At 39.5% G+C, this 288,358-nt stretch overlaps 1 protein-coding gene and 1 non-coding gene across 7 annotated transcripts; both read right to left on the minus strand.

The window, feature by feature from the left end:
* Nucleotides 1-4,998: 4,998 nt before the first annotated feature.
* Nucleotides 4,999-191,680, minus strand: ANKRD28 (ankyrin repeat domain 28). 6 transcript variants are annotated; one of them, XM_060011492.1, is made up of 29 exons: nt 191,340-191,680; nt 128,214-129,286; nt 127,013-127,096; nt 86,660-86,738; nt 71,893-71,963; nt 65,995-66,195; nt 64,231-64,318; nt 58,500-58,642; nt 55,716-55,928; nt 44,467-44,545; nt 43,419-43,533; nt 42,368-42,450; nt 39,011-39,074; nt 38,736-38,804; nt 36,469-36,609; nt 29,507-29,618; nt 28,595-28,621; nt 28,098-28,172; nt 24,813-25,014; nt 22,950-23,037; nt 22,600-22,717; nt 21,471-21,690; nt 16,580-16,667; nt 16,407-16,490; nt 15,487-15,632; nt 14,768-14,850; nt 14,242-14,324; nt 12,958-13,049; nt 4,999-8,321 (listed from the first exon to the last, which is right to left on the minus strand). In XM_060011492.1, exons 2-29 carry the CDS (start codon nt 128,328-128,330, stop codon nt 8,035-8,037), a joined length of 3,252 nt encoding a protein of 1,083 aa, XP_059867475.1. In that variant the 5' UTR covers nt 128,331-129,286; nt 191,340-191,680; the 3' UTR covers nt 4,999-8,034. The 6 variants fall into 6 exon arrangements, with proteins under 6 accessions (XP_059867475.1, XP_059867477.1, XP_059867478.1 ...); XM_060011494.1 differs by lacking the exon at nt 128,214-129,286 and adding an exon at nt 147,665-147,712; XM_060011495.1 differs by lacking the exon at nt 128,214-129,286.
* On the minus strand, nt 79,942-80,076 carry LOC132425161 (small nucleolar RNA SNORA18). Its single transcript, XR_009519360.1, has one exon. It is a non-coding gene; the product is annotated as a small nucleolar RNA SNORA18 (small nucleolar RNA).
* Nucleotides 191,681-288,358: the final 96,678 nt, after the last annotated feature.

The following is a 288,358-nucleotide window of genomic DNA, read 5'->3' on the forward strand; positions in this document are numbered from 1 at the left end:
TGCGAACAATGTGACCAACAAGGGATTAATCTCCAAAATATACAAACAGCTCATATAGCTCAATATCAAAAAAACAAACAACCCAATAAAAAAATGTGCAGAAGATCTAAACAGACATTTCTCTAAAGAAGACATTCAGATGGCCAACAGGCACATGAAAAGATATTCAACATCGCTAATTATTAGAGAAATGCAAATCAAAACTCACACACAGAGTGGCCATCATTAAAAAGTCTACAAACAATAAATGCTGGAGAGGGTGTGGAGAAAAGGGAACCCTCTTGCACTGTTGGTGGGAATGTAAATTGGTGCAGCCACTATGGAGAACAGTATGGAGGTTCCTTAAAAAACTAAAAATAGAGATACCACATGATCCTGCAATCCCACTCCTGGGCATATATCCGGAGAAAACCATAATTTGAAAAGATACATACACCCCAATGTTCATAGCACTATTCACAATAGCCAAGACATGGAAGCAATGTAAATGTCCATTGACAGATGAATGAATAAAGAAGATATGGTGTATACACACACACACACACACACACACACGCACACACACACACACACTGGAATATTATTCAGTCATAAAAAAGAATGAAATAATGCTATTTGCAGCAACGGATGGACCTAGAGATTATCACAGTAAGTGAAGTAAGCCAGACAGAGAAAGACAAATATATCACTTATATGTGGAATCTAAAATATAACACAAATGAACTTATCTACAAAACAGAAATAGACCCACAGACACAGAAAACAAACTTATGGTTACCAAAGGGGAAAGGGGAGGGGAAGGATAAATCAGGAGTTTGGGATTAACATATATGCACTACTATATATAAAATATATAACCAATGAGGACCTACTACATAGCACAGGGAACTATACTCAGTATTTTGTAATAACCTATAAGGGAAAAGAATCTGAAATACATACATATATATATATATATGTAACTGATCGCCTTGCTGTATACCTGAAACTAACATGACATTGTAAATCAACTACATTTCAATTAAAAAGAAAAACCCAAAACTCTTTCCTGTAATTGTTTTCAACAAATACCTCTCTAGGGAGAGTAACTTTCACACTGGGTCAACTTTGAGTTAGCTCAACTACAGGCAGTGTGGTAACTGGGATCTTCCAGGGAACCATCAGACAGGCAAAATAATGAGAATTCTTGGGAATGAAGCTTTGAAAGAGTTCTAGTTTTGTTTTGCTTCTTTTGGTGGGTGCTTGTCTGCACCAAGAATGTGGGCTTAGTGGGCTTCCCTGGTGGCGCAGTGGTTGAGAGTCCGCCTGCCGATACAGGGGACACGGGTTCGTGCCCCGGTCCGGGAAGATCCCACGTGCCACGGAGCGGCTGGGCCCGTGAGCCATGGCCGCTGAGCCTGTGCGTCCGGAGCCTGTACTCCACAACGGGAGAGGCCATAACAGTGAGAGGCCCACGTACTGCAAAAAAAAAAACAAAAACAAAAAACAAAAAAATGTGGGCTTAGTTGTTAAGGCTCCTGCAGAGCTGGAATGAGGAATGCAAATTGAAACGCCACAAAGGTCAATGATCTTATCAAGACTCAGTGGTCCTTGCTCTGCCATTTTCACTGACATCACTTGGAAAAAGCTTTTGGACCATTTGCAATGTCTTAGGTCCTATTTCTCCTAGTCACCTAACTGCAGGCAACAAATGGCCTTTCTTCCCATGCCCCTACACACTTATGGCCACCTAGATGTGAGGAGAGACAAAGCTCTTCTCAAGCGCCCCTTTACCTTGAATTCTTTTCATTCACATTCTCTTTGACTTTGCCATTTCTTACCATGAGTGAGTATCAGAACCATGAGAAACTTTCCTCTCATGTATACTGGGTCCTACCATCTTTGTGGCAGGCACGATAAGAGTTCAAACCAGGTTACACAAGAAGTAAGATGTTAAGTGAAAAATTTACTGTCAACACAAAAAAGGCATTTTGATTGTTTCTACTAGGTCTGAGGCAATATAACAGTGCCTGCTGTTACTTTGGGTACCAGACATGAACCAACTTCCCATTTTTTTGGGGTGGCCAACATGACCGAAAAGTCTGTTTTAGAGCTTAGTGGTAACCTAACCCCAAGCACTGTGCCATGTTCATTTCTAACTGAAGGTTTAAGCAAGTTACATGTCATGGACTAGGGATGGCAGAGCTAGGAGACATCTGAGAAACGCTTTCAATCAACCCAGATCCCCTCTATTTAAATGACAATTGATGCCTGGGTTAACCTATGACATGCTTTGGGTTAGTTTAACCTCAGGTTTGCTTTTGGGGATTAGCTCACCATCTTTCTCTATCCTTTTCCTGCTTTTATTAGTTTGTTGCTTCAACATTCTTCCACTTTCTCAGCAAAACCTTATGGTGTCTCACATCAGAAATTGTTTGTGTAGGGACTTCCCTGGTGGTGCAGTGATTAAGACTCTGCGCTCCCAATGCAGGGGGCCGGGATTCGATCCCTGGTCAGGGAACTAGATCCCATGTGCATGCCACAATTAAGAGTTTGCATGCCACAACCAAAAAGCCCGCCTGCCGCAACTAAGGAGCCCATGTGCCGCAACTAAGGAGCCCACCTGCTGCAACTAAGACCCAGTGCAACCAAAATAAATAAATATTTTTAAAAAAGGTTATCCCATTAAAAAAAAATTGTGTAATCCCCTAGTGCATAAAAGGGCAAGGCATTTTTTAAATCAAGGATCTCCCCCAAATACCAAATCTCACAAATCTTTCTCTGCAGAATAATCGCCATTGACATCCTTTTTGTCTTTCTCCCCAACTAAAATGGAAGCCTCCTGAGGGTAGGGACTTCATCCCTGGCGTAGCTCCAGGATTTAAGACAGTGTCTGCTGCAGAGTGTGTACTCAAAAACTGTTTGCTGAAGGGCTTAAAAGCGAAAATGCAATTTTTCTTCAAGTTTAGAGAAGGAGGAAGAGGAAGAAATATTTTAAGATCACATCACTGGCTTTTCAAATTAAGCCTGCATTTCAGTCCTAATCAAGAAAGAAGACAGATAAGAATCATAGGAAGGCAAGAGGAGTAAACCACCCTCGAGAAAATGAGAAATTACACAGAAAGAGGAAGGCAGAGAAACAGAGGCTCACGAGTGCTGGAGACGGTGAGGTGCGGAAATGACCTAGACAGTGGAGAGTGTTCTACCCCCGTGTACTTTTACTGTCTTCCGTTAGATTAGGCTCCGATTTGGAAGGGATGGTCACAGTCAGACACGAGAGGGGAATGGTGCTACACTGAAATCAAACACCTACCCGATCGGCTCGACACTGCCAGGGAAGAGCTTTCCAATTCCAAATTCATTTTTGCTACCCAGTTTTACATCTGAATGCCTTACACCAGAAGGAACCACAAGAAGGGAAGGAACAGGCAGAGAGCAAAGACTGCTAAGCATGCCCGTGGATAAACTGAGAACAATGACACACTGGCCTGGCTCATCATTTCAGGGTTAAATGAATTGTGAACTGAACTCAAATTATCCTTCCCCAACGAGCACAGCCAACTGCCCGATCTCACTGAGGTTGGGCTTGGCCAGTGGAGTATTAGCAGCAGTGATGCATGCAGAGGCGTGAACTGTGTGGGTCAGGCTTGCCTTCTTGTGCTTCGTTCACAGAGAACACAGACGGAGCAGATCGAGCCCAACTCACGATGAGCGGTCAAGCCCAGCCAGACTCCAGACTGAGGCGTCACCCAGCTGAGCCCGTCAGCCAACCTGCAAAGGCATAAGCGAGGATGAGTATTTTAGCTTGACGAGACCTGAGGCAGCAACAGCAACAGAAATGTAAGCAGATGTCATTCTCTTAGGCTCCATCACGAGGACACATTCCGTTAACTCTTCCTTCACTGCTCTATGCCCAGAGCCTAGCACAGTTCTTGGGACACAGCAGGTGTTCAATAAACATCTGCTGCGGTACATTTCTGTTTCTTTTAAAACTAGTGACCTAGGATAATAAAACTGAAAGGAACTTACATAATTTAGTAGTCAAGCATATGGTCCAACTTCAAAATGGCCAATTTCAACAAGGACCGGAAAGCATATTAGAGGTCATCAGGTGATTGAGCACCAGTGGTGGAAATGACTGCCTGGAGGTGAATCTAGCCTTCATGATTTACTGGCCAAACAAGCTTGGGCAAAAGTCACTTCACCTCTTTGCCTTATTCCTCACCTGTTAAATGGTGCTATGAATAGGACCCACCTCATAGGACAGTTGTGCGGATTAAGATATGGATTTCAAGTACTTACAACCTTGCCTGGTACATGACAAACACCGTAAATGCACCTTCTGTTGTTATCATCAACATAAGATGATTTGGAAAGTTATTAACATCTTCTTGACCTGCTCCTCCAATTACCTATTTATATCTCCTTGTTCTCACTTCTAGCTAATCTCTGTACATGTTTATAATAAGCTATTTTTTACCTCGGGAATGCTAAGTGCTGATGTCTATTCCATCCACCTCCCCTCCACCAACCATTTTAAGAACTGCTGATTTTGTTCTTTTCATCCAAGATATCATTTGCCCCTTCTCCACCTGCTCAAATCATATTTGTTCCTCGATGTCCAACCTAAACGCCACCTCTTCCAAGAAGCCTGTTCTGATCACCCTTCCCAGAGTGAACTTGTTGTTCACTGACCTTCCATAGTTAGCAGTTCATCTCTACCTCAATTACACTTTCACACTTTCCACTTTTAGGTACGTACCTTTCCATGATGAAATTGTGAGCTCCGAGAGGACAAGATCCCAATTTCTAGGCTCACTTTCTGCCCATTCCCATCCCCAAGTATATAGCGGGCAAGCAGTAAGTATTTGTTGAATAACTGTATTTGAAAAGCCCATTTAGAAAGGTTCATCTAAATTGTAAAACAGCTTTATCGAAAATTCAGTAAGTTTCTAAGGAAAGGTAAAAACCAGTTACAACTGAACACTAATCAGATATTTTAAGGGAAAAGAAGTTTGTACATGAAAGACACTTGGTTTATTGCATTAAAAAACTTTATTTCATTTAAAAGGTCCAATATAAGCCAAATTAAACCCCAAACCGACAGCTACACTTAGAGATATCCTGAACTAAATGGCACTGTTTTGAGTTGTGTGTCTTATTAAAGGAGATCATTTGCTATTACCACCACTGCCCTAAAAGTAGTTCTACAACAGAAGCTGGTATTATAATACATAGCAGATACTTCAGATGTCATCTTTCATGCAGAAGTTAAAAAAGCAAACAGGCTTTTCTATTCTGTGCAGGTATAAAAACTACTACAGAACAGGGCCTGAATGCCTCTGACATACAAGGTGTAACTATAAAGGAACTCACTGGCGCTGTGTCCCTTCATTCAAGCAGTCCGCGTGCTTCCCCCAACAATACTAGTGCCATTAAAATACTGTTCGGGACAGTACTTTGGGATTTCCCCTCATCAGGTGCCGACCAAAGGAAGTGGTCGATCAAGCTGGGGGATAGACTATCACAAAATGGGATCACAGAGCAATGGAATAGCTTTCCTAGTGGGCAAGTGATTCGGAAGACCCACCTCACCAGTATTTCCAGTCATGGCATCATTTACATAAAATGATGCAAGATCTAAATTCCGGTATGTGTGAGGATAAATTAAAAACAGCTTGTTACTTTATAGTTACACCTTGGGTTTCATTAGAGGCGGTAAATCTAACAGTGTGTCTAATGAGTCCTTCTGGAAATCACTTCAGCAGACAAGTCAAATAGCCTGCAAAAGAGAAGACACGGCAGAGGGCGTAAGACATCCTGCCGAGGTTCTCAGCCTTCTCTTGGAGGACAGACCAGGGCCCAAGGACAGAAGTTCCCAGGAGGGAAGGAGGCTTCAGCTCCACCTAAGGAAGACCTTTCTAACAGAGCTGCTCAACAACTGAATGGACTGCTTGGTGAGGTAGAGTCACTGGAAGTATTCAAGGTGGAAAGATCACCCTTGTAGAAGAGACTCCTGTATTTGTTAAGAGGTTAGACTGGATGAACCTCAGGTCTCTTTCAATTCTGAGATTCTAGAAAATTCCCTCAGGGAATTCAGAAGAGAATTCCTAAAAGGAAAGAGAAAGCACACATATGTATACTTTTAGAATCCTCTTGAGTTTTTTTCTTTTTTTCAAAAGGTACAATAGAAAATGTAGTCTGCTGTCTTTAAAATGCATATTCACCTTCCTACCACTAATAATTAGGAAGGGTCCATTATGACTTCTTTATATTATAAAGAAAAGATGGATGATTACATTTATAATTTCTGTAAATACTTTAGAAAAAAATGCTTAAAATCTAGTAGTCAATGCCCTAGAAACTTTATAGATTTTTAGGTAATATGCACAGATACAAATACATTATTAAATACAACTCACATCTGTGTTTTATTATACTCTAAAATATACAGGAATCTTGATGTACTGAAAGAGTGCAAGTAAATACAGTATTCAAGCAGTCACTATTTCTATTTACATGCTCATTAATTCTTCAAAAACCCACAAAATTATCAAATAGATCAAAATACTGTTCTGTGTTTTCACACTTTATATTCAGAAAAACCAGCTGATAATTTACAATGTCATAAAGTTTCCAGTTTCACAATACAAAAAGAATAAAATGAAATTGGGTATCATTTTGTGAAAATTTATGGAACTCTACCCAGACCTGGAAGACCCCCTACATATGCGAAATCATTTTCACTGGGAAAGTGACAGTTACAGTAAAAGCAGACCCATATAAATTGTTATTTAAAAGCCTCAACATCAGCCTCTCCCCCCTCTTTTTGTTACTTAAAAGGCAGTCTTCCAATTCGGCAGGCAACTGCTTCCTTCCCTAAACAGTAGCATGTTATAAACACCCTACTTTAAATGTCAATAAGACCTAAAGGCTTTAGTATTTTAAACCTTGCCCAATATAGAAATGCCTTCCAAACCTGATGGCGTTAACTTATGAATAACAAGGGAGTTTCTCTTTTTGATTCTTCACTAAACAATGACAACAAAAATCCCCCAATCCACTGTGGAGGCACAAGGGTGACACAGGCGATGAAGGTGTACCATCCAAAGTAGTGAGATTGAAAACTCCACTCCCCAGGACCACTTGGCTGCAATAGGGTGAAAATCATATACTTTCTGATTTCATGAAATTTCCTTCTTCTAGGAAACTCTTTACATTTTCAAACAAAAATAGTTCAATTTTAAACCTAAACCATTCATAACTGGGCAACAATAGCCCGACCCCAATCTACATCATGTCTACATCACAAATATTTTCACCCTGACTGCACCCAATCAGCTGGTTTTCAATTCTAATATTATAAAAGTTGGAATTTTAAAATTTTTATGTAAAAGAAAAAAAAATGTAAAAATACATCTGCTTTCTCTCATGGTTTAATACAGTATTAGAAGGCTTTCAGATGTTTTCTTAAAAAAAAATCAACATTTAAAACCAAATCTCAGCTTCATTTTCAGAAATATTAAAGTTTGGTTTAGATAATGTCTCATTTCACCCGCTCCAGCTTCCGCAAAGTGGCATTCTATTACAACCCTTTGAGTTATTTGGTCCTTTGGCAATTTGCTGTGCACATCATGCCTACTGTACCAAACTTTTATTGCCCTTAAATTTAGTTGTAGTTTTACTGATGAAACTGAAATCTAGTGTCTTTATCTCTTCTTTCACCATAGTGTTGCTTGTGTGAGCAGATTAGGGTACACAGTGTCCCAAGTAATTCTTGGCACTGCAAAACCAAATTACATAATTCCACAAAGCAATGTGCCATCAAAGTGTTTTCCTCTGGTCAAGTCTATTTCAAGATTCTAGAAGTTCCTTTTGCAAAACTTGCCTTTAAAACTCTTCTTCCTAATGTTACCGCATTTCTTCTATTCGCCCACTCTGTCATCTTTCCTCTTAGGCTGAATTTGTACGTGAATGAGAAAGTGCCTTTTTCCTGAAAAGCACAGTTTGAAGCGTCAGTGCCAGAACTCCCCCCTGGACCTCTGGCTCAGCCGGTCAGTAGGTCTCCGAATCGGAGTCATTGAGCTCGTCCACATCGGTGTATAAGTACTCCTGCTCCCCGCTGACGTTGTTGAAGCTGCAGTAGGAGCTGGGTTCATTCCTCATGATGGGCAAGGCTTCGAAGCTCACTGTTTTTGAGGTGTTTGTATAACGGTTAATGGCATTGAATGTCAGAGATGATAAAGGGCTACTTGATGAGACAGGCATCATGGTGGCCAAAATGAGAGCGAGGCAATCAGCCACGTCCTTGTTGGGAGCACAGGCCAAAGCTGGGGTATAGCCTAGAATTAAAGATAAAATTTAAAAATTACTCATCCTAAGACTCTTTTCACTAACATAAGGAAATAAGCCTAAAGGCCTTCAACTTTACACATACTTTAAATTACCTAGCTTATATAGTAAATTGGTTTTACTGGAATGACTCAGAACTTTCCAATAAGTAGAGAAAGAGGAACGTCATAGAAATCTAGGGTGGGAGGAGACCTAACAGACTACATTATAGCAGAGGAAACTGAGGCCCAGGATGGATGATTCCTCCACTATCTCACAACTTATCTCTATCCATCCAGATTCATAGACAATATCAGACTAGAATAAGGGGAAAAAAACAGACTGACCAATCTTTGTTCAGAATGGTGGGAGAGTCTTACTGTTAATTTGTCGTTCTGTAAGTGCTTACATGCTGAGAAGCCTAAACGTGCACAGATTCATGAATGAGGCTCTGAGCAGGTGCTCAAAAGATGCTTGTTCAATGAAAGACACATGGCCATCAATTAACTTTTCTTTTAGGGTCACAGTCCACTGAAGAAAAACAGATAAACTAAACAGGTTTAAAGCTCCTAAGTCAAAACAAATGTTTCCTTTGTATATGTTCCCTTCTTTAGCAGAAGACTGACTTTAGCCCTAAGGCACCACAGAGTATCAATACAACAAAGTAAGGAAACACTTGGTTGGGTAGGGAGAGAAGATGGTAAGAACATAGAGCCTAATTTAATCATCAACCTCTGTTGTTACTGGAGCAATTCATAACTGGATCATTAATGTGAAGGTTAGAACTGACTGTAAAATAAGATGGGTACTTACTATGACTTGCCAACTTTGGACCGTGATTACTATTTCACATTGCAAAGTATGTCAGAAGACATCAGGTCACAGGCGACCTTCATTATCATCTGTTATACTATCCCTTCCATCTCTTTATAAGGAAAAGCTATATAAAACCTTGAAAATGATCAACAAAGATTGCCTATTGGCTATTGATTTAGAGCCTCACAATGTGACCAAATATCTTATACAAGTTAGCGATTTAGGCTCCTGATTTTAATCTATATAGTTGCTGTATTTCCAGAAATGTAATTTACTGATAATGAAAGTTTCTTTTATAGCTAGGAGAGTCTGCACTTATCTTAGTGGGTGATACCACTCACTTCTATGGATTTCATGACTACATTTTACTAATGATTCCCAAATCTCTATGTCCAACCTAGATCTTGCTGACTTTGGGCTCCAGATCCATATATCTACATCCAGTTACCCACTTGGAGTTTCCAGTGAACTTTTCTCATGTCCCTAACTGAACCCAGCTCTTCCTCCTACATTCTCATCTTAAACAATGGCACTTCCCCGGCCACATCACCCCATGCCAGGCTGCAGGCGACTTCTTCCCTCCCCGGGTTCCATCAAAAGGGCTCCAGAGGGCTTCCCTGGTGGTGCAGTGGTTGAGAGTCCGCCTGCCGATGCAGGGGACACGGGTTCGTGCCCCGGTCCGGGAGGATCCCACATGCCGCGGAGCGGCTGGGCCCGTGAGCCATGGCCGCTGAGCCTGCGCGTCCGGAGCCTGTGCTCCGCAACGGGAGAGGCCACAACAGTGAGAGGCCCGCGTACCGCAAAAAAAAAAAAAAAAAAGGGCTCTAGAAACATCAACGTCCTTTCATCTCCAATGTCTCTGCCTTAATTCTGCCCACCCCCTCCTTCCACCCCTAACTGTGAACTTGTTTCCTAGTCTAGGCTTGCTCCCCTTCAGACTAGCTGCTGTCTCCCTGATACACAGATCCTTTGCCACTTGACCTAAGAGACTCTGGCGCAACTCACTACTCAAGCTGCCCTGCATTGTATCTCTAAATACGTCACACTCTCTGCTTAAGAAGTTTTCTCCCCACTTTTTACTTGTCCTTTGGATTTTGGCTCAGAACGCACTTTTGGGGGATGCCTTCCCCGATAGCTCTCATGGCATTCTAGGGTTATTCTAACTGAACTACTTCAAGGGCCTTGTGACAGCCTGTTTATATGCACTGCCATTCAAGGAAGTAGGCTGTCTTACTCTACACCGTATCTGCAGGATTTAGCACAGTTCTCGGCACATCATCACCTAACACATACTCACTGAGCCCCACATGGCCAGGCGCTCTTCTAACTGCTTAGAGTAGATCTGTGAGTGCAGCTGACAAAGACTCCTGCCCTCATATGTTAGAAGATAAACTCTATGGAAAAAAGAATGAGGAAGGAGTAGAGCAGGTTAAGCAAGAGCTGAAAATGCTATGGGGGGTGTGCAGCAGGCTGCAGTATAAAAAGGGTAGTCAGAATGGGATTCATTGAAGAGATGATATTTGAGTTAAGACTGGAAACAGGTGAAGGGTTTAGTCAGAGATTGTTGGGGGCAGAGTGCTCCAAGCAGAGGAAGCAGCCAGAACAAACATGACAATGCATGCACATCCCTGGTGTGAGGTGCCGCCACAGCAGAATGCGACGATGGAGGAAGAGTAGGAAATGAGGTGGGAGAGGTAATGGCGAGCGGGATGACCCAGTAGGGCCTTGGAGATCATTTAAGGGTTCTCAGTAAACTGAGATTCAGAGGGAAGCATCTTCCCATGTATTCTGAAAGGATCGTGGCCCGGGTGGTAGATGAGGGAAAAAAGTGGGCATATTTTGAACATACTTTGGAGGTGGGTCAGTAGTACATGCTGGTGGACTGTGCCCTGGGTGTGAGAGGGGTCGAGGAGCAACTGTAAGGATGGAAACGGCCACCAGCTGAGCCAAGGGTGGCTGTGGGCACAGCAGGCTTGGCAGAGGGGGAGAGAAAGGCCCATCAGTTCAGTTCTGGACATGTGCACTAGACATCCACTGTCTATTAGGCAGCTGGAGACAGAAATTTAGGAATTCTCAGCACAGAGGTAGTGTTTAGAACCAAAGGACTGGATGAGGTCACCCAGGGAGTGAATGTAGGTAGGGAAAGCAAAAAGAACTGAGTACTAAGTCCGAGAGCCCTCCAATATTAACAAGCTGGGGATAGCGCAAGAAATTATAACTAGTACTGTAGGAGGAAAACTAAGAAAATGTGGAGTCCTGAAAGCCAAGTAAAGAAAGTTTATCCAGAAAAAGGGATACACCTGAAACTAATATAATACTGTATGTCATATGTCAGTTATACCTCAATAAGAAATGAGTAAAATAAAAAATAAAAAATTTTCAGTTCCAGTAAATCTGGTTATTTAATCTAACCAACAAAGTAGTGAGTTACAAATCCTCACCTGGTTATCAATTCAAGGAACCAGGCATTTGTGAATGAAGAATGTCCTAGGGACCTCCCTGGTAGTGCAGTGGTAACAATCCGCCTGCCAATGCAGGGGACATGGGTTCAAGCTGTGGTCTGGGAAGATCCCACATGCTGCGGAGCAACTAAGCCTGTGCACCACAACTACGGAGCCAGCGCTCTAGAGCCCGCAAGCCACAACTACTGAGACCGCGTGCCACAACTACTGAAGCCCCCATGCCCCGCAAGAGACGCCACCGCAATGAGAAGCCCACACACCACAACAAAGAGTAGCCCCCGCTCGCCGCAACTAGAGAAAGCCTGCTCACAGCAACAAAGACCCAACATAGCCAAAAATAAAATGAATAAAATAAAATAAACAACAAAAAGAAGAATATCCTAAAGAAGGATATTATAATCAAATCATATGTATTCTCTCCGACTCTCCCTCTTATCCTGCCCTGAAAGATCTGTACCTACTGATCCCGGGAACAGTGTGCAGCACAATGGAAAGTATGGAGATTTTGAGGGGGAACAGCAGACACCAGCTATGGTAAATCGCAACCTTCACATCCCTTATTCACATATGTTTTCAATTCCACATTAAAAGCCTTTTCTTATTTTTAAAGAAGGAATAATCAGTTGTGTGAAATTCTGATGTGTCAAGTGAAAGGAGAGGTGACTCTTAGCATTGCAGTGGTCACTGGTGACCTTGCTGAGAACCGTTCTGTAGTGCGGTGGCAGTAACAGCCTGACCAGGGGGGATTCACAAGAGCAAGAAAAAGGGGAAGTGGAGACAGAGGGAGAGCCAACTTTTGAGTAACTGTGTTGCAAAGGGGAACAGAGAAATATGGCAACAGCTGGTAGGAGCAGTGGGAGCAATGAGAGATTTTTTAAGATGAGAGAAATAACGTTTTTATGCTGATGGGAGTAATCTAGAAAGATTCCTACAAAAAAGTCATCATTACAGGACACGAAAGCAAAGAATTGCTAAAGTGACAGTCTCAAGTATGCAAAAGAGGATAGGACCTAGTGCGTAAGTGGGAAGATTAGCTTTAGACAAAACCTGGCATTTAAGTAAGGGCCTTGATAAATATTTGTTGACAGAACAAATTCTTTGAATACTAAGATAACTAAACCAAAGTTAGTAAACCCTAACTCTGATTTAATAAATACATGAAACTCAGAAGTTCACCTGTTAGATGGACTTTTCCTGCTTCTCTTGCCCTTATTCCCTTTGCCACAAAGTATAAGTTCTAGTCAGTATTAACTTCAGCTCTTCTCTTTGACCAATAAAAAATATCCAAGTCTACTTTACTTCAAATATGGATCATCGAAAGATGAAAGCTTCTAACAGGTTAAGGAAAGAGATCACAGAAGCTACTTACCATTTTCATCTACTGCAAGCACACTTGCTCCTTTCCCCAAAAGTTCTTGAACCACCATTGTTAGCCCATTTCGGGCAGCAACATGCAGAGGTCTGGAGGGAAAAAAATACGTGTACATGTACATGTGTGCACGCCCATGTGTGTGTGTGCTCGTTCACTCTCTCTATCCTGGTTGTTGAAGACCATTTTTGCTTGGCTGTGCAGATCTAGAGATGCAAACTGGAGGCCCGTGGTCCTGACAGCAATGAAGATGGGAGCAGGCCACGGCAGAGCCAGTGTGCAGTGCACTGTCAGGCCTCGTCATGCACCTGAGCTCAGCACTAGGCCCATCAACAGGTTTCCACCTTCACCAAACCCTTTTGTGAGTTTCCTTCAAGACTCAATGTTTGAAGAGATTTTACTAACTAAACTGCCTTGTTTTTTTTTTTCTGTATACCAATGTTTATTTGGCATTATATATAATAGCCAGATACAAAAAGACAACTGTTGTATGATTCCACTTATATGAAGCACCTAAAAAGGCAAATCCATAGAAGAAGAAAGTAAACTAGAAATTCTCTGGGACTGGGTGGGGGTAAGGGCAGTGGAGCAGATATTGTTGAATGGATACTGATAAACTGCCTTCTTAAGTTGTTTTAAGAAATGTGGTTGGCAAACACGTATAATAGAATATACAATAAAAACTGTAAATTGCAACAGCACAAATTCCAACAGGCTCTGAAAACAGTTTACAGGTTCCATGACTCATTTTTGGACCCTTAAGGGATCTGACTGATACATGAATGGAAACCAGTATTATAAGGTTTTTCTCTTTACTAAGTCTCAAAGTAGAATAGCAAATGAAAATGGAGAGAGGACAATGGGAGACACTGATCCAGGATTTAATGAGTCACCTGGAGGCTGGCGGTTCACAATTAGAACTTGATTATTTCTGAAATCTCTCTAGCTCACAGACACGTATAAAACTTTTTGCCTCATTTACTGCTAGTGTCAAATAATGTATTATTCCAGTTGGTTGCCATAAAATACACAGAACAGTATTACTTTCCTCCATAAAACTGGACTGAGAAACAACACATTTCAATTCAAAAGCTTTTTTAGTAATATGCCTTTTAATTATGATGATTTTAGAAATGAGTTTTGTCACTTATAAGAACTGTTCCTTATTTTTTAACTGCTTCTGTGATAGACTGATTCCAATGGTCCCATGTTAAAAAAGAACCCCATTAATCATTTTTATAATTATAGGTCACAAGGTTTACACTAGACACTGAAAGTACTCACGTTTGCAAAGCTGCATTGGTTGCATTGATGAGGTTTCTATCTGTTATCTTTTCCAGTATTAACAAGGCACTAGTTTCATGACCCTAAAATTATGGCAAATAACTCTTAAAAACTTCAGCACCATTAAAGATAAATTTGTACACTCAATACACCCCAACCCTAGTCCATGTAACATATACATCACCATACATATGCCATGCATTTTCTTGGCTAATGCCTTAAATATTTGCCCAAACATGTGTTGGTGTAATGGGGTTACAGAAGAGGACAGGAATATTGAAGATCAGAGAGATTAGAGAAAGACAATCATTACGTTTAGGCTTGTGGTCCAAAACTTACTTGGCTTACTGGAAACTTTCATATACCACGGTGCTTAACACATCAGTATTTTTTCCCAAGAAATCTGATGTCAGTGATTATTAGAGAGGTTTGGTCCCTAGCTCTGTGCATTTTAGTTAAGTGGAAAAACTTTAAATGCCACTGTTGATATTAACAATGAAAATATATCCTTAAGATGTGTACCTACCTTGCTGCAAGCCAAATGGAGGGCGGTGTTTTTACTGTTATCTTGTAAAGTCAGATCTGCACTAGCACTGCTGACCAGCATCTCTGGGAGGAAAAATTGTATCAACTCTTTTGCTTATGAACATACACCTCAGATTACTAATAACTCACTGTAGAGAAATGAAGACAGAAAGGAAAAATATCCCTCTAGCAAAACCTTAAGTGCAAAAAACACACTGTAATATAAAGGTCTATACCATATTTTTATACTGTTGTATAAGTAACAGACAAGAACAACAGCAACTAACATTCCTTTTGTGAGGTCTTACTAAATTTCAAAGACTGTTTTAAGTGTTCTGCATTTATAGTAACTTATTTACCCCTCAAAACAACCCTAACAAAGTAGATACTGTTATTTTTTTCACTTTATAGATGAAAAAATTGAGGCATGAGGTTGCTTAGTTGGCAGATCTAGAACCACATTCGATCTGACTCCAGAGCCAGGGTTCTTAACCACTATCCTAACACTGCCTGCTAACGTCACTATTCAATCAGTAAGGGCAAATGGAAATACTGTGGGCCTAAATGAAAACGTGGGTATAAGCAAGTAAAAGGTTTTAAATCTCAGAAGCGGTGAGATAACTAATGCAAAATTCAGTGAACTAGAGTCAGATGGGAGCTACATTATACATAAGCAATATCCACACTTAGAATAGTAAAAGCCTTAAGCAGTTTTTTTACCGACTGTATTTGTCTGTCCGTTTTCTGCAGCCATCATGAGAGGTGTTTTCCCAGAGAAGTCCACAGAGTTGACATGAGCATTATGGCTGAGTAGCAGCTGCAAACACTCTACATGGTCTGTGAAGGCGGCCGCGTGGAGAGGAGTTCTGCACACAGAGAAATGGGAAGACTGGACTAAATCCGTGCACTGTATACTCTTTAATTTATGAAAGCAATTTTCAAGGGTTTACATACTAGGCATTGCTTGGATACAAACAGGCTTAAAGGGGGGAGCTTACTAACTCCTGCCACAAAAATTTGTGTTTCTGATAATATAGAAGTCCCTTAATTAAACTAGTATAAATTATGAAATTGCCAAAAAAATTACATCATTAAAGGAAATTCTGAAAGAAATAAATCCTGACCCAAATACTGCCATCTATTACAAAAGCTGGACTCTTCCTATTTAGAAATCTGTTAACTTTACTAAAAAGAGTCATTGGGTAACAAACACATCTTTTTTTTTTTTTTTTTTGCGGTACGCAGGCCTCTCACTGTTGTGGCCTCTCCCGTTGTGGAGCACAGGCTCCGGATGCGCAGGCTCAGCGGCCATGGCTCACGGGCCCAGCCGCTCCGCGGCATGTGGGATCCTCCCGGACCGGGGCACGAACCCGTGTCCCCTGCATTGGCAGGTGGACTCTCAACCACTGCGCCACCAGGGAAGCCCCAACACACATCTTCTTTAAAAAGGGAAATCTTTTAGCCAGGAAGACTGGCTAAAAGTCATGGTAGAAAAGCCTTTTATAATGAGAATGTAATTAGGATTTTGTAACAATTTATACTTGTAAATATAAAATCAACTTTTAGTTAATAATGGGGTCTCTTTAAATTCTTCCACACTAATCTAGTAGTTAAAATTTCCTACATGGTTGACTTCCTACCTTCCTTTTGAATCTGTGGCGTTCACACTGCTGGCGCCTAACGTGTCAATTAACATCTCAGCAGCACCTTCGTTGTCATTTATCCTGTGAAGGTAACAAGGTGATCACTCCCACAGCCATGGTGTATTTCTCAACCACTCAAACCAAATCCGATTCATTCTGCCTTTACTTACACAGCACAATGCAATGGACTGAAAGCATTTCCTTCCGTTTTCTGGAAAACGTCCTGTTCTAAAAGGAGTTCTACACATGTCTCGTGACCTAAATAAGTAAATGAGGATCAGATATTAAAATCCAAAAAAGATACTGAGGTGCCCATACACACCAACATATCCCTACAGATAAGGCTTTACATGGACTATAAGTAATCAGTTCCCTGAACCCATTAAACATCACATTTTTAGGCACTTTGGAATTCAATGTACAACCTCAGGACCTAAAGTACAGCAGCTTCTTACGATAATTTAATATCAGTTTACTATTATTTGTGTGTGTGTGTTTTGGCTGTGTTGGGTCTTTGTTGCTGTGCATGGGCTTTCTCTAGTTGTGGCGAGCGATGGCTACTCTTCATTGTGGCTGGTGCATGGGCTTCTCATTGCGGTGCCTTCTCTTGTTGCAGAGCACGGGCTCTAGGCTCACAGGCTTCAGTAGTTACGGTGCATGGGCTCAGTAGTTGTGGCACATGGGCTTAGCTGCTCCATGGTATGTGGGGTCTTCCCGGACCAGGGCTCGAACCCGTGTCCCCTGCATTGGCAGGTGGATTCTTAGCCACTGCACCACCAGGGAAGTCCAATATCAGTTTATTATGGACATGACAAATATTTACTTTGTGGGGGAAAAAAATTAGTCTCATTATTCTTTTCTATGGTGACCAGTTAGAGCTATTTGGGCATTATTTTTTAAAATGTCCTATCTATATAGCATAGTATAACTTTCAAAATAATATATGTTTATGCAGCATAATTAACTTCAAAATTTGAATATTTTCTGGCTCTACTAAGGAGTTAATGGTAAAATCTCAAATTCTATCGAAGCGTTCAGAAGGAAAAAAGTACATGTCCCTGTCCCCACCCCATTCCCCAGTTCCACTCTCTAGTGACCACTAGTGACCATTATTACCTTAGAGTTCCAAAAAATTTTTAGGCATATACAACTACATGCACATAAACACACACTTCCTTTTTAAAAAATTTTTACACAAGTGGGATGTTCTGTTCTGCAACTTGTTTTTTACTTTAAAAACTATGTATCTTCCCACACTAGCATGTACAGACATCCTATTGTTGAATGTTTGGAAAAACTTCACAGTATCAGAATGTATCATAAAGGATTTAATCTCTAATTATTGGTTTTGAGGTGACTGCTAGTTTTTCTTTGTGATATTATCAACAATGTTGTAAATGTTCCAGTACTTAAAAAGTATTTATTTCTAGGAACAATTTTCTGGAAATGATCTTGCTGGGTTAAAGGTCAAGTATATTGATTACTAATAGGTATCAGGCCCACAGTTTTTAATAGCAACTTTGAAAACTGGGGAAAACCTCAGATTTTCAAACCTCAGATTTTCTTAATCCAATTTTCAAAGCCAGAGTTTTAGTAAAAGTACCCCCACTGCTGTATTAATGGCAGAAAATGAAATGTTGCTTCTTTTATTTCGTTAGTCATTTGGGATGTGCATTAGGAATAAATTAGATTCTTAAACAGCCTCTTTACTTCCATGGCTTAACATCTGGCTAACAAAGTGATGCTCTTTTTTTTAATTACTCTAACATTCTCAAACAATAGTTCATCTTAATTTTTATCCTATAATTGTTTTTAGCAGGAAAAGAAAGTATGTTTTAGGAAACCTATGGTTACGTTCCATCATCTGTCAGTTCTTTCATCCTGATTCTCAACAGGGGCAATTTTAGCCCTCAGGGGACATTTGGCCATGTCTAGAGACATTTTTGCTTATCACAGCTGGGGATGGGGTAGGGAAGGGCTATGGCATCTAGTCGGTAGAAGCCGGGGCTGCTGTTAAACCTCTTGCATGCACACGAGTCACTCACAACGAAGGATTATCTGGCCTCAAAGGTCAACAGTGCTGAGGGTGGGAAACCCTGCTTCAATTCTCCCTCTCCAAATGTTAACTCATGGCCAAGAAGTAACCAAGGAAAGTTGTCCAGTATTGATTTGAGAGCCTCCTATTTTCCTGAGATAGCAGTTCTCAAGGTGTGGGCTAGGGAGCTGCTGGGTGATACTGCAAATTATTCTTTTCTTTAACAAGCCATCAAAGCAATGTGCCACTCTATTAATATTTTTTTGAAAAATAGTTTTTTTCATAAAAATGCTATTTATATTAACATGTAATGGATTTATTATTTTAAAATAAATTAATAAATATCCTTAAATTTCTCAGTCCTAATTTCCAATACAGTAAATACTAACAGCTATAAGCCACAGGTCCTGAGACTGAAAGATGTGAGAATCACTGTCTGCGTAGACTGTGGCTGGCAAAAGGGAGTCCCGGGGCTCTGGATTCAGCAGTCATTACTGGGGTCATGTCAAGCTGAAAATTTCTTCACTTTGTGTCCTGGTTTATAAAAGTATATAGGATAAAACTGGTCTCTTCATGTTTTAGAGGGATATTCTGAAGATGCTTATAGCTTCGTAAAAATTGATACATTTTTAAAAGGAACATATGAGATCATGGAAGTATTCTTAGTTCTGTGATTGAATGACTCCATAAACTGGAAATCTGAACTTTAAAGTTGGGTATGTATAACCAGTTCTCTTCTAAAGCTTTGCCATCATTCCATTTTAATTTTGAGAGAAAGGTTGTTTTCTATCCTGTTGGAGTGCTTCCAATTTTTTTTTTAGCCGTACAATAATTACTAGTCAAAGTAAAACTATTTTACATATTCTACTCTCAGAATGCCAAATTATAAAATAGGCTTTTGGCTGTAAATATGGTATTAATTTTACACTGCCTGTACAGTCTGTACATATAGCCAACACACATTTAATTCCTTCCAGCTCAATTCAGAATCATCACCAATTTTGCTACAGTCTGGAAATTAGACACATCTGCTATGATCTTTAAATGGCAACCAGGCACGTAGTTTGTGCAAAATTTTGTGTCTTGTACACAACGTGCTCAGAGAGTCTAAATTCAGCAGTGATGGAGTAAGAAACTCACTTTAGGAAAACCGTGTTCTCCGGAAAGACGTGGTAGGAATGTTATAATAAATAGCAACTCTCCAAAGGACAGTTACAGCAGTATTTTTACAACTAAATGCTCTACCTGAGGAAAACTACCTTACTGTGTGATTTTTCCAATGGTTAATTCTCACTGACTTAAAAAAAAAAAAAGCACCAATAAAAGTCTGTTTCAAAATAGTTTTATCTGTGGATGTTTTCCTACTGCTTGGTTCTCCTTATACTTGTAAGATGTCAAGTTACATTATAAAGACAAACCAATTTCAATGGCAAAATACAGTATCTTCTTTGACTTAGGATTTATCTTGGACAACTTTGCTATATTCATTAAATACCAACTTTAGTGAGTTGAAAAAGGAAGAAGAGTTGAAATCCAAAGGTTTTGTAGTTTTCAAAACTGTTCTGGCTAAGGATCTGAGGTAGTAACATATGAAACTGACTAAACCAAGCTTCTGAATTAGCAATATATTTCACTATTCAAGTTTTCTATGGCACCATCAGTACTCAGAGTTGCAAAATGACCAAATGTAGCCACAGGTCAATCCTCAAGAAGACATCAAAGCTTTCTCAGAGCAAAAGAATAGAGCTCTCAATTCTGATACAAGAATTAATATGAAAATCAAAATACTGTTATCTAGAAAATGCTTACGAAAATGTTTAAACTATAATTTTGCAAGATTCAGATTTCTCCTCTTTTACCACAACTCAACAATTATTTGTCAAAATGGCTCCCAGTAAAAGAACCACATCAAAAAGTGTATTACAGAAAGATAGAAACCTCCTCTCTGGCAAGGCAGTCAGCTGAATTTTATAACAGCCACTATGCTTATTTTTTTAAGCAAGTGGATATTATATAAAGAGGCAATTTCTATTTTCTGTACATTTTGAGGGAAAGTTGTTAGAACTGTCAACTAGTTTTGTAGATATGCTATTACAACTAACAATAACCTGAATGCTACACTGAAATTCAAAACAAATAAAAAACCCCTCACATCCCTGATAAAGCCCTAAGCATACACTTAGGCAGGACTGATGTTTTAACACTGCATATAACGTACCCAAATGTTTTCTAAGATGATCAAATCTTCAATATGCTCTGTTACTTACATTATTTTAGTGACATTTCAAAAGCCAAATCCCATTTTTCACATCTATCATTTAAAAATAGCTTTATACTTCTCTGATTGACCTTTAATGAGTCTACCTGTAAAAGGACTAACTGTGACGGTTAGTCTCCAGGAAGCTAAAAGTAAGTCTGTTATAATCATGCAGCCAAGTTCACTTAACCACAAAAGTGTCCAAGTTTCTAGTTTCTACTTCCGTGATTTATTCTACCAGGATTTTATTCCCTTAAAATGTTGAACATACATGTTACTGTTGATATAAGGATCTTAACTTGCAACGTGCTCAGAAAACATACACAGATTTCAGTCTAGAATATGATACATTTTCACTGTTTCTCTTACCTTTGTCATTTTTCCCCTAATAACAAGTACATTTAGAAAGAAAAATATAATAAAAATACAAGCATAACTATATAAAAGACGTTGGAAATAATAAAAGTATATTAATAACAAATAATATTAATAATGTTATAAAAGTAATATTATAAAAGTATCTTAAAAATGCAAAATACTTATTGAAGCAAAAGTCTAAAAACCTTTTAAACTTAGTGACTGCTTATCTCAAAACATCTGTGACAACCAGCATCTTGGCTTTAGCACGACAAGGCACTGGAGTAAGCTATAACTACATGGTAGGTTATTCTTAATGTATCATTCTCATGGAAGTCAGAATGTGTCAGTTAGTTGTCTCTCTGTGGTACATAACGGGCAGGTAACGTGGGTCTGTGTCTGTGTACTTAACCGTTGTAGCAAGCCCAGTGAAGCGCCGTGTATCCATGATTGTCCGCCATGGCTGGATTTGCATCCATAGATGCTGCTGACTGCAGAAGAGCTCCGAGAACACCAATGTGTCCACAGGCAGCTGACAAGTGTATTGGTGTCCGGCCCCTGCTATCTCGTAATAAGCACTTAGCACCATGTTGAAGCAATGCATCTACACACTCTTCATGGCCTGTGACTGCCTGAAAGAAAAATTATTTGCATGTAGCTGAATACACTATGTTGGGCACTCCATGCCAATTATAGCTAATTACGAATTTTAAAGTCCATATTCCCCATGTCCTCCCACCAATCAAGGCATTTATCATATTTTGAGTAACCCAGTATTTTTACTCAAAGTGGCTTAAAAATTTAAAGCAGTGACCTTGTCAAAATAAAAGTAAATATGAAAACCAGGAATAATGGGACTTCTAGTTCAACAAAAAAATATTTCAAAGGTGAAAAAATTAAGACAAAAATGTATAAGAAAATAGTTGTGATAATGGGAAAAAGTAAAACTGACATCAATTCTACTCAAGGCTTTAGGGTTATAAAATTTTTTTTTAAATTAATTAATTAATTAATTTTTGGCTGTGCTGGGTCCTCGTCGCTGCGCGCAGGCTCCCTCCAGCCACGGTGAGCAGGGGCCATTCCTTGCTGCGGTGCGCAGGCTTCTCATTGTGGAAAACAGGCCCCAGGCACCCAGGCCCCAGCAGCCATGGCACACAGGCTCAGTATTTGTGGCTCGTGAGCTCTAGAGTGCAGGCTCAGCAGTTGTGGTGCATGGGCTTAGCTGATCTGAGGCACGTGGGATCCTCCCGGACCAGGGGTCAAACCCGTGACCCCCGCACTGGCAGGCGATTCCCAACCACTGCGCCACCAGGGAAGGCCCCTAAGATTTAAAAATTCTGTTCCAACATTATTCTTCTCTGGATTAAGTTGTGTTTTGTGGTGTTAAAAATTAGAGTTCAAAAACTAAGATAGTGAAAGAAACAGTAAAGATTATTTGGTAAAAATTAAATGAAGAAAAATATAAACACAGCCTAGTTCAGTTTTAGGTAAAATGAGGTCATAAAAACTTTCAGCAAGGAAGCGAGAACACTTCTGCTTACCCCTCTGTGCAGTGCCGTCCTTCCCCATTTATCTTTGGCATCTACGTTTGCTCCTTTGTTCAGCAGTGAGTAGACACAGTCCGTGTGCCCGTTGAGCACAGAGAGCATCAGAGGAGTCCTAGGTAACAACAGGAGCAGCTCCGTCACCACCGAGACTTCATCCATGAAAATACACTGTGTTGGCCTGCCTTCTAAACATGTCTTTCTGTGATGCAACTTTAAAGTATACTTAAAAAACTGTATTTGATGTTACTCAGTTACACACTATGACAGACTTACTAAAATAGGGGGGCAAAGGTATGAAGATTAACAAACATCCTAAAACTAATTTAAAAATTAGTAAAACTTACTGTCCATTTCCATCTTGAATATCTACTGCATTCTGTGGTTCTGCATTTCCTATTAGTAGCCGTAAGCATTCCGAATGACCATTTGTTGCTGTAAAGTGATATTCAAAAATTTCAGCAATTATATATCTATAAAATGATAAAATAGAAAATGTCCATCTTAAACCACATTTGCTAGATATAATTTTGGAATATTCATTGAACTTAACAGGCAAGAAAGAAAATGCTCATTTTATTTAGCTCTCTGGTGGTGCCAATGTGGTCAGGAAGGGCAGCCTGCCTCCAGCCAAGGGATGAAATCATGATCAGACAAGTCAATCACATCAACCCCATTCTCCTTTGCCAATGACTGGTTTCAAGTTCTGCCCACTGAAATGTTAAGAAGTCTGGAGGACGTCTGGGAAATATTTTTATTCCTGATAGTGAAAGTCCTCCTTCTTTCTTGATTTTAGATGTGATCCTTGGGGATACTTCAAGGAAATTCTGTTTGGCCCATCATTTTTTTTTTAAACTGGATTCACGGATACTCAGTACACAGCAGCTACTGATGAGTATTCGTATCGTCTAAGCTCAACACCCAAAGCATCAGGCATAAGATCCCTGTGGGAAAGGACTGGCTCACATCCAGAACCAATGTCCTTTCTATGATTTAAGAGTAAGATGCTCCCCAGCAGGTCTCCAAATTTGAAAGGCATCCTGGTTCTAACCAAGGCTTGCATTTATTGAAGAGGTGGGTGCTAACAGTAACCTGTAACTCTTTCAGTGGGTAGGACTTATGAATTATATGGCATTGGTCAGCCACTTCTGAGGGACTTACTAGTGTCTTGGTTCAATATTTATCTATTAAGAGTGCAAACACTCCATGAAAGCTTTAAATTAGCTCTGCAAATAATGTGCTTACAATATAATGTTTCAAGTTGCAGAATAATATACAACGTCACTCTTTTTCAGAATAAGGTAACAGAAAATGATAGCATTTTGACTTCTTGTTTTTACCATACAGCAGTTTATATACATATCCTTATTAGAACTTTTAATCCATTATTAAAATTTTTTTCTTTGAGCCCTGCTTGATTATCTGATAGTTTCTGAAAGGCTGCTCTGGAGCAACAGTGGGTGTTACCTATAGTCTTCTAAAATGTAAGTTTTCCAAATGACCAGAAGCAAAGTCCCAGACCTACATTCAAATGGATCCATTTTAAGGATCACCCTATAAAAACAGACTAAGTGAAATGAATCTAACCATACGAAGATGGCCTACGGGGGATGAGACAAATACTTGGCTAGGATTTCTTCACATATACCAGTCTTGAATTCATTATTTAAAATTAATACTGCCTTGTAGTAATTCCTGTAGAGAGTTGTGAATCTGCATCTGCTAGTGACACAGCGGGTACTGAGTCATCACAGTGGCATTGTTATGTAGCTTTGCATTTTCACACATCTACAACATCACAAAACACTCCACGGAGTAGTTCTTGCATAGCAGGCACTCTGTATTCCTGTCTGATTAAATGTTTAATGCAGTACCCTGGTACAGTAAGTAAAATGTTTATCAGTTATTAAATGAAAGCACATACCAACCCAAAAGAATTTCCATCAAAAAGCAGTAAAAAAAAATTGTATTTTTTTTGTTGATAAAGTACTTCAGAAGTTAGACTATTATATAAATCCGATTTCTAAGGTAGATATTTTTTTAAAGTGATTATAATCTTGCTGTTGGTTTTCCCCTGAGAGTAGAATCATTAGAACTGTTAAAGTCAAAATTGTTAAAACAATTACCAGGAGTATAATATACAAGAAATTGAAAAAGAAGAGCATTAGATGGAAAGTGGTAAATAAAATCATTCACAGTCTTTGACATACCTGCTGCATGTATAGGTGTTCTCTTCAAAATGTAATCTTTGACTAAGATTGAGGCTCCCTGATTAATGAGAACATCCACACATTCTACATGGCCCTTAAATGCTGCAAGGTCCAAGGGTGTTCTTCCACTACTGTTTCTCACATCAAGATCTAACAAAGACTGTACTAACACTTCTAGTGCTTGATGGTGACCATGATAGGCCTGGGAATAAATAAAAATATAAATTAAAAAATACATATTTAGACTGACTTCTTAGAAACCCTAGAAAACATAAAGGGAGTAGTAAGCAAACTTGTCTTACATCATTATATTTGAGATAATCTAAAACTTCTGTATTGATAATTCAGAAAGTTACCTACAAATTTTTCTAATAATCAATTAGTAGGCTACAGTGTTAGGGAATGGGTATTCCACAAATAATAAAAGTTCAAATGACAGGTGATCTTTTCATGAGTATACAATGTCTGGTTCATGGCAGACATTCAATGATGTGTGACATGGGTTCAATGAAAGCTTTCACTCTAAGTCTATGATTCCAGAGCCCGTGTTCTTCATCACAGTTCAGTGCCCCCCCTTTACTCCCCGATAAAGTGTTACTACACTTAAATCATAGATATAGTTGCAACTGAAGTTCAGCTAGTACATGAGCCTTCTGATTTCTCAAATTAAAATGACTACTCCATCCCATAACGTGCCATCTCAAAAATAAACATTTCTTTTCAAAAATATTTAGGCTGAGCCCTGCTTGAAAAACTGCCATGTGCTACACACTGTCCTAGCAGTACAGCAGAGCAAGAAGATTGAGAGATTTGTTTGAAACCCGACTGACTGAAATCCCCTTCTTTACACAGTCTGCTTTCCAGAGAATTCATTTCAAAAACCAACATGTCAACTGAACATCTATTACTCTTATTGGACTAGATGCTGAGCAGGACATAAGGCAATAACGACACAGTTCTGATGGGGAAGGAATGTCTCCTCTGGTTCACTCATGCCACCCCTTTTAGCTAAGGGACAAGTCATTTTCTGATACCTTTCAGCCCTGCAGCTTAGCACATACAGGCAAACTGTAAATGATCACATGTGAACTTTTCATTAGGGAATTGAAAAATATAAAATTCTACCATATTTGTGCTAAATGTCACCTGCTTCTAAAAAGAGATACTCAGCTAGAAAGAGGGCCCTGCAAGGCCTCCCTGGTGGCGCAGTGGTTGAGAGTCTGCCTGCCGATGCAGGGGACATGGGTTCGTGTCCCGGTCCGGGAAGATCTCACATGCCGCGGAGCGGCTGGGCCCGTGAGCCATGGCCACTGAGCCTGTGCTCCGCAACGGGAGAGGCCACAACAGTGAGAGGCCAGCGTACCGCAAAAAAAAAAAAAGAGGGCCCCGCAATGTACCAAAGGGCTATAAAACCACTTCTTGTGGGAAATGTCAGAAAGCACCAGCAGGAGGTGAAGCTGCTCTGGGCCTTACTGACCTCTTGATGTTTCTGACTCCCTCAAAGGTTAAAGTGACTGGAGATCTCTGAGCTCTACTGTCTGAGGATCACATCTAACCTTGTTCCTCAATACCAGGTCAACAAAATTATGCTATTAAAAATGAACTGTGAGAGGCACAGCATATGCAGAAGGTGGTATAAAAAGAAGCAGAGGGAAAATAAGGACGGCTAGAGCCAGGGTAATCTGCCACAGGAGTCTTCCCCTCACGATGGCTCTGACTGGACTGGGACAAGAGGCTTAGAAGCCTAGTATGTGCGAAGGCAGGACCAAGGCCAGTTTCCTGAGTCCTCAAGCCAGCGTGTTTTTACTGCATCAAGTCGTCCTGGATTGGGAGAGTTTGGAAGGAGAAAAATCACTTCAGTAATTTCTGAAAAACCTCCTAGGGATGGGTACAAAATGCAAGAGTGGTGGTATAACCACATTTCATTGAGCCTAATTATGAAATCACAAAATTGTTTCCATTTCAGCTTAAAAACACTATTTAGCACACCCATGTTAATAACAGCACTATTCTCAATAGCCATGAAGTAAAATAACTAGTTAAAAAACTGAAGTTTTTGAGATAATGCATTCAAAAACTTGGCAAAGTCCTTAGTCTGGCACCTAGTAAGTGTTCAAGAGATGAGGCGCTATTATTATAAGAATGATGATAATGATGCAGGAAGAACTGCCTAGTCATCTGCTCAGACGTCATTTCTTGCCACCCATAGTAAAATAGCTATTTTCTCCATGCTAGCTTTGCACTTCCAGATGACTTATTTATTATGCAAGTCTGGGAGAGTAGACAGTATTTCCAAAGACCCAAAGGGCAAGGAAAAAGGAAGCTTCAGCATGTCTTCTTAGTTATTTAGACCATGGTAGGAAGTACTGCTGGGGAGAAAGGGGGAGAAAGACAAAGCAGAAAATTCAGTGTACATGTGTCAGTGTTAGAAAATATGCCAGGAGAATATTAAAATAAAAAATAATAGTATATGTGAGAATAAACAATTAAATGGATCACTGGACTTGTGATACACATTAACCTAAGTAGAGACCCTTATAAGCATTTTACTATACTTAAAATCAGAGGTCTCACAAATAGTGACAGTACCCAATTCTCCTGATTCTCAAAGTCCCCCAGCTCCCCACAACATGCTTTATTTCAAAGATAAATTCTTCTTTCAGCGCAGGAAGAACTAGATTGGGCTCTGCTTGAAATTTCCTAAGGTAATTCATTTCCATATTTGACTTAAAAGAACTGTCACACTCTCTTTTAATCTCCTCCTCTTAGTGATGAACATTAAGAGGAAAAATTCAGTGGCATCTGAAGCTAGAAGGAACATTACAGACCATGTAGTTAAATCCTATAGCATGAGCAAGTGAAGGACCAGTGAACACAAACTTAGCACCCCAAAATCACAAAGTAAGCAAAAAGTTTTAGAAATACCACAGAAATTACAGTTCTTATATCGTCTGCTTAAGAAGTCAGAAGCCATTCCACTAGGGTGGGTCATTTTAAAATTCACATCTCAGGCATATTCTCTCCTTAGGGCAGGCCTTGGGGGAAGCTCAAACCCCCTCCCCCCAACCACCCCCCCCCCCGACCTTTTTTTTTTTAAGACAAACAAACAAACGAAACAGAAGTACATTCAAGAATTCTCTGAGTTAAGAAAGTTCTTACAGTTTTAACTCCATGATCATCATTATATGGACCAAAAGTTCTGGGTACTAGTTTGAGTCAACACAAACAGATATGAGACATTTTCAGTAAATCAGCCATCAAGCTGGCTGTGAAGGCAATACTCACAGCCAAGTGTAAAGGGCTTATTGTTGCTCTATTGTCTGAATCACTCAGCATGTCTGTTCCCGAGGTTTCCATTAACTGAGAAAGAAAAGAATTTTAAGTGTCAGAAATGGTACTTTTAGACATACCACAGCAGTTATTCCTGGTCCCCCTCCCCCAAGTTCAAATTCATTTTAGAGTATAAACTGATACTTGAATATGGATTTAAAAATCCCAGACCATTATTATTATGAAAACTAAATTCAGCAACCTTATGGAATGGATTATCCTGAAAATGTGGTAAGGACCACATGCTAAGAGCTTTGAGAGAGGGCTATAAACTTAGAGTTTGAGAGAAATGCCATTTAATTACCACCAAGTAAGAACCTTCCCTCCCCCTGCAAACATGATTTCTGTCACTATCTTTGTTCCCAGGAATGTGTAAGACAGGCTCCAGCTCTAGTGAGAGCAAATATTTAAATACTCAGTATTAGGGGGAAAACTGACTAATTAATACTTACAACATCTAAAGGAGTTTCACTTGCAATCTGAAATAAAATTTAAAATAAAAATACTTAGTTGAGGAAGCAGTCATATACAGTAAAGAGATAAATGTTAACTACATGTCTCTATTTACATAGGGCTTTGTTAAATTCTATTCTGAACTTGTGCTTCCTTTGCCTCCAAAAATGAAGTCTTTTAAATAAACAATTGTACAATATAATAGACCACAAATCTATACACATGGGTCTCAGATTTTAGTCTAAAGCTACCATAATAAACTAAGGAAATATTACTTCTGTAGCAGGGTTCTAAATGCTATATTAAGTATGTCAACCTCTTTTTTCTATCTTTTATACCCACCCTCCTTGAATTTTATTTCCCCTTTAAGGGAACCAATGTTAATATAATTTATAAGTAGGTCTAAATGAAGAAACCTCTAACGTGAAGCATGTGCTACACACTTCAGAATCATTTAACTTGTCTTTTACTCTCCCTTTGGTTTGGCAAAGTGGGGTGAATGGTGAGATGAGTCTCCCTTGTCAGGAGAGACTGACAGAAGACTGGGTCTTTCGGAATTCCTGAATACACAGGGGGAAGCTTCCTCTCACAGAAATACGTATTTCTCACATATGACACAGTTACAGTTCTTTAAAACGTTCCGGAAAACATTTAAAGGGGCAGGGGCAGTGAATGCTACTTGGATGGGGGGCTCTAAGGGAGCCCTCTCCAGAGATCTAATTTCCTCCTTTCTCTGTGAAAGGGAAAAGGGAATGAGAGAAAGCTTAGTGAGGCAAGTATGAATTTAGGAAGGATAGGGATTCTAAAAATGTTAAAAGGCATTTGTTTCTTGGTTCTTTTATTCTCACTGTCATTACATTATTAGAATATAAACTTACATTGGTCCTTCCACAAGAAATCAGGAATCTTACCAGCTGAAGACACAGACGGTGACCATATGCAGCTGAATAATGAACTGCATTGTATCCTTGCTTGTCCCGGATCCCTGGATTTGCATCATTTCTTAATAAGTATTCCAGGCACCTATTAGAGTAAGATACATTCAAAATTCTAAATCCTGCATTTTAACCAATGATAAAAACAGAGACAAACTCAAAACTGGAAATTTTTCTTACATTTGAGTAATGTAAAAATCATAAACACATCTACACTACATACATTTGTCATTTAAATGATATTGACTGTAAGTATCGTAAAAGTACAAACAAAACGTTCATAAGAGAATCTTCTTTATCCACAGTCTGGCAGCAAGTTCAGTATACCTGAAGACTGTTTCGTATACAGTCTATATTTATGGCACCAGCTAGTCGACTCAAATAACGTTTGACAGGATTAAACTCTTAGTGGTGGGGAGCATCCAATCTTTCTGGAATACACAGTTAGTATGGTATCTCATTAGGAAGCTCAAGAAAGGATGTAAAAATATCTCCCAAAACCAAGGTCAGAATTCAAGGATCTTGCATTAGAGACATGAAAAGTGTGGGAACGATGTAAAAGTGGTATGTAGGTAACACGAAAGACCTTCCCATGGGAAATACTTTATTCCTGTGCTATTAAAATATGAGGAAAGTAATGTTAAAAGGACTGTAAGATTTTTTGATGATGGCCATTCTGACTGGTGTGAGGTGATACCTCATTGTAGAAAGAGAAAAACGAATACCGTATGCTAACACATATATGTGGAATCTAAAAAAAAAATGGTTCTGATGAACCTAGGGGCAGGACAGGAATAAAGACGCAGATGTAGAGAATGGACTTGAGGACACGGGGAGGGGGAAGGGTAAGCTGGGACAAAGTGAGAGAGTGGCATGGACATACATACACCACCAAACGTAAAAGAGATAGCTAGTGGGAAGCAGTCACACAGCACAGGGAGATCAGCTCCGTGCTTTGTGACCACCTAGAGGGGTGGATAGGGAGGGTGGGAGGGAGACGCAAGAGGGAAGAGATATGGGGATATATGTATACGTATAGCTGATTCACTTTGTTATACAGCAGAAACTAACCATTGTAAAGCAATTATACTCCAATAAAGATGTTAAAAAAATTTTTTTAAATAAAAGGATTATAAGGTTCACAATTTGTTATAATTCTGATAAATGTTACTGTAGCAAAAAAAAAAAGAGTACTGAATTAGAAATTAAAAGATTTATTGTGAGAGTTAGTTTGATACCAACGATCTTGGGCAAATCGTTTCACCTTTATGGTGAAATGGCTTCTGTTTATTCATTTGATAGATGGGAGTAGGAATTCAACTAAATAATCTAAAACCATTCATGTTCAAATTCCAAGTCCATAATTATTCAGTGATAATTTGTCTAATATTGCAGTATGTCTAAATAACTACTAACTCTACCACTAGGGGGGAAATCTATAATCAGATACTACTTGTTAAGTTTCCAAAAGCATAATGAAGTTATAAGAACAAGTGGAAAGGAACAATGGAGCGATGTAACTGATCACCCAGTAACTCTATCATATATGTATGAGGACCATTCTTTGCAATGCCAACCCTTATTTCTTTAATGCTAATTACTTAAAGTACTTTAGATCTCTTAGGAATTACTTACAGAATCTACATTTATTATAATATCCTTAATGGTAGCAAACGTTCATCCTTTTAAGTGGGATTTTGATATTTATATGCAGTGAAAATGATGATGAAATGCATATCACTATGATAGAACGACATCACCCGAATCTGACTCTAAGGAACAAGCCTGGTGTTTCTCGGTATTCCTAAACTAGCTCTGAGGGCACTCCAGGAAGTATCTCAGGCAGTGTGTAGACTCTGTCCACAGTCTGCTTAGGTACCAGCTCACAGGTCAATCCTCACTGGGATGAAGGAAAGACCTGCTGGCCTGGAAGGACAGTCTCACTGCTTTAAGGCAGAAACATTTCACCCAAGGGCACATCTTTTTACCTTTAATCAAGTTCTCTAGATGTGAATGGTAAAACAGAAATAGTTCTCCCTACTGGGACCTGAACACAAGGCAGATTCTATCAGTGGAACAAACTATTTTAAGATAACTTGCTGATACATGAGTACTGGGGGAAAAAAAAAACTGACTTATTTAAGGAAAGCAAAACAAGTAGGTAAGTTCATGTTTACTTTCGGAAGTAGGAGAGCAAGTCTCAAAGCACTACTTATATTTACTAGTTGCAAGTATACAACATTAAATGGTTTGAAATAATTCAACCATAATACATGCAGTAGTTATCAAATCATTATTTCTTTGTCTACCTTCATATTACTAGATGATTGGTCTCCTATAACAAAACAAAGACTAAGAGTTGATTTATAATTATAAAATTACTTCTATTGCCACGCCTTTCAAATTTTGCTAAGCAATATGAATTTTCATGACTACTTTGTAAGTATTACCTTTAACAAATGAAAAAAATTACTGACATTCAGGAAAATTAAATGACTTGCTCCTAATCTTGTGGCTAGAATATGGCAAAGCAAGGACTAGGCCTTGGGTCTTTTCTTCAAGTGTTCTTTCTATGCTACAAATGCTTCAGCACAGGGGTTAATGAGTTAGTGACACTTTAACCTGGGTGTTTATAAAATTCTGAACCACAGAATTGCTTGATCTTGAAAATCTGAACCTCACTTTTGATTTGCAAATGAGGTGGAGGGGAGAGAGTCAATCTTAAATTTTTTTTCTCATTGTAAATTAACACACGCTCATTTTATAAAACTCAGAAAATTAAGAAACGAAGATTTTCTATAATTTCTCTTATTTCCCTAAAATAAACCATGTATGCAAAATCTGGAGGAATATTTATGGCTAAATGGCTAAGTAATAAACCAAACTTACTGTTAAATATTTTGTTTTCTTCATTTGTTAGACAAATATCCTCATCCCAATTAAGCATGTAATTCAAATCAGAGTGATTTTCAAACTATTTAAACTTCTCCTACTCTTCCCCTACCGTCCATGGGCTCCTACCACTTTTTCTGGTGCAGGTTCAGACTAAGTCAAATCCATGTGTCCCACGGCTGGTCAGAGCCCTGGGAGAGGACCACTCGGCCCAGGGCAGAGGATGTGGCATTGTCACCAGAGGCCCTCCTAACTCTACTCTCCCCAATCATGGTATACAAGTGTCTGATTGACAAAAAAAGATATTAAGCATAGCTTAAAAAAATACAACTAATCCTTACAGGAAGATTACAATGTGTCAGGTATTGTTCTAAGCAATTCAGATATTCTGTACCTCATATGGCCATGAGTTAAGGTCAGACTATTATTCCCACTTGACAGATGAAATGTGCAGAGAGGTTAAGTAACCTGCCCAAGGTCTCACAGCAAGTGGCAGAGCCAGAATCAAACCCAGTTCTGTCTTACATGCATACATAAAACAGGTTTAACAAGGCTACTGAATGCAAAGTTGTATACAAAAGTCAAATATATTTCTCTATTTCACAACAAAGGAAATTTAAAGATAGATTTATTTTGGCAATAAAAATATCAAATACTTAGGAATAAACCTAAGGATTATAAAAGTTCCAAACAAAAGACTGTATGATTCCATTTATATAAAGTTCAAAACAGACAAAAATAAACAATGCTATTAGAAGTCAAAATATGATCCCATTTTTGTGAACATCTATCTCCATAAAAGTGTATCTTGGTGAAATATATCTATGCATTCATAAACACATGTATATATAACCATATGAACACAGAAAAGCCTATGGACAGACATGTACCAGGTTCATAACTCTGATTACACTGTGAGGGATGTGAAATGATCTACATAAACATATAGAAATACTTCTGTTAATGGTAGTTATCACAGAAGAAAAGGCATGAGGAGGATTTCTTCCTTATATGTATTCACAATAAATAACCCCAGCCTTCCCCTTCTCTTATACACACCACACAGGCGTGGGGTAGGTCCTCACCATCATGCTCATAGCCAGTCCTATTTTTCTTCAAATGGCAAAGAGGATTTTATTTGTTAATAATTAATATATTTAGTATGTTTTTCCCGTGAAAATAACTATATATTTGTTTGCTGAGTCATGACTGCCTAGAGTGAACGTCAGCATCAGGATGATGGGGTGACTAGCAGGATGAGTAGAATGAGTAGGAACGATTTCATGTATTTTTCCATTTACTGCAAGTAAAGACAGGCACACAAGGCAGAGTAGAACTGCAATTACTTATGTCACTTCTGAACAGCAGAAAACCGGTGGCAGAGTGTCAAAAATCCCAAAGTATATACAACTTTCCCTGGGGATGCTGACAGGACATTATTAAACAATCATTAAAGAAACAAACCAACAAACACACATTACTGAATAACAGTATTTGAAGTCATGGGGAATTTGTTTCTTCTTTTAGAAAATATTTCACTCTGGCTTTGGCAGCAGAAAGAATTATTCCAGATTCTCTTATTATCCAACCTATTCCTGGGAATTAAATCCTTGGAGTTCAGAAAAATAAACCAACTCTTTAATTCTACTATTTAAGCCTCCGAAACAATCACTTACTGAAAGGATGCCTCTGGTATCCTAAAATGGTTACTGTAGTGAATAGTTTCCAGAAGGTTCCCAGGGAACAAATCACTGAGGCAATAAATGATGGCATCAGACAAGACCTCTGGGACTTTGATACTTCAAAGATAAGAAAGAGGCTCCAAAAAACAGTGCTAGATTCTTTTATACACATGCCCTCAGTTTTCCCCACAATTCTAAGTACGCTTCATTCTAATTTTACAGATAAAGAAGATTTTGCCTAACAATTATTTGCTCAGGCTCAGAGAGGTATAATATGAAGCCCCCATGATTTCAGCTGGGTCTTTTGGATAAAGCTCATGTTCTTTCTGGTACACCAGGTTGCTTGTGGACATACTGAGAATTAAGTGTTTAAGTAATAAGTATCTCTAGACCAGCGGTCCCCAACCTTTTTGGCACCAGGGACCGGTTTTGCGAAAGACAATTTTTCCACGGATCGGGGGGCGAGTGGGTGGCGGGGACGGTCCAGGCGGTAATGCGGGCGATGGGGAGCGGCAGATGAGCTTCACTCGCTCACCACTCACCTAACAGGCCGCGGACCAGTACCAGTTCACAGCCCAGGGTTTAGGGACCCCTGCTCTAGACTATTGCTCAAAACAGTTTATATTAGGTGAGAAAACTAACGATTTAATTCACTTTAGTACTAAGTATACTTCTAAAGAAAAAGTAGACAGGCTTAAAATAAAACCACAAATCTCAAACAGTATAGGTTGAACATTGTTATTCTTTTGCTCCTGCATAAGAATTCAGGTTTAATGTAATTGTATAAGGGCAGGAGGACCATTGGGTAACCTCTGTCTGTGTGTACATGAACTCAGTGGAGTTTACTTAGATCATGCTGGGCAGTACCCAATAAACAGTTTATGGGAACAGTGGTAAAGGACTTCTGATGGTGACAGTCATTTGGGGTATAATCTATTTTAGGAAAATCTATAAATCAAATCCTGAAATTACAAAATTTATAAATCAGAGGATAATCTACTTACCCAAGTTTACCAAAATATTTTCTGATTTACAAAGTCTCTATCAGAGATTTTCTTTAAAGCTCTACTATCCAAAAACATACTTCAAATAACTTAGCTTCTCCCAAAACCTATCTATATCTAACTATTCTGGTATACATGAAATTGTATAAAGTGATATATTCCTCCAAACAGAAAATACGGTCATCCTTCGGTATCTAAGGGGGACTGATTCCAAGAGTACTCGAGGATACCAAAGACCGTAGACTTGGACCCTCAAGTCCCTTATAATAAATGAACACAACCCTACAATGAATATAGTCGACCCTCTGAATCTGCAGATGCAAAACCAGTAGATACAAAGGGCTGATAGTATATTTTACTAATGCTTTCAAGATTAGGATTTTAGACACAAATCCAACATAACGAAGTGTTACTTATAGAAATGGATTTGAAATTAGTTACAGAATTTATAATAAATTAATATTTGTGAGTAATATCATCAAATTATGCTTTTTATTTTGAAGGTAAAAAAGTAAACATTAAAAACCAAGGAAATAGTTCTGTATTAAATGCAACTTCCTTGAAGTACATTTTATAAAATCTTTCCCCAGAAACCATTATTTGTTTTTCCTACCCTTCACTGACCCAGACTCATGAGGAATACCACAGACATTGAAGATTTCTTCTCTGTCGCTAATGAGTTCATTTTCTTCCAAGAAGGCAATATACATTAAGGTACTATAAATGGGTCTGATCAACTTTGGGTGAATATTAATTATGAAAGAATTTATAAATCTCTCATTCTTTTGATTTTATTAAGTCATTCTTGGACAACATTTACTCACTACTCCATTATCTATATAATTTACTTATTTAAGCACTATTCAGTACCAACTATGTGCCAGATTCTGCCAGTTCAATTATTCCCTATTTGAATACCAATTTACAGGGATCCCTTAGAAATATGAACTTTCTACCTCTGAAGAATACTGGCATCCCAATCTCTGCTCAATCTTCGGATGGCACTGTCTGTGTACCTCTTGCCTCTTTCCCTTTCCCTATGATATACTCAAGACTGTTGCCTCTAAGAAGCCAGGTGGAAAAAACATGGAGGTGATAGATATTAAGATGTGTTTTTGGAAGGGAGGATGAAAAGGGACCTTGATCTTTCTTCTACCCGATTAGTTCATAACGCAGGCTGCTGAGTAGAAGTAGGTGGGTAATAACTATGACTAGGAATAATTATGAAAACAACTTATTTTCTCTACTAGAGCATCAGGGAAAGATAATCAATAATAAAAAGTACAAAAAAGGAAATACAAATTTGCTATAAAAACTGCCAGATAGAAACAATCCTTCATTCTCACCACATGATACTTACTTGCCATCTGTGTCTGACGTAGCTGCATAGTGCAAGGGTGTGCATCCTCTTTCATCAAGGTCATTCACACTTGCTCCTGAGCCCACAAGAGCAAACAGGCACTGGTAGTTGCAGTTGGCAGCAGCATAGTGCAGTGGAGATCTTTTTGCCCAAGTTAATTAAAAAAAAAAAAAAAAAGTCAGGGACACAAACCAGTAAACAAGAGCACAGTTGATCCACCCAGTTATAAATATTTATAGAAAGCCTGAGATTGATTTCTGCCATATACCTAAGTCTTTTGGAGGGCCAGACAGAAAGCTTGGAGGAGAAACTAAGATGGCAAAGAGCCTCTAAGAATACAAAATAAGACAGGAACACAATTAAATCATTTCATGGTCCCCAGACAGTAACAATTCCAGTCTTTTGAGTGAATTACAGATATCCTTCATATTCTGCTCCAAAACTTGAAAACTTATTTTTTTTCCCTCCCTAATGCCATCAGCAATCTGAGAAAACTTTCATTTAACAAAGCTTCCCCTATACTAATAGAGATGTTTCATAGGTAGCAGCTTCTGTTCCTGTTTCAGTAGAGGAATGAAGAGTAAGAAAAATACAGAAGCTTTAAAAAGAATGCTGATATATCAACTATATGGTAGAGCTGCACAGTAATATCAGATTCCTCAAGCAGAAAATGCATAGTTTTGAAGGCTGTTCATCATTTTGAAGAGTTTAGAGTACTGTTAATTTCTAGAGATGGAATATTTGTAGCTTACTTCTTCTCAGTTACTGAAATGAAAAAGAATATTACTAAATTTAGGAGTTTCTGTCTTTAGATTAATAAGCTATGATTATCCATGACCTTTCATTAAAAAAAAACAAAACAGAAGAAGAAGAAGAAAACAGAAAAGTGAAGGTAAATTTAGTCCAGAGTCTTCATGGTATAATTTTTTCTAAAATATTTACCTGGTGAAATGACAGTTAAGCATTATTTTACTTTATTGGATAATAGTATAATATAGTAATAGTATTTTTGAAAATGCAATTAACCCTGAATTACTTTCAAGCTTCTAAACTCAGAATGTGCCCTAATTGTAGTACAGAATGCGTCAAGTGCTACAAATTAACTAATATAAGCTGGATTAAAGTACACTTATAAAAATAAATTAGCTATAAATTGCACTCCAAAGTCAAACAAAGTGATTTTTGATTTTGTGGGTCATTAGTTCCTTCAATTAGCAGGCTTATAAGAACAGTCTGTTCTTCAAAATAATTATGGGGTCAGATAGTCATTTTTCCTTTTCTTTTCTTATATGTACTTCTGATTCCCTACCACACGTAATTCTACTGTGCACTGGCCCAATCCCATGCACTGACACAGATTCACACACACCCTCTCTTGTCACATACTCTGATAAAATTCTCAAACTCCTGATACACAATTTTGCTCATATTGCCACCTCTATTTTTTTTAAATTGAGGTAACACTAGATTATAACATTATAAGTCTCATGTGTACATTATATTTAGATTTCTGTACACACTACAGCATGCTCACCTCTATTTTTCAAACTGCCTTCTGTCCTTTCCTATGTGGTTCTAACAGACTCCGGGTCAATTCCTATTCTAAGTAACTTAGTAGATCATGGTGGCTTTAAGTACTGCAATCACAGATGCAAGTAGCAATGAGGCCTGGGGCTGAACAGTGAGACTGCAGATTGGCTGGGTGACTACAAAGGGACTCTGCATTCACAGGTGCTTTCCTGTGGGTCACGCTCAGGGTGTGTGCGGAGAGTCAGAGAAGAGGAGAAAGAAAAATTACACATCGATTTGTAACCTGTTTCCTCCCTCTTTCTAGTGCTCTGGAACCAAATATAGGCAGCAGAGTCTCTAACAAAAGAATGACTTGAAGGAATGGAGAACTACCACTGAGCTCCAGCTCTTGTGGGTTTTTTGAGGGAGCATAGGTACCATGCGGTTTTATATTTTCATGGCTATGATTATGGGAGGAGGAAGAGGAATGACATCACAAGAGGTATAGAAGTGCTTATAAAGTAAAGCTGTGGCTGGTAGCCTGGGGCTATGGCAGGGGCCCAGCTGGAAGAAGGCTGTGGGTGAGAATGAATATTCAGAAGTTATCTACTTATTGGGGCCTCTCAACAAATCATGATCACAATGCAAAAGTCATAGATTTATTCAGTTAACTCTCAGAAGCCACATTAGGAGGTCAAGAAAGTCATTAAGTAAATAACATTAAGTAGGCTTTACAGAGGAACTGTATCACACCCTACCTTCCAAATTTATCCTTTTTGTTGAAGTCTGCACCAGTGTTCAGCAGAAGGTTTAGGCACTCCAAATTCCTACCCAGGAAAAATACATTGAGAAGATGTAATTGTAATGAAATTGTAATTATAATGAAATTGGTAGGTTTAAATAAGTATAAAAGCGTGTTTTCAAATGAGGCAGAGTGAATAAAACATTGTGATTTATATTTTATGAAACAAAAAAAAAACTGCCATGATCAACTATCCTCTTCTTAAAAAAAGTAAAAATTTTGTTAACATACCCTCCAGCTGCAGCTGCATGTAGACAGGTCCTGCCAAAATCATCTGGGGTATCTATATCAAATCCTACAAGAATGAATATATCTTATGTAATAGTATAGGTATGTTACTTTATATTAGAGTATTACATTAAAAATATGTAAAAAAAAAATCACACACCCCCAATCTTAAACAAAACTATGAATTACAAGTAGGTAAAAATTAATTGAAAATAGATTAACAATGTACAGTATTTAAAAAAAAATTACCACTAAAGGATTGGGAGTTTTAGAACAAATGCTAGAGTACTTGTTTAAAAGTCATAGGATTCAATGGAATATTATTCAGCAATAAAAAGAAATAAAGTACTGATACATGTTTATAACACTGGATGACCTTTCAGAACATTTCTAAGCGAGAAAAATCAGTCACAAAACCACATCTTGGGTGATTCCATTTCTATGAACTGTCCAGAATAGGTTAATTTATAGAGGTGGAAAGTAGATTAATGACTGCTTAGGGCTGGGGGGAGGGAGGAAATGGGGAACTGACTGAAAATGAGGGTTTTTTTTTGGGGGGGGGTATGAAAATGTTCTAAAACCCATTGTAGTCATGGTTACATACCTCTGTGAATATACTTAAAAAATAAGACATTGATGAAAGAAATTAAAGATGATACAAATAGATGGAGAGATATACCATGTTCTTGGATTGGAAGAATCAACATTGTGAAAATGACTCTACTACCCAAAGCAATCTACAGATTCAATGCAATCCCTACCAAACTACCACTGGCATTTTTCACAGAACTAGAACAAAAAATTTCACAATTTGTATGGAAACACAAAAGACCCCGAACAGCCAAAGCAATCTTGAGAAAGAAAAACGGAGCTGGAGGAATCGGGCTTCCTGACTTCAGACTAGACTACAAAGCTACAGTAATCAAGACAGTATGGTACTGGCACAAAAACAGAAAGATAGATCCATGGAACAGGATAGAAAGCCCAGAGATAAACCCATGCACATATGGTCACCTTATCTTTGATAAAGGAGGCAGGAATGTACAGTGGAGAAAGGACAGCCTCTTCAGTAAGTGGTGCTGGGAAAACTGGACAGCTACATGTAAAAGTATGAGATTAGATCACTCCCTAACACCATACACAAAAATAAGCTCAAAATGGATTAAAGACCGAAATGTAAGGCCAGAAACTATCAAACTCTTAGAGGAAAACATAGGCAGGACACTCTATGACATAAATCACAGCAAGGTCCTTTTTGACCCACCTCCTAGAGAAATGGAAATAAAAACAAAAGTAAACAAATGGGACCTAATGAAACTTCAAAGCTTTTGCGCAGCAACGGAAACCATAAAGAAGACCAAAAGACAACCCTCAGAATGGGAGAAAATATTTGCCAATGAAGCAACTGACAAAGGATTAATCTCCAAAATTTATAAGCAGCTCATGCAGCTTAATAACAAAAAAACAAACAACCCAATCCAAAAATGGGCAGAAGACCTAAATAGACATTTCTCCAAAGAAGATATACAGACTGCCAACAAACACATGAAAGAATGCTCAACATCACTAATCATTAGAGAAATGCAAATCAAAACTACAATGAGATATCATCTCACACCAGTCAGAAAGGCCATCATCAAAAAATCTAGAAACAATAAATGCTGGAGAGGGTGTGGAGAAAAGGGAACCCTCTTACACTGTTGGTGGGAATGTAAATTGATACAGCCACTGTGGAGAACAGTATGGAGGTTCCTTAAAAAACTACAAATAGAACTACCATATGACGCAGCAATCCCACTACTGGGCATACACCCTGAGAAAACTATAATTCAAAGTGTTCATTGCAGCTCTATTTACAATAGCCCAGAGATGGAAACAACCTAAGTGTCCATCATCGGATAAATGGATAAAGAAGATGTGGCACATATATACAATGGAATATTACTCAGCCATAAAAAGAAACGAAATTGAGCTATTTGTAATGAGGTGGATAGACCTAGAGTCTGTCATACAGAGTGAAGTAAGTCAGAAAGAGAGAGACAAATACTGTATGCTAACACATATATATGGAATTTAAGAAAAAAAAATGTCATGAAAAACCTAGGGGTGAAACAGGAATAAAGACACAGACTTACTAGAGAATGGACTTGAGGCTATGGGGAGGGGGAAGGGTAAACGGTGACAAAGCGAGAGAGAGGCATGGACATATATACACTACCAAACGTAAGGTAGACAGCTAGTGGGAAGCAGCCGCATAGCATAGGGAGATCAGCTCCGTGCTTTGTGACCGCCTGGAGGGGTGGGATAGGGAGGGAGGGAGACGCAAGCGGGAAGAGATATGGGAACATATGTATATATATAACTGATTCATTTTGTTGTGAAGCTGAAACTAACATACCATTGTAAAGCAATTATACTCCAATAAAGATGTTAAAATGAAAAAAATAAAAAATAAAATAAATAAAATAATATGAATGAAAAAAACCACTGTATTGTAAATTTTAAACAGGTGAATTGTATGATACATGAATTATTTCTTAATAAAACTTTTTTTTTAAACCCATAGGTGCTTTGATACTTGCACGTTAATACTAACACTGAGAAGAGGTTTTTAGAATTCTCCTTCATAGATAAATGGGTATGTGATGACTTGTGGACACACATACACTTAAAACATTCAAAACACAATTACCTCACTTAAAAGATATCATTAAGAAAAACTCACTGTCTGTCTCACAATATGTTAATTTTCACTGAAATTTTCCCGTAATTCTTTTAGCAATCAAGAGTATTAATATACAAAATCTGTTCAACTTTCCTAACACGCTAAGAAATAGAATATCATTAAAAATTAAATCTTATATATTTAGTAATTCTATGCATTTAATAAGGATAATTTTGTAGTAATAGTTATAGAAAGCTATTGATCCTGTTTTGCTTCAAACTGATTATGTGGTATTTTAAGACAGTAATTAGATATGGCATAAATAATTTCACAAACCTACAAGATATTGTAAACTGGCCACTGGCTCTTAAAAAGGAAGCATGCAAATGAAGATATTTTACTTCTAGACACAAAGGGACTGCTCTAGAAATATTCCACACCCCATTCCCCAACTAAGAGAGAGAGGAGGAAATCACTGGAAAAATAAAACCTTTCCCAGAGCTGAAGAGAAAATCAAATCTTAAAATTAAAGGGTCCAACATCTTCTAGGAGGGGTTAATAAATGATCCACACATGGACATATCTATATGTGATTCTGGAAAAGCAGGATAAAGAGACTGTATTAAAATGGGAGATGGCGGGGGGTGGTTTGGGGAGGTAAAAGGGGATAATCTGTCTGTGAAGGTTCCACTTACCAGAAGAAAGAAGTTTCCTACAGCAATCTGAAAAACCACTTAAGGCTGCCAAATGGAGGGGGAACATTCCATGTATGCCACGCCTAAAGTGAACAGGACAGTGTCCTCATCACAATGCAATCACTTAAATAAATTAAAAAGAAACTATTCAATACTTAACTTATCCAGCAACTTTCCTCTTAGAGCAGGAGCAGGACTTTTCAACCTCAGCACTACCATCACTACCATCACTATGGATTTTCTGGGGGGCTGGGTTATCCTGTGCCTGTAGGATGTCATCAGTGCCCCCAGGTTCTACCTACACTGGATGACAGTAACACTCTCCTCCCCAAATTATGACAACCAAAAATGTCTCTAGACATTTGCCTCAGGAGCAAAACCCATTCCCCCTGCCCCGATGTTGAGAATCATTACCACAAGGCAAAATGTTTAAGAATGTTCACTGCAGTAATTTTTGTCATAGTAAAAACTTGGAAGCAACTTGTGTTTGTAAATGAGAATGAATAAAAATTGTGAAATCTTTACACAAGAATTAAATTTTATAAAATGAATGAACTAGTTACGTATAGAGATGAGGAAAAAAAGCCCAAATTTATATCTACATGGCTAAACCAACAACTTCATGTAAAAAAACAAAAAAAAAAGTTAAAAAGTGTACAGTAGCATACCATTTACAGAAAGTTTAACAGAAGATTTAAAACATGTTAATAAACATATAAAAAAGGTAATAAAAATTTAAAAACATACATAAGAATGATAAACATCAATTTAAAAGTAGGGTGTTTCTTTCTGCAGAGCATGCAAGAGAATCCATCTTTCAAACAAAATCTTACAAGGAAACTTTAGTATGTTATTCATAATCTAGAAAGAACTGGGGTAAAAAAATATAAAAATACCCTATGCTGGTTTACCAATGAAATCACATTAAACATTCTATTCTATTACATCACCAATAAAAAGAGGATAAATCTCAAGCAATTAGTACTACATTGAGGACAAAATCCACATGTTTCCCTGACAAGGCATCAACACTACCTTGGGAAGTACTTACTTTGCAGTGTCAGCACCACTTGTAATTAGAGTGTTGATTAGCAGCTCATGGCCGTACCTTGCTGCTATGTGCAAAGGGGTGTTGCCATTCTTGTCCTCACAGTCGATTACTGCTCCTGCAATAAAGGACATACTATCAGACACTGGACTAATATAACGATCAAGTCAAATCTATTACATGGAAAGTGATATAAAATGCAATTATAAAAAGCACAAACTAATGGGTATAGCAATTTAACCATAGATTTCATCCACAGCACATTTACTGGGCCAGGCACTGGGGTTAGATTTCACACTTAAAGCAATTTTGTGAACAAGCATAAGATTTTAACAGATTTAAAAATTACAAAAGGGTTCTGGGCATCCAATAAGTTTGGAAACCACTGTATTTAAACGAAATTAAACACATTTCTTTAGAGTGAGACTTTCCAAAGCTTTAATGTGCACACTCTGTGTCACCAAGAAGACAGCATGCAATATTTTATGAATTATTTGATCATGAGCTTATTCCTACCCTTTCCCTGCAAAATCAGAACAGCTATTGTCTTCAGGACTACTAATAAACAGTTCCTTGGAACATGGCTTGTGAAAATACTACTTTAAAGTACCCAAAGGTTCTTTTTATTTAAAAGTTTAGCCTGCCTAGTACTAATTCAAATGCAAAAGAAGACAAGTTCAGAAAAGAAATGAAAACGCTAAAAACAGGTCAAGATAGTCAGAAGGGAAGAGAGAAATGAAACAAAGTTTTCTTAATATATAATACAGTTCGCAGTAGAAAGGCAGAGTTTTCTATCTAGCATGTTTTAAAAAAGCCAACACTAACTGCTAGAGAAATTATATTTATAATCTAAGGGAAACAATACAAAAATAAATGAAAAACAAAATTACAAAAGATACATGTACATGGCATTTAAAATTCATTATCTGATTTTCATGAGCTCTGATATCAAGTGTCAAAAATGTGTATACTGCTATGACAATTCCTCAATACCATTATGTGGATGCTTTTACTACACTTAAGAAAAAAAACAAACAGAAATACTTTTTACCACTCTGGATAATGGTTTGTGATCTGGAGAATCTACCGTGGAGGGCAGTCATGTGCAGTGGGGTTTTTCCATCTTTGCTCTGAAATAAACACACAAGAGATTTAAAATTCTTGTTATATCTGTACCATGTAATTGTTAGTTTTATTCTGAATATCCTCTTGCAACTTTACTCTGTAGAACTATTACACTCAAGCGTTAAGTTTAACTGAAGCCTGTGGCAGTAAAACAGCTGTTTGAAATTATGAACTAATTTTTTAGTATGTATATCATAAAGCACAAATATACAGAAACCTCAATGCCCATAGTTTTAAAAAGGCCTGGAGTGGTGGGTGTGGTGTAATCTTAGCATCACTCCTATTTCAGGTAGGGGAACTGATGCACAAAGGATATTAATGATTCGACCAAGGTCACATCACTGGAAGTGGTACTGCCAGGATGTGCTGCCCACAGTTCAAAAATTTCACACTGCTACAATTCTTTTGTTCTAAGAAATGCTGAATCCCTCCTTGACCAAGGAAAAGTGAATGTTAGAATTAACTTCAGAAACTATAATTCACTTAAAAAACTTTACACATTATTTTGTTTATAATTATTTGTAACAAATAATGTTAGCTATTTTCTCAAATTACTTAAAATAATAAACCAGACTGGCCTTGTATGTGTGTTTGATGTAGAAATTCTGAAATTCTAGAGGAATTCCACATATGAAGAAAAACAACGCCTGAGTTAGGTGATATCTTTTATTGCGAGTTAGGTAAAGTCTTTTCTTCCCGAAAATTATTTTGTTAATCAAAACATACATGTGACCATCACAAAGGAAAGAAGTATTTGGGGTATTTTGTTTATCTGACCAAAATTTAAAGTACACGGTGGGGTGGGAACAGGTGTGACAGCTATCTGGGTTGACAACTGGATATATTGTGAGAAACTGTATATTTCTTGCTTTCAACCTATATACAATTGGGGTTCTGTTCTCTACAGTAACTGATTATGGAATAAACACTTGAAGAGTGGGGAAAAAAAATCGGTAAGTGACAAAATCAATGAGGCAGTGTTCATGATAAGCAAGGTTATGAAAAACCAGGGCTATACTGCTTTATAAAAACCATTCATTTTGGGGACGAGGGGAAGATGGCGGAAGAGTAAGACGTGGAGATCACCTTCCTCCCCACAGATGCACCAGAAATACATCTACACGTGGAACAACTCCTACAGAACACCTACTGAATGCTGGTAGAAGACCTCAGACCTCCCAAAAGGCAAGAAACTCCCCCACGTATCTGGGTAGGGCAAAAGAAAAAAGAATAAACAGAGACAAAAGGATAGGGACGGGACCTGCACCAGTGGGAGGAAGCTGTGAAGGAGGAAAGGTTTCCACACACTAGGAAGCCCCTTCGCGGGTGGAGACTGCAGGTGGCGGAGGGGGGAAGCTTCGGAGCCGCGGAGGAGAATGCAGCAACAGGGGTGCGGAGGACAAAGTGGCGAGATTCTTGCACAGAGGATCGGTGCCGACCAGCACTCACCAGCCCGAGAGGCTTGTCTGCTCACCGCCGGGGCAGGCGGGGCTGGGAGCTGAGGCTCGGGCTTTGGTCAGAGCGCAGGGAGAGCACTGGGGTTGGCTGCGTGAACACAGCCTGAAGGGGGCTAAGTGCGCCACGGCTAGCCGGGAGGGAGTCCGGGGAAAAGTCTGGACCTGCCGAAGAGGCAAGAGACCTTTTCTTCCCTCTTTGTTTCCTGGTGCGCGAAGAGAGGGGATTAAGAGCGCTGCTTAAAGGAGCTCCAGAGACGGGCGTCTAACAGCGCACACCCCAGAGATGAGCATGAAACGCTAAGGCTGCTGCTGCTGCCACCAAGAAGCCTGTGTACGAGCACAAGTCACTATCCACACCCTGCTTCCGGGGAGCCTGTGCAGCCCGCCACTGCCAGGGTCCCAGGATCCAGGGACAACTTTCCTGGGAGAACGCACAGCCTCAGGCTGGTGCAACTTCATGCCAGCCTCTGCCGCAGCAGGCCGCCCCGCACGCCGTGCCCCTCCCGCACCCCTGGCCTGAGTGAGCCACAGTCCCCGAAGCAGCTGCTTCTTTAACCCCGTCCTGTCCGAGTGAAGAACAGACACCCTCCGGTGAACTACATGCAAAGGCTGGGCCAAATCCAAAGCTGAACACTGGAAGCTGTGCAAACAAAGAAAAGAAAGGGAAATCTCTCCCAGCAGCCTCAGAAGCAAAGGATTAACGCTCCGCAATCAACTTGATGTACCTGCATCTGTGGAATACATGAATAGACAACGAATCATCCCAAATTGAGGATGTGGACTTTGAGAGTAAGATTTATGATTTTTTCCCCTTTTCCTCTTTTTGTGAGTGTATGCTTCTGTGTGAGATTTTGTCTGTATAGCTTTGCTTCCACCATTTGTCCTAGAGTTCTATCCGTCTGTTTTTTAAAAATTTTTTTCTTAATAATTATTTTTTATTTTAATAACTTTATTATATTTTATCGTACTTTATTTTACTTTATCTTCTTTCTTTCTTTTTTTCCTTCCATCCCTCCTTCCTGCCTTTTCTTTCTTTCCTTCTTTTTCTTTTCTTCCTTCCTTCCTTCCTTTTTTCTTTCTTTCTTTCTTCTAATTCTTTCTATTTTTCTCCCTTTTATTCTGAGCCATGTGGATGAAAGGCTCTTGGTGCTGCAGCCAGGAGTCAGTGCTGTGCCTCTGAGGTGGGAGAGCCAACTTCAGGACACTGGTCCACAAGAGACTTCCCAGCTCCACATAATATGATCTCCATCTCAACACCAGCACCCAGCTTCACTCAACAACCAGCAAGCTACAGTGCTGGACACCCTATGCCGAACAACTAGCAAGACAGGAACACAACCCTACCCATTACCAGAGAGGCTGCCTAAAATCATAAGTCCACAGACACCCCGAAACACACCACCAGAGGTGGACCTGCCCACCAGAAAGACAAGATCCAGCCTCATCCACAAGAACACAGGCACTAGTCCCCTCCACCAGGAAGCCTACACAACACACTGAACCAACCTTAGCCATTGGGGACAGACACCAAAAACAACGGGAACTACGGACCTGCAGCCTGCAAAAAGGAGACCCCAAACACAGTAAGATAAGCAAAATGAGAAAACAGAAAAACACACAGCAGATGAAGGAGCAAGATAAAAACCCACCAGACCTAACAAATGAAGAGGAAATAGGCAGTCTACCTGAAAAAGAATTCAGAATAATGATAGCAAAGATGATCCAAAATCTTGGAAATAGAAGAGACAAAATGCAAGAAACATTTAACAAGGACCTAGAAGAACTAAAGATGAAACAAGCAACGAAGAACAACACAATAAATGAAATTAAAAATCCTCTAGATGGGATCAATAGCAGAATAACTGAGGCAGAAGAACGGATAAGTGACCTGGAAGATAAAATAGTGGAAATAACTACTGCAGAGCAGAATAAAGAAAAAAGAATGAAAAGAACTGAGGACAGTCTCAGAGACCTCTGGGACAACATTAAACACACCAACATTCGAATTATAGGGGTTCCAGAAGAAGAAGAGAAAAAGAAAGGGACTGAGAAAATATTTGAAGAGATTATAGTTGAAAACTTCCCTAATATGGGAAAGGAAATAGTTAAGCAAGTCCAGGAAGCACAGAGAGTCCCATACAGCATAAATCCAAAAAGAGATACACCAAGACACATATTAATCAAACTGTCAAAAATTAAATACAAAAAAAACATATTGAAAGGAGCAAGGGAAAAACAACAAATAACACACAAAGGAATCCCCATAAGGTTAACAGCCGATCGTTCAGCAGAAACTCTGCAAGCCAGAAGGAACCGGCAGGACATATTTAAAGGGATGAAGGAGAAAAACCTGCAAGCAAGATTACTCTACCCAGCAAGGATCTCATTCAGATTTGATGGAGAAATTAAAACCTTTACTGACAAGCAAAAGCTGAGAGAGTTCAGCACCACCAAACCAGCTTTACAACAAATGCTAAAGGAACTTCTCTAGGCAAGAAACACAAGAGAAGGAAAGGACCTACAATAACGAACCCCAAACAATTAAGAAAATGGGAATAGGAAAATACATATCGATAATTATCTTAAATGTAAATGGACTAAATGCTCCCACCAAAAGACACAGATTGGCTGAACGGATACAAAAACGAGACCCATATATATATGCTGTCTACAAGAGACCCACTTCAGACCTAGAGACACATACAGCCTGAAAGTAAGGGGATGGAAAAAGATATTCTATGCAAATGGAAACCAAAAGAAAGCTGGAGTAGCAATTCTCATATCAGATGAAATAGACTTTAAAATAAAGACTATTACAAGAGACAAAGAAGGACACTACATAATGATCAAGGGATCGATCCAAGAAGAAGATATAACAATTGTAAATATTTATATACCCAACATAGGAGCACCTCAATACATAAGGCAAATACTAACAGCCATAAAGGGGAGATCGACAGTAACACATAGTAGGGGACTTTAACACCCCACTTTCACCAATGGACAGATCATCCAAAATGAAAATAAATAAGGAAACACAAGCTTTAAATGATACATTAAACAAGATGGACTTAATTGATATTTATAGGACATTCCATCCAAAAACAACAGAATACACATTTTTCTCAAGTGCTCATGGAACATTCTCCAGGATAGATCATATCTTGGGTCACAAATCAAGCCTTGGTAAACTTAAGAAAACTGAAATGGTACCAAGTATCTTTTCCGACCACAACGCTATGAGACTAGATATCAATTACAGGAAAAGATCTGTAAAAAATACAACACATGGAGGCTAAACAATACACTACTAATAACGAAGTGACCACTGAAGAAATCAAAGAGGAAATAAAAAAAATACCTAGAAACAAATGACAATGGAGCCATGATGATCCAAAACCTCTGGGATGCAGCAAAAGCAGTTCTAAGAGGGAAGTTTATAGCAATACAATTCTACCTTAAGAAACAAGAAACACGGGCTTTCCTGGTGGCGCAGTGGTTGAGAGTCCACCTGCCGATGCAGGGGACACAGGTTTGTGCCCCAGTCCGGGAAGATCCCACATGCCGCGGAGCGACTGGGCCCTGTGAGCCATGGCCGCTGAGCCTGCGCGTCCGGAGCCTGTGCTCCGCAACGGGAGAGGCCACAACAGTGAGAGGCCCGCGTAACGCAAAAAAAAAAAAAAAGAAAGAAACAGGAAACATCTCAAATAAACAACCTAACCTTGCACCTAAAGCAATTAGAGAAAGAACAAAAAACCCACAAAGTTAGCAAAAGGAAAGAAATCATAAAAATCAGATCAGAAATAAATGAAAAAGAAATGAAGGAAATGACAGCAAAGATCAATAAAATTAAAAGCTGGTTCTTTGAGAAGATAAACAAAATTGATAAATCATTAGCCAGACTCATCAAGAAAAAAAGGGAGAAGACTCAAATCAACAGAATTAGAAATGAAAAAGGAGAAGTAACAACAGACACTGCACAAATACAAAAGATCATGAGAGATTACTACAAGCAACTCTATGCCAATAAAATGGACAACCTGGAAGAAATGGACAAATTCTTAGAAATGCACAACGTGCCAAGACTGAATCAGGAAGAAACAGAAAATATGAACAGACCAATCACAAGCACTGAAATTGAAACTGTGATTAAAAATCTTCCAACAAACAAAAGCCAAGGACCAGATGGCTTCACAGACGAATTCTATCAAACATTTAGAGAAGAGCTAACACCTATCCTTCTCAAACTCTTCCAAGATATAGCAGAGGGAGGAACACTCCCAAACTCATTCTACGAGGCCACCATCACATTGATAACAAAACCAGACAAGGATGTCACAAAGAAAGAAAACTACAGGCCAATATCACTGATGAACATAGATGCAAAAATCCTCAACAAAATACTAGCAAACAGAATCCAACAGCACATTAAAAGGATCATACACCATGATCAAGTGCGGTTTATTCCAGGAATGCAAGGATTCTTCAATATATGCAAATCAATCAATGTGATAAACCATATTAACGAATTGAAGGAGAAAAACCATATGATCATCTCAATAGATGCAGAGAAAGCTTTTGACAAAATTCAACACCCATTTATGATAAAAACCCTGCAGAAAGTTGGCACAGAGGGAACTTTCCTCAACATAATAAAGGCCATATATGACAAACCCACAGCCAACATCATCCTCAATGGTGAAAAACTGAAAGCATTTCCACTAAGATTAGGAACAAGACAAGGTTGCCCACTCTCACCACTCTTATTCAACATAGTTTGGAAGTTTTAGCCATAGCAATCAGAGAAGAGAAGGAAATAAAAGGAATCCAAATTGGAAAAGAAGAGGTAAGGCTGTCACTGTTTGCAGATGACATGATACTATACATAGAGAATCCTACAGATGCTACCAGAAAACTACTACAGCTAATCAATGAATTTGGTAAAGTAGCAGGATACAAAATTAATGCACAGAAATCTCTTGCATTCCTATACACTAATGATGAAAAACCTGAAAGTGAAATCAAGAAAACACTCCCATTTACCACTGCAACAAAAAGAATAAAATACCTAGGAATAAACCTACATAAGGAGACAAAAGACCTGTATGCAGAAAACTATAAGACACTGATGAAAGAAATTAAAGATGATACAAATAGATGGAGAGATATACCATGTTCTTGGATTGGAAGAATCAACATTGTGAAAATGACTCTACTACCCAAAGCAATCTACAGATTCAATGCAATCCCTACCAAACTACCACTGGCATTTTTCACAGAACTAGAACAAAAAATTTCACAATTTGTATGGAAACACAAAGACCCCGAATAGCCAAAGCAATCTTGAGAAAGAAAAACGGAGCTTGAGGAATCACGCTCCCTGACTTCAGACTAGACTACAAAGCTACAGTAATCAAGACAGTATGGTACTGGCACAAAAACAGAAAGAAAGATCCATGGAACAGGATAGAAAGCCCAGAGATAAACCCACGCACATATGGTCACCTTGTCTTTGATAAAGGAGGCAGGAATGTACAGTGGAGAAAGGACAGCCTCTTCAATAAGTGGTGCTGGGAAAACTGGACAGGTACATGTAAAAGTATGACATTAGGTCACTCCCTAACACCATACACAAAAATAAGCTCAAAATGGATTAAAGACCGAAATGTAAGGCCAGAAACTATCAAACTCTTAGAGGAAAACATAGGCAGAACACTCTATGACACAAATCACAGCAAGATCCTTTTTGACTCACCTCCTAGAGAAATGGAAATAAAAATAAACAAATGGGACCTAATGAAACTTCAAAGCTTTTGCACAGCAAAGGAAACCATAAACAAGACCAAAAGACAACCCTCAGAATGGGAGAAAATCTCTGCAAATGAAGCAACTGACAAAGGATTAATCTCCAAAAATTTTAAGCAGCTCATGCAGCTCAATAACAAAAAAACAAACAATCCAATCCAAAAATAGGCAGGAGACCTAAACAGACATTTCTCCAAAGAAGATATACAGACTGCCAACAAACACATGAAAGAATGCTCAACATCATTAATCATTACAGAAATGGAAATCAAAACTACAATGAGATACCATCTCACACCAGTCAGAATGGCCATCATCAAAAAATCTAGAAACAATAAATGCTGGAGAGGGTGTGGAGAAAAGGGAACACTCTTGCACTGCTGGTGGGAATGTGAATTGGTACAGCCACTATGGAGAACAGTATGGAGGTTCCTTAAAAAACTACAAATAGAACTACCATATGACCCAACAATCCCACTACTGGGCATATACGCTGAGAAAACCATAATTCAAGAAGAGTCATATACCAAAATGTTCATTGCAGCTCTATTTACAATAGCCCAGAGATGGAAACAACCTAAGTGTCCATCAGCGGATGAATGGATAAAGAAGATGTGGCACATATACACAATGGAATATTACTCAGTCATAAAAAGAAACAAAATTGAGCTATTTGTAATGAGGTGGATGGACCTAGAGTCTGTCATACAGAGTGACATAAGTCAGAAAAGAGAAAGACAAATACCGTATGCTAACACATATATATGGAATTTAAGAAAAGAAAAATGTCATGAAGAACCTAGGGGTAAGACAGGAATAAAGACACAGACCTACTAGAGAACGGACTTGAGGATATGGGGAGGGGGAAGGGTAAGCTGTGTCAAAGCGACAGAAAGGCATGGACATATATACATTACCAAATGTAAGGTAGATAGCTAGTGGGAAGCAGCCGCATAGCATAGGGAGATCAGCTCGGTGCTTTGTGACCGCCTGGAGGGGTGGGGTAGGGAGGGTGGGAGGGAGGGAGATGCAAGAAGGAAGAGATATGGGAACATATGTGTATGTATAACTGATTCATTCTGTTATAAAGCAGAAACTAAAACACCATTGTAAAGCAATTATACTCTAATAAATATGTAAAAAAACCCATTCATTTTACTTCTATGTAGTATTCTGTAGGACAACCAATTAAAAAACTTATAAACTGAATAATTACAAATCTAAGTTCACATTCCAATTCTAGTCATCCACAACCTGATCAAGGACAGAAAAATCAAAATAGAGAATGGAATGGGAGGAAAAGATGAAGGAGAAAGGTGCCTTGATAAGGAGAACTTTAGGGTCAACAAATATAATATTTTTCCTCCAAGGCAAATGTCAAAGCCTTAACTTGTTAGTCAAACAATAATTCGATAAGCATCGATTTGACAAATACAGGAAACATAGTGTCAGGAACGAAGATATATTCTTGAATGAATGCAAATTCTTATGCGTTGAAAACTCACTGCTATCAACAATTTTTACATAATGTCAGTTGGACGGTACCTCAGAAGTCATCAACAACTTAGGGAGTGTGTTTCAATGGAACTCGGCAGTAAGATAACTGGGCAACTGCACATCAGCAGGATGTCATACGTCCTTAGACAAAATTAAAGCAACTTTTATGAAATCTATTTTTAAACCAGCATCATGGTCTGTTGTCTTCAAATCTACTTAACCACCACATCTTAACTGTTTTGCTAAAACATTCCCTTGTCATGTGTAAAATCTACCACTGAATTTTCTAAATCATTAGGGAGGTAACTTCAAATAAAACCACTGCTAAGCATTATACTACAAGTGACCCTCTTGTAGAACTGATTCTCATCTCAACATTTCAAAAGAAAATACAGACTTAAAAATAATCATAGGTACTAGAGTCAGCTACGTAGGCAATGACATGAAGCAAGCGATTAATTATCTTCAAATTATAGTAAACAGTCATGTCTAAATGGCACTGTATAAAATAGAAAGCCTAATTTTTACCCAGCCCCATATAAACTAAAAAATGCATAATAGTTAATGATATAGGTAAGCCTCTTATTTCATGATACTTAATATTTAACAAAGATAATTTTAACTACAGCCCCTTTATCATAAAGGGGTCTCACAGAGACTAAAACTACTTGATGAGATCTTTTCGTTTGAAGAATATGAAGATAATTTCAAAGTTTTTATTTTGAAAAACTCTTCATTAAAAAATATTACTAGGCTTTTGAGGAAACAAGTAACTAACTTCCCACCCCCACAAGAATTCTGATATTTTTTCTAGGCACTGATTATCCAAACAGCAGGAATTCTTCAAATCAAAATAAGTAGTTTGAACTTATCAGTAAATATTTAGAAGTTATTTAAATTATTAAAAATAAAACTTTAGTTTAGTTGGTGATTTGATTGAGAACTGAAAGCTTTAAATGTATATTCGTAAAAGAGACATTTTAACCAGAAAGGAGTTCTTTATGATATCTCATGCCCTTTCCTTCCATAAGTTGATATGTATAAATTTTGTCCTTTAGCTGGCAAGGGGCAATTTAGAGCAACGACCTAATTATAGATGGGCTTGCTGCTGCTACAGCTGTCAGAGTGGGTCAGTGGCATCGTTAAAGGATTTTCTAAAGTTAGACAGGTAAGAAAATGGACTCCTTTCTCTATCAGTCTGAAAAACACTGGCTCATCACACCTACAAAAGAAGCTGAAATTTTATGCAATGAAAGCTCTGAAAACATTTGAAGCTTAAATGTTTTTACTAATCCTAAACGGTTCAATTTTGTTTGTGGTTTTCTTTTCTTTACACCACAAGACATGGTTTGGCAAGTGCTCAAAGAATGAATTAATAAATTAATACAGAAGCAATCAGTGAAAGCATCTTGGAAAATATAAAATGATGATTACACATTATGACGTAGTTATGTTCAAAACTGTGGTTGCAGGTGCATTTCCAAAGAATTATGCAGTAAAGTACGTACATTTTGGCTCCAGAATTTTCACATATTTTTAAATTTAAATGTTCACTCTTGGAAGTGAATGACCAAAAAACCAAAAAGCAACTATTCTTATATGTAAAACACTGTATCAGTCTTCTAATTTTTCTAACACTGTGAAAAATTTCAAAACAGAAAAGTTGAAAGAATATTACAGTGAACACCCATATACCTACCACCTAGAGTCTACCACTAACATTTTACTATGTGAGCATTATCATACATCCATCTCTCTACCCACCCGTGCAATTAAGTGATGCTTTTTTGGGGGGGGGGGTAGGCCACACCGCGTGGCATGCAAGACTAGGGATCAAACCTGTGCCCCCTGCAGTGGAAGCGTGCAGTCTTAACCACTGGACCGCCAGGAAAGTCCCTAAGTGATGCTTTTTAAAGTCAGCTGCTGATATCATTACCTATTACCTCTAAACACTTTGGTATGCATATCATTAACTAGGGTTCAGTATTTGTTTGATTTGTAACCTTCTACGGGAACATTTACATGCAATGAGACATACAAAAAATGTACCACCTGATGAGTTTTGACTAACACTTATTTATATAACAAAGTTGTCAAAATACAGGACATTACCACCACAGAGAAAGTTCCCCCACGCCCCCTTTTCATCAGTCTCTCCTCCCAGAGGCAACAATTGTTCTCTCTTTTTTTTATTTCCCCAACTATAGCGTATGGAACCCCATATAACTGGAATTTTGTCTGTTCTAAAACCTTATATAAATGGAAATAGTGAATATATTCTTGTGTAACGCTTTCACTCAGCATAGTATTTTTAAGATTCATCTGTGTGTTATCAGTAATTCACTCCTTTTTAGTAGCTACTGATACTACAGTGAACTCCTAAATACTAGATAGGGATTCTGATATTACTTCATACCTTCATATTGACATCGGCCCCATTGCCTACTAGAAGCTCTAAACACAATGCTCCATGTGTTGATGCAGCAGCAAAGTGCAAAGGAGTAAACCCTTTTTCATTCTTTTGATTTACATTAGCACCACAGTCTATAAGTTCATTCACGACAACATCTTGTCCATTGTAGCAGGCTACATGAAGAGGTGTATTTCCATAGGCATTTGGTTCATTCATCTATTGGAAGAAAAAAATTGTCAATCTTAAAGCAGTCTTCCTAATTATCGCTGTGAGCTATTTTAGCAACACTGTGGTTGAAATCTAATTATTAAAGTGAGAAACAAACAGGGATAAATACACAGATATGGCTTATAATCTTAAACTTCAATAAAAAAATGAACATAACAACATTTTGGTGTCAAACGATTTTGTAGCTTCAGGGAACATAACTCATATATACGATGTCTACTTCATGACAAAACTGAATGATTCCAAGAGATATTTTAGGAAAATGAAAACAAATAATGTATTTTTAAAAGCATTCTAGGGAAGGGACAACCACAGAATTAATTCTAAGAATCATGAAAAATGAACACAAACTGAAAATTCTGACACATATTGAAAAACACGCATATTTTCTGCTATTTACAGTGACAAAAGGTTAATAAAGTTGGTGATTAGTAGAGAGAAAGATTTTTTTAAAAATGACTGACATCCTTTTCTATTTAATTCATTTTTGCAACAAACTTGGGCTTTAGATATTTTCCAGCCTACATACTGACATTTTACCAAAATGAATATGCTCAAAAAATATAGTCAACATTGAGAAATAATTCATGTAACTGAAGTTTCCTTTCTATTTCTTAAAAAATATATTGGATGAATATTTTAAAGTTTACATAACTTTTCTGTGGTAAAGAATTGTACTTTCGCTCCTGTCTTCTGGGAGGTCATCTATGGCACACCTGACAGCTGTGTCCTTGTCCAGGGTGGGAGCTGGCTACCCTGGACCTGAGAGCAGGAGCAGGCACAGCGGGTCTTTAGGGCAGGGCCAACCACACCACATAAACCAATCATGTGATGGAGGGGAGGGGCTTTGGGTCCGCTGGTATCAGTGGACTTGGAGACTGAAATCAACCATATGAGCAATTTTGATCAATCAATCATGCCTATGTAGTGGAGGCCCAATAAAACTCTGAAAACAAAGCTCAGGAGTGCTTCTCTGGTTAGCAATACTATGTGCATATGTCACGTTCTGATGCTGGGAGAGTAAGGAGTCCTAACTCTGTAAGGAGAGGCCAATGGAAGCTTTGTGTTTAGAATACTCTTAGACTCTGCCTTGTGTGTCTCTTCCTTTGGCTGATGTTAATTTGTATCTTTTCTGCATAATAAACCATAACTGTGAGTATAATAGCTTGCAGTGAGTTTCTGGAGTCCTTCTAGTGAATCATCAAAACTGAAGTCAGTCCTGTGTGGAGACTGTGCCCTCTAACCTTGTGGTTGGCCCCAACTTATCACAACTTTATTTAACATTTTCTTTTCTCACATCTCTGGTAACAGAAATTAGAGGAAGTGAAAAAGCAACAGTTAACTTTAGTCAGGTTATCTAGATTTCATCACCAAAAGCTGGCGGACACAGAAAAGATTCTCCCTCGGAGCTTCCAAAACTTTGAGAGATTAAATTTATTGTTTTAAGTCACTCACTTCAGCTCTAGGAAACTACGTCATGCAATTGGAGGCCACATGTCACTAAATGGCTCTAAGTCTGGCCACTTTTTCTGAAGAACACTCTCACCAGAGTTTATAATTTTGCTGTCAATAACATAAGCTTTAAAAATTGCACCAGAATGGACTTGAAACAGTGATCAGAAACAAGGCTATCTCATTTATCTAGATCAAGGGTCTCTTAAGGCATTATGTCACTCTGTTGAAACAGAGCTAGGAACTGCTGAGTTGAAATAAAACTTTCATCTGTTTGCACTCTACAAGCTTCTACCTAACAATGTGTTTGAATTTTTGATCCCTACATTTTCAATAACTAAGTGCTTCACAAAGTTCTTAAATTAAATTAATAGGCTATCCAGCTCCACAGTTCTGCCACGTATTCTTTGTCCAACCAGATTACCACCTATCTTTCTGTCTTTGCAGCTGATCTAAACTACCTCCCTCTCTCCTTCTACCTGGCTGCTTTTTCATCTGTGTTTTAAAGACCAGATGAGTTTGTCAGAACTGTGCCTAAAGGATGGACTGTGGGAGTTCCAGGTATTCTTAGCTATCCCAGTTCCGTAATCAAATATATTCAGATGAAGGAGCAACCCCTCTGAACCAAAGAGATCATACAGTAAGGAACACTTGCAGCTAATGGGCCAGAAGCCTCTAGTTTTCCTGCCTGCCTCTGGCCAATATCCTGTAATGTGAACAGCTACGGTCATTTAAAGGAAATATTAGACAAACTGGGCAAATAATACTAACAATAACCCAGCCACTTAGGAAAATAATCCAAATATGTCTGATCTGCTGGTTTCCATAGCTGAAATGAAGCTACAGGGCCTAGAATGTGATGGAAAAGAAAAACTTCTGTCAATCAACCGTTCACCTTTGGAATATATTTTACCTCTTAATACATTTGACTAACTTCATGGCTTGGTCAGACATCAGTGCACTGTATATTATGTGAAGGACTATAAACATAAAACTATTAAAAGACAAAAATCTTATTGTAAGAAATCATCTTTTAAATTTGAAATAACTTCTGCCAACAACAAAATCACAAACACACAAAATGCTCCATTCTTCTGTACTGCTTACATCAACCCCAAGATCAAGAAGGTACTTGACCACGCTGATCATCCCACTAGAGGCTGCTGCGTGGAGAGGTGTGTAAGACTTCTTGTCCTTGCATGTCACTTCAGCTCCGTGTGCCACAAGTAATTTCACTACTTCAATGTGACCTGAAAATGTGTTTATGAAGAAAAAAACAAGAAGATGAGTGTATGGAAAACATGAAATACAATCCTGAATATCTTTAAAGACAGGTAAAAATACAATACAAATTAACTAGATAATGCATGACAAGTCACCAATTAATCACATTATAACCAGAGAGATGATAGAAGAAAAAAATAAGAATTCAGGATAATTTTGATAAATGCTGATAGAGGTAACTAATAATTGAAAATAATACATTTAATTATTTTATCCAATGATAACTCTGCAATCCTTTTACCTAGATCTTGTTGTTTCCAAGGTTGTTTCAATACATTCTCCAATTCTTAAGTTAGCTTTTCATGTCTAATGTAAGACATTAGTTTATGTTGTAGAATCTTCTTCTACGTGGAAATCTGGGAGTGACTTGGGCTTATTTCTTAAAAAATGTCAGGTCTTTAGAACATGCAGCTAAAAACTTCTTTTCCCTTATTATTTCCACCAGATGCCTTAACAATCAGGATAGGCTAGGTCAGCAGTCCCCAAACTTTTTGGCAACAGGGACCGGGTTCATGGGAGACAATTTTTCCACGTGGCGGGGGTGGGGCGGGAATGGTTCAGGCGGTAATGTGAGTGATGGGGGGGATGGTTCAGCCCTATGCGGGGGATGCTGAGCGGCAGATGAAACTTGGCTGGCTTGCCTGCGGCTCATCTTTTGCTGTGTGGCCCGGTTCTGGGGGATGAGGACCCCTGGGCTAGGTTATACATGCTGTGGTTAACAACCAACTCCCAAATCTCAGTGGCTTAAACAATTAGTGTTTTATTTCTCTTTAGCATTATGATAGCTTGGCCAGAGGGCTCTGCTCAGTCACGCAAGGATCCAGATTCATGGAGCTGACACACGATTTGAAGGCAGCTTCGTCACTGTGCCAGAAAGGGGAACAGACTACAGTCTCACACCAGCAATTAAATGCTCTGGTCCACAGGGGATGCTACTTTCATTAGGCAGAACTAGTCTCAGGCCCTACCCAACCACATAAGGAGGCCAGGTGGAAGGAGGGAGAACCGCTGTTCTCCTTTCTTATCTCCTCACTTCTTGTCACATTAGATTACACAGTACTTTCTCCTCCTCCCAAAAGCCTTTCCACCTCTGTGCCTTTGTTCATGGGACTGATTCCTACGTTGTACAGAATGTTCTGCTTGGACGTTTCTTTCTAATCGTTGTTACTAATCCTCGAAGAAGGTCATGTCAGTTCCTATCTTCCCTAGAAGTCTTTTTAAGGCTTCTAGTTGCCTAGAATTACGTGGCCAAAAGCACAGTGTACCTGTAAATACTATCTAATAAGCATACATAATAATACTTTGTGATGTATCTTAAACTTGAATCATTATTTAACAAACTCTTTAATTACTTTTATGTATTAAGTTCCCAAATATATATATCTTTAAAGGCAAATATCATAGGCTCTTATGCTCTACTTCTTGGTGTATTTCAAACAAAATAGGTACCTAATAAATATGTTACATTAAACGAGTTGCTAATGATGCCATTTTTAATACCCCTCATAGGGAAGGAGTATATAAAGTAAATAACTATAAAAATGAGGCTTTCAAACATAGTGCCTTGCCCCCTTGAAAAAAGGAGTCTACAAGATGCATAAAGAATCAAGTAGATATAGTTGTTCATATATATAAATTATCAATTAAAGTGGATACATTCAGCTATTTTTTCCCCATTTCAATATGAAAAATATCTACTATATTTTTAGGAAAAAATCAAAAGAATATCTGTCAAATCATTAGATGCCAAATTAAATGTGACTATCATATAAGAGCACTAACTGGTACAAAAGATCTCTCACTACACATTACTCTCTGATCTATGGCTCTAGAAAGACAACTACTTGGGTTTACTGTAATGTATTAAAAACCAGGACTTGTAATGCCCAGGAGGCTCACGCATAAATATAGCTTTTTTAAACCGGGCAAATGCATATTATTCACTAAATATGCCAAAAAGAAACAAATTCTCCTGATTTTTAAGACTAGAAGGCCCATTATACAAACATAATGGAAAAACTATCCAAAACCAACACATCATTCTAAGTAAATGACTTAGATCATATTAATTATGTAGATTCCAGGAAGTGTGAACTTTTCCTGAGACCAATAAAGCCCTATTTTTAAAAGGTGCCATGCATAGGGAAATTTACAATCTTAAAATTGACAAATATTTATTTAATCACATTTCTGAAATATGTAAAAATTCCTTTAACGGACCACTGAAAACATGAAGAAGGGGTCTTTCCATAGCCAGTTTGGGGTGACCTATTTAAAAGAAAAAAGGGAAGAAAGTTCTAGAGTGAAGTAAATGATATTGTTCTAGCAAGGTGGAACCTAGCCAGAATACATATGTGTTTTCCTTATCAATTTATAGAACGATGCTACCAAGGAGACTAGATTTCATTCAATTCATATGGGTGTATTTTTAGAAGACAGCATCCAGCAGACATGCATGCCATACATAATTCTGTAGTCAATAACTCCTTTAAAAAAATTATATCCATGCAACGTGAATTTGATAAATGTAATCATTATCTGTCAGGAATTTGGAAAATTCCCTACATTTTTCTTTTGTTCATGAATGTATTAATAAAAGTAAAATGAGCTATGCTCACAAGTTTTTATGGAAAGGAAAGTAAGAAGAAAAACACCATTTCACATCAACTCAAATTATGCATTGCTTTAAGAAGAATTAATGTAATGAGTTGCTTATCAAGGTAATTAATATTTATTTAGTACCCTCTATGTCAAAGTCACCACAGTAAGGTACTTTGAGGCAAAAAGTGACTGGATATTGCTAAAAGCACTGAAGGCAACAGAAAACATGAATGAGTAAATGGATTTTTTTTTAAACAGATCTTTATTGGAGTATAATTGCTTCACAATACTGTTAGTTTCTGTTGTACACCAAAGTGAATCAGCCACATGCATACACATGCCCCCATATCCCCTCCCTCTTGAGCCTCCCTACCACCCTCCCTATCCTACCCTTCTAGGTCATCTCAAAGCACCGAGCTGATCTCCCTGTGCTATGCTGCTGCTTCCCACCAGCCAACTATTCTGCATTCGGTAGTGTATAAATGTCGATGCTACTCTCACTTCGCCCCAGCTTCGCCCTCCCACCCCATGTCCTCAAGTCCATTTTCTATGTCTACCTCTTTATTCCTGCCCTGTAACTAGGTTCATCAGTAACAGTAAATGGATTCTTAATGAAGGTTCATGGTAGGAGCAAACACAGCGTAGGGAGGGAAAAATGATCAGTTCATTTGGGGACAGAGGTGGGGCTGGGGAACATAAACAGAGGATTCAATCGTAGCAGAAGTATAAGAGGTAGAACCTAACAGAAAAGTAAGGGTAGCCTCAACCAGGGGACAGAAGGCCAGGGCAAATACAGAAGCCTGTGAGAAATAAATTACAAGAAGACATGTAATGCAATAATGTAATGTCTCTTAGGCTAATATTGGCAGATTCTCTAGAGGTGTCAATGACCTGGACTTAAGGCCTGTCTTAAGAGACCAGGCAGTAACTCCCTACTTTCATATATTTAGCTCCTTTTTAATCCTGAACACCTAAAACAACTGAATGGTTTTAGAAACTGTGTGTCAATACTCCTCTTTTTCCAAGCTTAAAGGAAGGAAGAGACAGGGAAAGGAAAATTATGAATCTCTGAATGTTTATGCTCAAAAATTAAATGGACTATGAGGTCCAAGAAATACAGAATATCTTTTACAATCCACAATTGGCCTGAAAAATGACATTTAGTAGATCAAGGAAAACAAAGCCATCCAAGGGCCTCTGAGATATACACACCCAGCTACTCTGGGAGCTCAATTAGAGGCAACCCACAAAATTCCTTGGCCTTCAATTTTATGAAAACAGCTGTTTAGCCAAGTTTAATTCTTTGGAGATAAAAGGCCTGACACCCTCTGCTTAATGTGTGAACCTTTTAATATAAGGTATATAGTTTAAAATCACAGACTATCTGTTCCTGAACTGTCAAGAATAAGCTATTCCAGAATATTCAGAAAAATCCCCAAGACTTAAAATACAGAAAACCTACAGGCTGTGAGGAGGGCACTTTAGGACACCACAGGAGACTTGCTTCTGGATGTTTTACCTTCAGTTAACAGAAGAAAAGTGCCCATGACATAACTGGAGGCACAAACCTTTGGTGTGAGAGAAACACCAAGAGTCCAAGAGTTATTTCCATGATGGGCAAAGGATTTTCCTGGACCTTGGGGTTACCGTCAACTGGTTTGAGTTCATTTGGTTTCTTACATTTTTGTATTTTACAATTTTATATAGTTTTTAAAATTAATAATCTTCTATCAACCTTCGAATTTTAAGTGAGAGCTAGGAAAAGACAAAAGCAAAGGCAGCGAGTAGTGAGGATAAGCTATGCCTGTGAGAAGAGGGGCTAGACTGTCTCTGTAGTCAGTATGAGAGGCACATGGGAATGAGACCAGCACTATGTGGTCCGTCAGTCCATGTAATTTTTCCTAAGTCAGAGGAGCAAGAAGAGCAGAAGCAGAATAGACTGTTGGGAGGAAAAGAAAAAGCCCTGAGCTCCATGGCTGCAAAGAAAGGAGTTCTTCAGCTCTATTGTAAGATGCCCCACCCACGGCTTCCTTCCAGAGGCACAGCCTAGCCCTACGGGACTTGCAAGGTTTGCAGCAGGTTGAGATACACTTCGACCTGCGTGGTCTTAGCGCCCGCAGGCCAGCATCTCTGCTCTGTTCTTTCTGTGCGTTTTAAAGTATCCTGTGGAAGCCTGACTTTTCTCCTCCCTGGCTGTCCCAGTTACCTCAAAAACCCATTAATGCTTTCGTTAGTGCTCTGCTCGTGGAGTTGCGTAGGTTTTAAGCAGTCTGCCCCAGGACCATTTTCCCATGAGCTCTGTTAGTTTCAAACTGCAACTGTGCAGATCCTAAGACTTTTCAAGAATCCTTTTTTTTCTTTGTTTGGTCACACTGAGCAGCTTGTGGGATCTTAGTTCCCCGACCAGGGATGGAACCCACACCCTCGGCAGTGAAGGCAAGAAGTCCTAACCACTGGACTGCCAGGGAATTCCCTCAAGAATGTTAAAAGCAGAAAAGCTGATATCTAAACCTCAGTTTCTTACTGTGGTAGAAATCAAACGTGATATGCCTATTTAACACAGTGCTTGGCACAAGATAACAGGCTTCTTAATACATCTTCACAACTTCTACCTTAATATTCCCATACAAACAAGGATGGGTTCAGGATGGGTATGAGAATGGGCTTTTAGTAAACACCAATCTAAACTCTGTATCCCAAACTTGTGTCTAGGACATCTCTCCCTTTAAAAGTAAACAATTAATTTTAAACAGCTTTCAGGAGAACTGGACCTAATGTACTCCTGTCCTGGCAAACCTCCCCTGACTCCCAGGCTGGTTCCACTTGGGCAGCAAACTCAGATATGGTGCAACTTCTCACTACCCCAAAAGACATGTTATACCAAATGCAAGAACGAAATGTCCAACTTTTCCTTAATACTTAATGTCAAAAAATAAATTTAAAATACACATACCCATATATGCTGCCCAGTGGATAGCACGTCTATCTTTCTTGTCAAAAGCATTAATATTGGCACCTCTAGACAAGAGTAGTTTCACCATCTGGAATAAAAATAAACACAGTTTCATCAACATTCAGAAGCAGAACTGTTCATGAACATCCATCGTGAAAACTACTCATCTCAAGCTCTCTGGCACTGAATTTCTGCATCTGTAGAAAGGAAAGATGAGACTATATACTGAAGATGCTTTAACATAATTTAATAAACAACAGGACAATATACGAAAAAAGGTTTCACTATGGTGGTTACTGAAGTCAGGCATCAGCATCTTTTTAAGATGCCACTTTGTGTCCTGGTATTTTATGAACAACTAAGCACAAATCTGGAAAGTCTAAAGGGAGAGTATTTAACAACAGGTTTTATTCCTTTTTATAGCCCAAAGTGTTATTAAAATTCAAAGTGCATTCTGATCCCAGAAACCTCTTAAATTTAATTCAAACACAGATGCAGTGTCCGTAATATGATTAGACCTGAAGGTCACTGCACAGTCTACTTACCTCATAATGTACCAAAAAAGTCATTTCCATTAGGTTCAAGCATATTTACAATAGTTTCCCCATTAGAAAGGGCATTCCAGATGTCAAAAAGGGACTCATCTAGTGACCTGAACTGCAGCAGAGACAAGAATTCTTTATGTTGCAAAAGCCGAGAACAGTGAAAACAGCACTGCAGTGACTAACCCTCAGCCATGGAATCTTGGGAATGTCACTTTACCTCTTTTTTTAAAAAAAATTGAAGTATAGTTGATTTACAATGTTTCAGGTACATAGCAAAGTGATTCAGTTTTATATATACATATGTTTCTTCCAGATTCTTTTCTACTACAGGAAAAGAATTGATATTGAATATAGTTCCTTCTGCTATACAGTAGGACCACCATTTTTACTTCTTTGAGTTTCTGTGTCTGCAACAAAAATGGAGGACTGGACAAGCTGCCCTCAAAGGTTCTTCTAACTCTGAGTCTCATTCTTTCCTAAGTCTTCCATGTACATACATAAACCCCACTCTTTGCTATGGCACACTTAACATTAACCAATACTCCTTGTATAAGATAACTAAATATTAATTTTCTTAAATTGTTTTCTTTTGATGGTCTGTCATCAAAGAATTCTTGACTAAATGTTCAAAATAAACTATAAGAAAATGTTTTTGGGCTTCCCTGGTGGCGCAGTGGTTGACAGTCCGCCTGCAGATGCAGGGGACATGGGTTCATGCCCCGGTCCGGGAAGATCCCACATGCCACGAAGCGGCTGGGCCCATGAGCCATGGCCGCTAAGCCTGCGTGTCCGGAGCCTGTGCTCTGCAACGCGAGAGGCCACAACAGTGAGAGGCCCGTGTACCGCAAAAAAAAAAAGGTTTTCTACACTCCACCTTCCTTTGTCACCATCTTTCTGGGAGAACAATGAAACTGTTCCACCTTCCTAGACATTTTTTCCTGCAATGACAGAACATACTTTTCACATTGTGTTACAGTTGGCAGTGTTGTCCTTTATCTCCCCAGGTTTACCATGAAATTCAAGTGCAGGGGCTGTATCTGATAAATAAATTTCTAAATTTGAGAAAGCTATATATCATGAATTATCATGAAAAGAAGTCTGAGGGTTTGAAAAAGGCAAAATTAAATAAAAATGAGCAAAATAGGCAAGTTCATTAATAATGGGGGGGCGGGCACACACGCAGAGAGAGAGAATCACTGTCTAACTGAATACCACTTACCTCCCCGTGTCCACTGAAAGCTGCATGATGCAGTGCAGTTCTCCCTGCTCGATCAGACACATTTACATTACTCAGCAGAGGGACCAAAGCTTCCGCACACTTTACAGCTTTATTAGCAGCCGCTATGTGTAAAGGTGTTTGCCAGTTTTTGTCTCGAGCGTTAACATCTGCAGAATGCTTCAAAAGTACCTGAACTGCTTCCTAAAACATATGAAGATATACAAGACAAATGAGTTAACAGCTTTAGAAATTGTACACACATGAAGGAAATAAAATTTCTTGAGAAAATAAAAATAGTTCTGGCAGAACCTGCTATAAACAAGCCAGAAAACAAAATAGCTTGAACTAAAGGCAGTACTCAGAGCCATGCAAGATACATCAAAATAAAACATTCCCTTTCTCTATCCTCCAATTAAAGGCACAACAATCAGTCTCTATCAAAATGTACAAGAAATACTGACAAATATCCTTCAAAAACATTCATTACTAATATTGCTTTTCTAGATGGTGAGATACAATTAATTTATACTTTCAAAGCTTTAAAAAGTAGATTTATCACTTTGCCATTAAATATAAAAAAATTTAAACATACTACTTCCCAAAGTATTCCACATGCTATATTTTACAAAATGAAAAATCACTAGGATCTAATTCATTAGAGAGAGAGTGAAAGAGAGGGAGGGAGGGGAGGGGAGGGGAGGGGAGGGGAGGGAGGGAGGGAGGGAGGGAGGGAGGGAGGGAGGGAAGAAGTCTTTGTTGTGATGCTACCTGGTCGGAAAGTTGGTGTTAACAAGGCAAATTAAGAATTTATCATTCAAAGGGATTGGTCTCCCAGAAGCACAAGAAAAATGTCACAGAACATCCATAAACTGGACTCATGGCAAAATCGAAAGGAATCCAGTATGCCATCAATATTAAGCAATATAATCAGAACTAAACGTAGCAAAATTTTTCTCCTTACAGTGATCATCCTATTTTTGGCAGATGAACAACAAACTACATATGAAATGAAAAGGACCAGAACCAAATCACCTCAGTTCTGTCATCTACAAGGTATAACTATTCAAGTCTAGTAAAACTGACCCTTGGTTTTCTTATCAGTAAAGAGGGGAAAGAGCACCTGTCCATCACTCATCTCAAGTCTGCTATGAAGCAAAAAAACCTAACGTACATAAGATTGTTCAAAAGATTAAAATAACTAACTATGCAAAGTAGCAAGGAAGACTAAGCAAAATAGTATTATTCATGATTTGCACATAGCCTTTGAAATAAAAAGTAATCAGAACTGCTGAAATATGGGAACCAGCGCAAGGCTGGCAAAAGACTGGAGAGACGCCCATCAATCTATCAACCTGCTGAGTAGCTAAGTAAAGACATATGGAGGCCTGCCCTGTGACCCCACAATTCCAATCCAGCTATTTATCCAAGAGAAATTTTAACAAGACCCATCTAAGAATGTTTTTATTTATTTTATTTTTTATTTTATTTATTCATAAGAGCCAAAAACAAGAAATGTAAATGTCCACCTATAGGAAAATAGATAAACTGTTGTACATCCATACAGGAAACACTACTCGGCAATAAAAAGAAATGAACCACTAATGTACACAACAATATGACTAATCTCAAAAGAAGTCAAGACATTAAGAGTACATACTGTATGATTCCATTTTTATAAAATTCTAGAACAGGCAATTCTAGAACAGGCAATTGAGAGGTGCCTCTGGGGACAGGAGGGACTGACTGAAAAGGGACATGAGGGAACGTGCTGGAGTGATGGAATCTTCTAAATCTAGATTGGGAGAAAGGTTACATGGGTGTATACATTTGCCAAAACTCAACACTACACACTTAAAGTCTGTGCATTTTACTGTAAATTATATTTCAATTAAGAAAAAGGAATATAGGGAAAAAGATACACAGAGGAATATATACTCAGAATCGTGGAGAACAAAGTACAAACATTGTCAGGATTCTCAATCTTCATCCTCAAGAAGGGTATTTTGTGACTTAGGGAGTAACACTAATACCATCCTGGGAAATAGATGTACTAGAAAATAATTAAAAACAAAATGAAGAATTTATAATTGGATAAACTAGGCAAATACAGCATACTATAGATGCCAGGCTTGCCTTAATTATTTCCAACTAGAATTCACAACGCATACCTTTAAGTTTCTGAAAAGTGTATGGAATACTTATGTTCCATCAGCAAGAACAGAAAAATCAAAGCTATACTTTCGTTTCACAGAAAAACAAGAATAAATCCAGTTTATGGTTGAGGGTGGGTAAGATGGCACCTAAAGAAGGCTGTAAACACAACGACTAAGACTGTTTGGACCCTGGGTCCACTGCTGGGGACACTTAATTGTGTACCCCACAATTCGTGTCAAAGTCCTAACCACCCCCCACCACAAAGCGGTAAAGTTAAATGAGATGATAAGGGAGAGACCCTAACCTGATCAGACTGATGGCATTCTAAGACAAGGAAGAGGGAGAGAGAGATTCCCCCCTCCCTGACCAAATGTGAGGACACAGTGAGAAGGCAGCCATCTGCAAGCCAGGAAGAGAGTCCTCATCAGAAACTGACCCTGCTGGACCTTCATCTGAGACTTCTAGCCTCCCGTCTGTGAGAAAAAACATTTCTGTTGTTTAAGCCACCCAGTCTATGGTATTTTGTTATGGCAGCTGAGCTGACTAATACATCCATCATTTACTACTCAGAATAATATACGTCAGTGCCATATCACAATAGCAGTGATCTTTGAAAATTTAGAGAAAACTAAAGAACTCTCTAAAGACAGGAGATTCAAAAACAAAAACAAAAAAAAAATTTTAAAAGGTAAATTTCTGGAAATTACAAACCAATGAGCCTGATGTCTTACCCTAGTAAAATTCTAGATTTTATTAGCAACACATTACAAGCATTTAGAAAAAAAATGTAGAGATAACCAAGGATATAGTTTTACTAATGACAGAATTACCATAGTAACCTTGATCCCGATTTTTCCATTATTAGAGGGTATGCATGTGTAAGAAATGCTGCAGGTGTGCCTTGACTTCAAACAAACAAGTAATACTCTATGACACTGATTTAAATAAGATTAAGAAATATGGGGGTGGGGTGATAACAAAAGGTTAACTAATTATATCCAAAGAGTATTTATTTATTCATAGCTTACGGTCAGGCACAGGGAAAAGAAGGGCTAACGCATTCCAAATAAACACAATGTTTGGGTGAACCACTAATACCTCACATGATAATATATTTTAAACTCAGTTATCTTGATAGAACTAAAATGTTAATTCCTGGAGTTAGGTTAAAGAAATAAATGCATATCCTTCAGAGGATCCAGTGTTATGTGGATGGATAGACAGATAGATAAATAAATAAATAACACACACACACACACACACACACACACACACACACACACACTCACAAAGCCCTAATATTCAGAAACTGATTTATTCAGAAGAATATTCAGCATTTATGGAGAGCTAGATTGTATGCTACACTTCAAGATTGACAGTCACAAACCAGTGGTGGAGAAAAGATGCGGCAGCCAGACAATATGACCAGGTGCATGGAAACCATGTCACGGAAGGAGAGCTGGGGAACTTGGTATAGTTAACCCGAAGCAGTCTTTCTAAACCTAAGTTCAGTGAGGGAATTAAGCCTTAAGACATCCACTGTCTGTGAGGAGTTAACTTCCTTACTATGCATCTTCAGCGATGCTAGTCATCTCTGTCCTTGGGAGAAGTGAGAAAATAGTCACTCTAATCATCTTCTGTATAGCTTACTTCTCTCATGGTATCTCAAAAACATAAACCAAAAGCTACCTAAAATTTTGCCTTTTTATATACCCCTTTGCGGTTATGTTTTCTATTAAATGAAGTAAGTAATGTAAGTATAGCTTTCTTTTGCTCTTAGGATATGACAAGAATAATTAAAAGAACACCAGTGAAACTGATAATCTTGACTAGGTTTCCTAGCAGTTTTCCTAATCATGGCATTTTCCTTTTAAAAGAAAAATAATCCTTAGGGCTCAGGGTTTACAGAAGTTATATTTTTATGGAATGGTTACATTTTATAGCTGTTTCCCATAATCCTGCAGAAGAGTAGTAATACTACATAGCCTAGTAGTTTTTAGGATGAAAAGCCTAAACCTTTTTTAGGTTGAAAAGCTTAAACTTAAACTTATTAGGATCTGTTGCTTTCTAACCTACAGCTTGCCCTTAAGTTCAAGCCACGTACAGAGTTTTAAAAAATCAGCAGTTAGGCCTCTGGGTAGAACCTGCAATCTGCCTTTAACATTAATTATTTTTTTAAAGAATCTTTGGCCTGTTTTATAATCTCTACAAATATACAAAGTGTTCTTTCTGATTATTTAATTTGACAAAACTCCACTAAATTTAATAGTCATATTTCCAAGAGTCATACCAAAAAATAGGTAAGTATGACTAATTTATCAATAGGTTGCCATGATGGCAATGTTTATCTTCATTAACCGCCTTTATTTAAAGAAACTTCACTGCAAGAGGGCTAACCACTAACTTAAAAACATTACCATGAATTTCAGAGTTCAAAGTATTTTGGTCAATAGGTCTTAGTTTTCAGAATTCCCAGATTTGCCCAAGATCACACAGCTAGAAAGTGGCAGGTGATATCTGAAGCCAGTGTCTCCTGATCCAAGTCCCACAGTTCACTAGCTGTAGCCACCAAGGACCACCGTCCTCTCCCGATCCAGAGGCTTATGGTCAACAGACCGCCTCTGTCACACCGCAGCATTTACAGTCCCTCCCTTCCAGCCACCTTCTCCTCCACTCTTCTTCACTCACCCAACTCTCATTTGGGGTTCAAGGTGTACTTCGAAATGAGGAATACAAAGAAGAATGAACAGAAAGGAGCGCCCCCAGTTTCTCCTGGGGAAACATCCTCCCACGGCATGTGTTCCCCTTCTCTCTCCAGAACTATCTGGCCCCATGATGGGGAGAAGCAGCAGTAGCCACCCTCCCTCGTCTCCCACAATTTGAATAACTGAAGAAAACATTAATTTATACAGTCCCACCTTTTATTTAAAAAATGTTTTCAACTATCGTAAGATAGGTAAAAGGGGTGCTTTGGGCACAATGCATCTGTAAAAAGTACCCAATCCATTTTAGAAAGGCAGTAAAATGACAGAAAAAAAGAGGGTCCAGGTATTTGTGTCATCTCTGCTACTCAACAGCTGAGTGGTTCTGGCAAATTATTAACTACACAGTTCCTTAAAATATCTATCCTACAAGGATGTTATGAGGACTAGAAGATATGACAAATATAAAAATGAACTTTCTCCCAAAATGTCAGTTATCTTGAAGGTCAAACAATACACAGGATTATAAATAAAAAGGAATTGTTCTTCCTCATAAAGACACCTAACATATTTTAAGATTGTATTTAGAACTGGCAACATGTGAGATCAAGTAATGTTTCTGAAACTAATTTCAGTGTTTACCTAAACAATATTTCATTTAGTCATTACACACTGCTGAGATTATTTCTTGACCACAACCAGCAGAACCTCTGCAACATGTCTATTAGGCTACTGTGAACCAGTCAGCAGAGAAAAGCCTTGAGGAGGAATTTGTAAGATAGAAAAACAACTGCTCTCTTGTAAGAAGTACAGAAGCAGGGTTTTCTATTCTCTGCCACTTCAGACTCTCCAAGAGGCCTTAGTCACAAAAGGAAAATGGAACAATTAACTTGGTTTGAACAAATTCCAAAGTAAAGTGACCAGTCTAGGTATTTTCAGTTGCTTTTTCCTTTTTTGAAAATACAGAATTTGAATATGGACTCATAGGCAGGCCTACTTAATGATTTTATATACAAAATATTTACTAAGAGAAATTTCATACCTCACTACAAGATGCAACTGCTCTGTGTAAAGGTGTCAACCATTTGTTGTCTTTGGCATTAACTCTAGCTCCTGCAACAAGAAGAAAAAAATAAATTGAAATATTTTACATAAAATATTTTAAGTAAATATCCTGAAATACTAGTTATATATAGTCCAAATTGGATAAATAACAACTGAAAATGTAGTACTTCATTTTTATACTTTCTGCTAATAAATCACCCTTAAATTACAAAACAAAACTATCCTTTTTAATTGATATAATTATCCAGTAAGGTACTAGCTCTTTTTATTAAAAATCAAAGAAACATCATTTTATATATAGTCTAGAAAAGCCACCTTTATACAGAGCACATCCAAAATGAAAATCAGACCCCAATGTAGAATTTGTGTTAAAAACCTCAAATACTTAAATACATGAATAAGAATACTAAGACATAAAACGTAGACCATTACAAAGTCTTCATTATAATTCTTTACTAATGAATGTATCATGTTATAATGCAATACAGTAATATCAAAATAGTTCTCCAGTATTGATTAAAAATGCTTTAGTACTATAAAGTTATTTTATAAATGGATACAATGGCTATAAACTTAGGGGAAAATACTGAGAAAGGAAATGAACCAATCCACATGTCTTTCCATGTTATACCTAAAGTTCTAAAGTAGTAATAATTAAAACAAATCAACTATGTATTTTTTGTTTAAAAATCATTAAGTCAATGGACACAAATTTTCCTTAATAGAATGGAAATACAATTTAGTAAGACAATAAGTGTATTATGTAATTTGAGGGGGAAAAAATCTATCACCTATGTAAAATCCACTGATTTGGTGCTTAAATCCCCACCAAACAGAAGCAGCACACCGTGGGATCACTCTACGTAGAGAGAAACCACCTTGACTCTCAGGACTAGAGAACTTGCAACAGGTCCTGCACTATGAGCAATCCTAGATTTACATCTAGAATAATAACTAGCTAAGTGAGAAGAGGCTTTAGGAACCTAGTCCAACCTCCATACTTTCTAGATGATGAAATGCTGGTACAAGCAAGCAGCTCACCGCCAGAGTCAACTACAGCAGAATCAAGGATAGAACTCAGACATCCTAATGTTTACATTGTTTTGAGTGTGAGGTTCTACGTAATAATCAAGTGCAGTGACTCCAAGTTACAGCCCGAATAACCTCTAGCTATAGGTCCCTAACTAGCTATATGATCCCTCTGAACCTACATTTCTTCATCTATAAACCAGATCCCCTAATACCTTGTTACAAAAATTAACAGGGGAGTTCCCTGGTGGTTCAGTGGTTAGCACTCCGAGCTTCCAACGCAGGGGGCATGGGTTCAATCCCTGGTCAGGGAACTGAAATCTCACACGCAGCACGGCACAGTCAAAATACAAACAAACAATAAAAAACCAACAAAAAAGATTAACATACAAACCAATGTACCTAGTACATGTAGCACGGATACATTAGAGGTAGATTTTATAAGTCTGAATGTGAGAGAAAATGAATGAAAGGCAGGTGTAGGAAATCATCCACAAGTGCAGCAGTTGAAGCTGAACTCTGTGTGGGCAGGGCCAGTGAATCATGAACCAGCAGGAGAGCTTTCAAGATTGCTTAAAGCTGTGGGAGAAAGAAAGGGAGTCAGCAAAATAAAGAACCAGCCAGAGGGACTTCCCTGGTGGCAGAGTGGTTAAGAATCCGCCTGCCAATGCAGGGGACACGGGTTCGAGCCCTGGTCTGGGAAGATGCCACACGCTGCAGAGCAACTAAGCCCATGCGCCACAACTACTGAGCCTGCGCTCTGGAGCCCACAAGCCACAACTACTGAGCCCGTGTGCCTAGAGCCCATGCTCCGCAACAAGAGAAGCCACCACAATGGGAAGCCTGCACACCACGACAAAGAGTAGCCCCACTCGTCACAACTAGCGAAAGCCCACGTGCAGCAATGAAGACCCAACACAGCCAATTAAAAAAAAAACAACAACCCAGCCAGAGGCAGTGGTATATTAATGGAATAAACATATGAACAACTACTGGCCAGGTTCTGTGGAGACCGAAATGGTGAAAAGAAGCTTTTCTGACCACAATAAAGTCAGCATTTGTTTTGGGTAAGAGCACAAACACTTGAAATGTTCACGGGTCAGAAAGTTGGAGCCCTAGAGACAGTGAAGAGGCTCCTTCCTTCTCCCCATTTATCACTTGGAACTTCAATGGTTCTCTATAATTCCTGTACCTCCTTCTATGATTTTGTATTTATGTGCACAGTAGGAGGGCAGGTCCTGGCATTAAGGCCAGAAGGGTAGTGACACAGACACTCAAAAGACACAAGTACCCCGGAAAGACAGAAGTAGAGAAGAATGAGGCCTGAAAATGGGCCTCCAACAAATGGGAAGGGTCAGAAGTCTGATTCAAGGCATTAACCAACAAGGAAATAGAATGTGGCTGTCACAAAAAATGAGGATGATCTCTACGTGCTGATAAAGATCTGAGAAATAAAAAGTAAAAATAGGGCTTCCTTGGTGGCGCAGTGGTTGAGAGTCCGCCTGCAGATGCAGGGGACACGGGTTTGTGTCCCTGGTCCAGGAAAGATCCCACATGCCGTGGAGCGGCTAGGCCTGTGAGCCATGGCCACTGAGCCTGCGCGGCGGGAGCCTGTGCCCCGCAACAGGAGAGGCCACAACAGTGAGAGGCCCGCGTGCCGCAAAAAAAAAAAAAAAATGTAAAAACAGCAATAAGTGAGAGCTGTATGAGTAATATTCTTTACTTTCACATAGAAAAAGGAAGAGTTAAGTATCTATATTTACATTTGCAAAAGGAAACCCTGGAGGAAAGCTAAGACATTAAGAACAGCGGTTGCCTATGTGTTTGCATTGGTGGTGGGGGGCAATAAGAATTGGATGATGTGATGGGGAACTAGGGTAGAAAGGCAACTGCGCTGTAAGCTGTATACCTTTAAAGGTGTGTATATTTTAATTCGGAAATGACACTGAAATACTACATGTTCAAAAAGTGAAATGTACTGAAGAGGAAATGAAATGAAAGGAGTGGTCATGAAAAAACACTCCAAGAATTTGGCTTCAAGTGCAAAGAAAAAATTGGAAAGCAGGAAGAGGGTGAAGATAGTCTGTCTTTCTTTTGGAAATGGGTTATCAGATATACAACTGAAGGAAGAAAATCTAATATTTATGGTGCATTTGGCAGCCCAAAGTAAAAAACCTGCTTGCTTCATTCTTCCATTTTAAGTTACAATAATTAACTAATTAATTAAATCGTCTTTCTTTCTCTTTTAATAAAAAATTCAAAGGTAATTTTATCAAAAACATGAGTGACTATAACAAATAATCCACTAGTGGCTTAACGAGGACACATCATGCTGCCACTTGCAACTAGTAGACAACTTGATAAAAAATTTGGCTTGCTCTTTTTTAAAGATTCTAAAGATACTTAACTGCAGGAAGATCAGCACAATGGAATTTTAGACATCTAATCATATCCTATCTCAGAAGACACTTGTGTTAAGTCATCTTCTAGTAACACTAATCAGATATTTTAATTCCTTGGAAATTAAAGGTCAAGTATGTGAGTAATGGCTGAGCTATCTCTAAGGACACAATACAACAAATATCTCCCCTGCCCACATGGGTAAATTAGTATGTGCCTTATATATTAACAGACGAACATGGCATAGCAAGGTCCATTATAAGAGCAGCAGTTGGCTGCACAATGAAAAATGGCTTAAGAACAATAAACATGGCAGTGCACATCAGACGTCCAGGCTACCAGAGCTCATCTCATGTGAGCTCTCTGAAGGTAACCAGACTTCTGTTCCACACAGAGCTCCAAAATTAGCTACATATTCATATACACACTACAAAGTAATTCCAGTAATGGAAAAGACATTTCCAGAGTAAAGTAACTAATCCAACAGCTGAAAACTAGCCACAAAGAAGATGAAGACAGGAAAAAGAGAAGGAGAGGGGAGGGAGAGAGAGAAGGAGATGGGGAGGGGAGAGGGAGAGAGAGGCGGGGGATGGAGGGAGACAGAGAGGAGGAAGAGGGGGAGGGGAACAGATCTAGGGGGAAGGGGAGAGAGTGGGAAAGGGGAAGATGGGGAGGGAGAGAACGAAGAGGGAGGGAGGGAGGGCAGGAAAAGAAAGAAATCCTATCCACTGAAAACACAAAATAGTCTTCCTAGAGAGAAATAAAACCAAATGTAACAGCTCCAGTAGCATCATCACAGGCTCTCTACCTGGCAGAGTATAATATTTGTGATTCCAAAGGATGATCTTAAGTCACAAGACTTAAGTTTCTCTCAAGAAAAGATTAATTTCTTTACTATTTCCTAATCATTAAAACAGGAAAGAACATAAAATAGCAGCGCCATCTCAATTGCTGCAGTCAGGCTACCAGGAGACCCTGTGGTAGGAGAAGAACTGCTGTGGAAGCTGCAGACAAGACAGCAATTTGCGGATGATGTCACTGATGACCACTGCAAACTGACACCCAAAGAAAGCCTCCTGAGTGCTAGCAGCGTATCTAGAAAAACCCAAGGTTGTTATGCCCCACTGTATAAATCAAAGACTGTCTTTACTAGACTCCCTTTCACCCACAAATCTATCAAATGTACATCAACTGAGCTTTCCCTGAAGAAGAACAAGCAGCCAGAACCTACGTCTCATCAAATATCTGAATTTGGATTCACCTTTCCAGAACAGAGATGTGATCAGATTTCCAATACGTTAAAAGCAAAAAGAAAACAAGCAAGCAAAAATCAACTGCAGGGTCATCCAAACAGCTTGGTTGTATCCATTTGATACCACAGTTAGATTATACAGAAAAATCCAGATAACCTTCTTCCTTTCACCCAATCTTTTCATTTACTAATTCACACATATAAAATATATTCTGAAACAATAGCTTTTTAAAAGAAAAAACATATTTAAGGTAAAATTTCTTCCAAAATTAGATACATGTCTACTACATTTAGAGATAAAACGAAAGTAATTTTAAAAAATAAAAAAATCTGGTTCACTTTTATCAGTCTAGCCTGGGCTCTTGCCAGCAATGTAGCTGAAGAGAGGTCTGGACATATGAGGAGGCAGTCAGGGGTCAGCGGATGGAGCCCAGGAGTAAGACCTGTGATCTAATAATGGCTCTGTAACCAGCAGGCTGTGTGACCTGGGACTGCTCCTCATATGCCTACGCCTTCATTTTGGTAATAATAATCCTTGTGTGTGCATGCCCATGCGCGTCTCTGTCTCTCTCTCTCTCAAGGGAGGCTAGGCCCCAGGTTAAAAGAACACAGGGAGCACCTGTTTCTGAGCTCTACAAAGTCAGGCACCAAATCACAAGTGTCCCATGTGACTCTAGGTCTCATTCCGCAAGAAGACTAATTCACCTGCTTTCTCCCTAATCTGATCACTCACCAAGATCTGCCAATTCTTTGATTTTTGAACCTCAGTTATCAGTAAAATAAGAGCTGTGGTAAATGATCTCTACGATCCATTTCCAGTGATAATATTCTACCCTATTTTGAAATACTCAGAATAAGTTATTTCATGCTTATTAAATACCTTGCCTTACTTTAACATTAAATAGGTAAGATAATATCTTTATAATCAATGCCAGGGATCTTCAAATTACAGCCCACAGACTGCCAGCCACCTATTTTTAAATAAAGTTTTACTGCAACATAGCTACACCTATTCACTTACGTGTTAAATAAGTAGCTTTCGCATCACAGGAGTAGAGATGAGTAGTTGCCAGTGTGTCTGTATGACCCTTCACATAAAAAGTCTATCAGCCTCTGATCTAGGCGAAGCACCTGAGATTTAATGCTATTAAAATTATTTCTATTTTCCTATTTGTTTGTAATAATTATAGTCCCACTAATAATTTTCTAAAACTTCTGTTTGCAGAGCATAGTTTTTTTCTCTGCTCCTAAGCCACAGAGGAGATAGTCCCTATACAGTGAGCTGGGCCAGGAGCCAAGTACTTTTAGCACTCTTCCCAAACTGGAAATAATGCTTTCCTTTGGCTGTCTACCAAAATCAGTGGCAAAAGCTTCAGATTCCGTTTTCAGGTTGGGAGAAGAATGAGCAAAAAGCAAGTACATTTCCACTTTTCCACCTGTGATGCTAGACCACCCCCCCTACCACCAAGCTAGTGCACTGTATCATTTAAGAGGGTGTTATGGATATATAGATATTGTCGGTTGAACTGTGTCCCCACCACCAAATTCATATGCTGAAGTCCTAACCCCAGCACCTCAGGGTCTTCACAGAGGTAATTAAGTTAAAATGAAGTGTTTTTTTTTTTAGCATGGGCCCTAATGCAATATGACTGGATCCTTATAAGCATTAGAAATTTGGACATAGACATGTACCGATGGAAGACACAAGAAGGCGGTCATCTACAAGCCAAGGAGAAAGTCCTAGAACAGATCCTTCTCTCACAGCTTTCAGAAGAAACTGACTCTGCCAACACCTTGATCTTGTACTTCCAGCTTCCAGAACTGTGAGAAAATAAATTTTGTTGTTTAAGCCACTCATCTTGTAGTAATTTGTGATGGCAGCCCTAGTAAACTTATATACCAACACTGCAGTCTTTCAAACGTCACACACTTTAGGTCTAATTCTTATTACCAGAAACACAGTATACATATTTCCTTATTAAGAACTTTATTTTCTATAAAAGGCCAATTAAATGATTAATACAACACATTATTTAACCACCTAACACATGCTATAAACAGCCTGAGGTACTGGTAAACCTATGTTTGAAAAATATAAGCATTACATGAATAGCTCCCATAAAAATATCTATATTTAGGCAGCCAGTAAATTTAGTCCTTAAAACAGAAGTTCTTCAACAAAAGTTATTTTCTATACAAATTTTACTAAATGCTAAGTAGATGGGGGTGGGTAGAGTGTAGAGGGGAGCACAGTTCAGACTGCAGCAGAGTTAAGAGTCAGACAGCCTGAACTCCACAGTCAGATAGCCTGGGTCTGACTTACTATGCTGGCTCTAGCTTTTATTAGCAGTATAACTTTCAGCCAGTTATCACATCTCTAAATGCTTTCGCTTCCTTTATCTATAATAATACCTTCAGAGTTGAGGATAAAATGAGGTCATAAATGAAAAAGCTAAATTTAACACAGTACTTGAGATATAGTAAGCACTCACTGCTTCCAATTACTTTGCTCCATTCAATAATAATTGTAAGAGTAATTCTACTAGACTCTAGTGTTACTATATAGATTCTACGGAAGGATTCACTTGTTTGATTACATATAACATGTCAAAAGTTATACCCCTCATCCATGAATCTTAAAAATGCATCATGGACATCAAGTGAAGTTTCTTCAGGAAGGCTACCAATTCGACTAAAAGAGCATGTTTGTGTGAATGTCCTTTTGCCCCCTTCTCTCCACTGTTTGTGTCCTAGAATCCCTATCTAACACCCTTTTAGATGATCTAGAGGTCATCCACAGGAGACTCTCCCTTTATAACACAGAAGAACAAGGTAAGGCTGTGCTACAGGAGAGATCAAGCAAGAATCTTCATTATTTATTTTTTAAAGGTTTTTTTTTTAATTATGTGTAACACAAAGTTATTTAAATCAATAAATTTTTAAGGAATTTCGAATGTTCTGATTCTTTCCACTGTCAATCACCTTAGTTCCTCCAAACTCATAATCTTCAAGATAAAACAGCCTTTTCAAAAAGAAGCTATCATGTGAGTCAGCCCACAATTCTTTTAGTTAGGCTTCTTTGATCTCCAATGAAATATGGACACACTTCAAAATTCCCCACCTGTAATCTTTGGGATCCAATTTCCTCAAGCGATTTACTTTAGGACCATGTTTAGGGTCAGGCGATGGATCTGCCTGGTTCTGAATTTGACACCCTCTAAAAATGTATTAGGTTCAAATCATATTCACTCCTAAGCCATCGCACCTTAGAACAGTACAGATCATTGGGATATGCCAATACTTAAGATAAAAAGTTTGTCAGGTTTTTCATAGTTTACTTGGCAGCTCTGTCTTGTAGTTCTTTCCCACAGATCTAACAGGTAGTTCTATGAGTAAAGGAAACCACACAGTTAATCTATGAGGCGTTTTTTGCCCCTCCCTACTCCAAACAGATGTTCTGGAAAAAGCATATTCCTCAATGATATATAATGGCAGTCCAGTGGTTAGGACTCCATGCTTTCACTGCTAACAGCCCGGGTTCAATCCCTGGTAGGGGAACTAAGATCCCACAAGCTGCATGGTGTGGCCAAAAAAAAAAAAAAAAAAAAAAAAACCTTAAAGGATTCAGCACAGGACTAGAGCAAAAATATACAAAAGCAGAGTAAACTGAGCAGAATACAGTTAATAGGTAAATATATTTGAAAGAAATTATCCCAGGAAAGGAGAGGAAGAATTTGTGAACTACTCTTTATACACAACTTCAGAGAAATTAAGTTCTGAACAGAGACCTCAAAGAAAAGCTCCAAGAAAGAGGTAAAACAATGCAAAGAGATGAGAGCTGGCAGATCAGGAAAGAGAAAAGGAAAATAAAGCAATCAAAGATAAAAGCCTAGAAACAACAAAAAGCAGAGCAGACATGTCTTACAACACAGTCAAGAATCTGAAGCCACAGCCAGAGTGAATCTTTAAAAAACTAGGTCAGCCTCTGTCCCTCCACCTAAAACTCCCCATTGGTTTTCCACATCACTTTAAGGGCCAAAGCAAGTATTTACCTGGAACACCCCCAACCTCTGCTTTACCTCCTACTGCTTTTTTCACTTGCCTCCAAACATGCTACACCTCACGGTGTTTGTTCTTGCTAATCTCTTAATTTCCAGTAAACATCTGCACCATATGCAAGGCTCGCTTCCATATTTGCTTATCTCCTCGAATGTCACTGAATCCTTTCCTGATAACCCAACACAAAATAGCAACTGATCCCCACCCAACATACCATTCCTTTAATTTTTCCATAGCAATTATCAACACATGACAAACTATATATTAACTTGCTACTATCTCCCCCATTAAAACATAAACTCCATAAAGGCTGGGACTTCATTTATTTTATTCACTGCTCTACCACAGCACCTAGAATGGTACCTGCTATGCAGCCAGGCTCATTAAGTATTTGTTGAATGAATGAAGGATAGGTAAAAGGAAATAACTTAAAACTAAATTTAAAGACAAAATTACAATCAGAAAATAGCTGATAAAGACAGATGAAGGATATCCATTTTAGTAGCAAAACACACTGCACAAAAATTTACTGACAGAAAAACACACGGAAATAAAACATGTAAAGATGCAATGAAAGATATAAATGAAATAAAAATCCGAATTTCAAAACTAGAAGTGTACATTCACATAATGCCCTAGCAAAAAGAATCAAGAGATTTAGCCTAGGAAAGTTAGCATGAATTTCAGGGATAAAGAATTGAATCCTACAGGCATCCAGGCAGAAGAGAATGGACTATGGTGGTGGAAAGTGTAATGGGGGGATGGAATGTAAGCAGAGAGGAGCTCAATTCAAGACTTTCACTCGCTAGAAGACAGTGGAGTAACATCTACAATATTGAAAGGAAAAAGCATAAATTGAGAATTTTATAACTAGCTTATCTACCCTTCAACTAAATAAAAAAAAAGAAATGGTCCAAAATAAATAAGATACCACAGAATACAATATCCATGAGCTCTTACAGAAAATATAAAAACAAAAACTACTTGATGATGAGGTCTATTTAACCAAGAGACATCAAAATTTTAAAACCTGGGAATAGAGAAGCTATGAATAAGGACAGAGTGTGTGTGATAAAACAGCGGGAATTATGATTACAAATTAAACTGTAACGTCGTAATTCTTGACAATGGAAACACAAGAGTGAAACAAATTACAAAACGTTACTTCCTAACTTCTCACCACAGTAAATCAGAAAACCACCAAAACCTGAAACATAAACATCCACGAACATCGAAGTACACGGCTCTAAGGAACGATCAATTTCTTTATATTCTTCACTTTTCGTTTTAGAGAAATGTTTTAGGAACTATTTATTCCTTGCCATGGATACCAAAGTAGTTTTTATAATATGAAATTATAGTAATTTACTTTATTGTGTGTTCTTATTGGAGCATACCATGACTTTTGTATAATGCAAGAGCTAAATGGAGATTATTATTTCACATTGCTTAATTTTCTTAAGATTACACTAAAGTTAACCTAATTACTATTGTAACATGTCATTGGTAACTAACATGAAGGGTAAGAACAGTCTACCCTAAACTTTTCAGTAACAATTTTCATTACTAATTACAAACAAATTAGCCTAATGTTGTTGTCTACTTTCCCGTTCATGTATTTAATTCTCTTCTTTAGGGAATTATCAGGTAAAACACTTAGTTTCAATTCTAATTTATAACTTATTAAAAATTCATTCAATACAATTATAAGGCTATTTTGAAATTGGGGTATGTAAATTAGTGTATAACTTGGGCCTCAACAACCATGGCATTCAAACCAAATTTAAGCAGAACCCGTGAAACACCACTACAGAACCTCAAGAGTGTACATATACTGTTTGAAGACTACTGTTCTGGGTGATCATTATTTTCCCCCCAGCTTTATTATATAATTAACATATAACATTATATTAGTTTAAGATGTAGAACAAAATGATATGACATATAATATAGAAATGATTACTACAATAAGTTAACATCCATCACCTCACATAGTTAAAATTTTTTTCTTGTGATGAGACTTTTAAGCTTGCATCCCCAGAACTATCTTATAACTAGAAGTTTGTACCATTTGACCACCTTTACTCATTTCCTCCACCCCCCACTTGTCTACCTCTGGCAACAACCAATCTATTCTCTGTTTCTATCAATTTGGTTTTTGTAGATTCCACATGTAAGTGAGATTATGAATTATTTGTCTTTCTCTGACTTATTTCATTTAGCATAATGCCCTCAAGGTCCATCCATATTGCTGCAAATGGCAGGATTTGCTTCTTTTTTTACAGCCAAATAATATTTCAATGTGTGCATTTACCACATCATCTTTATTCATCCATTGACATACATTTAGGTTGTTTCCATGTCTTGGCTTTTGTGAATAATGCTGCAATGAACATGCCTGTATCTCTTTGAGATGGTAATTTTGTTTCCTTTGGATATACACACAGAAGTGGGTTTGCTGGATCATATATGGCAGTTCTATTTTTAATTTTTTGAGGAACCTCCATACTGTTTTCCGCGGTGGCTATACCAATTTATATTCCCACCAACAGGGGTTTTCCTTTTTTCTACATCCCTACTAATACTTGTTAATGCTTGTTTCTTTTTTTAAATGACAGCCATTCTAACAAGTATGAGGTGGTATCTCATTGTGGTTTTGCTTTGCACTTCCCTGATGATTAGTGATGTTGAGCACTTTTTCATGTACCTTTGGCCATATCTCTGTCTTCTTTGGAAAAATGTGTATTCAGTCCCTCTGGCTGACTTTTAACCAGATTGGTTTGTCTGTTTTTTGCTACTGAGTTATATGAGTTCTTTATATATTTTGGATATCAATCCCTTATTAGATATATAATTTGCACATTACTTTCTCCTATTCTGTAGGTTGCCTTTTCATTTTGTTGGTTTCCTTTGCTATGCAGAAAGAAGCTTTGTTGTTTGATATAGTCCCACTTGTTATATCTGATTTTGTTTTCTTTGTTTTTAGTGTCAAATCTAAAATATCATCGCCAAGACTGAGTCCAAGGAGCTTACCTTGTATGTTTTCTTCTATGAGTTTTATGATTTGGGGTCTTATGTTCAAGTCTTTAACCCATTTTGAGTTGATTTTTGTGTATGGTGTAAGATAGTTGCCCAGTTTTCCCACCACCATTTATTGAAGAGATGGTCCTTTCCCCATTGTCTATTCTTAGCTCCTTTGCCTTAATCGATCACAACATGCACAAGTTTATTTTGGGGCTCTCTTTTGTTCCACTGATCTCTGTGTCTGTTTTTATGCCAATACTATACTGTTTTGATTATTACAGCACTGTAATACAGTTTAAAAATCAGGAAGCTCCAGTTTTAATGTTCTTTCTCAAGAATGCTTTGGCTACTTGGGTCTTTGTGGTTCCATACATATTTTAGGATTGTTTTATTCTACTTCTGTGAAAAATGCCACTGGAATTTTGACAGGGATTGCACTGAACCTGTAGGTTGCTTTGGGTAGTATGGACATTTTAACAATATTAATTCTTCCAATCCACAAGCACGGAATATCTTTCCATTTCTTTGTGCCTTCCTCAATGTCTTATAGTTTTCAGTGTACAGCTCTTTCACTTCCTTGGTTAAATTTATTCCTAGGTATTTTACTCTTTTTGATGCAATCATAAATGGAACTATTTTATTAATTTCTCTTTCTGATAGTTATTAGTATATACAAGCACACAGATTTCTGTATATTGATTTTGGATCCTGCAACTTTACTAAAATTGTTTATCATTTCTAATAGTTTTTTGATGGAGTCTTTATACTTTTCTATATGTAATAAGTCACCTGCAAAAAGAGACAGTTTACTTCTTCCTTTCCAATCTGAACACTTTTAATTTATTTTTCTTGCCTAACTGCTATGGCTAGGACTTCTAGGACTGCTGAAAAAGTGATCAGACTGGGTATTCTCACCATGCCCCTGATTTCAGAGGAAAAGGTTTCAGCTTTTCAGCTTTAAGTATGTTTGCTGTGGGCTTGCCATATATGGACTTTATTATGTTGAGGTATAGTCCCTCTATACTTACTTTGTTCAGAGTTTTTACCATGAGTAGGTGTTGAATTTTGTCAAATGCTCTTTCTACATCTATTGAGATGATCATATGATTTTTAGCCTCATTTTGTTAAGGCGTGTATCACATTGATTGATTTGTGGAAGCTGAACCATCCTTGCATCCCTGTAATAAATTCCACTTGATAATGAGGTATGATCCTTTTAACGTATTGTTGAATTTAGTTTATTAATATTTTATTAAAGATTTTTGCATCTATGTTCATCTGGGAAATTGGGGTGTAACTTCCTTTTATTGTAGTGTCTTTTTCTGATTTTGGTATCAGGGTAATGCTGACCTCAAATGAGGTTGGAAGCATTCCTTCCTCTTCAAATTTTGGAACAGTTTGAGAAAGATAGGTATTAACTCTTCTTTAAATGTTTGGTAGAATTCACCTGTGAAGCCATCTGGTCCTGGATATATTATTAAAGCAGAATATGCCTCAATTAAGAGGAAGCATTATTTTTCTCTTGAACCTCCTCAGTTCTTACCTCTAGTAAATTTCAGCTGAAAACTAGTGAGCTAGCATCCTCTGTTCCATAGAGGAACAGACATCTTCAAGGAAGTATGTCAGTGATAAAGTTATTCATAAAGAAACTAATATAAGAATATTAGCTTGGTCCATAAGTGACTGTAATTCTATAAGATCATGCAATTTGTTATAAAAACCACATTTAAAAAACTTTATTAATTTATAATGGCAAAATTCTATTCAGGCTACTATTTAAGAGGATTTTCACTCAAAATTTCTCTCAGTGCTCCTTCTCCCAAATATCAAAGGAATGATACTATCTCTCCAATTGCATTATGCATATATCTGTGCAATCTGGCAACATAAGCACAATTCAAACATAGGCATCCTTTTTCAATAAATATCACTTACTATCATCTGGATACAACAAAAATATTTCTAAACTCCCTTTGATTGCCTGTTTTAGGACTGCAAGAAGTCTGACCACCATAGGTGCTATTCTATAGGACACAGTTTTACCATTATTTCATATTGTAAGGTCTTGAACAGGTTAGAAGAAATTTAAAAATAAAGTACAATTTCCTAAAATATATTTTACAGGCCCTCAAAAAGAATTAGACACAAGCTATTTAAAGACATAAATCTTGCTGGCATCATTTTCAAAATATATCTACAATCACATCTTTCCTAATCCCCTCCAATGCTGTACTAGCTCCAAGCTACTATCACCTCCTCGTTGGAGAACTATTATCATCTCCCAGCAACTCTGAGGTCAATGAGGCCTTGTATGACTACTCCATATAATACCCAACTTATATAATTCTCATCCCACTCCATTACAGCTGTCCCTCAGCATTTGCAAGGGATTGGTTCCAGGACCCACTGTGGATATCAGAATCTACAGATGCTCAAAGCTCTTATATAAAATGGCATAGTATTTGCATATAACCTATGCATATTCTTCTGTATACTTTAAATTATCTCTAGATTACTTATAATACCTAATACAATTTAAATGCTATGTAAATAGTTGCCAGTGCATGGTAAATTCAAATTCTGCCTTCTGGAACACTCTGGAATTCTTTCCAAATATTTTTGATCTGTGGCTGTTTGAATCCATGGATTCAGAACCCATGAAAACAGAGGGCTGACTGTATTCTGATCTACTTTTTCATTTTTCCATAGCACTTATCTCCTTCTAACATACTGTAAAATTTACTTGTATTTGTAGCCTGTTTTTCTTTAGACTATATGCTCCGCAAGGCAGTGACTTGTTTTCCAATGTACTCTAAGCACTAAAACAGTACCTGGGACATGATATGAGATCATTACTTCTAGAATGAACAAATAAGTTTCAGGTTGTTTAACAAATATGAAGAAATAGTCAATGAGGTTTAATAAATATTAAATATGACCAAAATGTGCATTATGTGCTCTTAAACAGAGCTTACCATACCAGATAAAATAAGCAATTCAATGATTTCTGCATCTCCAAGATAGGCAGCAGCATGCAGTGGAGTTCTCTTTTCATTGTCCTGTGATAAGAAGGAAAGATGGAACATAAGTTTTAATATAAAGTTAATTTTAATATACTTTAAATGAAGAAAAGCCATTATTAACTACAGCTTACTACTCCCACAACTCTAGTGTAGTCTGCAAGTCCCATTATTTCTCTGCAAGGAGAAGAAGAGCCTAAAAAATATATTTTGGCCTTAAAAGAATTGTATAAAATGCAGCAAAGAATAAAAGAAAAATCTAAGATGACAAAGAAATAACTTAAGACTTTCTTTGAATAAAGATGCCTATGCTGCTTGTATACACAAGAAAATTTCCTTTACTTCATACTACTTGCCCACCCCCCCAATATATTTCCACAATTTTACATAGTTTAGAATTGTTGATCTAACTAACTAAAACAAACCCTAACAAACAAAAAAGTTTGCTTATCAAAATGTTTCCACAGGACTGTAGTGGCAAAAATAGAAAATATCTCTGGGGATCTGAAATTATCCCTTAAAATAATCCTAAGCTTTTTCTTAAAGGTCCTGCCAATTTCGTTTTTAGCTCTAAAATATATTCCTATCCTATGCATAGTCTTCTAAATCTTCCTCCAGGAAGAGAAGCTACATCTAAGTGCATGGCTGTGTGTACTTCCCCCCTCAAACAACAACGTCCTCCAGTTTGAGAAGCAAGATCTTACAGTAATGTCACATTCAGGGATTCAATTCACATTACACTTCATCTAAAGTTACAACAGTGTTGCTGACTTGGTTGTATCTAAGAAAGCTATTCATTTAGAAATATTCAGTTTGAAATTTACATCCAATTTTTTAGATACTGGCTTTTGAGCCAGATTATTAGTTGTTTTCCATTATCCGTTTTCCCCTTTGTCCATAGGAATAAAGTTTTACCTGGTTATTTACCCACCAGCAAGAGGATAGACTCCTAGCATGCCTTGAAGTTTTGTTACTTAGTGTGGACCAATGGTACGTGAGCGGAAGTAAAGGCACAACTTTCAGGTCATCTTCAACCTAAAAGACACCAATCCAGAGCTAGACTAAAACTTCCCCACTTCCCTCAGGCTAGAAGGCACATGTGCAACTGTATCGGCTTTGACCATGCAGAGGCAGGCCAATATCCTACAAGTCTGTTAAGCAAAACGTACTGAATCATCTTGTAGAGCACAGCTGCCCCACCAACAAAGAGCTGGACCACTAACTTCTAGACTATTAAGAGAAATAAAATTCTTATTTAAATAGGTATTGTGTTTTGGGGTCTCTTGTATTAAGATAACATTATAACTTTCAAGATTTAAAAAAATGAAAATTTTCACGTCATAATAATTTTCCAGTTTGGCAATCAAAACCCCAATTATGCAAAGAAAAGATAGTTAGGCCAATGAGAATAAATTAGGAAAAAAACTGCTAGTCAAAAGAGGGGTTAGGGCTTCCCTGGTGGTGCAGTGGTTGAGAGTCCGCCTGCCGATGCAAGGGACACCGGTTCGTGCCCTGGTCCAGGAAGATCCCACATGCCGCGGAGCGGCTGGGCCCGTGAGCCATGGACGCTGAGCCTGCGCGTCCGGAGCCTGTGCTCCGCAAAGGGAGAGGCCACAACAGTGAGAGGCCCGCATACCACAAAAAAAAAAAAAAAAAAAAGAGGGTTAAAAATATTCACAGGCAATTCCAAAAAGGTTTAGCTGTAGTATATAAAGGAATTAGAAAGATATGTGTAACACAATTATAACTGGCTCTACATACATTTCTTCATATAATTTTAATATATTTGTGATACTGTTTTTGTTCTTAAAATAGTTGGTATAGTCGTTATTAATGTTTTTAATAAGCGAAGAGTTCCTGTCTCTCGAACCCCAACTAATTTCCACAAGACCATGTTTTTTATTCTAATACATACCCCATCAAACAAATGGTTTGCATAGAAATTACTGAACAAACTGTCATTGAAACAGCTAACACAGAACCACTAAATATCAGGCTTTATTCAAAGCTGAGTCCTAACTTAGTCAATTTAATAAAAAGATCCTTGGCTTAAGGCTTTTCACTGTTAATCACTAACACATCAAACTTCCCTACTGTTTAAATATGAACAGACCCACTCAAATTGAGGAACACATCTATTCCACAGTATAAACCACATACACAGCACACACAGAAAGTGAGTCATTTATGTGTGAGAGATGTCTGGAATTCTATGACTCAATGCCTTAAATACTATTTATCTATTATTTTATGACTCATGAACTTTCTTTTTTCTTTAATTTGATTTGGAGAAAGGAAAAACTAAGGAATAAATTGGTTAATTTTAAAAGAAAAAACTTTACCTATCATATTTTACTTTACTACAATATTGAAAATCATGCAATAAAACATTTAAGATTCCCTTTAACAAAATTTATTAGAATGAAAAAATAACTATTCCCTTATACACACTGAATTCCCCTTCAAGGCATTTTTTTTTTTAAGATAAAGGTATTGCTATGTGTGTGCAAACAAAACTTAAGTATATTTACTGATCATATAGGAAGCAAAATGCCGAAAACAATTTCAATGCCCATCAATAAGGAAGTGGTTATTTAAAATTATGAAACACAAGCAGCTCTTAACCAACCTTCATTTAACTGAATCACATGATTAATCATATTTTCTGTTTCCTGAGTAAAACTAATGGTGAATTTGGCACACCATGTGTTGTGTGTGTGTGTGTGTGTGTGTGTGTGTGTGTGTGTGTGTGTGTGTGTGTGTGTGTGTGTGTGTGTGTGTGTGTGTGTGTGTGTGTGTGTGTGTGTGTGTGGTACGCAGGCCTCTCACTGCTGTGGCCTCTCCTGCTGCGGAGCACATGCTCCGGACACCCAGGCGCAGCAGTCATGGCTCACGGGCCCAGCCGCTCTGCAGCACATGGCATCCTCCCGGACTGGGGCACGAACCCGTGTCCCCTGCACGGGCAGGCAGACTCTCAACCACTGCGTCACCAGGGAAGCCCACACCATGTGTTTTGACTAATAGACCACCACAACCAAGACACTGCATGCTCGCTCCTACCACTGGGTATATGTTTACCAGGGTAAGACGTGTTTGTTACCACAACTGCTTGTGCCAACTGCACCTGCAATCATTTATGTAAATTTTAAAAATATTACTTAAACTGATGAAATAGGAATGAAAAATGCAAATTGCTTCTATGATCAGTAGGTTGAATACTATATAAAGACTCAATAAAGGCAAGCTATGAAAAAAAGTACTGTTGAATTGGGTGTGGCCAAGACAACTGAAACACTAAGGCAAACAGTTAAGATATGGAGAAGTTTTGCCCTCAGTTTGATTCTTAGGTATCTAAATTCTCACATCACTTAAAGAAACCCAAAATGGGAATTAAAGATAACGCACTGTGGGTATGGTCTATGCAAGGAAGGTAACATTGAACTGTCAGTGGACTCCAAAAAGCCTTGGACCAGTATTTTTTTTAACGGCTGGAAAATACACACTGTTGCAGCAAAATGCTTAAAGATCATTTAAAATGCTTCCTTCTGTCAGACTTTGATCAGCTTATCACTACCAGTTATGAACATTTTTCAGATGAGAGGTCTTTGAGCTGCACATCCACATTGTGAAATAATATGTAAGGGCTCTGAATCCAATTCCAAAGTGTGTGTGGGGGTTGGTTTTCCCCACACATCCAAGCAAAGTTCCAACACCAGCTAGTCGTCCTACAACTCAACACAATTCTGACACCACCTACCAGGGGACAGCATCAGGTGCCACAAGTTAAGGGTTCAGTCCTACAAGAAGGGGGCCCCACCCCACCTCAGAGGTCAAGAGCAAGTCCAGGTTGTTACTGGTCCTCTGACTGACTGGCTACAAATCGAGGTTCCCCGGACCGCCTCCTTGGGTTTGATCAATTTGCTAGAGTGGCTCACAGGACCCAGGAAAGCAGTTTACTCACTAGATTACCAGTTTATTACAGAGGATACTGGAAGAGACGAATCAACAGTCAGATGAAGAGAAACACAGGGCGGGATCCCAAACAAAGGAGCTTCCATCCTCACAGAGTGTGGGACCTGACACGGTGGAACGTGTAAGCATTTCTGGGTCACCAACCTGGAAGCTCCCTGAACTCCCTCCTTTTGGGTTTTTAGGAGGTCCTACTACACAGGTATGTTTGATTAAATCACTGACCTCTGGCAACTGAACTCAATCTCCAGCCCCCACCCTCGCCCCCCCACCCCCCACAGAGATCAGAGATTGGGGGTGGGACTAAAAGTTCTAACCCTCTAATCACATGGTTGACTCCAAAGGCAAGGGCTCCCACCCTTAGGGGCTTTCCAAAAGTCATCTCATTAACATAAAAAAAGGCACTGTTGCTCTCCTCATAGGAAATGCCAAAGGTTTTTCTATGCTAGAAACAAAGACCAAATGTATATTTCCTATTATAAATCATAATATTGGGTGGGCCAAAAAGTGCCTTTTTAAGTGTTTTTTTAAGTAAAAATAAAAGACGGTTTTTCATTTTCACCAAGAACTTTATTGAACAATGATTCACCGTTCTCTTCCACTACCTTCTGCCATTTTTCAGGCAACTTTGTAAATCCATCTTCCCAAAACTTTTTATCTTTTTGACCAAAGAACTGTTCCAGATGCCTTTTACAGTCTTCCAGAGAACTGAAATTTTTTCCATTAAGCGAATTTGGTAGACACCGAAATAAATGGAAATCGGACCATGCAATGTCTGGTGAATACGGCGGATGAATCAGAACTTCCCAGCCAAGCTGTAACAGTTTTTGCCTGGTCATCAAAGAAACGTGCGGTCTTGCAATATCCTGATGGAAGATTATGCATTTTCTGTTGACTAATTCTGGACGCTTTTTGTCAAGTGCTGCTTTCAGCTGGTCTAATTGGGAGCAGTACTTTTTGGAATTAATCATTTGGTTTTCCAGAAGGAGCTCATAATAGAGAACTCCCTTCCAATCCCACCATATACACATCACCTTCTTTGGATGAAGCCCGGCCTTTGGTGTGGTTGGTGGTGGTTCATTTCACTTGCCCCACAATCTCTTCCATTCCACATTGTTGTACGGTACCCGCTTTTCATCGCCCATCACAGTTTGTTTTAAAAATGGAATGTTTTCATTACGTTTCAGTAGAGAATCGCATAGGGAAATATGGTCCAGAAGGTTTTTTTCACTTAACTTATGTGGAACCCAAGCATTAAAGCGATTCACACAACCAAGCTGGTGCAAATGATGACTGCAATGCCTGGTTTGGATATTCTGAGTATGTTGGCTATCTCCCGCGTGGTATAATGTTGATTGTTCTCAATTATTGTTTCGATTTGATCACTATCAACTTCAACTGGTCTACCCGACCGTGGAGCATCATCCAGTGAGAAATCTCCAGCACGAAACTTTGCAAACCACTTTTGACACATTCAATCCGTCATAGCACCTTCTCCACACCCTGCACAGATCTTTTTGTGCATTTCAGTTGCGGCTTTACATTTCTTGAAATAATAAAGTGTAATATGTAAAATGTTGCTTTCTTTCTTCCATCTTCAATATTAAAATGGCTACACAAAAATTCATCAATTTTGCTAAGCCTTTTTTTGAATGCACGCTGATATGACAGCTGTCACATACAATCTAACGAAACCGTTTTGAATGAAGTTAAAGACAACTAAGTGCTGCTAGAGCCATCTTACGGAAAAAACCAGATGAACCTTTTGGCCAACCCAATATCGCACTATGTTTTCAATTTAAAATAACAAGCAGACCCTCATGTTCCTTATCAATGGAACATCTCTAAAGCACAGTGTTAAATGAAAAACGCAGCCTCGAAACAATTATATGCTAAAGGTTCTACACACTCCTAGGATTGAACATGCATAAAACATCTTCGGAAGGATACTCAAGGATATCTTGTATACTCAAGATACAGTGATTGCCTCTGGGTAAAGAACTCTGACACTAGAGTTTGAAGTGTGAGAGTTATTCTTCACCATTTGTGGCCTTTGGTACCATATGGAGTTATTACCATGTTTCAAAAAGTAAAATTAAAAAATTAAAAATAACATTTCAATCAGCTGAAAAGCATTTCAGTAATTTCCCATACCAGGCATTTCACAAGTCCAGGTGCCCATTAAAAAAAGAAAATGTTTCTTAGATATTAAGTCGGTTTTTAAAGAAACCATACCTCCATGTTGTATTCTAGAACAATCCCAACTAGAATTATGAAATACACACAACAGACTCAAACAAAAAATTTAACTCATTTGATCACACAGCTTTTGATTATATCCACTGAAATAAATATTTTTCTTACAGTTCTCATGTGGTGCCCTGAAAAGATATTTGTGCATATGATTAGGACTACAAAAAATTATTCACCCTCCCCAAATAAAAGCAAACTGAAAAATAGCTTTAGTGCTTATAAGTGATTATTCTGAAAGATGGGAAAAGGACACATATTAAAGGAGACCAGTGATTGCTAACCACTTTGAGGTTGGGCCACAGGCTAATGGTAGACTGGTGCATTACACACAAGTGATTGGAACATGAGGGAGTTCGTTTGTGGTGATGCAATAGCTCTGCATCTTGAACATGTTGGCGGTTATACAAATCTACACATGTGACAAAATGTCAAAGAATTATACACAGAGATGTTACCATCACTCCTCTCCTCCTCCCCCCTATGAGTGCATGCAAAAACTGGTGAAACCCAAGAAAGGTATGTGGTCTAATTAGTTGTACTATGCCAGTATCAACTTCCTGTTTTTGATAATGCACTGTAAGATGTCATCATAGGAGGAATCTGGTTGATAGAAACACAAGATCCTCTCTGTACCATTTCTGTAATTCTGGAGTATCTATAATTTCTTCAAAATAAAGTTTTTAAAAAGTGTTCAGAAACATCCTTTAGTTTTTATGTTGTACTATGGCAAACTCCAGAAACAGCGAAACAGAGTCAAGCAAGGTTAGACAACCTAGGGAATGAGTCTGTGAGAAAGAAGGGAATCTATGGTATATCCCAAGCACAGCCCAGGAAAAGAGCTATTAGATCTAACAGGATGTGCCTTGCGTCAAACCTGCAAACTCAAACTGCACTTATATATTCTCAACATTTTCTGTGGAAGCTTTAACTTAAAGCAGATTCTAGGATCAGGTTGGAATAAGAGGAAGCCTATAAGGTAGGAAAACAGAGAAGTGAAAAGTTAGAAATGATAAATTGAAAGAGAGACAGAACATCTGTACAAGAAGAAATACTTAGAGTAAGAATTCATCTATGTATACGGATTCAACTACAACCTTCACAACAATGACTCAATTCCGCAATTCTGCCCTACTCCAGGTACTGAAGCATTCGTGTATATCAGCTGTAACCAGGAAGAAGAGTAACACCAATATCACAGAGCTTGCTTTATGCTACGACTGCTCTAAGAACTTTACCTCACAAGGTTAAGGAAGTGAATACATATAAGGAAATCAAATCACAGAAAAGTTTAAGGAATTCACTCAAGATCATGTGGAATTGGCAGAATCAGGATTGAAGCACTGGCAGCTGAGCTCCAGGTGTGTGATGTTAACTTATTATACAGACTCTATCTACAAGGCTCCACTATCTATTTAACCGCTGTCTGCTTAAAACTAATCATTCTCCCTCAAAACATTCTGTGGTCTGACTTCACTTTTTCTTATCAATTTCTTATAATTTTCTAAGTAGCTTTTCTTTCTTTTCTCTATTTTCCAAATTTACTTTCCCATGAGGGTCACTCTCTTTTCTGCCCCATCATTTTTACTTTTTCTTTTATTTCTACTGCTATCAGACTGAAACTTCCCTGTTGAGTATCTGGGTATCATCTTTCAATGCTCAGCTTCTGGTCCATAGAACTCAGCTGAACTTAGCTAGGGTTTATCAGATCCATTCTTGTCTTGATCCCTTCATAAAGTAAGTTATGCTGGCTGGTTGTCCTCAACAGCCTGCACTCAGAGAAACCCCACGGTGAACCTTGGCTTTGGGGATATAGTTCTGTAGGGTGTTGGCGGATGTCTGAGATGCTTCAAATAAGAGAACCCTAGCATACTTTGGCATGGAAGTGACACTCTGTACACTTACAGCTATCTGGAAAAATCCTTAGATTGTGCTTTTAGTTTTTATTTTTAAATTCACTACCATCCTCCAAACTTATCCTCTCATCCTCAAATCACAGAGATCCAACGGGTTTACGTGCTAGCAGATCAAACTTGAAGGCAATTTCACATTCATTAAATCAAAAGCTCCATCACTTTTAGTGGCTGACATCATCACCAATCAAGTCCACTCTCCCTCGTTAACCTGATGTTCAAAAGTACTAACCTATAGCTGAAACCAGTTAATCTCTACTAATAGAATGAATAATAGCACATTTTCATCTTTCACCTTTCTTCCCTTCACCCAGAATGCCTTTCCCCTGCCCCAATCCCTTCTACTCTTCATGGTCCAGCTCAAATTTCATCTCTGTCACAAAGTCTTCAGGAGCATGTCAGTACACTGGGGTCTCTCTATCCTGTGCTTCTATTACAACATTATCATTTGTACCGTACAGATGGCATTCTTGTTATTGCTCAACTTTGGGCTTATGTCATGGTTTCATAATTAGGTAATAAGTATCTGGAGGAAGCAAAGAGTCAATTTTATACCCACATAGCACCTGGCTTAAAGTTACATACCACACAGGCACTACAGAGGTTTAAACAAATTTAAATGTTAATGAAGAAAACCCGCCATGAATCAATAATATTCTAATGTACTGTATAGCTTGTAGAAGACTCCTATATCGATTTTGGGGTCCCAGAACACAGTACATTCTAGAATAGCCTCTGACAGACAACTACCCAAATCTCTGGGTACAAACAACTATACATAAATGAATTAAAAACCAGTTCTTAAATGTTTATGATTCTTTTCCAAGGAATACTTTGAGAACCTCTGTGGAACCTTGAAGTTCTAGATTATAACATGAAAAATCATCTGCATTTAGCAGAGGAATGTAACTGTAAGTAAAAAGTATTTCGGGGACTTCCCTGGTGGTCCAGTGGTAAAGAATCCACCTTCCAATGCAGGGGACGCGGGTTCAATCCCTGGTCGGGGAACTAAGATCCCACATGGGGCAACTAAGCCCGTGCTCCACAACTACTGAGCTCGCGCGCCTCAACCAGAGAGCCGGCGTGCCACAAACTACAGAGCCCATGCGCCACAACTACAGAAGGGAAAACCCACACGCCACAACTAGAGAGAAACCTGTGCCACAACAAAGAGTCTGTCCCCAATGAAGGATCCCACATGCCGCAACTAAGACCCCACACAGCCAAAAATTAAATAAATAAATACATTTTAAAAAAGTATTTTGACTAGTAAACAGTCTCTGTTTCTCTCACTGTCCTTAAGAGTTACTATTTATTGAACACATACCTTAGATGGCATTACTGGGTGTAAGCAAAAGAAATCTAAATTGAACCAATTTAGGTAAAACGGACTTATCAGAAGGACACCGGAATACCTAATGGAATTGAGCACCAACAACTACAACTTAGGTCAGGAAGGCATGTGGCAAGGCCACAAGAGCACGTGAAACATTCAGGACTCTGTCTACTTCTCAGTTTCTTCAGCATCAGCTGCTTTTCTTTGCCTTCACCAACAACAATTTTCCTCACATTAGGAAACAAAGCATTAGAGATCCCGGGATTTACTTTTAAAACTTCAGCAGACCAAAGGGAAATCTTTTAATTCTAAACCTCAGAACAGTATTCTGACCAACCAGACTTTGGTTAGTTGCTCACATGTGTACAAATCAAGTGAGAACAGCTGAAGAAGTCAGGTTTTATTAACACAGCAGTTCCTACAGTAACCATGTGGAATGAGGAGTTTCTCAGAAAAGGAGTGCAACCCACAGATCTTTATTTTGCGGTAGGCACTGCATAAAGCACTTGACACATCTGTTTTACTTTGCAAAATTACTGTACCGTTGAGCATGCATTATTCTTTTTTTTTTTTTTTTTTTGCGGTACACGGGCCTCTCTCTCACTGTTGTGGCCTCTCCCGCTGCGGAGCACAGGCTCCGGACACGCAGGCTCAGTGGCCATGGCTCACGGGCCCAGCCGCTCCATGGCATATGGGATCTTCCCGGACTGGGGCATGTCCCCTGCCTCGGCAGGCGGACTCTCAACCACTGCACCACCAGGGAAGCCCCTGCATTATTCTTAATAGATGAGGAAATTGCTTTCAAACTCAGGCTCTTCACCAAAATGCTATACTGACAACTGACCAAATAAAAGTATTTATCAAAGCTTGGCCAGTTGTGGCTTCTCCTGGGAATCTTGAAAAAAAAAGCAAAACTGCAGCAAGTACACTGCTTAGTTATTTGAGCTACAGGCTGAGCTTCCCCACACTTAAGGATACTGAAATCTAGCTTATTCCTTCTACGCACAGAACTATCATTAGCCTATGAACGATGTCCCTCTATATTCCCTTTCTGTATTCCACAGGAAGCAAAAGGAACGGCTGAGAAATAATTGGGTAATAAGCATGCTATCTCTCCTTCCACTGCTTTAGAAAAGCTGCACTAGCCAGAGATCCAGGATTGTATATACAGTTGAGCCCTGAACAACATAGGTTTGAACTGCGTGGTCCATGTACATGCCGATTTTTTTCAATAAATATATTGGGAAAAATTTTGGAAATCTGTGACAATTTGAAAAACTAGCAGATGAACCATGTAGTCTACATATACTGAAAAAACTAAGAAAAAGTTAGGTATGTCATGAATGCATAAAAGATATGTACATACTAGTCTATCCTTACTCAGGCACATAAGGTGAGTGATATTTAATATAAATGATGTTAGTTTTTTAGTTTTATAACTTTGCTTTCAAAGAATTAAATTACCATACAGTATCCCCTCCCTCTCCCCCTCCCACCCCCCTTATAATTGGAGAAAATGTGTTATCAGCCTGTCAACACAGATAAATCATTTTTATAATGATTCATTCATTAGTGTACAAGCTAGGCTGCCGGGAAACTGATTACACCAGGCTACCGTAAAGCAATCATACGTTGCTGCTTCAGTATCAATGCATGAATTGTTATACCTGTAAATAAGTATGAATTTCTTTTTCATATTATCTTTTCTTTTTTGTTGTCTAGTATTAGTAATACATATAACATCTAGTGTTTTGTATCATTATAAGACAATACTGATGTAGGTAGTAAGAGATGATTCATCCTATAAACAGACGATGTAAACTTACAGTACTGATAAATACAGTAAAGTACTGTAAATGTATTTTCTCTTCCTATGATTTTCTTTTTTTTTTTAAATAAATTTATTTATTTTTGGCTGTGTTGGGTCTTCGTTGCTGCACACGGGCTTTCTCTAGTTGCAGTGAGCGGGGGCTACTCTTCGTTGCAGTGCGTGGGCTTCTCACTGCACTGGCGTCGTTTGTTGTGGAGCACGGGCTCTAGGCCCGTGGACTTCAGTAGTTGTGGCACGCAGGATCAGTAGTTGTGGCTCGCGGGCTCTAGAGCACAGGCTCAGTAGTTGTGGCACACGGGCTTAGTTGCTCTACAGCATGTGGGATCATCCTGGACCAGGGATCGAACCCATGGCCCCTGCACTGGCAGGCAGATTCTTAACCACTGTGCCACCAGGGAAGTCCCCCTATGATTTTCTTAATAGCATTCTTTTTTTCTAGTTTACTATAATACAGTATATAATAAAAATAACATGTATTATCTGTGTTAATCGACTCTTCATGTTAACGGTAAGGGTTCTGGTCAACAGTAGGCTATCAGTATTAAGTTTTAGGTGGCTCAAAAATTATACATGGATTTTCAGCTGCATAGGTTGGGTGGGGTGTTGGTGCCCCTTATCCCCACATTGTTCAAGGGTCAACTGTATTTAAGTACCAGGGACAGTGCACAGGTATGAATGTCTACACTCCAAAAACTTCTAAAAACACTTAAGAAAATGTATATCCAACAATTCACTAATTAATATACAACAATAGTCAGCTATATTCAAAATAATATAATGACCTAATTGTGCTGGTTAAACTAAAAAGCCAAAACAAAAACACTTCATCCCAAATAATATACCTTGCACATGGCAATGGACGCTTTGCAAATCCTAATCTTCAGTACAACAAATGCAATCCAAACTTTAAAAAGTTCAGAGCAATAAAATGGATGCTCAATAAATATTTGCTGGTTTGAATTTATCAAACTCATAGGCAAAACTTGTAAGACAGATAAAAATTAAAGAGTAGCACAAATCAAAACCTAAAGGAACTTGACATGTTTAGCTTTTGACAGTAACAAACACTCTGGACGACAGTAGACAAGAAGATTTTACATGACCTCTCAATCATCCTTGTAAAAGGACACAGTCATGAATATGCTGTAGGGAAGTTGGGGAAGGGGGAAAGGAAGGTAGAGAAGAGGGAGAAATTTTATTCTCTTAGTTCAATATGGTATTAATGAGATGTTAAAAGCAGCACCATCTTTTAGGACAAACAATGTTTACAGTTAGTTCTTTAATTGTATCCTATGTTATTTTTCAAGTACAGAAAAACACCAATTAAAAATGGCTTTAAAATAAAGAAGATCTACTCTCATAAAGGGTAGGGACAAAGTTGGTTGATCCAGAAGCTCAATGACATCATCCAGATGTCTCTCAGAAACTCTACCTTTCCACTGTGCCTCCAACTACAACTATACGTTATAACCAGTGTAAAGGCTCATCTCAAGCTAGTTCACCCCAAACAAATCCGGCAACAGGAGAGAAGACATCTTTTCCTGTGTATCTATTTTAATTAATTAGTTAATTAATGAAATTTTAAAAGAGCAGCTTTAGGTTCACAGCAAAACTGAGGGTATAGAGACTTCCCATATACCTTCTACCCCCACACATGCACAGACCCCAGCATTACCAACACTCCCCAACAGAGCGATACATTTGCTACACTAATGAACCTACATCAACGCATCATAATCACTCAAAGTCCAGAACCTTAGGGTTCACTCTTGGTGGTGTAAATTCTATGGGTTTGGACAAATGTTTAATGACGTGTATACATCATTATGGTATCAGAGTATTTTCACTGCCCTAAACATCCTATGTGCTCTGCCTATTCATTCCCATCCCACACCAACCCCTCATATTTATTTATTTGCATATTCATTCATTCATGCATTCATTTAGCTGCGGCACGTGAGATCTTAGTTCCCTGACCAGGGATCAAACCCTCGCCCCCTGCAGTGGAAGCGTGGAGTCTAAACCACTGGACCACCAGGGAAGTCCCAACCCCTCATATTTATACTGTCTCCGAAGTTTTTTTTTTCCAGAATGTCATATAGTTGGAATCATACAGTATGTAGTCTTTTCAGATTGGCTTCTTCCACTACGTAGTATGCATTTAAGGTTTCTCTGTGTCTTTTTTTTTTTAAGATCAGAATTTATTTATTTATTTATTTATTCATTCATTCATTCATTCATTTGGCTGTACCAGGTCTTAGTTGTGGTACGCAAGATCTTCACTGCACCATGCGGGATCTTTAGTTGCGTCATGTGGAATCTTTAGTTGCGGCACATGGGATTTTTTTTTTAGTTGCAGCATACGGGAGCTTTAGTTGCAGCACGCAGGATCTAGGTCCCTGACCAGGGATCGAAACCGGGCCCCCTGCACTGGGAGCACGGAGTCTTAACCACTGGACCACCAGGGAAGTCCCGCTCCATGTCTTTTCATGGCTTGATAGCTCATTTCTTTTTAGTGCTGTATAATATTCGATTATCTGGATGCACCACAGTTTATTTATCCATTCACCTACTGAAGGACTTCTTGGTTGCTTCCAAGTTTTAGAACTTATGAATGAGGCAGCTATAAACATCCACGTGCAGGTATTTGTGTGGACATAAGTTTTCAACTCATTTGGGTAAATATGATGACTGGATCATACGCTAAGAATATGCTTAGTTTTTTATGAAACTGCCAAACTGTTTTCTGAAGTGGCTGTACCACGCTGCATTCCAACCAGCAATAAGAGTTCCCACTGCTCCACATCCTTCTTTGGTCAATTCTTTTAGATTTTCTACCTAGATGATGATGACATCTATGAACACAGACAGTTTTATATCTTCCTTCTCAATCTGTATACCATTTATTTCCTTTCCCTGTATTTTTGCATTAGCTAGAACCTCCAGAATGATGCTGAAAAGGAGTTGTAAAAAAGAACACTCTTGTCTTATACCCAGTCTTAGTGGAAAAGCTTTGAGTTTCTCACCATTAAAATATAACATTAGAAAAAAAAAAAAAATATATATATATATATATATATATATATATATATATATAATGTTAGGGCTGCTCTGGTGGCGTACTGGTTAGGAGTCCACCTGCCGATGCGGGGGACACGGGTTCATGCCCCGGTCCAGGAAGATCCCACATGCCGTGGAGCAGCTGCGCCCGTGAGCCATGGCCGCTGAGCCTGTGCGTCCGGAGCCTGTGCTCCACAACGGGAGAGGCCACAACAGTGAGAGGCCTGCGTACCGCAAAAAAAAAAAAAAGAAAAAAAAATATATATATAAAGCTGTAGGTTTTTTGTAGATATTCTTTATCAAGTTGAGGTAGTTCCTCCTTTATTCCTAGTTTATGGAGAGAATTTATCATGCATGAAGGGTGTTGGATTTTGCCAAATGCTTTTCCTGCATCTATTGATATGATCTTGTGGTTTCGTTTTTAGCTTGTTGATTTGATATATTACATGAACTGATTTTCAAAGGTTGAAGCAGCCTTGCATGTCTGGCATAAATCCCAGCCGGCCGTGGTATATAGAACTCTTCTTACACATTGTTGGATTCGATATGCTAATACTTTGTTAGAAATTTTTGCATCTGTGTTCATGAGAGATATTGGTCTGTAGTTTTCTTTTCTTGTAATGTCTTTGTCTGGTTTTCCTATTAGGGTAATGCTGGCCTCAAAGAATGAGTTAGGAAGTATTCCCTCTGATTCTATCCTTTGAAACAGACTGTAGAGAATTGGTATAATTTCTTCCTTAAGTGTTTGGTATAAGTTCTTCCTTAAGTGTTTGGTAGAATTCAGCAGTGAATCCATCTGGGCCTGGTGCTATTTCAGAAGGTCATTAATTATGATTCAATTTCTTAATAGATATACGCTTATTTGGATTGTCTATTTCTTTTGTGAGTCTTGGCCCAAAAACATTTTTTAAGGAACTGGTCTATTTCATGTAGGTTGTCAAATTTGTGGGCATAGAGTTATTCACACTATTCCTTTATTATACTTTTAATGTCTATAGGACCCATAGTGATATCCCCTCTTTCATTTCTCATATTAGTAATTTGTGCCTCCTCTCCTTTTTTCTTAGCTCGTAGAGGCTTATCAATTTTATCAATCTTCTCAAAGAACCAGCTTTTGGTTTCATTGAAAACAGGAAATCAATAGAGAAAAATCAATTTAATTGATTTCTGCTCTGTTTCTTTTCTTCTGCTTATGTTGGATTTAACTTGCTCTTCTTTTTCTATATAGTTTCCTAAGGTGAAACTTAGATTATTAATCTTCTTTTCTAATATATACATTCAATGATATAAATTTCCAGCTTAAAGCAATGCTTTCATTGTATCCTTATCCTTGATAAGTTGTGCTTTCATTTTCACTTAGTACAAAATATTTTAAATTTCACTTGAGATTTCCTCTGTGGCCCATAATTATTTAGAAGTTTGTTGTTTTAATCTGCACGTACTTGGGGGTTTTCCAGTTAGCTCTCTGTTATTGATTTCTAGTTTAATTCCATTTTGGTCTAAGAGCAGACATTGCATAATTTCTCTTCTTTTAAATTTGTTGAAGAAAGTGTGTTTTCTGACCCAGAAGGTATTCTATCATGGTAAATATTTCATGTGAACTTGAGAAGAATGTATATTCTGGAGTTGTTGGATGAAGTAGTCTACAGATGTCAACTATATCCAGCTCTTTGATGGAGCTATTGATTATGTCCTTACAGATTTTTCACCTACTTGATCTGTCCATTTTTGATAGAGGAGTGTTGGAGTCTCCAACTGTAACAGTGGTTTCATCTATTTTCCCCTGCAGTTCTATCAGTTTTTCCTTCACATAGTTTGATACTCTGTTGTTAGGTATATAAACGGATCATTATGTCTTCCCGAAGAACTGACCTTTCTATTATTATATAATGCCCCTGTTTACCCCAATAACTTTCCTTGCTCTGAGGTATGCTCTGTCTGAAATTTACATCGCTACTCCTGCTTCCTTCTTCTTTTTTAATTGAAGTATAGTTGATTTACAATGTTGTGTTGATTTCCGCTGTATAGCAAAGTGATTCAGTTACTTACACAGACACACACACACACACACACACACACACACACACACACACACCCCCATTCCTTTTTATTTCTTTTCCATTATGGTTTATCTCAGGGTACTGAATATAGTTCCCTGTGCTATAAAGTGGCACCTTGTTGTTTAGCCATTCCACACGTAATAGTTTGCATCTGTTAATCCCAAACTCCCACTCCATCCTTCCTCCACCCTCCCTTCCCCCGTGGCAACCACAAGTCTGTTCTCCATGTCTGTGCGTCTGTTTCTGTTTCACAGATATGTTCATTTATGTCACATTTTAGATTGCACATATAAATGATACCATACAGTATTTGTCTCTTTCTCACTTACATCACTTAGTATGATAATCTCCAGTTCTAGCCATGTTGCTGCAAATGGCATTATTTCATTCTTTTTTATGGTGGAGTAACATTCCATTGTATATATGTACCACATCTTCTTTAACCATTCTTCTGCCAATGGACATTAGGTTGTGTCTGTGTCTTGGCTACTGTGAATACTGCTGCTATGAACATAGGGGTGCACGTATCTTTTTTAATTATAGTTTTGTCTGGATATATGCCCAGGAGTGGAATTGCTGGATCATATGGTAATTCTAATTTTAGTTTTTTGAGGAACCTCCATACTGTTTTCCGTAGTGGCTGCACCAACTTACATTCCCACCAATAGTATATACTCCTGCTTTCTTTTGATTAGTGTTAGCATGGTATTTTTTTCTTCATCCATTTACTTGTAGCTATATGTGTCTTTCTGTTTAAAGCAGGTTTCCTGTAAACAACATATAGTTGTCTTGTTTTTGGATCTCTGACAATTTCTTTTAACTGGTTCATTTGAGCACTGACTACTGATATATTGGGCTGGCCAAAAAGTGCCTTCGGTTTTTCTTTTTTTTTTTTAATTTTAGTTATTTATTTTTCGCTGTGCTGGGTCTTCGTTGCTATGCGTGGGCTTTCTCTAGTTGCGGTGAGCGGGGGCCACTCATTGTGGTAGCTTCTCTTGTTGCAAAGCACAGGCTCTAGGCGTGTGGGCCTCAGTAGTTGTGGCACGTGGGCTCAGTAGTTGTGGCTCACGGCCTCTAGAGCACAGGCTCAATAGCTGTGGCGCACGGGCTTAGTTGCTCCACAGCATGTGGGAATCTTCCTGGACCAGGGACCGAACCCCTGTCCCCTGCATTGCCATGTGGACTCTCAACCACTGCACCACCAAGAGAGTCCTGTGCCTTCGGTTTTTAAGTAAAAATAAAAGACACATTTTTCATTTTCACCAAGAAATTTATTGAACAATGATTCACCCTTCTCTTCCACTACCTTCTGCCATTTTTCAGGCAACTTCGTAAATCCATCTTCCCAAAACTTTTTATCTCTTTGACTAAAGAACTGTTCCAGATGCCTTTTACGGTCTTCCAGGGAATTGAAATATTTTCATTAAGAGAATTTGGTAAAGACCAAAATAAATGGAAATCGGAAGGTGCAATGTCTGGTGAATACGGCGGATGAATCAGAACTTCCCAGCCAAGCTGTAACAGCTTTTGCCTGGTCATCAAAGAAACATGCGGTCTTGCGGTATGCTGATGGGAGATTATGCGTTTTCCATTGACTAATTCTGTATGCTTTTCGTCAAGGGTTGCTTTCAGTCGGCCTAATTGGGAGCAGTACTTGTTGGAATTAATCGTTTGGTTTTCCAGAAGGAGATCATAATAGAGGGCTCCCTTCCAATCCCACCATATACACATCACCTTCTTTGGATGAAGACCAGCCTTTGGTGTGGTTGGTGGTGGTTCATTTCACTTCCCCCATGACCTCTTCTGTTCCACATTATTATATAGTATCCACTTTTCATCACCTGTCACAATGTTTTAAAAACGGAATGTTTTCGTTAAATTTCAGTAGAGAATCACATGTAGAAATACGGTCAAGAAGATTCTTTGCACTTAACTTACGTGGAACCCAAACATCAAAGCAATTCACGTAACCAAGCTGGCACAAATGATTTTCAACGCTTGATTTGGTTATTTTGAGTATGTTGGCTATCTCCCGCATGGTATAACGTTGATTGTTCTCAATTAATGTCTCGATTTGATCACTATCAACTTCAACTGGTCTACCCGACCGTGGAGCATCGTCCAGCGAGAAATCTCCAGCACGAAACTTTGCAAACCACTTTTGACACATTCGATCAGTCACAGCACTTTCTCCGTACACCGTACAAATCTTTTTGTGCGTTTCAGTTGTGCTTTCACCTTGCTTGAAATAATAAAGCACAATATCCTGAAAATGTTGCTTTTTTCTTCCATCTTCAATATGAAAATGGCTACACAAAAATTCACCAATTTTGATGTCTTTTTTTAAATGCACACTGATATGACAGCCGTCACATACAATCTAACAAAATTGTTTTGAATGAAATTAAAGACAACTAAGTGCTACTAGAGCCATCTTATGGAAAAAACCAAACAAACTTTTTGGCCAACCCAATACTTGGATTAATATTACTATATTCATTACACTTTTCTATTTGTTTCCCTCTTTTTAAAAAAAATTTATTTATTTTATTTATTTATTATTTTTGGCTGCGTTGGGTGTTCGTTGCCGTGCATGGGCTTTTTCTAGCTGCAGAGAGCGGGGGCTACTCTTCATTGCGGTGCACGGGCTTCTGTGGTGGCTTCTCTTGTTGCAGAGCACAGCCTCTAGGCACGCAGCCCTCAGTAGTCGCAGCATGAGGGCTCAACAGTTGTGGCGCACGGGCTTAGTTGCTCCGCGGCATGTGGGATCTTCCCAGACCAGGGATCAAACCTGTGTCCCCTGCATTGGCAGGCGAGTTCTTAACCACTGCACCACCAGAGAAGTCCTGTTTCCCTCACTCTTTATTCCTATTTTTATCTTCCACTCTTTTCCTGCCGTTTGTGGCTTTACTTGAGCATGAATTTAATATGAATCCATTTTCTCTCCATTCTTATTTAGCCTATCAGTTCTACTTAAAAAAAATTTTTTTTAATGGTCGCCCCAGAGTTTACAGTATACGTTTATAGCCAATCCATCTACTTTCAAATACCACTTCATGGGTACTGTCAGTTCTTATAATAACAAAATAACCCTTATTCTTCCATCCTGTTCCTTATCATCACTGTCATTCATTTCACTTATAATTAAGCATAATATATGACATATATACATATATATAAGCACACATAAAATATTTAGTATTGTTTTGAACGAACTTATATGTAAGACCAATGAAGAATAAGAAAAATGTTTTTATTTTACTTCGACTTATTCCTTCTTTATGTAGGAATGTTCTTCCTTTCTTTATGTAGATCCGAGTTCCTGACTTATTCTCCTCTGTATAAAGAATTTCTTTTAACATTTCTTGCAAGGCAGGTCTACTGGTAACAAACTTTTCTGTTTGATAAAGTCTTTACTCTCCTTTATCTTCTAAGGATAAAGGTGCAGAGTTCTAGGTTGGTGTTTTTTTTCTTTCTCCCAACACTTTAAATATTCCACTCCATTCTCCTCTTCTTGCATGGTGTCTGAGAAGTTGGATGTAATTCTTAACTTTGCTTCTCTATAAGGTGTTTTCCCCCACTCTGGCTTCTTTCAGGACTTATTTACCTTTGATCTTCTGCAGTTTGCAAAATGATATGCCTAGGTACAGTTTGTTTATTTGTTTGTTTTTCACATTTATCATGCCTGGCATTCTCTGAGCTTCCTAGATCTATGGTTTGGTATCTTGACATTAAGTTGGGGAAATAATCAGTCATTATCGTTTCAAATACTTCTTCTGTTCCTTTCTCTGTCTTCTCCTTTTGACATTCCCATTATAAGTATGTTACACCTTCTGTAGTTGCCCCACAGTCTTTGGATGTTCTCTTCTGTTTTTCCAGTCTTCATTCTCTTTGCTTCTAAGGTATTGAGGATTCTACTGAGACATCCTCTAGCTCAGAGATTCTTTCCTCAGCTAAGGCATTCTTCATTTTTCTGTTACAGTGTTTTTGATTTCTAGCATTTCTTTTGGTTGTTTCTTAGAATTTTCATGTCTCTTCAAATTGTGGTTTTTGCCTTTTTGTAAGTCTTATAATTTTTTCTTCATGACCAGACATGATGTACTGGATAACTACGCCTTTTGTAACGTGTTGGTGAGGTGTAAGGGCAAGGCCAGTGTTCTACAGTCCTATGAGTAAGTCTGTCTTTTAGTGAGCCTGTGCCTCTGGTCTGTGAACCTCACAAGTGTTTCTCAGTGGTCGCCTTCCAGTGAATGAGGTGGGGGATAAGATGCCTGAACAAAATCAGAGCTCTGCCCATTAGAAGGTGGAAAATGAATGAACATTAAATCAGTAGCCAAAGTTTCTGTCACTTTGTGATTTTATATGGCCTTTGACATTATTTTTCTTCCCAGATACTTGAGTGTTCTAGACAACATGGTATGAGGGAAATATCAGAACAAGCAAGACACCTATTAGAGTAGAAATTCAAATCAATTTTGTTACTACCGACTGAAAAGAAAAATGTAACAAAAGAAAAAGGAATCATTAACTGGAGTCTAAGCTAAAATGTGATGAAGCATCCCTCTTACCCCCCAAAACCGCTATGAAATGACCTAGGCTTAAGGGATATAATTCACGAAGCAAACAGAATAGTTTACAGACTTGTCAAAGTAACATACTGGGAACAGAAATAGCCTCAGAGATCATCTAATTCAATCGCTTCGTTTTACAAGTGAGAAAAGTAGGGCTCAAAGAGGCTGAACCAGGGAAGGACACACAGGCTAGAGTCTAGTCTGTCTGCTTAGAGGCCAAGGTTCCTCTTACTGTTACACTTTGGACCTCTTCACCTCCTTACAGTTTAATAGTTAACAGCAACAATGCGGTAGCTGTCGTGCTTTACGTTCATGTGTTTATCTGTAAATATCTGCACATGTGTTGGATTTTAGAAAATAATCTATTTTAAAAAATCATAGCAGTAACAAAGGACTCATCACTGTCCTATAACTGTAGAAGTATGGTCCCACTTCAGAAAAATTTTCCACAGTATGACAACCTTAATGTTCTTTTTTACAGCCCTCAATTTGTGACAATTACAATTATTAAATGAAACTTATAGTACAAAGTCTAGGAAGAAGAGAGATTTTCATTTCTTAGAAAAGAATCAAATAAAACAGGAGACTCATAAGATAAATAATTTAAACAAAAAATATCACACTGCCTACTAGACAATACATGTAACTGAAAGTTACATTTAAACCAATTATTAACAGTTTCAGTTTATGACTAGTAAACAAGGAAGATACACTTAACAAATAACTAGTCATACTTCTTGATGAAGCTTATTTTGGGGACTAACTATTAGTACCTTGGAGTCACAGAGGAGAACAGTCTCCATTTATAAACAAATACTTTAAACAAGGCTACTCAAACATGCCCTCACTCAACTATAAATATTAACCTTCAGCACAAGATAACATTTTATATAATAACAGCCGCCTGAGAAAAAGAAATCTAATCCCAAATATATGCGTATATACTACTACGGCCATGATATTTAACTGTTCAATTAAACACATATTCTCAATTAATAAAGATAATCGGAATATTCAGCACTAGCAAATTACAGGTATTATAACCTTGAACATTAATTTAGCATAGAGCTAAAAAATCAAGAATCAGATTACACAGCTACAATCAGAGGGGGGGAAAACTTCATCCTGAACTTGAAATATACCAGTTAAATCACTAGATACACTAGAAAGATCTGATCTTATCTCAAAAGTTCTATGCTTGAACACAGTGGATAAATATAAACATGGCTATTTGTGGTGAGTAAGAATCAACATGGTTCTGTAAATATACCACACACAGAAACCTCTTTGGGGGTGGGAACCAAAATGATCCATTTTAAATTATAAATTATGAAATAAAATTTTAAACTATGAAATGTTTTAAAGTCAAGTCTATGTGGCAGTATGTTACTTTTAAGTGATTTTATATGTTATTCTTTAAGTGATTTATATAATTTATATTTTCATTTACCAGCTGAATCAAAAGGAGGACTTTCCCCCTTAGTTATATAACCAAGACTTGTTAATACCTTTAAAGAAATTATCCTTGTATCCAGGAAGATTTTCAGTATAAATATCTGTATTGAATACAATACCAATCTGAGACAATATCAAAGGTTAACATTTGTGTCACCGAGTCCCAGAAAGAGAGGAGAAAGAAACTGACACAGGAAAAAAAGAAATCTGAAGAAATATGGTTGGAAATTTCCCAATTTTTGGTAAAAGACATAAATTTATACATTGAATAAGTTAAGTGAACTACAAATACGATAAATGCAAAGAAAACCATACTGAGACACACCATAATCAAACTGTTAAAACCCAAACAGAAAGACAAAAATTGTTTTCCTCAGCCTGCTTTAAAGGCAAGTTACACATAAAAGAAATACTCAAATGACTGTGGATTTCTCATCAGAAACCAGGGAGGCCAGAAAACTAAAGAAAAATAAAAACATAAAAACCTGTCAAACAAGAATTCTGTATGACATGAAAGCATCCTTTAGTAATGAAGCCCGAATAAAAACATTTCTCAGATAAAAGAGAGCTAAAGGAAATTAATTCCCAGCTGACTTGGTCTACAAGAAATGCTAAAGGAAGTTTTTTCAGGCTGAAAGGAAATGCTACCAGAGGGAAACAGATCTTCAAATATGAAGGATGCACAATTTACTGAAAGCAAAAAACTTTAATGTTATCTGGGAAGGAATTCAGTGTATTACATATATTACACGGCAACTCTAACACAAAGAGGGGAAAGTAAGGGCTTTTGTTTTTTTTTAAACTTTAAGTGGTAAAACTTTAACTCTATGTAGACTGTGAAAAGATACGTATTTATATTATAATCCCTAGAGCAACTACTAAGAAAATAATAAAGATATGGTCAAAATGTCATTAAGTTCGCAAAAACAGTATATCCAAATAATCCAAAAGAAGGAAGGAAAGAGGGAATAGAGGAGCCAAAGTTAAAAGGGACAAAAATAACAGAACAGCAGACTTAAATCCAGCCACATCAATAAACACATTAAATGTAATGATCTGAACACAATAATTAAAAAACACAGATTGTCATTTTGGATATAAAAACAATACTACCTACAAAAAACCATTTAAAATATAATGATATATTTATGCTGAAAGTTTATAAGTTGTTAAAAGATATATCATGCAAACAGTAATGAAAAGACAGCTAAAGTATCTCTATTAGTAACATCAGATGAAAAATCAGAACAAGGAAAGTTACCAGGGATGAAGAGGCACATTACATAATGTTAAAGGGTCAATTCATCAAAAATAAATAAATAACAACAAAACCCCAACAAAACCCCCAAAATAAATAAGAAGCAGACAAAACCTCATTAGTATGACAATACTAGTGTATATGTACCTAATAACAGCTTCAAAGTCATGGAAGCAAAACTGATAAAAAGGAAGGGAGAGACAGATAATCCACAATTACAAGAAACTTCAGCATGCCTCACCCAGTACCAAAGAAAACAAGTAAACAGAAAAATCAGCAAAGATACAGATGAGCTAAAAAACACTAGTAATCATCTGAACCTAACTTATATTTACAGAACACGCTACCTAAGAACAAAAGAATAAACATTATTTTTAACTGCACTTGAAACATTCATCAAGGTAGACCATGTTCTGGGCCAAAAAACATACCTTAATACATTAAAATAAACTGAAATTACACAAAGGATGTACTCTGGCCATAACAGAATTAAACCAGAAACCAATAAGAGACAGACACTTGGAAAATCCCCAAGTATTTGAAAATCAAAGTATATACTTTAATAGTAAAGTAGAATAAAAGAAGAAAACTAATTCTAAATAACCCAGGAAAGAGGAAATCTCAAAGGACATTAGAAAACATTTTGAACTGAATGAAAATGAAAATATATCAAAATCTGTGATATGAAGTTAAAGCAGTATTCAGAGGGCAATTTAAATAGTAAATGTTCCTGGACTTCCCTGGTGGCACAGTGGTTAAGAATCTGTCTGCCAAAGCAGATGACAGGGGTTCGAGCGCTGGTCCGGGAAAATCCCACATGCCGCAGAGCAACAAAGCCTGTACGCCATAACTAGTGAGCCTGTGCCCTAGAGCCCGCGAGCCACAACTACTGAGCCCACGCGCCCTAGAGCCCATGCTCCACAAGAGAAGCCACTGCAATGAGAAGCCCGCGCACCACAACGAAGAGTAGCCCCCACTCGCTGCAACCAGACAAAGTCCGCGCACAACGAAGACCTAATGCAGCCAAAGAATAAATAAAATTTAAAAAACCGAAAACTGTAGAAGTAATATTTTTTTAAAAATCATGATCATCACATTTAAAAAACAACACCTTTTCATGATTTTAAAAAAACTCTCAGCAGACTAGGAATAAAAAGGAACTTCCTTAACTTGATAAAGGTAATTTACAAAAATTACAGCTAATATCCTATTTAATGGCAAAAGACTGAATGCTTTCCTTCTAAGATAAGGAAAAAGGCAAGTTTGCCTATTTTCATCACTTCTATTCATTATCATACTTGAAGTTCTAGTTGGTAACATAAAACGCATACAGATTGGGAAAGAAGAAATGAAACTGTCTCTGTTCATAGATGAGGTACTGTATATAGAGAAAATCCCAAGGAATCTATTAAAAAAAATCCTAGAATGAGTTTAGAAAAATTACAGAATGCAAGGTAAACATACAAAAAGCAACTGTATTTCTATATACTAGCAATGAACAACTGGAAATCAAAATTTTAAAAACTGTACATTTACAATATGAAAGAATGAAAGAAAGAAAAAAGAGAAATGCTTAGGTATGAATCTGACAAAAATCTGCAAGATTTATATGCTGAAAACTACAAAACATTCATGAAAGAAATAAAGAAAACCTAAATAGAGAAAAATACCATGGTCATGGATTGGAAGACTCATTATTGTTAAGATGTCAATTTGATCTATATAGATTCAATACAATCCTAATCAAAATCCCAGCAGGACTCATAGTAGATATAACAACCTAAAATTTATGTGGAAAGGCAAAGATATTAAAATAGTCAAAGCAATTTTGATAGAAAAGAACATGGTTGGGGGTCTTACACTATGTGATTTCAAGAATTACTATAAAGCTGCAGTAATCACGGCAGTGTGGTATTAAAAGGGAAAGAGATAACCAGAATAAAGAGTCCAGATATCAACCCACACAAATATGATCAACTGATTTTGGGCAAAAGTAAAAAAGCAACTGAATGGATATATAATCTTTTCAACAAATGGTCCTGGATATCCACATGTCAAAAAATTAACATCAATCTATACTTAACACCTAACACAAATATTAACTCAAAAAGAATCATAGACCCAACTGCCACATCTAAAATTTTAAAACTTCTAGAAGAAAAGATAGGAGAAAACAAGTAGGTTAAGCAAAGAGCTCTTGGATGTGAAACCAAAAGCACAATCCATGAAACTGATACATTAAATCCATGAAACTGAAACATTCAACTTCATCAAAATGAAAATCTTTTGCTCTCAGGAAGATACAGTTAAGAAGATAAAAAGAAAAGACATACACTGGGAGAAAACATTTGTAAATCACATATCTGACAGAGAACTTGCATTCATAATATACAAAGGACTTTCAAAATTCAACAGTTAGAAAACAGTCCAACAAAATATGGGCAATTAAATTGTGCTGGGACAATTCAGTACCCACTTGGAAAGGGGGGAAAAGCTCCCCACTATCTCACATTATATGCCTAATTTAACTGCAAGTATATCATAAAGCTAAATTTAAAGAGCATAACGATAAAGCTCTGAGAAACAAATACATTACCTTTATGACTCAGGTTAAGGAAGGACTTCTTAAGGTAGCAAAAACTCAAAAGCATTAACAATAAAGGAAAATACTGAAATACCTGACTACATTAAAATTAAGACCCCATGTTCAATGACACAGTAAAGAATGAAAAGGCAAATTGGAATGGGAGAAGATATCTGCAAAACTCACAAAGGGTTCATATCCAGAATATATAAAGGACTACTGCAAATTAATAAGGAAAGAGAGAAATCAAAAGAAAAATGGGCAAGAGATTTAACAGGCACTTCATAAAAGAGGTTATATGAATGTCTAATAAACATATAAAAAGGCACGTGACACTGTCATCAAAAAAAAAAACCCTCAAACTTTACAAATAATGAGATACTACCACATACCACAGAATGGCTAAATAAATAAGACAAAAAGCAAGAATATGGTCCAAGGATGTGGGCCACCAAAAATTCTCATATAGTGCTAATGGGAGTGTATATTGTTTAAGAATATAGCATTCTCTAAGTTGAATATACACATAGCCTTATATGCCAGAAATTCTATGCCCAGGTATATGTCTTATAGAAATGCACGGTAATGTGCAACAGAAGACATGCTTATGAATAGTTGCATTGTTTACAACAGGCAAAACCTGGAAACAACCCAACTGTCCATCAACAGAATATGGATAAACTGTGGTATATGCATTCAGTGGAATACTATGAATAATCTTTAGCAATACATAACACAGGTAAATTTTTAAAATGAGATAGTTTGTGCACAAGAACCCAGACCCAAAGGAATATATGTTGTATGACTCATTTAATTAAACATGCAAAATTATACTGCTTTAGGGAGGAATAATTAGGTGGCAAAATTATAAAAGAAAACTAAGAAAGAGACTATAATAAAAGTCAGGGCTTCCCTGGTGGCGCAGTGGTTGAGAGTCCACCTGCCGATGCAGGGGACACGGGTTCGTGCCCCGGTCCAGGAAGATCCCACATGCCGCGGAGTGGCTAGGCCTGTGAGCTATGGCTGCTGAGCCTGCACATCTGGAGCCTGTGCTCCGCAATGGGAGAGGCCACAACAGTGAGAGGCCCGCATACCGCAAAAAAAAAAGTCAGATTACTGGTTACATTGTGGGGTGGGAGGAAACAGTTCTAATCACAAAGTGAGCACAAAGGGCGCTTGTGAGATGCTAGAGTGTTCTGTTTCTTGATCTGGGTAGTGGTTACATTTAAATAATTCATCACATTCTACATTTGTTCTACATATTTTAAATGAGTTATATTTCATAATTTTTAAAAGGTTACAAGAAAGGAGAAAAAGATCAGACATGAGTGCTTCAACATTCTTTCAAAATATCTATTAAAACACATTTGAACTAAGAGGAAACGTGCATCAAAAAATTGGAGGATGGACTTCCCTGGTGGCGCAGTGGTTAAGAATCCACCTGCCAATGCAGGGGACACGGATTCAATTCCTGATCCGGGAAGATCCCACATGCTGCGAGGCAACTAAGCCCATGCACCACAACTACTGAAGCCTGCGTGCCACAACTACCGAGCCCACATGCTGCAACTACTGAAGCCTGCGCGCCTAGAGCCTGTGCTCTGCAACAAGAGAAGCCACTGCAATGAGAAGCCCACCACACCGCAATGAAGAGTAGCCCCCACTCGCTGCAACTAGAGAAAGCCTGAGCACGGCAACGAAGACCCAACGCAGCCAAAAATAAATAAATGCATACATACACACATACATACATACACACCACTTTTTTTAAAAAAGGAAATCCTTAAAAAAAAAATTGGCAGAAAAGACAGGCTCTGAAACAATATTTCAGCTTAAGAAAAGTAGCTTCCTTTGTTGGTTTGTCAAGATTCATTCTCCTGAACTAATGTTCAAAATGAAAATGAAAGTCTCCTCAATATTGGAAAAGAAAACTACTCACCCTTACACCCGTGCCCTTCCCCCAACTACCATTTGGATCTACAAGGGAATTAAGAATAAAAATAGAAATTTTATTACCAGAAATTGCGTTTGTGCAATGCAATCTGAAAACACTCAAACAAAATAATCTAGTTTCTATGTAAACAAAACACCAAAACCCTCACTGTACATATCTATCTTCCAAACTAATGATAAAAACTTGACATATAGCATTTTGTAACTGTTTTCTCATACGAAGACAAATATATTCTAAAATGAATAAATTATTATTTTTTGCACTTGTACAAGAAAACATGCTTCAAATCACTTGGGTAAGTCATATTCAAATCATTGATTCTCTAGAAAAACTACTGAGGGAAAAAAATGATACATTATTAGTTTAAAATATTTATGTAATTTACATTTTCCTCAACAAGTAATTATGCTAAGATACAAAAAAATATCTCAAGGTTTTATCATTGTTGTTTTATGAAAAATGTATATTTAGTAATTAATCGACTCAAATCACTCACTTTCACAGTAGATAATCTAAAATCATCATCTAAAATATTTTATATTTTATTTGTCAATACATGATTTGGGATAGGATGGGACAAGAAGTTTCCTTTCCCAAATCTGACTCTGGCTATTACAGGTACTTTGGTTTACATAAAATTACCAATGTATTAGCTATTTAGACTTGTTTATATGTGTCACTGTTTTGGCAACATGATCTGAATGAAAACTGAACCCCATGTTATCAAAAAACTATACATTTGGCTTTATTAGGCAGTTCTTAACACTGAATGACATCTCTGAATCCCCTCTTCACCTGCAACGTTTCTATTATTTCCTGTGTTGCTTATGTGTCATGCTCAGCAATCCTGCAAACTTTACTTCTATTTACTGAGTATGATTTAGACTTGTAATACAACAGTAAAGCTGCTTTCGAGGTTGTCAGGGAAATGCAAATGCTAAAAACTTTATTAAATACCTTCCCTAAGAACCAACTTCTGTTCCTGAGCATTGAGGGAAGATGGGATTTAGTCCCCTCGGCAGAGAATAGGGTGGAACAGGTCTACCTCCAGCTGTCTCTTTAAAGTCAATGGTCTGATAGACCATCAGCAGAACGGTGCAAATGATAGATTTATTTTTCACGAAAGCCTTTGCCTGCCTGCATTTCAAGCACATATGTTTTTTTGGTTTTGCTTTTTTAAAGAATTCACCCTTCCTATGTCAAAGTGATTTGAATTGTCTAAACAAGTACTGATGGGAATGCAAGGCAAAAAGACTGTGGAAAGAAGCCTGTTTAGCTTAATTGCACTTGGGCAACTGACAGTAGACTGCCCCCACCCACCAAACCCAAAACCCACACACCCCTGACACAAACAAGAAAACACCTACAAACAATACAGCCAAACACTCTGGATTATAAACTTGCTAAAGTCAGAGACTATGCCTTATTTTTATTTACTCATTTCTAACACTTTTTAAATGGCTACTACTTACAGTCGGCCTTCTGTATCCATGGATCAAAACTACTTGGAAAAAAAAATTCCAGAAAGTTCCAAAAATCAAAACTTGAATTTGTCCCAGGCCAGCAACTATTTATATAGCACTTACATTGTATTTACAGCTATTTACATACTATTTACATTGTATTAGATATTGTAAGTCATCTAGAGATGATTTAAAGTATACATGAAGATGGGAGGATGTGCGTACGTTATACAAATGGCAAATACTACACCGTTTTATACAAGGGTCTTGTTGAGCATCCACAGATTTTGGTTGTCTGGCGGAGATGGGGGAGGGTGTCCTGGAATCAATCCTCCATGGATGCTGAGGGATGACTATACTGGGTATAAATACAGAACACAAACAAGGTCTGTATCTCCAGAGAGTTACTGAACATGACACAAATAAATTGAGTGTTACAAAGGAGAAGTTCAGAGTGCTACAGCCATCTATTAGGCTAACATAATACTACCTGGGGGACCAGGAAAGGTGTTCCAGAAAAAGAGATACTTAAGTCTTGTATTAGTTTTCTATTGCTGCATAACAAATTACCATAAGTACAGCAGCTTAAAGCAACACTCATTTATTAGTTCACCAGTCTGTAGGGCAGAAGTCCAAGTATGGTACTGGCTGGGTTCTCTGCTCAGGGTAGCTCTTAAAGTGGAAACCAAGGTGTCAACGGGCTGTGTTCTCAAAAGGAGGCCTGACTAAGGGAAAAGGTCACTTCTATGCTCATTCAGGCAAAATTTGGTTCCTTGTAGTTGAGAGACTGAAGTTCCAATTTTCCTTCCTGACTGTCAGCCAGAAGGATCCCTCTGCTCCCACAGTCCCACAGTCTTTGGCATGTGGCCCCCTCCATCTTCAAAGTCAGCAGCAGAGAATCTGCCTCATATCACATTCCTTACTCCCTTTGTTTCTGACTCTAGATCCAGATTTAAAGAGTTCATGTCATTAGGTCTGGTCCATCCAGCTAATCTCACTTTCCTAAAGCCAACTGTGCCAGATGTCATAAACTCATCACAGAAGTGCCATCCTATCATATTTACAGTACAGGAGATATACAGGAGATGTACACCAGGGAATGAGAACTTTGTAGGCCATCGTAGAGTTCTGCCTGACATAAACTGCAATCTGCAGAATGAACAGAAATTGAGACAAGGTAAAGGGAGTTGGAGACAATGTGGGCACAACTGATATCCTGAGTCGGAAAAGAGCATGAACAACAGGGGAAAAAAGTATATATGACTGGTCTCCCCAATACCCAGCATGGTAAATGGCACATATTCATCAAGGGAATGAACCAACATACCAAATTATATCAAATTAGGCTATCAAGTATTTACTAAGGGCTTATATACTTACAGCTACAAGAGAAAAGCTAAGAACTTTGCTGTAATAGTAACCCACTGGGCAGAAATGAGGGGTGTCAAGCCAGGGGAGACAACATGGGCAGAAAACTGAACTGGACATTAACAAATCCAGGCTCTTAAGCTATTTCTGCTAAATGGAAGTGACCAAATAAACTCCAGGGGTCTTATTTTTGCCTCATCTATAACAGATGATGTAACTACTAGACCTCCAAAATCCGTTTCCAGTGCTATCTGTCTTACACAGTGGAAGGCATGATTCTTGCCCTGGCGCAAATTCTATTTAAGAAGTTTTGAATCTAGTATTAATTCATGTTGTAATCTAGATATTGCTCTATCAGTAGTAATATTAAAAAGACAAGTCCACAGAGCATCCTATTCTAAATACTGAATTTACTCTCTTCTACAAATTTAGCAGTAATCAGATACTCCTAGGCTAAGACTTACTTGCTTTTCATAAAAAAATAAAACACCAAAATTACATATCAATACCAGGTCTTATAAGAGTAAGAGGGAGCAGAGGTGATGCCATCTATGATTGGGCAATTTTGTTTTTGGTTTCTTTTTTATTTTTTTGGCCACACCTTGCAGCATGTTGGATCTTAGTTCCCTGACCATGGATCGAACCCATGCCCCCTGCAGTGGAAGCGCAGATTCTTAACCACTAGACTGCCAGGGAAGTCCCTGATTGGGCAATTTTAATTATCAAATGCAACACCAGTGTTTTGAAAACTAATGTACAGAATTTCTTTTTAAAAAATACTGCTGGACTACAATAAAAAATTGCCATTTCACAAAATATGTAAGGTGTAAGTGTGAAAACATTCAGTGGAATGTCAGTCAGCTGTTTCAATCAATAAAATGCTTCTCAATGGCTTTTCCAGAGCTATGTATATTTTTAATAGGCATATTTCCCTGAGTTGAAGAGACAGAGCTGACAGTCTGGGGAGAAAACCAGGATTAGAATTCTCAGGACAGAGTAACAGAGAGGAGAGGATGGTACAAGGAGAGAATCTCAGAGACCTGCAGAATATCCCTTCGTGTACTCCACTGAGTACTGAGCAGCACATGACGTGTGTAAGAATACCACTGGAGACTCATGAAAAGAAGCATCCAAAATAATTAAAGCAGTGTTTCTCAACCTTTTTTTCCTTATCACCCTGACCCAAGAGCCTTTTTAGATTTTTTTCTCCCTAATTGCCCCCATGAAATTTTAATACCACTGTATACCTAATTTATACACTTCGGCCCTTTAGAGGGCCACAAATCATGGTACTATGTAAGATTTTTCATATATACGCACACACACATGCATCCCAACAAAAAACACAATTTTTGCCAAGTTGGAGGTGATATCATCATCAATGAGAACGCACGCATTAGACGGAACAGTGCCTGCTTCGCACACAGGAAACAGTGTCCTGTTCCTACCAGTCAAACCAGAAAAACTCATCACTCCCAGAACCTTGGATAAAGTACTCAGGAAAAATTATCTCAGGAGTGGAGAATAATTAGCCTATTTTGAAATTAAATAACATTTATAGTAGGAACGAAATTTATAAAATATGGATAAATCTGCAAAAGATGTAAATGTGGAATTACAAAATTTGCTGAGGGAAATTAAAAATGACCTAAATAAATGGAGAAATATAACTTGTTCATAGGTAAGGAGAACCAATATTGTTAAAATGTTGATTTTTGCCAATTTCATCTATAGATCAACACAATTCCAATTTCCTTTTTCCCCAAAAGACTGACAAACTGATTCTAAAAATTCACACAGAAATGCAAAGGACCTAGAATAGGCAAAACAATTTTTTTTTTTTTTTTTTTGCTGTACGCGGGCCTCTCACTACTGTGGCCTCTCCCGCCGCGGAGCACAGGCTCCGGATGCGCAGGCCCAGTGGCCATGGCCCACAGGCCCAGCCGCTCCGCGGCATGTGGGATCCTCCCAGACCGGGGCATGAACCCGTGTCCCCTGCATTGGCAGGCGGACTCTCAACCACTGCGCCACCAGGGAAGCACAAGGCAAAACAATTTTGAACAAGAAAAAAGTTGGTTTCAAGACTTATTATAAAACTATAGTATCATAATGGTGTGGTATTGATGTTGAGCTACACAAATACATCAATGGAACATAACAGAGTCCATAAATAGAGCTACACATATATCGACAATTGACTTTTGATAAAAATGCAAAGGCAATTCAGTAAAGAAAGTATAGTCTTTTCAACAAAAAAATTGTTTTCTGACCACGCCTTGTGGCTTGTGGAATTCTCAGTTCCTCGACAAGGGACTGAATCCAGGCCATGGCAGTGAAAGCCCAGAATCCTAACCACTAGGCCACCAGGGAACCCCCCTTTGCAACAAATATTTTAACAACTGGATATATCCATATGTAAAAAAGTGAACTTTGACATACACCTTGTACCACATGCAATTATTAACTTGAAATAGGCTGTAGATCTAAATGTAAAATTTAAAACTATAAACTTCTAGAAGATATGAGAAAATCTATGTGACACCAAGAGAGACTTTTTTAGACACATCACCAAAACAAAAATCCATAAAAGAATAAAATTGATAAATTGGACATCATCAAATTTTTAAACTTCTGCTCTCCAAAAACACTCAGAAGAGAGTGAAAATAAAGCCACAGATTGAGGACTTGTGTCCAGAACATATAAAACTCAAAAGTAAGAAAACTATCCAATAAGGGAAAAAACAAGCAAAAACATTTGAAAAGACATTTCACCAAGGATACAAAGATTGCCAAGAAGCAATGAAAAGATGCTCAACATCATCAGTTATCTCAGAAATGCAAATTAAAGCCACAGTGAGATACTCATCTATTAGAATGTTTAAGATTAGAAAAGCTAATCATACCAAATATTGGCAAGATGTGGAAAAAACTGTAGTTCTCATATCCCGTTGGTGGGAATGTATAATGGTATAACCAGTTCGGAAACAGCTGGCAGTTTCTTAAAAAGTTAAACATACACCTACCATATGGTTTGACCGTTCCACCAACATATATTTACCCAAGAGAAAGGAAAGCATATGTTCATACAAAGACCTGTAGACATGCCTTCACAGTAGCTTTATTTGTAATAGATGAAAAAGAAAAACAACTCAAACTCTATCAACAGGTGAGTGGATAAACAAATTGTGTATATTGAGACAACTGAATACTATTCAGCAACAGAAAGTAATGAACTGTTAACACATGCCTCAACATGGATGAATCTCAAAATAATTATTCTGAGAGAAAAGAGCTAGATAAAAGGAGGACATATCGTATAAAGCTCTGGAAAATTCAAATTAATCTATAGTGACACAAAGCAGATCAGAGGTCAGGGGCAAATGGAATCCTTTGGGAATGATGGGAATGTTAACTATCTTGATTGTGGTGATGGTTTCACAGGCACATACCCATCCATGTCAAAACTTATGAAATTATACACTTTAAATATATGCAATTTATTGCATGTCAATTATACCTCAATAAAACTTAAATAAAAATAGGCAGAGGTGCTAGATGAGACTTACCAGGCCAATCAGTAATTTCAGCTCAGGCTGAAATTTAGGACACAATCTATGACATTTTTACTATTCTATATAACTATCATTATTTACCCACCACCAATTTATACAAACATGTCCACTAAAATTGCTTCAAATAAAGAACTTAGAGGACATTTAGTCTATTTGGGAAGTTGATAACATATTTAAATAATCCATAATAAATCCCAACATTCTAAGTTTTGCTTCCATGCATTCGCCTTCTGAGTCAGCCTACACTCTGTTTATGGAGTATGTATCCCTCTAAATAAACCTTTTACTTAAAAAATAAATTAATTAAAGTTTTGCTTGCCCACCAGAATGTCTGTTTACTTGGTGAATTTATCTCATTTATTACCAATTAGCAATAAAGACTAATAATAATCCAAATGCCCTCCAAAAGGGGGACTGGTTAAATAAATTGTTATAAACACCTAAGCGCAGAACTATGTGATTATAAAGAATAAGGAAGCTCTCTCTAGACTGGTATGGACTGATTCCCCAAATATACAGGATGAAAAAAAGGAAAATGAAGAAATATATATGCCAAATAAAAAACAATGAATGGAATACAAAGATAAATCACCACCAGTTTCTAGCTGAAAAAACAGCTGGTTTCATTAGACAAAACCTCCTTTGTTTCAGGACCAGCATAACAGCCATTTAGTCACAATGACATGGAACATACGCTCATTTATGGATCTTGGAGGGAACAAGAACACTGGTGAAGAAAATTTAAAAATCTGAGGCTGAAATCTAGAAGCACTGGCAAGAACAGAGGAGAGGTGCAGTTTCTGGGGATGGAGAAACTACAGGGCAACCCTCTCCAGGGTGGAAGCCGACCTGGTTCTTCTCTCTTCACTACCTCCCCGGTTTCACTCCATGCTCCGTGGAAGCCAGCTGGGAACTGGGTGGGTACACTTGAGATGGGGCTGGAGGTTTGCGGGCCACAATACTAATTACTGTAACTACAGAAGACCATGTACACACATACAGTTTTGGGACAGAGAGTTCATATAACCTCAAGTAACTGAGTGAGGAGGTTTTTAAGAACCTCTCCAGAAACATCAACAGCTTGGTGTACTGACAGCCAGCAGAAGCGACTTGTGGTCACAAGAAAGATTTATTAAAGATTAGAGCACTTCTTGCTAATTTCTAGAAAAGACTAGAGAACACTGTGAAGAATGAGGGTGGGTGGAATTCAGGCAACCTGTGTAAACTTATGGTTTACTACTTTGTGTAAACTGCCAACTATCTTATTACAATAATAATGAAAACAAATGATCTCCTTGTGTGATGTACATACATGTACATGTATGTATTTGCCAAACACTTTATCTGACAAAGTAAAAGCAACATCATTTCAATGATCCCAGAAAGTATTTTTGAAAGCTTAGAAGATGTTAATAATTTTGAAGACTACTTTGGCAAAATCAATACCAAAATATTCTGAATAAAAAAGTACATCTAAATTCAGAAACCAATATGTAAAATATACAACGTAGCATTTTCAAAATTATCAAGTTTATATGATACAGGCAAGATCTACTGACTAGCTCTTAATCAATTCTTTTGAGTTTAAAAAGGGTCACAGTCACAGAAGTCATAATCTAAGACTTCCTGTTTTAAACACTAAAAATGGTGTTGGCTAGATTATAATTACCCCCAGTCTGACACTACTTCGAATGACATTTTTAACCAGCCAAAGAACATGGCACTAAGGGAGGCTTGTTTATTCACTCATTTGCAATGCTAAAATTTTAATAGCACTTGACTATGAAAATCAGGATCACATTTGCATTACAGTTTAAAAGGTAGGAGTCCACACAGAATGTGGACATAACTTTTAGGGGGAAAAATCCATTTTTTAACAATTATTGCTTTATGGCACTATTTGGCAAAAGAAAAAATATTTCTCTCCAATTTACTTTTTTATTTCCCGGCTTCTGTCAAATCTACATAGGTTCAAATGTCTGTTCTGCTACATACTTTCTAAGTTTTAGTTCTGTCACCTACTGGTGGGATGGAAATGTTAACCTACCAACTTTACAAGATTGCTGTGTGAGTTAAAGGCAGGTACCATAAAAATGTTTAGGTACATCACTGTCTCTGAAATAAAGGCTATAATTAACAGCAATTTCTATCACTGTGGATTAAGAAAAACAATTTCTGCTTGTAGAAAATTTTCTTATAAAGTCATACCTTTCCTCTGAAATATGTTATTAATATTTCAAATTTAATTATTTGGGCTCCACAACATGGCATGGCATTAAGTTCTGGTAAATCCTAGGGAAAGTTATTTATTATTATTATTTTGGCCACATAAACCTGAAAATACAAATGAAACCTTCTGGGCAAAAGCAGGAGGTCATTCAAGGTCACTTGGAATTTTTAGAGCATCCCAAATTTGGGGTGTGAAAAAAACATGAAGGCCATTAATGTAATCCCACACATTTTACAAAAGAAAAGTGAGTCCTAATAAGTGAAATGGATTTGTTCATGTAGCATAAAGGTAAGAAGATAGAAGCACTTAGGTCTTACAACTTATGCTCCAACTGTTCTTTACATTATGTGTACCAATCTGCCTTTAAATTTTTTTGACCGTTTCACCTGTTTGTTTTACAGTGCTTCTTCCATATCCAAGTGACTTATTCTTCTAAAAGTTTGCTATTTCAACTATTTTTAGGCAATAAAAAATCTTCTTCTACTAGGTTACCTACCCAAACAACTATTTCCCTTTTATTCCTTCATGAAAATGCTGATTTTCTCCAGATACGGAGTGCAATATAATCACTGATGATAAGCCTCTCACCCTAGGGGATGAACCAGGTGATGAACAATGACTGATCTAAGCAAAAAGTTAATCCCCTTCTACCTCTGCTGGTGGACTGGTTTACAGTGGGCTTGTAACCGAGGAAACTCAGCGGGAGTTTTGTGGGGATTCTGGAAAAGATCTTTTTGCTTGATTAAAAAAGAAAAAAAGGAAATGTACAGGGAGAATTTCCTTTCCACTTTCTCTGGCTGTTTGTCTTGAGTGCAGGATACAGCAATCATTTCTTTACCAGGAGGAGAAAGCCAAGAGTCTCACAGAGAAGCTCACTCAGAGATATGACATTACTGTCTTAACCAATCCCCCACCAATTACCTTGTTCTGGATTAAATTACTATATAAGCAATAAACCTATATTTACTCAGTCAACTACTTGTGGCCCAAAGCCTCCAAATATAAAACTCCAGTATTTTCTGGTGAAATCATCTCAGCTAGCTTCTACAATAAAAGACTTCCTTCTCAGACCAAATAATATGAATGTGTAATATTTTATATTAGTTTTTTAAAAATCAATTAGGTGTGTTACTAAGAAAGATGCTATTTAGTGGTCCACAGTATTCAGAACTTCAGGATATGACTCAAGAAGCTAACCTAAAATAATTAACAATGTTTACTTAACAGTATAGAGTATAGAACCAAATGTGAGCTCTTTTACCCACTCTAAAATTTTACAAAAATAACTGCAAAAAATGTAAATTTCAAAAAGTCAGCTGTTATTCTCAAATACTCATTTAAATAAATCTATTTTAGAAAAACACCACTGTCGCACTGACATAAAGCTTAAAAATATTTTATTACCTATCAAGAGTGAGTGGGTTTTATATTACAAAACAGTTAAGTTTTATTACACACACCTGCACATACACAAACATACATACCTGCCTCTTAAAACTCTATGCGATTCCTTATCATAGAGGACAAAAATAGAAAAACAAAAACTACCATCCTAAATTAGAACAATGGCCAAAGACTTAACACATCTGATAATTATGACTATACTCTCAACTGTGAAGAGTCACACGAGAAAAGCAACTGTAAAAAAATTTGTCAAAAACCCATGAATCACTGAAGACAAAGTCACTCTCATACTGATTTGAAGCACTAACCAGACTTTTAGTTCTAAGCTTGGTTCTAAGTTTCAGAGCAAGAGAACAAGCTAGGAGATGTTAAGAAACGATGTTTTAAAAGTAAGCAAGGAAAGGAATCTATAAGGAGAAAAGCAGAAGCTAAAAGTCATAAAAGTTAGGGGGTCACACACTAGTTACAGATAACACAATACCTCCCAAGGACATCACAGGAGAATAAACTGATGCTCAAACATGATTTTTTGAGCATAAAATTTTAAAAACTTAAGATAATTTGATTACTATGGCAGAAAAGCAGTTGGCTATAATGAGACTTTGTAATGATGGAGAAATTAACCATGGTAAGTAGGATTATAGTCCAAACTTTCTCACCAAGATGAGATTTGTTAGTTCTATTTAAAACAAACAAAAAATACTAGAGTTAAACAGAACAGAAAGCCTTTTTCTCCTTTTCCTTAGTCTATACCCCTATAGTTATTTTCTGTCTTACAGAAAGCAGACTCTCTAGAACACCCCAGTTACGTAAAGTGACCAGCGCTCCGTTTAAAATAAATCCTGAACTAGGTGCATGTTTCCAATAAATGTAAACTTAAATGCAATTCACTTAGGAATGTTTAAGGAAAAAAAAATGTAATGATGAACAATTTTAGTTAAAGATTCAAATCTATTCAGTTAATTCAACCTTTAAAAATAAGATAAATACCTCTTTTATCTACTTAACATCAAGTGGTCACAATAGTACTGTCCAAAAGAATGAGGGAAAAGATGAGAGTTGGAGATGAGCTGGCAGAGCACAGCTTTCTTAGAACTGGCCAATCAATTCCAGGTAATCTGTTTTGCTGTTGCTATAGGGACCTTAGGAATCATGACCTCTCCCTACTCTCCATCATTCAGAGAACTGAATTATGTATGAAAAAGATACTGAAAACAGTCACTTCCAGTAAAAACATATACGTTAATAAATTTGATCTTATTATAGTTAATTATATATTTTCAGCCTCAGTTTAGTAAATTAAAAAACGTCTGGCCACTGGAGAAACATATATGGAAGGAAAGTATCCATACGCCCACTCTTTCTAAAACTGTCCGTCATGTCAGTCCTGAATGTTAAATCCACTGTATCTTTAAAAGTCTGAGGAATTTTCAAACAGTATGTCTTTATTTGTTGCGAGACCCCAAACAGATGAGTCTTTGTGTATAATGTTATTCACAGAAAGCAAATTTGATCTCACAATCAAGTTAGATATATTATAAATTTTATAGACATGTCTCTTCTTTCAAGTTCACAAAAAAAGAAAGAACCCTCATCTGAAATGCACACAAGTATTTAACAGTGAAGTGTCATGATGTCTATAACTTACTTTCAAATGGGATTCAGCAAAAGAAAGAAAAAAATATATGTGTAGTATAAATATAATCTGTGTAAATATGGGAGAGAAAGCTAATGTGGTAAATGTTATCAATGCTGGATATAAGTGGAGGTTATATGGGTATTCAAAGTCTTTTTTCAACTATTCTGTGAAAATTTTCAAAGTACAAAGTTGGGGGAACAAAAAACCCGCATTGGCTCCTAGTTCTCCTGTGTTTTAGTCATTACCCTGAATATATGTCCAGTCCCTTCCTGTTTGCTTCAAGACCCTTCTACCCTCGTTTAAAACAGCTGTTACAGAATTGTGTTATGCCTTTTAACAAAAATCATAACTCTAGAAAAGTAGGTTTCAAGGCTGGTATCAGTGAAACTGTTTTACCTGAAAGTTAACATCTTCTTTCTTAAATATTAGTGCTCGAACTTCATCAGGATCTCCATTAAATATAGCTTGCACCAGTGATGGCTAAAATACAAGAGAGTAATAAAAACATTAATCACACCACATGGATGATTCTAAAGCTATTTCCACATAACTTTTAAATCTAAAAATTTTCTTCCCTATCATGATAATCACTTGGCTTTTGACATGAACCAAGTTTCATGAAGTCAAATCATATGAAAGTACAGGATTCCTCCTAGGAAAAAAGGCCTAATTAAAAAAAAAAAATCAATACCGTATGACCAAAATTAGGTAGCATAAGCATAATCAGATTTTATTTTATATGAGTGGAGGCCTTTTGAATATACATACGGTAAAAAGAAAGTCTCTTCCAAATACAAGTGTCACATCTCAACATCTATTTGTGGGATATAACTTGTCAAACAAGTAGTTCCTAGCCCATGTGGAGGCCCACGAAGGCCTCCTTGAAAAGTTCTGTTTGGGGCACCAAAACAACTTGCGTGGGTTAGTATTACATGTATAAAGATAAAAACCCAAAGAAAGAAAATCTGGCAGTTGATGAAAATCACTACTATTCAAAGACCAAAAATTACTGTAAACCTGAATAACATGAAGAGGCAGACACATGAACATCTAAATATAACAAGTTCTTAATCAACGACACAGCCTCCCTGATAAGGTATCATATTATACTAGTCAAACAAGAAGTCAATTGACAACAGCATTAAAAATACAATTAAAGATGAAGTCTGACTCTTTTTCATGTAACAGCCTTGCATGTAAATACATACAATTCATTACAGAAAAGGCTGTGCCTCGGTGTTGCTGGCAGTAGTCAACCTTTCCTAAAACATAGTCCCTCATTCCTGTTACATCGGTTTTTAAAACCACTAAGTGAAAACAGAAATGTGGTTGCTATAACTACTATCCTCAAATTATTTTTAAAAGTCTTTTTAAGAGATTAAGAGATAAAGTCTGAAATGTTATTTAAACATCTGAATAAGTGAAAATCAGAAATGTGTGCATTCATTTACAAGTAATATTGCATCATATTCACACACCTATACTGCTTTAATTTGGGTTTTTAATGAAACTAGTGCAAATTACATTTATTCTTAAAAAATAAAATTTACCCTACTAGTTCAGTAGTATACAGTAAACATAAACTCTCATATCTTACCAATACACTTCCCGAAGGTGGAGAATGTAGGGACTTATTTTCCTGTGGCAACTTAGAAATGAATGCAGGAGACTCATCTTCTACCTCCTCCAAAACAACAATACACACTCGACTCATTCGCTCTTTTAAAAAACTGAATTCTAAGCTATGTGATAAAAGTCACAGTTGGAAGAGCACAAGTAGTTTTTCCTCCTCTTCTGTACAACACTTAGAATCATTCTCTGAACAGCGCAGCTGGTTTTTTAAAGTTAATAAATACTATCGGAAAAAGTGAAGTTTAAAATTATAACTACATACTTGTAACTTACTAAGAAAACAATTCTGTTATTTTCTGTTGGGTTACTGTAAAACTCAAAAGAAATTTGACATCAACATGTCAATAACTAAAACTGAGTCCAGGACAAGCTCATTTAAAAATATTTTTCCCCTACCAAAACAGTCATCACATCCCTCTGTTTCATAGAAATTTACTTGCATAAAAAGATCACTGTCTGGGTGACATCAACACACGCTGCAGAATAAGATGAGAAACAACTGCTGTGACAGAGAAGATCGCAGCTGTACCCGCTCTTGCCTGCAAGGTCATATAGTTACCAGTAGCTGGCTTGCTTATAATTGAAAACAAAAAATAAAATCTCATTGCTCTGTTTCCACTTCTAATTTGTCTTCATTTCTTCAGCTTCACTGGTTTAATGCTGATACTATCCAGAAAAAAAATACATCGAGAGCTCAATACAAATTCTCAAAATGTTGCTCAGAGGTTGACAATTCTTTCTGTGTTTGAGAAAGAAAAAAAAAACAAACAACACTCTGCATTAATAGCAAAGCTGCAGTACATTTACATGCGATGAGTCAGACCACAAGAGACAATAGGACTCTTGGTACTAGAATATGGCTTGAATAATCCAGATATTCCATATAAGAAACAGTTAGCTTTATTCCCATCGACAGCATAGGCAAGGCAGAGCGTTCATTCTTCCTCCATCAGGCAGTGGTCTGTAGCTGCTCCAGCAAAAGGACACAGGCACCAGGCAGAAATGGTGTTAGCGGAGAATCCGAATGGAACAGGCAGGCTGCGAAGGAATTAGAAGGCATCTGAGCTCAAATTACTGCTTCAGGCTTTTCATTTTTAAAAAAGAGAAGGGGAAAAAAAACCCAGTAGTTTATCATTCCAGTGTTTTCTTTGATCTCCACATGAATACAGCTTCCATTAAAGACTCTTCATTCAGAGGAAGAAACAGCAGACTGTGCATCTTCTTTGAGCCAACTACTTTATTCAATCATCTGCCTCTGTGCCAGTATAGTTTCCTTCCACTGTGAAAACCGCTACAGTTACCCTTTTCAGTCGATTTCAGATGCTTTCCTGTTCCTCAGATGATCTTGCAAAATGCCACTGACACCTTCAAATGAGTAGGTCCTTAAAAAATAGAGAACCTCAGGATCGGCGCCACAGTAGCATTTCAACTGAGCAACAGTCTGAAGAGCAAAGACTGCAGAACCGCAGAATGAAATGCCTAGTAATGCTCACATGTTACACTTACCAGAGAGCTGAGCTACTGCTCAGGATGCAACTTCCTCTAGCAGGAGAAAAAAAATAGTGCATTTGGACAGCCTTCACAATGAGAAGGTTCATGCCAGTTCTGTGACTAATCCAGATCAAACTAAAAAACTCTGTAACTGAAAAATGAGTGCGCTTTTAACATTTTCCACGAAAAGCCACAAGGAAATCTGGTGTACTGCCTCTGCTGACTAACACTGGTTTTAGCAAGTAAACAATTCCAAACAGCTTAACTGCTTTCATATGTTACAAAATAGCAAATGTTTAACCCTATAGTGACAGCTGCAGTGATAATGTCTGCAGTGAATCCATAAAAGAGAACTAGAGATAAAGAAGCATTTTATGAGAATATAAATACCATGAACCTAACGTTTTCTTTTTCTTATTTTACCAAGACCATCTTCAATCTACTAGATGTTATTTTCAAGAACGCACAAAGTTTAAACAAAAGAAATTTAAGATTTACTAACAATTTCTAAGTTGTCGAATTTAAACAACCAAGTCATATTTTGAAAGGGAAAAATAAAAATTTCATATTTTAGAAATTATAATTGTAAAATTCTATTGATCACTTGAATTTCACAAAAGAAATAATTCTATCTTCCCATCTGGATGTGGAATAAAGCCTTAAATCTGTTAAATAGCTATGTAAAACTATTGTTTCAAGTCCTTGGTAGTGAAAAGGCACAGGGTAACCAAAGCAAAGAATCTTCTCCCTTCCTAAAAAATTAATTATCCCAAGCTACAAATAAGTGTCAAAACAACCAATTTGGGCTTCTCTGGTGGCACAGTGGTTGAGAGTCCGCCTACCGATGCAGGGGACATGGGTTCGTGCCCCGGTCCGGGAAGATCCCACATGCCGCGGAGCGGCTAGGCCCATGAGCCATGGCCGCTGAGCCTGCGCGTCCGGAGCCTGTGCTCTGCAGCAGGAGAGGCCACAACAGTGAGAGGCCCGCGTACCGCAAAAAAAAAAATTTATTGTTGGCTTTCTCTGTTTCCTCCCTGCTTCTCTGCTTACTCAAGGATGGGGATATTTCCCCACAGGAAAACTACAAAGAAAATACCATGACCTCCTCAACCTTTGTTCTTTCTTCTATCAACCAGCATTCTTATTAATAAACATAATATTCTTGAACATTTGTGATGTGCTAGGTGCTATACATTCTCATTTAATACTCACAGTGACCTTGCTACACTGCCATAGTATAGAAGAAAAAACAGACTTAGAAATTAAATATTATATCCAAAGTTAGGCAAATTAATAAAGTTGTACCTAATTACAAACACATGCTCTTTCTAATCTACTCTGCTTCCACTGATTGTACGTACACACTCTCCTGAGAGCTTTGCAACCTATAATTGCAAAATAGACTGTAAAAGTGATTTTAAAAGATAAACGATGTATAATGATTGCAAAAAGTTTAGGTAACAAAGGAACATACTATTTACTGTGATAATATTCCCAAACAAGTTATTTTTAAATAGGTACTTCAGGGCTAGTGTTACCTCACACGTTTAAGCCAGTTGACTTACCAAAAAAAAAAAAAAAGACCAGCATGATATAGATAAATAAGAGTGCCAGAATTTAACAACAAAAGCCATTAAGTATCAGTTTATGAAAAAACCTATAAGCCTAACATAACTGTACCAAGATACTATGCTTAAAATTCGGTTACTTTAAAATATATAAATGGTTTTAAGCCAAGTTAAAGACATGCAAATATTTTGACATACAAAAATGATGTTAACTGTCACCACAGGGCTAAATAAAAAATATCACCTTGATGTCTGAAGTATCTGAAAACGAAACCACTATAGTAACAATATCCTATATTCTACTGTCTCTGTCAGGGTTCTGCCCCACCCACCCCCAAACAAAACCTCTTTTTATATGGACAATTTTAACTTGTTCTAAAGTATCCAGTGTATAAGTTCACCTACTTAGACTTAAGCAGGTACATCCTATTTTCCTGTTTAGGTCAACTTCCATACTTAGGTTTTTCCCAACCAGAAAGCAAGCTCTTTGAAGGCAGGGGCTGTGTTATACACATATTTTTTCCTTCCAATTTTTTCCATCTGTAAATGATTTCATTGAAATAAATTATATTATGTTACAAGAACTCTGGAATAGAGTAGCAAAATTACAAAAGACAATGGGGGGAGGATTCATATGCTTTAACCTGTAAACATGGGAGGCTTTAAAGTGCAACAGAATGAGTTCCGTGCCCTCTAGTGGGAGAGCAACTTAAATGTATTCAACATAAGTTGACAGCATATAAAACAATTATGCTGAATGTCAGCTAACACTACGGGCTCAGGAGTCAGCCTACCTGGAGTTCAAATTCTGATTCCATTATATATTAGCTGTGTCCTTGGGCAAACTACTTCAATTCCCTGAGTCTAAATTTCTTAGACTTCCAAGAATAATAATCTCCAGAGATTTTTACCTAGGAGACATACTGTAACAGCACAGTGTTTGAGAAGATAGGCTTTGTAGCCAAACTAATTTAATCGGGCTTCCCTAACAAATCTAACTGTGTGACCTTGAGCAAGTCATTTAACCTTCCCGTGAATCATTTCAACATCTATTAAAGAACTGAACAGAATCTACTTTATAGTGTTATTAATAGTGAAGTTTAAAATAAAGATAATATTATTATTACAGATATTTAGGAGAGTTGAAAAGATATCTTTTGTGAAGACACAGAGTAAAAAAAAAAGGGCTACTGACAACCTCCCCCTACTGGTGAGGTGATTCAGACTGGTGTCTGGAGAGCCCATTCAGTTACTAAGTCCTCACCATTTTCAGGCCTCTAGAGAGACTTCAGAAGCTAGTCCTTACACTCCAGTGTGTTTATTAAGTGTTACTGGGGGAGGGTGCAGTAAACTTAGGCAAGAAGTGAGACTACAGCGTTCTGCATTCCTCCACATTCATTGTATTTTACAGTCTAGGGAAAAAGAAAGGGTAAAAAGGACTGGCCCATAATATATTAAATTACAAACAATACTGACATATTATATATAAGTTAACAGCACCATATAACAGTGTTTTATATCTCCTCCTGAAAAAGACAGGCCCCCTAGTTTCAAGGAACTCACATCTTAAAGGAAAAGGACACAGGTAAACAAGTATTTAAGAAATTAGGAATGGAGAAAGTGGAGAAAAGTACTCGTGATGAAAAATTATTGACAATAATTGTGCAAATTTAAATTCACACAACTTAAGTTTTTGTTGTTGCTTCTTTTTTCAGCTGAACAATGGCAAGGGGATGTGGTTTTTTCTTGAGGCATTTACTTTTTAGGCCAAATTAGATTAATTTTTTAATAGGCTAACAATTTCAACCCTGACAACTTGATAATCCTTCCATTCTTTATACTAAAATGTACCCTATCAAAAGCTTACTCCTACTCTTCACACAGAGTCTCTTAATGGAAAAGCTGGTTTAAAACCTTCATTTTACTGATAAAAAACATCCTGAAAGATTATTTTTAGGTTCCCAATTTTGTTACAACAGAATTCCTTTTTTTGACACACATGATTTTTCCTTTCTGCATAGAGAGTCAACCCAAAGCTCGTCTTATCTCTTACAAATCTGTGAACTCCAGATTGATTACTATAGAATAAAATATCTTATTTAGGGTATGCTAAGTGGTTACTCTGTGCCAAACTAGTCTCTGAGTATTAAAAAATAAAAAGCTTATGGGATAAGTGAATTTAAATCATGTTTCAGAAACATTTCTCATAGTTCAAGGATCTTGAACAATCCTCTTGAGTTACATGCCTCAGCAGTCCATATACTTTAGAAAAAGTCTTATGAACAGATTTAAAAGCAAATGGGGGTGCAAGGAAAGGGGGGGATCAAGAAACAGCTGCTCTCTAGGCTACTGGTCAGATTTCCTTGTGATCAGTACAGCCACCGCAAAAATGTCACTGTATGTTTTTAAAATGATGAATTCAAAATCCTTATAAGAGGTCAGATTTAATTCTCTATGTGTAATGTATTTATCAACTAGATTTTTTTAATGTTTACCGATCATACTTCCAAAATGACCATCAATGTTACCTTAAGATCTCAATTGGTTTCACCCTATCAGCATAACGATAAATTGTTAACCCTTTCATTATTATAATATTACTATATACTAGTGTTAACACATTAACATATTATTGTGATGTGTTCTTTGCAAAGACCTATATTCTGCATCCATTCTTGCCATTTTCCATTCAACTAGAACATTCAAGTTTTTAGGTAAGTACAGAGTCCCACAGGACAAAGATGATACTTCCCAGCCTCCCTTGCAGCGAGAAGCCACAGGACAAAGTTCTAACCAGCTTTTTAAGTAGAGGTGTTATGTGGCTTCCAGAAAACTTCCTAGAAGGACAAATGGCATATCCATTCTGCATCCTGGAACATGGATGACTGGCCACCATCTTAAACCAAATAAGGACCAGAGTCTAGGCTAGAGGGGATCTGGGTCCCTGAGGACTTTGTGGAACAGAACTGCCATAAAAGTCCTGGACTGCCTACTTCCTGACTTTTATGTTAGAGAGAAATAAGTTCTGCCTCATTTAAGTTACTGTGATTTTCAGTCTCTTTTCACATGGAGCTGAACCTAACTCTAAGTGAGAATGTTGCTCTTCCTTTAATCATCAATCAGTGGGCATATACCCTTCCAGCCCTGTTCTCCTACTATTCATACTCTAGTACAATACAGCCACTTACATTTTCAATAAATGAAATGAATTATAAATGCTAGCCACAACAAATTTAATAGAAACAATAACTGACCAGAAAACAGCTTGAAGAACAATCCACTATTACCCCGGGTAAGCAAAGGAAAATCAACAGAGGGAAAAGGAAACAAATATTTATCACACATATTCTCCCTGAATCCTCAATCACTACTGGTGGGTACTACTCTACAATTTATACATGGGAAACGGAGGCTCGGTAACATCCAGTCAGTCAATGACTCATCCATTCATCTGTATTTATTCATCATCTACTATGTGCCAGGCTTTCTGCTAGGTCAAGGAAACAAAATTATGAACAGTCAATCCTTGTTCTAATGAAGCTTACACACCAATGAAGGTTACACACAAATAAATATTTCATAACTGCAAACTGTGAGAAACTGTAGAAGGAAAAGAAATTTTGGAGGGTAAAGAACTAAAGGAAGGTGGCTGGAGCAAGCAATCATGAAGGACAATGGCAGATGCAGCTAGAGGAACAGCAAACTCAGATGACACAGAGCTTTGTCAACCAAGTTATAAAGTTTGTATTTTTGACTAAGTGATGGAAAAGTCATTAAAACTTTTAAAACAAGGTAGTCATCATGATTTGCTTTAAAAAGATTATGTGGCTTCGGTGTAGAGAATGGAATGAAGTAGAAGAATGAAAGCCAAAGGACTAGTTAGGGGACCACTGCAGTAAACCAAAAGAATGAGTAATCTGAGCTAGGATGCTGGGCATGTAAATGGAGAGACAGATCTATTTTAGAAACAGGATTTATAGGACATGCTAACAAACTGGATGTAGGAGTGAGGGAGAAGGTGGTAATCACAACAACTACCAGGTTTCTGAGTTAGGAAACTAGTGCTTACTAGAGTTCAAGCAATTTGGGCCTCCTTCAGTTTCCAAATTTATAAAATGGGGAATATGATTTGTTGTATCTTATCTAAGGTCCCTTCAAGCTCAAAGTTGGTTTCAAATCTTAATCCAAAGTCTGTATCTTAGCATATACCCTCATGATTTGAAAATGAAGTGTTAACAATCCCAAAGCTGCCTAATTCTAGGTGAGTATAAAAAAGTTCCTAAAGAATGGAAAGATTTGGTTCAATCCTTCTCCAGTACATTGAAATAATCTAAAAACCTTTTGGCAAGAATACCTTATTCTTAAAGCGTGCACCAAAATTACAATAGCAACTGATTCAACAAATACTTAATATTACTATTTCCACTCCACTATGCACACCACACCAAGAGATCACAAAATGTCATATACCACCTTCACCTTCAAAGACCTTATGCAACCTAGTGAGTTTTTGGATATGACACCAAAAACACAGGCAACAAAAGCAAAGAAAAACAAGTGGGACTACATCAAACTAAGACGCTTCTGTACAGCAAAGCAAACCATCAGCAAACTGAAAAGACAACCTACGGAATGGGAGAAAATATTTGCAATCCATATATCTGATAAGGGGTTAATATCCAAGATATATAAGGACTCATACAACTCAACAGCAAAAACAAACACAAATAAACAAAAACACCCACAAAAAAACCCAAAAACCAAATAACCTGATTTTTAAAACGGGCAAAAACCTAAGTAGGTATTTTTCTAAAGAAGACATATGAATGACCAATAGGTACATGACAACAACAAAAGGTACTCAACATCACTAATCTTTAGGGTAATGCAAAGCAAAATCAAAATGAGATTTCACTTCATACCTTTTAGGACAGCTAGCATCAAAAAGATGGGACAACAAGTGTTGGTGAGTACATGGAGAAAAGGAAACCCTTGTACACTGCTGGTGGGAATGGAGATTGATACAGCTACTATGAAAACCAGTATGGAGGTTCCTCAAAAAATTAAATATAAAACTACCACAAGATCCCACAATCTCACTTCTAGGTATGGATCCAAAGGAAATTAAGCCAGTATCTCAAAGAGATGTCTGTACTCCTGTGTTCATTGCATCATTATTCACAAAGCCAAGATATGGAAACAACCTAAGTGTCTATTGACAGATGAACGGATAAAGAAAATGTGGTGTGTGTGTGTGTGTATATATATATATGTATATATATATGTGTGTGTGTGTGTGTGTGTGTATATACACACACACACACATACATACAATGGAATATTATTCAGTTACAAAAATGAAGGAAACTGTGCCATTTCCAACAACATGGATGAACCTGAAGGATATTACTGTAAGTGAAATAAACCAGATATAGAAAAATATTTTATGATTCCATTTATATGTGAAATCTTTAAAAGTTGAACTCATAGAAGCAGAGGGTAGAATGGAGGTTGCCAGGGGCTTGAGGGTGGGGGAAAAGGGGAGATGTTAGTCAAAGGGTACAAACTTTCAGTTTTAAGATGAATAAATTCTGGGGATCTAACATATAGCATGGTGACTATAGTTAACAACACTGTATGTATATTTCGAATTTGCCGAGAGTAGATCTTGTGTTCCTATCACAAATGGAAAAAATGATGACTATGTGAAGTGATGGATTTGCTAATTAACGTGTTTAGTTTGATTGTAGTAACCATTTCATAGGTATATGTATATCAAATTGTCATGCTGTACACCTTAAATATACACAATCTTTACTTGAATTACCTGAATTATACCTAAATAAAGTTGGAGGAAAAAAGGCCTTCTGTGGCTTAAATGAGGTACTACATCATACACAAAAAAAACTAACAAGTACAAGGTAAGAATACAAAAGACAATAAAAGGCAGTATATATAGAAGACTTAAATAAGAGATATAGACTATACCTGCCACTAATCAGTCACTGGTAAGAGTGCAGCATATGAATTTATTAATTTTAACTGGTATGTAAAGATACCATCTAATTGTCCACTCCATAAAAAAATGATGTCCTTTATAAAGCTATCTATAAACCTCATTGTTGATAATTTTTCCACCTTTAATTTACTGGAAGGATGCTTTCTCAAAGAAACCAATGGTCTACTAGCTAGAACATTTAACATCAAAACTTATTCTTGATCATATTTGTGAGAAAAATGTTGAAATGCTAAAACTATTTAACACTAAAACTATTTATAACACAAGAATAAGTTTAGCTACCCAAAGTGTAAATAAGTGCCATCTAATAAGAGATATAAAGTGAGCCACATAGGTAACTTAAATTTTCTAGTAAACACATTTTAAAATGGTGAAACCGGTAAAATTAATTATAATAATACTTTGTGTTATCAAATATATCCAAAATATTGTATCAGCTTGGAATCAACGTAGTTATCAGATATTTTACTTTTAAAATTAAGTCTTCAAAATTTGTTGTGTATTTTATAGCTACAGCATATCTCAATGCAAACATTAAATTTTCATTGGAAATAACTGATTTCTATTCAGGTTTCATAAAGTTTACAATACATGTGCTCAAGTTGTTCCAAACATACTTAAAAGTTTTCCAATAACTAAGACAATTAGACAAAATTAAGAATTAAGTTCCTCAGTTACAGTAGCCAGCCACATTCAGCTAGTGACTATCATGTTGTACAACACTGGCTTAAATTTGTAACGACCGACTTAAATATGCTATCTACATTACTGTCTAAAGGAAAAGAACATAGTTTAGATTTTTATGGTGGTTCAGAGTCACTAATATGAATATACGTTGTTAGACTGTTTTATAGTAAAATAACCACATTAGGAGATAATGGCCTTAGTTGATGTTTTCTAAATATTTCTGTCTTAACTTGAATGGCTCACTAGTTCTTTCTTTTTTCTTTGTCTCTTCTCTCAAAATATATAAACACCTCCCTAATTTTATCACAGTATTAACCCTGGCTTGAAGGCAGTAACATATTTTCTTGTGAACAAAGTACATGAACTTTATAGGTGCCATTTTCTTCATTATGCAGAGGCCTCTTCACATACATTAGGGTTCCACACAGAGTTCATAAGTTTAAGTTAACAAAAATTGGCTGTCAGCATTATTACTTTCTTTCTTTAGGTACCTTTATTTTACTATCAAAGGAAAGGGAACTGATCAAATATTTTTTATAGTTGTTTTCAGTTCTAACATTTTACGAGTTTGTGTCCCTTTTCTGATAACAGTAGGCTGATTGCTGAAAGAGAGGTACCAAAAGTGGTGGTAGCAACCACTGATTACATTTTTTTCAATAAGTTTGAGAGAAAAAATAAATAAATTAGGCAATATTTAACCCAAAAAGGGTTAAAGGAAAAAGGTAAAGATCAAGATAAACATGGTGAAGGTTAAAGAACTTGATTTTCAAAAAGGAAAGACATAGGGAAAGTGATGTCAGCAAGCTGGTGAACAAGAAGCCATGGACAGGCTAATTCACCAAAAATACATGGACTTGTTCCCTTTGTGAAATCCAGAAACCAGCTGAGGGACTTCCACACCCAGGACTGTGCAAAACTAACCACACTGAAGCCTGTAGTAAAATCTGAGACACCCTTTCGCTGTAATTCCTACCCCTGGTGCAGTGCCATACAATTGGCGATAAACCCACAGCAACAAACTTCTCCTTGGGGAGGGGAGTAAAGGACTAAACTGTACGTTTAACATCCAATCTTGGGGTTGCTGCGGGAGGAACTGGCGTCTTGTCTTGCCTGTCTCAGAGTGCTGATGGGTTCTGACATACTCTAGATACCTGGTGGCAGCTAAGAACAAAGAAGGCAGTTTGGAAGCATTCACCAGAGCCCCTCCCCCCAGCTCAGTCCAGTGTAAGCAGATGCAAAAAACCCAGGTCCCAGTTTTCCCCTGGGGAGGGTAAGAGCTGGACCATGTGGCTGATGTTCCAACTTTTCTGGGGGCTGACCAAGGACATGGCTTCTGTCTCTTAGAGCACTGACGGGACCTGACATACTCCAGCTGCTTGGGGGCCACTGAGAACAAAGACAGTAGTTTGGATTAGCATGCAAGGACTCACCATTACCTCCTACCACCCTCCATGCCGGCTCAGCACAGAATAAGTGAGGGAAAACCCAGATCCCAGCTTCTCCCTGGAGAGGGAAATAACTGGACTGTGTGCCCAATGTCCCAACTTTTCCAGGTGCCATCAGAGGGACTGGCTTCTGTCTCAACTGTCTCAGAGTGCTGACAAGATCCTGCACACTGTAGTTGCCTGGGGGTTGCTAAGAATAAAGATGGCAGTTTGGGACTAGTATAAAGGTTTGAGACAGCCCCAGAATCTCTGGCCAGGCTGAGTGGTTGGGATCTTCCCCTGTATGAAACCAGTCCATGAAGACTGGGTGAGGTGTCTGTTTTTTCTATAAGTAGAGATACCAACACAAGGAGTCAAAGAAAATGAAGAAATTGGGAAACATGATCCAAACAAAAGAACAAGATAAAGCTCCAGTAAGTGACCCAAATGAAAGGGAGGTACATGAATTACCTGACAAGGAATCCAAAATAATGGTAATAAAAATGCTCACTGAGATCAAGAGAACAATATGTGGACAAAGTAAAAATTTCAACAAATAGAAAAATTTAAAAAGAACCCAACGGAAATCTTGAAAGTGAAGAATACAATAAGTGAACTGAAAAATGCAAAAGAGGGATTCAACATCAGAGTAGGTTACATAGAAGAAAGAATCAGTGAACTCAAAAACAGATTATTTGAAATTATCCAGTGGAACAAAAAGAAAAATGAATGAAAAGTATGAAGAAAGCTTACGGAACTGATGGGACACCATCAAACAGACCAAAATACACACTATGGGAGTCCCAGGAAAAGACAGAGAAAAGGGCCAGAAAGCTTACTCAAAGAAATAGCCAAAAACTCCCCAATCTAGGGAAGGAAATAAGACATCCAGATCCAGGAAGCCCAACAGGGTCCCCAAAAAATGAGCTCAAAGAAATCCACACCAAGACACATTAAAATCAAACTGTCAACAGAGCAGCAAGAGAAAAGTGACTTGTCATATACAAGGGAATCCCCATAAGAGCATGGGACAGCTCAGCAGAAACTTTGCAGGCCTGAAGCGAGTGGGATGGTATATTCAAAGTGGTGAAAGACAAAAACTGCCAACCAAGAATAATACAGGTGGCAAAACTGTCCTTCAAAAATGAAGGAGAGATAAGGCCTTTCCCAGATAAACAAAAGCTGAAGGAATTCATCAGCACTAGACCTGCTTCACAAGAAATGCTACAGGCTTTTCTTCAAGTTGGAATGAATGGATGCTAAAAAGCAACATGAACACAGATGAAAGTACAAAATGTGCTGGTAAAGGTAAATATATAAACAAATACAGAATACTGTCATACTGTAATGGCAGTATGTAAATAAGTTTTAATTCTAGTACAGAAGACAAAATTATTAAAAACAACTAACTATAAAATGTTAATGATTCACAATATAAAAAGATATAAATTGTGACATCAATAACAAAGCGTAGGTGCAAAGAAGTGTACAGTTTTTGTACGAGATTAAAGTTATCGGCTTAAAATAGACTGTTATAAACCTAACCCGGGGCCCCCAACCCCTGGGCTGCAGCCCGGTATCGGTCCGCGGCCCGGTATTGGTCTATGGCCTGTTAGGAACCAGGCAGCACAGCAGGAGGTGAGTGGTGGGCGAGCAAATGAAGCTCATCTGCCGCTCCCCCTGGCTCGCATTACCACCTGAACCATCCTGCCCACCCCGGATCCATGGAAAAACTGTCTTCCACGAAACCAGTCCCTGGTGCCAAAAAGGTTGGGGACCGCTGACCTAACAGACATATACAGAACATTCCACCCAACAGCAGCATAAAATACTTTCTTCTCAAACAAACACAGAACATTCTCCAGGACAGATGACATCTTAGTCCACAAAGTGAAATTTAACATATTTAAGAAGAAACTAATAATCCACAGCAGAAGGGAATGCTGGAAAATGTGGGGGGAAAATTTTTTTTTTTACTTTATTTGTTTGCATTTGTTTGTTTATTTATGGCTGCATTGGGTCTTCATTGCTGAGTGTGGGCTTTCTCTAGTTGTGGCGAATGGGGCCTACTCTTCATTGCAGTGTGTGGGCTTCTCATTGTAGTGGCTTCTCTCGTTGCGGAGCACAGGCTCTAGGGGCGCGGGCTTCAGTAGTTGTGGCACACAGGCTCTAGAGCAAAGGCTCAGTAGTTGCAGTGCACGGGCTTAGTTGCTCTGCGGCATGTGGGATCTTCCCGGACCAGGGATCAAACCCCTGTCCCCTGCACTGGCAGGTGAATTCTTAACCACTGCACCACCAGGGAAGTCGTGAAAATGCGGAAGTTAAACACATTCCTGAACAACCAGTGGGTCAAAGAAGGTATCGAAAGGGAAATCAGAAAATATCTTGAGACAAAAACGAAAACAAAACATACCAGAATTCATGAGATGTAGCAAAAGCACAAAGAAGGAAGTTTCTAGCAATGAACCTACATTAAAAAGGAAAGATCTCAAAACAACCTAAATTTGCATCTAAAGAACTAGAAAAAGAACAGAGAAAAGTCAAAGGTAGCAAAAGGAAGGAAGTAATGTAGGATTAGAGCAGAAATAAAATCTCTATTTTAAAAACAATAGAAATAAAATCAACAAAACTAAGACTCGGTTTTTTGAAAAGATAAAACTGACATATCTTCAGCAAGACTAAGAAAAAAAGAGAACTCCAATAAGTAAAATCAGAAATGGAAGAGGAAATATTACAACTGATGCCACAGGAGAAAAAAAGAATATAAGACTACTATAAACAATTATATGCCAACAAACTGGGCAACTTAGAATAAATGGATGAATACTAAGAAACACACTACCAACCAAAGAAACACACTACCAACCAAGACTGAATCATGAATAGGAAATCTGAGGAGACCTATAACTAGTGAAGAGACTGAATCAGTAATCAAAACCTCCCAACAAAAAAACCCAGGACCAGAGGGCTCTACTCATGAATTCTACCAAACATTTAAAGAATTAATGCCAGTCCTTCTCAAACTCTTCCCAAAAAAATCAGAGGAAGAATAATTTCCAAACTCACTTTATGAGCCAAAATTACTCTGATACCAAAGCCAGATAAAGACACTACAAGAAAAGAAAATTACGTGTCAATATTCCTGATGAACACAGATGCAAAAGTCCTCAAGAAAATATTAGCAAACCAAATTCAACACCACATTAATAGAATCATGCACCATAACCAAGTGGGACTTAACTCTGGCATGCAATCATGGTTCATCACACAAAATTCAAATTCAATTAATGTGATGCACAACATTAACTCAATGAAGGATTTTTAAAAAACCACAATCATGTTGAAAAAACATTTGACAAAATTCAACACCCTTTCATGATAAAAACTTGCAACCAACTAGGAATAGAAGGAAATTACCTTAACATAATACAGGCCATATATGAAAAGCCCACAAACTCAATGGTGAAAAGATTCAATGCTTTTCCTCTAAGATCAGGAATATGGCAAGAACACTCACTCTTACTACTTCTAGTTAACACAGTACTGGAATTCCTAGCCAGATCAGTTAGGCAAGAAAAAGAAATAAATAGCATCCAAATCAGAAAGGAAGAAGTAAAACTATTCCTGTTTGCAGATCTTATGTTGCATGATCTTATGCAGAAAACCCTTAAGACTCCACAAAAAAACTGTTAGAACTAACTAATGAATTCAGTAAAAGTGCAGGATACAAACTGAACAAAAGTCAGTGGCATTTCTGTACATGAAGAATTAACCATCTGAAAAGGAAACTTCATAAACAATAAAATACTTAGAAATAAACTAAGGAGGTAAAAGACCTGCAAACTGAAAATCACAAAACAGAGATAAAAGAAATTAAAAATGACATAATAGGGGACTTCCCTGGTGGCGCAGTGGTTAAGAATCTGCCTGCCAACCCAGGGGACACAGATTCAAGCCCTGGTCCGGGAAGATCCCACATGCTGCAGAGCAACAAAGCCCACGCACCACAACTACTGAGCTCACATGCCTAGAGCCCGAGCTCCGCAACAAGAGAAGCCACTGCAGTGAGAAGCCCACACACCGCAACTCAGAGTAGCCCCCACTCGTCACAACTAGAGAAAGCCTGTGCAGCAATGAAGATCCAACGCAGCCAAATAAATAAATAATCTTAAAAAAAAAAGACATAATAAATGAAAATATATCCTACGTTCATGGTTTGGAAGACAATATTGTAAAAAAAGAGAAAAAAAAGATAGGACATAACTGAAAAAGAATAGTGATGAAGGGACTTCCCTGGTGGCACAGTGGTTAAGAATCCACCTGCCAATGTAGGGGACAGGGGTTCAATTCCTGGTCCGGGAAGATCCCACATGCCACAGAGCAACTAAGGCGTGCGCCACAACTACTGAGCCTGCACTCTAGAGCCCATAGGCATAACTACTGAGCCCATGTGCCACAACTACTGAGCCCACGTGCCACAACTACTGAGCCCACATGCCTAGAGCCTGTGCTCTGCAACAAGAGAAGCCACCTCAATGAGAAGCCCATACACCACAACAAAGAGTAGCCACCACTCACCGAAAGCCTGCACGCAGCAACAAAGACTCAACGCAGCCAAAAAAAAAAAAACAAAAAGAACTTAATAAAAAAAAAGGAATAGTAATGAAAGAAGATCGTACAGACGCAGAAAAAGAAGGGAAGATCTAGAATGGAAGTAGAAAAATTATCTGAGTCATGAAGAAGGCATCTTTATCTTCTCAAACAGGAGGAAAGGATCAATGTAGGTAAGTTAGTAAGTGGCAGAGAAAAGATAATGTTGAAAAGGAGTAGCAGTAAGTGTTTAGCAGTTGAAATGGGTCATGGGTTCTAAGCTGGATAATGACAAAAATACAGAAATAAAAGTAGTTTCAGTACACGAGACACGCTGTGGGGTGTGTTCACTGGGGTACATGGTTAGAGCTAAGGGTAGAGGATCACTGATGTTGAACTGTGAAGTAGAATGTTCAAAATGTCATCTACGAAGAAATGAAATCACCTAGATGATGGGAAAACAGCTACAGCCCAGAGGTGCTGGAGAGTGAGATTTAACAGCAATGTTCTAAAAATAGAAGAATTACCTACCAGATGGCATGCACCTCAAAATAAGGAAGGTTTTTATAGGTAGGTAGACTAGTAACATTTTCCCAAGATAAACTGGCTGTGAGTAAAGGAACAGCTACACTTAAAGAAGACCTCTGGAGAAGGACGTACTTATGAAAACACTGAGTTTCAGCGAAGACAGGACATGGAATGTCCATGGGTTTTCTGGGAAGAGTGTAGATTCATGAGTTATACATAAGAACTTAAGGTCTAAATCAATATTTAGATGACTATTTTCAGACTTCAGTCTTGAGAAAAATAACTACTTCCTTTGAAAAGTATGCAAGCAAAATATTTTAACAAGCCAAATATAACAATACAGGTAGTTTTCTAGAACATACCCAATATGCCAAAACTAAGGAAGAAAGGAGAAGTATGTAGTACTGTATTTAAGCAGTATTTTTTAAAGTTAGATTATTTTCTGCATAATTTTGATTACCTCAGCAAGTAGTTTAAAGTTAAGCAAAAGTTTCATCATTCAGACTGGATTGAAGGCCAGACTGAATTAAAGTTTTTTAAATCGTGTTATTTGGGAAAATACCCTATTTGATCTCTTATAATTTTTGTCTGGAATTTATGTTAACTAGCAGCATGTCTGGCATATGACTTATGTTTACCAGACCCATGATAAAAACATTTTCTGAAATATAATTAACATTGTTTACATAATTAATAATCTTTCAGCAACTGTTTTGAAGACAACTTAGGCCCAATATTTCAAAGTTTTAGAGTATAAAATTTTTATTTTAAATAGGCTGAATTTCTGCCTTTCTTTAAAAAAGATTGAAGAAAGGGTAGCTGCAATTCATTCTGGTTTCTACAATGTGGTGACACTGGGGTAAATGTAGCATTAAGTTACTGTACTTTACAAGCTGAAGGGAGAAAATTTTCAATTTAAAAATAAATTGCTATGGTTACCCAATGTTTACCTTTATGAGCAATAACTATGTGAGCCATCCAGGGATTTCCCACAAATGCAGTAGGATCAGTAGCTGAAGTGCACACTAGTTGTTTCACACACAAATTGGGGCTGCATAAGCCACTTCCATTTCAAAGTAGCTATCGTTGGGAAATACTAAGGAAGATGATTCACATCTTTCTAAACCACAGAAGGGTGGGTGGAGACTAAAACACTAAAAGCAACTATTTTAAAATCCAAGTGATGACTCAGATAGTTTTCAACATTTTTCATATTCTTTAGTTTCCTTTATTAAAGAGTGCTATCTAAAATTTTACAAAGCAGCTTCTATTGTTGAAAGAAGGAAAGGGTGTTTCTAACGTGTTTCAGTCATGGAATCTTTTTGCATAAATAGATGTTCATGCTCTTGATAAATTTGTAAAACGTCATGCTTATAACTTAATATTACCTCAGTACTTCAGAATAAAACAGTGCCGATTCCTTTAGATGTAGTCAATTTTTAACCTCCTGAGTGGGAAGAAGAGGGTCCCTGTCAGAATTGATGATAAGCTCATTCTTGAAAAACTGGTAGTTAAACCTGCTATCAGTTACTGTATTACAGAACTTTTTTTGTCTACTTTGTTCACAATTTAACACTCAGTAATGCAAGAATACCTATAAAACTTTGACCCCAATATAGTTCTAACGTGATCATAAAATTGAGACCCATTACATCTTAATGGGCCTTCCACAAAGTATCTAATTTTCTGCACAACAGATTATCAAACACGTTTGTTAATATCAGGGCTATCCTTAACTAAAATAAAATAGCATGTTACACCAAACTAGTTTAAACAATAGAGTCTTATCATCATAAACAAAAAGAAGTGAAATAAAGGGGCTCCAAGGTGACTGATCTGATTACTCAACACTATCACCTAAGACACCTGGGCTCCTTCCAGCTTTTCTGTCAGACTCAGCATGGACCTTAGGATAATTACCTTCACAGTCACAAAATAATACCTGCCATACTTCAAGGCATCATATCAGACACACACTGCTGTCCAGCAGAAGGGGGAGTTTTCTTCTGTGTCTCCTTTTTTAGGTACAAAGAAGACTTCCCCAGAAGCTGTTGGGTTGGCCAAAAAGTTCGTTCGGGTTTTCCTGTAAGATGTTATAGAAAAACACGAACTAACTTTTTGGTGAACCCAATACCTAAACTGACTTTCCCTGATATGTGACCAGACTTTGCTCACTACTAAGCAGAGCAGGATTACCATGATTAGTTTACACTATCAGGGACTTCTCCAAGTCATGTGAGATAGAGGTGGGCAACCAAACAAAACTGGGGGCTTGCAAGGAAGGAAGTGGGTAATGGCCAGTGGGTAGGCAACTAACAGTATACTATTTACTATATAGAAAAATTAAATCTTGGCATTATATTTCAATAGTTTAGTTTTCCCCCCATTATGAGACACTCTGAGAACTTTGGAGATTTATTTTTAAAAGGGAAAAAAAATCAGTCACCAATAATTTATCTTAAGACAGATGAAAGGCGATCATTTTATGAATACTACTGACAAAAGAGAATAATATACTTTAGAATATAAAATTGTAAAATTACACTTTAATTCTGACCAATTAAAATTAAAGTTTTATGTCAAAAATGTTTCCTGTTAATCTCACTTTTCTCGTCTAGGAAAAGTAAGGTTAACACTACTAGACATAGGTCAAACTGCACCTAGAGTAATGAGACCAGAACACATTCAAAGAAGACAGCCAGGAATGATCGTGGCTCAGTGAAGCTGAGGGGTTTGGAGACAGGGAGAATATGCCAGCTTTAAAATATCTGAAGTGCTGTCGTTGCAAAGAGATACCAAACTGCATAGGTCTGGAAATAAGAACTAGGATCAATGAATAGTAACAAGCAGGAAGATAAAATCTGGTTCAATATAAGATAGTACTCTTTTACCTAGCATTTTATCTGAAGATGGAACAGGTTGGCTGCTCATATGGGGCAGGGACGAATATCCCAGGTCACCTGAATACCTAGATTCTAGGCGCTTAATGTGTACTTAACTTGTAACAACAAGCCTGCAAAATACACTCCATTTCACAGATAAATTCTGAGCTAGACAAGTTAAAACTGGAAATCACACAGCTAAGAAGTGGGGAAAACTGGATTCTTACCCTGGCCCATCTGTCTCCAAAGCCTGGCTCTTCCCACACATCACACACCTAAAAGAAGTTAAATCAGTTGTTAAGGAAGCAAATGGGATTTCTGAGTTGGTGAGAACTGTCATCTGACTCGAAGTCCCTTTCAAAACTAAGATGCCAGAAATGAAAAGTAATACTCCCTTTCACTTATACCAGCACTTCACAATTGTTCTCACATTAGTTCCTCACAGCAGTGAAGTAAGGTAAGTAAGCTAGGGAAGCATTCATTCTGTTGGCATTCTACCTCAGAGAATAAGAGGACAGCAAAGATAGATTCCTTCAACTTTCTTCTGGTTTACCCCCAAAATATCTATTTTCCATTTTTTCCCTCTGATCTTTCATTCATTCAGTACTCATTTACTAAACACTTCTTACATGCCAGATACCAAACCTCAATGACTCTGCAGTCTGATGGGAAGAACCTGTAGGCACAGAGGGCAAAAAAGTACATTTAAAAAAAAAATTGCGGGGCTTCCCTGGTGGCGCAGTGGTTGAGAGGCCGCCTGCCGATGCAGGGGACACGGGTTCGTGCCCCGGTCCGGGAGGATCCCACATGCCGCGGAGCAGCTGGGCCCGTGAGCCATGGCCGCTGAGCCGGCGCGTCTGGAGCCTGTGCTCCGCAACGGGAGAGGCCGCAACAGTGGGAGGCCCGCGTACCGCAAAAAAAAAAAAAAATTGCCATCTCCTTAACAGATCTTACTCTATCAATTTCAACTCCTTTCTTGTATCACTTTGATTTATTCCTCACTGCTATCCCTGTTCCTTTCTCTTAGCCTACAGAAAACTTTGCCCCCCTATACTACTCCATTTTTTACTCGTTTCTCCCTACTGCAGCCAGACTCCATTCTCAACCACCACTCAACTGATACCGCTCTAAGGTCACCAATGAGAACCAACTGCAAAATCTTCATTTTTCTCAACTAGTCTACAATACTGGACACCAGTGATCTTTATTAAACTCTCTTCTTGCTACTTCCATAAAGTTTTCATCTATTTTTTATTGTAGTCCCTTTCATTTGGCTTTTCTTCCACCCCCTATACCTAAATATTGGCTTTCCTTTCAGTCCACTTTTCTTCCTCCTGGTCTACAATCTCTTCCTGGACAATCTCATCTATTTCTATAATATGAGTCATCACTTATGTAATATTTCCAAGACTTTACTTCCAGTCCTAACCTCCAGACACAACTTCCAAATGCTCAATGGGCCCTTTTACCTGCATGCTCTGTATTATCTCAGATTCGGCATATCAAAATTCAACATACCATCTCTAGTCCACTCCCCCAAATGGTTCTTTTATCTGGAAGACTTCCCTTACTTTATCTCCCAATTCTAGTTGCCAAGTTCGAAGCATTCTACCCAAAATCTTCCTAAACTCTCTTCACGCACAGGGGCCTAGTTCAGACCCACTTCAGTCCTCATCTGAATTATCAAAACCACCTCTTAGCTGGTCTCTCAACTCTTGTCTCTCCTTTTTCCAGTTCTATCCATCCTTGTAGCAGACATGGGTTCTTTCACAAGAATCGCTTGCTTTAGGGATTACATCTGGTCCAAAGATATACAAGAGACCGAGGACTGGCCAAAGCACCCCCTACTCCTAGTCACATGTTTAGGTCAGGGATGAACATACAATCAAATCCAGGCAGGATTTTCCTCAAGGTTTTAGTTTCCTGCTGAGGATATCAGGGAAAAATACTCTCTTTTTCTTTTGGGATTGTAAGGAAATTTAAGCTGAACTGCCTGGCTAATCAGTTTTCTTTTGCATTTAAGCCACTTTGAGTTGGGATTTCTGCGATTTGTAACCAAGAGTCCTGATTAACAATTTTCTATACCACAAGTCACTTCTCTAAATCACAGATAAGATGTTATTTGCCTGCTTTTATTTAGTCAACTAAATTTTACTAAAACATAACACGGAAGGCACCCACCACTACCCTGTCTTTAAGTTTCACAAATGCAAATATACTTGTTACAATTGTAATATACCATATCATTTCATGCAGCTGTGCCACTGTCTACACTGTTCCCTCTGCCTAGAATGCTCCCTTTCTACCTGCTTATCCACAAAATATATAGTAGGATTGCATAAAATAAGGCTGGAAAATTAGGCAGGGGCCAAACCATGAAGGGCCTTAAATGCCACACTGACATATACACATTTTAACTGCAGAATGGTGGGGAGACCACTAAAAAATTGTAAGTTATAGGGAGGGTGGGAGGGAGAGAGACGCAAGAGGGAAGAGATATGGGAACATACGTATATGTATAACTGATTCACTTTGTTATAAAGCAGAAACTAACACACCATTGTAAAGCAATTATACCCCAATAAAGATGTTAAAAAAAAATTGTAAGTCAAAAAGTGACGTAATCAGACTTGTAACTTAGAGGCCTCAATGTGGACGTAGTATGAAGGATGACCTAAAAATGAGGTGATACTAAAGACAGAGAAAACAATAGTAGGCTACTGAAATAGTCTAAACCAGAGGCTACAAAGGATGGTAAGAGGAATAAATTAGGACATTTCTGGGGAAATAAATTTTGCCAATTGCTGTCAAATAGCATTGATAAATCTTTGAAAGTTTTTAAACTATCATTTCTACTCGCAAGAAAGTAGACATAAGGAAGTAATGTGAAGCCTATGAAATTTACATATCAAGATTTTACTGAAGAAGCATTGATAAGAAAACATTAACAACCTAAGTGTTAAACAATAATTAAAATTTAGAATATATCATACAGTGAAACTGAATGATAGTTAGAAACCGAATTTTTTAAAGCATGAGACGATACCCATAAATGTTAAGTGGAACACACCACTGCACACAATATGATTCTAAATTATGTTAAATAATGATGATCAGAAGGATTTATTTTAAAAAAAGCAACAACAGTATCAAGAGATTAGTTAGATGAGTGGTAGGATTATGGATAATTTGTTCCTTCCTTCATATGTTCACATATTTGGTTTTTTCTGAGTAATTTCGTTTTTTCTGAGTAATAGTGTTACTTAGATTTGCTAAACTCAACCACTATTTAACGGTAAAGAAAAGTAAGTCCTAAAGGGGTTAAATGACAAAAATTCACATTAATAATTGTTGGGACCAAAACCTGAACACTGCCTGGGTGGAAGGCTTGCTGTTAAGAAGCAGACCCATGAAGGCAGAGCCATCACCCGCAGCTACGGAGAACCTGCAACAGCGGGGCACTGAGCACAGACCAAGGCTGTTGAGGCTTGAAGCTGGCCTCTAAATCCGCACCTCAAAGGCATCAAATCGCTAGTGAAGAGGAGACTATAAGAAGGCGTAATTTAAATCCTTTTTTTTTTTTTTTTTTTTTTTTTTGCGGTACGCGGGCCTCTCACTGTTGTGGCCTCTCCCGTTGCGGAGCACAGGCTCCAGACGCGCAGGCTCAGCAGCCATGGCTCACGGGCCGCTCCGCGGCATGTGGGATCTTCCCGGACCGGGGCATGAACCCGTGTCCTCGGCATCGGCATCGGCAGGCGGACTCTCAACCACTGCGCCACCAGGGTAGCCCTAAATGCTTATTTTTATAACTTTATTTTTATACAAAAACATCTTTCAAGGAACAGAAAAGGAAATAGTAATGACAGACTAGACAGAAGAAAGAAGGCCTCAGAGAAAGGTGTTTGGAGACACTGATGTTCTATTGTCTGTACCTACTTTGCTTTTTAAAATACATGAATGCTTTTAACGTGAGACTATTATTTCCTTGAAGTGAGATTTCCACAACCTTGTTACAATTCCAAATAAACTCTACAGACCCAAGCATTCAATTTAGTCAAGCAGGATAACGATCAAAAAGTCCTTTGATAACTAACAAAAGAGAATTTGAATATAATATTTGTGAAATAAAAGGCTTCAATGAAGAAGTTTGGGTGGCTACTGGATAGGAGAAAAAGACAAAATGATCAAGGACAATTTTTAAAGCCTGAGCTATCTGAATTTTTTCTAACATTACAAATTAAGAAACTGTGTTTTATTTAGATGCCATTTAAATTACAGTACCACTTAAAAAATCAAAACATCTAAGACGGTTCTAAGGTAGCAGACTGAAGATTATATTAAAAAATCTAGTCAGGTATAGCTCTTAACCATTTCATACACAAGGACTTACTATCTTTTTTTAAAAATTAAACTGAGTGTTAGATCACAAATGATTAAAACTATGTTTCACTAGTTTTAATTTACCTACCTATAAGAGCAATTATACTGCTATCTTAATTTCACTGGTTCTTTACGAAGAATTTAAAAATGATTTCCTATGTAAATTTCGAAAATTTGCAGAAACCAATGCAAAAGCACCATCCAGTGGTAAAAGATGAAAATTACAACTTATAAATTTGTGACTCTACATGGTCTCCAATACACATTACCAGGAAAGAAAAAATAAATGGGCTAAATGATGTTGATGGTGTCTGCTATTTGTTACCATTTTCCCAATCCAATCTTATTCTTACTATCTTAAGTTTGACATTTTTCCCTTTTCTGACTTGCCCACCCATTACCCAAATGCTTGACTAAATTCAAGACTCACCCAGAGCCTTTATTGAGCTAGAGGTTAGAAAACAGTTTCTAAAGAACAGAAATAAGGTGTGTGAGGGATGAATTTCCAATGGAATTCCACTCGGCAAGGGCCATTCCAGGTAACAACAAATGAGAGGCATCCTATGTTTCATTTTTATTTAAATGATAAGTTGGTAGATAATCCTGAAAAGCCAGGTAAAGATTTACAATTCGTTAATGCATTCAGAATTCCTAAAGAGAATATGAATATTTGACATCATCAAAATTATTCCAAGTTGAAGAATACAACCTAATAATGCTTTCCCAATAATCAGCTCCCCATCTACCGGAATACAGATGGATAAAAATTTTCAGCTTCCAGTAACACCTCTCTGATCACCCTCTTCTAAAAAAAAAAAAAAAAAAAAAAAAAGTTTAACCAGGAATAAATTACTAACAAAAAATCAAAAAGCTAATAAGGGTGATTTTTTTGTTTTGAAACAACGTTGCATTAAGTCTACTTAATATCAAATGGTATTACCATTTGATAATCATCATAAACTATTTATCACAAAGTGAGGCAGGCTGCCACTTGGTAATGGCAAAGAAGCCAATGACTGGGCTATAGTTTCTTCCTTTCTACACAATCTTTCAGTATGTATGAATTTCAAATAAGAAGCCTAACAAACCGTACCAATGATATCAAACTAGCTTATATTGTCTTCACTAGTGCCTTCAGTTTGACACCTGCAGATTTTTAAACTACTTTCACTAACAACACAGGCATCACTCTCATAGTGTGGCTCCCTGGGGATGACAGGCTGACATATCTACAGTGAACGGCTGACATGTCTACAGTGTACATAACAAACATGCAACACACAGGAAAACGAGCTAGGAGCAGGGAGACACCAGTCAGACAAGAGAAGGAAGAACACGTCCAGTACTACGTCAGTGTTTCAGCGTAAAATAAAACTAACTGCAGTGCCATCATCAGCTATTTAATATTCTCTTCTCCAAGCTCCAACAGAGAGAGAGCTTATTAGATTCTTAAGCCCCCTCCACTGAAAATCTATTTGAATTATTAAGTAAGTTGCTATACTAAGTTTCGCAGGAATACAGGGCCCACCACACTTATAAACAGAATGTCTACAACACAGGATTTGCATTGACACTAAGTATTTATTCACATACACTTATATATAAAAGCGAAGTTTAAGTTACCAGGAGGCGTAAAGAGCAACAAACTAACAAATTACAAGAGCTGCCTCTATTACTGCAGAGAGACTTTGGGAAAACCACCTAGGCATAATAGGAATTCCCACACTATTTCCTCTGGTGGAAGCAGTAGTGGTATTGTTTCAATTCCAGTATCAGGCCTGTAGCAGAAAACAAATATCAAAAGCAAGAATATGCTGACCCTAGAAATGAAGGGCTGCAATATAAAAAAAAACTAGTACTTTGAATTACTAGATCATATTCAAAAATCTTCCTAATTCAGAACTTAGTTTTACCCTTCTATCAAGAAAGAAAATTATTTTTTGTGGTATGCAGGCCTCTCACTGTTGTGGCCTTTCCCATTGCGGAGCACAGGCTCCGGATGTGCAGGCTCGGCCCAGCCGCTCTGCGGCATGTGGGATCTTCCTGGACCGGGCCACGAACCCATGTCCCCTGCATCAGCAGGCGGACTCTAAACCACTGCGCCACCAGGGAAGCCCTAGAAAATTATTTTTAAAAAGAGAAAGAAAGTTATTAATCTGTGTAATGAGACAGAGTTTTTAAAAGGTTTTCTTTATATATGAACCATTTCTTGCTGGATTCTCTGAAGAGACTCAAAAAGTGCAGTTAGATTCTCAGAACTGCTAGCAACAAGACATTCTCATTAATTCAAAAAACAAAAACCTATCCAAATATATTTACTATAACATTTATCAAATAATTTCACGGGGATATCTTAATCTAAGAAACTGTCTATAAAGTATAAAATATTCAATCTACATAATTTCTGAATATTAAAAACATGTTCATTTTAGAAATATATAAATTTAAGAAATAATATCTCCCAAAGATAAACACTGTTAATTATTTTCTATATATGTACTAAAAATTTGTGATAATATACTGTTTAGTAACTTGCTTCTCTCCATTTTCTTCCACTTGACAATGTGGACCTTACTCGTGTTCTTGAATATTCCTCTGTAACACCTTCAATGACTATGTAACATAACATTCAAAAGTACTATCATCTGTATTATATTTAACCAATTTCCTAAGATTGAACATTGGAGTTACTCCTCTTTTTTTATTCATATATAATAATTTTTTCAGGCTCATATCACAACAGTTATTTTTAGTGAAATGGCTTGTCTTCAAATAAATAAAACTAGGCCTAAAATATTCTGGAGCCTTAATTCTCAGGTGCACTGACTTAGATCAAATGTCAGAATTAAGTTCTCTGTATAGAAGTATTCTGTCAACGATATTATTAGTCTGAAAGAATCATCAGTTTTATCACTGCTGTCACAGTGATTATTGCTATGTTCTAATATGCCTTTCCAGTATGTTAAAAGAAGACAGAAACCATCCTATCCACCTGGCAGAAGAAGGTTAACTACAGTTCTAAACATATTAAAAATTGTTATTTCTCCTCTTGTCAAAACTCTTAATGAAAAAAATTAACCTTGTCAAAAAAATATTCAAGGGGCATTACTTTTACTATGTCTTCTACCATATTAATGCAACAGACATAGTAGTAATATTAACTTGCCATTTGGTGGCAGCAAACACAAAAGGAAGTAATTTCCTGAGTACACCTATCGTATTATTACCAATTCAAAGGTAGTCTTTCCTGAATCTTGAATTTTTAAACAAGAGTTTCAAATGAAAGATGGTGTTTTACAGGTTTTAATAGTTATGTTTTAATCCTGTTAACAGTCAAGCTCAAAACAGTGTTACAAGAGAATTTGTGATTAATATTAATAGCCTTCTGTTACTATAGCATTTACCAATACAATTTAATAGCCTCAAAAACTATGGAAATCTTTTGATGCTTATCAAGCAATAAGTAACTGCAATAACTTTCATTTGTGCTAACTAATATTTATATATCTCACGTAAAAATTACATTTTTTTACTCTAAACCAAATCCAGCTAACCTAGCCTCAGAAGCCACAATACTTATTCAATAATCATTTGTTAATAACTTCATATGTGCTAAGTACAAGGAATACAGCAGTAAACAAGAGAAATTGTTTCTGGCTTCATGAAGCTTACACATCCTTTTCCCAGACTTGTAAAATGGTGTAGTAAAAGGCCAGCTTGACAGTCTAAATAGTATACAAATATACATAAAATACAAAAATATTGTTTTGCTCTACATACAATTTACAATAAAAAAACTACACAAAAAAATTAGAGTAAGGAAATGCAACAGAGTTTTACTTTTGTATTACGATTCCCTTAATGGCTTCCTCTTCTTTTGAAATATCAAGTTATTTCAAAAGGGAAAATGTTTGGTGCCCTTAGTTTACTACTCTTGTTTACTCAACCCACAAGATGCTAAGTGACTGAAATATTAAGCTGTATCAAACTGAAAAAAATGTACACAGAGTATCTTTTCACACAAAATAATCACACAGCAAAGTCTGTCAAACTTTGCAGTAACTTATTTGGAGAAATCACTGCCAAAATGTCTTCTAATCCAAGACACTGAGAGGCATGGGTCTAGAATCATGAGTGGATTCACAATAAGGCTATACGGTGCACATAAGAACAGGTGAACCATTGAGTTACACACCCCGTCCTCACAGCACAGCAGCTCCTCCAGGGCGAGGCCATATGCCACTCACATCAGTATACCCCTATGATTCTTCACACAACAGTCATGAACAATTTGCTATGCATGGATATTTATTTCTCATACTGATGACTGGATCTTGTTAGCAAAAGAGAAATTTCATTTTCTTTTTTCTGTTTTTTCCCATATAGATACAAGACTCTACAGGTTAAAAATTAACATCGGCAATTTCACATGGGCCAACCTAATACCAATTATTCACGACATAAGTTCCTTGAGGGTAGGAACCATTTCCTATCCCCCTCAAAATGTTTGTCTTCTAGTAAGGGAAAGAGATAAGTAAAAAGTAAACTGCAAAGCAGTACAATAAGTGCTTTGACAGAAGTTCAAACTTCTGTTTGTGTGTGTGTGTGTGTGTGTGTGTGTGAGAGAGAGAGAGAGAGAGAGAGAGAGAGAGAGGGATGTACGTACATATAATGCATTAGCAATCACAAGGTATACAAGTCAGTGAATGATACCAGGAAAAGTGGAAGCCACCTGGAAAATAAAATTAGAAAATAAAATTAACTAGGACTCAAAAAGATTAAGTGATCACTATTTTGAGCTGTATGTGTTTAAAGAAATATAAAAGTACTGGGAAACTACTGACTGATTTCTCTCTGAGGTGGGAAGCAAGTCAGGGATGCCTGCCCTCACCACTCCAATTTATCATATTGGAACTCCTAGCCACTGCGATAGCACTATAAGAAGAAATAAAGGGCATGCAATTTGGAAAGAAAGAAAACTACCTGTATTAGCAGATAACATGATTGTCTATGTAGAAAATCCCATGAACATGGGTAAAAAGTTTCCAGAGGGCTCCCCTGGTGGCGCAGTGGTTGGGAATCCGCCTGCTAATGCAGGGGTCACGGGTTCGATCCCTGGTCTGGGAAGATCCCACATGCCATGAAGCCTAAAAAAAGCCCGCACGCAGCAACGAAGACCCAATGCAAGCATAAATAAATAAATAAATTTAAAAAAAAAAGTTTCCAGAACTAATACGTTTAGCAAAGTCATAGAATACAATTGTATTTCTACATACTACCAATGAACTAAAAATAAAAAAAATTTTAAGCAGTACCATTTATAATAGCACCTCAAATTAGAAATACTAAGGTATAATTTAACAAAATATATGCAGAATCTGTATGCTAAAACTATAAAATATTGATAAAGGAAATCAAAGACCTAAATAAATGAAGAAAGATACCACATTCATGTACTTGGAAGACTCATTATTGTTAAGATGTCAATTTTTCCTCATTTAATCTATAGACTCAATGCAATCCCAATCAAAGTCCCAGTGGTATTTGTAGAAATTAATAAGCAGATTCAAAAATTTATATGGAAAGGCAATGGAACTACAAGATCCAAAACAAATTTTATGAAGAATGAAGTTGCAGGATTCACACTACTAGAAGGCTACAGTAATCAAGACAGTGTGACACTGGACAAAGGACAGACAGCTGATGGGCTGGAATGGAAGTGTCTGGAAATATATCCACACACGAGTCGTCAACTGACTTTTGACAAAGGTGCAAAAGGCAGTTCAACAGAGAAAAAATAATCTTTCCAACAAATAGTCTGGAACAATTAGATAATTCATTTGCCAAAACAACAACAGCAGCAAAACCTTAGACCTCTACCTGATACTACATACAATTAATTTACAATGGATCACAAGCCTAAATGTTCAACCTGAAACTATAAAATTTCTAAAAGAAAATATAGGAGGAAATATTTGTGACGACAGTGAAGGCAAAGATTTCTTAGAGATGATTTCAAAAGTACAACCCAGGGCTTCCCTGGTGCCGCAGTGGTCCCCGCCTGCTGATGAAGGGAACATGGGTTCGTGCCCCGGTCCGGGAAGATCCCACATGCCGAGCAGCGGCTAGGCCCGTGAGCCATGGCCGCTGAGCCTGCGCGTCTGGAGCCTGTGCTCCGCAACGGGAGAGGCCACAACAGTGAGAGGCCCGTGTACCGCAAAAAAAAAAAAAAAAAAAAAACTGATTCCTTAAAATTCATCAAAACAAAGAACTTCTGCTCTTTGAAAGACATCATTAAAAGAATGGAAACACAGGCCACAGACTGAAAGTGCCTGCAAATTAGATATATGACAAAGGAATTATATCCAAAATAAATGAAGAACTCCTATAACTCAGTAATAGGATAGTTCAATTTTTTAAATGGGCAAAAGATGTAAACAATTTGACACTTCACCAAAGAAGATATACAGACATGAAAAATATATAGACGTTAATCATTAGAAAAACACAAAATAAAATACAGTGAGATACTATTACACACCTACTAGAACGTCCTTTTTTTAAAAAAATTGACAATACCAAATGCATTATGCTAAGTGAAAGGCTGTATACTGAATGATTCTATTTCTTATGACATTCTGCAAAAACCAAAACCTTAAGGACAGAAAAAAGATAAGTAGTTGTTAGGAGCTAGGGACCTGGGGAAGGGATGAATACAAAGGGGTAGAAAGGAATTTTTAGGGGTGATGGAATTGTTCTCTATCTTGATTGCAGTGGTCATTACATGACTGTATGCATTTGTACAAACTCACAAAACTGTATACTAAAAAGCGTAAATTTTACTATATCTAAATTATACCTTAATAAAAATAGAAAAAAACTATAAAAATACTAGAAGAATCCACCTCACAATTTAAAAAAAAATCTAATAGGGAAGACACAAAAATTTAGAAGACATAATAAAAATTCATAAATTTAAACATCTAAAAACATTAAATTTCTGCATTAAAAAATGTAACCAAAAAGTGAAACAAATGACAAATATTGGTGGGGGGGGGGTAGAATCCACTATTTAAAAAGGCAAAGAATAGAAACAAACAATTCACAGGAAAGGAAACATAAATGTCTCAAACATATAAAGAGATGCTCAACCTCGTAAAAGAAAATCAAATTAAACTACATGGATGTATCGTTGATCACCTCGCAAACTGGCAAAAATCAAGTCTAAAACTGTTTAGGTCCTAGAATGAATGAGTTATTAACATAATCTAATGAGTCATTAACATAATCTCTGTGGGAAAGCGACTTGTCAATATCCGGCAAACTATGAACGCATATTCTACTGATATGGAAATACATTTCCAGGATACATTTTTAAGTGAAAAGAGCAAGTTACATTGGGTCTATAAAGTCTGATGTCTTTTGTGTAAGAAAGAGCGCACCAACTGAAGAATGTCTACAAGGACTGAGTCACTGCAGTCTCTGACCTTTAACACACCCTGAAAGGAGTTCAGGGTAGAGATCAGGAAGGAGACACTCTGTGTTCTGGGAAAACTGGCAGAACAGGCCTTCAGATAGTTAGATACTTTCAGGAGAAAATTTTATGAACCCCAAACTCTTGCATCTTCCCATACTTAGAAAAGCACTAAAACCATTAACTAAGACGCCTGCTCCTTGTGACTAGCAGCAACCTTCTACCGAGATGTGCGCTTGGTTGCATGTACCGGATTCGCCAAAATCGCAAATGTTGACCTCCTCCCTTACGTCCTTAGAACAGTTTCTCAGAGCAATCTGGAAGCCTGGTTCCCAGGCTGAACAAGCTTGACTCATGGTTTTACGTTGTATGTTTTTAAGTTAACAAGAGAAAGACATATTTGTATTTGCTTTTATCTGCATATAGAAACACTAAGGCTACAGGGGAAACAAACATGGTTTATTCATTTGGAATGAGCTGTACAAATTTTACTCATGAGACACAAAATGGGGGAAAGACTTCTCAAGTATAGCTTTATCTGGTTTTGATTATTAAATTATGTGAAGGGGGGAAAAGAAAGAGGGAGGAGAAAGAGGAATTTAGCCTGTAGTTGGTACATTTGCACATGAGCAAAGTGATATATGTAGGTGTTATATAATGAAGAATTTGTCTGGTCTTTGTCCTGGGTACCTGAGAGCATCTGAACCCTTGGAATTTCCCAAGTGATAGAAGTGTCTTTGTTATTCATGGTGAGCTCCAAGGACCATACACTGGTTTATACTAATGAGGTGACTCAAGGCAGGCCTCTAGATTGTTCCAGATTAGGGTTGACCATGCTGAAAGAACCATCGTGTGATAAAAGGACTGGGGCTGTGAGCCATGTGATATTAGCCTTACCTCCTGAACTCCTGGGAGAGGAGGAGGCTAGAGATTGAGTTCAATCATGTGGCCAATGTTTCAACCCATCATACCTATGAATTGAATCCCCCCAAATAAATAATCTTTACACTGAAGTACCAGCAAGCTAGGAGGGTGATCTGTCTGAGACAGGCTGGGACCTGTGACCTGGGACCCTCTGTCACAGTGCTTACACCTGGACAAACGTCTCTTCAAGCAACAGAATACAAAGAAACTATAAGGGACTAAAAATAACTGCATGCATGTGCAGTTGGGGCAAATTACAAACAACAAAATACAACAAGACCAAAAGCCCAACTGCCACTTCTAAGGTGTTAGGAAAAAAAGCAGGGTAACATGCATGATCCCTGCACTCAACACCACCAAGGGGGTGGGCAGGCCACCTAAGCCACGCCTCCGTCCCTATCCACCGAGCCGCCCCAACTGTAAACCCCATTTAAGGGACCAGTTCACACACACCCACACCCACACCCCCCGCCCACCTCGGGGAGCAAGCAAAGGCACCTCTTGCTTGTTCTCGTTCCCTCCTGCTACAGCTCGAGCCCCAGTAAAGCCTTGCCTGAATTTCTCATCTGGCCTCTTATCAATTTCTACTGATTTGAGTCCAAGGACCCAGATAACACATCCTGAAGACTCAGAAATTGAGTGTGGGACCCTCTCAGGTCTATGTGTCTCCCCCTTTTGCTGGTTCAGCTCTCTATCCTTTTGCTCTTAATAAAACTGTAATCATAAGTATAGCATTTTCCTGAGTTCTGGAAGTCATTCTAGCAAATTATCAAGCCTGAGGGGGTAGTGGGAAGCCCCAAATTTATAGCCAGTAGGTCGGAAGCGAGGGTGGCGTGGGAGCCCCGGAGCCGCAGTTGGTGTCTGAAGTGAGGGCAGTCTTTCTGAGGACCAAACCCTTAACCTGTGATGTCTACAGAACTGCCCTGTAGTAGGTGGTTATTCATTGCAGCCTTGTTTGCATTAGCATAAAAACAACCTAGATATCAATAGGGAACTGGGTATATATAAACAAGAAAATACTAAGCAGCCGTAAGTAATAAAAAAAAAAAAAAACTCTTTAAGTATTGATAGGGAATGATCCTGGAGGTAGAGAGAGGAAATAAGACGCACAACAGTGTGTGATATACTCTCCATTGTGTAAAAGGCAGTAGTAACCAATATTTGTTTATATAATGATAAAATCTCTAGGCATAAAAAAAAAATACTACTGGTTGGCTACAGTAAGGGAAACCAAACAACCTGGGTGTGAGTGGATCGAAGTATAAGGACATATTTTTACATTATATCCTTTCATTCCTTTTAAATGGTGAACCGTACGACTGCCTGTTAAAATTAAATTTTAAAAGCTACATAGATGAATCAAATGCATACCAATGGTAATAATTATTTAGAACAATGGTTCACTCAATACTGGAAATGTAATCTACTCCTTTGAAGAATAATTCAATTATTTAAATATCTAAAGGGCAAAATGATAAATCAACGTGATGTTATATGATGCAACCATTAAAAATCATAATTTGGGAGATTACGTAGCAACTAGGTGAAGCGTGACACTAAAATGAGATGAAGCTGGGTTTCAACCCAAATTATATATAGGAGCCCCATAATTAATAATGTGTTCTTGACAAAACATTTTTTATGAAACAGAGGTGCCTTGCATGGTTGTTGTGAGGAATCACATTAATATATAAAAAGCATCTAGTGCAATATATTTTGCTAAATGAAAAGGTTATAAAACTGCATATACCCTGTTTAGAATTATGTATCACTCACTCATTCCAAGAGTTACTGAGTTGTTACTATGTGCTCTGGGCTGGTAACAAAGAGCACAGCATTGTTCTGAAGGAGCTATAGTTTAGTAGAGGAGACAAGCACACACACAATGTGCTTATGACAGAAGGATACACACTGATAATTAAGAAAGCCCAGGCCTAAAAAGGGGCAGAAAGAAAATGCCTGTAAGTGTTAATGAAATGAATTAATTAATGCTTATAAGTACTAAATTGATGAAAATGCTTATAAGTACTAAATTTTGCAGTCATAAAGAAAGCAAAACTAATCCAATCTCAAGAAGTAGAAGAACTGAGTATGTGTGCGTGTGCATGTGTCAGGTATCACTTCTGCTAGGATGACTTGGTCTTGAAACAAGCTGGCCAAACAAAGGTAAAAAGGCATTTATAATAAGGAGGGCAGGGTGTAAAACAAAAGAAAGCAACACACTACAGATAGAAATATAAATTAATATAGTCTCTGTATATTACAAATGTATGTCCTGCTGACAAAGATCTCTGAAATATATCAATTGGGAGGAAAACGTACACAACAATCAAGTAAACCCCTTGTGGGCTGAAGTCTGCAACTACATTTTCCAGAATCCCTTTTCTCGAATGACTCAAGGATAGCGTTTCTCTGCCAGTGAGGGTTACTGCAAGATTTACAGAAGAGAAGGGAACGCTATTATTGTCTGATGGCAACTGTGAGTAAACACATGGGCAGGCAACAGGCATGAGGTTTGAACTGGCTGCTGCATGAGAATCATCTGCTTTTTCCAGACTCAATATTGTACAATGTCAATTTTCCAAATTAAATCCGTAATTTCAATGGAATAACCATTAAACTCAAGTTTCCATGGCAATTTGAAATTTTTTTCAATGTGCATAAAAAATCAAAGAGTAAGGAAGAGTCAATTTTGAAGAAAAATGTGAACTTCTCAGCATATACAAAAATAAAATTCCAGGTGGGTCAAACAATTAAGTGGGTAAAGAAACTGCAAATTTTTAGAAGAAACTGTATTTTTAGGAACTTGATGGTTTCTTTCACAAGGAAGGAAAAAACATAAAAGATTGGTAAGTATGATTACACTATAATTTAAAGTTTCTGAACAAGACTCCATAAGTAAAGTGAAAAGACTAGCAACATATTGAGATGTATATAACAAAATCACCACCAACAAAGAAATCATAGTATGCACACACACACACACACACACACACACACACACGACTGCACTGTAAGGAGGGGAAAAAAATGAACAACAGGCAACTCACACAAAAAATTCCAATTGGTCAAAACATATGAAAATATATTCAATCTCAATATAATCTGAGAAATACAAATTAAAATGAGATACTACATCATACCCATCGGACTGTAAAAACTGAAATCAAACTAAAACAATTACCAACAAGTTTAAGAGTAAAGAGGCAATATAAATTGGTACAACCACTTTGGAGAAAATTAAAATTACACAGTAAAGGTGAACATGTATAACTGCCACGACCCAGAAAGCCTACTTGCACATGTCAACCTCAGAGAAACTTGGGCATGTACACAAGGAGACACACCAGGATATCTACTGCAGCACTCTTTGTAACAGCTCAAAACTGGAAACTACCAAACTACAGTATGTTACGGGAATAAACTGCATTTATTTGTATGAGATACATAGCAATTACAACAAATGTACCACCATGAATAAATTTTTAAAACAATGTTGCAAAAGACACATACAATATACCATTTAAAAGTTTAGAAAACACAAAAATAACAGTTCATATTGTTTATGATATTTTTACGATATTGTTTATGGATATATAAATACAGTGTAAGTGCAAAAAACGGAATGATGTAAGTCAAATTTCAAGGTGGTTATCTAGGGAAGGATGGAAACAGGGCTCTAGCTGTATATATAACTATTTTACTCTTTTAAGAGACAACGCAAATAGGGCAAAGTATTAACATCTGTTTATTCCTGGTACTAGGTATGTAGGTTTCTACTGAATTTTACTTTATCCTGTGTGTCTGAAAATCTCAATCTGATTTTAAAATATTTTTCAAGAAAGATCATTCTGCTTGGCTTCAGCATAGAAGATAAACTGAAATGCGCAAGCCTGTGGAAGGGCAGGCTGGTGAGAGGCTGTGTCGATCCCAGCGGGAGGCAGAGCAGCATGAAAGGAGAGCAAGGAAGTGGGAGGAGAGAGAGACCTGTCCCTTACACACACGGATTAGGACTAGAGAGTTTTTTATACACTCATGCAATCCTTGGATGCCTGGGAGCCATTCTTTCAGGATCTCCTGTATTGTTGAAATATTTGTGCATATATGATAACTCAAAAAAAAGGTTCTCCAACGTCAGCTTGATTTGGGATTTGTCTTACAAAATTCAAGTTCAATTACATCAGCTTCTAGATACAGAACTTATGCTGCCTTTCTACAGAACTACTTAGTAAAAATCAAAGCTTGAGGAGCTTCTGTCCAGAAACTCTGCACTACTATTATTAAATCTGATTCACGGTATTATCATCATGTCTGTATTACTAACACACGTAACAAAGACACATCCTTGTCAATCTGCACCAAAACTTGTCGCTTTCACTATTTGTGTATCACATGAAAGATGGCAGCTTATAAACAAAGTCTAAAACTCATCATCTCCAATCATCATCTGAAAATAATTCTGCAGACATAGGTCTCAAGAGTCATTAACATCAGATCCAAACAGAATTATAGGCAAAAACATTGCAAATTCCGGAAAGACATGTAAAAACACTTAGATAATGAGTCAGCCCCACTGAACAACGTCCTGATATACAGGTACAATTTGAACCTAAGAGCATGCTTTCATCAACACTAATATTTCAGATGATTCTATCTCATATAAGTGTGCATGCATGTGCATTCACACACATGCATGAGAATGACACGGTGGTCCAAATGGACCCAGCTCTGCTTAAGAAAAATGTAGGCCCAAAGGTCCAGCAGGTCACCATTCCTATCACAAAGCACTGCAGTAAGACAGTAGGATCCTTATGAAAAGTACTGCTATCAGACAACTACCAAAAATATGTTAAGCCCCGGAAGCCATCATGTGTAGTTTTCCTTGCTTAAATATTGACGTAATGCAACTTTTAGAACTGAACACTAGTTTCTTTCACAGTTGTCTTCTTATCAGCATAAACCACCTAAGAGAGACAGAACAGGACAGGAAAGGAGATGTATTAGCTCCACCTTCTGCTCTACTTGTGCTTACACACAGCTGCTTTTCAGCTTGTAACGCGAAGGTCACATCACCCTTCAGAAACTCCACACCTCTTTTTGTTTTTGTTTTTGTTTTTTGCGGTACGGGCCTCTCACTGCCGTGGCCTCTCTCGATGCGGAGCACAGGCTCCGGACGCGCAAGCCCAGCAGCCACAGCTCACGGGCCCAGCCGCTCTGCGGCATGTGGGACCCTCCCGGACCGGCGCACGAACCCGCTCCCCCCGCATCGGCAGGCAGACTCCCAACCACTGCGCCACCAGGGAAGCCCTCCACACGTCTTTTTATTACACTTGCAAAAAGGAAAAATAATTTGTTTCTGTTAACTCAGAAGTAGACAAAAAATTCTCTAGTCTTTTGAGAATCATTTTTAGAGGCAAAGATAGAAGTATTATAACTTGGGCTGTTTGACTGACACAGCACTCTGTTCAGTGTTGTGACAGATATACTTTTTCTGGGCACTGGTATCACAATATAGTTCAATTAGTTATTAATATTGACCTACCATCATTTTTGTGTTTCTTCTCTTTTTAGTCCTTCATAGAATAATTTTTCCTCTTTTGTTCCTTCTCTGAATTTTTGCCCTGACTTCATCTTTTATTAGATGAAATCAGATGCAACTAACTCTGATCTCTGACTTACATACATGACCTACTGCACAGATAATCTCTAGTAGTTACTACTCTCTAGTAGTTACATGAAATGGTCATGTTTTAGAGTTCGAACAGATCTAGGATTAGACCTGTGACCTTGAACAAAGTTAACTTCTCCGAGACTGAATCTCCTTAACTTTAATAAGAACAATGCCACTTACCCCAAATTCATATAAAGTATTCAGTACACTTTAAGGACTCAATAAACATAAATCTCTTGCCCATCTTTCTCCTCCTTTCCTCCATCCGTCCCCAGAGTAGCTGCTCTGTCTCTTGTGTTTAATGACAAAAACAGGAGAGGAAGTTAAAAAAAATCTTTCTAGATCACATCAGGGTACCTCAGGTAGTAACCAAGAAGGGAAAGAAAAGGGGATGAAGAGGCCAGGGCTCCAAACACTACTCAACCAGAAGGGCTCTGACTTTGTCATAAGATACTGGTACACACCACAGGCCACATTTGGTAAAATGGATCCAATGGCTTTTAAAAAATGAATTCTAGGGGCTTCCCTGGTGGCGCAGTGGTTGAGAGTCCACCTGCTGATGCAGGGGACACGGGTTCGTGCCCCGGTCCAGGAAGATCCCACATGCCGCGGAGTGGCTGGGCCCGTGAGCCATGGCCGCTGAGCCTGCGCGTCCAGAGCCTGTGCTCCGCGACGGGACAGGCCACAATAGTGAGAGGCCCGCATACTGAAAAAAAAAAAAAAAAAAAAAAAGAATTCTGCAAAATCACCAGTGTTGACAATCCCACCTTTCCTCAGTACAAATAAATATACACAAAAATTGCACCTTCAAGAGCCACTGAGGTGACCACCTTCCTCAATGGTTCTTTTCTTCCCTATCAGGGAGTTTGCCCAGCACACAGTCCCACAGCCATACTGCATCTCTCAAAAGTGACCAGTACTGTTCAAGGTCCAACCCTTTGAGCAAAATAGGAATTGTGTCAGATACTGGAGATGTCTCACATAGGAGAAGGGTAGAATAACTGAATCATAGCAAGGGCAGGAAAGCAGCTGAGCATCAGGAACCACTGGAACCAGGGACTTACAGTGGGTATCACTCCTGTCAAAGCAGACTGGCTTTCTTCAAGGAACATGACAAAGACAGGTCTTACACATTACATCTTACTACACACATCACCACAGAGGGATGAGTCTCCTTCTTGGTTTCACTTAAAAACACCCAGGGAATTCTGATTGGCCCATGTGAAGGGAGGCAGGCAAGTGACCAAGTAGTGAGGACTCTGGGAAGTCCCATTAGAACTATGTGGTAAGGGACAGAGATGGACAGACAGAACCCCAAAATAAGGGGGTACTGTTCCCAGGAGACACAAACATGGTAGGCAAGCAACACAAGGTAACTATTAGAGTGAGAGAGTAGAAAAAGCAGGTTTGGGAATTGAAGAGATCTCGGTTAAAATCCTTACTTGACCAGTTAACCAGAATAAACCTTGGGCAAGCTATTATCTCTGAATTAGCTTCCTCGTGTATAAAATGAGACTAACGTAAGATTTAGGGGAAAAAAAAAAATTCATCAAGTTCCTAGCAGAGTTCTAGTACTTAATAGGCATAAAGATAAAAATGTTTTATTAGATCACTAATTCATTATATCTCACTTTTTTCACCAGTGAAGTTAGAAATAATCACATAAATGTTTACATACTCGTATTAAGTGTTTATGAAAGTTCTTAGCATAAAACAGGCATTCTTCTGTCATTCAAAGTCATAGAATTTCAGGGGAATCAACCTGATGCCTGATTATTTCCAGGAAGAAGTATTCTACACCACCTCTAAACTAGCAGCTTGTCTGGAGCCCGTGCTCCGCAATAAGAGAGGCCGTGATAGTGAGAGGCCCACGCACCGCGATGAAGAGTGGCTCCCGCTTGCTGCAACTAGAGAAAGCCCTCGCACAGAAGCGAAGACCCAACACAGTCATAAATAAATAAAGTGGAAGCCTGTCTAAACATTAAAAAAATAAAAATAATTAAAAAGAAAATAAACTAGCAGCTTGCTTTCACTGAGCTTAAATCACTTCCTATAGTTTTCATCCACTAGTTTCTTAGTTGTGACATATGATAAAAGTCCATTCCTGCTTTCCCATGGCAGGCCTCCAAATATTTGAGGCAGCCATGATGCCTCCCACTCCCCTACCCAGGTGAATTTTCCCAGCTGCACATTTTTATTTGCCTCAGTCATCCACATCACATGATTTCAAGTGTATCTCCCATCTGAACAAGCACCTATATCCAGAAATGTGGTAAGTTGGGCATATGGAGTAAGTCAGAATCGAAGCCTCTTTGTCATTTCCCTTGCACCAACCACTACACTTCTTTGTGCCACATGTGCTGATAAAGCTAGCAAGCTGCAACCCTCAGCCCCTTCCATCAACAGTATTCTACTGGGATTAGTTTTGGGAAGGAAGGACAGGCTCTTACAATTCTCCCTCTTCACTTTCCCTTTGTCTGATTCAGCTGATCCCATCAGCCTACCAAGCTCAATCCTCTTAGTTCCTTAACCTGTCATCCAAAGTGCTCACTATCTCAGCGAGTCAACACTGATGTTCAGTGATATTTCTGGGTCCCTTCCTTCCAAATTATGGTAGGATTATACTTCCCTACCCCACAAGCACCCAGGTTGGGTGTGGCCACCCCGCTTTGATCAGTTAAAAGTGAGCTGAAATGATGTGTGACGGAGGCTTTGAAGCCTGATATGACATTCATCATGTTCCCTCTCTGGTACCACAAGTACAAGCAACATTCCAGGAGGCAGAAACTCCAGATTGGGTTCCTGCATGAGAACAACACAAAGCAGAGAACCCTGCTGACCTGAGAACAGACATGTGATAGAAGCAATAAATAAATCTCTTTTACTTTTTCAGTCACTGAGATTTAGAGGTTATCACTACAGCAAAATCTAGCCCATCCCAGCTAACACACTATCCCTCCTATACCTGTGCCATCTGCAAATGTGATGAGTAATCTGTACATCTCGTGCAATTCATTGAAGATAGGAGATTTCATGCACAAAAAGAAAAGTTAGGCTGTTTTGGTTTGTTCTTAATGAATTCAGGCTAATTCTTAATGTTTAGTACTTCATCTCTCCTGGAAACAAGTAATTCTTTAAATAATCTACTCTAGAATTTCACCTGAGAACCACATCAAGCTCTGCAATCTTCCTTCTTTCCCTTTCTAAAAAATGAAGTAAACTTTCCCTGTCTCAAGTCTTCAGGTGCCTCTCTCCTTAACGCCACCAGGCCTGAAAACATAAAAAGTTACTTAGAGAATTCATTTTCAAGTTCTTACAACCCAAAGATATAATTAATTTAAGTCAAGAACAAATAGTTGCTATCTCTAATCATGTCTCTGGATTTCATTTCCTTCATTCTGTTCTTTAACCCAAAGACTGACCTTTACTGACCATGGCCAGTCAGAGGAATCTTTTCTTTCAGATGTAATATTCATGTCTTCTCACACTGGGCTAGGCTCACTATCCTGTGCCATTCACTCACTACTTAAAATTTATTCAACGTTTACCAAATATTTGCTATGTATCAGGCAACTGCTTGGTCTGGGACATGATATCGGCCTTCAAGGAATTTACAGTTAAAAATGTCAACTGAACACAAGAGAAGTGGATAGGAGCAACAACACAAAGAGTCTTGAATGTCTTACTTAAGTAGTAATAATATAATGCCTAGGAACATAAACTTTGAAATTAGACAGTCCTGGTCTCAATTTCCTCATCTATAAAACTGGGATAATTAACAGTAAAGAACCATTCAAAGTATTAAATCAGACAACCCAAGTAATGGACTTAGCTATATTTAATGCTAATATTACCCTGAAGACAATGGTTAATAACTGAAAAAACTAACACACTGATGTAACTGTTCATATTTTAGAAGTACTATGCTTCGGATCCAGTAGCAAGAACAGACTGAAGGATGAGTCTAAAGTCCATAAAGACAATTAAAAGGCTGTTGCAGTAATCAATGATTCAAGTAGACAGAAAGAATGAGAAAAAAAATCACCAAAGAGGTTTAGTCCTGATTGATAATAACTGTATAACCTTGTACAAGTTAACATCCTCTCCAGGCCTCAGTTCTCCCATCTTAAGATCTGACCTAAATGATTAAAGTTTATTTCCAGAGTACCACCTGTTTTTAACGACTTTACATTTTATGTATCTATAATGTCGGTTACAGGCATCTCTTATACAAATATCTATAATAACAAAAACAAAAACTCCAAAGAATAATTAAATGCTAACAACTACCTTCAAAAGCAAGCAGAAAAAAACAAAAAGCATGCACAATGTCAAGGACTAGAAGAAAACTGCAACTGGGATTAGGCTTTCTGAGATAGCAAAAAACAAAAACAAACAAACAAAAACGTATTATAAATCTAGAAGCTGTGAGTTAAATTTTCTTTGCAATGCAGACTATCTTTATCACTTAAGTTCCCCTGTTTCCATGGAATAGCATGAAAAACTTTCAAGATATATTTTCCATAGTAAAGCCTCAGATAAACAGATTTCTAAATCATCTAATACCATTTCCTATTTTATCTCTCCATCTATTAAAACTAATAGGCAAGAAAAAGAAAACATATCCAAACTGGAAAGGAAGAAGTAAAATAACCTTTGTTCACAGACAACATAATCTTATACATAGAAAACCCTAAAGAGTCCACAAACAAAAAGAATATTAGAACTAATAAATGAATTCAGCAAAGTTGTAGAATACAGAATCAACACAAAAAAATCAGGGTTTTTTAATATACTAACAAACTGAAAAGGGAATTAAGAAGACAATTCCATTTACAACAGCATTAAGAATGAAATACCTGGGAACAAACTTAACCAAGGAGGCAAAAGACTTGTATGCTGAAAACTATAAAACACTGCTGAAAGAAATTAAAGAAACAAAGAAATGGAAAGATATGGATTGGAAGACTTAATATTGTTAAAACGTCCATACTACACACAGTAATCTACAGATTCAATATAATCCCTATCAAAATCCCAACAATGTCTTTTTACAGATTAAAAATCCATCCTAAAATTCATATGGAATCTCAAGGAACTCTGTTTTGGCAATCTTGGAAAAAAAAAGAACAAACTTGGAGGTTTCACATTTCCTTACTTTAAAACTTACTCCAGGGACTTCCCTGGTGGTGCAATGGTTAAGAATCCACCTGCCAACACAGGGGACATGGGTTCAAGCCCTGGTCCAGGAAGATCCCACATGCCGTGGAGCAACTAAACCCATGCGCCACAACTACTGAGCCTGAGCTCTAGAGCCTGTGTGCCACAATTACTGAGCCCACATGCCGCAACTACCGAAGCCTGCAGCCTAGAGTCTGTGCTCCACAACAAGAGAAGCCACCACAATGAGAAACCCACGTACCAAAATGAAGAGCAGCCCCCGCTCACCACAACTAGAGAAAGCCCGCATGCAACAATGAAGACCCCATGCAGCGAAAAACAAATAAATTAAGAAAAAAACAGGGTTTCCCTGGTGGCGCAGTGGTTAAGAATCCACCCGCCAATGCAGGAGCCAGAGGGTCAAGCCCTGGTCCGGGAAGATCCCACATGCCGCGGAGCAACTAAGCCCGTGTGCCACAACTACTGAGCCTGTGTGCCACAACTACTGAAGCCCAAGCGGCTAGAACCTGTGCTCCGCAACAAGAGAAGCCACCACAATGAGAAGCCTGTGCACCACAATGAAGAGTAGCCCCTGCTCGCCGCATCCAGAGAAAAGCCCGCATGCAGCAATGAAGACACAACACAGCCAAAAATAAAATAAATTAAATTTTTAAAAAAGAAGAAAAAAACAAAAACAAAACTTACTACAAAGCTACAGTAATCAAAACAGTGTGGAGCTGCCATAAAGACAAACATATAGACCAATGAAACAGAACAAAGCCCAGAAATAAACCCTCACATATATATGGTCCACAGATTTCAACAAGGGTCCCAAGACCATTCAACAGGAGAAAGGACAGTCTTTTCAACAAATGGTTTTGGAAAAACTGGGTATCCACGTGCAAAAAAATGAAGTTGGACCCTTACCTTACACCATATACAAATATCAGCTCAAAATGGATGAAAGATCTAAACGCAAGAGCTAATATTATAAAACTATTAGAAGAAAATGGGAAAAGCTTCATGACACTGAATTTACCAATGATTTCTTGGACATGACACCAAAAGCACAGGCAACAAAAGAAAAAGCAGATGAACTGAACTTAGTAAAAACTAAAAGCTTTTGTGCATGAAAGGACACTATAAATGCAGTGAAAAGGTAACCTACAGAACGGGAGAAAATATTTGGAAATCATGTGTCTGATGAAGGATTAATATCCAGAATAGATGAAGAACTACAAACCAGTAACAAATGAAAACAACCCAATTAAAAAATGGACATTTCCCCAAAGATATACAAATGGCAATAAGCACATGAAAAGATGCTTAACATCATTAATCATTGAGAAGATACAAATCAAAACTGTAAAATAACACTTAACACATATCAGAATGGCTATTATAAAGAAAACAGAAAAACAGGCAGAAAATAACAAATGTTGGTGAGGTGCAGAGAAATTGAAACTCTTATGTGTTGTTGGTGAGAATGTAAAATGGTACAGCCATCAATGCACAAGTACAATATGGCATTTCCTCAAAAAATTAAACACAGAATTACCATATGATCTAGCAATTCCACGTCTGGGGATATATCCAAACAAACTGAAAGTAGGGTCTCAAACAGGTACGTACATACCCATGTTCACAGCACCATTACTCACAAGAGCCTAATGGACACTTAGAAAGCAATCCAACTGTCTGTGGATGGATTAATGAATTTTTAAAATGTGGCATACACATACAATGAAATGTTATTCAGCCTTAAAAAAGATATTTTGCCACATGCTACAACATGGATGAAACTTGAAGACATTATGCTAAGTAAAAAACGTCAATCACAAAAGGACAAGTATTGTATGATCCACTTACAGGAAGCAGAATGATATCTGGTGTTTGTAAGAGGTTGGGGGATAAACGGTATAGGGAGTTAATGTTTAATACATACAGAGTTTCAATGTGTGAAGATAAAAGTTCTGGAGATGGGTGGTGGTGACAGTTGCACAACAATGTGAATGTATTTAGTGTCACTGAATTGCACATCTTAAAATGATTAAAATGACAAATTTTATGTATGTTGATTTTACCATAATGAAAAATAAATAGAAAAATAATTTTTTGCTTTTATATAAATGAATAGTTTAGAGTAATATTTTTTTTGTTTGATTAATTTTGGAATGAGAATTTTTTTTTTAACACCAGTGGTAAAATAGTATTCTGACGAATTCTATCACACACACAAAAAATTTATGAAGACCTATGCCCCTAAATATATCATGTTATTGTTCAGATAAAATAGGAATATAAGTTTAAATCATTTGATCTAAAAAAAAATTTAACACGGAATTTTAAAAGGTAACTATATCTACTTAAACGTTTCAAAAAAAGTACCTTGGTGATGAGGAAAAAACTCTTTTTCAAGGCAAGTTTTTAAAGATAGAACTTCCTCACATTTACCTAGTGAAAATTAAGTATACAAGTATTAATGCTAAAGTATTATTTGTATTAGAATTTGAGAAAAAACAAATTGTGGTCTTTCCTAACAATCTAGTTCCTAATCCCCACCATGAAATGACTATGGGTCACTTCAAAGGATTACAAGCCTCTTAGGGATTAAAATGCAATACAGAAAAATAACATTTAAAAAATCGGGTTAACCAAAATATTAATATCTAGGGGGAAAAGATCACTGTCTTTAAGTTGTTAACTCAACTCTTGACAAGTTTTTCTCTCTGATTTCTTCTGGATCTTCCACACCTTTGCACACCACGCAACACTTATTCATTGACCCCAAAGATACTATTTAGGTCACAAGCCAAACTTACCCTTTACAAAGGCTTAACTAAGACCAGGCCTCTAATAAATCAGGGTAATGCTAATTATTTTATATAGATAAGAAAATATCTATGGAAAGTCTCTTTTCCTCTAAATCACTTTCAGTATGGTTCTCCTAAATGTTGCCTAAAGCATAGTAACCTACCAACAATTCACTCAAACCTACAGAGCTTATTTTCAGTGTTTAAGGAAACAGAAAGCCTATTATTTCTTTATGGTTAGATAAAGCTCTAGTGTGTGTGTTAATAATTAAAATGCTCCTATCACATCCCCTTTTTTATGGGGATGCAGTCTCTTATACTTAACGTGTTTGGTGTTTGCTAAACCTATTCATAATTTTTCTCTAAGACTCTCATAAAATGACACTTTTTCCACAATCATTTGTCTATTGTAACCTTTCCAAAATAATTTACCATTTCCTGTGATTGTTTCTGTCATTCTTCCAGATATAATTCTCCACTCATCTAATCTATAAGTAATGCTTTTGTATCCCTATGAACTCAAAATTTAACCTTTGAAAATTCTGCTATATATTTTATACATTAAAGACATACTCAGGTCAAAATAAAAAGCCAGAACTTTCTATCAAAGCCCAAGGAATTTAAATCTTCTAGTCTATGGAAGCCTAAACCAACAAGAGACACAAACATAGGTTCAACAGTGTCTGAGGAACCAATCTCAGGACACCATCTGTTCAAAAATATTTTGGCCTCAGGACCCCTTCACACCTTTAAATTATTGAGGACCTCAAAGAGTTTTGTTTATGGGGGTTATTTATGTTGGTGCATTATTCAAAATTAAAAGTGAAAAATTGTTTATATACTTTCAATATTTCAAGCTTCACAGCTTCTTCACCAGGAGATTTCATCTCAAAAAACCACTTTCTCTGCTCACCCATAAATAGTAACTCATCTGTTAAAAGTTTTATCATGAGGTTACAGCAATTCAGCCACATCTTCAGGCTCCACATCTAATTCTCTTTCTCTTACTGTTTCCACCACATCTGCAGTTGTTTCTTCTACTGAAGTCTTGAACCCCTCAAAGTCATCCATGAGGGCTAGAACCAACTTCTTCCAAACCTCTACGTTGATATTTTGACCTCTTCCCCTGAATCATGAATGTTCTTAACGTCATCTAGAATGGTGAATCCTTTTCAGAAGGTTTTCAATTGACTTTGCTCACAGGCATCAGAGGAATCACTATCTATGGTACCTACAGCCTTACAAAATGTACTTCTTAAATAATAACACTTGAAAGTCAAAATTATTCCTTGAGCTGCAGATGAATGTTGTGTTAGCAAGTATGGAAACAACATGAATCTCACTGCATTGATACATTTCCCTCAGAGTGCTTGGGTGACTAGGTGCACTGTCAATGAGCAGTCATCTTGAATCTTTTCTTCTGAGGAACAGGTCTCAACAGTGGGCTTAAAATATTCAGTAAGCCATGTTTTAAACAGATGTGCTGTCATCCAGGCTTTGCTGTTCCATTTATGGAGGACAGGCAGAGTAGAGAGCATAATTCTTAAGGGCCCCAGGATTTTCAGAATCCAAGCACTGGCTTCAACTTAGTCACCAGCTGCATTAGCCCCTAACAAGAGTCAGCCCATCCTTTGAGGCTCTGAAGCCAGGCACTGACGTCTCATCTCCAGCTATGAAGTCCTAGATGGCATCTTCTTCAACTGAATGCTGCTCACCTACATCAAAAATCTATTGTTTAGTGTAGCTTCCTTCATTACCTTAGCTAAATCTTCTAGATAATTTGTGGCAGCTTCTATGTGAGCACTCACTGCTTCTCCTTGCACTTTCATGTTATGGAGATGGCTTCTTGCCTTAAACCTCATGAACCAACCTCTGCTAAGCTTCAAACTTTTCTTTTGCAGCTTCCTCACCTCCCTCAGCCTTCACAGAACTGAAGAGAGTTAGGGCCTTGCTCTGGATTAGACTATGGTTTAAGGGAATGTGGTGGCTGGTTTGATCTTCCATCCAGACCACTAAAACTTTCTCTATGTCAAGAAGTACAAACTACTATAAATAAAATAAATAAGCTACAAGGATATACTGTACAACACAGGGACTATAATTTTTTATAATTACTGTAAAATAGAGTATAACCTTTAAAAGTTGTACATCACTATACTGATTGAAACTTATACTGTATATCAACTATACCTCAATTTAAAAAAAAAAACTTTCTCCATATGAGCAATAAGACTGCTTTGCTTTCTTATCATTCGCATGTTCAATGGAGTAGCACTTTTAATTTCCCTCAAGAACTTTTCCTTTGCATCCATTCACAACTTGGCTAATTGCTTCAAAGGGCCTAGCTTTCGGCCTATCTGGGCTGTTGACATGCCTTCCTCACTAAGCTTAATCATTTCTAGCTTTTGACTTAAAGTGAGAGTTGTGTGACTCTTCATTTCAAGAAGTACTTAGAGACCATTAGTAGTGCTATTTATTAATTGGTCTAATTTCAGTATTGTTGTGGCTCAGAGAATAAGGAGGCCAGAGGAGAGGGAGAGACAGCAGTCAGAACACACACATTTATGGATTAAGTTCACCGTCTGATACAGACACGGTTCATGGCACCCCAAAACAGTTACAATAACATCAAAGATCACCGATGACAGATAACCATCACAAATAAAATAATGAAAAAGCTTGAAATATTGCAAGAATTACCAAAATGTGACTCAGAGACACCAAGTGAACAAATGCTGTTGGAAAAATAGCGCTACAGACTTGCCTGACACAGGGTTGCCACAAACCTTCAAGGTGCAGGAAACGGAATATATGCGAAGCACAGTAAAGCAAAGAAAAGCACAATAAAACAATGTCTTCCTGTACATACATACAGGTTTCTCTACACAGACATTCAGTTTTGCCCAGGGCCAAAAACGGGTATGTGTGCATGCGCACGCACACACAGACACACACACAGGCTCCATGTATTCATAATTGCCAAACTCAACATTAACTACTAATGCTTTCTCCAAGCGGCTTGTTTAAAGCAGGGTTTCTCAACCTCTGCAATACTGACACTGTAGAGCAGGTGGTTCTTTGTTGGGGGTGGATGTCTTCTTGTTCACTGTACAATGTTTAGCACCACCTTTGGCCTCTATCCAATGGATGCCAGTAGTATCCTTTCCCTCCTCGCCAGTTATGACAATCAAAAATGTCTCCATGGGCTTCCCTGGTGGCGCAGTGGTTGAGAGTCAGCCTGCCGATGCAGGGGACACGGGTTCATGCCCCGGTCCGGGAAGATCCCACATGCCGCAGAGCGGCTGGGCCCGTGAGCCATGGCCGCTGAGCCTGCGCGTCCGGAGCCTGTGTTCTGCAACGGGAGAGGCCGCAACAGTGAGAGGCCCGCGTACCGCAAAAAAAAAAAAAAAAAAAAAAAAAAAGTCCCCAGTCATTAGAGAAATCCCATCCCCCACCACTGAAAATCACTGTTTTGGAGAAGTCATCTAGGAAGCCTGACCTTGCCTTTTGTTGATGTTAAAAATGGGGGGTGGGGGGGTAATAAATTCCATTCTAGCTCTTTCTTCTCACCACTCCTAAATTTAATTATCTGATGGTGGAAAGCAACTGTCCATTCTGAGTCTTACCTGCAAGCAATACTTGGAAAACAATACTGAATTAAACTCTTCTTTCTAGGGAACTCAATCAGGTTTTCCCAATTTCAAGAGTGGAGAAAGCCTCTAATAATGATCTTTCAGTAAGGATATATCTTCTGTACCTTATGCACATTACTGCATGTCTGAGAAGGAAAATAGCCCAGTGGTTCTCAGCCTTGGAAGTGCATATCAAAATAACCTGAGATGCTTTTTTAAAAAAAAATATAGGTATCAGGGTCCCATCTCAGATACACCTAATCAGAATTCTTTACTCATCCAGCAATTATCTGAATGTCCACTATATGCAAAGCATTACTGTAGGTGATGGGGATACAGCAGTAAACAACAGACATGGCCCCTGCCCTCTTAGAGTTCACATTCCAGTAGAGGGAGACAGACCATAAATATAGTCATATAAAGAGAATTATTTCAGATAGAACCACAGGGATATAAAACAGTGTAATGGAACCAATTTCCTGCATTCTCACCAATATCAGTAGATAGTATCAAAGTACTGAATGCGGTAGGTGAAAATGTTTCTTTTGCATTTCAGTATTCAGGAAGCCTATGATATAAACTACAGGCCTAAATTTCTTGTTACGTGTTTAGTACGGGGCAAAACTGTGGCCCTTACTCTTTGGGAAATTATAAGCTCAAGACTAAATAGGTAAATTCTCTCACAGCTTCAATTCTAACTTCTGTGAGTTCAATGAAAACACTACGTCAAACTTTTGAAAATGGTTCAGTTTAATGATTTTATAAATGGGGGGGAAAGATCCTGCACTCCTAAACGCAAATGCAGGCAATAACAGAGAATAGTCCAAAAAAAAGGTTGCCTCCTGCAGAAGTTATTCAAAGAAAAAAAAAATCCACTGACAAGCTGACAGTCACAAGGACTGTTCACAACAAAATCTGGCAAGACTGAGTGAGGGAGGGGACTTCTCTTCCTCTCATTTTATACTTCTGTGAAAAACTGGTACCAAAAACCTGGAATAAGTAAGTTTTCTGCTCTTCAATTTTTCCTAAGAAGCAAAAACAAACAAACAAAAAGAACAAAAAAACCCCAAAAAACAACAATCAAAAACCTCTTATATATCCTTTCTATGGTTTAAAAAAAAGTCGTGAGTATGAAGAAAAGGGAACCCACTTACACTGTTGGTGGGAATGTAAACTGGTACAGCCACTATGGAGAACAGTATGGAGAGTCCTTACAAAACTAAAACTAGGGGCTTCCCTGGTGGCGCAGTGGTTGAGAGTCCGCCTGCCGATGCAGGTGACATGGGTTCGTGCCCTGGTCCGGGAAGATCCCACATGCCGCGGAGCGGCTGGGCCCGTGAGCCATGGCCGCTGAGCCTGTGCGTCCGGAGCCTGTGCTCCTCAACGGGAGAGGCCACAACAGTGAGAGGCCCGCGTACCGAAAAAAAAACAAAAAACAAAAAACTAAAACTAGTGTTGCCATATGATCCAGCAATCCTACTCCTGGGCATATATCTGGAGAAAACTATAATTCAAAAAGTTACATGCACCCCTATGTTCATAGCAGCACTATTTCCATTGACAGATGAATGGGTAAAGAAGGTGTGGAATATTAGCCATAAAAAAGAATGAAATAATGCCATTTGCATCAACATGGATGGACCAAGAGATTAACATACTAAGTGAAGTAAGTCAGAAAGAGAAAGACAAATGCCATATGACATCACTTATATGTAGAATCTAAAATATGACACAAATGCACTTATTTATGAAACAGACTCAGACATAGAAAACAAACTTATGGATGAGAACTATTACATATATAGAATGGATAAACAACAAGGACCTACTGTATAGCACAGGGAACTATATTCAATATCCTGTGATAAACCACAATGAAAAAGAATATGAAAAAAATGTATATATAGGTGTAACTGAATCACTCTCTGATATTAACACATTGTAAATCAACTGTACTTCAATAAAATAAAAAAAAAACAAACTTATGGTTACCAAAGAGGAAAGGAGGTGGGGGAGGGACAAATTAAGAGTTTGGGATTAACAGATACACACTACTATATATAAAATAGATAAACCACAAGGTCCTACTGTATAGCACAGGGAACTATACTCAATATCCTGTGATAAACCATAATGGAAAAGAATATATATATATATCTTTGCTGTATACCAGAAACTAACACATTGTAAATCAACTATACTTCAAAAATAAAGTTTTGAGTATCATATAAGAAAAAGATCAAACACTTCTGTCATATCAAAACTACTAAAAGGTACCACTTACATATACCCAGCCTTTAAGAATCAGAAAAAATGGTCAGATGCCAGAAGATGTTTATCTAATGTTTCAATACACACTCCATTCCACACACACACACACACACACACACACACACACACACACAGCAGCAACCTATTCATTCTGTAACAGTGGTTCTCAGATGGATGCTTCACGAACTTCACAGACTGCTCCCATGGTTCCCACTCCACAAACTGTAACTCTGTCACAAATTTGTAAATATTTTACGCCTGCAAGGAAGCAGCTACTTTTAGTAGCTACTAAAAGTCTCAAATTTAAAAGAACTGAAAAGACAAAGAATTTAAATAATCCCCAATCACAATGGAATTAAATTAGAAAAAACCCAAAAAATTTAGGAAATCCACAAATGTTTGGATATTAAACAAGACACTTCTAAAGAACACTTGGGTCAAGCACAAAATCACAAGGGAACTTTTTAGTTAGAATGTATTTTGAACTGACTGAAAACAAAACCAAAACATATCAAAATTTACAGAAAAGGAAATTTATAGCTGTACACACAGATATCAAGACCTCAAGTAAGCTTCCAGCTTAAGCGATCAGAAAAAAGCAAACTAAATCCAAAGTAAGCAGAAGGAAAGAAATTATGTTAGAGGAAAAAATCAATACCATAGAAAAGATAAAAATAGGGGGAAAAAAATCAATAAAACCAAAAGTTGGTTCTTTGAAAAGACCAATAAAACTGACAAACCTTTAGCTAGACCGAGGAAAAAAATAATGAAGACAAATTACTAAAATCAGGAATAAAAAGGGGTACATCACCACCAACCTTAGAGAAATTAAAAGGATTATGAGGGAATATTTTAACAAGTTTATGCCAACAAATTAGATATCTTAGATAAAATGAAAAAATTCCCTGAAAGACACAAATTACCAAAACTGACTCAAGAGGAAACAGAAAATCTGAAGAGATTTATAACAAGTGAAGAAACAGAACTACTAATTTAAAAGTTTATCACGAAGAAAAGGCCTGGCCCACACAGCTTCACTGGTGAATTCTACCAAACATTTAAAGAAGAAATACTACAAATCCTTCACAAACTCTTCTAGAAGAGAGCAGAGAACACTTCCCAGTTCATTCTATGAGACCAACATTACCCTCATACCAAAGAAATAGACATCACAAGAAAAGAGAGATAAAATATTAGCAAGCCAGGGCTTCCCTGGTGGCGCAGTGGTTGAGAGTCCGCCTGCCGATGCAGGGGACACGGGTTCGTGCCCTGGTCCCGGAAGATCCCACATGCCGCGAAGCGGCTGGGCCCGTGAGCCATGGCCGCTGCGCCTGCGCGTCCGGAGCCTGTACTCCGCAATGGGAAAGGCCGCAACAGTGAGAGGCCTGCGTACCGAAAAATATACATATATATCAGCAAGCCAAATCCAGCAACACACAAAAGGGATTACATAGCTTGGCTCTTCTTAAAACATTAAACAGAAGTTTACCATACAATTCAGCAACTCATACGAATCTTCCCAAGAGAAATTAAAACACACATCTACACAAATTGAAGATTTGTGGCAACCCTGCATTGTCAAATGGTTCACGTTTTTAAGCAATAGAGTATTTTTTAATTAAGGTATGTACATTGGTTTTTTTTAAGACATAATGCTGCTGCACACTTAATACACTACAGTACAGTGTAAACAAAACTTTTACATGCACTGGGAAACCAAACAATTCACATGACTTGTCTTATTGCAATATTTGCTTTATTGCGGTGGTCTGGAACCAAACCTGCAATATCTCTGAGGTATACCTATAAATTAGTGGTTGCCTAAGGTTAAGAGAAAGGAGGGGAGGTTAGGAGTAATGGGAGTAACTGCTCATTGGCCCAGGGCTTCTTTTTGAGGTGATAAATATTCCAAAATTAGATTGTGGTTGATAGTTGCACAACGCTGAGTTTACTAAAAACAAAACAAAAAAACACATTGAATTATACATTATTTAATTTATACATTATTAAATTATTTTAATGTACAGGTTTTGTGAATTATATCTCAAAAAAGATGTTAAAAACAAATTCCAGCTCAGATTTAGTTTCTTTGCCCAAGGTCATACAGTAAGAAAGTGGAAGAGCTAAGTCCCAAGCCAAAGTATTTCAATACAGTAGTGGCTGCCATTTATCAAGTGCCAATTATGTGCCAGGGGTTTTACACACTCTCATTTAATTCAACAATTCAGCGAGCTAGACACAACTACCTCCCTTTTCTAGGCGAGGAAACACAAACTTAAGTGAAATAACTTGCCCAAGGTCACAAAGGGAATAAATAAATGAGCCAGAATTAAAAGTATATGTTCCAGCATTCCAGACATTCAATTAAGACTATCATAATTGTTTTCCATATCCATGAATGACATCTACTAATATTTACTTAACCTTTTCTTTAAGTCATTTGCTTCTTTTGCCCAGCAAAGCCACAGGAAAGAATGAAGGCATAACCTGAGAGGGTAATACTGGGGCTACAGACAAGAGTGGAAAAGGTAGAGGATAAGAATGTAAGACTGACATTAACAGCGCCAATGGGGGGAACTGTGGGTAAAGTGTCCACTGAGAGTCAAGGCTTGCTGAGAAGACGGCACAGCCTGAGAAGGGGTGGGAATGGAAAGGAATGAAAAATTCCAAGAGGCAGCAGACCAAGGTGAAGGGGAAGAGACTGAGGTGTGTTTAAGTTAGGAACTGAGGGTGGCAAAGGGTTTAAGAAAGGAGGCTGAGGTGGAAAAACAGATGAAAGCTGCAAGATGAGTAGGAATGGTTAATACGAAAGGGTACAATGAAGTGAGCTGGGAAACCCCCAAACAGGCCAAAGGAAAGTGAGACTGAAGCAGGACACCAGGCTACGGTCTTGAGTAGACTAGAAGCAAGGAAATGTGGGTCAACACCTGGAAGTCCAAGTAGACAGGTCACCCCGTAAAATCTCAAGAAACACACCAGTAGGAAAAGCTGTCCCACACTTCAGAAAACACTACCCTAGCCAATACTGCTCCCATCAGGAGCTCAAGACTTCTCAAGAGGTCAGTTTGTGGCCAAATTGAATTTAACCAACTAGGTGAAGTAGGTTCCAACACAGCAAAGCTCAGCTTCATTGTGGGTGAAAAGACGGGACAACCAATGATGAAAAAAGTTATGGTCAGACAAAAGGAATTCCAAGTTCAAAACTGTGGCTCCAAGACTTTGAGGAAACTAGAAAGTGAACAGGTAAGGAGTTCTTTTGACTATAATAGAATCTGGAGTCATAGGTAGGTAGAACATTGTTAGTAAGGAAAGAAAACACACACAGGTTGATTAGCAACATTTTAAAAGCAATAATTCAATAGCCAAAACACTGAAGGTTCTAAACCAGTAATACATCAGAACATACAAAATAATCCATGTATTGCTGATCATTTGTAATAGTTATGCAATCAAGTCAGTACATCTAAATTTATGTGAAAATGATATATAGAAATTCAGCTTTATGATAAAAGATTAAAAATAAGTTGTTTTATTAAGAGGCTATTTAAAATAATTCACAGTTTCTTTAAAATAGCAAGGTGGATTAACCATTATTTAACATATACACAATCTTCCAAAACATTTCTATAATACACCTGCATCGTCTTTTCATTTAGAACTCCAGACTAGTTTCTAAGGTGGGAAATACTCCCACCACGTTCCCTCCGTTGTCCCCGCTACAGTATCAAATGAGAATGTCTGCAAGGTTACAGCCCCCAGCCCTCCTCTACTGAAGTCTCTCGATTCCAGAACTCTCTATGTGAATCATTCAACTAACAGACATGCTGGTTTCTAACTACCTGCCTATACCTTGGATTAGGCTACTTACTGGCTCTGTGTGACTAATACTACACCTGCTCTTCCGATCTGTTCAGCTGGCTTCAACTGCACTGCCCACCCTTCATGCTGCAGTTTGCTTTTACATCCCTTAAAAGCCAGCTGTTCTTAACTCTGAAGTCCAACTAACTCCATTTCTCCAGGATGTGAATGTCACTTGCCTTGCTGTTTATAAAGTTCTCCCAGGGACACCATTCTCACTCTTGGCATAACCCAATCTGGCACTCTTGGAACTATACACCGCCTAGCATATAAGCTTTCAAAAAGTGGGGGAAACCTCTCACCATTCAGAGAACTATCCAACATAGATGCCTTTTGTTTACCCATCTACATACACATCCACACCAAACACATACATAAAATCTTTCAAAGTCCTGTTTGAATTATCTGATTTTATCCTAATTAATTTACACCAATAAAAATACAATACTAAAGATAGCTAAGTAGGTCCTTTCTGACTTTCATCATTTTTAATCCGGGAGCTCCCTCAAAAGGAAAAGAGGGGACTTCCCTGGTGGCTCAGGGGTTAAGAATCCGCCTGCCAATGCAGGGGACACGGGTTCGAGCCCTGGTCCAGGAAGATCCCACATGCCGTGGAGCAGCTAAGCCCGTGCGCCCTAACTACTGAGCCTGCGCTCTAGAGCCCTTAAGCCACAACTACTGGAGCCCACGTGCCGCAACTACTGAAGCCCGTGCACCTAGAGCCTGTGCTCCGCAACAAGAGAAGCCACTGCAATGAGAAGTCCGCACACTGCAACAAAGAGTAGCCCCCGCTCACCACAACTAGAGAAAGCCAGCACATAAGCCACAAAGACCCAATGCAGCCAAAAATAAATAATTTATTTTTTAAAAAAATGTAGTGTTCAACTGTAATAACTTGCATTCTAGGCTTCCAGAACAAGCATTTGTGTCAGAAGCAACTGCTTCCTAATTTCCCTTTTTAAATATCTTGTCCTGTGCTGCATGGTTTAATATTACCTGTGACCTTAAATCCGCAAGAGTAGAAAAGACATAACCTTTAACCTTATAATAAATCAAAGATGAAACCATCACCAATTAAGAATCTGAACTTAAATTTACCGCGCATAAGTGAACTTTAGCTGTGGGAGTAGTAATTCTATCTAGACTTTGTTTTGTATGACAACCAGTATACACGAAGAATCCTGGCAACTTTTCTTAAAATCAGTATCACATAAGGAAGGTAGATGAATCCCTCAATAGTATAACGAAGAACTGGGGCTAGGGACCGGAGTAGAAATCAAACCTAAAGTACTTGGGAACTTTAATCATCGTGTACAATACACTGTAACACTTTAAAACATTATTGGTTTAAATAACTGGAGATTTCATTTAATTTTCGTTTTAAATTGTAAGTATTACTCAGTGATTGGCTTGATGTGAACTGTCCACAGGATACATAATCCAGAACAAAAAGGCTTAATCCTAAACTATTTCCTCCAGGCACAGAACATTTCCCAGGGGCATCTCAGTCTAGCCCAGGTATATGAATTTTACATTAGACTAGAAAAACGAAAAGGAAATAAAATGCCGAAAAACCTAATACAACCCATACCTAACTACTTGGATTATCTGCTTTTTTTTCACTACCATAATCAATGTTCAATTGCATTTTAATGTGTGATTGACCCTAGTGGGACTATGCAACAAAAAAGATTATCAATTGTTATATGAATATAAGACATAATTGTACACATAAGTGAGTCATTATTACAGCTATAACGATCCTTTAAAGATGTACTCATTTCCATTCAAACTTTGGCTTAGTAATTAATATACTCAGTTTATACTAAATTAAAAGGTTTTACATATGTTCTGAATTACAGCAGTAGCCACCTAACCAGTCTTGGGTGTCCCTATTTGTCTTTTATAATCTACTCTTCTAAAACCTGTAATGTAGCGGTTATTTAACTTTGGGGTGTCATGGGCCCCTCAGAAGATCTAATAAAACTATGAACCCTCTTGAGAAAAGTACATTTATGCACATTCCCCCTGAAGCTCTTCATAGCCTAGCTTAGACTTCCCATCACCTACCGATCCGTCCAAACTTCTTAACCTTGTATTCCAAGTACTTCATAATGTAGTCACTGTTAATTCAACTAATCTACCTCCAGTCCTTTCCAACTACACCCACCAATCGGGTCTATCTCCTAACTATCCCAACAGAAATATACCATCCTCTTTTTCTGGCTTGCCTTCTGGGTTCCCTCTTGTTGCTTTCCTGCCCAAATGTTTGCTCTCAACAAACCCTTTCTGTGGACCTAAAATACCTCCCTTGCCATGAGGGTTTCCCTCTGCCTACAATCAGATCATCTGATCCTTTCTGAATTCAGAATCATGTTATCTCCATCTCTTACGGAGCACTCCATGTTCTACACTGTATTATACAAAGCATTCAAAAAAAAAAGTCAAGAAACATAGAACACACTTATTTCTGAATTATATAGTAGTTACATTTCCAAAGAATATGCTCCATGTTTTTCCTCAACTTCTATAAACCTTTTCATGTGAAGTATCTCAGACGCTGTGCATTTATTTATGCATGTCTTCGCTCATTTTCTAGCCAGTAAGATTCTTAGGAGCAGAGATGGTAGCTACTCTACCCTGTGTCCCCCACAATCTCCAACACAAAGCAAGGAGACACTCGATATGGAATACTTGAACATATGGGCCTCAGTGTTTTGGGGGCATTTCATACATTCTGTATCCCCAATTATAAGATTTTTCAAGGATCATCTAGTTTTTTCTCCTACTGAAAAGTCAAATAATGCTCTACCCTTAGTGAATGCTTGACAAGTGAGAACTTACTATCTGAAACAGTGATTTATTCTCATCCATACAATATCTACTCATTGATATGCCAACTTTGTTCAAAAAAAAAAAAAAAAAAAAAAAAACCATGGGCTTCCCTGGTGGCGCAGTGGTTGAGAGTCCGCCTGCCGATGCAAGGGACACAGGTTCGTGCCCCGGTCTGGGAAGATCCCACATGCTGCAGAGCAGCTGGGCCCGTGAGCCATGGCCGCTGAGCCTGTGCGTCCGGAGCCTGTGCTCCGCAACAGGAAAGGCCACAGCAGTGAGAGGCCCGCGTACCGCAAGAATTCTTACCTAATGACCATTAACCCAGGAGGGAACACAAAGATGGCTCCTACACAAAAATAATCCAAATGTGAAAACTATTATCCTTTTTAGTACTACTGCAAACAAAGTTTAACTTGAGTTATAAAACCAACTCGGAAAACAGAAAAAAACAACATCCAGACTATACATATGCACACTACCAGAGGCAATAAAACAGCACAAAAGTATAGAAACTTTTTTTAGAAAGTCTTAAACATGATATAAAAGTTTCTAATTGATTCACGCTAAAAGTATTATGCCAAGTGAAACAAGTCAGACATAAAAGGTCATATTGTATGATTTCATTTATATGAAATATAACAGGCAAATTCATAGAGATAGAAAGTAGATTAGTGACTGCCAGGAGGTAGGAGGAGGGGAGAACAAGGAGTGACTGCTAATGGCTTTTTTAAAGACTTTTTCTTTTTCTTTTTTAATTTATTCTTGGCTGTATCGGGTCTTCATTGCTGCACGCGGGCTTCTCATTGCGGTGGCTTCTCTTGTTGCGGAGCGTGGGCTCTAGAGCACAGGCTCAGTAGTTGTGGCACACGGGCTTCTCATTGCGGTGGCTTCTCTTGTTGCGGAGCGTGGGCTCTAGAGCACAGGCTCAGTAGTTGTGGCACACGGGCTTAATTCCTCTAGGGCATGTGGGATCTTCCCAGACCAGGGCTTGAACCCAGGTCTCCTGCATTGACAGGTGGATTCTTAACCACTGCGCCACCAGGGAAGTCCGGCTAATGACTTTTTGGAGTGATGAAAATGTTCTGGAATTAGACAGTGGTAATGGTTGTACAATTTTGTGAATATACTAAAAACTACTGAACATTTTAAAAGGGTGAATTTCATGGTATGCAAATTATATCTCAATTTTTTTTAAGTTTATGACCATTTTGGCTATTTTATCTCAGAGAAAACTGTTTTTTAATAGGAATCTAATTTTATAACAGTTTGTTTCCTCAAGCTGATCTAAACTAGTGGTTATAAACTGGTCCCCCTTTTTAAAACCACGGCTTTGAATTTTTCTCAATGTTATCTACCAACTTGCCAACACTTATAAATAGAAATTTTTCATAAGAATCTGTATTTCTGGCTTCCTACAAAAAACTGGAGTTCTAAAAATACTAGGCACACCTGCACAGAAACAATGGCCTGGAGCGAACAGCAGCTAACATACCTGCTATTTGCCATGATCCCCATCACTCCCTATTGTGTCCTAGATACTGAAGCCATGTATCAGCCGCCATTTAACTCCCCAGTTGTGAGTTTGTTACCCCTGAACCAAACAAAGACCATCTACCTTTCTTTTTAGGGTATACTATGAATCACTGCTGATAAAATGTAAGCCTGTAATTGGTCTGAGGGTACAAATTTCCAGCTATAAAATGAGTAGATCTGGGGATCTAATGTACAGCATGGTAACTATAATTAACAATGCTCTATTATATATACATAATTGAAAGCTGCTAAGAGAAGTAGATCTTAAATGTTATCTCCACACACATACACACACACACGAATGGTAATTACATGAAGGGATGGAAGTGTTAACTAACTTACTGTGGTAAGCATTTCACAATATATACATGTATAAAATCAAAGCTGTACACCTTAAACTTACATATGTTATATATCAATAATACCTCAATAAAGCCGGAAAATAAATTTTAAATGTAACCATGTATGATTACATTTTTAGTAACTGCAAAGAGAAAAAACCTGACAGTGACACCTGTTGAATAAAACCCTGCAACTGTTACAGATTCGTGCTGTTATAAACACTTTTTTGTGGGGGAAAAAATCCAGGGATGTTTCCTAAAAACAGGAAACAAATTCTTTTCATTTCATTTACAATTGAAAGTTATTTTCACCTAGTAATAGAAAATAGCACAGTAGTAACTTCTTACCCCCATATTGGTGTTGGCACAAAATGAGGGAAAGCTGTCTTACTCATTGTCATTGATTGGATATGAAAACTAACTGCTTTATTTACTCACTGATTTTATGTTTAAACCACCTAGAACCCCCTGATGCTTATATGCACAAAGAAAAACAACCCCTACCCACGTTTAGCTTCTATGTAATAGACTGTATTTACAAAGATGGAAAAAAGCAAAATACAGGGTGTACATGGAAATAACATAGAAAAGCAGATTCTACTACCTCCTAGTTCAAGTGTAAATGAGGACTGAGCTAAATGCTATGTCAACTACCTTTCAGCTTTAAAATTCTGTGTACTTAAACAGATCTCCTCCTTTCCTCCAAATAAAATAATTCGTCTAGCTGAACCGCCTGTCCTGTAGATGGGAAAGGTTAAAATAGTATTTGCATTCCATTTCATTTGTACCATCGCTTTTAACAGCTAATAAAATATCAACACATAAGATGACTTCTAAAAGCAGCTATTCCCTTCCTGAGCCAATTACTTAGTAGTTTATTAGAGGTAAACCCCAAGGTTCTTCCCCCCGCCCCCCGGCCCCAGCCATGCCACTTCATTAACTTGCCCAAATACCTTCAAGTTTACAGGTGACATTTTACATATCATCTTTACCACCAAGTATTAATAGATATTATATAAAACTGGAGTAGCATCACAATTGTTTCACAACTGCAATTCCTAAATACACAAATGCAAAGGTGCAATTGGATTTTATGTCCAACTGAAAATACAATCCTGTTTCTGTTTAAATCTGATGGTGAATAAAATGAGATGCTCTCCCAAAAGTTCACCAAATTTCTAACACACATAATCCAAACAACTTTCTTCAAAAGCGTAAGACGAGAAACAAAACAAAAATTGTTACCTCAACTATAAGTTACGGAACCACAAGGTGCCATTAGATTGGTAAAGATTAGTGGAGACCCTGGATCTTGAGTTACACACCATTAAGAGTACAACGTGAGTTAACTGTACAGGAATTGGTTTATGCTTTACCTCTTATTCTTTAATAGTGCTGCCCCACAGAACTTTCTGATGATACAGATGCTCCACACCTGTATTGTCCAATACCATAATCAAGAGCCACGTGGGGCTATGGAGCACCTGAAACGTGGCTAGCAGGAATGAAGAACTGAATTTATTTTATTTAAAATTAAAGTTAATTTAGGGACTTCCCTGGTGGTGCAGTGGTTAAGAATCCGCCTGCCAATGCAGGGGACACGGGTTCGAGCCCTGGTCCGGGAAGATCCCACATGCCAAGGAGCAACTCAGCCCGTGCACAACTACTGAGCCTGCGCTCTAGAGCCCGAGAGCCACAACTACTGAAGCCGGCGCACCTAGAGCCCGTGCTCCACAACAAAAAAAAGCCACTGCAATGAGAAGCTCGTGCACTGCAATGAAGAGCTGCCCCCGCTCGCCGCAACTAGAGAAAGCCGGCACACAGCAACAAAGACTCAACGCAGCCAAAAATAAATAAATAAATAAATAATAAAATTAAAGTTAATTTAAGTTGCCACATGTGGCTAGTGGCTATCATACTGGACAATGCAGTTCCACAATTTGAAATACAAAGTATAAGCTTGACTAAACGCTAGGGTTTTTCAAAGTATCATGTCCTGATGATGTTAACACCAACTAAAAACTTTCTGATACCAAATGATACACAAGTTCAGCCATCAGCCTAAACAGAAAAGTCACTTATTAAATGACACTACTTAGATTCAGAATTTAAGGTACAATATTCACTAAGAGACAACATTGAAAAATATATCTCAAGTTTTTCCCTCACTGTTTTTCAAAAGGGGAACTCACTTTCGGAATAGTTTCCCAATACATGCAATTACCTTCCGTTCAAATCTGTTCACTACCTTCTGTTCAGAAAAACAAATGGCAAAGATAAATTCTCAGCACTAAGGAGTCTACTGCGATTCGGTATATTTCACACGTTAATTTCCGTTTTCCTTCAAGGAGAGATTCAGATGTTTGGAAACCTCTGCATCGCCTGAAAGCCTTGTTACATCGTTCCACGTTTTCAGGTGTACAAGTAATTCTGATACAGTTGCGATTTCGTTCCTAGACACGAAATATTTCCTCAATCCAAGAGTCATGACAGTTTACCGCACTTCAGGTATTCTTGTATCAGCTCTTCCTGAGTCAAGAAAAGTAACCAAGATGGTGCACAAGATGTCAGAAGAAAACAAGTGTGGGAACTTGCACGTTGAATAACTACTCCCTGAGCAAAATCTCCTTTGACCCAGAGAGTCGGCCTCGAACTACCCGGCGACGCCAACAAGCCAGCAAGGTCGTGACCCTCGGTCACGGCCGCCGGCAGCGCCCCGCCTGGCTGCGGGAAGCCACCTGTTAGGCCCCGGCCTCACCTGGAGAGGAGGCGCGGACCCGGACGCGGGCGCCCGGCACTAGCGCGGACCCGCCCCTCCGCCGGCGGCGGCCGGAGGCGGCACGTGGGCTCCCACGGCCGGGCTGCGCTGACAGGCGGGCCGCCGCGACCCCCGAGGTGTCCCCGCCTCCCTCGCACCGCCCCGCCGAGCGGGCGCCCAGCGGCCCACACCGCCGGCCCCCCCTTCCTCCCGCCTTCCCTCCCACCCCCGGGCCTGCCGCCCCTCGCCTACCTGGTCGCGGAGTTTGAGGAACGCCATGGCGGTCGGCGCCGCCCGGCCACCGCTCCCGCCCCAGAAGCTTCGCCTGCGCCCGGAGGCGGCGGGTCGGCGGCAGTGAGCTAAGGAGTCCGCGGGCAGGGGGCGGCACCGCCTCCCCGCCGCCCTCCGCAGCCGAGAGGTGAGGAACCGGAGGATCCCACCTCCTCTTCGAGGACTCCCCGCCCTCCTCCTTCCTTTCTTCCTTTTTCCCTCCGCTGTCTCCGCAGCCGCTGCCGCCTCACGCCCCCTTCTCGAGACAGCCGGGCAGCCCCCGCGGCCGCCCCGCTCCAGCCCGCGGCAGCCGCGGCATCCAAACTCCACTCCACAATATTACCACCACCGCCCGCCGCGATTGGCGGCCGCGCGGGGGAGAGGCCAGAGTAAGACGAGCGCCCATTGGCCACGCCGCCTCGCTCGCTCGGGCCCCGCCTCCCGGATGGGCAAGGGCGGGGGAGGAAGCGGTGAGGGTGGGCGCGGAGCCGGGCGCACTGGGCGGGGGCGAGCGAGGGAGCGGAGCCGGGGGAGGGGCAGCCAGGTGCCCAGGGCGCGCGCCCTGGGCTAGGTGGGAGGAGCCCGGGCTTGAGGTGCGGGTCCCGGGAAGTGGGGGGTAACTGCCCGGGGCTCGCACGTGGAGGGAGCGTGCAGAACGCTCCCCAAAGCCGGAGGAGACTGCAGGGGCTGGGTGAGGGGTGAGGGGCCGGAAAGGGGGTGAGAGGTGGGCACCTGGGGGCTGCTGCCGTCCTGGGAGCGGCGAGGGGAGGGTGGCGAACAGGACTTGCACGTGGAGGGGGAGTGAGGATTCGCCCCTGGGCTTCCGCAGGATGCAAGAGCCAAGGGAGTGGGGTGAGAGATGGTCACCGGGAAGCGGCTGTCCTCCCGGGGGTTGGGGGGCGGGCAGGAGGGCAGGGCCGGAGGGAGGGGGAGGGGAGCGTGAACTGGCGGAGTCTGGCACGTTGTCTAAGGAGAAAGAGCGCCCCTTTTCTCTCTGGCACGCGCCCCTCCGGACCTGGGGAGGTTAGAGGGGACGTCTGGGGGGGCCGCCCTCCCGCGGGCAGCAACCGTGGGGGAGGGGGGCGATGCTGGCATTCTGAGCAGAAAGGCAGCACCTTCGCAGCCAAACTGGTGTGGACGCCTAAGCCTTTCTCTACCCGCGGTTCCAAACCGAAGCAAGGCTGTGGTTCTCTCCCCAAATCCTCCTGCCTGGCTTGCATTTTCCCCCTTTCTTCATTTGCATCTGAAGGGTTTTGCCTCCCACTCGAGAGAAATCAATTTAAAAAAAAAAAAAGATGTGTTGGATTGCCAATAAATAGCATCCTTGGATGGAGGAGGAGAGGAATGACTCCCCTGCTACACACGCCCCCACGCCACCCCACAGCTCTGAAACGGCTTTTCTTTCTTAGGCAACAACACACTGTTGCCATTCCAGGCTTGTGTGGGAGAAGACTGCTGTGCGCCTGTGTCTGTCCGCCCGGGCGACTCCAGCCCTTGGTTAATAAAAGGTACAGATGGTTAGAACACGAATGTGTGACGTCAGGCTTGGTTTTAAAAAGTTCCCTGTTCCCTACATCAATTGTGTCTCTTGGGACAGACTTTATTTAGAGGATCGATTTGGGTCTAATGGCAGTCGGGAGAAAAGGGGACCTATGCCAGGGCTGTCAGTGTCTTATAGTGCTGCACTTATAACAAAAAACTTCTTTTAGCCCCATTAAAAAATGAAAATATCAGAATGCAACATGAAAAACACTGCTGACTAATAGCATGATCCTTCCAATATTCTTCGGCATACCAAAGACTTGATTCTATAGAAACAATTATCTAAAATGACATTCCTCATCATAAATTGTATTTTCAAATTAAAATGGAGGGATCCTCACAACTGTGAGGGAACACTCATGATGAAGCCAGACTGTTCTTGCTTTGCATCCTCAGTACCTCTCTCCCCTTTACTTCATCAACTCCTGCACATAAAATAGGAATACTGTTTCCCACCCTGCCTCTCCTATCAGTTCAGTGAGGGTGAAGGAGTTAATACTGTGAAAACACTTGAGTTTTCCGCAACAGAGATGTTGTGATAATATTGCTAGAGTACTTTTTGATCACAAGTCACCTTTGTAAACAATTACCCATGTGCTATGTCCAATACAGAGTTCTTAGTCCAGGAGTGTAAGAATTTACCCTCATTCATGCACAAGCCTATTAAGCACTGTGGATGTCTAGCCAGGAATTAATACATCCCCCTCTTCCCCCAGCCCACCCCCAAAAACCTCTCCTCTGAGTTAAAAGTTCTAGAATTTAAAAGCATAACAGAAACTTGATTAGGAAGAAGAGGAAGATTCACTTTGGGGAAAACAAGTGCATTTGAGAGTATGTGTAAATTGTGGACCAAGTATGCATTTTAATAGGTTTTAGGATTGAGCTAATGAAAGTTTTCAGGGCTCTTCTGAGATTCTCTAATTCACATTAATTAATGAAAGTATTTTACAAGGCACCATCCCTGACAACTTGCACATAGAAGGTTCCAAGCTCCCAATAGATAATGCTTAATATCCAGCTTGGTTCTCACCCTCCTCCACCCTGAACACCATTTAATTTGCATCAGACGCGCAGGCTCAGTGGCCATGGCTCATGGGCCCAGCCGCTCCGCAGTATGTGGGATCTTCCCGGACCTGGGCACGAACCCGCGTCACCTGCATCGGCAGGCGGACTCTCAACCACTGCGCCACCAGGGAAGCCCAATTTGCATCTTAATTTCACTATCTGTAAAATCTAAGCATAACATTATCTGGCCTACTCATCTCACGCAATCAAATAAGATAATGGTATGAAAGGCTGTGGGAACTCTGCAGAACCATTCAAATTTAATGTTATTATTACAGCAACTACATTTCCATAGCTGGAGAGAGGGTGACAATCATTCTGAAAAATAGGAATAAGAAATCTATGTCATTGAGCAATAAAATGAAATAAGATTCATATCCAAATTCTGATACTATTTTTTAAATCTTTATTATAAGGTTATTCTGGCATATATATATATATATATATAATATTTAAATATTAAAGGAATCTGTAGTATTGAAAAGTCCCATGTCATCAAAGCTGATGATGTCAGGAACTTGAATGGTATTGGTAATCTCTCTGTCCCACCCTTATCACCCCACCCTTTTCTAAACGTCACTTTCATTCTCCCTTACTGCAGTCAGCAGCTCAACTCACATCTTAAGTACTGTGCAGTCATGAAGGAAATCTCAAATTTTAAAAGTCTCAAGGAATGACTAATCAGGCTAGACTCATGTGCCCATGCCTCAGCCAATCACTACAACCAAAGAAGCAAGGTCTGAGAATTGATGACAGCTTCCATTGAGAATTCATGTTTAAAACAGTGGGAGGAAAGATGTCATGTAGATGTGACCACCAGGGTAATTGCTGTGAGCTAGGCAGCCACACCCAAGTTTACTTACTGTACTACAACCGCAGTGGGCATTTGCCAGCGCCTTACATGCTTTACATCATTTAAGTTTTTCAGTAACCTTTTTAGGTTAGGAAACTGCGGTCCAAAGAAGGGGTGTGCCCATTGTTACCCAGCTAATCAATGACAGGGCCTGGATGCATGAGGACCTGGAAAGCCAAAAGAATAGCTTATGTGATAGGAAGTAGACAACTATTGATGGCTTTTGAGCCAGATAATCCTTATATTATAAAATGGATTTTATCATGAGCCTGAAATACATGGAAAATGCATATCATAAACTGCCAAAGCAGCAAAGATATGTTCAGAGACCTAGAGCATAGAATTGGAAAACCTCATATACATATAAAAGAGTTTCTGGAGGAAATAGAGGATGAAGGAGAAGCAATCTCTATAGAGATGATGCGTGAGAATTTGTCAGACTGGAAGAAAAATGAGTTATCAGATCAAAGGAAGATGCTAAGGCTCAAGCAAAGTTTTTTAAATTGAGACCCACACATAGTAGTGAAATTAGAGAATACCAAACACAATAAGAAAATGTTCAGAGTTACCGCTGAGGAAAGTCAAGTTATCTTAAAAGAAATGACAGTCAACCTGTTAGTAGATTTATTAGCAACAATAGGCTATGGAAAACAATGGGAAATATCTTCAATGTATTGAGAGTCCATCCTGAGAAACCAGAATTCTATTCCTGACTAAACCATCTTTCAAGAGGAAGAATAAAATAAACACTTTTTTTTTTTTTTTTTTGTGGTACGCAGGCCTCTCACTGTTGTGGCCTCTCCTGTTGCAGAGCACAGGCTCCAGATGCGCAGGCTCAGCGGCCATGACTCAGGGGCCCAGCCAATCTGCGGCATGTGGGATCTTCCCAGACCGGGGCACAAACCCGCGTCTCCTTCATCGGCAGGCGGACTCTCAACCACTGCGCCACCAGGGAAGCCCAAATAAACACATTTTTAAAATTTAGGACTCACAGATGGTCGTTGAAAAAGATACGAAAGAATATACTCCAACAAGCAAAAAGCTGAAACCAAAAGGAATAAGTGAGTGGGAGAAGGAAGGATAAACAGATAAATCAGTGAATATCTTGGTTAATCTAAATCAGTAGTATTTTTTCAAGTACCCGTATTTTGGAATTTTAAAACCAGGTGAAATTACGTTATTAGCCCATAAAAATGTGGTAGATAATGGCAGAAAGGAGTTCTGAGTTAAAGACAACTTTTTTTATTCAGAAGGAGTGAGGCAGTCTTAAATTTTAGACTTTGACAAACTATTACATTGGTTAAAGTTTTTTGTTGCAAACAACAAAATCCAAGCAAGAATTCGTTAAATCGATCTTCAACAGCTCCCAGAGTCACTGGGAGAGCTGAAAAAACAAGCGTGGGCTGAGCTTCTAGAAAAAGTGCCCTAAACCATGTAATAGAGCTGGTGTGATAAAGAAACTGCTGCTGCTCCCATCAAACACCAAATGCCAGGAGCTCAACTTCTCTTCATCTGCTCCTGCCATCAGCATCAATGCCAATTCTGTGTCAGAAAATTAGTCTTGCGGCCACTGCCACCTCCACAAACTGGATATCGGCCTCTACCTGCACCAGGACAGTGGGAGCCATGTGCAGAGCTTGTATCCTCACATCCTCATATTTCCACTGGTGCTTCTGGTTAGCAGAGCCAGTATCGTAGGCCTGCATCATAGCTGCAAGGGAGGCAGGAAATTTGAGTTCTCAGTTTTACACAGGGGAAGAGGGATCTGTGACTAGGGAATTATCCCAAATATAGAAAGGCTATTTAAAAGATTATGGCAGCCTTGAATATGACAGAGCCCCTTAGTGGTATATATATTAAACATAGGAGACTCACCAAAATAAGAGAAATAGAATGTGTGGCTTCCAAACCTATGGAGAGAGAGAGAAAAAAAATGACCTAGAGAAGAGTTAGTTACCAGATTAGCGGGCAAGAAAGAAGAAAAGGAAAAGCAAACTAAAATTATGATAAATAGGAAACTCAGATAAGATTGTATAAAGAAGTCCAAGTATATTATTAATCACAATAAATATACATGGTTTAGGCCTATTAAAAAGCAACAACAACACAACAAATACATTCTGACTGGATTTTTAAAAAAAGAAATCCAACCATGTGCTGTTTGCAAGATATATGGTTAGAAAATATTACCAAAAAGTTTGGGGGAAGGCAATTAAAGAAAACCATATACCAAGAAAATACTAACCCCAAAATTGTTTGCCTAATAACATTAATATCAGGCATAAGAATTTAAGGCAAGAAGGACTGATAGAGATAAAGAGGTGATTTGTAGGAATCACAAAAGAAACTATCCCCCATGAAGATACACAGTCACAATACATTCATGAATTTGTGTGTACTTAACCACATAAAGCAAAATTTGATGGAACTAAGTAGAGAAGTTGGCAATTGCACCATCAGAAACTAATAGACAAGCAGACAAAACGTTAGAATACCATAAAATCAATAAGCTTGATACCATGTGAGATTTATACATGAACACACACGTACACCCACATAATCAACAGTAAAAAAAAAATAGTTCATACCGCTTCTCCAAGACACTAAATCCAGCCATTTTACAGGTGATTTTTACCAAACATACAGGAGACAATGCCTTTCCTTTGTTATATTCCACAAAGTAAGAAACTAAGAACCAAGTATAACTGAGACTCATGATGCAACAGGTGCTGCTCAGACATCTTGTCTTCCAAACCAACCCTTGGACCTGTCCAGTTCTTTGACAAGGGCACTTATTTCAACAACAGGGCCCTCAGAACCATTTCATTGAGTCAAAAGCTCTTCTAAGGGGGTCTCTGCTTAACTGCTTCAGTTATCTCTCTGCTGATGACTGCTCCTCTGTAGTTGAAACACATGAAAAATGCATATAATAGACTGCCTGAGATAAAAATATACAATTGTATGAATGGTATGATATAAGCTTTGTTAAAAATCAAGCAAGCAAATACCTGAATAGAAAAAAAAAATTAACTCTGGAAGAAAATATCCTTTAACATTAAATAAAGTTATGTCTGAGTGACAGATGTATGAGTCCTTCTATTTTTCTGTATTTCGCATATTTTATTTAGCAAGAAATTAAGTAGTTTACAAATACACTGGCACTTCATGATTTCATTACTTCCTTGGAATAAAAAAGACATGAGACATATAGAAAACAACTATCAAAATAGCAAAAGAAATTCTAACTATAACAATAAATACATTAAATGTGATTGGACTAAACACCCTACTCAAAAGGCAGATTTTATCAGACTGAATAAAACAGCAAGCTCCAACTCTGTGTTACAGGTCAGCAAGAGACACACCTGGGATTCAGAGATATAAGTAGATTGAAAGTGAAGGATGATAGGGAGGGTGGGAGGGAGGGAGACACAAGAGGGAAGAGATATGGGAACATATGTGTATGTATAACTGATTCACTTTGTTATAAAGCAGAAACTAACACACCATTGTAAAGCAATTATACTCCAATAAAGATGTAAAAAAAATAAGTTGTTATAGCTGCTATAGGAAACAGTATGGAGGTTCCTCAGAAAACTAAAAATAAAATTACCATATGATCCAACAATCCCACTCCTGGGCATATATCCAGATAAAATTATAATTCAAAAAGATACATGCACCCCTATGTTCATAGCAGCACTATTCACAATAGCCAAGACATAGAAGCAACCTAAATGTCCATCAATAGATGAATGGATAAAGAAGATGTGGTACATATATACAATGGAATACTACTCAGCCATAAAAGAGAATGAAATAATGCCATTTGCAGCAACATGGATGGACCTAGAGATTATTATACTAAGTGAAGTAAGTCGGAAAGAGGAAGACAAATACCATGTGATATCACTTATATATGGAATCTAAAATATGACACAAATGAAACTATCTACAAGACAGAAACAGACTCACGGACATAGAGGACAAAATTGTGGTTGCCAAGGGGGAGGGGGTTGGGGGAAGGATGGAGTAGGAGGTTGGAGTTAGCAGATGTAAGCTATTACATATGGAATGGATAAACAGCAAGGTCCTACTTTATACCACAGAGAACTATATTCATTATCCTGTGATAAACCATAATGGAAAAGAATATTAAATAAACAGAATGTATATATATGTATAACTGAATCACTTTGCTGTACTGCAGAAGTTAACACAATGTTGTAAATCAACTATACTTCAATTTTTAAAAAATAAGAAAAAAAAAGTAACCACAAGAGACCTAGAGTGGCTATATTAATATCAGACAAAATAAACTTTAAGACAAGAAATATTACTGGAGACATTTTTGATAAAAGGTCAAAACATCTAGAAGATATAACAATTACAAATATATAGGGACTTCCCTGGTGGTCCAGTGGTAAAAAATCCACCTTACAATGCAAGGGATGTGGTTTCAATCCCTCGTCAGGGAACTAAGATCCCACATGCCGCGGGGCAACTAAGCCCACGCTCCACAACTACTGAGATCATGCACCTCAGCTAGAGCCTGCGTGCCGCAAACTACACAGCCCATGCGCTCTCGAGCCCGCGCACCACAACTAGAGAAGAGGAAAAAAACCCGCACGCCACAACTAGAGAGAAGCCCACACACGGCAATGAAGAGCCCGCGCACCACAGAGAAATATTCCGCATGCAACAACTAAGACCCGACGCAGCCAAAAATAAAAAATTAAATAAATAAATAAATAATATTTTTTAATAAATAAATATATATGTGTATATATATATATGTGTGTGTGTGTGTGTGTGTATATATATATATATATATATACATATATATATATATACATATATATACATACATACATACATACAGCTAGGAACCAAACCCCAAAATGTATGAAACAAAATCCAGCAGAAATGAAAGGAGAAGTAGACAATCAATAATACAGATTTTAACACCCTACATTAAATAATTGATAGAACAACTAGAGAAGACTTTAACAACACTATCAACCAACTTGTCTTAACTACTATTTATAGAACACTCCACTCAATAACTGCAACATACTTTCTTTTCAAGTGCTCATGAAACAGTTTCTAGGATAGACCATATGCTGAAGACCAAAATAAGTCCCAATAAAATAAAGAATATTAAAATTATACAAAGTATGTCCTCTGATCACAATGAAATTAAATTAGAGATCCATAACAAATAAATCTGAGAAAACACGACATATTTGGAAATTAAGCAACACACTTCTAGATAACCCAAAAGTCAAAGAAGAAATCGCAAGGGAAATTAAATAAGTTGGGCTTAATGAAAAATATACAACATATCAAAAGTTATGGGATGTATCTAAAGCAGTGGTTAGAAATGTATAACTTTAGATGCCTATATCAGAAAAGGAAAAAGGTCTCAAATCAAAAATCTAAGCTTCATCTGAAGAAACTAGGAAACAAAGAGCAAACTAAACCCAAAGCAAGCAGAAAGAATGAAATAATAAGTGTTATTAATGAAATAATAAATGAAATAATAAATGTAAATAATAAAGGTTATAACAGAAAAACAATAGAGAAAAATTTTTTAATTTGCTTCTTTGAAGGGATCAACAAAATTGACAAACCCTTAACTAGACTGACTAAGAAAAAAAGAGAAGGCACTAATTATCAAAATCAGGAAAGAAAATAGGATACTGCTACCTACCCTATAGAAATTAAAAGGATTATAAGGGAATATTATTGACAGCTTAATGCCAACAAATTAAAAGACTTGGATGAAATGGACAAATTTCTAGAAGTACACAAACAAAACCAACTCAAGAAGATATAAAGTATTTGACTAAACCTACAAGTAAAGATACTGAATTAGTAATTTAAAATCTCACAAACAAAATCCCTGGCCCAGATGGCTTTACTGATGAATTCTATCAACTGTTTAAAGAAGAAATAGGGCTTCCCTGGTGGCGCAGTGGTTAAGAATCCGCCTGCCAATGCAGGGGACACGGGTTAGAGCCCTGGTCCGGAAAGATCCCACATGCCGTGGAGCAACTAAGCCCTTGTGCCACAAATACTGAGCCTGCGCTCTAGAGCCCAAGAGCCACAACTACTGAATCTGCATGCCACAACTACTGAAGCCCGAGCACCTAGAGCCCCTGCTCCGCAACAAAAGAAGCCACTGCAATGAGAAGCCCACGCACTGCAACAAAGGGTAGCCCCTCCTCACCACAACTAGAGAAAGCCCGCACACAGCAACAAAGACCCAGCACAGCCAAAAATAAAAATAAATAAAATAAATTAAAGAATAAATAATACCAGTCTTTCATAAACTCTTTCAGAAGACCAAAAAGAGCACTTCCCAACTTATTTTATGAGGCCAGTGTTACCCTGATACCATAGCAGACAAAGCTGTCACAAGAAAAAAAAAAAAAAAAAAACTACAGACGAATCCTTCATGGACAAAGATTCAAAAATCCTTAACAAAATATCAAATCAAGTTCAACATTCAAAAAAAAATTATATACCATGACCAAGTTGGATTTACTTCAGGAATGCAAGGTTAGTTTAACATCTGAAAATCAATTAATGTAATATACTGTATTAATGGAATGAAGAACAAAGATCACATAACCTCAGTACAGTAGGAAGAGCCAGCAAAAGAGATTGAGTGGGATAAGAAAACACACATCAAGACAATGTATTTCAGGTAAGAGAGTAGTCACCTGGTGAGTGCTGCTAAGTCCAATAAAAAGAGAAATGAGAATTGACCGTTGGATTAGACTCTCTGGAGGTGGCTGACAGCCTTAGGAAGGGTTTCAGGAAACTTGTGTCATTGAAAATCTGAAGGGAATGAGAAGTAAAGAAGTGCGGGAAAAGAGTACAGACAATTTTTTTCAAGTAGTCTTGTTTTAAAAGGCAGCAGAGAAGTGGGGCAGTAAATAGAGAGGAATGAGAAGCCAAAGGGAAGTTGTTTTTGTCTTTTAAGGTGGGAGTTATTACCTGTGTATAGGCTGAGGAGTGACACAGTCGAAAGGGGAAAATTGACCAGGCGAAGGAGAGAGCAGATACCTGCAGGAGCAAAGTCCTTGAGAAGGCAGGGGGGGATGAGATGCGGTTCAGAGGATGCATCAGAACATGTCAAGAACTCTGAAGTGTCTGAGACTTTACCCTACTTGCATGCTAACAAGTTAGCCTGTCACAATTTCATGGATGCTGGCAGAAAATGTGAGACTCCTGGGTCAGAGACAAAGGACGTCATTTCTCACAGCGAGAGTGGTAACCAGAGTATCAGAATTTTCTTGCATCAGTTTCCTGAACCTCAGTTCCCACAGAGCAGTGTGAAGAGAGCCAGGTGACACCTGCACACTCAGTGGGTTGCATTACAAGTAAGGAAATCTGAACTCAGCAAACCCCAGTCTTTTATATGGGGCAGTAAACATACCTGTCCTTTGCTCCAGAGAGAGACATTATTTTTATTACACTGGACAGTAAGCATCCCTGGTGTTGGTTCCAAAGGGAGACACTATCTCTATCTCCAAAGCTGTTCACTCTACAAACATCCTTGATAAGATAGCCTGAAACAAAAGAAATGTGAGACACGTGGAGAATTGTCTCAACAGAAAATTTAGCCTAAATTAAGAGCACAGACACTTCATCCATCTTAAGGCGTGGAGGCTGGGAGAGTAGAGAAGATAAGATTATTGGACAAGATGCTATTAGCTCTCTTTTGTTTTGTTTTATTTTCTTCCCAGAGTATCAGTAGGTGAGAGTATCAGGTAAGACTGAGGACTGGGCCTCTGGAAGAGTGAGAGAGGGTAGACTAAGGACATGAAGAGTTACTAGGCACTGCCGAGGGCCCTCCTATAATTTATGATCATAAGTTTAAACAGCAAGTTATGACTGTTTTAACCAGGTTTGTTCCAATGCTTGGGTGTAAGGACAAAGTATAGAGTTGGCTTTAACCAGGACTGGAGTTTTTCTGGGCAAGCATGATAGAGAAAGAAAATGGCAAGGGTGTTGTGGATGTACACGAAGAAGTGATGACAGTGGTGGATCAGGGAGTCTAGCTGGATGAAGAAGAGAGTGAGGAGAGGAAGGACAGTGAAAAACGGATGGGGCCAAAGGACCAGAGTTCCTGCTGGGGTTGGAGAGTGGCTGGAGTGCAGGTATTAAAATAAGTGAACTAGGAGACAGGAGGCAACGGTCAAATAATGGAGTGCTTAAAATCAAGGTTTCGAGTTATACGAGCATGGGAATGGGTACCTAATATGGGGTGGAGGAAAAGATCATTGGAGGTGAGGAGTTTAGGAAACTGAGTGGCCAGAGTTGTCAGGTGGACATTTATGAGCTTGTCAAAGTTACCAAGAAAAGCTGGTCACATGGAGAGACAGGCAGGTGCAAATGAATGTGGGGAGATAACTGGAAAGTTGCTGATGATTACAACAGGGAGGGGTGGCGGGTATTGTGGACTGATGGCAGACTATTCCTTCATTTAATAAGTCTTTTTTTATTATCTATTTATTTATTTATTTGGCTGCACCGGATCTTAGTTGCAGCAATCAGGATCTTCATTGCCGCTTGCAGGATCTTGTAGTTGCGGCATGCAGGATCTAGTTCCCTGACCAAGGATCGAACCCAGGCCCCCTGCATTGGGAGCATGGAGTCTTCCCCGCTGGACCACCAGGGAAGTCCCAATAAGTATTTATTTATATGTGACCAACTAAGCACTGTGGGAGAGAGGAATTATCAAGATAATAATAAAATAATGATGATAATAATCATCAAGAGTTGTATGAGCTAACTTGAAGGTAATGCATACACCTGTAAGAAGCTAAACCACAGGGCAAACGTTTCAGTATGGTGAGGCAGAAAGAACACCAGCCTGAGGTTCCTGAGATCTGAGCTCTGTTTCCAGCCCTGCCAATAATTAGCTGTGAGCCTGGGTCAATCACTTAACCTCACCTGGCCTCAATTGGATATGGATTAACTGATTCCCAAGAGACCTCAGCACCTAATATTGCGATACAAAATAATACACCTATCATAAGGAAGTCAGGAAGAATAAGCATGATTATCTAGATGTTACAGAAAGAGGAAATTCTTTCTGTAATGAAGGACAAAATAGTTTGTTCAGCATCAGACTGTTAAATCAGGTTCATTGTTATTTGTATTAGTCCATATAGGGTGCAGAGAAGGTGCCCTAATCTGTGTTTGTTTTCCTCCACTTACACAAAGTTGTGTCTGTCTTTCCATTATGTCTCTTTGGTTCTGGCTAGGTCATGACTGCTCGTGTCAAAGACCAAAGAAAATGCCATTAGAACCCATCACTGGAACATCTACATTTAACACCACCCTGAAAGAATATATTTTTACGGGAAGCAAAGAGGTATGTTGCCCTCTAGGAAGTGTATGTCACCTTAGGGTAATTAGGCTGATGTCTATTCCCCTGATGGCAAATGTAATGAATGCGTCCAATAACCCTTGACATCAACATAATGTTGAGGTGGGATTGGAGGTCAAGGTTTAGAAGAATATAATTGAGGAGAAGAGGATATAAACAGCTTTTCATCTATAACAGATTCTTCCTTTGTAACTGTAATTTACTCCTATATATTTTAATATATGCAAGCACATTCACTCATATAGTTAACTATATTCACTCATATAGTTCAGTGAGATCCAGCTGTATGCTAGGCCCTATTGTAAGGGCTAGAAGTACCGTACAGAGCAAGATAGCTGAGAGCCCTGTCCTATCTCCCTTTGCCAATGTATACTGAACCAGGGAGATGGACATAATAAAAAAATGAGTAAGTAAGATATTTTTCAGAATACAATCAATGCTATGAAGGCTGTAAAGCAGGGTAACAGGATATACCTTACCAGGTTCTGATTCCCTCGATTTAGAATGTAAGTACCACAAGAGCTTGTCATCACTGTACCCTTTTGCCCTGCTTAGTGAATTTGAACTATGGGCTCCTTTAGATACAGTTGTCCAGAAAGTGAGACCTAAGAAAAGAGTTTTCAGCCACACAGAGATGGAGGGGAAAGAGCAATGTTCCAAGGAGGCAGTAAGTTAAGCATGTTTAAGACACATAAAGAAGGCCATTGTGGCTGGAGCGTTGCAAGGACAGGAAAGTGTAACATAAGGTGAGGTTGAAGCCCAGGTCAGGGACTAGAATAATCTGGGCCTTGTAAGCCAAATGAGAGGTTAGGAGTTTGAATTTTCATTTAATTGCTGTGGTAAGCCATTGGAGGGTTTTAATGAGGGATATTCTGTGACCTTATTTTTAGTTTTAAAAGTTTCCTCTGGCAGTTGGGTAGGGAATAGACCAAGGGGAGCATGAGAGGAAGCAGGAGATCTGTTAGAAGGTGAGAGGTGATGGAGGCTTGGTGCAGGGGAAGAAGTGTTGAGAAGTGGTTGAATCTGAGATCTCTTCTGAAGGTAGAACAACAGGGCAAGCTGATCGGCTGCATGTGGGGTGTTAGAAAAAGAGAGGAGTCAAGAAAGCCTCCAGTGTTTTGGCTCCAGTAACTTGGTGCTGGAGGTGCCACTCACTGACAGGGAAGCTGGGGGAGGAGTAGATTTTTTTGCAGGAAAAATCAAGGATTCCAATTTGGCCATGTGACGCTTACATTGCCTATTAGGCTTCCGAGTGGTATGTAGGGTTTTTTTTGTTTTTTGAAGTGTATTTGATTTACAATGTTGTGTTAATTTCTGCTATACAGCAAAGTGACTCAGTTATACACATATATACATTCTTTTTTTATATTATTTTCCATTATGGCTTATCCCAGGAGATTGGCTATAGTTCCCTGTGCTGTACGATTAACGGTTGATATGTAAGTATGGCAAGATGTCGACATTGAAGATCTTTTGTGTGTCACTGGCATTTACATGCTCTGGAAAGCCGCAGACTGAGTGAGATCACCAAGGGAGAGCATGGGGAGGTGAGAACCAGAGACCAAGCCTTGAACACCTGTCAGGGGACTCCAGTTTTGACCTTCGAACCTTTGACCTTGACCTTTGACTGTGATATTTTACATGGAACAGCACTACCTCCCAGGTCAATCTGTCAGTCTTAAGTCCCCATTTTGTCTTTCTCCCTCTCTCAACAAGTAGTGGGAGCCCACCTTGGGGGGAAGCCTTCTTGGTGAGAACCTTTAATCACACAGGTCCCCCTGGGACCCACCAATATGGCGTCAGGTACCCAGGCAGAGGCTGGTCCCCGCCGTGCGTCTCTCCCATCTGCAGAATTCCCCAACTCCCCCAGCCACAGTGCTCCCTCCCTTCCTCTCTTTTCCTCCGAACTGCTGTCTTTCTCATTACTGTCCATACCTCTGCAGACATTCTGGCTGGTGTTGTAGCTACTTATGCAGAGCAGGTGCCCTAATCTGGGTTTCCCTCTGCTCATACAAAGTTGTGTTTGTTTGTCTTTCCATTATCTCTACTTGGTTCTAGCTAGGTCATCATTGCTTACCCCTACTTTCAGCTACATTGTATCTTCCTCAAGGGCAGGATATTCTCTTATTTATCTTTCTATTCCTGATCGTGTTCTGTGTTTCCCCATTTAGAATGTAAGTAAGTACCATAAGAGCTGGGACCTTGTCCGTTGTGTTCACCGCTGTGCTCTTGGAGCATGGAACAGTGTTCTTGAATAAACACAGACAGAGTGAATGAATACAATAGCTGTTGATAGGTTTACATTCTAGATAGGTGATCAAGTGCCCTGCCTCAAATGAGGACTTTCTCCCTTTTGCGTGGCAGATGTTATCTCCACTTTGGGCCCCCTGTAGAGCTTTACCACTACACACACTGAACCCTTCAGTATAAAGAGGTGTTTCACTTCTCACCACCTTTATGGACCCTTTCCACAGTCTGCTGACGCTGAAGTAGATAAGAACAGGGCATGCGTTTGTGGTTTGTGTAACACATATATGCAGTTGGGGTCTGTGGTAAATTGTCTGCAAAGGTGGCCATCAACAATTTCTTTCATCTCTGTTCGTATATCATCTACATGTACATCATCCTCCCAACAAGAGATGGAGTTTGTTCCCCTCCCCCTTGAATCTGGTGGCCTTGAGATGTGCTCAGTAGAAGTCAAAGTAACGTCATATGACTTTGGGGCCTGGGCCTTAAGAGTCCTTGCAACTTCCAGTTTTACTGCCTTGGGATCTAGACACCATGTTTAAGAAGCTTGGAATTCTGGAAATATGAAACCACATGGAGAGAGAGAAGCGCAGCCAGCGTCCAGCCATCCCAGCCACTGCAGCTGAGGTGTGAAACATGAATAAAGCCATCTTGGATTCTCCAGCCCAGCCAAGCTGTCCCAGCCAACCAGATGCAGCAGAGACAAACCATCCCAGAGGAACCCCACCCAAACTGCAGTCATGAGAAAATAATAAATGGGGCTGTTTTAAGCCACTACTTTTGTGAGTTAGTTGTTATTTAGCAATAGATAACTAAAATAGGATCTGTTCCAGAATTCCTTTTATGACAAAACTTCTAGAAGCACATTACGTTTAAAAGCAGAGTGCCTGCAATTTCTAGCTAAACTACAGATGCAATTATCCCTTGTCTCAGCTGTGTCCCTTCTAGGAATCTATTCCAAAGATATCCTGGCAAAAATACAAAGAGATATATTGGCTGTTCACTGCAGCACTATTTGTAATAGCAACAAACTTCAAACATCCCAAATGTCTATCAGTAGGGGACTGGATGAATAAGCTATGTAGCATCCATGTGGTGGAGTACTATGCAGCTGTAAAAAAGGACTGTGGACCACCTCTGTGAACTGCTGTGGAGGAATCACCAGGATATAAGGTTGAGTGAAAAAAGCAAGGCAGAGAAAAGTGCATGTAGTATGGTATGTTACTATTTAACTTTTTTTAATTTTTATTTTTTTGGCCTCGCTGCATGGCATGTGGGATCTTAGTTCCCCAACCAGGGATTGAACCTGCACCCCCTGCAGTGGAAGCATGGAGTCTTAACCACTGGACCGCTAGGGAAGTCCCTTAATTTACTTTTCTTAATGAAAGGATAAAATACAATACTTTCAAAAGAAATTTATTTCCTGTAGGGGGAGGGAGGGGATAGGGTAAATGATACCACAGGAATATAATCCGCAAACTCCAGACTGTGGGAAACATTATAAAATAACCAATCCAGTTTCTTCAACAAATAAAAAAAATTTTTTTAAAAGGGGATAGAATGGGAACCTAGTGATTAAAAAGAGGGACTTAAGAGCATATGAACCTATTGCAATTTTTGAACCTGTTTGTATTCTGATTTGAACAAATAAACTGAAAAAGTTTATGAGACAATGGGAAAATGTAAACATGGGTTGAATATTCAATGATATTAAGGATTTGTTATTTAAGTGTGATAATGATAGTGTTATCTTCTTAAAAGAATCGTCATATATTTGAGGTACACACTGACATTTTTTATGGTTGAAATGATATGACAGTGGGAGTTGCTTCAAAAGAATTACATGGATTGGTGAGGTGGATGAAGTTATAGATTAAACCAAGTTGGTCATGAGTTGAAAATTATTGATTCTGGACAGTTGATTCATGAAGGTTCATTATGTTGTCCTCTTTACTTTTGTATATATTTGAAATTTTCCAAAATAAAGTTAAAATAAAAAATAAGGACCCCTGAGACCCTGTGTTTTAAGGGCACTGAATCCATTCACTTCAGAATATCACAGCTTAGGTCCATCACCCCCAAGCCACGGCATCTATGTCAAATGGAAATCGTGTCTGTGAACGATGATGGGTATTTTGAACTCTGGGTGATTGACACCATGTAAGTGATTTTAAAGTTACAATGAGTTCTCAGGAGGTCCAGGTGTTTTCGTTGTTTTGTTTTTTAAGAATTTCCTGTGCAACAAAGACCTACTGTATAACACAGGGAGCTATACTCAACATTTTATAATAACCGTAAGGGAAAAGAATCTGGAAAAGAATATATATAACTGAATCATTTCCTGTACACCTGAAACTAACACAACATTGTAGATCAACTATACTTCAATAAAAATTTTAATTTAATTTAGTTAAAAAAAGAATTTCCTGTGTCATTGTTATCTCTTACACTTAGGAGAAGTTTTAACAAACATGTAAATAGTCCCCTTCTTCTCTTCCAAACACATGCCATTCATTCACTCAATCATTCAGCACTCTTTGTTCCAGTGACTGCCATGAGAGCTTCTAGCATTAGGGAGATGGTGCTGCCAGCCGAAAGACTGTCAATATGCATGCCCAGATGCTTACCGCACCATGGAACAGTAGAGGGCTGTGGTCGAGGTCTGTGCCAGGACAGAGGAGGGACCTGGGTGCTCTGCCTCTAGCAGGAGGCTGGGGGAGAAATTTTAGAAGAGGGGCTGTTGGAGCATGCTAAGATGCTGGTTCTGGGGAAGGAATAACAAAGAATTGGGATTGGCTTATTTTGGAGGAAAGGTGTAACCTGATGCTTTCCACTTTACAAAATTCTTTTACTTTCAAATACCAAAGTGTCTCATCTCCTTCCTCCAACGAAATGAACGATATATATCAGTGGTTCTCAAAGTGTGGTCCCTGGACCAGCAAATTGCGGTCCCTTGGGAACGCTTAGCAGTGCAAACGCACCAGCCCCAGCCCAGACGTACTGAATCTGAAAACTATAGATTCGCTTCCATAAATGCAGCTTTATGAAGAAGAAAGAAACCTGTCTTTTTGTCCAACTTTTAAAAAATACACGATTATAGTGGACATTTTGGGAGACTCCAAAGTAGAAAAACAGTTTAGGTTGACTGAGAGCCTGCCAGAGCAGTGCTTGTGGAGAGATCAGTGCTCCACAAAGAGAGCCACAAATGCCAGGCTGGGCAGCTCCTGTCAGCCGCCCAGGGGCAAGTGCAGACTAGGGAGATTAAGCCTTGAGGGGACCAGGGCCCTGGTCTCCTTCTCTGAGATAGCAATCCTTAGCCAAAGTCACCTGAGGCCAATAACTAAATAAAAAGATTAACCTCTAAGTGAGAGTATGCAGGACAAGGTATAATGGGTAATAAAACTATATGATAAAATTTTTGTGAAAACATATAAAAACTTTTAATTTTTTTCCTGTGACTACTAGAAAATGTTAAATAGCCTAGGTGGCTCACCTTTCTGGCTTGCGTTATATTTCTGTTAGCACAGGTGGTATGTAAGATGTATATAAAATGGAGGGTAGGCAGGAGACAAAATTTGACCATTTTTTCCTCCAGCTCTGAGCAGGACAGTGGGTATCCAGAGGCACAAATCGTCATTTCTTATTCATGTGTCATTTGTGTTTGTATGGTGAAGATAGATTGATGATACTAGCCATAAAAATCCTGCAGCAAACATCTTTCATATCCATATTCAAAAAGTAATTTTTTTTTTTTGCGGTACGTGGGCCTCTCACGGTTGTGGCCTCTCCCGTTGCGGAGCACAGGCTCCGGACGCGCAGGCTCAGCGGCCATGGCTCACGGGCCCAGCCACTCCGCGGCATGTGGGATCTTCCCGGACCGGGGCACAAACTCGTGTCCCTTGCATCGGCAGGCGGACTCTCAACCACTGCGCCACCAGGTAATCCCCTCAAAAATCAATTTTTAATTCTAGAAACTAGGCTTTCCTATCGGAAGAGAATACATGGATTAGTGAAAACTAGAACATACAGCAATATATACCAAAAATAGCCACCCCCGCTCCCCCCACCTTGACTGCTTCAGAAATCGTTAATTAATCAGGACATTTTTTTCCTCTGGTCTCAGACACAGCATCGATGTCCTTATCAACAGAGTGGTCTGAGAAGCTATGTAGCTGGTGAGAAATGCAGCCATGGTGCAAAGCTGGGTGGGCCTGACTCCAAAGACCGAGTTTCTTCATTATGCCACACAGAGTCCAACTTTAAAACAGGTGCACACTAATATTTCTAGTTTAAGTCAATAAACTGTCCTCCTGACTTATAAATCAGTGTCTTATGAATTTGGTTGCGCCAGTCCCCCGCCCCACCCCCACACCCTGATCAAATATCTTTTGATGTGCTGCAAACGTGAATATCTGATCTTTCAACTGAGAACCAGGCTCCAGGCCAGAAATGACCCGTACAAAGCAAGTGTGCTCACTCCCTTCTCCTTTAACTCTGACAGACATTGCCAATCAATCTCAGTGCTCTTTTTTGTCGAACCTAGACATAGCCTCAAAGTCCTATTCAACACGGTGCTCCAGGAAGCCACTGCTACCTGCCCGGTGAGACTCTATTGATTTGCTGGCCTGGATGATAGTGACCTAACAAAACTGTTCCATGTCCAGCTGGCTTTTCCCAAAACTCTGACCTTGTGCCCCTCTTTTCTTTTTCCTAGAAGGGTAGATAGGTTCTAGTGCCAATCTAGAAGGTTTGTGGTGCATAGGGGAACCGGGAGAAAAACACTGGCATTTTAGGTAGTCGATGTTCCATAAAACTGTCTTCAGTATTCAATATATTCAATAGAATGGGTGCATTCATACAACACGATTTTCTATTTTTCCAGAGGCAAGCGCCAGAGGTTTCCATACAGTTCTTTTCAAATTCTACTACTGTGTCTGATTTAGAACTCACCAGGTAGTTTTTGGATGGAATTTACAACAGTGAGAGTAATAGTTGTTCCTGTATCAGGATTATTTTGGCTGCAAGTAATATATATATTTCTATATTGAGAATGTTGACATTGCTGTTATTCAGGAAAGTTTATGCTGGATGTCCCTGGCAGTCCAGTGGTTAAGACTCTGCACTTCCACTGCAGGGGGCACAGGTTCGATCCCTGGTCAAGGACTAAGATTGCACATGTTGCATGGTGCGGCCAATAAAAAAAAAAAAAAGTTTATGCAGCCAGTAAGCACATTTATCAACATAAATGAGGGGTGTGGCCAAAAGGGTGATGTCCCAGAGGAAGTACACAGCAAAAATTTCACATTAAAGGAACTCTCAAGGATATTTGACTGAAAGTGCAAAGGATAAAATATTGGAAGCTGATCTAAACTTAGAAGGGGTGTGACATTTGCTAAGGCATAGAAAAGATGCTCTGAAGGGGTGCACTATTAAATTACTCTTGATAAAATTTTTACAAACAGAAAAAACATTTTGTCAATGCTTCTGTTTTAAATAATAATCTATTAAGTATTAGTTTTGCTGTTTTTTAAAATTTTATTTTATTGACGTACAGTTGATTTACAATGTTGTGTTAATTTCTGCTGTACAGCGAAGTGATTCAGTTTTATATATATTCTTTTTCATATTCTTCTCCATTATGGTTTATCCCAGGATATTGAATATATTTCTCTGTGCTGTACAGTAGGACTTTGTTGTTTATCCATTCTATATATAATAGTTTGCATCTGCTAATCCCAAACTCCCAGTCCATCCCTCCCCCACCCCACCCCCTTGGCAACCACAAATCTGTTCTCTATATCTGTGAATCTGTTTCTGTTTCGTAGATATGTTCATTTGTGTCTACATATAAGTGATATCATATGGTATTTGTCTTTCTCTTTCTGAGTTACTTCACTTAGTATGATCATCTCTAGGGCCATCCATGTTGCTGCAAATGGCATTATTTCATCCTCTTTTATGACTGAGTAGTATTCCATTGTGTACATGTACACACATCTTCTTTATCCACTCATCTGTCGATGGACATTTAGGTTGTTTTCATGTTTTGGCTATTGTAAATAGTGCTGCTATGAACATAGGGGTGCATGTGTCTTTTCGAAATGTAGTTTTGTCTGGATATATGCCCAGGAGTGGAATTGCTGGATCATGTGGCAACTCTGTTTTTAATTTTTTTAAGGAACCTCCATACTGTTTTGCATAGTGGCTGTACCAATTTACATTCCCACCAGCAGTATGAGAGGGTTCCCTTTTCTCCACACCCTCTCCAGCACTTGTCATTTGTAGACTTTTTAATGATGGCCATTCTGATCAGTGTGAGGTCCTACTTCACTGTAGTCCTGATTTGCATTCCTCTAATAATTAGTGATGTTGACCATCTTTTCATGTTTTTGTTGGCCATCTATATGTCTTCTTTGGAGAAATGTCTGTGTACATCTCCTGCCCATTTTTCGATTGGGTTGTTTGTTTTTTTGTTACTGGTTGTATGAGATGTTTGTATATTTTGGAAATTAAGCCCTTGTCAGTTGCATCATCTGCAAATATTTTCTCCCAGTCCATAGGTTGTCTTTATTTCATTTATGGTTTCCTTTGCTGTGCAAAAGCTTATAAGTTTGATTAGGTCCCATTTGCTTATTGTTGCTTTTATTTCTATTGCCTTGGGAGACTGACCTAAGAAAACCTTGGTATGATTTTTGTCAGAGAATATTTTGCCTATGTTCTATTCTAGAAGTTTTATAGTGTCATGTCTTATATTTAAGTCTTTAAGCCATTTTGAATTTATTATTGTGTATGGTGTGAAGGTGTGTTCTAACTTCACTAATTTCCAGTTTTGCTATTTTTAAACTATCCCTGTACATTTACCAATCAAAGTAAAAGGTTTTAATATTTCGGCAAAATTTTTAATGGAACTTTTTTTAATGGAACAATTTGTCCTATTGATTATTAAGATTGCTTTGCTCCCTTTCAACTTACATGGTCATTTTTATGCTCCTGAATTACCATGCAACGTGAGGACCGCCTGTATGTTGGTAAAACAAGAAGAAATTCAAAATGATAGAATTGTACTAATGCTTTGGCAATGTAAGTGTATTTTAAAGTGTCATTGGGATTAGAAAAAAGATAAAAGATGCAATAATATTATAGACACATCTGCCAATGCAAACCTATAACTCACATAGCTATTTCAAAGGTGTGTGATGCATCTGAGACACAGGTGATCTGGGTATTCCTTTGACTGAAGGATGGGAATATGAAAAGTTAAGGATGGAGAACAGGTGTGAATCACTGTATAACGTCACATCCCCGGAAAACATGATGGTCAACGTCAAGCCATCTTCACATTTGCTTCCTAACGGTGGAGTATGCACCAATTAAAAGGCCACTGGCGGGGCTTCCCTGGTGGCGCAGTGGTTGAGAGTCCGCCTGCCGATGCAGGGGACACGGGTCCGTGTCCCGGTCCGGGAAGATCCCACGTGCCGCGGAGCGGCTGGGCCCGTGAGCCATGGCCGCTGAGCCTGCGCGTCCGGAGCCTGTGCTCCGCAGCGGGAGAGGCCACAGCAGCGAGAGGCCCGTGTACCGGAAAAAAAAAAAAAAAAGGGCACTGGCTGCAAGTTCATCAGGACTCCAGCTCCTCTTGCTGGACATTTCTGCCTCCTGCTTGCACATTGGCTCTATTTCAGGCTGGAAGCAAACCAGGACAGCTGTCCCAGGCATTGAATCCAAATGCCATGTCATCCAGAGGCAGATAGAGGATGTTTCTTCCAGAGTCTCCTTCTCAGGAGTAAGGAGAAGCCCTCCAACCTATTGGCCAGAACTGGACCACATGGCCACTGTATCAGTCAGGGTTCAGGACGGACAACTAAAGCCATTCTATGCATTCTCGATATAAAGGACTTAATACAGAATTAGGGGCATACATGACTTCAGGGAGAGATGGAGGAGCAGAGTTCAGAAACTATCCTAGAAGATCAGAGGAGTTGACCCTGATAGATCTTAGCCTGAAACACCTAAGTGTGTAATTCCTCAAGTTTGTGCCAGGAAGCTGCTGACAATCTCTCACCTGCCCACCTATACAGCTCCAGCCATCCCTAGAGGAATAACACCATCTTCTTTGTAAATCTTGCCCTGAATTCCTCTTGGAAGCAGTCATCTGGAACAGGCTGAGACAGTGACTCTGGGAAGCCTGCTTCCTAGACTCAGAAGGGAATGTGGTAGAACCACACAGCTGGCCACAGACCACACCCACACACCCACCCCGGTCGTCAGGATTTCCCTTTGATCCTGGGAGTAGGGTAAAGTCAGTCTCAACTGTCACATGGGGGAGGATTGACACCCATCCCCCCTCCCAAATCAGTGCTTGACTAGCAAGGAAACCGGGGAAAAGCTGTTGGTGAGACAAGCAGCAGCTCCTGCTACATGCTGTTCACACCATAATCGTAATTTTCTTTGCAAATAAACATATTTGTTACCAACGTAGCTAGCTATATATTTCAAAGAACTGTGCTCTATAACAGTCACCACGCATACCCGTTATTACGCACACGGTACAATCTCCTGCAAGAGGCTCAAATCCCATGCTAAATTGTAAAATTCCAGTCAGCTGATTGGTAATTTATAGTGTCACTGCGTTCAGTAAAAAGTTAAAGCTCCTTTTAGAAAATTCCTCCATTAGCTCTTCTCCTCCAGATAACCAGCCAGATTTATTTGTCTGCTGCTTCTTTATATGCCTTACCAGCATCCTGAGCACATCCTGGATTTAATGAACTTACTTGTACGGCTCAGATTTACAAGATCGGCCATCCCCCTTCCAGCCGCTCATCTTCCTGATTGCCATTTGGCTGTTATTTTACATCCCATTCAATGCCTTTCCAGGTTCTTCAGCCTGTGGGACCAGTTTTCCTTTGGGAAAAGGAAAGCGGATGGCTGGGAATCCATTTGGAGGCCCAAGGAAAGAATGCAAATGTCAAGGATACTAATTGCTGATTTTCTTACCAGGGCTGTTTACAGTAAATTATTTCTATAAGAAAGTCCTGAAGACGAGCCTCTCTGGGGGGGAATCAGGAAAGTTATGTATGTGCAGGTGCCAGGGAGCGGCTTCTGTTCTAGAAGGGCCTCAGCGTTTCCTCCCACAGGCCTCCTTGAGTATGCAAGCTGCATATGTATTTATAACTCTGCAGTAAAAAAGTGAACTTTATTAGCACAGATAACTGTCATAATTCAAGCAACTGCACTCTGTATAGCAACCAGAGACTATAGGCAGCAGGATAATATATGTTCTGTCAAATCGTGTGCAAGTACAGGCAAATTAGGAGTCACCAACTGGGCACAAACAAGGAAGAGGAAGGACAAGACTTGACTGCCCCTGTGGGGGACCCTAGGGGCCTGCAGAATGTGTCCAAATCCTTCTTCCAGGGAGTTGGTTTTTCCTTGAGGTTAGTGACTGCATCATGCATTTTTGCATCCACGCATCCTAGTAGCAGCCCTCAATAAATGTTTGTTGAGTGAATGAAGTGTTGACCCTAGGATGTGCAGTGGCTCCTGAATTGTTCTCTGTATGTACTCCTCCCCTTCCTATTCAAACATTTATTCTAAATCAGCGGAGCCACAGCTGTGCACTTGAAGAGACCCACTCGCAAACACTGTGGCCAAGTGAGGCTCTCAATCTAGGCTGCACATTAGCATCACTTGGGGATGTTTGGAAACTCCAGCGCTCACGCCTTAACCTCAGACCAGCTGAAATCAGAATCTCCAGAGCCGAGGCCTAGGGATCAGAACCCTGCCACTTAAAACCACAGCTCCAAGCGAGCATGAAGGCTGCTCTGGCTTAGGGACTGGAGGACCCAGGAGACATCCCTCAGTCCAAAACCTTTCCAAGTTTAGATCAGCTTCCAATATTTTATCCTTTGAGCTTTCAGTCAAATATCCCTGAGAGTTCCTTTAATGTGAATTTTTTGCAATGCCACCTTTATTGGGGCCCAAGGTGCAGATAGAAAGGAAGTACTTCTGATAGGACTTAGGAATTTGTACTCCTCTGGACTCTGGGCAGGGGAGGGCGTGTCCCATGTCTCGGGAACATACAGCACCTGAAACAACAAAATGATGCCACGCTATGGAGCCATTGCATCTCCATCCTGCCCAGGCTAGTGACCCTCTCCAGCCTCCTGTCCACTGGCACATGTCCACCTGGGGCTCTCTGCCCACTGCCTGGCAGCCGCAGTCCACGGCCTTCCCCCAGGTCTCTTCAGCGACCTCCTAGTACTCTTGGGGAAGGTTGGGGGAAGGTGGGTCTCGGTTGTTTTGGTTTGTAGACATCTTTGGGGTGGGGGGCGGCTGAGCAGTGTCTCGTGAAACTCTAAGTCGCTACAAGCTGCAGCAAGTGTGTGTCAGTGGGAGGTGAGAAAGGCAAACAGGGCTGAAAACTGTGCCAGGAACCTGCCTGGTGGATAATCAAAACTGGCCTATAAATAACTAATGGAACAACGAACATGTTGTTGAAGTTATTTTCCAAAGCAGCGTAGAGGCAAAATGAGTGCTTCCCTTGAGCAAATCCTCAAGCTGTTCCAGGAGGCCAAGGAAAAATACAGAACACCTATCTGGTGGTGGTGCCTTTGCATAAACAATTTATCCAGATAACTGAAAGACACCCTCACTGATGACAAGAAACCCCACCTCTTAATTGCGTAAGGGAACTTTTTCTCAAACGGGTTATCTTCTCCCCAGAGGAGGTGAACAGAGTGCATAGTCATTTATTGGCTTTTGGGGGTCCAGGAAGCAGAACCTAGATTTCCCTTGAATCACTCTTCTCTTACAGCCTCTGGCTGGGCCCCAGGAGTGGAGCATGGGACCCAGGCTGAAGGCCATCAGAGTGGCTTGTCTCCCCTGGGAACGGGCCAGGGACTCTAGTGCACAGGCTTCATGACAACTATTCCCCTTGCTTTGAGCCCTTTCTGGCTGCCATATGCTCAGATATGTTTTGAATAGATACAATCACAGCAAGTTTGGCCTCTGTATAAGTAGAGAGTACTAAAATGAATGCATTATTATTTCCTTTAGTGTTCTTAAAATTTACTTTGGTTTTTTGAACATCTTCAAAAAGACTCATAAAACTTCCTGTTCCATGACTTGAGAATACACTATGGAGAAACAGCTCAGGAAAGTAATCTAAAATAATCCATACCCAATTTCAGTCTCATTTCTGAAACTATTTTGTGCACAGTCCTAGTCTGCCTTGGGACCCTAGCCATGGCAATATTGACGTATTGAGTGGCACAATTTAAGTAAAATAAAACATTATACCATTTATCCCACAATCAGCTTTTATGAGACTTGCATCATCATAGACCTTTAAGAAAAAAAAACTGTGTGTTGTGGAAAATTTTGTACAAAACCCTCTGTACCTGACTCAGTTGTGAAACTCCCCCAGGCCTAATAGTTTAGAATTGTGGGTGAAATTAAGCCCATTTATGGATTAAGTTCCTATACCTGGTTCATTGCTGAGCTAGTGAAGGGAGGTGGGATGCTGTCAGAAGCCACCATATCAAGATGTGACAAGGAGAGAGGAAGCAGCAAATCACTCCCAGCTGCAGAGCCATGCAGGGTGGAGAAGACAGCCTTGTAAGCCTCACCAGGCCCTCTTCTGAGGTCCCCACTATTATTACCCAGAATGACAAATGCGGTTCACAATTACAATTCTGTGTCATTAAGAAAAGTCTACAGTTATGGCCACATGGCTTTTTTTCCCCAAGGCAGGGAAGTGTGTAATGCATTTCAGAAAGCTTTACATCAAAGAATGGTTAGGTCTGGACATTTAAGATGGCAAATTTGAATTATCTGGGAAAGTCACTTATGCAGATTCCCCAATTCCAGTGAATAGGATAGAAAATTAAAAAGGGAAGAGACCAAGCTTTTAGTTCCAGTCGTGTTATTAACTAGCTATGTGGTCTGGGAGCTCAGTTTTCATACCTTTAAACTGGAAAGGCCTAGATTTACACTGTCTAGTATGGTGCTACATACAACTACTTAAATTTAAATTAATTAAAAATAAGTAAGATTTAAAAATTCAGTTCTCCAGACACATTTCAAGTGCTCAGTAGCTTACAAGAGGTGAGTGGCTGTCATATCGGAGAGTGCAGATTGGAACATTTCCGTTATCACCCAAAGTTCTATTGGCTGCCCTGATCTAGATCCTGAGGATAAAATATGTTTCATCTCTGTGCCACTGCCTATTGATGGATAATGGTAATGGAAAACGTCCCAGGCTGTCTGCTCAGCCTGTGAGCCACCCCTGTCCTCCCTGAGAACTGCTCCCTGGTCCACAGAAATGGGCACTGCATAGCTACTTTAAGAGCAGCCGCATAGCACAGGGAGATCAGCTCGGTGCTTTGTGACCGCCTGGAGGGGTGGGATAGGGAGGGTGGGAGGGAGGGAGACGCAAGCGGGAAGAGATATGGGAATATATGTATATATATAACTGATTCATTTTGTTGTGAAGCTGAAACTAACATACCATTGTAAAGCAATTATACTCCAATAAAGATGTTAAAAAAAAATAAAATAAAAAAAATAAAAGAACTAATTGGCAAAAAAAAAAAAAAAAAAGAGCAGTCACTTCCTTTTAGACGATGGCTGATTGGGCCAGCAGTGGTCACCTGACCCAAGCACACTCACTCAGACTCTCTTTCTTGGGAATTTGATGCTGAGATTCAGATATAGTCTCTAAACATGGGTGCTTTGAGTGGCCACATGATCTCAAGAAGATTGGAGATGCAGAGAAAGCCTAACTGCAGGCAGAAACAGTGAGACAAGCAGGCAGAAACACGCAGAGATAAGGGACAGAATCCTGATGGCTTTCCAGTTCCTGGTTGCTGAGGCCTAGCTGCATTCTTGCACTTGAATTTTGGGAGACACCTTTGTACGGTTGTATGATATTTTTCCCTATTTGGCTCAAGATGGCTCAAATTGGTTTCTATTACTTGTAACTGAAGAATCTACTATCTAAATCAAGAATAGTTTCTAAAACTGTCACTGTTTGCAAATGACATGATACTATACATAGAAAATCTTAAAGATGCTATCAGAAAACTACTAGGGCTAATCAATGAATTTGGTAAAGTTGCAGGATACAAAATTAATACACAGAAATCTGTTGCATTCCTATACACTAGCAATGAAAGATCAGAAAGAGAAATTAAGGAAACAATCCCATTTACCATGGCAACAAAAAGACTAAAGTACCGAGGAATAAACCTACCTAAGGAGGCAAAAGACCTGTACTCAGAAAACTATAAGATACTCATAAAAGAAATCAAAGACAACACAAACAGATGGAGAGACATACCATGTTCTTGGAGCAAAAGAATCAATATTATGAAAATGACTATACTACCCAAAGCAATTTACAGATTCAATGCAATCCCTATCAAATTACCAATGGTATTTTTCACAGAATTAGAACAAAAAATTTTACAATTTGTGTGGAAATACAAAAGAACCTGAATAGACGAATCAATCTTGAGAAAGAAAAACGGAGCTGGAGGAATCAGGCTCTCTGACTTCAGACTATGCTACAAAGCTACAGTAATCAAGACAGTATGGTCCTGGCACAAAAACAAAAATATAGATCAATGGAACAGGATGGAAAGCCCAGAGATAAACCCACACACCTATGGTCACCTAATCTATGACAAAGGAGGCAAGAATATATCAATACAATGGAGAAAAGACAGTGTCTTCAATAAGTGGTGCTGGGAAAACTGGACAACTACATGTAAAAGAATGAAATTAGAACACTCCCTCACACCATACACAAAAATAAACTCAAAATGGATTAAAGACCTAAAGGCCGGACCCTGTAAAACTCTTAGAGGAAAATATAGGCAGAACACTCTTTGACATAAATTGCAGCAAGATCTTTTTTGATCCACCTCCTAGAGTAATGAAAATAAAAACAAAAATTAAAAAATGGGCTCTAATTAAACTTAAAAGCTTTTGCACAACAAAGGAAACCATAAACAAAGCAAAATGACAACCCTCCGAATGGGAGAAAATATTTGCAAATGAAGAAACTGACAAAGGATTAATCTCCAAAAGATACATGCAGGTCAATATCAAAAAACAAATAACCCAATCAAAAAATGGGGGGAAGATCTAAATAGACTTTTCTCCAAAGAAGACATACAGATGACCAACAAACACATGAAAAGACGCTCCTCATTGCTAATTATTAGAGAAATGCAAATCAAAACCACAAAGAAGTATCACCTCACCCCAGTCAGAACAGCCATCATTAAAAAGTTTACAAATAACAAATGCTGGAGAGGGTGTGGAGAAAAGGGCACCCTCCTATACTGTTGTAAATTTGTGCAGCCATTATGGAAAACGATATGGAGCTTCCTTAAAAAACGAAAAATAGAGTTGCCATGTGATCCAGCAATCCCACTCCTGGGCATATATTTTGAGAAAATTATAATTCGAAAAGATACATGCAACCCAGCGTGCCAATAGCAGCACTATTTACAGTAGCCAAGACATGGAAGCAACCTAAATGTCCAACGACAGATGAATGGATAAAGAAGACGTGTGTATATACACACAGTGGAATACTAATCAGCCATAAAAAAAAATGAAGTAATGCCATTTGCAGGAACATGGATGGACCTAGAGATTATCATACTAAGTGAAGTAAGTTAGACAGAGAAAGACAAATAGCATATGATATCACTTATACGTGGAATCTAAAATATGACACAAATCTTCCCTGGAGGAGTGTATCTGGACCAGCAATCTTATGTTCTCTCCTCAATTTATTTTACGATTTCCAGACTGTCCTCTGGAGAGTTTCCTCTCTGGTCGCCATAAATTCATGAGAACCAGCCAGTAAGGGTTCCATGCTCTCTACCCAGCTACAAATGAGGCAGTTCTTTTATTTGTGTTATATATTGGGCTTCCCAAGAACACTGTCTTAGGTCAGGTTCCCCGGAAGCAGATCTGAAGTGGTTTTAGGTACACACAGTTTATTGAGGGATGCCCTGGAAAGGAGCCTGTAAGGGAGTAAAGGAAGCAGGATGTGATCTCAGGTAAATTCTAGCCTTGGCCTGATCCATGGTCACTCTAGATTGTAAGTTGCACTACAGAGTTGTTCCACTTTGAGACTAGGGGACCAGGATTTGTGCCCCTGTATCCATCAGTCATTGGCTGCTTGGGGTGATACATCTCAAAATTTTCTGGGTGGGACAGCTCATCCAAGGAAGGATGTGTCCAGAGAAGGTCACAGGCAGACACTTTTGGCCATAGGACTTGCAGCAGCTGGGAAGTACTGCCTAGTGAGGGAGATTGAACAGGACACCATCAGCCTCCGATGACCTAAGCGGAGAAGACCAGGCCAGGACCAGAACACTTCATTACCATCTGGCATTTTGGCCTCAAGCATCAGTGTGGAATCACAGTGAGTAGGGCTGGACCCTGAGGAGCCACAGGGGCTCCCGTTCAGAGGGGCTTGGGGTCTAGAATCCTAATAGGTCGGGCATTCTCACTGGCCCTTTCTTCCTGGGTCGACATTAAGTCTTAGCCTTCTGCATCACACTTTTGGATGGCTAAGAAAAGTGAGAAAAAGGAAAAGCAAAGAGACCAAATCTCCAAATGGAGATATAAACCTTAATACTGTGGCTTAGTATGAAGCAAACCCTTGTTCTTCATGCACTGTCTTAAGGCAGATTTAGTTGAGAGCTTACACTGGGCCCAGCACCATGTGAGGATGTGAAAGCAAATTCCAAGGAGCAGTTCCAAGGCCATATTGAGCAATGGCACCATGACTAAAATAAATACTGCTGTAGGCTATTTGGTGTCCACAAGAAGGGACAGGCCAAGAGAGGTGGGGCTTGGGGAGAGTCTAGGTCAGCGGGGAGTGCTGAGAAGTATAGCAACAGCTCCCAGCGAGCCTGCCAGGGACTCCAAGGAAAGAGCTGAGGTCAGCCAAGTGGCAGTATCTGAGGAAGCAAGTTAAGGTCAGTGTTCAGAAGCCCAGGCCAGGGAGCAGGGCTCAGGCAGAAGGAGACGGCATAGAGGCGTGGCAGGGCCAGGTGCTGGGTGAAGGAAGATGAGAATAACTTACTTAGCACCTACTACTTGCCAGGCACTTTGAATACATTTAATCCTCACAATAACCTTGCAGGATAAATATGAGATTCAGAAAGATGAAAACAGTGCTTCTCAAACTTTAATGAGCATATGAATCACCTGGGATTGTGTTAAAATGCAGACTCTCAGTCAGTGGATCTGGGGTGGGCCCAAGATGGTGCATTTCTAACCAGCTCCAGGTAATGCTACACTGCTGTTCCACAGACGGAAGTTTCAAGAGGTTAAAAACCTCTGAGTTTCAAGAGGTTAAAACCCTCACCACAAAGTCAATGTCTTTATTATTATGAAGGAAAGGTAGGGAATGAATGGCAAGAAAAAAAAAAAACAGTCTAGTTTGAGAGTCTACTTTTCCAGACAGAGTCATGGCCATGGACTCTGGACCGTGGCCGTCTGCCCCCCTGGGTGTGGCCAGGTATGGGTAGGGGTGGGCATGGAGGTGTGCTGCCCTGAAGAGGGGAGTGGCCCACTCTGGATGCTTGGGAGATGGCAGGGGGGCTCTGACAGTTCTCTGGGGTGACTTATTCATTTCGAAGCATCTGACCCAGTGTACTTTAGTCACTGCTCATAGTTGGTTTAATGATCAGTTCATTTGGATAAGATATTATGGTAGAAATTACTTTTCAGCAGCGACTTTCAGATTGTCAGCCTCAGAATGAAACGGAATCCACCTCTCAGAAGTTCTCTTGATCTTTCTTTAAAAAATGGTTTGTTCTTTATCTAAGACCTTCTCATGGGCCTTATTATTAAATTTTCTCCTCTATCTCATTATAAATATTGGTATGAAAGCTTACTGAAATATTTATTAGGGCCCCCTGCTAGCTTTTAAATTGTGATAATTATTATTATGTATGTTTTAAAAGACCTTGCATTCATAAGATGCTCTACAGTTTCTAGAACGCTTTCATTGACATTTTCTTCCTTTGATCTTCACACAGGAGATCACTGACCCAGGAGGTCAGTGTTATTTTCTCAGTATATAGAGAAGGAAATGGAGGTACAGAAAGGTGAAGTAAACCGTTAAGGCCCTGTGGCTACATAAGGGTGGAGATATTAACATTTTTGGAGTATTTGTTGGTGTCAGCCACTGTGCTAAGCTTTATATGTAGTAGGTCACTTAGTTCTTGTCCCAACCCCATTATTATCCCCATTTTGCAGATGAGAATGCTGAGGCCTAGAAGGACTACCTATTTATTCAAGGTTACATGGCTAGCAAGAGGAAGAGCCAGGGTCAGAACTGAGGCATTGGTGCATCTAACTTCTACACTAGAAAGGGCCTGTTGCAATGTTTGGGGCCATAGCAGAAGAAAAAGCATTTGTGAGGATTTCTCTAGCCCTGTCCTAGCATAAATGGTGTCCTGGCCAGCCACAGGGAAGACCTTTGGAGGCTTGGAAATGTCACTGTCATATAGGAGGAGGGGTTTTGCCAGGCTACCAAAACGGGTAGATGGTAAATAAAGCCTCTTAAAGTCATGTGTGGGACCCAGCCAGCACCACCTCTGGAGGGTATCTGACACTTACACTTCGGCGCAGGGCCAGCTCCAAACCAACCTACCCCAGTCTGCTCCTCACTAGGTCTTCTGACTTCCCCTTGCTCAGCCCATGTGCATCACTTTGGCACCTGATTCAGAGTTCCAGCCTGAAACCAAGTTCACCCAGAAGGTGCAATGAAAAGACTTTAATAAAGGAATTGCTTATAGAGGGGTGATCCGGGTCAAGGGAACAAACGGGGGCTTGAGGCACCAAGGGACCAGCAGCAGCGGGAAGCTGTCACCACCCTTTCAGGCTTGGAAGGGGCAGGGGAAGAGAGTATTAGCAGAGGCTGATGAGCTGCAGGCATGGCGTTGTAGCTGTGAAGGAGCAGAGAGGAATAGAGAGGGGAAGAGATGTTCTGTTTTCTCTCTCCTCTCACCTTCCAGTTTCCTGCCAGTGCCTCTCATTGCTGGCTGCTCAGAAGCCAGCCAGCCAGGGAACATGGCTGACGCAGTCCCCTGGGATCAGCCTCCTTGAGCACAGAGCAGGGCAGAGAAAGGTGGAGAGTGCGTGCAGGAGGGCAGGGTCAGGCACTGAAGAACGAGCGCAGCATTACTAGGCAGTCTCTTCTCTCCCCGCTCCTCCACTTCCACTCCACGTGCCGGGCAGCAATCTCCAATTCTGCATCATTCACCCAAAGTTCTCTTTTCCAAAGAGGCTTCCCTGCTACGAGGAATATGGAAGACTGGCCAGCAGGTGGGTCCTGTGTGTTTAAGAGTCAACCATCTGGATGTGTGAACTGGGTTTCTGGAATTTGTGTTGCTCTGGTGTGGGACTGGGTGTGAAGCATGCTGGCTGATGGGGGATGAGAAGTTACAGGCTGAACAAGGCAGTGGAAGCCAGATGTTACGTCATGGCACCAGGGCCCCCTGAGGAACAGTGGTCTGTGGGGTCCACACCTTGGGCACCTGAATGTCAAAGGACGCTCTAAGCATGTGAAACCTTGGACATTGTGAGAACAGACTCTGGAGCCAGATTGCTTGGATTCAGATCTAGACACCATCACTCACTGGCTGGGTGACCTTGGGCAAGTTATTCCTCTTCTCTGCCCTCGTTTTTCTCATCTAAAAAATGCGGATAGGGGCTTCCCTGGTGGCGGAGTGGTTGAGAGTCTGCCTGCCGATGCAGGGGACACGGATTCGTGCCCCGGTCCGGGAAGATCCCACGTGCCGCGGAGCGGCTGGGCCCGTGAGCCATGGCCGCTGGGCCTGCGCGTCCGGATCCTGTGCTCCGCGACGGGAGAGGCCACAGCAGTGCTAGGCCCGCGTACCGCAAACAAAAAATAAATAAATTTTTAAAATGCGGATAATAACAGTACCTACCTGAGTGGGTTTTTGCGAGAATTAATAGAGTTAATCCACAAAGTGGATTTTAGAATCCCGTATACAGTAATCACCATCTAAAACCTAAATTTAAAAACCTGCAGGGCTAGTGTCCAATCAAATAAGGATTTTTACCAAAAATTGGTGAAAATGTGTCAAAGTAAAAGGAGGTGTAAGCAGGTAGTGGGAACTCAAACAAATAAAAAGGGAATATACTGAATCAGGTTCAGCGGCAGTGTATCTATCTGCCTGTATTTTGCATTTCAGTCTCACCAGGAATCAAACTGCTGTGTTGGGACTTGATATGACTAAGTTGGCGAGTATTTATCGACGACCCTTTCCGGCTCTCCTAAGGAGACTCTCTCATTATGTAATGTCCCACCCAATTCCCATCTAAAGCTCTTCCCAAAGAGAATTGAATTCACTTGGCATTTGACTAAATATTTGAGAAGATGTTTTAAAAAGCCAGTTTAAGAAGATTTCCTAAAATCTTATTTTCTCCATTGTCAAAATTAGGAAACAACATTCCTGCGTGACAAGCTTGTTCTGAAGAACAAAGTGTCTGGTGCATGGTGCTCCTTAAACACAAGCTCTGTGTCATGTTTCATGATTTTACCTTTGAAAAACTTGACAGGGTTGTACAAGAAAATATACTCTGTATTTTGACTACTTTGAGGAATTGAATTCCGTGTTTGGATAATTAAACTATAAGACTTTCAATAAACGTGAGATTAATTATATAAAGTCGTATTAGAGATGGAGGTATACAGTTCTACTATGAAATTATCTTATCAAAAAATTAAATCTTCATCTGATCAAGTCTCTAGATACAACTACAAAGCTACCAAAAATACAGAGGACAGAAGAATATGTTAAAGGACACCATGGGATGCAATTAACAAAATCCAGATGGTAGGTGTTATGGACTGAATTGAGTCCACTCCTCCCCTGGTTTCCCTGCCCCCACCATCATATACTGAAGCCCTAACCTCCAATGTGACTGTATTTGAAGGTAGGGCCTGTAAGGAGGTAATTAAGGCTACAAGAGATCATAAGAGTGGGGCCCTAATCCCATAGGACTGGCGCCCTTGTGAGAAGAGGAAAAGACATCGGTGATCTCTCTCTTTCTTTGGGTGTGCACACATAGAGAAAAGGCCATATGAGGACACAGCAAAAAGGTAGCTGTCTACAAGTCATGAAGAGAGCTCTCACCAGAAACCAACCCTGCTAGCAACATGTTCTTAGACTTCTGGTCCCCAGAACAGTGAAAAAATAAATCTCTGTTGTTTAAGCCACACAGACTGGAATACTTTGTTATGGCAGCCCAAGCAGACTAATATGATAGTAGGAAACTCTACAGGACAAGCAAACTGGTTTCTTCAACAAACGTCTGCAACAAGAAGAGAGAGAGAAAGAAAGGACACACGCTAGGTGGAGGTGGACTCGAAAATTCAAGAAATTTAAAAGACACCAATCATTTGCATGGGCCTTATTTGGATATATATTCAAACAAACTGGAAAGAAGAAAAAGATAAATTTAACTACAGTATCTCTCAAATTTCACCATCTCCTTATAAATGAGATATTAACGTCATTTTGCAAATGAGAAAACAGAGGCTCGTTGAGGCTAAACAATTTTGCCTAAGATCACTGTAGAAAATAAACTTGTAAAGTGCTTAGAACAGTACCAATAGTCTAGGAAACACTCAACAAATGTTAGCAGATAACAAAAAAGAAAAAAAAAGAAGAGGAAAAAGAAATGATTACATTATTTATGACATTTATGGGACAATTGGAAACTTGAACACTGGATATTTTATTATATTAAGGAATTTTTATTGTTACTTTTAAGCATGGTCAAGGTATTGTGGTTATGGGTTTTTTTTGTAAAAAAAAAAAAAAAAAAGAGTATCCAGATACATGCTGAAATATTTACAGATGAAATGAAATGATGTCTGGGATTTGCTTCAAAATAATATGGGGGGTAGCGTATGATCAAATAAATGAAACAAGACTGGCCATGAGTTGATAGTTGCTGAAGCTGGTGATGGATTTGCATGGGTTCATTATACTATTTTCTCTGTTTTTTGTGTATGTTTGAAATTGTCAAGAACTCAGATACTTTTTTTCTATAACCAACATATCTTTGTACTTGTCTATCTCCACCCTCCCCCTTTGCAAGCAAGGAAGAAAGAAAGAAAGAAAAAGAGAGAGAGGAAGGAAGGAAGGAAGGAAGGAATGGAGGGAAAACAGCATAAAGGTATTACCAGTAACCAGGAAAAAAAAAAATTAGTCATGGCAGGTTAACCTTCCTCAAAAAACAGAGACTTTGCCTGTAAAAAATACGTTTAATGACTTCAAAAACAGACTTTTTATAGAATAGGAAGAAGGAAAGAAAAAAATGGCCAAAAAAAATTGAGTTGTGCTTTTATGTGAAACTGCCACGCCTTCCAGACAAAATCACCTGCTCATCTTCCTTGTCAATCTCCACTGTCACCCCTGATCATTTCTAGGAGCTGCCACCAGTCTGTTCCTCCGGCAGTGGAAGATCCAGTAAAATTCGTTATTTTCTTTATCACCGCCAAGGCTCCAGGACTTATGGGACAGGCAGAATTGGTGGGATCTCCTGTCTGGTGTGTGCTTGACCTGACAGATAAAATCAGCAAGGAAGATATGCATACGCCCAAACAATCAGTCCCCACGATGGGTTCTCAGTCTGTGCTTAGTATGTCTGGCTTTGTATGGGATGTAGTTGTGATTTTATTCCTAGCCTCAAGGAACCCACGATCTAGTAGGATGGTGTGGTGAATACACACAGAATTAATGCCTTAGCCCATAGAATAGGGCTTTTGAGCTTACCAAGTGATTTCACAGATACGGTTTCATTTGATCCTTACAACAGGTCCTGAAAGCAGCACAGAGTGACTATAGCAAAGTCAATTCCAAACTTGGAGTTATAAAATGACCTTGTGATGAACTAGAAGGAAATCCCCCTGATTTTTTTTTATTGAAGTATAGTTGATTTACAATGTTGTGTTAGTTTCTGTACAGAAAAGTGATTCAGATATATATATATATATATATATATATATATTCTTTTTCAGATTCTTTTCCATTATATGTTATTACACGATATTGAATATAGTTCCCTGTGCTATATAGTAGGTCCTTGTTTTTATCTATTTTATATACAGTAGTGTGTATCTGCTAATCCCAAGCCCTTTATTTATCCCTCCCGCCCATCCCCTTTCCCCTTTGGTAACCATAAGTTTGTTTTCTATGTCTGTGGGTCTGTTTTTGTTTCATAAATAAGTTCATTTGTATCACTTTTATAGATTCCACATATAAGTGATATCATATCATATTTATCTTTCTCTGACTTACTTCACTTAATGCGATCATCTCTAGGTCCACCCATGTTGCTGCAGATGGCATTGTTTCATTCTTATTTATGGCTGAGTACTATTCTACTGTATGTATGTACCACATCTCCCTGACTTATAATCATTCATTGGGTGTTAAGAGGTGGGTGTCTATCTGGGGTAGGCAAGAAGGGATTCTGACTACACTTAAGAGAGCTTAAATCCAACGAGTTACACAAGACATAATATAAAAAAAAGTTCCTAAAATATGTTTTTTTAACTGACTCCCACTTAATATGTGCTGTTTTCTCTGTAAGCCATACTGATCTCACTAAACACTTCTGGCTGGCAGTCTTTTACACCTACCGATTATGTTGTAGGCTTTCCTAGAGTCAGTTAGTTGGGTTTGTTCCCAAACCTTTTTATGCCAGTTGTGCTATTTCATAATTATGCAGTTAAAAAGAATATTATATTAACCCATGAAATAATGAGTACAAAAAATAATGGGTTTTTTAAATGAAAATTAATTTGGGTGCCATGGAAGAACTTGAAAAAAGTATTTTTATTAAATAAAGTTGCTATTGAATAATATGTAAAGGAGACAACTTTGTGATGAAAATTGTAAAAATCTAGATGGATTCTGCTCTCAGATTGCTTTGTAGTGGTCTTTATGTTGTTTCTCTACTTTAAAAAAAACTAAACTGGAAATTGTAGACGATACCTTATGAGTGGGCTTTACGCAAGGGAAAGGAGGTCGATGTAGCTAAAAATTGGCACACAGGGTCCAGTGGTTAGGACACTGCGCTTCCACCACAGGTGGCCTAGGTTCCATCCCTGGTCAGGGGACTAAGATCCCACAAGCCACGTGGCTCAGCCAAGAAAAGAAATTGGCACACAAAGGCACGTTTCAGTGTTTTAGAATAAATGCTAAATGCATTCCTTTTTATAATTTCCTCAGATTTTTCAATGAATTTGGTTTTTTTAAATTTATTTATTTTATTTTATCTTTGGCTGTGTTGGGTCTTCGTTGCTGCGTGTGGGCTTTCTCTAGTTGCAGCAAATGGGCTACTCTTCATTGCGGCGCACAGGCTTCTCATTGCGGTGGCTTCTCTTTGTTGTGGAGCACGGGCTCTAGGCACCTGGGCTTCAGTAGTTGTGGCTCGTGGACTCTACAGCGCAGGCTCAGTAGTTGTGGCGCATGGGATTTGTTGCTCCGTGGCGTGTGGGATCTTCCTGGATCAGGGCTTGAACCCGTGTCCCCTGCATCGGCAGGCGGACTCTTAACCACTGCGCCACCAGGGAAGCCCCAGTGAGCTTGTTTTCAATTTACTTTTTAAACATATTCTCCTAACAAACTACCTTTCTCAATTTGGTTAGATAAGAGGGCTTGTACTGAACTACATCTGCACGGAGCCTAAACAAAGAAGAGTCAAGGAGAGTCAAGGAGAATGAAAAGTTGATGATGTTCTCCAGGGCTGTCTGCACAAGATAGGAGCAGACTCATATAACTACTCCTTGGAGCTCTCTCCGAGTGGAGGGCATGGGTGGTTGAGCTCATCTAGATTGATGTCATTGGCCACTGGGGTTGTTTAACATCCCCCTTGTTCTGATTTCCTCTTCACCAAGAAATCCTCTGTCTACGATCTGGCCATCCATGTACATTTCCTCCTAGAAGAGAATGTGCTGATGAGAGAAGACTTGAGGCCTGATTCCTGAAGCTGTTAACATTTTTCATTGTAAATTAGCGAAGTATTACAATGATGTATAATTTATAGGAGACAGTACTGCCTCTTCTGATACTCCTAGTGAAAACATACCTTGAAGCAGGTGGAAGTCATCCAACAATGTTAATATATCTGCCAATTTAAAAATATTGACAACAGATTCAAAATGTTTCAATACCCCCTGTGACCTAAATGAAACTGCCAGTTTGCAATCCATGCTCCAGAATCCATGATGCAGAAGAAGGAGACATTCTTTTTGTGGTGGTTGTTTTGCTATTCAACTTAGAGTCTGGGTGTCTTTGCATCAGCAAATGTGTTTATTTGCCATGGATTGAGGACCTACTATGCATAAGACACTGTTCCAGGTGACTTACATACATTCAAATAATCCTCATAATCTAGCAAAATTTTCATTTTATAGTTGAAGAAGCAGATAGAGAAGTTAGTTAACTTTCCCAAGCATGCACAGCTAAATAGAGCTGATATTAGAGGTCAGGTTTCACTTGCTTCAGCATTCTTCTTTTTTTTTTTTTTTTAATGCGGTAGGCGGGCCTCTCACTGTTGCAGCCTCTCCTGTTGCGGAGCACAGGCTCCGGACGCGCAGGCGCAGTGGCCATGGCTCACTGGCCCAGCTGCTCCGTGGCATGTGGGATCTTCCAGGACCGGGGCACGAACCCATGTCCCCTGTATCGGCAGGCGGACTCTCAACCACTGTGCCACCAGGGAAGCCCCAGCATTCTTTTTCACTAAAAAATATCACATTATTAAATTCATCAGTGTTCCCTTTTTCTGCAATTAAAAATTTTCTGTCACTCTGTGAATCTTTTTTTTTTTTTTTTTGCTTCATTTGTTAAACAATTACCACAAGTTAAGACTTCCAGGAGAAATAAATACTCCATATTATCAGGAAACATTCTGAAAGAAGCCAAGGTCAGCCCCATGGCTAAATAAATGGGCAGCGTCAATGGGTTCTGTGCTTGTGTGACCCCCCGCAATGCAGAGGTGCTAACATCGGGTTACACAGCAGACAGTTGCCCCAAGGAGAGTTAAACTGGTGACATTTTGACAGCCAACACAACGAAATTGATTATTAGCTGTTTACCATGTGACAGGTACTATGCTAAGAATTTGGAATGCGTTTAATTCTTACAGCAAACCTATGAAGAAATTGAGGTGCGGAGATGTGAGGTAACTTGCCCAAGGTCACATAATAGTAAATTGAAGAGACCAGATTCAAGTTCAGGTTTAGTCTGGCTCCAAAGTCCATGCCATTAATCACCTTGAGAGTCTATCTTCCAGTTATATTAACCGTTTGTTGGATGAACATTTCGTGCCTGGCCCTGTGCTCATGATAGACACACACCCATAGTTTTTCATGACTTAACTTCTCTTTTCCTTTAATTTTTTGGGTGGCATAAGGCAGGCAGTTTATGCTATAGAGTCTGGCCCCTCCTTGAAGATGCTCAAATAACTTATTTTTTGAGGAATCTAGCAACTGTTATGCTAAAGAGAGTAAATTAAGGACTACAGGGTACTATGATGATGATAATTACAGTTTACTGAGTGCTTACTCTGTGCCAGGCATCTTACTAAGCACTTTATATGTAATATCCTGTTTTATTACTTTGCACCAATGCTATGAGGCAGATACAAAGTAACCAAATATCTCCAAGAACCCTTAGCCAAGGTAAGGATAAAGGCATGACTTCCCTACACTGATTGAGACACAGTTGGAAAGAAGCTATAGAAGGGAGGGATTTTGATAAGTGAAACCAATGGCACAGAATAGATCCCAGAAGACATTCTCATGCACGAGTGGAAACTTCATCTACAACAGAGCTGGCATTGTAGATCATTGGAAAAATTAGAGACCATTCAATAGTTGGTGTAAGGGAAATCAGATGTACATGTGGAAAAAGAATTGGATACCTACCTCACACAATAGACAACAACCAATGAAGTATGCAAAGAAAAGCTTCAAAACCTTTAGTAGAAAATATAGGAGAATATTGGTGTGATCTCAATGTAGGAAAGAATAAACAAAGAACAAAAGTGCAAGTCATGAAGGAAAGTTTTGTCAAACTCAGCGCCATTAAAATTAAGAAATTCTGTTTATCAAAATGTGGCAGAACGAATGTGAAAGACAAGTTACAATCTGGGAAAAGAAATTTGCAAAACATATAACCAACAAAAAAAATTTATCCAGAAAGTATGTTTTATACTATATATATTGTATATGTAAAACACATATATGCACTTATAGCAAACATATCTATAACACACATCTTAGAAATTAATTTTTAGAAAGGCAAAATCTAACAGAAAGGCATTTGACAGAAGAGAAACCATGAATGTCCAATAAACACATGCAACCATGCTCAGTCTGATTTATAATTAGGAAAATGGAAATTAAACCTGAATGAGATACCATTTTACAGCACCCAAACTGATAAAACATTTTTAAAACATGTTGGTGAGGCAGCTGTGGAATAACATAAATTCTTACATACTGTTGGTGGGAATGTAAATTATTCCAACCACTTTGAAAATAATTTGGCATTACTTAGTGAAGTTGAACATACACATAAAATGTTCCGTTACCCAGCAATCCCAGGGATGTGTACGCACACACACACACATTTACCCCAGATCAACTCTTACACGTGTGCAACACAAGGCATGTACAAATAGGCCCAAATAGCATTTTCTTTGTAGTAGCAAAACAATAAGAAACAGTTTAAATGGCTACCAAGAGAAGAATGGATCATTTCTGCCATACTTACACTATACCTTACTGCAATGAAAATGAATGAACTTTAGCTATATGTATCAGTATAAATGCGTATTTCAAACAAAATGCCAAGTGAAAAAATCACATTGCAGGAGAATATATGCAATATGATAACATTTATGTAAAGTGCAGAAACAGGCAAAACTGAATTGTACGTTGCTAAGGCATGCGTGGAAGTCTGTTTGTTTTGAGTGATGGAATCATATACCCAAACTTTAGAGCTGTGCTTACTTTGGGAGAAGGAAGGTCAGGAGAATGGCATGAAGGTGGGGCACAGAGGGGATTTCAACAGAACTGGGAACGTTCTCTTTCATGAGCAGAGTGGTAAATCCATGAGCGTTCATGTTATTATTATTAAGTTCCTTATACATTTTTGAAAGTTTGTAATAAGGTAGAATGGAGATAAGAGATGAGAAGATGACTGGAATCGTTGGCTACATATTTAATAACCCAAGGAAATAATATCTCTTGGAGATACCAACCCAGTATTCTCTTTTATCTTCTCTATCAACCTTCGCCATCCCTCTTACCTCCTCCGGCCAAAAAAGAAAACAAAAACTAAACAAATTAGTGAATGAATAACCCATAATTTGAGTGAAACCAGTTATTTATTTTATTTTTTTGAAATAACACATAGAAATACAATAGTTTGCTACAGTGCCTGGTACAAGGTAACCGATCAGTAAATGTTATTTTTTTATTATTAAATTTATTTATTTTTGGTCACGTTGGGTCTTCATTGCTGCGTGCGGCTTTCTCTAGTCGGGGCGAGCAGGGGCTACTCTTGGTTGCGGTGCACGGGCTTATTGCAGTGGCTTCTCTTGTTGCGGAGCACAGGCTCTAGGCGCACAGGCTTCAGTAGCTGTGTCACGTAGGCTCAGCAGATGTAGCTCATGGGCTCTAGAGTGCAGGCTCCGTAGTTGTGGTGCACGGGCGTAGTTGCTCCGCGGCATGTGGGATCTTCCCGGACCAGGGCTTGAACCCGTGTCCCCTGCATTGACAGGCGGATTTTTAACCACTGCGCCACCAGGGAAGTCCTAAACCAATAATTTAAAAAGCAAACCCAATAAAAAACTGATTGGTGAAATGAAGATACCAAAGATATTCTCATAAAGGCTGAGGGACAGGAATTTTCTGGTGGTCCAGTGGTTAGGACTCTGTGCTTCCACTGCAGGGGGCACAGGTTCCATCCCTGGTTGGAGAATTAAACCCCTCATGACGCGCAGCCAAAAAAAAAAAAAAGGCTGAGAGAGGTGTTCTGTCATGATATTTGGTGTTCAGACTTTTTTTTTCTGTGAACTTTAAAAAAATTTTTAAAAACTATGTACAGCTCATAATTTTTATGTTTACATCTAAAACTTTTCATAAGTTTAAGAAGTAAAGAAGGCAATTCCCTATTTATTAGTAATACTGACATTTTAAAACAAGCTTTGTATAATTTTAAAAATGTTTCCAGTGAAATCTATGTACTATAGTAATTTGATATATAATCATCCATTTAAAATATACAAGAACAAGCTCTTCTTAAAATATTGACATTTAAAATAAGACTTTAATATAATTTTTAAAAATGCTTCCAATGGAATCTATGTACCGTAGTGATTTGATATCATTATCCATTTAGAAATGGTAGAATAAGCTCTTCTAAATGCTGCAGCATTCTTTCTTCTCTTTGATTCATATTTTCATTCCTTTACCTTACAGAACTTTACCCTTATGAAACATACTTTGTGTCATATTTTTCTACAACAAAAAGATGTATATAAACTTAGAGTCCTTAAGTATCTAAGTGCTAAAAAATTTCTTCCGGATTGAGTCATACAATGGTTAATGGTATACAGTGGATAAAAACACAAATATACGTTTTGGTAGTTATTATTATTAAACACAATTTTTATTGGAAATGGATCTCTTCATGAGATAGATCAATTTTTTTTTTTTAAAAATATTTATTTATTTATTTAGCTGCATTGGGTCTTACTCGTGGCATGCAGGATCTTTCGTTGCAGTGCACGGGCTTCTCTCTAGTTGTGGCATGCAGGCTCAGTAGTTGTGGGACGTGGGCTTAGTTGCCCCGCGGCAAGTGGGATCCTAGTTGCCCAACCAGGGGTTGAACCCATGTCCCTTGCCTCGAAAGGTGGATTCTTTACCACTGGACCACCAGGGAAGTCCCCAGTGTTTTTTTTCTTTCCTTTGTTCTACTTCTTAAAGACAATAAAATAATATATCCATGTTGACAATTACTTGCTGCTAAAGTGGAATAGGATTCAGCAATGTCGAACAATACTCTGCAAAGAATAATTTGTGGTCTTAAGATTTGCTATTCAGGAGACACAGATTCTGGTAAAACCAAAAGAGTGTTCCAAGGGAGAGTGTCAGGGACTTATAAAGGCAAAAGCCACGAGGTTGTTAGCTGCCTGGCAGGAATTACGATTGACTATGATGTAGGAGAGGAAATATTTGTCCTTAAGGGATAGGCTGCCATGAGTTATTTTAAGGTAAGCGTCCAATAAGTAGCTTGAGTTTCTGGATCATTGGGCAGGTGTTCTGGATGCCTGCATTAAGAAAATAAGTGGTCAAAGATCAGATTCTATCAGTACTAAGACGTGCGTAAGTCCCACTTCCTCACTGGCCTCCTAGCTCCATTTTAGAGAGCTCTCTTAGCAATACCAACTCCATTTTGATTTTCCTTTCACAGAATCAATACTCACCCTATTTTTTCCTTTTTTAATAGATGTAAACGTTGAGAAATTTTGTTCCTGTTTAAGCAGTGAGATTGGAAGTTTTGTTATAGAAATGTCATTTAATTCTTTGAATTCTTTTTGAATAAATGCTAAAAATCACTTAGTGATATTTTCCTCAAAGTTATTTTAAAATAACTATCAGTGGATAATTCACATCTCCTTCAACTTTGTTGGGAGCAATGAATCAACCACATTTGACTTGTGAAAATATTTGTAACCAGTTATTAGACTTAGTCACTTTCTCAACAATAACACCAATATTTCAAATTGTTTCTTTTCTTGGGAATCAGGTGGTTTTTGCACCCTGAAGCAATGCACCATTGTAAGATTTGAGATGGAAGAGAGGAGAGAAGAAAAGTAGAAAGAAGTCTATGGTAAAGGGGAGCATATAGCTTTGGTCTGACTCTTTCTTAGACAGATTTGAGGAAACAGTGAAAATCGGTTTTGAGGATCTGGAAACTGATTGCTTTAAAACTTCTCAAGACTCTACATGGAAAGTTTTCCAGACTCTTCTTGGAGTGTAGTCTGTGTACAAGCAACATTGGCATGGCTGGGAGCTGGTTAGAAATGCAGAATCTCAGCCCCACTCCAGACCTAAAGAAACAGAATCGACATTTAACAGAAATCTCGGGGGTGATTCATTAACACGTTAAAGTTTGAGAAGCACTGGACTAGACCATTACCACTCCCCCATCCCCCAGGCCTCATAGTTCGTGCATTGGCTCTAGGGTGGGTTCCTTCAAAGTGTAGGCAGGGACTTCCCTGGTGGCACAGTGGTTAAGAATCTGCCTGCCAATGCAGGGGACACAGGTTCAAGCCCTGGTCCGGGAAGATCCCACATGCTGTGGAGCAACTAAGCCCGTGCGCTGCAATACTGAGCCTGCAAACCACAACTACTGAGCCCACCTGCCATAACTACTGAAGCCTGCGTGCCTAGAGCCCGTGCTCCGCAACAAGAGAAGCCACGTCAATGATAAGACCCGCAACGAAGAGTAGCCCCTGCTCGCCGCAACTAGAGGAAGCCCGCGCACAGCAATGAAGACCCAACGCAGCCACAAAAAAAAATAAAAAAAGTGTAGGCCATCCTTTAATCCCTCTCCAGCATCTGCTGCTCATGATTCTGCCTTTAGTATTCCAAGAAGTCCCCTGGTTCAATTTCCAGCCACCTCTGAGACTGAGCTGGACTTCCTGACTGCAGATAATTTAAAGACTACTTATGAAAAACCAGATGGTCCCTAAGGGACCCCTGGTGATAAGTGGCAGCTGATGGTTCTCACTTCCTTCTCACTAATGATCAGATTTGGGAAAGAGATTCGTTTTCCTCTCTGAGTGTCACTTGGGCCTGTGATTTTGAATTGCGGGATGTTAAGATTGGCAAGACCTGCCTGTGTCACAGAGAGGTTTCCTCCTATCATCCCTGTGAACATTGTGACCTTGTCATTAGGAGAGCTACAAATAGTTGCTTTTTTTTTTTTAAGGAAAATAAAAGCCTATTCAAATAGAGGGTCAAAAGCTACTGGCTCTAGCAAGAAGAAAATGGCAGTGATTGTATCTTTGAAATGTTTTTGCCTTTCCCTGTAGTATTTCTGCTGTGTTGACAGTTGTGCCATCCAAGCTTGGCCTGGCCCTACACCCGCCCCTGGGCTCTGCGTTCACTTTTCATGTGTGTGAGATTCCAGATCTATAAACAAAGGGGCCCGGTGCCAAGGTCTCCCTCTCGGGCACCAACACCCAAGTGTCAGTGGTGTTTGGAAGCAGATAAGCCATCCGTGGGAGGAAGCATTTCCCTGGCATCATTCTCACTTTGCCCCAGCAGCGGGAAAGCCTGCGTTACGCTGGACAGAGCTAGAACGGCTCAGAGTTCAAACCCTGCTCCATCACTCATCGGCTGGGTGATGTGGGCAAGTGACCTAAACTTTCTGAACTGCTGAGTCTCTATCTTGAAAATGGCATCAACTCAAATGGTTTCAGGAGAATTAAATGAGACTTAGATCACAAAGTACGTAAGTGGATGCTCTATAAAAGTGACTTTTCTCCTTCCCAAACAAATGGATGGTGTTGATTAAAACCATTGCTTCATAAAGTCATGGGCTCTTAGGCTGGAGCAATTCTTAAAAATATCTTATTTGCTCTTGAAGAAACTGGAGGGAAAAGTAATCTGCGTGGATGAGCCAAGATTCAGATTTTACAAAAGGGCTAATTGTGCTAATGATAATTTAAGATGACGGTGGCCAAGAATGGACACATTTCTCTACAGCTGATTGGCCACAGAGCTGTGCTGTAGGTTACGAGAACTAAGTCAGAATGCAAATAGACAAGAAGAGAGAGGAGACAGGAGAGCAGGAGGAACACAGCCCTGAGAGTCCTCCAATGCACTGTATTGCTGCTTTGAACAGTATTTCCAGTAGTGAAAGTAGGTGTTAATATCAGTGGTTCTCAAAGCTTGGTCCCTAATCAGCAGCGTCAGCATCACCTGGGAACTTGTTAGAAATACAAATTCTCTGGCCTCAGCCCAGACCTACTGAATCAGAAACGCTGGTGGTGGGCCCAGCAGTGTTTTAGCAAACCTGACATGTGATCAGCTGTATTGTACACTAGAGGCTGGGAATTACTGGTTTACATTATCGCACATTATCATCTTTTCTAAAGCAAAGTAAAATGACATCATAAATGTCTTAGCATTTGAAATTCCTCACCTCCTTGACACATGCTGTGAAAATTCCCAGATACTATTGTCTGCTGATTCTTGCACAGTCACCAGATATAACTTCCTCCTCTGCCTTGGGTGGGACTTGTCTAATCAGGAAACGGTAAAAACAAAAAAACAATGATTTTGAAAATTAAGCAAATGAATCTGATCTCGCTTCTATTCTCTAGAAATACCTTTCCTCTGCTGTAACAATATATTTATAACTTTATTGCAAATCACACAAGTCACCCAGTTTTCATTTCCACACCATAACAATCCCATCTCTAGAAGCAGTCACGATGAAGCCCTGTGTCGTCTGGAACATGGCGATATCTGTGATGATGTCATGGTGACCCACAGGCAGAGACTCTGGGCCCTTCCGAGGGGCGTCATTACTCGGTCCCACCTTCTGCTTATTCAGAATTTCCTGTTTGGTGGTTAATAGTCGAGGAGAAGGCCGGAAGTTAAAGGCTGTAACACATTCTGCCTCTTTTCATATTCTGCCATCATCAGCTGTTTACCGATGTGTCTCTTATCATGTGTTTGCCTCAATCCCCCAGATGGGGGCTCCTCAAGGGCAAGAGTCATCTTCTAATCCCTTTCTAGACGGCAAGCGTGAAACAGATGTTCATGAACGTGACTGAAACAGATGCCCAGCGAGGCCATCAGGCTCTCCCAAGGCTTGGGACTCATCTGAGCGCCCATGGCTATTCCCTATGGCTCCCTTTGTTACCCCACCTCTATTTATTCTGTGGGTGTTTATTACTTACTTTATTTCCACGTGGCGTCCTCTAGAGACTTTGTAAATGATTGACTGCGTTCATCCCCCCCAGCTCTGCAGAGATCAGTCTCTGTAAATACACTGGATGCCGGCGATTCACGGCTAAAAGCTTTCTAATGAGGACAACTCCAACATGTTATTTTCAACATTCAACTCCCCAGTTTGAATAATTCATGGGGGAAAAAAAAATCTGTTGATCTAGAAGTGACTGGGCTATTTTAATGAAAGTCGAGATTCGCAATGTTTTAGAGCTGGAGATTCTATGAGGAGACTGAAGGCGGGAAGTGATTGCCCTGCACCCAGTGAACTGGTGAACCCAGGTCTTCTCTGGCCGACACCCCCGCCGGCCAAGGTCTCACAGTGGCTGGTCGTCAGCCCGAAAGCAGCACTCAGATCTGAAGATGCACACACCCAGCGCTTGGCCTCAAGCCCGGCAGCCTGCCACACAACGCCAAAAGTCAGGTCCAAGGGCCTGCTCCCTCGCCTTGCTGGGCTACGGAAGACCCAGGGAGATTGTATGTCCTTTTCCATCTTCAATCTAGCCCAGTTGGTCTCAACTGGCTGCACATTAGAACCCCCTGGGGAGCTTTTGAAAAAGTGGATGCCCAGAACCTACCCCAGACCAGTTACATCAGTCTCTGGGGGTAGGGGTGGGGCTGGGGCCTCAGTCTTTGTAAAGCCTCCCAGCTGATTCCAACCTGAAGCCAAGTTTGAGAAAGGTTGAACCCAGCCCTTCCTCTTGTCTCGTATTCTCTTGAAGGCCAGGACCCTCCTCTTGTTCCTTCTGTTTTCTTTTGCTAATCCTTGGGCTTTAACTCCGTAAGCACACAATTTACATTATGGGTGCTGCCACTCCAAGCCCTTTAAGACATTCGCACAAACGGCCCTGCAGTCCCCTCTCATCTCTCTCAGTTGGCTGTGTCTCCTCTCATCTGGGTGGCCCTCCTCCAGGCCTCCTCAAGGTCCCCACAGGGCCTCACTCTCCCGGGGGCGGGGCAACTATTTGTCCCTGCACCTTCTCCTGAAGCCCCCTCCTCCTGGGCTTCCATCTGAGACAGCGGTGAGCCTGGACCAGAGGCACTGGGAGCCCAGGCTGGACAGCAAGCTCCAGGGAGGCTGCTCCTATGATGATTGGTCCCAGAGGGAATAATTTTTGCAGCAGCTCTTCTTTTGTTCTTGCTGGCTAAGTGTGTGGGCGTGCAGCAGGCATTTGCTGGGGAACGTCGGCAAAAAATAAAACTTTTCAAGCTTCAGTTCTGTAGACAGATTGAGAGGCCTCCCAACAGTTCAGAATTGCCGAATCTGGATCCATCCACCCACTTACCCCCCAGGAAGTGGCAGGTCGAGTTCGATGTGTTTTGATTTGTTAACAGTGGCCTGGCTTATGGGACTTTACATCGGAAGGGTGATGCTTGAAGATAAACCAGTCAACAGGTGATTTTTGAACACTCGCTGCATGCAGAGCACTGTGCTAGGCACTGATAAAACCAAGGGGGAATTCACCTCTGCTAAAGGAACTTTATGGGCCTTGGCCATGGGGAGGAATCGAGGTTCGGGTGAGGCAGCCGTCAGTCCGAAGGTCAAGAAGAGCAGAGGGCTGAGATGCAGCCCCTGACCGGGCAGGGACAGGAAGAAAGTAAAAAAAAGCCATAAAAGGAGGAGGGGGTGGGAATGGCAAGATGACAAGTGTGTGTTTAACTTCCCAGGATTTAAAGTCCTGCAACTGTTTGCCTAACCTATGCTCACCAACCATACTGCAGCCTCCACATTGTTTCAATCTTGCCATTTTGACCCCTAGCACATTCGGACCCTGCAGAGAGCTCAGCAAACACTATGCCGAGACAGCTGCAGCTTCCTTCCCAAGTTGTCTCTCTCCCTCTGCGTGTGTGTCTCTTCCTCATTTGCTGGCTCCCACCATGCCTCTCCCTTGCAATCTCTTAGATACAGAACATTTTTTTTTCCATGGATAAGTAGAGAAATAAATCCAAGCTCGCAGCCTTTTATCAGAGCAATAATGAATACAACTGGTAGAAATAATCAATACAAAATAAGGTTAACAACAGCTAACACTACATACAGGGGAAAAAATAGCCATTGAGTGAAAATTACCTGCAGAATCAAACCTTGACGAAATGTAGACATCCAGATCTGTTTGGGAACGGTTAGATTTGTTGGAAGTAATGGCCACAAAATGAAACTCACAAAGGCAGATGTTATAATTGTTAAAATTTGACCTGGACAAAAACCTGAAAGTGAATCAAATTTTCCTGTAAAATTTAAACAGGAAAAGAATCGATGCCAATGACGATAATTCTAATAAACTTTAATAAAAATGGTAAAAGCTGGAAACTAATTGTGCTGTAGGGAAAACTGATCAATGAATTTCATTACTTAATGACACTTGTTCTAGAAGTTCCTTTCTTGATGGAAATCTATCAATGTTGGCATAATTCTGATTAAAATGTGTAAGGCCAAACTTCCATTGGGGTTTAAATAACAATCAAAAATTATCGTGACCCCCCCCCCCCCCAGAGGCAACAAGGTGGGAGCTAAACCACCACTCCAGGGTGGGGCATTGGAATCTGTATTTCAAAAAGAATATTCCCCATTTTGAACCTTAATTTAAACAAACCAACTGTTAAAAAAATGTATTGGGGGGCAACTCTGGAAGTTTGAACATGGACAGGATGTTGGATGGTATTAAGCAATTGTTTCTATTATTTTTAGGCATAATGATGTTATGATCATGTTTCTTAAACATGGACAGAACTGTCTTTCCCCAAAATTCATATGTTGAAGCCCTAACCCCTAATGTGACTGTATTTGGAGATAGGGCCCTTAAAGGAGTAAATTAAGGTTAAATAAGGTCATAAGGTGGGGGAGCCTGATCCAATAGGACTGGAGTCCTTACAAGAAGACAAAGAGAGGGACTTCCCTGGTGGCACAGTGGTTAAGAATCCACCTGCCAATGCAGGGGACATGGGTTCGATCCCTGGTCCAGGAAGATCCCACATGCCGCGGAGCAACTCAGCCCGTGTGCCACAACTACTGAGCCTGTGCCCTGGAGCCCACAAGCCATAACTACTGAGCCTACGTGCCACAACTACTGAAGCTGTGCACCCCGAGCCCGTGCTCTACAACAGAGAAGCCACCGCAATGAAAAGCCCGCACACCGCAACGAAGAGTAGCCCCCGCTCGCTGCAACTAGAGAAAGTTCACATGTAGCAACGAAGATCCAACGCAGCCAAAAATAAATACATAAATAAATAAAAAGAAGGGGAAGAGATACTGTGAGTGCACGGTACAGAGAAAAGGCTGTACCACAAAAAGCCAAGGAGAGAGGCCTCAGGAGAAACCAAACCTCTCCACGCCTTGATCTTAGGCTTCCAGCCTCCAGAACTGTGAGAAAATGAATTTCTGTTGTTTAGGCTACTGAGTTTACGGCATTTTATTATGGCAGCCCTGGCAAACTAAGACAAGTCTTTACATAGTAGAGATACCTACTGAATTATTTATGAGTGGAGCAATATGAGATTTGCTTTAAAATACTCCAGAAATAAAAATAGACAGTAGGGGAGTATAGATGAAAACAAGACTGGCTAAAAATTGACAATTGCTGGAGCTGGGTAACAGGTACACAGAGGTTCATTACACTCTCCTCTTCTACTGGAGAGCATGTTTAAAAATATCCAAATAAGTTAAAAAAATTGCCACGGGCAATTGTAAGGTGATTTTCATGCCCATCCAAGTAGATAATTACTGAAAGGTTTTCTCATTATCTTGTGTTCTAACCTGGGTTGATATGGCCTGGAATAAATGTGTTACTAACATGTATTTATAAATAACATTTTAACTAAATATAATAAGGCAGTAGGGAAAGGAATGAAAATGCCAACTGCAGGCAGTGGAACTGTGGGCAAGGGAGAGCAGGCAGGGAGGAAGGAGTCAGCATTTACTGAGCACCTAATGCACACTGGGTGCTTTGCAAACGTTAACTTTGGATGCTCATACTGGTTTAGGAAGTAGACTTTTAAATTTTTTAATCTTTTAAAAAAGCTGTAACATGAAGAAACGAAGGCCCAGAGAGGATGAATGAATTCCCAAGATTACATGCAAGGAAGTGACTCAGCTGGGACTTGAATCCCATCTGTTTGCCTCCAAAACACACATTCTTTTCCCTGGCCATTACCTCCTCCCTGGATGTTGCCAAATGACAGATCATAAAGGGCAGAGGAGTTCTGATGAGGATGAGGTCATGAAGACGTGGGTCCAGTACACACTAACAAAGGACTTGAGCTTGGAGGTAGGTCCTGGAGGTGGAGTGAAGAAAACAAGGGCATCCCTGGAGTGAGGAGGGACAGCAAGATACAAGAACCTGGTAGCGGATAGAGAATGAGAGGCCACTGTGGCTCCTGTGGACATGTGGTGAGGGCAGGAGTGGGGCGTGGGCAGTGCACTTGAAAGAGGAGCTGTCCCAGGACTTGGACCTGGACAAGATTGGTAAACATAACCGATCTCAAAACGAGGTGGGAAAATGAAGCCTCCATCAACAGGTGAGGGAAGCCAGGAGTAAGTTGTTTCAGGTGGGGAGAGGAGAAAGGAATTAATTCAATTTAGACATGTAGAATTGGAGATGAGAGTGGAACATGCTAGTGGAGAAGGCCAGATGGCAGTTGGGTTGACAGAATGTTGGATTTGAAAAATCAACTGGTCTACCTCTTTGATCAAGAAATGGGAATACAAGAAGTAACCGGGGCGTGCCCTGGGATACACAGAAGATTTTGGCTCCTTAAGTCTGGCTTACACCGTGGTACGAAATGTAATCATCTGTTCTTTGCTCGCCTATGTGTTCCAGGCACTGTTCTGGGTGTCGGGGTGCAGCAGGCCTGGAGGAACGTAGATGCCTGGATTATTACAAAGGCCTATTGACTGGTCTTCCTGCTTCCACCCTGGCATCCCCTCCATTTTTTTCTCAGACAGTAGCCATTAGGGTTTCTATGTTACTCAGAATAGTCTATGTAAATGGGCTAAATGTAAAAGGAACCTGCTAGATGGTGGTAGAATGCACTCCCTGTGCATCTACATGAGACGGTCCTGGGAAAGTGATCCTGTAAAAAGTCAGATCCCATCACTCTTCTGCTCAGAATGATCCAGGAGCTCCTCTCTCTATTCCCTGAACACATAAGCCACACTCTAGCCTTAGAACCTTTGCATTGTCACTGCCCTCTCCCTAGAAAGCTCTTCTGCCAGATATCCATCCACAACTCCCTCAAGGCCTTACTCAGATGCCACCATCTCAATGAGGCCTTCTTTGACCTTCTGTTTTAAATGGCAACTCCCTGTATCTTCCCCGCTACATTCCTAATTTCCTATACCCTGCTCTGATTTTTGGGGGGGTCCTTATTATTTGTTTCTTTTTAACGTCGTGTGTATTTTAACTTAAAAAATTTGACTGTCTATTCTCATTGGAGTAGAAACTAGACAAGGACAGGGGTCTGTGTCCCATCTGTTCACTGCTCTAACCCCTGATTAAGAACAGTGCCTGGCACATAGCAGGTGCTTAATGAATGAATTACAGCGTAACAGGGTGATTGATAGAATAAAGGCATGGACAAAGTGCCGGGAAATTAAAAAGTGGCACCAATTCCACCTACCTGAGCGTGTCAGGGAAAGTTTCCCAGAAGAGGTGACAATTGAGCTCGGAGTTGAAAGAGAAGTAGGTGGGTCAAGGCAGATGTGGTTGGCTGAATAATGGCCCCCAAAGATATCCAGGTCCTGGGCTTCCCTGGTGGCGCAGTGGTTGAGAGTCCGCCTGCCGATGCAGGGGACACGGGTTCTTGCCCGGGTCCGGGAAGATCCCACATGCCACGGAGCGGCTGGGCCCGTGAGCCATGGCTGCTGGGCCTGCGCATCCAGAGCCTGTGCTCCGCAACGGGAGAGGTCAAAACAGTGAGAGGCCCGCGTACCGCAAAAAATAAAAAATAAAAAATAAAGATATCCAGGTCCTAATCCCTGGAGCCTGTGAATGTTACCTCATAGGATAAAAAAGATTTACAGATGTGATTAAGTATCTTGAGATGGGGAGATTATCCTGTATTATCCTGGTGGACCCTAAATGCAATCACAAGTGTCCTTATAGGAAGTTGATGTAGCAGCAGCAGAAGTCAGTGTGACAAGGAAACAAGGCACTTTGCTGCTGCCTCTGAAGACGTAGGACAGAATCACAAGCCAAGGCTGGCAGAGAACGCAGCTCTAGAGGCTGGAAGAGAGAAGGGAAACAGCTCTTCCCCAAAGCTTTCTGAGGGAGAATGGCCTTGCTGACACCTTGACTTTGGTTTAGTGAAACTGATGTCGGACTTCTGAGCCCCAGACCCGTAAGAGAATAAAGATGTGTGTTGTTTTAAGCCACCAAGTTTTGTGGTAATTTGTTACAGAAGCCATAGGAAACTAATATAGCAGGTAAGGGCATCCTAGTAAGAGGGTAAGAGCATGTACAAATCATGAAAGTGGCAGCACACTCAAGATGCCCCTGAGAAGTTTAATGTGTCTGGGTTAGGCAATAGGGAATGGAGAAAGATGGAGCTGGAGAGGTAGCAGGGGCTAGAGTGTGAATCACCGATCAGGACCGGAGGGTTTATCCTCTCGGCTTCAGGGAGTGCTGCTGACAGACAGCCCTTACTGTCAGCCCTCCTCCACTTTTTCTGAAGATAACCGCCTTGTCCAAGCTCACACCAGCTTCCTGGGGCAGCCTACATCGAATGATTGGTCTGCACAGGAGCATAAAGACTCTGTCCAGCTCACTCTATTTTGGGAGAATTCTGAAGGGTCACCCAGCTTCAGAACCACCCCTCAGGGATTAGCTGAAGATTTGTTGTGATGATTTCTCCTGTGTCCAATCCCGCCTCCTGCCCTCCCTTCCACAGGTGTTAATTTCAAGATCCTCCCCAATAGACATCCCACATGCTGGTCCTTGCGTCATTCTGCTTCCCTGGGAACGCAACCTGCCAATGTGAGTTAAGAGGTCTTTAAGGGAGGGAATAAAAAATAAGATTGGTTGGGGTGGTGGTGGTGATAACTCAGACTAGGTTGGGAGGAGAGATCAGTTAGGAAACTGGAGCAAAATTCCAGGTGAGAGACAGTGACGTCCTGGATGAGTGTGGAGGCAAAGGGAACTCTGTGTGTGCTCATCAGCTTCTCCATAACAGCCTCATGGAGAGAAGGTCAATATTCCTGGAGAGACCTCATCCACTGCATGGACTTAAAAGAAGTCCTTCCTCATGATATGGCCCAAATCATTGCATTCTTGCCCTTCATTTCTAATCTGATTTTATAGAATGAGTCTGCTTTCTTACCAAAAATATGTTCTCTGTTTCCCTGGTGAGCAATCAGCTTTGGGAAGCAACAGATTTGATCAATCATTCTTCCCCAAACAAGAGGCCCACTGTCCTGGGAAGCCTACCCTAGGAAGTGTTCTTTCCATTTTTCCTTGAACACCTCCAACACCAAGGGCTCATGACCTTGCAAAACAGTATATTCTCACTCTTAGCAGAGATCATTATGTTAAGCCTGAAACTGCCCAGAGCTTTCACTTGGTTCTGGTTCTGAGGCCTGATTATTGGCATCCCTTTATCTCACCTAGTTTGCTCAACAGTAAAATGGAGATAAAAATACAACCTATCTTCTGAGGTTGTGAAAAAAATGTTGAAAGCATACCTGGCACACGGTAAATGCTTAATAAAGGTAGATATTATGGATGTTAGATGTCAATCGAATATATCCCTTCAAAAAGCACTACATGGTACTTCCCTGGTGGCACAGTGTTAAGACTCCACGCTCCCAATGCAGGGGGCCTGGGTTTGATCCCTGGTCAGGGAACTAGATCCCACATGCACGCCACAACTAAGGAGCCGGCGAGCCTGAACTAAGGAGCCAGCGAGCCACAGCTAAGACCTGGCGCAACCAAATAAATAAATATTAAAAAAAAAAAAGCACTACATGATGACATGTGCCCTCTTCAGAGGAGAGGGAAAGAGATAGAGTTGTGCTGCCATTGAGTTTTGAGTGGATATGGACCGGGCCTTTTTGAATTAAATGTATGTTAAGCACAGATATGGTGTGTGGACTCTCGTTCAGGACATGTGGAGGGTATAATCAAGGTGTCTCCCAGGGCTTATTTCTGCCTACTTAGAAGAAGAAAGTATTTGCTTTCCATTTACCAAACAGCCGGCTAGCATAATAAGAAGGGATTGATTTTCTCAGCATTCCATTAGCTCGAATCTTTAAAGAGAGCATAATGCACTCCAGTGGGAAGAGGAATTGCATCATCCAGGAGCAGGAGTGGGATATGGAGAGGAATCTGGCTGGTGTTGCAGCTTTCAAAGGGGATAATCCTACTCTTCTCCACATTTACAGTATATGTTTTTTAAAAAAATTCTTTAAAGTCCGGCAGTTTATACCCACATTTCCGATCCAGACACACGTTTCATAAGCAGCTCAGCTGCTGATCAGTTACATAATAACGAGTGATTTTCATAAATCTAAACTTTTGCTCAGAAGAACCCAGTGGAAGAGTCTGCAGGGTGGTGGTTGGGGACAAGTCATCAGCAGTGGTGTCAAAACCCGTTTGATTGATGGCATTAAACACTAGCTGTCTGCACACTATCAAACCACTGGTGGGAGAGAAAGAAAAATCCAGTTAATCCTCTGGTTGTTTTGTCTACCTGGAATTTACACAAGTGAATGTGAGAAACTGGGAGAAGGAAATTCTGCTTTCTGGAGAATTCAGTGATTTTTTTTCCCCCATTGAAGAAAGGATGCTTCCTGGAGGTTTTTGTAGGAAATATAGTATAACCAGTTGGCAAATGTATAACAACACACAGGGGAGGTGCGGTGGTGGGGTGGGGGAATGGGGTGTCCTGATTTGTAGAAATTGCTCATTTCTGTTGTGTAGATACTTTCACATAGCCTATTTCAAACTATCAACTTGACATCATTGAATGTGATCTTGGGAAGAGATGGCACACCATTTTATAAGGTTTCCACCATCCAGATACAATAGACGTAAACAAACTCAAGAGCATAGATAATAGTGAAATGTAGTAAAATAATTGGGAAGTGGAAATTTTGAGTACTTATTATCTTTTTAAAAATATGTTTATTTAAGTATAAGTTTATATAATTTATTTTTTTAATTGAAGTATAGTTGATTTACAATGTGTTATTTCAGTTATACATATATATTCTTTTTCATATTCTCTTCCATTATGGTTTATTACAGGATATTGAATATAGCTCCCTGTGCTATACAGATGTCCTTGTTGTTTATCTATTTTATATATACTAGTGTGTATCTGTTAATCCCAAGCTCCTAACTTATCCCTCCCCCCAATAATTTAATTTTTAATTATGGCTGTGTTTAACAGCCAGCTCTCAGAATTCCTGAAATTATAACAACTACTAGTTCCTATGAGCCCATACAAGTGGCTCCAGCTCACCATGACCCTTGTGGCACTTGAAGAGAAAAGAACACATATTCCTTGGGGATCGGGGATGCAGGCATGTCAGCTTCTCTCAGGTCCAACCCCATGCCTAATCACTCACTCGCTCATTTTCTGTTTATTCAACAAATATCTACTGAGCATGTGTCGGACATTGCAAATCCCGACATGACCAAGAGGAGCTCGACGTGGACAAGGGAGCTGATTCCAGGGGAGTGTAATGAGATATGTGGCAGAGATGGAAACAGGCAAGGCAACAGGAAGGGAGAGTGGGCTCCTGGACTGGAGCCTGGGGGACTACCGGTTTAACCTCTGAGCCATTCTAACACAGTGGATCTTTCCCCTTATTGATACACTCTTCTCCCTCAGCTCCCAGAACACTGCCCTCTCCTGGTTTTCCTGATGCCTTGTTAGCTGCTCTTCCTTAGTCTCCTTTGTTGGCTCCTTCTCACCTCCACGACCTCTAAATGTTACAGTGTTCCAGATTCTAGTCCTTGCACTTCTTCTCTTTCCTACCTCCCCTCCTCAATGGTAATTTATCCAGTGTCATGGCTGTAGAGCACTCACTTCCAGCTCTGATCCCTCCTCTAAACTCCAGACTCATCCCTCCAATTGCCCACTTGAAAACCCTACTGGATGGCTTATAGATAAGTCAAATTGACCATGCTGAACCCCTGACCTTCTGTCCTCTAAAACTTGTTCCTCTCCATGCCCCCATCCCAGGAAATGGCAACTCTAGACTTCTAGTTGTTCAGGAGCTCAAAACCTGTAAGTCATTCTTGATGGCTCTCTTTCTTTAATCCCCCAAATCCAATCCATTGGCCAAGATTGGGGACTGTACCTTCAAAACACCCAAAATACAACCACGTCTTAGCACCTCTACCACCTTCACTGTGGACCAAGCCATCATCATCTCTCACCTGGATATTGCAATAGCCTCCAAATAAAGTCTCCCAGTTTTCACTATTGTTCACCCCCCGCCCATCACCTATTGTTGCATTTAAATTCACAGGCTACCATATGATATCATGATTTCTAATACAGGCATACCACAGAGATATTGCGGGTTCAGTTTCAGACAACTGCAATAAAGCAAATATCTCAATTAAGTGATTTACACAAATTATTTTTGTTTCCCAGTGCATATAAAACTTACGTTAACGTTACACTGTAGCCTATTAAGTGTGCAATAGCATTATCTCTAAAAAATGTACATGCCTTAATTTAAAAATATTTTATTGCTAAAAAATGCTAACTATAATCTGAGCCTTCAGTGAGTCGTAGTCTTTTTTGCTGTTGGAGGGTCTGGCCTCGCTGGCTGCTGACTGATCAGAGTGGTGGCTGCTGAGGGCGGGGGTGGCTGACAGTTTCTTAAAATTAGACAACAATAAATTTTGCCACATCAACTGACTCGTCCTTTCATGAACGATTCCCCTGTAGCATGCAATGCTGTTTGATAGCATTTTACCCACAGTAGAACTTCTTTCAAAATTGGAGTCACTCTTCTCAAACCCTGCCAGTGCTTTATCAACTAAATTTATATAATATTCTAAATCCTTTGTTGTCATTTCAACAAGCTTCACAGCATCTTCACCAGGAGTATTTCCATCTCAAGAAATCATTTTCCCTGCTCATCCATAAGAAGCAACTCCTCATCCATTCAAGTTTTATCATGAGGTTACAGCAATTCAGCCATATCTTCAGGCTCCACGTCTAATTCTAGTTCTCTTGCTGTTCCCACCACATCTGTAATTACTTCCTCCACTGGAGTCTTGAACCCCTCAAAGACATCCATGAGGTTTGGAATCAGCTTCTTCCAAACTCCTGTTAATGTTGGTATTTTGACCTCGTCCCATGAATCATGAATGTTCTTAACGTCATCTAGAATGGTGAATCATTTCCAGAAAGTTTTCAGTTGACTTCACCCAGATCCATCAGAGGGATCACTCTCTATGACACCTACAGTCTTAGGAAATGTCTTTCTTAAATAATAAGACTTGAAAGTTGAAATTACTCCTTGGTCTCTGGGCTGCAGAATGGGTGTTTTGTTGGCAAGTATGGAAACAACATGAATCTCATTGTGTATCTCCCTCAGAGCTCTTGGGTGACCAGGTCCATTGTCAATGAACAGTCATATTTTGAAAGGAATCTTTTTTCTTCTGAGCAATAGGTCTCAACAGTGGGCTTAAAATATTCATTCAGTAAATCATGTTGTAAGTAGATGTGCTGTCATTCAAGCTTTGTTGTTCCATTTATAGAACACAGGCAGAGTAAATTTAGCATAATTCTTAAGGGCCCTAGGATTTTAAGAATGATAAATGAGCACTGGCTTCAACTTCAAGTCATCAGCTGCATTAGCCCCTAAGAAGAGAGTCAGCCTGTCCCTTGAAGCTTTGAAGACAGGCATTGACTTCTCCTCTCTGGCTATGAAAGACCTAGATGGTATTTTCTTCCGTGGAAGGCTGTTTCATCCACATTGAAAATCTGTTGTTTAATGTGGCTCCCTTCATTAATGATCTTAGCTGGATCTTCTGGATAACTTGCTGTAGCTTCTACGTCAGCACTCACTGCTTCACCTTTTACTCTGAAGTCACAGAGTTGGCTTCTTTCCTTAAACCTCATGAACCAAACTCTGCTAAGCTTCACACTTTTCTTCTGTAGCTTCTTCACCTCTCTCAGACTTCATAGAATTGAAGAGAGTTAGGGCCTTGCTCTGGATTAGGCTTTGGTTTAAGGCAATGTGGTGCTTGGTTTGGTCTTCTATCCAAACCACTCAGACATTCTCCATATCAGCAATAAGGCTGTTTCACTTTCTTACCATTCGTGTGTACACTGGAGTAACACTTTTAATTTCCTTCAAGAATTTTTCCTTTGCATCCATTCACAACTTGGCTAATTGTTTGGTTCAAAGGGCCTAGCTTTTGGCCAGACTGGGCTGTTGACATGCCTTCTTCACTAAGCTTAATCATTTCTAGCTTTTGGTTTTAAATGAGACATGTGTGACTCATCTTTTCACTTGAACACTTAGAGGCCATTGCAGGGCTATTAATTGGCCTAATTTCAATATTGCTGTGTCTCAGGGAATTAAGGAGGCCCTCAGAGAAGGAGAGAGAGCAGTCAGAACACACACAACAGTTATGGATTTTCACCACCTTAAATGGGCACAGTTTGTGATGCCCCAAAACAATTCCAATAGTAACATCAAATATCACTGATCGGGCTTCCCAGGTGGCGCAGTGGTTGAGAGTCCGCCTGCCGATGCAGGGGACACGGGTTCGTGCCCCGGTCGGGGAAGATCCCACATGCCGCAGAGCGTCTGGGCCCGTGAGCCATGGCCGCTGAGCCTGCGCGTCGGGAGCCTGTGCTCCACAACGGGAGAGGCCACAACAGTGAGAGGCCCGCGTACCGCAAAAAAAAAAAAAAAAAAAAAAAAAAAAATATCACTGATCACAGATCACCATCACAGATACAATAATAATGAAAAAGTTTGAAATATTGCCAGAATTGCCAAAATGTGACTCAGAGACCAAGTGAGCAAATGCTCTTGGAAAAATGGCACCAATAGATTTGCTCAACACAGGGTTGCCACAGACCTTCGATCTGTAAAAAACACACTATCTGTGAAGCATAAAGAAAGCACAGGTATACCTTTATCAGATTTTGTTGGTTCTCAAAGATGAATAGCTTGTGCTTTGAAGAGGTGCACCCATGATTGTGCAGGCAGCTGGGTGGGTCTTTAGTTTCAGAGCAGAGCCGATGCTGGGCTGCAACACAGTCAATGCCCTCAGAAGAGCTATCTTAATAACTGGGACTAATTTAGTTGTTTTCTTTTCGAGAAAAATTTCTAATTTAGCAACATGAAGAAGAAAGTCTCCTTGTCTTTTTTTTCCTTAGCAAACGTTTATTCAATGTCTGCGTCCATCTCTGTGTCCATTTTTTTTAAATTACGGTATAATTTACTTATGGTGAAATTCCCCAGTTTTAGTATACAGTTCTATACTTTTTGACAAATGTATAAGTTCAGGTAATCACCACCACAGTTGATTGATAGAGTTTACATTTCCCTTGAGTAAAATAGGGATTCCTAGGTATACCTGTGTTGTTGAAAAGTCTGTATTTTAGAATATCCTTGAATAAATGCAGAAAGCTTACTCTCTAATCCCTAACAAACACCGATGTAAAAGGTGTTTGATGACAAATCACTCTGTGCCTCGGAGGATCTTCTGTGTTTTCATCAATAGGAAGAGTGATTCATAAATGAGCAAAATCATTATTTGGTCAAATGGCTCAATTCAAAATAATTTTCCAAGTACTTAAAAATAGTTTGTTGGCTTTCCTTCCTAAGGATGATAAACTTTTCCCTTATTTACATACGGTAAGTCCCGTACATATGAACGAGTTCCATTCCAAGAGTGCATTCATAAGTCCAATTTGCTGGTTAAGTCCAGCAAAGTTAGCCTAGGTACACAACTAACACAATCGGCTATATAGTACTGTACTGTGATAGGTTTATAATACTTTTCACACAAATAATACATAAAAAACAAACACAAAAAATAAAGAAAACATTTTTACTCTTACAGTACAGTACATTGAAAAGTACAGTAGTACCTGCTACATCACCGCTGTTTTTACGCTGGCTTCTGGACAGCCTGGGCTTGAAATAAAGACTGTACTACTGTACTCTATACAGTACTATACAGTACAGTACACAAAAGCACAACCACTTGTAGAGGATGCACGCACATGACAATGTACACCAGGCATGTGAACGAACTTACATGACTGGACATGCGAACGCATGTTCGCATCTTTGAATGTTCGCAACTTGCAGGTTCGTACGTAGGGGACTTACTGTATTGATTTGCCTTATAAGCATTCTTCCCCACTGAGAGTGCAGAAGTCCAGCCTGCTGGGTCATCACCTTGCCATCCGCTTAAGGTAAATTTGCCAGGAGCAAATCCTGCCCCGGGTCTTAATCCAGGTTAAGGTGCTCCCTGCTCATTTTATTTTTGTTTTTTTAAAGCAAAGTAGTTCTTTATGGGTGCACAGAATACACTGACTTAACGATAATAATTGGAAAAGACACAAATACTGACGTTCAACACCTTGGCGTAAATACAGCCTGCTCCTCCTTAACTAACATGGTCTTTTACTAGCAAAGTTATTATTGTTGTTACTGTTATTATTCAGGGTTCTCAACCCTGGCTGCACATAATAATCATAGAGGAATATTAAAAGTAAATAAACAGGGCTTCCCTGGTGGCGCAGTGGTTGAGAGCCCGCCTTTCGATGCAGGGGACACGGGTTCGTGCCTCGGTCCGGGAAGATCCCACATGCCGCAGAGTGGCTGGGCCCGTGAGCCATGGCCACTGAGCCTGCATGTCCAGAGCCTGTGCTCCGCAACGGGAGAGGCCACAACAGTGAGAGGCTCGCGTACCAAAAAAAAAAAAAAAAAAAAAAAAAAGGTAAATAAACAAAACTCTTTCCAGGACCCATCACGGAACAATTGATTTAAAATGTCAGAGACAGGGACTTAGGAGTTAGAATAGTTAAAACCCTCTCAGGAAATCTAATGTGCCACCTAGATTGAGGACCACTGGCTGTTCAGAAAACTTCCTGCTTAGCTTTGAAGGTCTTTCCTCGGAAGGGTAGGCAAAGCTGGAGGCAGCCTACTGTATGGGGAATGTGTCAGATCAGGGGTTAGAGGATCTATGTTAGTACCAGCTCTGATGCCGACTAGTCAGGTGAACTTGGCCTTTTGGGACATCAGTTTCAGGACCAGAACAAGGGTGAGGCAAGTGAGGTAACTAGGGCACAAAATTTAAGGAGGCACACTCAGGGCTGAGTGTACCTACCCCATCCTGAGAATATGTTTTGCACCTTAAGTTTTGCACCCCCAGTGTTTCCTTCAGATGACGTGGGCCTGACTGTTTACTGTCTTTCCCGGTGCCAACATTTCATGTCCCAAACCTAAAACTTAGGCCAATATAGCACTAGTCAAAGGAAGACTTGTATAATTAACCAGCTGAGTTTGGTCAATAGCCAAGCTGGATAATTCAGACCAAAAATACTCTCTCTTAAAACAAATATCGTATATTAACGCATATATGTGGAATCTGAAAAAATTGATATAGACGATCTTATTTACAAAGCAGAAATAGAGACACAGAAGTAGAGAACAAATGTATGGATGCCAAGGGGGAAAGGGGGTTGGTGGGATGAATTGGGAGATTGATATTGACATATATACCCTACTATGTATAAAATAGATAACTAATGAGAACCTACTGTGTATCACAGGGAACTCTACTCAGTGCTCTGTGGTGACCTAAATAAGAAGGAAATCCAAAAATAGGGGATATACGTATACATATAGCTGATTCACTTTGCTGTACAGTATAAACTAACACAATATTGTAAAGCAACTATACACCAATAAAAATTAAAAAAAAAACCCAAACCAAAAATACTCTCTTTTCCTGCAAAAGGAGGGTAGATTTTCTTTGTTCTGCACTTCAGGAAGGTTAGATGAACAATGCTCAGTCATCTTATACCTTAATTATATCAACAGTCCCTTGCCCACTGGCTCCAGGACTTTGAGTTTTAGCCCAGACCATCCACAGATGGCTAAGCCTTCACCTGCACAGTCCAAAAATTCTCGAAATGTGTGTTGGTTGGGGAGGGGGGTGTTAAGGCCTACAACCAGCGGTGTCCCCTGGGGGGTTGATATTTATTTTATTTTAAATTTCAAAGCACTTGAAAGGAGAGCTTGGGTTCATGGCATGCAGTGTTGGTTCCCACAGATTGGTGAGAGACAACTGTGAAATTTTCAGGAATTTGGTGAACTGCTTATTAAATACAGCCATTATTAAAAATTAAATTATATACACTTACAATTAAATCAATTATACTTAAAAACAAAGTAACAAAAACTCTAAGTTCTTAACTTCCTAATTATTCTACTACATTTTATTATTATCATGTTCTTGAAGGTATGGCTATTATATCTGTATGTTACAAATACTAAATAATTTTCTGCTACTGTACATCTCTTCCCAACTCTCATGGCATTCAGTGCCATCACATGGTAGCTGGAAATCAGCTTCAGTGGGAGTATTTACACCATGGAGATTGGCAAGGGCGTTTTCACTTGGAGATCCAGTTGTTAAACATTTACCATTACAGATAAAGAAGATGTAGTACATATATACAATAGAATACTACTCAGCCATAAAAAAGAATGAAGTAATGCCATTTGCAGCTACACGAATGGGCCTAGAGATGATCATACTAAGTGAAGTAAGTCAGAAAGAGAAGGACAAATACCATATGATATCACTCATATGTGGATTCTGAAATATAACACAAATGAACTTATCTACGAAATAGAAACAAATGAACAGACACAGAGAACAGACTTGTGATTACCAAGGGGGAGAGGGGTGGGGGAAGGATGGATTTGGAGTTTGGGGTTAGCAGATGCAAACTATTATATACAGAATGGATAAACAAGAGGTTCTACTGTATAGCACAGGGAACTATATTCAATTTCCTATGATAAGCTGCAATGGAAAATTTTATATTTAGAAAAAGAATGTATATATATGTATAACTGAATCACTTTGCTGTACAGCAGGAATTAACACAACATTGTAAATCAACTGTACTTCAATTAAAAAAATTTTTTTAATTTACCATTACACCACTAACTTGGGTTAATTAAAAAGTTGAAAAATACAGTGCTCGTGAATTAGCCTTGCTCTGTATAAAGCAGCTTCGTGTAGTGGAGAGACCTTTGCATTGACTAGTTCTGCTAATAATTTGAAAACATCACCTCTGTCCCTCAAGACCCTCAATCTCTTAAGCAGGCAAAAACATGATACTCACTCCGTTGACCCATGAGATTATTGTGAAAACAAAAATTCATTTTAACTCCAAAAATTGTTCTGTGGTTTCTGATTTGTGGTTTAATAAAAGGGCTTAAAAATGAATATCTTATATAAACACAGGGCATTGTGACAAAGCATTGTGCAGTCTCAAGAGAACAGACAACAGATAAAAAGGCATATTTTGCTATCTCCTTGTCCTCAGTGTCTGGCTGGATGTGAGGAGTGATAGGACAGTGTTCCAGTGCCCATTGATGGAATCTGTGCGCTTTTGGGGGAAAACTTGATACACTGAAGTAGCTTTTAAGGTGGCATATTTTGGTTATGCTGGGATACTTGAGTGAATAACTCATGGCTAAAATTAAGGCTTATTAATAACTCAGAATTTTACGTTATGATCATTCATTTGTATACCTTTTTTTTCCACGCACACACACGCAATGTGTGAACGAAATGTAAAGGGATTTATTTAGCACTAAATCCTGTGATCTGTTTGTTGGGGCAAAGTGCTAAGTGCACTTCCTTCCTTCCCCAGTTCTCACTCTCGATCTGCAGCTGTGAACTGAGTCTGGGGCAGAGAGGGACAATGTCCACTCCTGATTGTTGCCCCCTTGTGGCCATTAGACAGAAGCTTGAGTGGCCTGAACCACCTGCTGTGGACTACAGACACTTGGGGAGGGGTAAAGTCTTGGCCAGAAGTATCTGAATCCTTTTCAATTCCCAAAGCTTTGTCTGTCGAATAAAGAATGACTATCTTTCAAAAAAAAAAAAAAAAGGCATGCCTATTTTTCAAATTCATCTGGACACCATTGTTATGAACCAAACACAATCTCATTTCAAAGCCTTACTGGACCTGTGGCGCCTTTGGGTCATGGGGGCCTCCATATGGTTGCATTGGTTGTCCTCTGGCAAAGGGTGCCCAACTGAGGGGGTTCATACAAGGGCTGAAAACCAGTCCCAAATCTCTTTCATGGGTCAACTGTCCTACTTTGGGGCTGAGCCAGCCCTGAGAAGAAGTGGCACCATTTTCTAATTGATCCATCTAGAAAGCCCTCTTTTACCTCAATTTCATAAAGGCATATGAGTATACCAGGGGTATTACATATGTTCTCAATCGACAGATACTAGTCAACAATCACCAGAGTTGTACAGGTGTCCAAGTATTTTTGCCATCAGAAAAAGAGGTCTTTATGTTCAAAAGGGTTAGAAAACCCTGAGTGAGATCTTCAGTCTGTCTGGACCAACATTTCCAGTTTTCCCCCGAGTTGTGTGCATGTGTGTGTGTGCGTGAGTGTGTGTGTGTGTGCATGTGGTAAAATCCAGCTAATCTGGTCTCTGTTAGGGGGTGAGCTTTGTAACTTCATCCTTACACACACACATACAGTCATAGGCACACCAAACACACACACATCACACTCCTGCTTTTGAGGCACAGACTACTTCCCTTTTCCTTTGCCCACTGGGTCTACTTCTATCTCTGATTTCCAAAGCCTTCTATGATTTAGCCTTTACTCGTTCATTCCCACTGTTCTGCATTGGTGCAGCCTCCCTTCTCAACCCTCATGCATTCCTTGTTAACCTGGGAATTGAAAGACATATTTCCTTCCTGCACTGCCTACCCTTTGGGTCTCGGTTCATCAACTCTTCGATATATATGTGCTCTTCTTTCTTTCCTGGTGGAGCTCCATCTCCAGGAAGGTGGTCAGGTTCTCTGCAGCAAGAGCTACATCAGTCATTTCTCTCTTATCTTCCCACACAGCACTCCGTACAGCTCTTTCTTGGCAGTGGGAGCCCAATAAGTCAGTGACCCAACTGAACCGACATCAGAGGAAGGATCAAGGCTGCTCAAAAGAAGGTCTAGTGTCACAGGGAACATTGGATGATGGCCTCCAAGGAGCCGCCTTCCTCTGAAAGGGAAGGAAAGCAGCTGGCTGACCACGTGATGATGCTACGGGCACAGGGCAGCCTGGTACATCAGAGGCCCTCAATAGCTGTTTTGTTGGAAGAATGGCTCAACTGTACTTCTAAGTCAATTTGGACCCAAAGCAGGAAGGGATTGACAGACTGCCCACCACTCCCACAAGACTGATAGACAGTATTTTGAAAGCATTAAGTAAATTCTGAGTGTAACCTTGGTGGCAGAATAGAAATGGATATTAATGATTAGCAATTAAAACCTGCTCAGTCTCTGATTTTTTTCCAACATTATATCTATTTTTCTATCTGAAAAGAGTATATTTTCCAACTCCTTTTACATTCCTCTGGTGGGAAAAAAAAAAAGCATAAACACCACTTCACTGCTGATTGATCCTTTCCAAGATTTCACCTGTTTTTCTGTTTGAAGAAAGTATGTTTTTCAGCTTCTATTGTTCTCCTCTGATGAAACACTGGAGCACTTTGGTTCTTGAGTTATTTTTTTGCCATGTAATTAAGCTGATTAGTATCCCATATGGAGTGGAAACAATTGGTTTCACGTATACTGGTGTACAGTTAGCCACAGAGCTGTAATTGTTTACATGTTTCTCATTTCCTTGTGGAAATTTTTAGACTTTGTTAGATAAAGATCTGGCAGACTTGAACTCTGAATATTACAGCCTTTGGTTAGCAGACGTGGCTGTATCCTGTTCAGATCTCCAGGATGAAATTGGTATTCGACAGTTTTGTACATAACAAACTTTGAAGATGCATGCCTCCCCAGCATCCCTTTCCTCTTGCCTTGTTCTGGCGGCGCCCTGGTTTTTGCTCAGGGATACTCTGCCCCCGTGCAGGTCTGAGGTTTAGGGAAGCTGATGCAACCTCTGGTTGCAGTGTGAGCTTGATTGGTCTATAAGTAATCTTGCCCTCTTGCCACAGAGATTAGTTTAAGAATCCAGATCTTGATAATTAGCACGTGACATTCCTCAGGCCAAGGAGATTGGTTTAGAAGTGGGCATGTGCCCAAATTCTGGCCCATGAGATGAAACAGAAGGTTTGGTAGGAGTCTCTGGTCAGGAAGGCTTCTGATTTTAAGAGTGGAGCTACTGGACGAGATGATCCTTCTTCGTATGGACGTTGCTATGGCCAGGCTGCAAGGCCAGGAAATGCTACAATCACCTTGCTGTCAGCCAGGGTCTGTTGCCAATCCACAAAAGAAGAAGGGGACAAGCAAATCATAGAGAGGCAGATCGGGGGGCTTATGGAACCACACCTGATGGCTACCCAGCATCTGGACTTTTTCAGCTACATGAACCAATAAATCTCCTTTAGTGTATAAGCCAGTTGAAATGGAGTTTTCTTTTACTTGCAGCCAAAAGCATCACTACCAGTACAGACAGTTGTACCAAAGAAATGTGAATCAAAAAATAAGAACTCAGTCTTGTGAAAGATAAACATACATATATGTGTACATTTAGAAAATAAAATGCAGAGCAGTCCTGGATATAGTATAGATCTCCCTCTTCTATTTTCCAAATGAAGAAATAAGTTCAGAGAGTTTTGACAAAGCTTTAAGTAGCAAAGTCAGAATAAGTGAAAAAACCCTAGATGTCAACAAAAAGCTATACTTGGCCAAATTTCTTCAGAGAAGCCCTATGGGCGACATGGTACCAGGCCCACCTTCACCTAAGTTTAACAGCTAAGCCCAAGGCCTCTTACCCTTTTGCTGTAGTTCTTGTAACCTATTTGAACAGTAAACAGTTCTGTGAGTCTTCTGGTTTTCTATATAATATTCTGTCTTGATAACCTTGCCACTTTCTTTAAGGGGTTTGGCATTTCTTTGTGAGGAAATGGTGAAGAAGAGAAATCCCCAACTTCCCTGGACATGAGCACAGTGCCGTGATACACATAGTGTAGTCAAATTCTATCTGAACCTCACTCTATCCCCAAGCAATTTTTCAAGATATTTTTCTAAATATAGAGAGTTCTCCTGCCAAGAATTCTGGTGACAGTTGTTGGGCAATAAAATTTCAATCTTCTGACTATGAATGAATGAAGGAACAGTCTCTCCACTGATACATCAGATTGTATAGATTCACTGGCAGTCTTTTGAAGAATCTGCTGCAGTCTTGCTTTAATAGTGCTACTACCTTTATCTTTTGAAAGGACTCTGAACTTTCTGAAGTTTAATAATCAGAATGGAATTTTTAAAAAATGTCCTCAATATTGAACAATGGGTATTATATCATTATTTACCATGTAAGTATTATTGTGGCACATTACAAAGCACTGGTAATATGGCCATAGGAGATTTACACTTGCCTAATTATTTAACCCTGAAGTTTCTTATTAAAACTTGACTCATGATTCCATAAGCATGTAGGATTTCAGAGGAGAAAACACTCATTGAAGCCTAGGATATTTAAGGAGATTTCAGCAGTGAGAGATGAGTTGACCAGGTAGGACTCAGAAAGGAGAAAGCAGAAAGGTATTCTTTTCTGGGGGAATGGTGTGGACAAACATGTGGTGATAGGAATGCATTAAAGCATACTTCAGGGAAAAATGACTCAACCAGTCTGGCCGGAGCAGAAAATAATGGGGAATCCTTTTTAAAAGGTAATGTGTAGAAAATTTTAAAACCCAAACTGTAGATTTTCCTCCTGTAGGAATATGGGAGCCTCATCCTAGACCACGGAGAGATGAGACTGCAGGCTTTTTTAAGAAGGTAAGTCTGGTGGAAGAGCATATGGCACTGTAGGCTGGGGCCCATTTTAGATGAAATGAGAGGTTCGTGTGCACCTGGAACAGCGTGACTGAAGGAATAGTAAAAAGGGTGAAACGGTGTGCCAATGTAGGAGACATTAGGAAGATGAAGATTCGGCTGCTCTGGGGACCAACTGGATAAGGAAGTCCAGACCGAGAGGGCATCGAAAATGATTCTGAGGGTCACAGCCTCTATGATGGGTGGATGGATGAAACTGCCACTGGAAAAGTCAAGAAATGCAGAAAAAGGAGCCACCTATTAGATGAGAAAAGGAATTTTTTTCCCTGAAAGATTGAGTTTGAGGCAACAGGGCAATAAGGTAGGTACTCCAGGCAGTTAGAAAGGTGCAGTTGGAGGAGAGAGTAGTCAGGGCTGGAAATAAGGATTTGGGAGCTGTTGCCCCCTCAACAGCTATTCCTCCTTCCTTCTGAATAGAATCCCACCTGTGTTTGGGTTGCGAGGGCCCAGTTGGATGGGAAAAATCATGATGGTCCTGAGTCCAAATGTGGTACTTCGCTTCCCTTTGATTGGTCCAGGGATGAGCCATGTGATCCTATTCTAGCCAATGAGAGGCACAGGTTTCTGAAAAGGATTTTCTTTCTCCAGGAGGAGAAGGCCTGCTTTGCTTTCATCTCCTTCCTTCCTGCTAGTGACTGTCAGGAGAGAATGGGATTACTGGAGCAGCATCTTGAGGGTTGTGGCTGACACACTGACGGTGACAAAGCAGGAAGATGGTAAGAACTTTGGACACTGGTGCCCTCGTTGATGTGCTGATCAAAGTCTGGATTTGCCAACCTCCAGACTTCTTGTGACACATACATTTATTAAATGTCTCTGTTATTTAACTCTCTGTTGGTATTTTATTATTTTCACCTGAAGATATTTTAACTGCTATGGATGTAGTTATTAACGCCTGTGAGAATAGATGTGACCTGAGAGGAATGGAGTAAGACAAAGACAAAGCCTGGAGAGATATACCCATATTTAGGAGGTGGAAGCTTTTCACTAATTAAACCTCACGGTTTCATAAAAATAAGCGACACAGAAAACTTGTTTTAATCATGAAAACACACACACAAACACACACCCCTACAACCTCCCTCCTGCGAGCCACATTTTCCATAGAGCATATGTTTCAAATGAAGAGGTACCTATGGTGGCTACTTCCGATACCAGAAGGATGGCTACTGCAAAAATGAGGGCTACATGCGCCGGGTGGCTACTGCCAGCAGCAGTCTCAGACGGCCTACTGATTGCTCGACTTCAGTCCCTAGTGCCCTAAACCATTCAACGTTTAGGTCCAGCCACACCCCAGTCATTAATGGTCTATTTAGAGTTGCTGCAAAAAAAAAAAAAAAAAGAAGATCTGTTTCAGTGTGGAGTTCCAGGGCGGTGATTATTTCTCTGATGTGCTTTCTATTGCTAAAACAGAGTCCCTCTGAATGAGATTGTTTGCTCAGCGAGCACCTCATTCCTCCTTCTCCCTGGATGACTTAAAAAGCAGGAGGAATCAGGCTGCGGTCTCTCCCTGTGATGGGTGAGGAGTTTATTCCTGGGGACAGTGGCCACAGGCTGGAGTGAAGGCTGACACACAGGGTAGCGAGGAAATGGCCTGGATCTTTGACTGAAGTAAGCAGTGTCCGATTCCACCTGCGGGGAGGAAGGAGAGGTTATGACAAAGAATGCCATATCTATTCCACTGAGCAATTAAGGCCATTAGTTTTCTTGAAAAAGCATTCTCTTAAAACGTTAAGGATAATTTAGCTCCCATCTTGACAGAACGTACTGATGACTGCTAATGGATACATTCTTTTAATAAGTGAAGAGGCACAAGAAAATTGCCAGATATTAAAGAGCCCCACACATCTTATCTGAGTCTATAATGGCCCTATCAAGTGACCCAAGTGAAGGAAATGTGACTCTTCAGGGGTTAAAGGAGTCTATCTTTCCTTAGTGCAATATAAACTCACTACTAGGAAGAGCAGTAATTCATTGGTCTATCCTAGGAAATGTTTAAAAGGGGGACCATATCTCAAGTTAAATGATGCATTTCCTTTTGGTAGAAAGAAAATATGAAATAGAACCTCTGTGCACCGTGGATTTATGTAAATAGCCTCTTACTGGCAATAGAGCCCAAAGTTCTATTGGGTCTCTGAGCCTTGGAATCTTCAGCCAAGAAGTCAAAGAGCATGTGTAGGGCTTCTCTGGTGGCGCAGTGGTTGAGAGTCTGCCTGCCAATGCAGGGGACACGGGCTCATGCCCCGGTCCGGGAAGATCTCACATGCCGCGGAGCGGCTGGGTCCATGAGCCATGGCCGCTGAGCCTGCGCGTCCGGAGCCTGTGCTCTGCAACGCGAGAGGCCGCAACAGTGAGAGGCCCGCGTACTGCAAAAAAAAAAAAAAAAAAAGAGCCTGTGTAATATGTTGTTAACCTTATTTATTCTTTTTTTCAATACCTTCCATGGTGTTTTTGTTGGTTGGTTTGGTTTGGTAATTTTAAACTCTATCCTTAGAAATATTTCTCAAGATTCAAGTAATTCCTAGTACTCCAACCTTGGGGGACACTTCTTAAAATTTATAAAGAATTCCAACAAATAAGAAAATGACAAACAACCCCAGAGATAAATGGACAAAGAAATGTACCAGGAACTCAAGAAGAAATGGCCAATAATCGTATAAAAAGATGAATGATTGTATAGTAGTCTCCTGCAACTTGCTGTTTTCAGTACAACAGCTAAGCCTCTACGCTTCATCCTTCCACGGTATTGTGTGTGGCAATGTTTATTTTCACTGTTGGGATGATATTTCACTGGGTGAGTTTTCTGTAATTCCGTTCTCCCTACAATACATAGAGCGTGAATCTATATTTATAAAGCTCAAAAACAGCTCAAAGAGATAAAATGGATTGCAAACACTACATATCTGATGGAACTGTTAAAAACAAAGTAATGATAAAAACAAATTTTAAGATCTCTCCTTGGAAAAGGGGGAGATTGACATTGGGGGTGGGATAGGAGAATATCCGTTATCTACGGCTGCATAGCACACCACCCCAAAACTTAGTGGCTTAACACAAAAACCATGATTCTCTGGTCAGGACTTCAGGCAGCAGTCAGTCAGCAGGGCTGCCTTGTCTCTGTCCCACTAGAACTAGCTGCCTCTCTCATGCGGCTGCCTTCACTGCAGAGTCAAGATGGTCCCACTCTCAGGCTGGGCACCTCAGGCCTTTTGCACATGGCTTCTTTCTTCATGAGGTGTCTCATCCTCCAGGCCCTCTCTTTCCACATGGCCTTTCCCTCCAGTAGGATGACCTGGAGTTCTTGACAAGGAGAAAGCACCCACGTAATACTTGTGTAATTAAAACTCGATGGCAAGTAAAATCTATTACCTAATGCAGGAGTGCCCTGTGGTTAAATACTTTTTGGAAATACTGCACTTGGCATTCCCTCTTAGAGACTCACAAGGCAAACAATAAGCTTGCTAAAGGCTCTGGGGGGTCCTGCAAGGAGCAAAAAAGCAAGGCCTTTTTTTGGTAAAAGGAGCTGGTGAGAAAAGGCAGAGGCCCTCCATCTTCTCTTTCCTCAGGGAGGTATGGAGGGAGGGCTGGCTTAGAGAAAGCTATTAGAAGGGTTGGGTCTGCCTGATAAGAACATCCTCACCATCCGAGCTCTGCTCTCCCTGCACCCAGGAGAGTCCCGTGTGACTGCAAGTGGCTCTTTGTGATCACTGAGGCCTGCTGCACACACGTAAGGCCTGTAGGAAGTGGGTCACTGCAGAGGTCAATGGTGCCTCTCCTGGAATCAGGCCTCCTGTGTCTCTGCCCCTCCGCACTGCCCTGGTCCTGAACTACCTCACCTTCCTGATTCCTGCCCCTCATTTGCTTTAACCCCTGTGGCCTTCTTTGGATCAATTATCCCGACCTGTTTTGTGCACCTTCAGTTTGGCCCCGATGCACACTGACCATAAGCTCCTTGGACTTTCTTTTTTCTCTTTTTATCCCTTTACTTAATTTGAAAGTTAATCCATACTGGTTTTAACAAATTCAAACAATACCCAAAAGTGATAGTGTCCCCTTGTCTATTCCTATCCCAAGTCCCAACTGTCTGTTTCCTTCTAGATGATTTTCTATATTTATATAAACACACATGTGCATATATTTGAACAAAATGGGCATCAATATGTACATATCATTCTGTAATCTCCCTTTCCATCTAGCGTTATATCATGTAGCTCTTTCCAAGTTGGTACACATAGACGAATGCAACGCCTCTTAATAGCTGCAGTTCCAAAGTATGGAAGTGCCTTTATTTATTCAGCTGTTTCCCTCTGATCAACACTGACATTGCTCCTTATTTTCTGCCGTTGGAACTGATGTGGCAGTGATCTGCCTCGTACATGAGTCTTAGCGCATTCAAACTCTTGTTCTGAGGACCAAGTTTCCAGAAGTGGTAGTGCTGAATCTTAGGGGCTTGCCTGGCCTCCCCTGTCTCATTGTCCTCTTGATCCTGATGTCCTAGAGACCCCTGAAGTCACCTGCCTGGCTGCTCAGGCCATCCTGGGCTTCACCCATTCCAGGGCCCATCTGCCTGGAACCCTTCTGGAAAGCAGTCCCTTATCTCCTGCTCAATGAAGCTCTGCCTTGGCAGCACAAGTTAGTCACGTTGGTTGATAACTATGTGTCAGTACAGCACCTGCCACATTGTGTTAGCATTATTTTTCTACTTGTCTAATTTCCCCAGTAGATCAGAAATTTCCAAAGGCATCACTGTTACCAAACACAAGTTTGCGTGTGTAAGGCAAAATAAACTGGAACATCAGAGTTTGGAGCAGAGAAACATTCACTACAGGGCCAAGCAAGGAGAATGGGTGGCTTGTCTCAAAAAACAAGAACTCCTTGGAGCGTTTTGTTTCAGCAAAGCATTGTTAAGGGCCAAGTGAGGGAGAAGCATCCCAGGGTCTGTGATCAGCTCATGCACAATTCTCTGATTGGATGATGGGGATCAAATCTTAGGCACCAAAAGGTCTGGGGGCTACACGCTCATGATCATCAAGTAGTTAATTTCTTCCATGCGGTGTTGGGTTTTAGCCTCTGAAAAGCTCAGGAAATAGGCATGAGATACTATGATCTGGGCACTTCAGAGAGGAGCTACAACAGAGGCTATGGGGGCGGGGTCTATCCTGGGAAGGCTCCATAAGGTCTTGCACCATTATATCATCAGGGCTTAGGGCCCTGATGGGGCTTAGGGCTTAGCACTTGGTGAATGAATGAACGGATGAATGAATGAATTCCTTAACAAATTTAATTGAGTTCACACTGTGTGCCAAACACTGGCACTGTGTATATACAGCTATGAACAAAGCCGAACTTCCTGCCCTTGAGTGGTAGAGACACAATAAACACATTATAAATAATTGGTCGGGTGGTAGGAAGCGCTGTAAAGAAAAGTATGGCAGACATCTCTCCTCAGTCAGCCGTTAGATACTGGCCACCACAGAAAGGGGTATGTATGGTATGATCTTGGGCACAAAACCCAGCAGCTGAGGGGGTGAGGCCTTCGTTCCTGAAGGGGTTTTTCTCAACGAGATAAAGTGGTCTGTTCTGACGGGAAGCACGACAGGTTGGGGGCTGGCAGTCAGTAGGCCCTGGTTCTAAGCCCTGTTGCTCTGGGGAGAGAAAGTAAGAGGAAAAATTGCTGAAAGGATTTCCTGGGTTTGTTTGTTGGCAGAGTCCTTTCCCTTCCCCAGCTCCGCTCAAGGTGCTCACACCTGCAGGCTGGATTTCTCCAGCTCCCCGGCAGCTCTTCCTGACCAGGGCTGGCCAGGAGGAGCCACTAGTCAGACATCATAAGCAGGAGGAAGGGCAAGGCCAGGTATGTCTTTCCTCCTCTGCCTTGCACAGAATCTCCATTAGGAGTCTGGCTCCAACGCCGCCGTTCAGACTGAGGGTGGGTCCAGCCTCCATCAGGGAACATCTTCCCCTGGGCTCTGACGACACTACTGTGGGAGGCATGAGACGCTCAGGTCCCCTTCTGCTGCCCGACGGCAGGGGTGAAGCTGGCAGCCCACCTCCAGCCATCAGCTCCTGCAGGGCCAGCCTTGCAGTGTCATGCTCTTCCCAACCAGCCCACATCCCCTGACCAAGGGGATGCGTATTAAGTGCCCAGCCATTTTGGCTGAGTGCAGGACATGCTGGTGGGCAACACTCCAGACCTGGCTGAGGTTTTGTTTGGTCTGCATCACAAGGCAGCCTCTTCCTCTGCCATCCTTTTTCTCCTTTCCCTCCCAGGAGCTGACCCCTAATAAACACCATGAACCCCAAACTATGCCTGTCTGCTTCTAGAGAACCCAACCTGGGCACCGCTTCTTCCTCTGTCCTGCCTCAAAGGCCAGTGGCTTCCTGTGGCACTAATCTCCCCAGGGCCCTTTTGAACACTCAGATTTTGCATCGTCTGTGTAACCAGTTCACTGTATCATATTCCCATCTGTTTAAATACTTAAACTGGGTTCTGTTTTCCTGCTTAGAAATTGCCTGACAGAATGAGTTTTACATCTAAATTTAAGTTTATATTCTGGCCTCCTCTCCTAAGCAATTGTGTTATAAAAGGGTCCCCTAACTCACACAAAAATATTACGAAATACAGTCCTTTAATGGCCTCAGGGCCACCTGTCAGTTGGAGGCTTGTAACACTGCCTTTTGTTTTTTTGGCCCTGTAATCTTAGTTCCCCACCAGGGATTGAACCAGCATCCTCGGCAGTGGAAGTGCAGAGTCCTAACCACTGGACCACCAGGGAATTCCCTGCCCTTTGAAAGAAAGGACATGGCCAGCCATGGAGGTGCCCCTTAAGCAGGTAGAACCAGCTAGCAGCTGATGAGTCAGAGTTCCCCACGGTTCCCAGACCGGCGGCCAGCGCTGCTTCTCACCTTCCCCTGCTCTCTGCTGTAAACTGTGACTCCAGCTGAGGCTGGACATACTGGGCACCAGCACTTCCGGAGCTGCGCTCCCGCTTCTTTGCACTGACCTCCCCCCTCCCCTCCCCTTTTGCCACTGGCTCTGAGCCTAGCCGGTCTCTGGTCTGCACCTCCCCCGTCTCTCCCCTGAGGGCAGGGCTGGGACTGGGGTGATGACAGCAGCCCGGGGTACACATGTCAGGGGGACTCCCTTGGAGGGCTGGCTGTGCACGGCCCAGGGGGAAGCTCTTTTTGGAAGAGTAAGATGGGAAGCTGGCCAGAGGCCAGGAGTGGCGCAGGAACCCCTTTGTCAGCCAGGGCACAAGCAGGAGACAGAAATCAAAGCAGCTTGTTTTTATAACAGAGAGGATGCAAGAGCAAGACTTGTTAACGAGGTAACTGCAGAGGCCAAGCAGAAGTCTAAAGTATCACGGAGGCAGCATCTGGGAAGCAGCGGCCCCCCCAAGCTGGGGGGACGCAAGATAAACGGAGAGACTGAAATTACGCAAACTTAGAAACTCGGAGGAGGGATCTGGTGGCTGGGACTCCAATCTCCGAGGAGTAGGTGCTGCTCAGCGGGTGATGGTGCCTCCGAGGGGCCCCAGGAAGCTGGCTCTGCGAGTGTCGAGGAAACTGCAGACTGGATTCAGCTGCTGCCACGGGGACTGGCGCAGATGGGGCGAGCCAGTGAGGCTGGGTTGGTGCGAGCAGGAACCGGGAGGAAGCGGAGGGAGCAGCCCCGCCACCTCCAGCCCTGCAGCGCGCTCTACCGCCCCCTGTCGGCAGACCCCGGCAGCGCGCGGCTGATAAAGCCGGGTTTGGCCCGCGGAGCCCCAGCCCCAGCATCTCACTGCTGAGGACAGAAGGGAAGGCTTGGAGCCAAGAGACTGAGAGCGTTGAATAACGGGGCATCCTTTCCTAAAGAGTCCACATCCGAGGAGCCTCAGACAGGAGTGGCCTGGGACCTGGCCGAGAACACAAATCAAAGGGAGAGGTAAGCGCATTTCCGGGCCCTGGCGGGTGATGGGATATTCAGTTTGCAAACAGGAATCAGAGTTATGATAGCAGCATTTCAGGAATGTTTAGCGACAGGTAGGAGCATTTCTAGAGCTCCTGAGAACTTGGCAATGTTGATGCAGTAAAGCACCAGCCTCCATGTCTTTCTTCCTTCCCAGCCCCCAGCCGCGCATCACCACCCACACTAGCGTCCTCATCAGCTGCTGGGTCTGCACTGTCAGATACAACCGTTAGACCTTTCACCACTCTCTCAGTGACATACCACAGAAGTGCAGTCCTCAGGAAGTGACCGTCTTCTTTTATCTGTTGCTGCATACAAATTACCCCAAAGTTGAGCAGTGTAAAACAACCAACATTTAATATTAATGAATTATTATTAGTAGTAAAGATGATCTCAGTTTCTGTGGGTCAGGATGCCTTTGGTTTGGAGCTTCTCACAAGATTGCATGAAGGTTCCACGAGGGCTGCCTGCATCTCAAGGCTCAACTGGGGGTGGATCCTCTTCTAAGCTCACTCCCTGGCTGTTGGCAAGTCTCAGGTTCTCACTGGCTGTTGGTCAGAGGCCTCGCTGGGGTCCAGGCATGTAGGCGTCTCCACAGGGCAGCTTATGACACGGCAGCTGGCTTTTCCCAGAGTAAGAGAGAGTGAGGGACTGCAAGAAGGCACAGGCATTTTACACCAGTTTCAGAAGCGCCATCCCATCACTTTTGTTGTATTCTATTTGTTAGAAACGAGTCACTAGGCCCACTGTACCCTGGAGGGGGCAGTTACAAAAGGCATGAATGCTGGGAAGTGGAGGGTCATTGGGAGCCATTTCCAAGGCGGCCTTCTCACCATGACTCAGCCCATAGCTGCGCTGAATTTCTCAGAGCAGGAGAGCTCCATCCTGCATGAGTAACAAACTCCAAAGGCTCAATTCAACACATGTTGAATCTCCTGTTGCAATCAAATTACACTTTATAACAAAGTTAATTTAAGGCATATATAATGATACACATAAGTATTATGACACCATATGGTAATTAGGCATCCATGGTAGAAGGCTCACCAAAATGACTATAATAAGAGTTATTGCGACATAATCAAACTCATTTAATTTTCTCGTTAGTTTAGGTCGCCAGTACCTATCGTCAGCTTCTGTGTTGATAAGTTTTCCCCAATACCACCTACAACCTACCACCGCACATGCAAACTCTGACACTCACATAAATGCAATTACAACGATCCTGGATCTCACCCTGCAATAGTTGGGTGCTTTGTCTCTGCCTCCTATCCCCCGTGTTTTCCATTTCTTCCTGTTCCCCAGATGAAAGTACCTGAGCGGCCGCAGGCTTGAGTGGCAACCCTTGGATCTGGAGGCTGCTAGCTGGATTTCTCCAAGGATGTGCCAACAAAGTAGGGGGCCTGGTGTGAAGAGTTTACACTCTCCAGCACTTCAGAAGGGGCTGCTTGAATTATTAAAGCAGTTGTCCCTATATCTCCCCTCCTCTGTTGTATATTGCTTGGGGTAATTTTAGCAGGAAATAAAGTCTTTAAACTTTGGACAGCCACAAAGAAGTAAACATGCAAATGGAAGCAAGAGAATATATCAGTATTGAATGAGCTCCAGTTATTTGGGACCTGTTTTCAGATCCTCTCTTGCATCACTGGGGAAGAATGAGAGGAAGAAGGAGGGCCAGAGAGGAGGAGAGGGGAAAGAAAACAACAGGGACGGGGGTGGGCTGGGACATCAGGTGGAGGAACTGGCGAGCTGGAGACATACAAGGAAGATTAAATGCAGGACATCCAGTTACATTAAAATTTCAGTTAGACAATGAAAAAAATTTTAGTATAAGTATATCCCATGCAACACTTGGGATATACTTATACTAAAGTAATCTTTTTGTCTGAAATTTAAATTTAACTGAGAATTCTGTATTTTAATTTGCTAAATCTGGCAACCCTACTGTAAAATCAACCTCTCTCACTTCCTTTTCATCCCAGAACTTGTCTTCAGCCTTGAGGGTCATGTCACTGTGGGCCCAAAGTGGCTTTTTGCCCTTTCTGATGGCTACGATCCTGGCATTAATCCTGCCCTCTCTGGCTGCTCTTTGCCCCTTCCCCTCAGACCCCAAGCCCCAGGCAACTGAAGGGGCAGCACATGACAGGGATGCGGCACACTCATCTGAGGTCCCCCTGCCCCCCTCTCCACAATGTCTCGGTAGCACTTGCCCCCATCCTGGCCTCCTGAAGCACCGTGCCTCCAAGTCTCCAGGCCCCCACGATGTAAATCAAGCATGACAGACAGATTTGAAGACTACACGGGACTCTGAGTATGGGTTTAAATGTGGGCAAAACATTTCTTGCTGAGCAGTTCATGTTAAAAGTAACTTAGTTTGCCCCTTGGTGAGCAGCCTGGGAGGGTAACTGGAAATCTACCACTGCAGCGCTTCTTCCAAAATCGCCCTTTCAGGTTTTACAGCATCACGGATCCTATTTTAGTGGCCAAGTTTTTAAATTAACAAAGCAGATGAAACCACAAGAAGTATTCGAGTTTTCACTGTGGAAGGGGAAAGCAAAATTTGGGTCTCCAAGGTTTCTAATAATCCAGAAAAAACCCAGGTTCTGTTAAATGCTAATCTCCTCCTCTAACTGGCTGTCTGTCCTTCCATCTAATTGCAGGGTTGGGTGCAAGTGCTGCCTGCTCCTGGGAGGAAGCTGCCTTCCTTGCCCGTTGTCCAAACAATGGAATTTCCTGGATTCCTTGCTGCAGTTCTTCAAAGTTCATGGACATATGCTGACTTTTTAAAAGCTCGCTGTTACCAGGGGCAAAAAGAAGCATAAGAGAAAAATGCTTACCTTCAGACTCTCCAAGGTAGTCAAAAAATTCTTCCCAAAGAAATGACCAACAGCGACAAAACTGCTCACCTGTTCATCGTGAATCTGGATCCTGGCTGTCACACAGCAGGTTACTAGGTCCTGGGTGGGATGCGGAGACGGGAGGATAGAAGGAACAGGAGAGGGTCTAATCATCAAAACTGGGGTCCAGTGGTGTACCAAATGGGTCCTACTGCCAGGCTAACCTCACCCCCTTCCTCGTTCCCCCTCTATCCTCCCCACCCCCCAGTGGCTTCTTGTTCTCTGACTGTTCAAGATGTTTCTCCCCTCTGCGCCTGTACCCTTGCTGTCTTTTCTGCCCACCCACACCCATTCCATTCCTCTGTCCATTAACATTCAACATGGAGAATGCCACCTTCAGGCAGCCCCCCACCGTGACCCTCTCAGATTGTATTCATGCAGTGATGGAGCTGGGCAGAGGAACACACTGGAAGGACACCTAATACAATCTGAGAGGGTCAGGGTGAGTGGGCAGCAAGGAAGGTGAGGACGTTATGTTTAAGCTGACACCCAATGACAAATGTAGTAGAATAAAGAGTAACATCAAGAAGACGAAATCGGGGACTTCACTGGTGGCACAGTGGTTAAGAATCCGCCTGCCAATGCAGGGGACATGAGTTCGATCCCTGGTCCGGGAAGATCCCACATGCCATGGAGCAACTAAGCCCGTGCGCCACAACTACTGAAACCCACGCACCTAGAGCCCGTGCTCCAGAACAAGAGAAGCCAAGGTGATCAGAAGCCTGTGCACCACAACAAAGAGTAGCCCCCGCTCGCCACAACTAGAGAAAAGCCTGCGCGAAACAGCAAAGACCCAACACAGCCAAAAATAAATAAAGAAATTAATTAATTAATTTAAAAAAAAAGACAAAATCAGGGACTTCCCTGGTGGTCCAGTGGTTAATACCCTGAGCTCCCAATACAGGGGGTCCAAGTTCGATCCCTGGCTGGGGAACTAGATTCCACATGGTACAACTAAGAGCCAGCACAGACAAATATTAAAAAAAAAAGGTGAAACCATGCAAAGGGCCCCTGAGGCATGAACAAATGCAGCACTTGTATTGTCCTTGTGTGTTTGTCATCCGTCTCCTCCACCGAGCCGCAGTCTCCATGACAGGAAGGACCACGTCTATTTTATTTGCCAACATATGCCCAGTGCCCAGCATAGTGCCTGCCTGGCACATAGTATGTGCTCAGTATACATTATTGAATATTGAGTGAACCGCTGCCCACCATTCTTCCTGCCTAAGACCAGGACCATTCCTGCAGGTCTGGGTCATGGGGCCCCAGCTTGGGAGAACAGAGCAAGGCAGAAGCTGCTTTCCTTGTAGTGTCTGGCAGTGAGAGAGGGCCAGAGACTCAGGGCCCAGGTGAGTGAGCCCCATCTCAGCCACAGCTTTCAAGGCTTCAAGTTCAGGCTGTTTATTTTCTGTGCTTATGGAAATCTGAGAACAGTCTTGACTGAATTCCTTCTTATCTCTCAGCTGCATGGTAATTTCTGGGGAAAAGGAAGCTTGGAATTAAGAGTTCAAATCCCCCGAAAGCCATATGCCAAGCCACATAGGAGGAAAAATCCCCAGCTGCCTTCTTTAGTATAAGGATGATAGCAGCTAACTGGCATGCTGATCTGGGCCAGCCAAGCCTTTAACTCAATCAAAACAACAACAACCACAGCAGCTATAAAATTCCTGCTGTGGCTGTTGGTTCTAGGGACCCATCTCCTACCAGCTGCTTTGCATCTTTTTACTTGTTTGTTTGTTAGTGTCTAGGATATTTAAGTTCTTTGAAGGCTCTGGGCCTATTTCACTCTATATCAAATATCTTAAATTCTAACCAAATCTTACATTAGGTATAATGCATTTTGCTCTTGCTCTAAAACATTTGAAAGGGTTTTTGTTTCAGCTAGCTAATGCTGCATAACAAATCACCTCAAAACTTAGTGGCTTAAAACAACAATATATTATCTTTCATGGGGTGGTTCTTCTGCTCCAAGTAGGATTAGCTGGGACAGTGGGTAACTATAATCAGCTGAAGCACTGACCAGGAGCTCAGCTGAAATTGAAATGTCTGGGATGCCTGGGCATCTGGAATCAGTTGGTGCTTGACTGGGAGCTCAGGTGGGGCTGTAACCTGGGGCACTTTGTTCTTCTCCATGTGGGCCTTTCTAGGTGACCACTTGGACTGTCCCATGGCATGGTGGCTAAGTTCTAAGTAGGACTGTGCCAAGAGGAAGCCTTCCAAAAGGAAGGCAGTAGAAGCTGCCAGATCAATTAAGGTCCAGTTTTGGAATTGGTATAGCATTGTTTTGTCTATATTTATCAGTCAAAGCAGTGACAGGCCTGGCCCACAGTTAATGTGGGAGGGGACACACAAGGGTATAAGCACTGGGAGATGTGAACGTCTGGGTCATCAAAATGATCATCTAAGTTTTTAAATAATTATTACTGTGGTTCCTCAAAAAATTAAACACAGGAATACCAGCAATTCCACTTCTGCATGTATACCCAAGAGGTTTGAAAGCCAGGATTTGAATAGATATTTGTATATCCATAGGTACAGCAGCGTTATTCACAATAGCTAAAAGGTGGAAACAACCCAGATGTCCATCGATGGATGAGATAAACAAAATGTGGTCCATCCATATGATGGAATATATTATTCAGTCTAAAAAAGGAAGGAAATTCTGATCCATGCTATAACATGGATGAACCTGAAGACATTATCCTTAGTGAAATAAGCCAGTCACAAATGGACAAATATTGTATGATTCCACTTATATGAGGTGCCTAGGGAAGCCAAATTCATAGAGACAGTATATAGGATAGTGCTTGCCAGAGGCTGGGGAGAGGAGGGGATGGGAGTGATTGTTTAATGGGTACCAAGTTTCAGTTTGAGAAGATGAAAAGATTCTGCAGATGGGTAGTGATGATGGTTGTACAATAACGTAAATGTACTTAATGCTAGTGAACTGTGTTTTTGAAAATGGTTAAATGTTAAATTTCATGTTATGTATGTTTTATCATAATAAAAACGTTATTCTTTTAAACATCTTTACTGGAGTATAATTGCTTTACAATGTTGTGTTAGTTTCTCCTGTATAACAAAGTGAATCACTGTACGTATACATATATCCCCATATCCCCTCCATGTTGCATCTCCCTCCCACCCTCCCTATCCCACTCCTCTAGGTGGACACAAAGCACCGAGCTGATCTCCCTGTGCTATGCAGCTGCTTCTCACTAGCTATTTTACATTTGGTAGTGTATATATGTCCATGCCATTCTCTCACTTTGTCCCAACTTACACTTCCCCCTCCCTGTGTCCTCAAGTCCATTCTCTATGTCTGCATCTGTATTCCTGTCCTGCCCCTAGGTTCTTCAGAACCTTTTTTTTTTTTAGATTCCATATATATGTGTTAGCATACAGTATTTGTTTTACACTTTCTGACTTACTTCACTCTGTATGACAGTCTCTAGGTCCACCCACCTCACTACAAATAATTCAGTTTTATTTCTTTTTATGGCTGAGTAGTATTCCATTGTACATATGTGCCACATCTTCTTTATCCATTCATCTGTCGATGGACACTTAGGTTGCTTCCATGTCCTGCTATTGTAAATAGAGCTGCAATGAACATTGTGGTACATGTCTCTTTTTGAATTATGGTTTTCTCAGGGTACATGCCCAACAGTGGGATTGCTGGGTCGTATGTTACTTCTATTTTTAATTTTTTAAGGAACCTCCATACTGTTCTCCATAGTGGCTGTATCCATTTACATTCCCACCAACAGTGCAAGAGGGTTCCCTTTTCTCCACACCCTCTCCAGCATTTGTCATTTGTAGATTTTCTGATGATGCCCATTCTAACTGGTGTGAGGTGATACCTCATTGTAGTTTTGATTTGCATTTCTCTAATAATTAGTGATGTTGAACAGCTTTTCATGTGCTTCTTGGCCATCTGTATGTCTTCTTTGGAGAAATGTCTATTTAGGCCTTCTTCCCATTTTTGGATTGGGTTGTTAATTTTTTTAATATTGAGCTGCACGGGCTGTTTATATATTTTGGAGATTAATCCTTTGTCCGTTGATTCATTTGCAACTATTTTCTCCCATTCTGAGGGTTGTCTTTTCGTCTTGTTTATGGTTTCCTTTGCTGTGCAAAAGGTTTTAAGTTTCATTAGGTCCCATTTGTTTATTTTTGTTTTTATTTCTATTTCTCTAGAGATGGGTCAAAAAGGATCTTGCTGTGATTTATGTCATAGAATGTTCTGCTTATGTTTTCCTCTAAGACTTTTACAGTGTCTGGCCTTACATTTAGGTTTTTAATCCATTTTGAGTTTATTTTTTTGTATGGTGTTAGAGAGTGTTCTAATTTCATTCTTTTACATGTACCTGTCCGGTTTCCCCAGCCTCACTTACTGAAGAGAATGCTTTTTCTCCATTTTATATTGTGGCCTCCTTTATCAAAGATAAGGTGACCATACATGTGTGGGTTTATCTCTGGGCTTTCTATCCTGTTCCATTGATCTATATTTCTTTTTTTGTGCCAGTACCATACTATCTTGATTACTGTAGCTTTGTAGTATAGTCTGAAGTCAGAGAGCTTGATTCCTCCACCTCCATTTTTCTTTCTCAAGATTGCTTTGGCAATCTTCAGATCTTTTGTGTTTCCATACAAATTGTGAAATTTTTTGTTCTAGTTCTGTGGAAAATGCCATTGGTAGTTTGATAGGGATTGCATTGAATCTGTAGATTGCTTTGGGTAGTAGAGTCATTTTCACAATGTTGATTCTTCCAATCCCAGAACGTGGTATATCTCTCCATCTGTTTGTATCATCTTTAATTTCTTTCATCAGTGTCTTATAGTTTTCTGTGTACAGGTCTTTTGTCTCCTTACGTAGGTTTATTCCTAGGTATTTTATTCTTTTTGTTGCAATGGTAAATGAGAGTGTTTCCTTAATTTCTCTTTCAGATTTTTCATCATTAGTGTATACGAATGCAAGAGACTTCTGTGCATTAATTTTGTATCCTGCTACTTTACCAGATTTATTGATTACTCCTAGTAGTTTTCTGGTAACATCTTTAGGATTCTCTATGTATAATATCATGTCATCTGCAAACAGTGAAAGTTTTACTTCTTCTTTTCTGATTTGGATTCCTTTTATTTCTTTTACTTCTCTGATTGCTGTAGCTAAAACTTCCAAAACTATGTTGAATAATAATGGTGAGAGTGGGCAACCTTGTCTTCTTCTTGATCTTAGTGGAAATGGTTTCAGTGTTTCACCATTGAGAATGATGTTGGCTGTGGGTTTGTCATATATGGCCTTTATTACGTTGAGGTAAGTTCCCTCTATGCTTACTTTCTGGATGGTTTTTATCATAAATGGGTGTTGAATTTTGTCGAAAGTTTTTCTGCATCTATTGAGATTATCATATGGTTTTTATCCTTCAATTTGTTAATATGGTGTATGACATTGATTAATTTGAGTATTGATTGATTTGAAGAATCCTTGCATTCCTGGGATAAACCCCACTTGATCATGGTGTATGATCCTTTTAATGTGCTGTTGGATTCTCTTTGCTAGTATCTTGTTGAGGATTTTTGCATCTATTTTCATCAGTGATATTGGCCTGTAGTTTTTTTTGTGTGTGACATCTTTGTCTGGTTTTGGGATCAGGGTGATGGTGGCCTCATAGAATGAATTTGGGAGTGTTCCTCCCTCTGCTATATTTTGGAAGTGTTTGAGAAGGATAGATGTTAGCTCTTCTCTAAATGTTTAATAGAATTCGCCTGTGAAGCCATCTGGTCCTGGGCTTTTGTTTTTTGGAAAATTTTTAATCACAGTTTCAATTTCAGTGATTGTGATTGGTCTTTTTATATTTTCTATTTCTTCCTGGTTCAGTCTCGGAACGTTGTGCTTTTCTAAGAATTTGTCCATTTCTTCCAGGTTGTCCATTTTATTGGCATAGAGTTGCTTGTAGTAACCTCTCATGATCCTTTATATTTCTGCAGTGTCAGTTGTTACTTCTCCTTTTTCATTTCTAATTCTATTGATTTGAGTCTTCTCCCCCTTTTTCTTTTTTTTTGATGAGTCTGGCTACTGGTTTATCAATTTTGTTTATCTTCTCAAAGACCCAGCTTTTAGTTTTATTGATCTTTGCTATCGTTTCCTTTATTTCTTTTTCATTGATTTCTGATCTGATATTTAGGATTTCTTTCCTTCTGCTAACTTTGGGGGATTTTTGTTCTTCTTTCTCTAATTGCTTTAGGTGTAAGGTTAGGTTGTTTATTTGATATTTTTCTTGTTTCTTCAGGTAAGATTGTATTGCTATAAACTTCCCTCTGCTTTTGCTGCATCCCATAGGATGCAGAACTGCTTTTGCTGCATCCCATAGGTTTTGGGTTGTTGTCTTTTCATTGTCACTTGTCTCTAGGTATTTTTAAATTTCCTCTTTGATTTCTTCAATGATCTCTTGGTTATTTAGTAGTGTATTGTTTACCCTCCATGTGTTTGTATTTTTTACAGATTTTTTCCTGGAATTGATATCTAGTCTCATAATGTTGTGGTCAAAAAGACACTTGATACAATTTCAGTTTACTTAAATTTACCAAGCTTGAAATGTGACCCAAGATATGCTCTATCCTGGAGAATATTCCATGAGCACTTGAGAAGAAAGTGTATTCTGTTGTTTTTGGATGGAATGTCCTATAAATATCAATTAAGTCCATCATGTTTAATATATCATTTAAAGCTTGTGTTTCCTTATTTCTTTTCATTTTGGATTATCTGTCCATTAGTGAAAGTGGGGTGTTTAAGTCTGCTACTATTATTGTGTTACTGTCGATTTCTCCTCTTATGGCTATTAGCATTTGCCTTGTGTATTGAGGTGCTCCTATGTTGGGTGCATAAATATTTACAATTGTTATATCTTCTTCTTGGATCGATCCCTTCATCATTATGTAGTGTCCTTCTTTGTCTCTTGAATAGTCTTTATTTTAAAGTCTATTTTGTCTGATATGAGAATTGCTCCTCCAGCTTTCTTTTGATTTCCATTTGCATGGAATATCTTTTTCTATCCCCTCACTTTCAGTCTGTATGTGTCCCTAGGTCTGAAGTAGGTCTTTTGTAGACAGTATATATACAGCTCCTGTTTTTGTATCCATTCAACCAGTCTATGTCTTTTGGTTGGAGCAGTTAATCCATTTACGTTTAAGGTAATTGTTGATATGTATGTTCTTATTACCATTTTCTTAATTGTTTTGGGTTTGTTTTTGTAGGTTTTTTCCTTCTCCTGTGTTTCTTGCCTAGAGAATTTCCTTTAGCATTTGTTGTAAAGCCGGTTTGGTGGTGCTGAATTCTCTCAGCTTTTGCTTGTCTGTAAAGGTTTTACTTTCTTAGTTGAATCTGAATGAGATCCTTGCTGGGTAGAGTAATCTTGGTTGTATGTTTTTTCCTTTCATCACTTTAAATATGTCTGGCCACACCCTTCTGGCTTGCAGAGTTTCTGCTGAAACATCAGCTGTTAACCTTATGGGGATTCCCTTGTATGTTATTTGTTGCTTTTGCCTTGCTGCTTTTAATATTTTTTCTTTGTACTTAATTTTTGATAGTTTGATTAATATGTGTCTTGGCATGTTTCTCCTTGGATTTATCCTGTATGGGACTCTCTGTGCGTCATGGACTTGATTGACTAGTTCCTTTCCCATATTAGGGAAGTTTTCAACTATACTCTCTTCAAATATTTTCTCAGTCCCCTTCTTTTTCTCTTCTTCTTCTAGCACCCCTATAATTTGAATGTTGATGTGTTTAATGGCATCCCAAAGCTCTCTGAGACTGTCCTCAATTCTTTTCATTCTTTTTTCTTTATTCTGTTATGCAATAGTTATTTCCACTATTTTATCTTCCAGGTCACTTATCCGTTCTTCTGCCTCAGTTATTCCACTATTGATTCCTTCTAGAGAATTTTTAATTTCCTTTATTGTGTTGTTCATCGTTGTTTGTTTGCTCTTTAGTTCTTCTAGGTCCTTGTTAAATGTTTCTTGTATTTTCTCCATTCTATTTCCAAGATTTTGGATCATCTTTACTATCATTACCCTGAATTCTTTTTCAGGTAGACTGCCTATTTCCTCTTCATTTGTTTGGTCTGGTGGGGTTTTACCTTGCTCCTTCATCTGCTGTGTGTTTCTCTATCTTCTCATTTTGCTTAACTTACTGTGTTTGGGGTCTCCTTTTTGCAGGCTGCAGGTTCGTAGTTTCCATTGTTTTTGTTGTCTGTCCCCAGTGGCTAAGGTTTGTTCAGTGAGTTGTGCAGGCTTCCTGGTGGAGGGGACTGGTACCTGTGTTCTGGTGGATGAAGCTGGATCTTGTCTTTTTGGTGGGCAGGACTGCATCTGGTGGTGTGTTTTGGGGTGTCTGTGAACTTATTATGATCTTAGGCAGCCTCTCTGCTAATGGGTGGGGTTGTGTTCCTGCCTTGCTAGTTGTTTGGCATGGGGTGTCCAGCACTGGAGCTTCATGGTCATTGAGTGGAGCTGGATCTTAGTGTCAAGACGGAGATCCCGGGAGAGCTCTCACCGATTGATATTACGTGGGGCCGGGAGGTCTCTGGTGGATGAATGTCCTGAACTCATCTCTCCCACCTCAGAGACTCAGGCCTGACACCCGGCCAGAGCACAAAGACCCTGTCAGCCACACAGCTTCCAAGTCTACAGTTGCTCCCAAAGTCCACTGTCTAATTTTGGGATGATTCACTATCTATTCAGGTATTCCCCAGATACAGGGCACATCAAGTTGATTGTGGAGATTTAATCCACTGCTCCTGAGGCTGCCTGGAGAGATTTCCCTTTCTCTTCTTTGTTTGCACAGCTCCTGGGGTTCAGCTTTGGATTTGGCCCTGCCTTTGCATGTAAGTCACCCTCTCTTGTCTGTTCTTCACACAGACAGGAGGGAGTTAAAGGAGTGGCTGATTAGGGGACTCTGGCTCACTCTGGCTGGGGGGAGGGAGCGGTATGGAACGCAGGATGAGCCTGTGGCGGCAGAGGTTGGCGTGATGTTGCAACAGCCTGAGCTGCACCATGTGTTCTCCCAGGGAAGTGTCCCTGCATCACGGGACCCTGGCAGTAGTGGGCTGCACAGACTCCCAGGAGGAGAGGTGTGGATAGTGACCTGTGCTTGCACACAGGTTTCTTGTTGGCTGCAGCAGCAGCCTTAGTGAAAAACATTATTTTGAGTTTTGTAAAAATAAAATATTCATCTATATTTTTGGTATCTATTATATTTATAACTATGTAAGAATTGAATTGACCTCCAGTTAACTATTTCTTTGCTGTTCAAAGTGTGGTCCATGGACTGGAAGCATCAGCATCACTTGGGTGCTTGTGAGAAATGCAGAATCTCAGGCTCTGCTCCAGATCGACAGAATCAGAATCTGTATGCAAACAAGATCCTCAGATGTTTTGTATCCTCATTAATGTTTGAGAAGCACTGAATTACTTGACATATGTTTTGTAGATATTCAATTAAACATTTATTGATTTTGATTATATAATTTTCTGTTTTGCATTTTGGAGTCATTACATGTTTTTATAAGCTCTCAAAAATTTTCATAGGATTTTAAGACATTCCCAGGTCCTAGCCACCATGCCTAGAGAGCCTAGGGGATGAATTCAGTAAGTCCTGCACATAGTCACATCCCGTTTGGCTCCAGTCTCTGGTTTCCCTCCACAGTTAACAATTCTTCAGGTCATCTACCTGGTTCTCATATGAGATCTGGCTAAGATGATACCCATGGCTCTCAGGGCCACTGTCCATGGCCGAGGGACCCCAGTTCTCAAGGCAGGATTCAGGGATACCACATCCCAGGCCTGGTTTGGCTGGCCAGGGAGACAAAATCAACCTTGTCTTTTCCAATTACTACTCCTACAGAAGAAGTAACATAGCCCCATTTTTTTTTCTATTGACTAAAGTACAATATATATGTAGAAAAGTACACATACCAATTTACAGCTCAATACATTTTCATTCACTAAACATCTCCCTAAACCAACCCACAGATCAAGGAATAGAACATTACCAACACCCAGGAAACCCTTCTAGTCACTGCTGTTCCTTCTCCTCCAAAGTTAACCACTGCTTGGACTAATAACATAGGTTAGTTTTTAAACGATTTTTATTCTTTATATAAACAGAATGATACAGCATATTCTCTTTTGTCTACCTTCTCTCACTCAACTTTACCTTTCTGAGATTCATCCATGTTGTTGTGTGTAATTGTAGTTTGTGTTCTCACTGCTATATAGTGTTCCACTGTGTGAATTCAGTACAATTAAAAAAATCATGATATCATTGATGGGTATTTGGTCAGTTTCCAGTTTGCAGCTAGGCACATCTTAGTGCTTTTCGGGAGGGAAACATACATACACCACGCTTCTGTGGGAATTATCTGGGAGTGGAATTGCTGGATCATAGGGTATATCTTTGTTTAGCTCTAGTGATACTGCCAAACAGTTTCCCAAACTCTTAACCCTATTCTTCATCTAAAAATGAATTGTCCTGCCCCCATTCTATCCCTTCTTAGAGTTGTGACAAATTTCAAACATGACATTCTTTCTCAACTGCAAGACATAAATTTCTACCAAAACATTGGTGCTAATATTTCAAAATAAATAAATGCATCCATGAAATCCTCAGCAGTGGCAGAGGGAAAATGCAAAGACTCCAGATGACAGCTATAACGCCAAGATGTGAAGACGGTTTTCTTTGTTGCCGAGAGGGTTGGGAGCCTTTTTGCAAAAGCTGCTGCCAATCACGCTTGCTGATCTTTGCAGGGCTAATTAACAGCACTCGGGCAAGCAAGGGGGACGGGAGGGCGCCTGCATGGTGATGTGAATTGAGCCATCCCAGGGCTTATGGCTAATTATAAACACAAAGAGCACTTAAAGGCTGTGATTTGAAGAAAAAAAAAAAAATCCCTGAACAAAACCAAGAAAACCTCTTTGGAATTCTAATGCCAGCATGCTTGTGATTGCCTGGCTTGAGGGCAAGGGTGCCGGCGAAAATCTACCGTGGACTAAATCACACAGCACCCCATGTCACGCAGCCACACTCCCAAACATGCCCAGGGGAAGGGCTTCCTTTGTGCCATGTGGGAGTTGGGGGAAGTGTGTCAATTCCATTTCCAGGGCGTCCAGGCCCTAGCATGATAAACCTGTTTACATCAAGCATGGAAAAGCAGACTGGGATAATCCAGGGCCCTGCAGGGGTAGGTGCGGTGGGGTTATCTGTGCAAGCTTTGATCCCCATTAGCTACAAACCACAAATAATCCATAAAGTATGCAAATCAGATCCCAATGAATAGCACTTATTAGCATTTCCTGGAACTGACCAAGGAGAAGCTGTGAATGTTTGCCAAGGAGGAAAGCAATTCTTGTGCACCTCATTGCAAAAGCTTGTCTGATCAGGCAAAAAACCCTGGGCTTGCTGGGAGGGAAGAATAAAGCTGAAACTGAAAGGCAGCTTTGGTGCCCTCAGATTATATGGAAGAGTGTCCTCACAGTTCAGGCATGTGGTGTGATTTGATGTGAAATGGAGGAATCAGATACAAATGAGTTTCCCGTGCTTCCCCGTCCCTTGGGGCACTGCCTGGTCGAAGCCCTAATAACCTCTGCATATACCCACACGCATCTTCCTGGCAGCCTCTGGGCAGAGACCAGGACAACCAAGGGCCCCAAAAACTTGAAGAAAAGGGCTAGGGGAGGGGGAGGGGGCAAAAGAAAAAGAACTTTTACTTAAAAGGATGGTGGAAAGCTGTCTGCATGAATAATCTTGCACTCTCGAGCAGGGGATCTTGATCTTACCTGATCCTCGATCCTTTTGGCAATTTAGTGAAGCCTCTGGACTCCTTTGCAGAACAGATTTTGAAATGCATAAGATATAACACATAGTACATTAGGAGTTTGGGGTTAACAAATACAAACTACTATATATAAAATGGATACACAATAAGGTCCTACTGTATAGCACAGGGAACTGTATTCAAAATCCTGTAATAAAACATAATGGAAAAAATTATGAAAAAGAATATATACATATGTTATGTATATATAACTGAATCACTTTGATGTACAACAGAAATTAACACAACATTGTAAATCAACTATACTCCAATAAAAATAAATAAATAAATAAATCACATAGTATTGTATTAAAGTATGTATAACTATCAAAATATTTAAAATATAATATTGGTACCAACTGTGCTTCTTTATTAACACATGAAATATTGAGATCCAGTAGCAGATCCACTGACTACAACAGTTTTAAAACAATGATGAGCATAAGCAATATTTTAAGATATCTACCACATAACTGTAATATAGAATAAAAATACCTGTGACTTCCCTTAGTGACAGTCATAGGTGCTGTTAATATCCCTATAGTGCAGGGGTCCCCAACCCCTGGGCCACAGGCTGCACAGCAGGATGTGAGCAGCAGGTGAGTGAGCGAAGCTTCATATGTATTTACAGCCGCTCCCCATTGCTCACAATTACTGTCTGAGCTCCACCTCCTGTCAGATCAGCGGCGGCATAAGATTCTTATAGGAGAGCCAACCCTACCGTGAACTGCACATGTGAGGGATCTAGGTTGTACACACCTTATGAGAACGTAATGCCTGATGATCTGAGGTGGAGCTGAGTCGGGGAATACTAACGCTGGGGAGCGGCTGCAAATACAGATTATCATTAGCAGAGAGGTTTGACTGTACAGAGACCATAAAAAATCAATTGCTTGCAGACTCATATCAAAACCCTATCAGTGAGTGACAAGTGAAAACAAGCTCAGGGCTCCCACTGATTCTGCATTATGGTGAGTTGTAGAATTATTTCATTATGTATTACAATGTAATAAGAGTAAGAATAAAATGCACAATAAATGTAATGCACTTGAATCATCCTGAAACTATCTGTGGAAAAATTGTCTTCCATGAAACCGGTCCCTGGTGCCAAAACTGTTGGGAACCGCTGCTATAGTGTGTAACTTACAACCAGAATTGAAGGAAATGTGAAATTTCAGTTACAGATTATTAAAGATAAAGATGTACTTTTTTCCCGTCCAACTTTACAAACTTTCTGAATTCTACCCATAGACTCAAGATTGAGAACCTCCATGGCATCAACTGAATTTTAAAAGATATATTCAAGGTTATTAATAAATGTTTCCCTTGCTTCAAAAGACTTAACAACAACAATTTAAAATAATTCTTAGGAAAAAATTATTCTTATGGACATCAACATTGAAAAGACTGATACAGCTATTGCCCCCTGAACGTGCAGCTTGCCAGCAACAGAAACCAATGCTGAGCCCCTGATATGGCACTGGTCCTCCAGGAGACCAACTTGTCTTCACAACAATAGATCCTATTCTGGGTGTGGGTCTGTCTTTCATGCCTACAGAGCCTCATGGAACACCATTTTCCGGGAATACCGTTTTTTTTTTTTAATCATTGGTGTTGTGTTTTCCACATAATATTATCCTTTATGCCATCAAGAGCTTTGGTGGCCCAACATTTCTTAAAATGAATCCATAAAAATTCCAAAAGCCATTGGGGCTGGACTCTTTTTAAGCTGAATTGTCCATTAGGTAGGGCCAGGATTCTGGGGTGAAAGGGATGGTGTCTCACCCCAATTCTCCTTCAGTAAGGAAGCCCTTATTCCCTCAGCTGTTAGGAGTGCTGCTGGCAGACAGCCCTGACCTGTTAGCCCCTGTTGAGGATTGCCTCGTTTGAAGAGAGCCACCTCACCCAAGGTTCTGCCTCCTTCTAAAAGCTGGCTGACACAGGGGTGGAAAGCCTTGGCCTCTGCCCCAACTTGGAACTACTGTAAAGGATCATCTCAGCTTCAGAACTCCCCCTGGGTTGGGCTGAATCCTTCATTGTGACTACATCACAGCCCAGTTTTCCTTTTTACCCAGTTCTGTTCCCTTCCATAGGTTTGACCCAAGGACTTTTCCTAATAAATCTTCTGCATGGTTATCTCCATGTCAGAGTCTGCTTCCTGGTGAGCCGGACTGACAACACGTACTTTTGGATCATGTTTGGCTCATAATTGATGGTTTCTCTCACCCACAACAACTTTACTCCAAAAGGTGGTCACTGCTTTTCTATTACTCTGACACTTTCTTCCAAGCTGTGACAGCCATCAATCTGTGAGTTTTGAAGCTGGTACTTTTGATTTTCACACATAAATGACAACTATGTGATGACTACAAACTGGCCACTGAAAGCAACTCTAAGAGGCCATTGACTGTGACTCTCATCCCATCCCAGAGATATTAAATGTGAAGAAAATTTTTCACTACGAAGGTTGCCTTTCCCATTTTCCTGAGTTTCTTTTGGGTTTAAAAGACTCAGTGACCTCATGGTTTTGGCTTTTACTGCACAGCCTTGTCCTGCTTGGTCTTTGGTGGTGGCCAAGGAAACCAAGGATCACAGCTAGTCTGTTTTCTTGCCCTGACCTGTGCCAGAGGGTCCTGGGGAGCCTTGGGCCTCACCTCAGCTCTGGCAGTTCTCCTGACATCTGGCTGTGGCTTTGGATCATCCAGCATTTGACTGTCTAATACAGGTCCCTGTACCCCTAGCCCTAGTGAACTCTCCCACCAGCCTTCTTCACTGTCATTGGAGTCCCACTGGGGTCCTTGCTTTGCCTAGGTCAACCTGGCCACCATATCTACTCCACAATGGTCACTCCATGTTGGCAGAACAGTTGGAGAGTTCCTTCCTCCTAGGGCTCCAGGGAGGAAACAGGCTTTCTTCAGACCCTCAAACCTAAGTCTCCCTTTTCCCTTTTCAGTGTTTCAACATTAGAAGGAGGAATGACCAGGGCCCCACTCAGCAATACTCACCTGTATCTCACTTTCTTACCTGTCTCAATCCTTCTCCATCCTACCTCATACGCGTATCTGTTTGAGTATAGAAGACTGGTTTTCTACCATTTCTTGTGTCTTCTCAAGTCTAAGATCCATAGTATGAATCTCTATAGTTAGCTAGTCCTCCAGAATTGGCTCTTGATATTTAAGCCCTACTTTCTGGAATTGTGAGCAACCTAACTTCCTTCCTTCCTCTTCCTCCTTGTCTTCCTCTTTCTCCTTCTAAAAGCTCAACAAAGCCTGGCCCTTGCGATTAAAAAAACCAAAAAGCAAAAAAACCAAAAAAACCCCACACTCTTCTGTGAGTTAAAAATTCCCTTTGTTAATTCAGTGGACTTACTTGAATTAGGTTGTATCAAAATATTTTCTCAACTACAGATATGTGTCACACTTCATTCCCTGCAGAGAATCTATCTTCTGTTCTAAGCCCATGGAACATTTGCTAAGGGTGTCACCTATTAGGCCACAAGAAAAATTTTAACATATTCCAAGGAGAAGAAATCATGCAGGCTACAATCTTGGACCAAAATACAGAGAAACTAAATATTATTGCCAAAACCTTAAAAAGAAAGAAAAAAACTCCACCACACTCCTACATAACTTTTGGATCAAAGAGAAATCAAAACTGCAATGACAGATTATTTAGAAAACAATGATAACGAGAACATTACATAAGTCAGAGGTCAAGGTTGCATACATAGAACAATTAGGAGCTTTAAATAAGAAGAAAAGAATATAAATAAACTGTTCAACTAGAAATTAAAAAGAGAGCCAAGAAAATATGACTAAGAAAAGTAGGAAGAAGGAATTGATCAAGATTAAAACAGAATAGTTTTTAGAAAAGAGAAAATTAGTAAGTTTTCTAAGTAAATCAGAGATATTTGTTTAAAACACAAGAAAAAGAGAAAAAACCTTTTGCAAAGATAATCAAGAAAAAAAAAGAGGATAAAACAAACAGTATGGAATGAGGAAAGGAATATAA

The sequence above is a fragment of the Delphinus delphis genome, chromosome 4 (assembly GCF_949987515.2).
Source record: "Delphinus delphis chromosome 4, mDelDel1.2, whole genome shotgun sequence".
Classification (NCBI taxonomy): Eukaryota; Metazoa; Chordata; class Mammalia; order Artiodactyla; family Delphinidae; genus Delphinus; species Delphinus delphis.

Coding starts and splice junctions, on each gene's coding strand:
- ANKRD28 (XM_060011492.1), bottom strand. CDS start 128,330: ATGAGTCGAGTGTGTATTGTTGTTTTGGAGGAGGTAGAAGATGAGTCT. Junction 28,173..28,594: donor GTGAAACTCCTTTAGATGTT/GTAAGTATTAAT, acceptor TTTCTTTCTCAG/TTAATGGAAACCTCGGGAAC. Junction 21,691..22,599: donor GGACGGCACTGCACAGAGGG/GTAAGCAGAAGT, acceptor TTTTTCTTTCAG/GCAGTCACAGGCCATGAAGA.